Raw genomic sequence first — 288,358 nt, 5'->3', positions numbered from 1 at the left:
AATTTCTAACACCAGGCATGTCTCCTTCTCAGTGAAGTACCTCTTCCTCTGACTTGATCAATAAGTGTGAGCTCACTGGAGTTAGATAATCCAATAGTAAGAGGGCAGAGCCTAGGTTGTGGGATATATGTATGTGCTTGCCATATGAATGTGCCAGGTGTGTATGATTTACTTCAATTGTTGAGTATTTCTCTATTAACTTCCATTCAGAGATGTCTATTGTTGGACCTGGTGGCATAGAGCTGGCATAGAGCTCTCCAAAACAAAGCAGATAGTAAAAGACAGTCATAGATCCAGTAGTAAGAGATTCCACCCAGTCATTTAAAAGTCAGATGTTTACATTTAGCTGTAAATACACATGAAAATTATGAATTTTATCCATGAGGAGATGTACAACAAGGTGTAAGGGGATATCATGTGATGAGATCTAAAGGTGTAAATGTACCTTTAGGATTAGGGACTTCTGTTTGCAATGACGTCTTAGCCCATGTGACGTCAAAATGAACAAACTCATTTAACAGAACCTGTTACAACTGGGCGATTACATATACCCCCTGATTGTGACAGCTAACCATTGGTCTTGATAAAGGTGGTAACTATAAGGAGAACCCACCGAAACGAGTCGACGCACAGATTGGTATAATTCAAGTCTCCAACACCACAGTTGATATGCTGATGTCATAGCAATACAATACTGGTGTTATCATAACGGAGCCAGAATATACAAACTGTATTCAACAATTTTATGTTGTATCCGTTCTGTCTTTTTTTCAATTGTGCAGGTCGCAATTGTGTGTACTGTTTTAATTGTGTCTACATCTTCTACCAGGATCTGACCCTGTGGCAGGCAGAAACCCCTTCCCCATCTCTGCTCTAACCAGTTCTATTGCTCATTTATCCTCAATGTCTTCAGGAATTATTTGCTGACTCTCCTCTTCAGATAATAACTACTCATGAAATCTCCCCAAGCTAAGTACCTCACCCCTCCAATCCACACCTATCTCCACCTACTAAAATGCGTGCACCGTTGTAACCATTATAACTTTTCAGTCCATTGTGTTAATTCATATTAATGATCCTTTTCTCAGGGTGCAAGAGTTAAAGCCCTCTGATGGAGGTTGAGTCAATGTCTTTGACCGGATGTTGGGAGATCCATGGAAGACAATGGAGAGGTTTGGGTCAATAATGGCTGTGTACTTGCGATCTGTATTTCGTTGTTTCATTTCGAACATTCTGCAGTCCGTGGATGGAATGTTCTATTGGTATTATAGACCTCCCTCTTAGGCTACTCCAGTAGCTAAAGGCAGTCTACCGCATAATTGGCGCTGAGCTGTGGCTCTAGCCTACAAAGTGAGTACAGGGCCTTTAACTGGCAGCAGGCAATAATGCTATTAGATTTCTATTTAATTACTCATGGACCCGAAAAGTAATTGAAAAGACACTTCAAGGGGAGTTGATAACTCCATTAATGCCTTACAATTTGTTGCTACAAGGATGTTAGCATCCAGCCCCTTCTCACTCAACACAAAGAGACACATTGGCAAAGTTTAAATCCTTGTTTCACTCTCGGAGTGAGCCTGACAAGCACACAAACAACAGGGGTTCATTCCAGTATTCGAAGCTGCTTCAGGCAGTCTGTGTAATTAAATCGTTCTATGTAAAATTATTCATGATAATGCACTGAACAGCTCGCCTTTCTGAAAGCAGATCTGTGCCTAACATATATTGATAACATATTTACTCATAAAAAACCACAGCATTTTTTATATCGAATGATTGCATGCTATCCTAGTAGGTGCAATATTTGCTATCATACCCATCACGTACGTTTAAATAATTAAAGAAAGACCCCTCTATTGAATTGTACATAAAACAGTGAAAATGCTTTACATCTATTTTCTGATTTCACTTAAGTACAAAATAGTTTTGGCCGGTTAAATTGCAAGCTGCCAACATGTCGAATTTTAAGTGTACTTTTGCCCACGCCCATCCATCTCTGAGCCCATTTAACAAAGTTGCACTCAGTGGCAGAAAATATTTTTTCAAACATTAAAATAATATTGCATGTTCAGGCCAAATAGAACCTAAATATCTGTCTCTGTTAATCTGGTTATCTGCATTCCTTCCCTCTCCCTGGTTGGTTCCTGCCACATTTTGTTTCAGTGTGGCTTCTGAAATTGCAGCCCCTCTTCTGGGTGGAGTCGACCCAGCCCCGCTGGCCCCTTTCCTTTGATGCCCTGACTTGTTCACATGTGGCCTGTCTCGATTAGTTTTAAATGATAGGCTTCTATTTCTATCGAGCACATGGGTGCAGGCCGGGGATTGAAGGAACCCACGCCGGCTTGCAAAATTACAGCTCAGAGGATAAAAATCGAACGCTCCCTAATTGAGTGTAAACATTTTCTCTACTTTACACTTTCATTTCTTTGTCTTATTTATTTCATTATGGAAAGCAATGCCAGCAGCAGCCAGGAGTGCGTGGGCCAGCCTCTGCTGGACATTGGACAGATGCTGTGACTAATTACCGAGCATTACAACCAGTATTGCCTCTGGGTGAAAAAGAAGACTGTTCCTGAGAAAAAGATAGATATAGAGGAGCTAAAAGGTTAGAATGCTTAAAAGAAGTGATGAATTATTGTTTCAAAGTTTAAAGCAAAACTCTCTTGTAATCGTCAATAACTTGGAAAGAAAAGCACGATTTTATCTTGGGTTTTGCCTGTAATTCATTATATTGTCAGGACAGATCGCTTAAGGTGCCGTTTACAACTGTAATAATGGTATGTTTCATAGTAGTGCCTCGTGCTACGGACAAACCAGACTACAGGGAACTCGTTGTCCATTTAAAGTGGTTGGTAAGTCACCACCAACCTACATACGATTTCACAGTGGTCACATTCTATACAGGGGAACGCCCCCTCCCCCATTGATCTTCGACCCTTCCCCCTGCCCAGAAACTCCCCGCCATCTTCTCTGTCAGAGTCTGCTCTGGGTTGAGAGGCAGGAGCCTGGACTTGACGCTGGTAATGCCCTTTCTTTCACCCGGCCTCCCGCTGACCCATATCAGGTGGCCACAGGCACACTAAGCTGTAGTCTCCACACTGATGGACGGATAGAGGTCTTCAGAGCACATTAATCCTCTGATATGTCTTGTTATCTCGATGTCTGCCAGTGACCTTGAGAGACAACCTCAGGATTCCAATGATGGCTTTGAAAGACCATTCATCAGAAGCTGGCTCCAGTAAGAATCTAGGGGACTAGTTCTGACTTCAGTCCCTCACCAATAATCAGAGGTCTGCTGGCAGACATGGTTGGCTGCCCCATCTACTTTTCTTGTAAGTAGCCATGTGACTGTTGAGTGGCACACATTTCTTTCAAAAACCAAGATCTACGCTCAGTTGTTTGTAGACGGGATGTGATGACATTTCGTTAGATTTGTTTGTTGTTGCAACCCATTTAGATAGACTCACAGCTGATACAAACAAGCATTTGCAATGCAACAGGTCTCGCATTTCGTGAGTTTGAGCTATTGGCATTGTAAATCATAATTCCTTTTATTTATGTTTTGTTTTTTAAAACATAAATAAAAGCATTGTCATTTACAATGCCAATAGCTTAAACTTGCGTAAATGCGAGACCTATTGCATTGAAAATGCTTGTTAAGTCTCTTGCTACAGTGATAGCCTTTGTTTCATTTTAGGCGTTGTACTGAAGTTGCATTTTTATCCAAACAAAATCCCAGACAAAAGTATGAATTTCCTGTTTCCACTGTATTCTTCTCGAACTTCCCTTAGAATTTCTGTGATCTCTTCACAAAAGATATACACTATGTATCGCTGCAGTTGACTGATAGACCATTAATCTAGTTATATTCATTGAGAGCTGTAAGTTGATGCTACACGCTACACTGGAACCCAAGATCAGAGGTTAATAGTTAGTAGATGCATACAGTGCTGTTTGTCTAATGTCATGCCACAATGAGCAAACGTTCAGAGATGCAGTTTCAAGTAGCCATTCAGCCTTCATTCCACAGAGTGTTTGCTCTTTTCAAGATGTTGCATTTCTGCAGTTTCGTTTTCGTTATACAAATGACTCTTGTTGGGTGCAGACTGTGAAATGTGTTGTCTCCACATGTGCGTCTTCAGGTTGTGAGTGTTTCAAGCTCTGGAGCGGAGTCTGAGAGCAGTTCTAGTTTCTCTCAGAGTCAGTGGAACATAAAGGTGTTCAAATTTCATGCCCATCCATTATTTGCCTCCGTGCCTCTCTGAAACCACCCTGAGTGATTGTCACATATGTGCCCGTTGTAAAGAGAGTGAGAGGCCAATAGCAAAAAATGAACAGCACCAAAGGAAAAGAAAAAGCTGTGTTTAGGGGGAGGCTAGGTAGAGCGAGCGAGTGTGTGTGTGTGTGTGTGGGGGGGGGGGTTCTGCGAGTGAAGGTGAACATATGGTGAAACTAGCCTCTCTGCAGGAGGAAAGAAGCCCTCGCACCCCCGTGTCCCTCCCAGGCACCCCGCTCCCGCCCTGGGTGCGCGGACCCGGAGAGACCTCCGCGGACCCGAGGTGGAGCCGCCTCCTGCCCCGCTCACCTTCTCGGGCTTTCAGCAGCACCGTGTTAGCCACAATGTTTTCAATCTCCATGATCAAGGGCGGCTGGGCTGGCACCGCATGGCTCAGGCTGTGGCAGGGCTGGCGGGGGCCCGTCGCGCGCCGTGCCGTCTCCTGGTGGACTGACCCTTCATGGGGGTGCCTCCGAGGGTGCCAGCGCCGAGTCTTGCATCGGAGCGGGGCTCGCTCCCGGCCCCCGCCCGCTCGGATCGCTGTGGGCCCGCCCTACTCTGGGCTTCCTCTCTGCCCTCTAGTGGGCGACCTGGGCTGAGGACAGAGTGCAGAGCCGCCACTGCTATGGTCTCTGAGTCTGGACAGAGACCGGTCACTTCAGAAAGCATCCCTCAGTGGTGTCCCTCGCTGCCCATGCCACAGAAACGTCAGATCAATGTACGTACTACAGTGCTTTTCGAAAGCACCGCAAAAGAAAAAAAAAGCGGCGGGAGCGAGGGAGGGTTTGTGGGACGTCCAGCAGGAGTGAGAACCAGAGAGACAGGAGATTGGGAACGCGCGCGCGCGGCCGGCTCCGATCGCTTTCCAGAGCGTGCGCGCGCCAGTCTCTGTCTCCTGGGAAGCAGACTCCACAGCTATAGTATCGCGCCTGCGCGATGCATATGGCTTCGCCATATGCGTCGCAGGCGCGAGACCTAAAAAAGTTGCCTTAGCCAATTAGGGTTTGCATTGCACCTTCCGCCCACACTGAGCGCATGGAAACTCTTTGCTGCTAATAGGGATCCAGAGTTCCTTGCTGCTGGTGGCCCCAGGAGCAAGGCTTGCTTGACATACAGCTGCCCCTGTAAATTCTTAGCTTACCATACTCATTCTATTTACTCAAACATGGCACTCCAGGTAGGAGACAGAGACTCTGTCACATCTAAAAAACATTGGGATCACATGGAGGTTTCAAGAGAAAAGCAAAACGTGCAGTGGGTCATTTTCTTCAGTCAGGGCAGCAACCTGCCAAGTGCTCCGTTCCTCACCTTCAGAAGAGGGCCTGAGCCATGACACGACTGGGCCTCAATTGATGGGTGATTAGCATCTTTTGGAGGTTGAGATGGGATTTGGTTGCTGTTGCACCTGGCATTCTTGGCATGTTTTCTCCCTAAGATTTTACCTTCAACCCCTTTTTTGCTGACTTTGATTTTGCTGACTAGGACTTTGCACACTTTGCAACTGCTAACCAGCGCTAAAGTGCATGTGCCCTCTCCCTAAAACATGGTACAATTTGCTTATACCCAATTGGCATATTTAATTTATGTAAGTCCCTAGAAATTAGGCCCCACCTGTGCCCAGGGCCTGTAAATTATATACTACTAGTGGGCCTGCAGCACTGATTGTGCCACCCACTTTAGTAGCCCTTTACACATGGGTCAGGTCTGCCATTGCAAACCTTCTTTTTTAAGACAATATACGTCACTCTTAGGGTAGACCTGGAGTGTGTACACATAATATCAGAAACAAAAATGTTGGGGTACAAATATTGGGTCAAGAATAACAAAAGCAAAAATATTGTGAAGGTAACTTTCTATAGGTAGGCAAAGTTTTACCATGTATAACTCCACATGTATGTACCTTGACGATATTTATGTCTTCAAGGTACGTAGACATAGAGTTAAGAATAGTAAATCTATACTTACCTATTTGCATTTACCTTCTTGATATTTTTGCCCTCAATATTTTTGACATGATATTCCGTCCACACGATATTTGTGCTTCTGATATTCTGTCAGTTATCCGGCCCTGGACTCCTAAATTAAATTTTCACTACTGCGATAAGATAACATTGGAGTTCCTTTATTACAGTTAATAAGCTGTAACATCCAAATGGGAACAGACAACCAGTTCATCTTTGATGTCTTTGAAACTGTAATGAAAAATCGTCTCTCATGGTATAGTCGGAGTTTCAATTACAATTTTGAAAATGGTACTTTTAGAAAGTTGTGCACAACAGTATACCTGGCTACTCCTTGATTTAACTGGTTCCCAATTGAAGTAACTTGAAGGGTTTGCCCTCTTCGTGAATTCAGTTTGGTGTATAGAAAACTGTTTTGTTTCTCATGTAGGAATGTTTTTTTTTTTTTGCAGAGTTTTATATAGCGCGAACTAGACCCGAACCGAATCAGGTATCAGAGCGCTTTACATAGCACCAGTTACGTTACATGAGGACGGACACACATTCATTTTAGGCACGGGGAGATTAAGGGATTTGCCCAGAATCACAGGAGGTTTTGGCGTTGTTACCGAGACTCGAACCCAGATCCCCAGGTCCGAGGTCGAGCGACATAACCGTTAGGCCAACATGTTGTTTGTATTTGTATTGTATATTCACTTTTTTGAATGAGCAAGTGTATGTCTCATACCAGACTTTCTGGAAAAAAAAAAGGGATTCATAAAATTCGATGTTAAAAGGTAAAATAAATAAGCAGATCTAGTTGGATTGATTCCAGTGATTTTTTTGCTTCAATTGAGTAGCTGTTAAATTACGGAGTATCCAGGTATACTGTTCTGCACTACTTATTTCGGCTCTACCTGTCTACGGTTTCCTGGGCCAAACTCCCCTTTTTGTTCTTTGACTTTTAGAAAGTTGGCATTTTCCTGCCTTAGTCATTTAGTGCCTGTATCATGTCTCTGGGTCACATGACTGGGTGTAGCTGACGGTTGGACTTGGTGTATTCCTCCTAGAAAGCTCCTGACCTGATCGCCCCCCTGCCGCCACTAAGCTCAACCTGCCCGCAGTCTCGCAGCGGCCCTTCCAGCGCGAGTTTGTGGCCACCTGAGGTCGCTACTCCTGCCCAGATTTGCCAAGTTTTGTAAGTCTGCCTGATTTTGTCTGCCTGTGCCTTTTGTGTACTTTGTTTATTTCTGCCTCTCTTTTCCCGGTTTTCGCCAGTTCGCCGCCCCCCTCACCCCCTTTATGCCTTCTTGTCCCCTGGTTTTCTCCCCGCCGCTGCCTCCTGCGGCCACGCCCCCTCGCCGCCCCGCTCCCGCCTCCCAGCTGCTCCTCCCTCCCTCTCCACTTCTTAAGCTGTCCGCTGATGGGACACAGAGGTGACTCCTGACCTGTTCTCAGGCCGGGTCGCCCGCCTGCCGCCACTCAGCTCAACCTGCCCGCAGTCTCGCAGCGGCCCTTCCAGCGCGAGTTCGCGGCCACCTGAGACCGAGACTCCTGCCCAGATTTGCCAAGTTTTGTAAGTTTGCCTGATTTTTTCTGCCTGCGCCTGTCGTGTACTTTGTTTATTTCTGCTTCTCTTTTCCCGGTTTTTGCCAGTTCGCCGCCCCCCCAACCTCCTTTTTGCCTTCTTGTCCCCTGGTTTTCTCCCTGCCGCTGCCTCCTGCGTCCACGCCCCCTCGCTGCCCCGCTCCCGCCTCCCAGCTGCTCCTCCCTCCCTCTCCACTTCTTAAGCTGTCCGCTGACGGGACACAGAGGTGACTCCTGACCTGTTCTCAGGCCGGATCGCCCCCCTGCCGCCACTCAGCTCAACCTGCCCGCAGTCTCGCAGCAGCCCTTCCAGCGTGAGTTCGCGACCACCTGAGACCGCTACTCCTGACCAGATTTGCCAAGTTTTGTAAGTCTGCCTGATTTTGTCTGCCAGCGCCTGTTGTGTACTTTGTTTATTTCTGCCTCTCTTTTCCTGGTTTTCGCCAGTTCGCCGGCCCCTCCCTCTCCCCCATTTTTGCCTTCTTGTCCCCTGGTTTTCTCCCCACCGCTGCCTCCTGCGGCCACGCCCCCTCGCTGCCCCGCTCCCGCCTCCCAGCTGCTCCTCCCTCCCTCTCTGCCTTAAATGGTGACCGCCGCCCAGAAGCGCAGCGGACGCACCGATTGCACGCCAAAAGTGCGCCAAGGGCAAGCCCGCCTGCGCCCGTCCGCGCCTGGACCACTCCCAGTGCCAGAACCCCTGGACCCTGCGCACGCCACGATGCCAGACTCCGATACGACGCTAACACACTCCACGCTCTCAACAGAGGCCGAGGCCACCGCTGCTTCCAAGCCACCCCGAAATGCATCCATGGACCCTTCTCCTGCCTCACCTGGAACTTCACCTGCGACAGAACATCCAAGCCCCCGAGGACCAAACCCAACCACCTGTGCTGCATACTCTTCAACACTCGCTCCGCACGCAAACACGCTATCGAGCTCTGGGACCTGCTCGACTCCTCCGCCCCAGACCTCGCCTTCCTGACCAAGACCTGGTGGAACGACTCTTCGGCACCAGACATCGCCATAGCCATCCCGGACGGCTACAAGATCTCCCGCAGAGACCGCACCAATGGAATCAGAGGAGGAATAGCCATCGTCCACAAGTCCACCCTCCAGGTCCACACCCTCACAGACAACTCCCTCAACTCCGCTGAACACCTCCACTTCCGGATCCACACCGACCCCAACACCACCCTCAGAGGAATACTCGTCTACAGACCCCCCGGACCACGGGCCCTGTTCAGCAACTCCATCGCCGACCTTGCCAGCACCCACGCACTCGACTCCACGTACTACATCCTCCTCGGGGACCTGAACGTCCACCTCGAGAACAACAACGACGCCAACTCCGCCACCCTGATCGACAACCTCACCAACCTCGGGCTCAAACAGCTCATCACCGAACCCACCCATGCCACCGGCCACACGCTCGACCCCGTCTTCTCCACAAGCACCCACATCTCCTTCCACAACACCACTGGACTCCACTGGACCGACCACCACTGCGTACAGCTGCCCCGCCGCTGCTGGAGCAAAGTCACCGAGGCCCAACTGACCTCCACCCTTGCCCAGAACCCACCCACCGACCTCACCGACCCAGACGCCGCCGCCCACAACCTCAGACAGTGGATCGACGACTGCGCCAACACTCTTGCCCCGCTCAAGAAACCCTCCATCAACCACCCAGCAAGAAAGCCGCCTGGTTCACCGAAGAACTCCAAACCTCCAAATGGACATGCCGAAAGCTGGAGAAGAAATGGCTCCATGACCGCACACCAGACAGCCACGCAGCCCACAAAGATGCCATCCCCAGACACCACCACCTCATCAGAAGAGCCAAGAGATCCTCCTTCAAAGCACGCCTGGATAACAATGCACACGACAGCAAAGAGCTCTTCAACATAGTGAAGGAACTCTCCAAACCCAGCGCCAACACCAACGACATCCCGCCCTCGCAAGATCTGTGCGACTCACTGGCCACCTTCTTCCATCGGAAGATCGCCGACATCCACGACAGTCTCAACACCTCGTCCGCACAGACCACGACAGACCCCACCCTGATCACCACCCGCACCAACCAGCTGACCTCCTGGGCCCACGTCAACGACGATGAACCACACAAGGTCATGAACTCCATCCACTCAGGATCTCCATCTGACCCCTGCCCGCACCATGTTTTCTACAAAGCAGACGTAACCATCGCACCCCAACTACGGAAGGTCATCAACATCTCCTTCGACACAGCTACATTCCCGGAAAGCAGGAAGCACGCTGAAATCAACGGCCTCCTCAAGAAACTCAAGGCGGACCCCAAGGACCTAAAGAACTTCCGGCCCATCTCCCTGCTCCCTTTTCCAGCGAAGGTCATCGAGAAAATCGCCAACACACAGCTGACCCGCCACCTCAAGGACAACAACATCTTAGACCCTTCCCAGTCCGGATTCAGAAGAAACCACAGCACAGAGACAGCCTTCATAGACACCACAGACGACATCAGGCGCCAACATGACAACGGTGAAACTTCAGCCCTCATCCTCCTGGACCTATCAGCCGCCTTCAACGCGGTCTGCCACAGCACACTAAGAACACACCTCCAAGAAGCCGGAATCCAGAAGAAGGCCTTGGACTGGACAACATCCTTCCTCTCCGACAGAACCCAGAGAGTCCACCTCCCACTCTTCCGATCCGAAGCCACTGACATCATCTGCGGCGTACCTCAGGGCTCATCCCTCAGCCCGACCCTATTTAATGTCTACATGGCCCCCCTCGCACAAGAGGCCCGCCAGCATGACCTTAACATCATCTCCTACGCCAATGACACCCAACTCATCCTCTCCCTCACCAAGGACCCGCACACTGACAAAACCAACCTCCATGAGGGAATGAAGGCCGTCGCCGAGTAGCTGAGGAGAAGCCGCCTGAAACTGAACTCGGACAAGACGGAAGTCCTCATCCTCGGCCCCACCCCCTCCTCCTGGGACGACTCCTGGTGGCCAACCTCACTGGGAACAGCACCGACACCCACGGACCACGCACGCAACCTAGGATTCATCCTCGACTCCTCCCTCTCCATGTTGAAGCAGGTCAATGTCATCTCCTCCTCCTGCTACAACACCCCCTGCATGCTCCGCAGGATCTACAAGTGGATCCCGACCGAAACCAGAAGAACGGTGACCCAAGCCCTTGTTAGCAGCAGGCTGGACTACGGCAACGCACTCTACGTAGAAATCCCGACCAAAAACCTACAACGGCTGCAACGAATCCAGAACGCCTCCGCACGCCTAATCCTCAATATCCCTCAACGCAGCCACATCACCTCCCACCTAAGAGACCTGCACTGGCTCCCGTCAACAAGAGGATCACCTTCAAGCTCCTCACCCACGCACACAAAGCACTCCACAACACCAGACCAGCCTACCTAAACAACAGACTCAACTCCTACACCCCCGCCCGCCAGCTCCGCTCCGCCAGCCTCTCCCTCGCCACCGTCCAGCACATCCAACGAACAACATCTGGCGGCAGATCCTTCTCCTTCCTCGCCGCCAAGACATGGAACACCTTCCCCACCCATTTGCGGCAGACCCAGGACCTGTTCACCTTAAGGAGACTCCTCAAGACCTGGCTTTTCGAGCAGTAGCAGCACCTCCTCTCCACAGTACCTTGAGACCCTCACGGGTGGGTAGCGCGCTTTACAAATCCACTGATTGATTGATTGATTGATTGATTGAAAGAGATTGGGACCCCTTCAAATGATATCTTCGAGGTCAGAGAGAAGAGGGGAAAAAGGCAAACCACACTGTAGAAACTCCCTCATGACCTATATTTCTTTTTCTCTGATTCAGGTGAATTTAAAAATTAGCTGTGTTAAATTACAATATACTGCAAATACATCATTATTCTTTATAACTTTGTTTATTCATTTGTTAGCACTTTTATTGAAATATCAAAATTAGTTATCAGTTAACAATTTCTATTCAATAAACATACAATAAATATACTCAGCATATCTAACTGTAACTTTTCACATATTAACATCATGTAATCCCCAGGTAAGAAATAACACAAGCAAAAGAACACACTCTCTCACACATGCTACTAGTTCAATCAGCATTCATAATACATTCATAAGCACAAAAAAACTCTGGAAAGTTGGAGACATAAGTATGACAATAATCTCCTTTGACCAAAGAAACAACTGCGATGAGCAGGATCTAAATGTTAGTGGTAGACGCGTTTCGGTGGCACAGGAAGAAGATGAACACCACCTTCATCAGGACCCGCTAAATAATCAACCAAAGTAACAATATCCAGGGAGTACCTAGAAGAATATACATACATTGAGATCAGTTACCGGCCCAAACACAACCTATTTAAAAGGAATACAAGCATATTAGGTGATAACAATTGGACCCATATGTGTACTCTACATACTTAACACAATGTGACTTTAAACTCAAACATCCACAATACCAACTGTGAGAAGTTGGCCTGATATATAGTGCTCACTATTCTAGTGATCAATTTGTATCATTCCAAACAACCCTTATTGATGATTGGTTGTAAGTCAACCATATCAGACCAGCTATCCTAGTAGCGTGGACAAGAGCAGTCTTTAGGCTAAACTCTGGAGGGCGTGTTAAGCCAGCTGTTTTACCATCACATATACCCCTTGAACACCAAGTGAAAGGACACCACACAAGTTGTTATAAAAATATAGGATATTTATTAATAACAAGTCTACCCTGAACTCTTTATGAGTCAGGGAGCTAAGCACAATACAAAACTCTTACGAAAATACTTCAAGTTGCACAATTTACACAAATGCCCGAGGGGCACGAAAAACCATATACTTTAAAAGTGGAATGCGAAATACTAGCAGGTAAGTAACAAGATCCAGAGGCTTCAGGATCGCTAGGACTACACTACTGAACCTTAAGATTACGAGCAGGAGGCCTAGGGAGATCGGGTGCAGAGTGTGTACTCTCACGCGGGATGCGGGAAGAAGTTTATGGATGCTAGCGTTTCTAAAGTTACTGTTTCCGGACGAATCCGACTAGGTAGACTGAAAACGAAAAAGGATCTGGACACTTAGATAGTGAACCTACGTTGGAGCACCGAGATGCTCGGGTTACCTAGCCCAGGGGCTGCGGCTGCATAGGGTGCAAAAGACGTCGGGAATCCTCGTTACAGTCTATGGAGCCTGAAAGAAGAAGTTGCTGGCAGGCGACCAGTGAAGATGTTCGGAGGGATCCAAGCCTGGATCGATGATGGAGATGACCTGAAAGCAGAGGGGACTCAGTTCTTAATCACTAGCCAGTGATTATGTGGGCACCAGGGTGGCACCGGATGAAGTCACCTCGACCAGGTGGGTGGGCGACACTGGACTCTGCAGTCACACGGGCCAGGAGGCGTTGTCGGCGTCCAGGCTGGAGGTGCGAGCTGTCCCACGAGGCTGTCGGCTGTCGGCGATGCTGGACTCAAGATTTGAGCAACAAACCTTGGCAAAGGCAAGCCCACGCGGTGGAGTCAAAATGGTGTCTGGAGTGGACCAGGAGGGTCCAGGGTACTTCTTGTTGGACAAGAAGCAAGGGCCATTCTAGGGGACCTAGACCAGCGGTGAAAACGTCGTGGTACGTCGTCAAAAGGGTCACTAGCCAACGGGCAAGTGACCGGACAACGTGGCAAGCAGCAAAGAAGCAGAAGGGCCCCACGCAGACCTCGTGGATGCTGGGGAGCTGGACTTCGGTGCTGGAGCTGCTTAGGGTTAGGGCTTCTCAAACCCCAGTGCACTTACTCGAGGGTCTCTCGGGGGTCGTGCTGGGGAAGCGTCGTGCAGGTCTTGAAGATGGACGGTCCCACGGGTCTCGTCACACCCACGAATCTCAGCTGGGCTGGATGATGTAGGTAGAGGTCAGAGATGGCAGGGAATCCGGGTCTCGTCGAGCTGGGCAGTCTTGATCCGGAGGATGGACGTGCAGCAAACCGCAAGAGCTTCGATGGTGCCTGCTGGTGCAGGGTGGCTACTCCTTAGCCACAAGGGAGAGTCTTTAGAGAAAGTCAAGAGTTCCTTTCGTGGAAAGTAGTTCAAGATTCAAGATTATCTAATTTGGGAAGGGGGCCTGCTCCTACCTTTATCCAAAGAAAAGGGGCTGGCACGCGACTAGGTCCTGCCCTATGGGTGGGACCAGGAGGGGGGTGGTTACACCCCTCTCCTTTGTCCGGTCTCTCCCCAGCTCAGGGGCTGGGGTGCCCCAGGAACTAGTTTGAGCCGGCATATGCACAGTGAGCACCGGGGTGCCACTTGCAGTCACCTTCCTTTCAGCCCTGCCTACCTGGGATACACAAAATCCTGTCTGGGATGGTGCTAGCACCGCCCCTGACAGGAAACCCTTTGTCCAGGCCTCCGTTGCTGGAAGGACTCCCAGCAGCAGGAGGGCAGACTTGTGTCTCGGTGGCAGCATCCATTTTGTGGAGCTGAGGCTGTGTCTGACTTTAGCCGGGGTTCACAGTTACATATATGTCGTGTCCCTCTAGAAGGGTGGAATGCTAACCCCGTCGCCAGAATTGGCGAGGGGTTAGTATTCCAATTCGTATGACACCTTACTCGACATGTTTTGATAATGCTATGCCAAAGGTAGCATTTAACCGCGAGGATTATAATGCACTTAAGAGTATATGGTATAGCGTTATCATGGAACAGCTATTAGGACTTGGTTCTGCAAGCTGCAAACGGGCTCAGCTCACGCCAGAGCACCATTTCACATAATTCCAAGCACTCTGCCTTCAGGATCGATAAGGCCTGCCATAGGAGTGACTGATAGGAATATATGTGTCCATTTTAGGGTTAGATATAGGCATACTATATCTAAAGCAAAGGGTGATTACACCACCTTGCCCCAGCTGTCGTGCAGCCAGTTGTGTCAGAGTTGGGTGGCCAGCCAGGGGTGGCATAATACATGCTGCAGCCCCTGGTAGGCCCTGAGTGCACCTATGCCCTGGGTACCTAAGGTACACTGTACAGGGACTGATAAGGTGACCCAGTATCCAATTGGATATGTACCTAAGGTACATGGAGTCCATTTTTACAGAGAGAGCAGGAAGCCTGGGGTCCTGAATAGCAGGATCCCAGGCCAACTAAGTCAAAAACCAGCAAAACACCAGGAAAAAAAGTTGGGGTAACCATAGTCAGGTATCCACCTTCCTACACCAACAACACTGAAAACACCCGAAAAAGTGCATCCTACAATGTTACCTCTGTCGAGATACCCCTACTTACCAAGGGCATCACTTTCATGAAATAGTGCCAAGACATTATGCCCAGAGGATTGGCTTTGTGTATCATACTAGCACCAAAAAAATAAACAGTAGCCCAAGAACACGCCATGCGTAGCTCAAAGGAGTGGGTTTCTAGTGGACTACAGCCAACTAAAAGTCAAATAATGCAAGGCTCACTTACTGTCAGAGTTCTTGTTATCTGTGATGTAAATAATTGGACCGACCTTTTGATATTGGCAATAACTGCCAATTTCTAGAGAGAAAGGACAGGAAACTAATTATACCTTTCTGATGTCTATTTGACATAAAGCCTTTGCTCCTCGAAAGCCACATTCAATAGAGAATTTAGGTGTGCCTGGATGGGCCATTACTGACAGGATGGCAGAGCGGATGTGGGCACAGCTCTACTTACACTTGAATAGGATGTATCCTGCCTTCACACAAAGGACTGCATACCCCCTGTAGATAGTATGGAGTGAGGACAGCGGCGGCAGGAAACCAGTGCAATTCAGAGGGAAACCTCTAGAAGCTTTTCCCACTTGAAAGGAGGCACTTGGACCTCGGACACCAACTCTTTAGTACACTTCTGGACCTGTGGAGGAAGAATGACTACTGTGTTGCTGAAAGGACTGCACTTTTCTCGACTGCTGCTCTGCTGGACTACTGCCTTGCTTGATTGATGCCCCACTGCCCTCCTGCTTGAGTCACAGGGATTGGCCCTGCACCTGAACCTAGGACTCCCAGAGTCACTCCAAGAGCTTGTTTGCTGATATCCTGCTGAGCACCACAGGGACATGAAAGCTCCCAACCACATTAACCAGCACCCAGATACAGTTGGAGAAAGCCCCTAATGCCCAAATGGGGTCTGGTCCTAGACCCTTGCTGTGGCCTCAGGGTAGCTGAATTTACATTTTGGGCTTCTTGTGACTGCAAACAGGCCAGTTGGTGCCCAACCTTTATCGCTCGCACTGCCTGCCAACATGCCAAACTGAAGTTCCATTAACCCAACCCTTCACGCAACAGAATCGACCGCTAGTGAGGAATACCATTGCAGCCCCTTAATAGAGCCAGCTCTGCACTGTAGAGAGCCTTGCCCTTATGACTTTGAACAGTTCTTAAACAGATTGTTTTCAATACTGTTTTCCTTCAGTGAGTGATATAACCATGCAATATCCGTTAAAAAAGCATGTTTTAGGTCAAAACAGGACCTCACATACGAGAAATAGGAGAGGCTCACAAAGATTATTTGCAATGATATTAGTGAGCTGGTGCTGTATTGTAATATTGAAAACACATCTTACTATCCTTGAATTTTGATGCAAACAAATTTAGAATTTTGACCAATGTGCCTGTGTACTGGCCAAAGAAGGCATGAAAGAGCTGACAGTGGTTCATATTCAATGCTGTTCTGAACAGGCACCCCCAAATTACCTTTGCCCCAGGGCCCCCGAAATCTATAAGATGTCTCTGATGTCAACAAGAACTTAGTGCTACAGGAACGACTGTACATGGTGTCAGTCCTGCTCTTCATGCTACATCAACAACTGTCTGGGATGCTTCCCTGCTCCGCGCTGCCGCCTCCACCGTGAACGGGACTCTTTGAGCTGGACCGAAGGGTAACTTTTCACCGATACTTACCTGGTCTGTGTATGCGACCTGTGCTCCATTGAGGTTGGCCTGAACTTGTGACTTTCTCCCTGTCCCTTCCTCCTTGTCCCCAAATAACCTCAAGTGTCACTTTGGGCTTTTTGGCACTAATTTCACTATAATCTTTAAAATTGCATATGTCTATTTTTACTGATTGGATTTTTGTCATTCTGGTCTTGATTTATTTATTAAATTGTGCTCTATTGTTCTAAATTGTTGTGATATTTTTCTTGCGTTTTGATTTTTTTACTGTGTGAAGTGTTGTATAAGTATGTTGCACATTGCCTCTAATTTAGTACCAAGCTATCATAGGGTTGAGCACAGGTTAATTTGGGGTTTGCTTGTGCCTCACCCTGACAAGGATTGTGGTTGCTGCTTGAATAGGGTTTCACCCTCCTCAGCCAGCACAGGTGTGAACTCTTACTATAAAATGTGGCCTCTTTTGTACATTGTATCAAAAAAAGGAATGCACAGTTCCCCTGGATCCAAAAACTTAGAAGTGACAGTTGACAACTAAAAAGTGAGTGAAGGCACACCGGAGAGGGATCCTCCTTTTCGGAATTAAAGGCCTCACACACCCAGCAAGCTAGGTGTCATGCTTCATCATGGGTCATTCGTCGGGTCGGCGGTGCAATACCCTACGGGCACCCATAAAGGGGCTCTTTGACGGGGATCTTTTATTCCTGTCGTATGGTGTAGTGGGGGTGAGGGCCCTAGGGGGTGGAAGTGAGTGGTGTAGATGTGCTAAAGTGATATTAAAACAGGTTGGGTAGTCCACAAAAAACCTTTAATGAAGTAGTAACCCACCTTGGTTAAAAACAAAGAAAGAGAGTGGTTGCTTAGTCAGGCTCTAAGGTCCGTTGAAACAAGAACCTACTCTACTGAATGGTCGACATGTTTCATGCTATTTTAGTTCAAAATGATACTCAGCAATTCCTCAGGACCAAAATTGGGGAAGACTATCTACACTACTAGATGTCCATATGTTTATCTAGTCAAATGTGCGCCTGGTTCCGCCATGTAGAAACCCACCTAATCTTGGAGCGAGTCCTGTCACGATTGCCCTCGGCGCTAAGACACCACGTTGTTAATGTCCTCTCCGTTACAGGAGCCGCGCCAACCTCCACTAGACGCTCCCGCCGGGGAATCGGTGTTGTATAAGTATGTTGCACATTGCCTCTAATTTAGTACCAAGCTATCAGAGGGTTGAGCACAGGTTAATTTGGGGTTTGCTTGTGCCTCACTCTGACAAGGTTTGTGGTTGCTGCTTGCTTGTGCTCAATCCTCTTACTATAAAATGTGGCCTCTTTTGTACATTCCCTCCCCCCCCTTCTGTCCTCCTCCACCTGGAAAAACCTCTCTGCCTTGAGAGCATCTGCCCAAAGAAAGTTTACGTCAGCCATTGGCACAAGCAAATCTTCAAATATTTCCAGGGTAGGAAAATGTCACAGGAAGTTTGTGAATTGCCCAAAACCAGGGCAGGACAGGCTGTAGTGGGCATCAGGCGTTTCCTTGGAGACTGTAAGGGTGGAGGCCAGTTTTGTATGGGTGGGACTGGTTTTACAGCTGTGCTGCAATATCTGCCTCCAGTAACAAAAGTAGCATTACTTCACACCTGCAGCACCCCTCCCTCCCAGGGGTCTAGTCTGACATAATTGCCAGGGATGCTTTGAGTTTCCAGTCCGGCCCTGCACAAAACTGACATGTTTGTAAGCATTCACGCATTTCCAAAGAGTACCAAGTTTCCAATTACCTTCTTGATGTTATTCGGTAATATTGTGGTGGAGTTAGAGATCTATGGCTACCAGTTCACTTTTGGTGAATGCCTGGGTGTCATAAACCCTACTGTTTTCGAATAGAGGAACGAAAATGCCTTTGTGAATTGAGTCCCTCGTTGTTATGAACTAACACAGCAGCTGCCCTCCCTTTACCTCACCCATAGGTACATATGATCACATTAGACTAGCATTGGTACATAAAATGTAGTTATACAGTACAAATACTTATATGGCAGTGTAACACAATACATTTCAGAATAAATATATAAAAACAATTTATCTAAGAAACTAGCATTGGTGATAGTCATCTCAGCCCTTTTATAGGTGGCGGGTATTACTGGATACCAAAATCAGATGGTCAAGAAGAGACAACAATTAGTCTCACTAAGAGATACACTTCAATCTTCAGACTAAAAAAGGCTAAATGAAGCACTGCAAGGGGTACGCATAAAAAGGCAACAACATGAATGTATTTTTAATTAACTCTGGGCACTCTTTCAGTACTACTATGTGGCTCTGTATACTCCTCATTAGAAGAATCAAATGTTAAGAGCCCAGTAGATGAAAATGGAGCAGTGGTGGCTATAAACATTGGTGTAGACAAGCCACTGTCAACTTTTCAATGTCTACTTCACCTGACTCTGTCTTCAGACTCCCTAGGATATGTGGGAGGGGCATTGGTGTGGAAGAGGGAAAAATAATATTTTCTCTCTGGCTCCTCCATTGGCTGACATTGTCACTGGAGCCAAGGAATGAGGGAAAGGTGAATGTTCCTTTGCTCAACAAATGTCAGTCTCCTATCACCGCTCCTGCTGTCCATCTTTGACGGTTTCTGTTGTGGCCATGCATGCAGCAGTAATTGTCCAGCACACACAACCAGAGCTGTTAAATGAAATCTCAGAAGCTTCTCAACCATGATGGACTTTAGACTACTTGTGTCTCCCAGGAGATTTTTTTAAATTACAAAATTCAGCACTAATGGGAATTTTATGGCCACTGAAGTGGGCTATACGTACCATTAAAGTCCTGCTCCATTGCTATAGGCCATGGTCGTCTGCACGGGCATATAATGCTCGAACAGGTCTTCAATAGCTGGTATATCAAGCCGTAAAGCTGTTATTAGCTTTTGTTGATTTAAAAAAAAAGAGCAAATACATGCAAAGTAATAGAAACTTGGCAACAAGTGAAGAAGAGGAGCCATTGTTTTAATCAGATGCGGAAGGTATCAGAGTTTGAATCCTGCATAACACAGTAATTGTGTAATGGGATCCTTTGCTTGCAAAATGTCTGTCAATTCCTAAAAAAATTGAAACAATATTAGCTTCCAAGTTAGAGGTACTAAACATTAAACTGTACAATGTACAGAATGAAATTCGCTATTGGCTACCAGTCTATTAGCTATGCCAATGCTGGTTTTCTTTTTAATGTTTTTAAAATCTTTTATTACACAATTATATAAATATATATATTGTTTTAATGGTTTCCGTGTGTTCACACGAACATGTAATCTAATGTGAAGTGGATTTGTAAGAAACGGTATCTGTGCAAGCAAGAACTTATAGGCGCAAAACAAAGTGTATTAAAAAGTCCAGGTATGTGGAGGAAAGATAGAAGAGACAGTTTCTAAATTTGTCAAAACAAAAATAGGTTTTCAGATTAAAAAAAAGGTTTTCAGATTAAAAAAACAAAAGTAGGTTTTTTTCAGATTTTTCACGAATCGTGCACGTCCAGAGCAGCATTAAGCTCGCGAAGGAGTTTGTCCCATCATTTAGCAGTGATAACAACATCAGTGCTTTGTTAAAGACATCAGTCAGATTGCCCCCTTGAATTTTGCAGCAACTGCAAAAGAGTGTCGTAAGCTAATGAGATCTTGGCAACACCTCCCCCTGTCCTTGTTGGGAAGAGCGAATCTGGTAAAGATGTCAATCCTACCAAAGGTTTCTTTTCTATTTAACACAATCCCACTTTTTTTTACCCTTCTTTGCTGACTAAGTTACATGGAGAAATCTCTTCTTTTCTCTGGAAAAACAAAAATCCTAGGATAGCCTGGAAAAAGATCAGGCGCCGCAGGGAGAAGGGTGGACTGGCGGGTCCAGACATACAGATACATGCGTGGGGGTTTCAGCTCTCGCACTCACACATGCTTCTTAAAACACCAATAGAGGCGGGAATAGGCAACATGTCTTCGGCTCTCCTAGGTTGTGAGGGAGTCGGTCTATCAGGTTACCTCTTTAAGTTTGGAGATCCCAAATTTTTTAAAAAGGTAAAATTGAAGGTGCTTTATTGCCTGGCAAGAACTTGGGCAAAGATTAGATCTACAATTAATTTGTGGTATTATTCTAGTAGTTCTCCAATTTGGGATCTACCTCTGGCTCCAAGCTGGGCGTGTAATGCACTAGATTAAGAGAGGCTGGAATATCTACCTGGGGAGATTTGTTTTGTGAAGGGACCTTGCTTCCTTGGGAATATCTAGTAAACAAGGTGGGGCCCAACTTGTCTAGATTTAAATACCTACAAATATCGAGTTGGGCTCAAGCAGCTACAACCCAATCTGCACGTCGAACAAACTTGAAACTCTTCTGGTAGATAAACCACCAGCAAAGAAAGAGATCTCTGTGTGGTACAATTTAATATTAGAGGAGATCGATGGCAACTTCCGTCTCCTAGAGTTACTGTGGGGAGAATCAATGCCAGGCTTGAATGTGAAAGATCTCTGGCCAATCTCTTTAGGGTTCTCTGGGATTTAGTTAAACCAGCTTGGCTGCGTAAAAATCATCTTTTCACCCTACATAGGGCATATTACTCCCCACAGAGGTTGTCAAAGTTTTCTCTGGGAGGCCCAGTGGCTTGTGCAAGGTGTGGTTTACAAGAGGCTCCGGATGCTCACATGTTCTTTGACTGCCCCCAGCTGGCGATCTTTTGGGACTCAATTAGCAGTAAACTTTCATCTTCTTTGGGCTCAAATGTAGTGATTAATCTCTGTATGGTTATTTTTGGAGTTGTGGATCAGACTCGCAGTCCAGCAAAGAACTTATTATTTTACTCCATTCTGGCGGCTCGAAGAGAAATCTGTAAACATTGGAAGGATGCTTCCCCCCCTACGTTCCACGACTGGTGTAACTCAATTTTACAGATCTCGAAATTAGACCACGCCAGGGCTGGGAAGAAAGATAGAAGAGCTTTTTGGCATTTGTTGGACTGGGCACATTGAACCTGGTTTTTTTTTTCCCAGGTCCGATGATTACACAGCCATGGTTTAATCACTTTGCTATGCCCAACTACCTGTCGGCATCAGCTATGATAGCAACTGGCTTAATGGTGTTATCTGCCATTTGTGCAACATAGTTGGTTTGTCGGGTACGAGCCAGTTGTTGTTGTTGGGAATTGTCACCACCATCCGCTAGTCTTCCCTGCCAGTCTCGACTGAGGCAGCACGACTGTACTCTATGTGCCCCACTACCTTCTTTTGATGCTTGGCAGCTAGAAACCATGAACGTGGATGAGGATAAAAAAAAAAAAAATAGCAGTGCTGCCACCTCTCCTAGATCTACAAAATTTGGGTGGGCGGATTTAGAATTGTAGATGATCTTAAAGGATGGGCCAGAGAGTAAAATAAATGAAACCGTGTCAGTGGACTCTGAGGACCTGTGCTGTAAACAGACCTCTGCATGTGCATAAGGCTTTTAAATGTAATCCTGTCTATGATAGGTAAACAATGAACGTCCCTTAGTTTGGAAGAGATACAAGAGTATCTAGGAAGATTCAAAATTAAACTAGTTGCTAGTTTTTTAACTACTTGAAATTTCCTAGTTAGCTTTTTAGACAGACCTAAGTGTAATGATTTTGAACAGTCAAGTCTGGAGGTGATTAGGGCATGGATCACAGTTTTTTTTCTTCTCGGCGACAGGCAGACACAGCAAGGTTTAGCGCATTATTTTTAGAAGACCATTGGAGGTGGGCGTTACAGCAGTGATTTGGTCTTTGAAAAAAAGAAGGGCTTCAAATTTTACACTGCGATTCCTGACCACTTCAACCGGGGAATGAAACGGCCCCCCTGCTTTTGGATACCAGGGACCGTTCCAGAGATGTTGATTAGTTCCCAAACCACCAGTTCGGTCTTATGTAAAGTACATTTTTTAATAGTTTTTTTCATCCTGAACTTAAATTGGCTGGCAGTGTTCCCCGAGGTTGGTGTAATAATCAGTTAAGTGTCGTCAGCGTATGACAACACTTCAATGCCATAGGCTACAGGGGTCAGATAAATGTTAAAGAGCCTCCGTATCAGTTATGAACCCTGAGGCACTCAGCAGTCCAGCAGGACATGATCCGTGGGTGAAAGTGGAAGTCCAACTACTTGTCACCTAATATAGAGAAAATTAGTGCTCAACGCAAGTGTAGGGACTTCAATACCTCTCTCCTCCAATCGACAACTGAGGATGGGATAGGATATGGTGTCGGTGTTAGATCAAGAAGAATAATGGCTGCTGTACCACTGTTGTCCAAAGGTTGTTTGAAATTTTCTGGTACTGTAATAAGTATGGATCCTGTACTGTGAAAGAAACTGTGACATGGCCAGAAAATTATTAGTTTAAACAGGTAGCAGTTTTTTAAAAAGTTGTTGCTAATATATAGCTAATGGTATTGAATTGGATACAACTGAGTCATGACTATTTTTGGAAGCATTGGCTGATGGTCACAAGGCACACAATTCACCAAATCTGACAGTCTGTCCACTTGCAAACTAAGGTAGCGATTGTGCTTCAGGAAACTACTACATAGCTGCCAAGGTTTTAGATTGCTATGTGTGACATTTTCATAATTTCAGTGTAATTATGAGTGACATTTCAACACCTATGAGTGACACATTCTCATGAGCAAAAGGCAAGCAATAAAGACAAGGAAAACCTATAAATATCAGAAATTACGCCCATCTGAGCAACGAGAAACTCTAAGAAGATCTTACAACTGCTGCAAACTGCCAGAAATGGAAGGGCACTAGGATGTGAGAGAGGCCCCAGTGTAGAGCCTGAGCCTGCCTCACTGAAGCTGAACCCAACTTTGCGAAGACTGCAGACAGTGACTGCAATGCAGAACTCAGCTGTACCTCTGCTTACAGTAGCAGAGCTGAATGATGACATCCCCTAAAAGTAAATTAATAGGTAAAAGATGTGCGACAACATGGCACTGCAGCATTGTTATCATTTAGAATGTAAGGGGGGGAGTGGCTAACAGACAAAGATTCTGAGCTGGGATGGGGCAGTGAGCTAAATAACGGTGATGGATCAAGCCCTGATCTTTGGACTGGGTAAGAGTGGTCTGCTTAATTCAGACACTCTGTTCATCACCACCCCCTTTTCTGAATCGTTTTTGTCCACTATAGGTGTGGCAGGGTATAGGTTCTGAGCTGGGATGGGGCAGTGAGCTAAATAACGGTGATGGATCAAGCCCTGATCTTTGGACTGGGTAAGAGTGGTCTGCTTAATTCAGACACTCTGTTCATCACCACCCCCTTTTCTGAATCGTTTTTGGCCACTATAGGTGTGGCAGGGTATACTCAGACATGAGTCCCTTGCTCACTGCTCCATCAGGATTCAAGCAAGGGTTCTGAGCTGGGATGGGGCAGTGAGCTAAATAACGGTGATGGATCAAGCCCTGATCTTTGGACTGGGTAAGAGTGGTCTGCTTAATTCAGACACTCTGTTCATCACCACCCCCTTTTCTGAACAGACAAAGATGGCATACACAAATTAAGGAGGTTCTCCATCTGCGCCCTTAATATTTGACCACATCTGCCCTGTAGAGACACACAAGGAACTGAAAAGACGCAGCATATAACTGCAAAAGACGAAGAAAATGCAAACTGGCAAGATATGAACCATAGTGCACCTGGGGATGAAGATTTGTAGGCTCAGAAACCACAGGGCCGCCTGATTGGAGCTTGGCACGAGCTGATGAGCCTGGAGCTGGGCAGATGGTGTGAGAGGTACTGAGGCCAGGGAAACGTGAAGAATGGGACCTGAAAAGGGACTGGCGGCCTCATAAGAGCACCCCTTCATGAAGAGACCACATGGCCTGCTTCGATCCGGCACTGCTCTCAGCACCCACTGAAGGTAACATATGGTAGGTAAGCTGCGGCCAAGCAGGGGACACGCAAATTAGAGCTGTGTCTTCTGCAGGAGTCAATTAAGTACTGGGGCAGGCGGGCTGGTACAGGTAACTTTCATTTGGGGGTCGTGACCCTGTGGAATCGGGTCTCAACTGCATGGTGAAATGGTCCAGCGGTGTGATGCAGTGAGAAGTGCTGGAGAGTGACCTCATATGCAAATTGGAATAATTAAGACACACTGTGCTGGGTCCTTCACGGCCTAACAGATCAAAACCTGCTTTAGAAATGAACAATGGAACAGAGGGCTTGGGTGGTAATAGCAGTGACTGGCGGCCTACACCTTGGGTTAGGCTGGGAAATCGCGATCAGATCCTCAGACTAAATGGTGCCGCTTGACATTGTCTAACCATGGGCCTAGCCCACATATAAAACACCCCAAAGCTGTGACAATACTGGGCCAGGTCAGGTTGACATGCGAGGAAAGGACCAGAGGCAGCCGATCTCTTCTGTTAAAGTGTTATAGCAGAGAACATATATTAAGCGATTGTGCAGACTGTAGAAAGACTACTGACGGAAGTGCAAATATGCAGAGTTTTGGAAGAAGAATTTAGTTGAGTGAGACTTACTGTCGGTCAGCGAGCTCCCGGCCTGATAGATGGTATGAGCCAGCCGCGACGTCACCCGAGCAGCACGGTTGCGGTACAGAAGAAGACTCTGACTCGTGCAGCAGTGGCATTCAATTTAGCCCCAGACTGCACTGGACTGCAGTAGTGCGAGACAGCGGTTGCCGTGGACCATCATAATGCCGCACTGGGCCCCGGCAGGGCCTCATAGCACAACGCCGTGCGTTGCGAGCTCCAGATGCCCTCTCCTGGCCGTGCTGGTTGCCAAATGTAAACTGTGCCATGGCAGGACCTGCCTAGGTGTGTGTCCAGCTGTCAGTCCTCATTGTATTGTATTGTATTGTAATTGCATTATTATAGCGCTTACTACCCCTGACGAGGCGTTGAAGCGCTTTTTCGGCGGGTAGCACGCTACTCCGGGACCCACAGAGGATTAGTGTTGAATTAGTATAGTGAAACATGCAAGTACATTTTAAGTGGTAATAGGTTAGTCAGTTATTTGGATTTGGAATGATAGCAGAAGGATTGAGTAGGACAAAGGTTTGTATTTATTTATCGCTCGCTTGTTGATGCATGCTATTCAGGGAGCCTATAAAGGATTAGTGGTGAATTAATAGGGTGAAATATGAGGTAATTTCAGTGGTGGATATTAGTCTGTTACTTGGAGTGAGAAGGATAGCGGATGGATAAAAGGGGAAGAAAGATTTGCATTCATATAGCACTTGTTACCCCTGATGGGTGTTGAAGCGCTTTTCTGGCTAGTAGCACGCCACTCTGGAACCCATAAAGGATTAGTGTTGAAAATTAGTATAGTATAAATATGAAGTAATTTGAGTAGTAGATATGTTATTCAGTTATTTGGGCAGTATTTTAGTATAGTTGAATATGGAATATGGAATTTGAGAAGTGAAACATGTTAGTCTGTTAATTTTGATTGAAAAAGGATAGTGGAGGGATAAAAGAGTGAAGGATTTATTTTTTATTTATTTTTTTAAGTCTTAGCAGTAGGAAGAGGCTTTTGGATGAGTAAAAAGGAGTTTTGGAGGGAAGGAGTCAGAGGGGAGAGTTTAGAAATGTTTGTTTTAGGGGATCGTGTAGTAAAAGAGGTGTCAGATGATGCAAGGAGGGGTAGAGCAGGAGAGAGTCTAGAAAAGGTTATTTTGGCGATCATAGTAGTGGTATGGGGCTTGGGGTAAATGAGAGAGTGGCTGTAGAGGATATATTGATAGATCTATAGGATGAGAGATAGGGTTGTGCATTAGAAGGAGTAGTAGAAAGAAGTTTGAGATGAGTCAGAAGGTTGGGCTAGAAGATATATTGAGCGAAGTATAGGCTGAGAAATAGGCTAGTGCATTGGAAATGCTAAATTAGAAGAAAGTGATAAATATATAGATCCATAAGTACATTGAAAGTATATAGATACATAAAAGAAGTAAGTATATTTGTAATAACTATATTGATAGAGGCACAGGATGAGAAATAGGGTAGTGCATTGGATACGCTTTTTCAGGAGAAAAGTAACAGACACACAGATCCAAGTACATGGAAGGTACATAGATGTACAATGGAAGTATGTACATGTAGACCAAAAATGATTTTTATTTATTGATGAATATTATTATTATTATTTTTTTTTCTTCTCTTAACAACATAATTGTTTTACATTGTTTTATAAAGTAATACACAAAGATAGGTACATATCTACAGTGAAAACAAATGCCTATATACAGAGGGATATGCTGTAAATTTCTATTTCCGTATGGTGCTTATGTGGGGAAGAGTCAGATCTTGAGTGGTTTTCTGAAGATAAGGTGGTTGTCGGTGGATCTTATGTTGGGGGTAAAGAGTTACATAGTTTGGCTGCTTGAACAGAGAAGGATGTGCCACCCATTGTTTTATCTTGTATGGGGGGATTTTGAGGCGAGATGCTCCTTTAGAGCATAGGTTCCTTTGTTGAATGTGTTTGGTGATTTTATTCCTGATGAAGAGTGGTCCTATTCGATGTAGTGCTTTGTGGGTAATACAAAGCAGCTTGAACGTGGATCTTCTGGCAACCGATAACCAATGCAGGGCTTTCAAGGCAGGGGAGATGTGGTCTCGTCGTTTGATATGCAAGAGTAGTCTGGCAGCCGAGTTCTGCATCCGTTGTAGTCTTTTCATGGTAGAGGCTATTGGCATAATCGAGTTTGGATAGAACAAGGGAGATGGTAGCTTGGACCTTGTGTAGAAATCCCAAATGGGGGAAAATTCATTGCAGCGTTTTTGTAATAGCAAAGCTTGATCTTGCTAGTTTATTCACTTGGACATTCATCTACAGCTTGGAGTCCATGGTCATTCCGAGGTTTCTTACTTCCTTCGATACTTTAGGCAGTGATCCCAGTTCATCAGGCCATGCGGCAAGCAGGTTTTAATTTTACCAATCGCCACAGGTGAGTATTTCAGTTTTTTAAGCATTCAATTTGAGATGGCTCCAAGTCATCCACTGATCCATGGCTCTGAGACAGCTGAAAATTGGTGATTTTCCAATGTCATTGGGGCATTCCAGTTGAAGGAGTATTTGCGTGTCATCTGCATAGTTGTAGCACGAGAGGTGAAATTTATTGATCAGTACTGGTAAAGACTTCCTGTAGATGTTGAAAAGCATGGGCGAGATGATAGAACCATGAGGGACCCCTGCTTTTGTGGAGTACGGTTTGGACGAGAAAGGTGGGGTGTGGATGACATTAGTTCTGTCTCGAAGGTAGGACGCGATCCAGTCTAGTGCAGTTCCCTCTATGCCAGCTTCATAAAGTCTTTGTTTCAGAGTGTCATAGTCAACCGTGTCAAAGGCAGCTGAGAGGTCCAAGAGGAGTAGCGCAGCAACTCCGTTGCGGTCAACTATATTCTTTAGGTGATCCCAGATGGCAAGGAGGGCAGATTCAGTGCCTCTTCCCGGACGGAATCCTGTTTGAAAATTCTGAAAGTATATCATTCTCTTCAATGAATTGTGACATCTGGGCGAACGCTGCTCTTTCAATCAGTTTGCCCAGGAAAGGTCCATTTGTAATGGGTCTGTAGTTGTCGGGGTTCAGCGGGTCCAAGTTTGTTTTCTTCAGTAAAGGGCGTACGTATGACTTTTTGAGTTCTTCTGGAAATATTCCAGTAGTTAAGGAATCGTTGATGATTCTTCTTACTGGAATGGCAGCAGAGGTTGTTAAAAGAATTGTCATGAAAGTTTGTGGCGGACAGGGGTCAGAAGGGCTGCCGGCAGGCCTTCTTGCTTTGACCGGGTCCATGAATTTATCGTTAAAGATGTGTTGGAAGGAACAGAGAGGCTTGATTAGAGCATTCTTGGATAGTTGTTTTGTACAAGGGTTAGTGCTGGTGCTTTGTTTCTGTTGTAAGTACGAGTCCAACGCGTCTGCTTTGTCCGTGTAATGATTTTCCAGTTTGTCTGTGAAATCTTGAGTAACAAGATGAGTTCTTCTAGGTAATTTGGTTTTCGAAATTCATTGAGTATTTTATAGAATTCTTTATTTGCACATTTAGCGTTTTGAATTCTGTCTGAATAGTACCTTTTCTTAGCTTTTTTGATAGCCCACTTATATAATCTGTTAATTTTTTGTAGGTGAAGTTTGTCTTGTTTGGCGTTTGTTTTGAGCCAGGTACATTGCAGCTTCCTAATTCGTTGTTTTATGTCTTTTATTTCTATGTTTCTCCAAGGCGCTTTTTTCCTTTTGTTCTGTTGTGTGGTTTAGAGTGGTATCAGGATGTCAAAAGCTTCCTGTAGCCACTCATATAGATTCTGAACAGAATTTATGGTTTCCAGATTTATACTGGATGTTAGTTGTGTTTCCAAGTGTTCCAAATTGAGTTTGTTCCAAGGTCGATAGGTGGATGGATGTAAGGTAGTTTTAGGTGAGTCGCTTAGTGTTGTTTTATGTTGGAAAGCAAGCAAGTGGTGGTCTAACCATGTGACTGGAGTTATAATTTGAAAGGTAACTAGTTCAGTATTAGCAAAAATTACATCTAGGATATGTCCAGCGATGTGTGTCGGATTGGGGACAATCTGATGCAGGTTCAATGCGTCTAGGCCAGTGATCATTTTTTTTTGGATGGGTCATATTGGTTTTATCAAACCAAATGTTAAGGTCACCCAGAATGCACAGGTTGGAGTGTATTGTTATCAGGTTTGAAACTGTGTCTAGAAGTGCGTCTGGGAACGTTGCCTTGCTAGGTGGAGGTCTGTAAAGGAGCAGGAAGTTACAGGTGGAAGACGGTGTAGGATTGCATCTTGTTAGAAGAGCCTCACAATTCTTTATGGAGATGTTGTCAACTTTAGTGATATGTATTGTTTGCCTGAATACAACAGCTAGACCACCTCTTTTTTTGGCTATACGATTTTGGGTGATTATTTGATAGCCTAGAGGAATGGCTTCATGCAGGACTGGAGCCATATCCTCTCCCAACCATGATTCGGTTATGAATAGTATCTCTGGTTTTGCATCGGTGAGAAGGTCGTAGATGTGAGGCTTGTTTTTAGAGAGGGATCGAGCATTTATTAGTAGACAGTGTAGATAGTGGCCTTTGGTGATAGTGGGACTTTGTTTTGTAGAAGAGTGATCAGTATTGTGTGGGTGTGTAGCAGGCGGGTTTTTAGTGCTGGTATTAGCTGTATTAGGATAGCAATCGTGTAGCTGTTCTTTATCGTGTTCCTCATCCAGCATGCTATGAAGACATTTTGATGGGTCTGCATGTGTATGTGTTGGAGATGGTGTTTGAGAATGAGTTGGAGTGCTGTGTTGTTTTTGTGGTGTAACATTGTTGTGCGGTAGACTTGGGGAAGCAAAGTTGTGAGGTGTGGCATGTTGGTTATATTTTTTGCGTGTGTTAAAGGCGGAAGGTGTGTGAGTCAGGGGAGGTGGTGCAGCATGTGGGTCATGTCGTAATGTTCTAAATTGTCCAATGGAGGAGAGGCGGTTAGAAGAGAGGTGCTGTATTACTGTATCTGTGTTAGGTGTGGTGGAAGAGTAAAAGCTTGGCATTGGAGTTTGCTCCTTTGTGTGCTTTGAAAGGTGGGTATATGTATGTTTTTTGTGATGGTAAGTATTATGAGGTGTTGCGCTCTGAAGATCTTGTTGTGCTGGTGTGTGTGATGTGTTTTACTTTTGAGGTGTGGTGAAAAGGGGTGCTGATGTATATGTTTCATGCACCTGATTTGGTTGTGTAGTATTGTTTGTGAGAGGAGGTTGTGACGTAGAGGGGTGGTGATGTGTTTATGTGTAAAGTGTATGTTGTGTGTAGGAGGGAATGAAGTAGAGGTGAGAGTGTTTATCTTACACTGGTTTGTTTCAAGAGGTACACAGTGTGGTGGTGTGCAGTGGGTGTGTTGTGTGTTAGTGTTATTATGGTAGAAGGGAGAGGAGGGTGTTTGTTGGACAACTGATGGAAGGATCATTATATATTTGTTAGTGATAAAAGGTGGACTGTTAGGTGTAATTACAGCAGGGAGAGTGTGTCTGAGTGGGATGTAGTTATTTATGGTGTTGATTGGCGTTGTGTTAGTAATGAGTGTATTGGTTAGTGGTATAGGATAGAGTTGTGTACTGTTTGTGGGTGATGGTGGATATGTGTGGTAGTTGGGATAGTAGGGTGTGTAGATGTGGTTTGGTTGGGTTTGTCATGCAGGCTGGTACATTAATCTGTGCATAGTGTTGTGTGTGGTGTATATTTGGTGTGAGTGTGTTGCTCTGTTTGTGGTTGTGGATGGTGTGGGCTGGGTATTGTTGAATGAGAAAAAGGGCAGCATTTCTGGCCCTAGTCCCAACCAGTCTCGAACAGGCCCAAACAGGCAACTACCCTTGTTCGCTCCACCCTTAGCCTCGACGCCCGGGCTGAGACACCCTAAGCCTGGCCTTTTTTGTAGCCCTGTAATCAGCTGACCCCTTCAGCCAATGGGAACCCTAGCCCTAACACTATCCAATCACAACACTAGCCCTAACATCTAGAACCAATAGGAGACCAGGACCTTACTGCCAATTTTAGCCCTAGTCCAAGCACCCCATCAGTTCAAAAACCCTGATCTCTACGTTCAATAAAGGCCTTAGCCCTACCACTAGTCCCAATCCAAGTCCAAGCACCCAATGGTACAGGTAGCCCTAGTCCCTACTTCCAATAGAAAGCCTAACCCTACTCTTAGTCCCACAACTGGTCCAACAACCAATCACACCAGAAGCCCTAAATAGCTACTTCCAATTAAAGGTCTAACCCTTGCTCTAGTCCCACCCTACTCACAACAACCAATAACATAGGAAGCCCTAGTCCCTACTTCTAATAGAAATCCTAACCCTAGTCCTAGTCCCAACCCTGCAAAGATTGAATGACAGACCGAGAAACCAATCAGAACTCTCAAATACCCAACCAATGAGGACATTAACCCTAACCCAATAGAAACACCAGATACAACCACCAATCAGTGTACACATGTGCCAACCACTAGCACACCATATAAGCAACCTTAGACAAGGTTTGCTGGCCAGGGAGTTGGAAGCTGCTTGCTCCTGTTCAGAATCTCTTAGGAGATAGACAGGCTCAATCCACAAATTTGGACTTCAGCAGATAAAGACTTCACTAACTCGAAATCTAACAATACTGTTTAAATAAAGCTTTACTCCCCCTACTGGCCAAAATATGAAGTGCACAGGCCCCAGTAAATACAGTTTAAACAGCTCACAGAAGCACCCTCTGATGTAGAAAATCCCTGTTGCTGGGGGGAGGCAGGGGGCAGGCCTCACTGGCTTGTGAACACAAAATGGAGGCTGGGGGTGCACTGTTTGAGCACACAGGCCTAAGCACAGAGCAAAGGAGAAATTTGGAGGGAAAACAGATTTGTCACCAAGGAATGAGAGGGACAAAGTACAGAGATTGGACTGCAAATCCCACAATTCAACACACTAAATGAAGGCAATCATGGGCAGGGAAAACCACACATTTAAAACACACACTTGTGCCGCCCGCCTTCACCCATGCCTTTGCACGGCGGGCGGCCATGTGAGTCACTCAGTGAGTGTGTTGCCGGTGAGAGTGAAATTATTCACTCTGGATCATTCTTGGCTCCCCGCCGGTCTGTAGGGCTGGCAACTTGAACGCAGGACGTCGGGCGAGGTTATTGCGGCGCTGCACAGCGCAGAAGACAGACAGTCAGCAATGTCTGTGCATGCGGCGACTGGGACTCGTGAATGACTAGGACTGAGTCCCCCGCCACTTCTGCTCACTTCCTCTTCCTCCCGGACGTCACGTGACGGCACTAGTAATACGGTAACATACGGATTAATCTTGTGCCCCCATGGTGTTCCACATGACAGCCAGTAGCAACGACTGCTGAGGGAAGGCCCCGCCCCGGTAATTGGCAGCAGTGAGTGTGTCAAGGCGGCGCGGCGCCGCAGCTTCAGCCTGGAGCCAGGCACGCACGATACAGGCTGGGCAGATTGAATCTGTGACATTGTGGCGCTCTCAGCCACTCGTAGATGAGAGCAGAGGATCTTTAACTGTTTATGAACTCAGAGCCCAGCAAGCAGCTGCTGGCAGCACATCTCTCGGAGCTGCAGAGCCCCGGCACGCACAGGTGCTACACAAGCGCCGCTGGTGGCGCACACTGTCCAGTAACAAAATGCGTGATAATGGATTTCAATGCGGTGATGCGGAACACCGCACTGAAATGCGTGAGCGTTACACCCGATGCGTGATGCTTGGCAGGACTGCTACTATTTAGGTCGAGCATTCGAGACCTCTTGTATATACTTTAGTATATACTTCAGTATATATATTTTAGTATATACTTCATTATATACTTATATGTGTATGTACTTTGTGGGCTCTGCAGATCAGCCCCTAGGACTTGTCTGCTTCCGCGTAGGGATTTTTTTTCTGTTCAACTGCCTCTATTTAACTGTCTTTATAGAACACGACCAGCAGAGGTCAGTAAAATACCAGAATTGCTTTCTGCTGAGGGACTTTCTTTTTTTAAATTTTCTGGCAACTGCCTCTATTTAACTTTTTTGATAGAAAACGACCAGCAGAGGTCAGTAAAACACCAGAATCACTTTAGCATTCTCTATATTCCAGTCCATAGAAATTGTCTTCCACAACCACCCTTAGACAATAATATATATTTTTAAATCTTGTATTTTCAGTGATATGACCACTGAAGGACCTGCTTTTATATTAAAAATGGAGTTTTGGACTATACCATTTCCCGCTGAAAGGCAATATTTCTCTCCATGTATTCCCATAAATGGCGTGTCACGCAATTTGGTGCTTACTTTCCCTACATGTTAAAGAACAGTAGATGTTTCAGCATCCAGGCTAATGTGCTGCTTAGCTAAATACATATAAGGTCCCAAAGACGAGACCGATTGCATTGCAAATGCTTGTTTTTATTGTAATTGTGATCTGCAAAGCAGCTATCACACTTATTTAATGTTATCCAAGAGCCCAATTTTCAAGGAAAAATCAGCCACACAGCTTGGGCGAATTGAAACACCTAGACATTTCAGAGTCAAAACTGGTAGATTTGCAAGAGTGGTGGGGCGATTTCTCCCAGTGCACCTTATAAAGGCCCCAAGGGGCATGGGGCCTTGCAACCCCTGTTCCTTAAAGGCGTCCATTTAAAGGACAGGGGTTTACATGCTTTCACATTGCAAATACAAATGCTTGAATGCGGGTCTTCTGACCCCGTAGGCATCCGCCTCAGCATTTACTCGATACAATGAATCACAACCCTATTCTTGCGTTTCATAATCAATGAAGGGGACTGTTTCTGGTTATTCTATTCGAACAGCCCCTTCCCACTGCAAGTGCTTTGAGCATCAATGCCATCTTAACGGGAATGGCTGCTCCCGGTACAATGCAAAAGTTGCATAATTACCACACCCTTTCTTCACTGGGCCTGAGATTATCACAGGGAGTAACGCAGAGAACACAACAAAAAGAGAGGATGTACAGAACAATAGAGTGCGAAGGGAGAGGTCAAGAATGATAGAGACCACACAGAAGAAACGAAAGAATCCAGAGAATAACAAACCAAGCATCAAGTAGAGAAAAATAGAGAGAGAACAAATAGTCCACGCCGAGAGGGTTACGTGCATTTTACGCATAAAACATATACTTTGGGCCTTATTTATGAAGGCCTTGCGCCGCCGGTGCGTCACTTTTTCCCATGTTAAAAGTGACGCACCGGCGGCGCAAGGCCTTCATAAATGAGGCCCTTTGTATCTATCAGCCTGATTCATCAAGGGGCCGTTTTGCGAGCCCCTAATAGCGAATCATAGCGATTTGCTATTAAGGACTCGCAAAACGGTATTTATGTAGGAATTGCTAAATAAATAGCGATTCCTACACATTCCTTATTTGCGAGTAGCAAATTGTTAATCGCAAATAAGGAAAAACTCCCCATTCATTCCTATGGACCAAAAGGCCCATAGGAATGAATGGGGAGTATTCCTTATTTGCGATTAGCAATTTGCTACTCGCAAATAAGATAGCAATTTGAAGGGTGCCAGGGGTGTCCAAAGGACACCCTGTAGCACCCCTTAAATGCACATTTGAACAGGTGTTGCGCACACACATGTCCAAAGGACATGTGTGTGTGTAACATGCAAAAGAAAAAAATGCACTTAAGTGCTTTTTACACTATTTTCGCAATTTACCACCAAGTCAGACTTGGTGGTAAATTGCGACCAAATATTGCAATTTCGCAATTTCTAATTGGTTGATGAATTGCATTTAAGGAATCTCTGTTAGAGATTCCTTAAATCCAATTCCTCGCAAATATGCGAATTCTTAAATAGCGATTTTTGCATTTGGGATGATGAATCCCAAATGCAAAAATTGCACTCGCAAAAGGCAAGATTCTGAGAATCTTGCCCTTTGCGAGTGCAATTTAGCTTGATGAATCAGGCTGTAAGACTTTCTACATGTAGGAATCTGTGCAGTTGCATGTCAAACATTATGTGCACTTTTTTAATTGCTCTGCTCTCAATGTACACAATCGCTTCTTTGCCCTTTGTAGATAAGGGATTCTGTGCACTTAGCATGTAACTGGTTCTGTATGCAGTAAGACGGGTTCTGTGCAACTTGTATGAAGGTTGCATGCAGTCGGGATACACACAATTATAGCAATTGTACTCAGTTTAGTAGCCACAAACGTTTGCATGGATTAGGCCAACCAATCACAAGAGCTAATATTTACTCCTGCAGGGAAAGATCAAGATCTGGGTAGGACTGGAAAAGAAACACTTACAAAATGACGAGGGAGCAGTGGAATGGATTTCTTCCAGTGCTGGCATTATTTTATCAGTACAACAAGGTGAAAATTCAGTATTATGTAGTGTCCACCTATGCATAATTCCATTCCTTTCACATTTATACACGCAAAATTATATCTTTGCATCCGAGGAGATTGGAATTCAAAAAGGGATCCCAGGCCTACCGGAAAACTGCACTTTTCACAGCTTTCTATGACTGCACATGTAAACCTCCTGGAAAATTGGCTTTGCATTTTCAGAAAAGTCCCTATTTACTACAAACGTAGAAGTAGATATTAGGGAGTGAATTTGCAACTTTTTTACAAGAATAACGATTTCTAAAACGCGTTTACCAATCTGTGATGCCATCACAGATCGGAGGAAAATTAATATTTTACATACATGCTAACTTGCAAAGCAGGTTGAGTGTGAGCAAGCTGCCTTGCACAGAAACATCTGCCTTTCTATCGTAATAACATCTGCCTTTCTATCGTAATATTTTCCCAGGGGCAAACTTGCGCTATGGTATGTCCAGATTGTAGTGCATCCCTCATACACCCAGGGAAGGGCCAAGACCAGCACCTGCCACGCCTCCTCTTACTGTCTGCAGTCCTGAACCAGTGCACGGCTTCCACAAATGGCAACGCACCTTCCAGGCAGGAGGCAGCAATGTCCCCTGTCAGCATTGCAGGATCTGAGCTCCGCCACTCATAAAACTTACGAGCAGTGGAGTCCCTGGAGGAAATGTAATTCTTTGCATTGACACGTGTGGGTCCTTTACAGCCTGAACATATACATGTCTTCCCATCACTTGCATGGTTAGAATTGCAGTCAGATGACATCAACAGGCTCCATTCAGAGCAACTGTTTAGCTGATTACAGCCAATGCTAATGGAGCATTAGGCGCATGCCTGCTGCTTAAGTAGGCGCAGGCGACCATTGTGACATTGTGGGTAGGGGATCACAACTTGTTGACGGCCCTCCCTTTAGATGAGGGGTATCTTATTAGAAATGCAGTTTGAGGTAGCCAGAGTGTGCACCCTATACAAGCAGGACCTATCACTCTAGTCAGGGTAAGCTATATACACACTATAAGATAACTTGTGCTCACCCTCTGGTAGCTTGGCACCGAGCGGTCAGGTTTATCTAAAGAGGCAATTTGTAAAGTATTTGTGCAACACACAAATACAGTAAAACAATGAAAATACCACAAAAATACTCCACGCCGGTTAGAAATATAGATTATATTTTATGAAGAAAACAATGGCAAAATTACAAAAATACAAGTAGAACCGGAATTATGAATTTTTTAAGAATAAATCAAAAAGGAGTGCCTAGAAGCAAATAACACTTAAGGGTTACTTGAGGTAGCACTAGGCAAGGGTAAATTCAAAGTTCAGGCTCGCTACAGGACTCATGCAGGTCCCGCTGAAAAAGTACCTTGGATGGAGCAAGCATCGACCCCAATGGCTTATTCCTTCAGTTCTGATCCACGCAGCTAATGAAGACTTCGGCGATGAATGCCTTTACGATGAAGGCGGTGCGTTGTCATCGTGTCACGCTGACCATCATCGTCGAACCACGTAGTCCATTAAGGCAATGTCATGGATCGACTCCTTTGTCAGCTTCGAAGGGCAATGCACCAGTTCCAATCGACTTTCTCCCACCGCACACTAGTCGCCACACTACACAACATAGGTATACAAGGAACAGCCCTGGACTGGATCTGATCATTCCTCACCGGAAGAAGCCAAAGGATCAGACTCCCACCCTTCCTCTCCGACCCCAGATTGTAGCTGTCACCCACCTCATATGTTTACTGGAGACAGGCTGCAAAGCACAAAGAGCAGTAAGAGCAGAGAAATACACACTTTATAAAAGTGGCATTTCTAAAATAGTAACTTTAAATCCAACTTTACCAGTAAAGTAGATTTATTATTACCTGTTCAAAGATATGAAACATGATGCAGCTACTTTTTTCTAATCAGGAATTACAGCTGAAAGCGTATTAAGGAATTCCGAATGCTATCCTATGAGAGTAGTATGCGTCACAGTAGCAAACAACGAATTTGGGTATTTGTCACTACCAGGACATGTGAAACTTAAAAGTGCATGTCCTACATTTTAATTAGACAGCACCCTGCCCTTGGGCTACCTAGGACCTACCTTAGGTTTGACTTATGTGTAATAAAAGGGTAATTGAAGGCCTACCAAGTGATTTTATATGCCAAGTCGAAGTGGCAGTGAACTGCACACACAGACCTTGCAATGGCAGGCCCGAGACAGGTTTGAAAGGTTACTTGTGTGGATGGCACAATCAATGCTGCAGGCCCACCAGTTACGTTTAGGTCACAGGCCCTGGGCATATAGTATACCACTTTACAAGGGACTTACAAGTAAGCTAAATATGTCAACTGGGTATACACCAATGTCACCATGTCTAGGGGAAAAGTACATGCACTTTCCCACTGGTCAGTATGGTAAAGTGGTCAGAGCCCTAAGACCCACAAAAATATATAGCAAAAAGAGGAAGTAAGCAGGCAAAAGGTTTGGGGAAGACCTCCATAAGGATGACAGGTCTAACCCTTGTATTATGTTATGCAGATTTGTAGAGCCCACTATCACTTGGGAGTGTGTCCTGTCATTGGTCAGGTGTGAGTCTAGCCTAACCTAGGGTTCACTGAGAGTACTCAAAAAGCCAGGACTTAAGCTTCTTGCAGAATTCAAGAAGTGAGGAGGAAACTCTCATGTAAAGAAGCAGGTTGTTCCAAACTTTAGGAGAGATGTAAGAGAAGGCCACCAGATCTGTTTTTGTGTATGCATGGGATTTGTGCAAGTAAGAGTCCGGATGAGAGGAGGTGGTTTGTGAAAGCAGACGTGATTATTGAGTTATGCTGGTCCAGTGTTATGTAGTGCCTTGAAGGTGTGGGTGGGTGAGGAGTTTGAATTCTGCTCCTTTGTGAGTGGGGTGCCTGTGGCGCTCCTTTAGATGTGGTGTGCATTGTGGGAGGTCATAGAGGTCATTCCTGTAGTCCAGCTTTCTTGTGAAAAGGGCATGTGGGATGGCTTTATGGGTGCTGATTGGGAGCCATTTGAAAATCTTCCTCAGCATCTCCAGGGTATGGAAGCATACAGAAGGCAGGAAGTTGTGGTCCCCAACAACCTTTTATTTTGCCACTCATGTTGTGCCTCTGCACTATAGAGCCCCCAGCTGGGAACCAAGCACATCAATTTAGCATTTGAGTTTGAGGATAATGAGGTTACTCAGGGAAACTGCTATGGCCTAGATGCTCATCACTCAGCAGCGCAACAAACAACACTTAAGGAAATTACTGTCCATACAGTGCTTTTCCTGAAAATGAAAAATACTTTATTATGCACACCACTTAATATTGCACACAAATTTACAAATCTACACAATATGGCAGATGGAAATGCCTATGGCGACACCATCTAAAAGGCCTTGCAACAGACAGGGAGTGCACACTAAAGAAAGTCCCATAGGTCAGATAAGCATTTATATGTACCCTGTAACCTCTGTGTTGGCGTTCCTCGAATATTCTACACACAAGCAAACCCTAAAACCAACACAGTACACCCTGTGAGCTTAACACCACCTAGTGGGTGCAGTTAATGAACATAAATCCTATTGGCTTTGTCAGGATGCCAACGCGATAGTAAAGACATATTCAAATGCTCAAAAGGCAATAAAATCTAAGTTAAAACATTTCTGAACCCCTTTTTAACATTTAACCATATTGGAATGATATTACTATCAATGAAGTTTTAACTGTTAAGCATAGTAGAACTATGAGTCTTTCATATAACTTCACACTTGCTACCTAGAAACAAGAAGCCCAAGGTGATAAGACTAAGAATCCAGGAGTGCTTTAAAACTTGGGAAGTGTCTTTTGGGAGTCATAGATTCCTCTTTCCTGGAGATTTGGCGTGACAAGTAGAATTTACAAACAAGGCATTGTGGAAAATGACAATGTATATGTACATAAGCGGCGTTCATTTGTGTTCACCCTCGCCACTGTTGATAGTGATGAAGCGAGCTTCAGAAAATATTTTATTCTAACTTGTGGATTCAATTCCCTATAACATGAACTGATCAATTAATGAATTATTGCATGATTTGTTTGATTAATCCAACCTAGATTAAGTTTACACCACCCATGAACACGCGGGAACTAATAACATGTGCTCTTGTTGCATTTGCAAATCTGTTTTGTAACACATGATTAATATTGTTTTGTTTGTCATGTCTGTCCTATTGTCTTTGTCACTATTAATATGTGGCTGATCATTCAAGGCATGTGCTTCATTATATGTGCTTACATGTTTGTCCTATGTTGTGATTGTCTGCCTGTGAAACATTTAATCATCTTTTAATTCTTTCAGATTCATAAAGCTGGACTTAATGAAGAATGGTAGATATTTTATGTGCTGCTTTATTTGTTTGCTTCTGCTAGTTGTCATTTATTAATGGGTTAATCACTAGCAGGGAAGGGTGGGTAACAGAAGGGTTTGTTTTACCTGAATTAATCTCTCTTTTTGTGTTTGTTTAATTATTAGCCTGAATGTGGTTTGAGGCCTAGCCTTAGTTCTGGTTCTGAAGAAAAGCTGGTCGGCCTGTACGTGAGCAGAGTTGGAGCCAAGTGCAGTCATCTTGGAAACTTTCCATGGAACTTTGCTTTTGCATAACCTTTGAAAAAGACTGTGGCTCTAACAAAAGAGACTTATTCATGAACTGCTCTGGATGTTCTTTTCTCAAGGCCGAGGAAATGGCAGGGATGATTTTGCCGAGCTCTGGTGAAAGTCAGAGAAACAACTTTTTAATTTGTTGCAAAGACACTCGGAAGCTGATGTCACTCTATGTCAATGAACAATAGTATGGTGACGCTTACACCCTGGACGAGGTGGTTTTGGTGGTCTGACAGACAGCAACCAATCAGAGTGTTGAACTTTCAGAAAGAATTACATTTTAGTTAGATTAGCAAGCAAATAGGGTATAAAAATTGGCCTCTTGAAGGGATCGGGGCGGACTGTTTCCTGAGGGCGAAGTGCTGTTCGATTTTCCATGGACTTGTAAGCATTCAACTGTTTATTCATTATTTTCCTTTTCAGGTCAGAAAGCTAACTTAGGGTTTAGGGTCATGTTTTCTTTAAATTCATTATTTCATACAATATTGAACTGTCAGATTTTGAGCCAATGATTAATGCAATAAAGCATACTTATTAAAATTAAATGTTTGATATTAATAAAGAACTAATAAAGTTTATGCAATTTTGAGAATTTTAAAATAAACTTTTAAAATGACAAGCTGGTCTTGTTTATTGAAAAGAGTTTAATAACAACATATCAGATCCATTCGCCTCATGTTTCAGCTGCTCTATTGTTTCTTATGGGCCTGGGTTTGATTGGTAAGTGTGGTAGTAGATTGTGACGTCATTTATAAAGAATTTCTGTTGGAGCGCTGGAACAATTTTTGGTAGCAGAGGATGGTTTTATGTGGTTTTTGACATGCATGTTACATATGTGTTGGTATAGTCATAGGATTAATGTTTAACATATGTTGAGATTTTATTTGATTTTGTCAAATGTTATATGTAGTCTTAAGAGTTTTTCAGTAGTATGAAAGACTCTTGGTTATTGCCGGCAAAGGTAGTGTGACTAGAAGAGTTACACAGTGCATTTGTCTGTTTCAAAATTGTGATATAGAATATATCACGTGTTGTGGACGTACAACACAAGTTTAGGGACCTTAGATTGACTGGTTGAATGTATAGTGAGGATTGCCTATGAAATTGTAGCATTAAGCAGAGGGACCTGGTGAGCCTGTTTTAAAGCTTTTTGTGAAAAGAGTAGTAGGATTTATCTAAGCTTGAGAAAAGGGTGAGATAGCGTCGTCTATTCTTATCAACGCCTGACGTTTTCTGTGGTTAGGTTCAAGTCCTGCCAAGAATTCGTGTGTGTATGATCAGGGTTTTCTGTCTGGAAGTGCGTGAATGATTGAGATTTGTTAGAAGGGTAGGGTAAGAATTACTCTATTGGCAATTGAAACTATTCTGTGAGAATAGCGTCGTCTATTCCACGTTAAGGATACTTGAATGTATGTATAAAACTACCTCTTTGTTAGAGAAACAGGCAAATGGTTTGTTTTTATGTAGTTATTAATTGCGTTTTAAAAAGATAATTGGAAAGCGTTTTTGAGCCTTTAAGGTAAAGAATGCGCTATTTTGAAGTATTGTGAGGCGTTGAGCGTTATTCAAATTCATTTTAAAGCATTACACGCTATTTAAATTCATTGAAAAGGGCCCCGATCAAAAATTGTAAGGGAGGGGCTGATTTAGGAGTGAGACCGTGTGAGGAGAGCCTGAAGCTGCAGCAGCTGTGTGCGTCATTACCCGCCGCGCTCTGGTTGGTAGAACTGTCTGGAGCATCATAGAAAAGCTGACCCCTGAATGGCTGAGGCGTTATGTAAAGCTGCATTGTAATTAGTTAGCAGCGTTTCTATATTGTGCTTTATTTTGGCTAATGCGCGTCACTACTGGCTGTCAAGATTTTTTATTTAATATATGTCCCAAAGTTAATCACATAATTGAGGAGCAAGTCCTAGTAGATAAGCTAACTTCATGAACTGATGCCCGATATATAGTGAAGATAGGAAAGAATCACCACTTTGACAACCACGCTGTTATTTTAAAGGAAAGCGTGTCACAAGAGTAGAGCGCTTTGTTAAAAATTACATTTTGTGAGGGAGGGGCTGTTTATTGTGTGAGGAGCGAAGGGGAGAGCTGCCAGCTGCAGCGGCTGTCTACGTCAGCCGCCGCGCTCCCATTGGTGCAAGCGCCGACGTGTCATAGGCAGAGCCGCGCTCTGATTGGGCGAGGCTCCGTGAGTCGCGCTTTGATTGGGCGAGGCTCTGTGATTGTGTGTTGGTCCTGAGGAAGAGCCGCGCACCCATTGGCTGGTGCGCGTCAACACTGCATGCCGAGTTAATTGTATTATGAAAGTGTCCCCGTGTAGTGATTTGATTTTAGAAATAATTAGGTAGTTTGACTGATTTAAGTGGAGGTTTGTTCCATATTAGAGGGTACATCTTAGTGTATCAATTATCTGCATGAACGGAACACCAGTGCGTAGTAAGATTACATTAGAGTATAGAGCTAGACAATTCAAGAGTGTGTTGATTTATTTAAGGGAAAACACATAATTCCTGAAAAGATTCTGCCTTCCTCGTTATAACCGCGCTGTTGTTGAAAAGGGAAGCGTGTCAGCTGTATTGAACGCTTTGGTTTCTTTCCTAACGGTGATATTGTTTTAATGTTTAGAGCGCGAAGGAAGATTGAAGAGCAGTGTAAGTAACGGCAAAGTAGTGACGTGATTGGAGGAGGCATTGAAGGGAGAGCTCTAATTGGCTGAAAGGTCCAGCGAATGTTAGCGAAGCCGTGTTGTGATTGACTGAGGCTTTGGTAACAACGCTGTGATTAGCTGAAGCTCGATAACTCTATATTGGTTCCCTTCATCGCCGCGCTGCTGTTTTAAAGGGAAAAGAATGTTACAGCTGGGGGGCGCTAGAGGGCGCACTTGCTGAATGGCCGCACCTACGTGAGGCTCCAGCTGCCTGGCATAAGGATGCTTCATTTATCCTACTTTCCCTGCACTCACCCACCCGAAAATCCCCACGGAGGGGCGGCGGGCCACTCTCCACACTCGGTGCAAATTTTATGGCTCTACTCCTTTGTGCCCCGGAGTTATGACCTGCGGAGTCCCCCGGCCAGCGTGACCCTTGCGGCGACGGTGCCTGAAGCCGGCGCTTGACCGTGCGCGAGCCCGGGGATCCACACGAGGCAGGTAGGCCTCAAGCACTGAATGAGCGGTGCGACTGAGATTGGCGCTGGGGCCGACAACGGGCGAAAGCTGCGTGATACCGGCGAGACGTCCTGCTTGCAACGCGGGAGAGGAGACGGTGTGAGGCTCCCGTGGGTCTCGCGCTCCTGAGCGCTCCGCAATTGCCGTACTGGGCGCGATGTTTTGGCGCCATTGACGACTGGCTGCACGCACCTGCGGGAGGTCCGGGCCGCCCGGAAACTGACGTCTCGCCTTATACACAGCCTCTGAGACTGCCTTTGCCGGTGTCCTGGTGAGCGGCCAACTCTATTGGACTAACTGCCTCTTATCCTCTAGGCGCTACGCCTCTAGCTGCACTTCCCGCGCTATATCACTGGTGATCTGTCTACTCCTGAACTGCACCTCTTGTCACTGCGAGCCGCCCCGCTGGGGATTGCTGTGCCGCCCCCCAACGTCTGGCGCCTCGGCTGCTGGAGAGGCACTGCTGTGCCACGTAGTGTGGGCTTACTATCTCCCTTTCCAACTCCCCTCCGGCAGCAGTGCAGGTAGCGCGTAGACGCAGCGGGTTCACACAACTCGCTGCCAACATGGGCAAGCCTGACAGTCGCCAACCCAAACTGCAATTTGACAGCGCGGCACAGAAGAAGGCGACGCGGCACACGGGGGACGCAGCGCCACTCAGAAGCCCGATCGCGGAGGCCTCGACATCAGCCCCGCTGACCCCGGATATGGCCACCATACTGCAAGAGATGCGCCAGGGCTTCGCAACGGTGGTCGACAAAGTAGATCGGCTATCATCTAGGATGGAAGGAATAGCCCAGAAGATGGACGTCCATGAAGAACGCATAACTGAGGCAGAACGCAGGATATCGGTGAATGATGACACGACTGCGGCACATGACACTCGCCTTGCCAGGATGGACAATGTACTGAGGGTGATTGCCGCCAAGAACGAGGAGTTGGAGGCGAGGAGCCGGCGGAACAACGTTCGCGTCACGGGCATTCCCGAATCGACAAACACTGGGAAGATGGAGCTTTACATCGAGAAACTACTAACGGCAGCAGTGGGGGCGGACGCGCTCTCGAGTCAATTTATTGTGGAACGCGCACATCGTTCCCTTGGTCCTCAGCCCAAACCCGGAGCCCCACCACGACCCATCATTGCACGCCTGCTAAACTACCGCGATCGAGATGCGGCACTCAGAGCCGCCAGAGCGAACCAGTACCTAACATATGATGGCGTACCCTTCTCCATTTACCCGGACTTTACCCCGGTGGTCCAGGAACAGCGACGGAAATTTCTTGCGGTCAAAAGGAAACTTCGAAACTTGAACATTGACTATGCTCTCCTGTACCCAGCCAAGCTGCGTGTCACACACCACGGTACACAACACTTCTTTCTCAACCCGCAACAGGTTGAAGACTACCTTAAGACTCTGCCCAAAAGGCCCAGGAGATCTGCGGACGCTGAAGACTTAAATGCATCTGACCCCGAGTAGGCAACTACTGGCTCTCTACGGTTACTATTCTTGCATTTCATTGGTTTGTCCTCACTTCCCTCTCTGCTGAGGGGGACTCATTCTTCTCGGCGGTGGCTGCGGCTGCCTCTGGGGTGCCACGGACGGGTGTTGGACTGCAGGCGGTAATGTATGCCAGGCCCCCACCCCCTTACTCCCTCTCTGCTCCGGATGGAGACCCCAAGGGTGGACTTGTACAGAGTGGGATAGCTGGGGGTGGTGGAACGTGCACCTCTGATGACCCCTACTGGGTGTTCCCCAATGACATTTACTTGGGTTCTTGTTTGTTGGTTGCTTTCTAGTATTTTCTTAGTTTGTGGGTGGGGGGCGGGACTAAGGTACTGGCTGGTTGGGGTGGCTTCAGTGGGTGGGGGGTGGTGGACTGTTTATCGGGAGAATCGTACTTGCACTAGGCGAGGTATAGCCTCCGTTAGAGGAGCCGGTGTCATTTGCACTGTATGGTTCCGTACTAAGAACTGTTTGTCCTTTTTCCAGCTACGGCTGGCTGTTGGGGCTGTTGAGGGGGGGTGGGGTGGGGGAAGTGCTGGGAATTTTGTTGGGATTCAGGTTTTAACATGTGCATGATGTGTTCTGAACTCTATTGTCTGCCCTATAGAGGGCTTCTTAGTCATGACTGGGGGATGTGGGGGTGGGATGGATGTGCTGCACGTTGTTTATGGCTGGGGGGTGGCACGAGAGGTGGGGGCGATTCATTGATGTTCCATGCTATTGTCCCGCGGGGTGTCGATGGGCTGGTCCGATTGGCCAATGGCATGTATGTTGCTAAGGATTACCTAGCCGTCTTACACGCTTTACTTCTACAGTTGTTATTTTACACTATTACATGGATGACACGCGCCTAAAAGTGGTCACTTGGAATGTGAGAGGGCTGGGGGACCATAGGAAGAGGAGACAAATATTGAGCTACCTTGATCGCCATAGCGTCCACATCGCTTTCCTCCAGGAAACACATTTTGCACCCCACAAATCATGCGCATTTGGAAATAGGTGGGCCTCTCACTCGGTCTTCGCCAATTACTCCTCGTATGCAAGAGGTACAGCCATTCTAGTTAAGAGATCCACACCATTTCAGCTAGCTGGCTCCAAGGCTGATCCACAGGGGAGGTATTGTTTGTTATGGGGCAGACTGGGGCATATGTCAGTGACGCTAGCATGTTGCTATGGACCCAATTCGGATGACCCGCAATTCTTCACGTCTTTATGGGCTGCGATAGTTGAGACAGGGCCACAACACCTCATATGGGGAGGAGATTTCAACATGACCCTGCACCCCCCTCTGGACAGGTCGCACCCTGCCCCACACCATTATACTAATGGGCGAGAAGTCCTTAGAGCGACCATTGCCGATAACAATCTCATTGATGCCTGGCGCTCACACTGCGGGACAAGAGGGGAGGGTACACACTTTACGGCGCAAGCTAAGTCGTGGGCGCGGCTCGACTATTTCCTCCTAACCTCACAACTCTACACAGCGCTTATACACGCGTCACACCTCCCCAGGACATATTCCGACCACTCCCCCGTTCTTATTACATAGTCCGGTTCTGAGCTTGGCCCCCCAGTAACGGCGTGGCGTATGCAACCCTCTATGTTATTGGACTCGGTATTCCAAGAGGAACTCCGAGATGAATGTTTGGATTTCTTTAAACGCAATAAGGACTCTGTCCAGGACGTTGAGACCATATGGGACGCCTTTAAGGCCACGCTCCGGGGCTTATGTATTTCAAAAGGCTCGGGAGTGCTCAAGAGCATACTGGCTAGATTGCGCTCCATAGAGGATGATCTGCGTAGTGCTGAGAGCCGCCTTAGAGCGAATCCTGATAGTGCAACCCTCGCTACCATTCGTGTAAAATTGTCGGAGTTCTCTGAGGAGGCTGCTCGCGAGGTGAGGTTTAGGAACAAGTACTGGGTGGCCAGGCGATATGGAGAAGGCGAGAGACCTGGGAAGGCTCTGGCAGCGACGGTCAAACTGATGCGATCGCCGACGGTCATACTAGAACTGGAAACGGCTGAGGGGCTGGTGCTCAGGGACACCACCCAAATCCTGAACGAATTTGTGCAACATTATGGTATGCTATACACCTCTAACAAGAATGGAGGGCTCACACTGGACGAGTATCTGGCAGATGTCTCCTTAGGTTGGTTGAGCGATGCGCAGAGACACTTCTTGAGCGCCCCCTTTGAGCTTGATGAGGTCAGAGAGGCTATCATGGGCATGAAATCGGGAAAGGCCACTGGGTTAGATGGCATTCCCATTGAGTTCTACAAAACGTTTATTGACTTCATGGCGCCAGTACTGCGGGAGGTCTATGAGGACGCGCTGGAGGTGGGCCATCTCCCTGCCTCCATGAGAATTGCCCTTATTACGTCACTGCTTAAACCTGGAAAACTCGCCTCTAGCTGCGACTCCTACCGACCGTTGTCCCTGTTAAATTGTGACGTTAAAATTCTCGCGAAACTGATTGCAACACGCATCAGCCTCCTCCTGCCAACTCTGATACTACCTGATCAGGCCGGGTTTGTACCTGGCAGGGCGACGTCACACAATCTCCGCACCTTTTTTTCGGTGTATGACTCCGTACACGAAGACCTCCCAATGGCGGCTATTTTTTTAGACGCCACTAAGGCGTTCGATTCGCTCGAATGGGACTATGTGTTCAAGGTTCTTGAGCGAATGGGCTTCCCGCCTGTGTTTATATCTTGGATTAGATTACTGTATACCCGTCCGGAGGCCAGAGTCCTCATCAATGGGAAATTGTCGTCAGCCTTCCCGATCTCCAGAGGGACGAGGCAAGGTTGTCCCCTGTCCCCCCTTCTTTTTGCCATAGCCACTGAACCTCTAGCTGCTAAACTGAGGCAGCGTCATCAGGATAGTGCACTGCGTTGTTATCAGAGACAGCTACTCGTCTCTATGTATGCAGACGACATCACCCTTTATGTTCGCCACCCTAGCGATAACTTGCATCCCATACTTCGGGAGTTCATACGATTTGGTGCCCTTTCGGGAGTTCAAATTAACTGGAGGAAGTCATGTATCTTCCCTCTTACTGCCTCGACGAGTCAATTTCCGCTGGAGTTCCCACTTGCCTGGAGCACAGGGGATTTCAAATACTTGGGCATACATGTAGAAAAGAGTAGAGAGGAGCTGATTCGTGCCAACTATGGCACTGTAATGGACAAGATAAGTGACAATATATCTAGATGGATCACGCTCCCCCTCTCCATGGCGGGACGTGCCTCATTAGTTAAAATGGTTATACTCCCTCGGCTTTTGTACCTCTTTTTGAACATTCCGTTTCACCCCGGATCTCATTTCTTTCGATTATTACGCTCGGAATTGCTCCATCTAGTATGGGGTGGTAAGACACCCAGACTCAAATGGGAAATTCTAGTCAGACCATTCTCCCAGGGGGGTTTCGGCGTCCCTGACTTTGAGCTTTATTACCGAGCTGCTCAGGCCCACTATGCGTACTTCTGGGTACGCCAGCAGAGGTATATGCCTCAACTGGCAGCCGAACACTGGTTGGCCCACCCGATCCCCATCGAAGGTGCACTCTACTCCCGGATTGATGGTAGGGACAAGACTCCTTCCACGGTATCAAGCACGGTAACGGCATGGCACTCCATTGTTACTAAGCTTGACTTGCACTTCCTCTATGCACCACGGCTGCCGCTATCCTACCACCCGCAGCTTCCGCTCCTGCAAGAGGCTGGATTTCAAAAATTGCTTAGGAAACTAAACGTCAATACATGGGGAGACTTGTATCTGGACGGCGTCTTCCGGACTAGAGATCAGTTTTACGGGAACATACAACCCACACCTCTTGACGTGTTTTATTATGTCAGACTCCGACACGGGCTACAAGCCATCACGCCTGATTTCCCCTGTGAGCCCCCAGTGCTTCCTCCCCTGCAAAACATGCTGCTTCAGGACAACCCTATTAAACTGGTGTCCACACTATATAAATCTGTCCGGGCTAACATGACCTATACTGCTCTGCCCGCTAGGCATAAATGGGAACATGATCTAGCCTTAACTCTCACAGACACCCAATGGGATTTCTGCCTGCAACAAACCGAGCGCATCTCCTCTAACAGCCGTTATAGGATAATTCATTATAAATTCCTGCACAGGCTGTATCACACTCCAGCGCACCTCCACAGGTTCCAGCTTAGGCCTACTGATACATGTGACAGATGTGGGGCCCCAGGGGCTGATTTCCTTCACCTTGCATGGGGGTGTGCCGAAGTGAACATATACTGGACTCAAGTGTTTAAGGCACTATCCAAAATGATACACATGACGATTGATCCGTCCCCATTGGTAGCACTTCTGGGGTATGTTGCACCTCTCCAGGCGGCTCACCGCAAATATGTGGCGCTGGCTATGCTTCTGGCTAAACGCAGGGTGGCCTGTAGATGGGGGAGGGGAAGGGCGCCCAAGTTTAAGGATTGGATGAGTGACATGGTGTACTGCCAGGAACAATTACATACCTATTCCGAGCTACTGCCGCCTACTTCTAGGCCTACTGACATCTGGGCCCCGTTACAATGTTATTTGATAACTGACCCACTCGAGGGTGATAGCAATTGAGGTTGGGATGTAGAGGTACTGAGAGGTTATTTTTTTGATCTCCCATTGAAACTCCTGGACTACCGTATATGGCATGCTGTGTTCGCTACTCCCTTCCCCTGCCCCCCCCTCCTCATTCCCCCCCCCCCCCATCCCCCCTCTTTGTCTCCCCCGGCCTCCCCGTTCCAAAGCTTTCTGTGAGAAACCCCGACCTCCATGACATCCCCCGGGTCTCTAACGGCCTACTACTTCTGATACTGTGACCTGCCTCTCCCTTCACTTGTAGTTGTATGGCTCTGCCGGCCACGTGCCCCTCAGGATTTGGTACGCCCGATGTGCCTGTTCCCCCCCCCCTCCTACATGGGTTCGCATGGACATTGCACATGTTACTGTTCATATAAAGTTTAAGGAATAATTGAAAAATTGCAAGACTCACAGATTTCGATGTAACGACGCTGCATTTGCCGCTTTAATTGTACTGGTTGCCGTGATTGTTATCGCACTCATGCACATCTGTTATGATTTGTATTTATGTATGCATTGATAGCGGCCGGCCTCCGGGTTGTTGGTGAGACGCTGTGTACTCCTGGCAATGCTCAATAAATGTTTTGCACTTAAAAAAAAAAAAAAAGAATGTTACAGCTGATGCATAACTAACATTGCGCGTATTTTGAAAAATAGAGACAGAGTGCTAGGAATTATAAGCCGCAGAGGCTATGTGTTTCAGAAACCGCCACGTTCTGATTAGTGGAAATGTTTAATACGTCTTAATGGAAAACAGTACTATAATTGGCTAAGGTGTGGTTGGGGCTGATGCGTGAGGACACTGCTTGCCGAGTAATTTTTATTAAATGAGTTTACCGATTTGAAATTTAATTTCTGAGTGGTGGTGGTCGGCGATCTTTGTACGATAAGTGTTGGGCTCACTTTGTGAAGGAGGGGCTGAGCTAGGGGGGAGAGAGAGTATAGCATACCATATAAGTAACTGCAACTGCGCAGTGATTGGTTGAGGCAACTTGTGGTCGCGTTGTGATTGGGTAATGCGAGTTTTCACTCCCGAGTCGAGAGTTTTGAATATAAATTAAAAGTGCTTTAATGTAGGTGCACAGAGCTGACAATAATTTTAAGTCAACAAATAAATTATAAAATTAGGAACATTAGGAACTGATCAATAGTGTTAGGGACGAATAGGTGTATTAATAGGTTACCACAGCAACAACAGTGGTATAAATAAAAGTAAAAGATTAATAAAAGCAGAGACAGTAATGATAATAGTTAATAAATAATGGCAACATTAATTTGAAAAATAGCAAAAGCTATCATAATTGTACAAATTTAAGCTGTTGGATTGAGGAGAGGAGCAAAGAGTTGTACAGCATAATTAAATTAATAGGCATCACTGAGTCTTTTGTTAGCTGCTGTGTGATTATTGTATCAAACAAGGTTACAAATAATTTATTGGCAAACATATTAGGAGCCATTGATTATTAAATTAGACAGAGTGTTTTTGGGAGGTTACCTGTGTTTAAGGTGATTATGTAAACAATAGAATTATTTTAAAAATACACAGTTCTGTCCTAAATTTTGATTTATTGATTAGATTACTACCAGTAGTGTTTTTAGTTAGTTTAAATTTTTTACTGCCCAAAATTAATAGTGAGAATTTAAGAAAAAGAGAAAGCAAATTTGGATACAATTATTGTTAAAAGAGTCTAAAGGTTTTTGCAGCCAAACATTTTATTTAAATTAAAGGCAATCAGATTAGGTTTTCTTTTTCCACAGCTGTTGATGCAGAAAGGTGTGTAAGTACAAATAAATACATTTAAAAAAAATTACTGAATCACATTTAGGTGTTTTGTTGTTGCAAAATAAATATTTTATATTGCTGTCTTTGCAAATTAATAATTTTCTTTACAGGTTTATAAAAATTTAGTGATGCAGGTAAATTAGGTGATATATTAAATTGACCAAATTATAAGATTTTTCTACACCTAATAGTGTTAAATTAATTAATTAATTGATCGGCAAACGCTGTGAGGCAAATTAAGAGAGTGCATTTACTTATTGAAATTAATTTTAACAAATTTTAACATGGATAATAATTATTAAAAGAAAGAGAAAAAGATTTCTTGGTATAAGAAAATGAAAAATGTTGTTGCTAAATGTGAGAATAAATTAATGATTCCCAAATTAGCGAAATTAAATAATAAAGTTATCAGAGTAGAAAATAGTAATCAATGTAAAATTGATGTTGTGAATACAGATAAGAACAGAAATTCAAGAAGACCTTCAGAACAGATTAATGTAACGCCAAAAGTCCCAGATCAGATTGATAGAGTGTCAACTCAGACTTGTTCTCAATGTGATGCAACAGAAAAATATGATGAAATGCCAAATACTTCTGAAATTAATATTCCTGATGATGTAAATTCATCAAATGATTTAAAACAGTCCATGAATGATAAGGAAGCAGTGACAATGCCTGTGCTTGAAATTGATAAAACTATTCCCACAGCTTTAACAGTCACATTAAATTCTGAAATTAAAAAATCTTCTGAAAAAATTTATTGTATTGTGCTTGAAATTGAACTAGTAAAGATTACAACACAGCAAGAAAGAGTGATGACTTCAGTTCTAGCAAATGAGAAGTCTGACACTAATCTGATTGAATTGACACAGTCTGATGAGTCAAAATTATGGTCAAAGGAAAAGGAGATTGAAATAAATGAGTTGAATAAACAGCTACAAATACAACGACAGATGATGATTCAGCAGAATGAGATGGCTTCACTGCCATTGCAAAATTTTGTTAATGAGCAAAAAGGCAATATAGATACAGGATTAAATATAGAACAAGAAAACAGTCCACAAGGAATAAATGTACTTCCAGTATCTTGGAATGAATATAATGGTCTTTTAAGTGAAAACATCCAAGTAACAGATACAATTGATCAACAGGTTAAAACATTTACTCCTACAGGTTTACCTATCAGAAATGCAAATTTAATTACAGGATTGACTGATGACATTCAATTGGCAGAAAAGATTGCTGGCTTGAAATGTGCAGCATACAAAAAGAATGATGAACATGCTTTGAGTTCACTAATACTAACATCTATAGTTGAGACATGGCAGAGAGTCAAAGATTTACAAGATGAAGCAAATCATGAGGAGAAAAACACATGGTTGAGAACAGAATGTAGACAGGGAGATGAGGATGAGATTTGGACACACAGAGATGACAGAATAGTTTTACCAAATAGCATGATTGATGACATGGCTAAAATGTACCATAGTTTGGAACATATTGGAAAAGATTTAATGGTCAAGTTGTGTTGCCAGCAAGTGAACAAAGTTAAGAAAACAATTGTGGGAATGATAACAGAAGGACGGAAGAGTGATTCATTCACCAGATTACAAATGGATTTCATTGAGATGGCACTGCATAACAAACTGTGCTACGTTTTTATGATTGTCTGTTTGTTTTCAAGATGGGTTGAAGCATTTCTTACACTACATAATGATGCAATTACTGTTACAAAGTTACCAGATGGTAGAAGAATTGAACAAGAGCTCCAATGTACACATAGACTAGAAATTTCAAGTGTTGCGGAACAAGAGAATGATACTATAAACAGAGATGCAAAAATGTGCCTAGCTACAGGTATAAAATGGACAGATGTCACACCAGATAAAAAGACAGATTTAAGACCACGTGATAATATAATGGACAAGGTCATGAGACAGGCTTTCATACCAGTGAAAAGAATGATGACTATTAATGATAGCATCAATTTGGAGTACTGCAGGAATTTATCAGATGTAGTAACTTCTGTGGCTAATGAAGATGGAACTGAAGTGCAAAGAAGAGAAAAAGAGCAAGCACATGATCTGTTACCAGGTGAAAAGGTCAGGAAAAAGGTTTGTCTAAAAAGAAATTGTCTAGTGTCAAGGTGGCAGAAAGAGAAGCGAGTTAGTCTTGTCACAACAAATGCAATGAAGTGCAAAAGACTGAAGAGGTGGATTGACACTGGTCATACTTTTTGTGTACCTACACTTAAAAGTCCTGATGAGGATAGTGTCACCACTACTGATTCAGATTCTAAAGAAGATTCTGAAAGAAATCCAGATCTTGAAGATCGACAGGTTGGTCGACATCTGGAGAGTTTGATTGGAAAACAAGCCTTGAATAAAGAAGACTTGAAAGTTGTGACTGAAGACTCAGAAAATGATGAAGATCTGCTAGAAAAAGAAGCAGAAGAAGAAAATGATCAGATTGTGATTCAAGACCAGGAGAGTATTGAAAAGCAGAAAAGTAGCTCTGAAAGCAGGAACAAGAATTCTGAAACTGGGAAGTTGAAGGTAATTGAAGAAAAAGAAGAAGATGAATTGCCAAGTACCAGTTACAAATATGACGTTCCTAACGGAGTGAAGCTGCCGAGTAAAGAAGTACCTGAGTCTGAAGTTGAAATTTCTGACACTGAAACTGATGAAATTGATGAAGATTCTCAAATAAGAAAATTGAGAAAAAGAGCTTGGAGAACAGAAAATAATGTAATCAAGTCAAAGAAGAAATTACCAAGAAAGGGTAATAACTGGCCAGAAGAAAATTGAAGCCTAAATTTCAAATTGGTACACAGATCAAAGGAACAGATTGATGAAATATCAAGTCAAAGAGATCCTGAAAAGAAAAGTGAAGCAGGAAAGAAAATGGAAGTGATACCTGTAGTGGAGGTAAATAGTAGCAGTCAGGAAAAGCTTGAAGAAAATAGTGACAATGATTGAAGTACTTACCTGTTAAAATTTTAAGTTTTCTGTTTTTGGCATAAGGCTGAAGAAAGTGTGTTAGGTGACACAAGGTCGAAGAAATTGTGTTAGATGGAAAATATAACCTTTGACATTAGGTCGAAGAAAAACTGTTAGAAGGTTTAAGGGTATATATATATATATATATAAAAAAATTAAAAAAATTGAAAAAGGGGGGTGTTAGAAATTTTAAGAAAATGTAGACATTTTTAAAAAAAAAAAATTTTTTTCCTCTTGCAAACTTAGTGAAAATACTTTCATGTTTTTATAAATAACAATTTAAGATGTTCAATCTTTAAGGGATGTTCTAAGATGTCTCTGATATGTGTGTTCCTAATAATTCTGCTTTAGTTAGTTTTAGTTGTCATTACCTTTTTTGGAATTATCAAGGAGAAGTTTTATAACAAGCAAAGCCTCAGCTAGTCAAGATAAACATAGTGTAATACTGACACCTTTATTAGTTATAGTTGTTTGCAACAATGTTGTTGATGATCAGTTGCATGTTACACAAGAGGAAGAAATACTTGAGGAAAAGAAGAGAATTTATAAAATCAGGAAGGTACAAGAGAGAGAGATAGAACTGGAAGGGTTTTGTTAAACTGAATTTGAGAGTTGTAGGCAAACTGATGAGACAAGTCCTTAGAAATACTAACACAGGTGAAATTGAATCATGTTCATCTTAGATAACATTTTTGCTAAAATGTTTGGGTGTTGTTTGGTGATTTTAAAATCACCAGATGAGGGAGTTGATGAAGCGAGCTTCAGAAAATATTTTATTCTAACTTGTGGATTCAATTCCCTATAACATGAACTAATCAATTAATGAATTATTGCATGATTTGTTTGATTAATCCAACCTAGATTAAGTTTACACCACCCATGAACACGCGGGAACTAATAACATGTGCTCTTGTTGCATTTGCAAGTCTGTTTTGTAACACATGATTAATATTGTTTTGTTTGTCATGTCTGTCCTATTGTCTTTGTCACTATTAATATGTGGCTGATCATTCAAGGCATGTGCTTCATTATATGTGCTTACATGTTTGTCCTATGTTGTGATTGTCTGTCTGTGAAACATTTAATCATCTTTTAATTCTTTCAGATTCATAAAGCTGGACTTAATGAAGAATGGTAGACATTTTATGTGCTGCTTTATTTGTTTGCTTCTGCTAGTTGTCATTTATTAATGGGTTAATCACTAGCAGGGAAGGGTGGGTAACAGAAGGGTTTGTTTTACCTGAATTAATCTCTCTTTTTGTGTTTGTTTAATTATTAGCCTGAATGTGGTTTGAGGCCTAGCCTTAGTTCTGGTTCTGAAGAAAAGCTGGTCGGCCTGTACGTGAGCAGAGTTGGAGCCAAGTGCAGTCATCTTGGAAACTTTCCATGGAACTTTGCTTTTGCATAACCTTTGAAAAAGACTGTGGCTCTAACAAAAGAGACTTATTCATGAACTGCTCTGGATGTTCTTTTCTCAAGGCCGAGGAAATGGCAGGGATGATTTTGCCGAGCTCTGGTGAAATCAAAAGAAAGGAAGAAACCCCTGCCATTAGTAATGTGGTCCTAGATTAACCTCAAGGAGCACAGGGGGACAGGAAAAGGGTACCTCAAGTGAATCTATAATCTCATCATTCATTCAGTTCGACATATAATAGTAATCCAATTTATATTATTATGCAACTGAGTGGTTCCAAAAGGAAAAAGATTTAAAGTTAGGGTCAGTAGAAGTACTTTTAGGTGTAGAGTCACAGGAGGTGGCGGCGAGAGAGGAACACCAACCATTCTAAATGAACGAATCAAACGGTGAACCCTAATTCCATGGCCAGTAAGGATAGTCAGTTAATACAGAGGTAGGCTCGAGGACAATCACATAGGTCAAAATTCCCAGCATGGTGTATGACAAATGTTAACTATGATTTCTAGGCCACAAAAGGGAATTCGAGATTAGATATTTACCTGTAGTTATTATTGCACTCGGGGGATCGATGGAGACAATCAACTATTTCAGAATCTCCCGGAAAGTATACAGAGTGGAAGTCCTATATTTAAAGAAAACATACAGAGATCTAGGTGCTGGTCGCTACAAAGATGTTTAAGACTATAGCCCGTAGGACCCCATAGAGGTTATATACGGGTTTTCTATCACTAGTCGGTGGAGTATACCTGAGCACAGTCAAATCCAGTAGGTGTCTCAGTGGATCCTTCTCGTACGTGGCGAGTTTGGCGGCTGGTTACTTTTTTAGGCAGGGATATTTAAGATTAGGCGCTTGGCTCAATTAGTCACCGGGTCAGCTGGTAGCACAAACGTGGCTAGGAGCAAAGAGGAATTTTTAGAATATATCAATAAACATGGTTTCGAGTAGCTATGAGACTGTTTCTGGAGCTAAAGTGAGCTGATCACTCGAAGTATGCTAGCTTACCTATGGATTTCGCGATGGAGTCTTGGCGGAGCGAGGAACTCGCTTGGCGGATTCCATCCAAAGGGGGATGTAGAATATCCTAATTAAGAATAAAAGGGAAAGCACGCTATCTCAGAAAATGGAAAATAGTTGTTTATTGTTCAAAGCATGATAGTAATCACGTTACGATAACCGCATAAAGAGGTGACTGCGCTAATATGGGATCATCATAAGTCAAGGTTTAGCGGGGGCGGCACTCTCATTTACCTGTTATTCTATGGGGCGATATCAGTTGTATCGGTCATCCATGGATATATATCGTCCGGGTGCTCGGATCAGCGCTGGATTTTACTCTCGAGGAATTCAATCTAGACGAGCGGAAAGACAGGGATCAAGTGGCATTTAGGCAGGGAATATTTCAGTTTCTTTAAAATATCGCACGAGAAACGTGAAAAAATAAGGAGAGCTGTCGGCATTAGCAAAGAATTACGGGGGAAGACCCGATGGGCGCCCTGTCGTAATAGAAAGCATTTTACCTGAAAGTAAAGAAATATCCCTGAGATCCGGTCGCCTTGCCGAGTAGCCGTCCTATGTGGTCAGATTTATTTTTCTCGTCTTGGCTGTTTTTAACCGGTTACTGAAAACCGATTCAGCTGGATAGCATTAGGGTAGAAAGCGGACTGGTTAGGGAAAGTTCCCTTCGGAGGGTTACGGATCGGGTAAACAAAGATGACAGACTAAGACAGTTTTCTAGCATGGTCATAAACAACCAACCCTGGTCTAAGAAGGCGGTGGAATACACTCAAGGAAGGCAGGTTCTTCTTGAGTTAAGGTTATTAATCAAGCATAAATGTTTTAGACGCTTCCTTGGGGTGGATGTTTTCCTTAAATATAAACGGATAGACACGATTTTATTTAAAGGACATCTGGATTTAAGTCGGTTATACTGAGGGGATATGCAAGCTATCTAGATTTTTGAGGGATTAATAGGGGTGAACCGGTTCCGGGCCAGTACAGGGTTATATACAGAGGCTCATAGAGAAGAATGGCCAGGGAGTGGATATTTTCATATGATAGCTTGGGACAAGGGGCATTCCTCGTTTAATCCTTTCTGGACAGATTGGAGCAGGAAAATCCAGAACACCTCACGTTTTTTTCTCAGTTTGGTGGGGTTGACGCCATTGTAGGGTACAATCTTTTCCAGGATAAACCATTTGAGTTCCTTCTCATGGTGGTTATTGTTGATCCAATGGGTGACCATAGGTGCTGCTGTCCTCCCATTTCTGATGTTAGATTTGTGTTCCCCTATACGCATGCGGCATTCTCTGCCAGTTTCGCCTACATATGGTAGGCCGCACGGACATAAAATCAAGTAGACCACATTAGCCGTGCGACAGTTGGTAAGTTTCTTATTTTTGGCAACAGAGATAACCCGGTTGTTTATGATGACGGAATCCCCCCAAGCTGGTCGGCCTGTACGTGAGCAGAGTTGGAGCCAAGTGCAGTCATCTTGGAAACTTTCCATGGAACTTTGCTTTTGCATAACCTTTGAAAAAGACTGTGGCTCTAACAAAAGAGACTTATTCATGAACTGCTCTGGATGTTCTTTTCTCAAGGCCGAGGAAATGGCAGGGATGATTTTGCAGAGCTCTGGTGAAAGTCAGAGAAACAACTTTTTAATTTGTTGCAAAGACACTCAGAAGCTGATGTCACTCTATGTCAATGAACAATAGTATGGTGACGCTTACACCCTGGACGAGGTGGTTTTGGTGGTCTGACAGACAGCAACCAATCAGAGTGCTGAACTTTCAGAAAGAATTACATTTTAGTTAGATTAGCAAGCAAATAGGGTATAAAAATTGGCCTCTTGAAGGGATCGGGGCGGACTGTTTCCTGAGGGCGAAGTGCTGTTCGATTTTCCATGGACTTGTAAGCATTCAACTGTTTATTCATTATTTTCCTTTTCAGGTCAGAAAGCTAACTTAGGGTTTAGGGTCATGTTTTCTTTAAATTCATTATTTCATACAATATTGAACTGTCAGATTTTGAGCCAATGATTAATGCAATAAAGCATACTTATTAAAATTAAATGTTTGATATTAATAAAGAACTAATAAAGTTTATGCAATTTTGAGAATTTTAAAATAAACTTTTAAAATGACAAGCTGGTCTTGTTTATTGAAAAGAGTTTAATAACAACATATCAGATCCATTCGCCTCATGTTTCAGCTGCTCTATTGTTTCTTATGGGCCTGGTTTTGATTGGTAAGTGTGGTAGTAGATTGTGACGTCATTTATAAAGAATTTCTGTTGGAGCGCTGGAACAATAGTAAAGCGAAAGTCACGAAACAGTGGCCCCACCATCTTGTCCCCTTTTAGGCCCATCACGAACGTAGATAGTAGCCATTTTGTGTCATGACCTCTCTGCCCTCTGCCAATAGCCTGTCTCTCTCTCTCTCTCTCTCTCTCTCCCTCCCCAACCCCGCGAGCATTCCCCCGCGCCCTGACAGCCCCCGGTCTCTCCTATGCAGGCCATAACTGCACCTCTAAACACGACCCTGCCTCCGTGCAGAACCCCTGCCCGATTGCCCGGCTTGATCCCAGGCCACCACCTAGCCCAACAGATGCAGTTTATTGCTTCCTACAGTAGGACCTCACCTCACATCAGAGGAGCGGTGATTAATAAAGGCCTTCACACCCCTAGATCTGACCGACACCCCCGCATTCCTCCCAGGAACACCCTTCCTCTCTTCTGATGACCCCCCCCCGGCTACACCTGGTCTCTCGACCCAGTCCCAAGTCATAAAAACGAGGTCTCGTGGATATACCCCCCCGGCCCCGCATAGCAAAACGTGATCTTATTGCCTGCCCAACCATAGATCAGACTACCCCCCCTGCCCTCGTGTCCTGTTGGAATGTCCGGCTGCAGATTGCAATCACACGTTACATTTGGGAGGGGAAACCAACATCAGAGCGGCCGGTATGGGAATAGGCCTGGAGCTGGGATCCCAAACACGTCCCTTTTGTACTTCAAAGTGTCTTTATTGCCATAAGGAATGTTTGTGCATTATAAACCTGTGTATAAAAGACGGAGCCGTGGAGAAACTAAAGAGAGCACCTCGAGATGATACCCTGTTGTCTGATTCTACGTGTTCTGTTCCGTCGGAAATAAACTCCTTTTTCCCGCTTTCCAGTCTCCAGCGCCTGCCTCTTTGTTTGGTAATCGTGAGTTGGGTGAGAAGCGGCTAACGCCGGGCAAACCTAGAAAAGGGGTAAAACAACTTGATCTGCCTGAACCCTTTTTCATCAATTGGCGTCCCAAACGTGGGGCCCATCAGCGACACGTGGATCCAGTGAGAGAGGTCCCAACGACAGAGTGAACGACTGCAACGATCGGGAAGAGCTCCTGCCCGATAGACCCTTGTCTGGCAGCCGATCATCCGAACTTCACTGGTTCCGAACAGACCTCTCTCGAGTGATCTACGGTCCTGACTGGGAACCATCAGGAGTGCCACAGCAATTACGGAGAATAGAGGACGATCGGGCGCTGGAAACGGAAGACGAGAAACTGTCCATACGGTCCGGGTAAGGTCCTGTAAACACGACAAATTGCGAATTGATTGTTTGATTGTCATTGGAAAATACTAGTATTACACATTTGATTCTCTGTCTACAAACGGGGAAGGATAGGAGTATTCTCCCTTTGCAGATAGTGAAGGGTGGGTAGCGCAGGCTTTTGCCCCCGTTGTAACCCGTCGCGCCTACTTCCCTCTCCATTTGATTGATTGTTATCCAAGCATTTATTGTTTTGGAATTGGTTCTCTTTGGATCATTCTCTATTTGCAAACAAGCACAGAGTCGCCATACTCTGTTTAGTCTTTGCAGATAGTGAAGGATAGGTAACGCAGGCCTTTGCCCCCGTTGTAATCCGTCGTGCCTATTTTTATCCCCCACTGATTGATTGTTTGACCGAACATTGATCGTTCGGAATTGGTTCTCGGAAAGGATCTTCTCTGCCTACAAACAGAGAGGAACAGGAAGATCTCTCTCTTTGTAGATAGTGAAGGGTAGGTAGAGCAGGCTTTTGCCCCCGTTGTAACCTGTCGCGCCTATTTTATTCCTCATTTGATTGATTGATTGTTTGTCCGAACTTGACTGTTTGGAATTGGTTCTCTCTTTGGGTATTCCCTATTTGCGAATACTGTAGAATAGAAATATTCTACCTAGTCTCCGCAAAGTAGTGAAGGATAGGTAGTGCTGACTTTTGTCCCCGTTGTAACCCGTCATGCCTGTCTTCCCCCCATTGCTCAGTAGTTGGTTCAGCCCGGGCCGTTTATTAGAGGTAGACCATCTGGCTCCACCGAAGGACACCCCTAATAAAAAGGACATATATAAAGAAAATGCGGATTAGCCGCTGTATCGTGCTAGCAAATAAAAGAACATAAAACTCATTAGGAAAAACAAAAGAAATTGAGTAAAATCAGTAGGCCACTGATGAGATCTCTTTTCGACCTCACTGAAATGAAAAAATTAGGAACAACCCCACAGGAAATATGAAACTAGTGAGAAGAGCCGAACTCAACGCCGTGATGACTGCGAGACAACTCGGCTCCACCGATCACCCCGCCCAATTAACGACAAACCCTAGGCAAATATTAGAAATATACAACACGATAGCAAAGTAACATATTTGAACAAAATATATTAAACAACTATTTACACGGCAAGCGGCTGCAGCAACAAACCCACAATGCATTTCGCCGTCTGCTTGACGCCGTTCCTGTCCCTCCTTCCCCAAAGTAGCAATGTTGGGCTACTTTGGGCTGCTTTCTAGTAGGGTTTTTGGGCGTCAAGAAAGTCTACAAAAGCCGTCGACGACGGCCTGGGGTGGAGAACCATTACGTGAATAGTCCGGAGGCGACACCACGCGCCAAGGCCTGTCCCCAGGATGAACCAAGGGACCCGTTCCTGGGGCCATCGGCCGGAGAAGGCATGGGCCCGACCCGAGAGGTACTGGTCTTCCCATTCCCTTCCTCTTTCGGCGCCTTGCAGGCCACGAGGGGGGGATGTCTTGCATATGCCTCCGACCCCCCCTCTTCTTCATCGCCTGGTCCGGCCATAACAAATGGCAGCGAGACGCCGTGGGGTGCACTGGGAGGGAGAGGCGGCGCGGACGAGCCTCTCCCGCCTCCCCAGCTGGAGGCCCCTCAGCTGCACCCCCAACGCTCCACGCACCCGGCAAAGGGTTCGTCCACTCTTGCGGTGCAGGAACGCTCCACGTGCCCGGAAAAAGGGTTCGTCCACTCTGGTGGTATAGAGACGCTCCACGCACCCAGCAGGGTCTCGTCCACTGTGGCGGTACTGCGACACCTCACCCGTCAGGCTGGAGTCCGTCTGCTCATTTGACCCAGTGACTGCCGGTAGCTGCAGAACTCCTAAAAATGGCGGTCGACTCTGCAGGAATGATCCTGGCGTGCAAGGATGGCCTGGTCGCTGGCCAGCTAGAAAACGAGTCCCCCGTCCAGAAATGTTCTCCTCAGCTTTGAAGATTCTACGAGAGCTGCAGGGGCCCCAGGCCCCCGATGGGGAACGACTGCCATGATTGCCCACAGAACGACCAAGACGTAGCCACGAGACGTTGGCGCCAGCCTCAGTTTTGAATGACCAAAAATACTGCAGACTACCGATTTGATCAGTTCCGGTAGAACAACAGTATGACCCGGTAGGAAAGATTGTTGCCCCCTCCCTTTTCTTTGATTGATGGTTCATGTCACCGATCCCTTCTGTTGCCCCTTAACGAAGCTTCTGGACTGCCGAAAGAGGTTCTGGTCCGACCACGAGTTGGTGGAGACATTTTGACTATACTTGAACCCGCCTGGCCCCACCCAAAATGGCGCCGGTACAAACGAAAACTCGCAAATTCCCCGTTGTGTTCCGGATGCTCAGACGTGATATCATGAGATATGTATGCAGTTTTTTTTTTTTAAGCACATGGCGGGAGGGGATGAGTATTGCTTGAACATTCGGACAATGAATTGATGTTAAATTCTGACGCATCATTGATTACAGTATTATTGAAAGTTCGAATTTTTCTGACACTGATGGTACTTGTCCACAATGAATTTTCGATATGATTTTATTGCACTTATTGTACCTTGATGAAATAAAACGATCACCGACTCAGTTATGTTTTCCTCAGATAAATATGCCCTCATGTACAGTTCCAGTCTGCTCCGTGGCTGGCCCACGTGGTTGTAGGCCTGCATGTGTACGTCATCATTTTTTTAAAAATAAAGATTTTGTGAAAAACAAATATAGTCGTAGCTCTTGGATTGGTAAGTTCGAATACATAGCCATTGTTTCCGATCTACGTAAAATACAGGCGAAATAAAGCAAGTCGGTTACTGAAAGGTTAAGAAGCAAAGTACCCAGAAATATTGAAAATGTGAATGGTCCAAGTTTGTTGCGTGTGTTTTTTACTTTTGTGCAACATAAGGCAATCGATAAAGGTACCGGTGTTCTGTTTTACTTTGTATGCCACATATCTCAGGGAAATTGTTTCAGATGTCCCTAAACCAGACCCGGTACCACTGTAGACCACCCCGCCTCCTCGAAGGAAAACACGAGTTCACCCCCACCTTACACTGACTGCCCTTTTTTGTTTTGAAGACCCCCCACACAAGATCCGCAATACCACACGTGGGCGATCTATGCAATGTGCAGTCCATCAATGATTACGCCTCCCGCCCTACCAGTCCCTCTGGGCTTAAAACGCCGAGATGGAAGGGACTGTGCCCGGGGAGATAGGTCGAATACGTGGTAAGTAAAGGCCTTTTGGGTTTATGCGCACGGATGTGCCTTAAAACGCTGCCCCCACCCCTTCTTTTTCCCCTTCTAGCTACAGGTCACATTGGAACATCGACTAAAGTATGGAGAAGACCTAAGCAACGCGCCATGGTTCCGCGGGGACAAATGATACGGTATCCATGGGGACTGCCCTTGACGACTTTGGGTGATATGAATGCATGCGTGTATGACCAGATGTGTGTAACTCGACAGGATATACGTTTCACGCGTTGACTGGATAAGAGAGATGTTTTTGTACGATCACAGAAACTTGACTGGTTATTGCAGTATGACAAAAATATGACTCCAACCGGCCCCCGAATAATGCAACCCAGAATGACGTGCACCTACGAGAAGGTTCATACGATAACTAAATTGGGGAAGGTTCGGGGCTATTCCAGGGTGAGGTTTACCCATGTACCCGCCTCCTGGAAGATTAAGAATGTTGTCAATGTTTAAGATTTACCACCTCCTTCTTGCACCCTCATAGACATGAAACTCGAAGCTGCCCATTGTTCCCCCGACTGACACCCTCCGTTGCCTCAGCCTGAATACCCATTTGCTAATAACGATTCAAAGATCCCACCGTAAGTACTAGCCCGACCAGGTTAGTTCCCGAACAATTGACGAAAGTGTAAGTATTCGCAACAGAGACCAACAGCAAAGGACAGCCAGGCGAATTAAATAGGAAACTAAGGATGCGCAGCATGCAGGAGGAAATATCTTTGGCCAAGTAATGTTCTATGTTTTGTCTTGAGTTCTGTATGTAAATACATGTACCCCCCCCCGCCTGAGTTCATGTGTACGTAGTATATGGATTTACGTTGTCCTTCAGTCTGTGTTCCTATATAACATGACCTCTACTGTTTTGTGTTGTGTGCGCACTAAAATGGCCTATTATTGTACACGTTTCTCTCTCTCTCTTTCTTTCTCTCCATGCCATACGTGTACCGAATAGTTCATTTGAAATGCGGACGACTCTCTCTCTGAGGGTCCCCCTGTTCCCCCCTTCCTTTATGTGGTAACGTTGTGCCCCCACCAGCACGAGCCTAATTGGGTTTTCGAACACAAAGGTGTACGGCAAATTGACAGAAGCTAAAACAATTGTAATTTGCCATATTACTACCTCTCCTTTCTGTAAAATAATGGAACTTGAATTGGCTATGAAGGAAAGGACAGGTTAGACGACTGAAGTCCCCTAATCTGGCCTTCTTACAGGAGGACTATATGTCAGTGGCTTTCTGTTCTCAGCTCGTTAGAAACAATGCCCAGATTGCCCCACCCCTCTGCACCCAAGTACGGATGTCCAAACGCCCCCGTTTCTCCCGATTGGCCCCAGCTCCATAACACGAAGTATAACTGATGACCCCGATTAACTGTTGCCCCCCCCCGAGAAAAGGAGAAAAGAATGTTCAGCCACTATCCCCCTCTCTCATGTTGATAGAAGACTGCCAGGGCTAGGGTCAGAAAGCCACATACGTCATGAATGAATGCCAAATAGACTTAGTACAAACTCAGTAGACATGCCTGTATACATGCTCCACAGTGATAACTCCTGACCGTGGTCGATGAAACGTACCCCCAACTACCTAGAACTGGGACGGAACTGAAATGTATAAATGCCTTCTCTTGCCAGTTTTCTAAAACCTGTTTTGTACTCATTCAAGGATACACAGTCACCGGAGGAGAGGGGCTGGACGTGACGCACAGCCTGGCCACTGATCATGAGGCGCGTGTGACCTCGACCCAAGATGGAACCGCAGAGCAACGGGACGCGGGACGATGCACCACTCTCAAACGCAGAAAACGAAGGAATGGAGGGCTGCCTTGAAGCCCTCTACTTGTTGACCCACGCGTGCCAGAAGTCCCCGCCCCTTTGAGCCCGATTGATGGACCTGCCTGCGTATCACCCTTTTGCTCCCTTGGTCCGTCTCAAAGATCCGGTCCCACTCCGCCCTCTCCTCCCTCGATTATCCGACAAAACCCCTTCTATCCTTTCCAAGTGGATTTTGACTCCGAGAAAGAAATGCAGGTGCCCAGCATGAGGCACCCTTAAAAGAGATTAGTTAGGAAACAGGACTGTGGCCTAACGGCAAAGGACAGATCACACCCTGCGACGTGTAAAGAAGGACCCGAGCTGGACCTATAGCTCCACCGCCGGTGCTCAACAGCGCCAACGGAAGAAAACGAACTACCAGAGCCTACCAGTGATGGCTCGCTACGGAACTTTCTACACCCCTTGACTAAAATCGCTTGCATTGGACTAAATTCCTCCCTCAACCACTTTTTGCCTGTAAAATGTTTCATCGGTCACTTTTTAAATACGACAAATGTAAATTTATATGTATTCCACCTCGAATGTCGCATCAACTGCACACGGTTATATGCAAATCCACCAGTATTGACAAATGCTATTCCATTGACAACACACGACTATATGTACACCCCGTCAGCTATGATGAACACACAAATGACTTAACTTATGTTAAAAAGCGGCGACTGTGGAAAATGACAATGCATATGTACATAAGCGGCGTTCATTTGTGTTCACCCTCGCCACTGTTGATAGTAAAGCGAAAGTCACGAAACAGTGGCCCCACCTTCTTGTCCCCTTTTAGGCCCATCACGAACGTAGATAGTAGCCATTTTGTGTCATGACCTCTCTGCCCTCTGCCAATAGCCTGTCTCTCTCTCTCTCTCTCTCTCTCCCACTCCCCAGCCCCGCGAGCATTCCCCCGCGCCCTGACAGCCCCCGGTCTCTCCTATGCAGGCCATAAACGCACCTCTAAACACGACCCTGCCTCCGTGCAGAACCCCTGCCCGATTGCCCGGCTTGATCCCAGGCCACCACCTAGCCCAACAGATGCAGTTTATTGCTTCCAACAGTAGGACCTCACCTCACATCAGAGGAGCGGTGATTAATAAAGGCCTTCACACCCCTAGATCTGACCGACACCCCCGCATTCCTCCCAGGAACACCCTTCCTCTCTTCTGATGACCCCCCCGGCTACACCTGGTCTCTCGACCCAGTCCCAAGTCATAAAAACTAGGTCTCGTGGATATACCCCCCCCGGCCCCGCATAGCAAAACGTGATCTTATCGCCTGCCCAACCTTAGATCAGACTACCCCCCCCCCTGCCCTCGTGTCCTGTTGGAATGTCCGGCTGCAGATTGCAATCACACGTTACATTTGGGAGGGGAAACCAACATCAGAGCGGCCGGTATGGGAATAGGCCTGGAGCTGGGATCCCAAACACGTCCCTTTTGTACTTCAAAGTGTCTTTATTGCCATAAGGAATGTTTGTGCATTATAAACCTGTGTATAAAAGACGGAGCCGTGGAGAAACTAAAGAGAGCACCTCGAGATGATACCCTGTTGTCTGATTCGACGTGTTCTGTTCCGTCGGAAATAAACTCCTTTTTCCCGCTTTCCAGTCTCCAGCGCCTGCCTCTTTGTTTGGTAATCGTGAGTTGGGTGAGAAGCGGCTAACGCCGGGCAAACCTAGAAAAGGGGTAAAACGACTTGATCTGCCTGAACCCTTTTTCATCAGCATCACACCGGGTCTGCCACTCCCCTGGCCGGCACCCAGCGTAAGTGAAAATCATTGATGGTGCCCCGGCTCTATGCATGGGGAGGTGCGGGGGTTTCTATTTACTACAATAAACACATTGTCTCTGTCTGAGTAGTGCCTATAGAGCCATCTGGGCCTCTGTGTGACACTGTACACATTTTATTTTGCTTTTATGTTTTACTAGGTGCCTCTGTCCTGCCTGTAGGACACTGTTGTACATGGCTCTTTAGGCACAAGTGGCACACATTTGTTTGCTGGCACTGGGTTTGTCTTTTCTTCGGTCAGCCACCAGAGACAGAGCCGTGAAGTTGTGTGCTCTCCACTCCCACTGAACATGTGAACGAATATTAGGGGTGACTCCTAACATAGTTCCTGGGGAGCTTTTAGCGTATGGAGTGTAGTTACTCTTTGTGGCACTGCCCCCAGCCCTATATAAGGAAGTGTCTAGCATCTTGTTAGTGCTGTGTATATTCTGTCTTGGAATCTTCTGAACTTATTACAGAACCTTAGGAGCCATGTAACCAGGTACTCTGTGCCTTCTGTTATTTGATGGATGCTTTGAGAAATTATTATTCCATGATTCAAGGAAAGGATTATTCGTTATGAGAACATTGGAATGTTGAGCGCTCCATTGAAAACAATGGACGGCTTCGGGCTTCTAATGGCTGGTAGAAGCCTAGAGCATCAACATTCCAAAGTTTAACAAGGGCCTCACGGAGCCCAAGGGAATTTCAACCCCATCGGGCTCAGTGAGGCCTTTGTTTTACAAATCAGAACATTCTTCCCTCTATGGGTGAAACATTCTAATATTTAAAGCCCTCCATAGTGGGCTCTACCAGCCATTAAAAGTCTGCTCCCTTGTTAAATGCCCTACTGGAGCTGGCCTTTAATGGCCAGTAGAGCCGGCTACATCGGGCTCTAAGACTATATTAGAACAATGGAATGTTGAGAGCTCCGTTGAGGACAATGAAGCAACAGGGGCTTATATAAATTGTGAAAGACCAGCTGCTCTCAATATTACAATGTTCATATACACAGCCTCTGCCTCTCTCTTTCCCCTGCCTCCCCAAAATACATGGATTGGTAAGAGGACAGTGAAAGGCAGAGTCTGTGCTGCAGGACACAAAGGATCATTACCCCCTCCTTTCTCATACCTCACAGTGTCACTGGAGACTCAGAAGGATGGAGGGGGGTATTCTGCTCAGAGCCTGGCTCAGCTAAATGAGGGAAAGCAGTTTAGCTGATCCCAGAAAGAACCAGGGGCTGACACCAGCCTCCTTTCACAGCTCTTACTGTGAATGTTCAACAGCTAACAGTTGTCGCCCTGCATGCTGGTATCTGTTCAACAATCACAGCAACAGCTGTAAGACAAAGGCTTCGGTACCACTGGGGGTTTCAACTCCCTCAGTCTCAGGTACGCCCTTGTTTTTTAATTGAGAATTCTGTGTTCTAATAGCCATATAACCTGCCATAGCAGGATACCTCAGACATTTAAGGCCAACTCTCTTCTTAAAAGCCCTCACCTCCGGCTCCGGCCTTTAAAGCCGGGCATGACGGCACAGGCCTTTAACAGCTGATATAGCCCATTACAATGGGTTACAAGGCTGTAGTGGATCATGCTGTAACACTGTACACTAAGACTTGATTCTCGGGAAGCAATTAAGGACATGTTAGGATTGTTCTGTAATGTATCCCATGGAAGTCTAGAGCATTATTTGCTTCAATATTACTGACTTGCTCTGAGGATTCAGCCACTCCTCTTCTATTCTGGGATTGTATTTGGTTTCAGGTATTGTATAAACATGCTAATTTATTCAAGTATTCATGCCATTTCACGAAGGATATTATTTTTTCAGATGCTTGAGCTGCATGTGAATATGCTACTTATATAACACTGACTAAATTATGGCAACCCTACAAATAAGTATATGCTATTGACTATATTGAATTGTCTTATTATTCTTATCAATCACCTACTCAAATCTCTCCTTACTGTTATTGAGACACTTGCCCCCACTCAAATGCAACTTTGAAGCTAGAGAGTATACAGTTCCACAAGGACATCTTCAAAGTTCTTTTTCAAATCACACAGGGCTTCAGTACACTCCTCAGTAAGCCAAAAATGTCCTTAATCCAGTCCTTTAGGAACAACATGTCTTGACACTTGAAAACAAATGTCTATTTAGCGAGGTCCAGTTGCAGCAACATTGTAGCATGATATCCTAGCAATGGTGGTGAGCACCCTGGGAAACTTATACCTGAAGATCCAATTTGGCTACCATCTCTCTAGAAACACAAGGGGGCATATTAACAAGGCAGGCGAAATGAAATTATCGCCGCTTTTGCAGCCGTTTTCGGCCGCAAAGTGGCGATAATTTCATCGCCCTATTAGCAAGCTGTTGCTAACATCAGTTAGCGACAGCTTTTAGGTGATAGCGAGCGGTTTGGGGCCTACTTTGCATGTCAGCCATATTTATCGCTAATGACATGCAAAGTGGGCGTACCCAGCCTGCTAGCGACTGAAAGCAGTCGCTAACATCATCGCTATCGCCTATTATCTACGCAGGCTTAGCGATTAAAAAATTTGCGCTAAGCGTGAATATCGCTGACAACTATCGCCTGCTCAGACCACTTCTTATCCTGTATATCCAATGGGAGTTAGATATTCAGGTAAAGACCCTATTGGCGTTAATGCCTGAATATCGCTGGATTCCCAGCGATATTCACGTATTCTGCCGCTATCGCCGGAAATTGTATCGCATTGGAGATAAACATTGCTAATAGCACGTTATCTCTGCGATAAAATCTGGCGATGCGCGGCGATAAACAAAATGTCGCTAAGCTTATTTCGCAATAAATATCGCTAGTTGATGATAATATGCCCCTTGGTTCCTTGGTCTATTGGGACAAGCACTGTGTCTTCCCAGTGCGATTGGAGCCTGACTCCAGTTAGCGCTAACATTCTTTAATGACCGCCAAACTTTCCGCCTTAAGGTATTGCTTCCTCACACTCAAACCAAGGAATTTGATTTCCATTTTGTACATAGTTAGTAATTTATTTCTGTAGCACAACCACACCTAAATCAAATAATATCTGAGATTTGAAAAAACAGACCAAGATTCTATTGTAAAAAGACACATTTTTGACATTTGCTTAATTTGAGATGATCATTCTGTATGTACACTGTGTTCCAGAAACCTGCATCCTGTTCTCAGAAAGTGGGAATCCTTGATTGATCTTTCCAGGAAAGGTGCACAGAAATCAAATGATTGTTCACTAGGCAGAGATAACATTGATTAAGGAAGTGTGGAGGTAGTATATTTGGACTCTTGGTCGACTCCCATGGTGTGCCTTGTGTACAATACATAGAACTGTAGCATGTTATGTGTTGGTGAACCAGTAAACACAAATCTGAGTTTATATACTCCCAGAAATGTGTCTTGGTTGCTAGCCACAAATATGCTATACTATATTGAGGCATGATCATAACTGTGGCCATAGCCCTGTGGGTTTTTCTCAATAAACAGCCTGATTGCACATAATACTCAGCTAAAGATGACAAATCATCACCATCAAAAATGTGTGGCAGGAGAAAGATGATTTCTCATCCCATACACCTCATATCTGATGGAGGCCATTGACACACACCTAGTATTTCTATTCTGATGTTCTGAATCAAACAAGCCTTCTACCCAAATATAAGAAACTCAATCTTATCATCACTCAGTTTTAGAAAATACTGGTTTATCCAGTCAATCATTGTAGTGAGGCAGATGTCAGAGTGATCATATTGGGTTGTGCAGATTGACTGATTTGTAGAAAGAACTGTCTTAGGCATATGTAAAGAAGAACTCAAAGCTAGATGTCAAAAATACTTCAAGACTTTATTAAACATTGCACTACAATAGTCACAAAGCAATGCGCGGAGGATGCCCAAAGATACAGTATAGTAGGCTCAGCAGAAGTACTTTAAAGACAGTCTCTGGGTACTTTGAAAGAGAAAGGAAGAAGCCCTCTTTGTTCAAACAAATTCCGCATTGATCACCTCATAAGCAGAATCTAGAAGTTCATAAAGTCAAAATCTGTTGAGAGGTTTAAAAGAATGCTGGAAGTGACTTCTCCATCATCTGTGATCAGGCAATGTTCAGCAGTGACAAATGCAAAAAACAGACTGTAATCTGAAAGGATTCTCTTTAGAAAAACACAGCTTCCTAAGTAAAATTGCTGTTTTTATAAAGAATGCACAGAGCAATAAATTGGGCTATTGGTTGAGGGGGCGTGAAATCCTACTCAAGCAACAACAACAATCCTTATCAGGATGAACCATAAAAGTCAGTAATTTAACCTCTGATCAACCCTGTGGTAGCTTTGCCCAAAATTTGCCAGGCTTAACTTCGAGGCACTGTGTAAAATATTTATGCAGCACATAAACAGTAGTGAAAATAAAACACAGGAAAAATCCCACACCAATTTAGGCAATTCGTATACATTTTAATAAATAAGCTTACACCAATATGAATGAAATCCAACCAGTAGAACCAAAGTTATGAATTTTGTAAGGCTTTAGGTGAAAAATAGGGTCTTAAAGATCAAAGCACCAGCAGCGGGTATCTGGTTGTAAGAGACCGGGGCAAATGCAAAAGTTAAGGCAGACCATGATGCAGCACAATCCAGACATATGAAGTAGTCTTGGCTTACATTTGGACATGGAAGAAATTTTGAAGAAAATTTCCTGAGAAGGTAAAGCTAAACAGGGCAAGGCAGCCAGCGGTATTCAAGGAGGCATCATCGTCAGAAAGCCTCTGGATGGAGTTGCGTTGAAGAATTCTACCTTCGGACTTCCTCACTTTTTTGAAAGTCAACATCTCCAGTGGGATGAAACTGTAGCTAACATGGGCTCCATGAGGCCAATACCTTTGCTGCGAGGTCCCGTTGAACATGATTTGCTGCTCTGGAGAGGAATGTAGAGGAAGCTACCGTGGTGTCAGGTGGATCAGCGAGCAAGTAGGCCCCAGTTTTCTGTCGGTTCTCAGGGGACTTTTTGGTGAACATTTCTGTAAGTCCTAACTTTTAAGGTTGGGCAGGAGGGGCACCTTCAGTACCATCACCATGAGTCTAGGACAGGAGGGGCACCATTTGGGGATCAGTCCTTACTCCTGCAGAGGCCAGGTGCAGGGTTTAAGGTCTCTGGAGCGTGTTATATCCTGTATCTCACACAGGAAGCCAGCTAAAGAGCCCTTGGAGTCAGTCTGGTAGTCCTGTATTTAAACAGCAAGACAGGTCTCAAGCAGCAGGGCAGTCTTTTGGGAAGCAAGACAAACCTCAAGCAACAGGGCAGTCCACTAAGGTGCAAGGCAGGCCTGAAGCAGCAGGGCAGTACTCTAGGGTATAAGGCAGTCTTCTAAATTCTTTCACAGGTCCCGGAGTTGCCTGAAGTGTTAGTCTGAGGGTCAAATATTTATACCTGATGAACTTCCACTTTCAAGGCTCCAAGAAGACTTAGGTCACATAAGAATAATGTAAGGTTTCCTTGTGTGTGTGGTAGGCAAGCCACTTTGAAGTAAACATGGGGGAGGGAACAGCTCTGCCCACATGTAAGCCTTATTGTCCCACTGTATGGGAGGAATACACAAAGCCTAACAGCAGGGTCTTGTGACCCAGGGCTCTGGCAGCAGGCACCAAATGGGTAGGACAAGAAAATGACAACTTTCTTAAAAGCAACATTCTGAGGACTGTGACTTACATTCCAAATTTACCATTAAAGTAACTTTTAAATTATAATTCATTTGAGTCCAAACATGACATTTCTACCTGTTCCCAAGCAAAGGTTAGCACTTACTAAATATAATAAGGTAGCCCGATGTTTTCCTATGCGAGAGGTAGGACTCACAGTAGTGAATTTAGGAGTTTTTCATTATCTGGACATGTAAAACTTAAAAACACAAATCCCACTTTTCAAACATAACGCATCCTACATTGTGGGCTGTCTAGCGCAGCTCGTCATGAGGCACAGTGGAGCTGTGCTCATGACGAGCTGAGCTTGTCATAACCGCGGCAGAACTCCCATACGGGGATAATTCCCCTCCTGTGCGGTGCATTCCATTGAGTGGGCGGAGTCGTGACCAGCTCAGCTCGTCATGAGCACAGCTCCGCTGTGCAGCATGACAAGCTGAGCTCCTCACAACCACCGCAGCGCCGCGCGCGGCCCCATTCCCCCGCACAGGAGGGGAATTAGCCCCGCGGGGAAGGGGTTAAAAAGAAAGGTTTAGGTTTGGCAAAATAGTTAATTTTTACGTGCCAAATTTACAGATTAGAACTGCATTACAGGCTGCAATGGCATGCCTGAGACATGTTTTAAATGGCTACTTTAGAGGGTGACATTATAAGCGGCATAGACCCACTAGTATTGTTTAATTTACAGGCCCTGGGTAAATGTAGTACCATATACGAGATACATATAAGTAAATTAAATATGTCAATCAAGTGTACACCAATTTTACCATCTTTTTAGGAGAGAGCACAAGTGGCAACAAAAACAAATTAAGAAAACAGGAGAAAGAAAGGCAAAATGTTTGAGGTGACCCTTCAGAAATGACCAAGTACAACACACAGTACCATCTCTCTATGGTGATTATAAATCCTGGACCACATTGTACATCTGTATTGGTATGCTGTCAGCTACAGGAGCTGTAATGATGGTGTGTACTCTGAGTAAGAATAATATGTGCTAGAAACTGGGTCTCTACTTGGCAGAGGTTTGCACCCTGTTAAAGTAGGTACATACAACAATCCTTGTGAGAGTAAGCCATTTGCACTACCTAACTTAACCTGTGCTCACACTCCTGAAGCTTGGCACAGAGCAGTCAGGCTAAAATTAGGAGGCAACGTGTAAAGTATATTTGCAACACTTAAATTACAGTAAACATTGAAAACACCACGAGAAGACTCAATATCAGTTTAGAAACATAGAGAATATTTATCTGAATAAAACAAGACCAAAATGACAAAACTCCAATAAGTAGAACTTGAGATATGAATTTTATTTTTAGAGATTAAATCCCAAACCAGTGCTTAGAAGTCAATAGCACTAAGAGGCTACTTTAGGTCGTGCTGGACCAAGGTTAATCCAAAGTTCAGGCCAACCGCGATGGAGGGCAGGCAGGCTGCAGAATCCATGCAGGGTCCGTTGATTGAGCTAGTGTGAAGTTAAAGTTTCGATGCGTCGGTTCTGATTCACACAGTCTTTTTGTTGAGTCATCATCGAGCCTCACAGCCGGGTCATGTGTGATATTCGTGACATGTAGGGATGTCCTCATATCGACACTGCCTTGATGTCGAAGAGCACTGCATCTGTTCCGATTGGTGCAAAGATGACGATGTGTTGATTTTGGAACAAAACAGCTACAGAACCCATTTTTGAGGCCCACGACTGGAGGGGCACTTCAGGCAAGGGAGGACTCAGAGGCCAGAGATGGCAAAATCCAGCACCTGAAGCAGAGTTGAAGGAAGTCTTTGATGGCCCTGAGACTTCAAGAACGGGAGGCAAGCCAGCAAGCTCTTAGAGAAATTTGGGTTTAAGGATGTAGAGAGCAGGTCCAGCCCTTCTCACTCTCAGACAAGAACAACACAGCAAAGCAGTTAGCTGCCCCTCCTACAGCACAGCAGCTGTTCTTTCTGGCATAATGTTCTTGGTTACAGTAAAGTTCTGATTGAGTGGTGTAACAGGTTCCGTACTTATACCCAGTTGTGCTTTTGAAGTGGGGGAGACTTCAAAGAGGTCTTTGAAAATCCCAAGGTCCCTGCTTTTCCTACCCTGGCTCCAGACCCACCACAGGGTGGTATGCATCTGTTTGTGTGGGGACAGTCACAGCCCTATCAGGTGCAAATGTCGCTCCTCACTCCCAATCTACCTCAGGAAGGCCCATCAGCCTGGTGATGGACCATCAGGATGCAAATGTCACTCCCCAGCTCCCTTGTTGCGTGACTGTCCAGAGGGAATGCACAAAGCCCAGCTATCACCCAACCCTGACATGTATTCAGAGACAGGTAAGCGGAATGATTACAGTAAGACAATGGCAGCTTTCTAAAAGTGGCATTTTCAGACTTACAATTTAAAATCCGAATCTACCCTCAGTTGTGATTTTAAATTGTGAGTCCAGAGACACCAAACTCCAAATCTCAATTTTTTTCCAATTGGAAATTACACTGAAAGGATGTTTTAAGGCAATCCCAATGTCTATCTACGGAAGAGATAGGCCTAGCAGTTGTGAAAAACAAATATTGCAGGACATGTAACATAGACTTATATGTCATAAAAGGGAAGGTTTGGGCCTGGCATGTAGGTTAACTTGTCAGGTCGAAATAGCAGTTTGAACTGCACACACAGGCTCTGCAGTGGCAGGCCTAAGCCATGTTTGAAGGGCTACTGAAATGGGTGGCACAATCAGTGTTGCAGGCCTACCTTTAGCATTTCATTTATGGGCCCTGGGCACACATAGTGCACTTTAATAGGGACTTATAAGTAAATTAAATATGCCAATTGTACATAAGCCAATACTACCACATTTTAGAGAGAGAGCATATGCACTTTAGCTCTGGTTTGCAGTAGTAAAGTGCCTAGAGTCCTAAAGCCAACACATATTTGGTCAGAAAAAAAGGGATGAGGAAGGTAAAAGGTTTGAAGGTGACCGTGCAGAAAGTATTAGAGCTGAGTAGCAGTAGAGCATGCCATTGCGATTGTAGCTTTGTACTCAGCTTGCCATGCTCCCTGGTGGAGGGTGTTGTATTGAGACCAGATGTCACCTGAGCAACCAGCACTGATCCATGGGATGACAAGCAGCAGGTAATCTTTTACAGATGTAGTAACACTAGACGGACAAATGAATATTGTGAAACAGCAGAGATAAGGCAACACGCTCATGGGGCACAGGAGGGGCAGAAAAGTAACCGAAAATGGAAAACAAACATGTGAGGATGCAAAGTTGAGAGACTAACTTGAATGAGAGCAGAAAGACAATGCTCCCGCAAAATATTGCCACGCACAGATTCATGTTTACAGTGGTTTTAAATAGGCTCTGGTGGTGCTGAGCTGGATGTGACATTCACTAACCCACAGTGGTTAGTGGTCAAGCTGTTTTTAAATGCCACTGTCCCATCTTCCACAAGCTACAAGCCTGTCATACCGGGTGACCTTGAAATCCTTCAGGGAAACTTGATACAATGCCTCTTCTTGCACAAGATCTCATTAGACGAGGCACCATATACATCCTTTCCAGCTTGTTCTGTGATGCAATCCTGACACCCCTATGATGAAGCATGCCACCTACTGCAGGTCAGAGGGGTCTGCATCCTTTTTAAATGAAAACAGAGCTACTTTCTCTGACTAGGAAGCCTATCAGTTGGTAAATCTGTAATCCCACATAGGAGCATCACAATTGTTTGGTTTATAGTATGACCCATCCCTTAGTTTGGGATTCCCAACATTTTTGAGAAACGAGAGCCAACATGTTAAACCAGAAAGGTGCCCTTGTCTCTTCCTGGCCACCCATTTGAGGAGTGTTTCCTTTGGCTAGGATATTTATCCTCTTGTAAGTCCGTGACCTGTACACTTTGGTAACATCAATAGGAAGAGATCTTACTGCCCTCTTCCATCACCATCCTGAATATTTCTAATATCCTGATAATAAAGGCCAGGGTCACACAGAGCTGAGTGCACCTGCTCCGTTCATTGAAGTGCCCATTATTTTAATTCATTTTCTAGACAGCCTCCTTCAATACCCTTTCTAGCCCAGAGGCATTAGAGGATCTGTGTTTAAGTCACTTCCTCGTTCACCCTTCCGTCTAATTTATCCAACATTTTTTTAAGGTATTCCAGGGATTATATCCGCCGCATCACTCTCACTGGCAAACTCTGGAAATCTGAGCCCTCATTCTTCTCTTCCTAATAACCTTGTTATTCCACACCTCAGGCATCTTTATACCTGCCAACCTTAAATTAATTTCCACTGTCTGATCCTAAAGGTGAGAGCCAAGGACAAGGTGGCATTACCCTGGAGCCCCAGCACTGTCAAAGCATCCACACCATCTCTAACCTAAATCAGAAACACAGGTGTAAGGGGCTGCCTTGGATGTCCTGAGAAAATTGCAAAACCAACAGCGGAGACTGCACACATCTGCAGTCTACAGTTTATTAGGGTTTCAAGCTGACTTTAGTGTTCACTAGGTTGAGTGCTTAATTTGTGCCAGTGGTTTCTGGTGCTCAGCACCTGCATTTAATTGTCAACACCAGCACTTATGACAGTCTGTCACAATGCAGTGCTGTCTGGCTCATTTAGAGATGATCACAACAACATTCAATTATTAATTCAGTGTACACTAAAATGACTATTCCCTGCCACCCAGGCCATTCTTGCAGCTTTGGGGACCTGGAATAGTCCTAATCATCACACTTGTAGGAGTGTGATGGTTAGTGGTTGTGTTGTTACTATCACTGGCAGCATGGCGAGGGTAAGGTGTGGTGCAAGCTGCAGTGGCCTCCCGAAGAGAGCTATGGCACTTTTTTTTTTTTTTTTACAATTTAAGCACTGGTTAAGCCTCACCACTGGGTCACCATGTGAGGGATGCAAATATTGTGTGACACGCAGCGTCACCATGTTAGTTTGCGGGTCTACACAGATCTAGCCACCTATAGATCTCAGACAGCAGATCTATACCTTTTGACACATATGTTGCAAATGTTTATGTATCCCACACACCAAGCTTATTCCTGAGTACACAGATGATGATCCATGCACTTCCGTCTGCAGAAATACATCACAGAATGCACAGGTGACACAGGCACCTGGGTAAAGAAGTCACTCATTATCATAGATATGTTCATATTTTTCTCACTATAACTAGAAATGAATGTACATAATATGCATACAAGTTATAAGAACTCTGTAAGACAAATAGGTAGTCAGAAATGTCTGTGGTGCCTTTCTTGGTTCAATATCTCAGTGGCGACCCTCTCTGCTTGATCAGAATTTAAAAAGGTACAATGATTTTGGTTCTTTTATAGTAACTGTGGGTCAGGACCTAAGGAGACAAAAGAGAAAGAGTTAGAAGAGAAAGCATAAAAGACTGAGAAGGCAGGACGTATGGAGAGAGAAATGTATAAGGCAAGGGAACAGGGCGGACGATCAAGGAAAAGGAAGGTGTGTAAATACAGAAGGAGGGAGAGGGAGGAGGATGCCAAGAGGGGTGTTCTGACCAGGGACATAGAGAATGTAAAGGACAGCTAGAACGCTGACAGCCAGCAGGAGGTGGCCAATGGCATTGAGTCAGGATAGCAAGGATGCAGGGCTGCCCCGGGCCCACGAAGGGGGCCCTCCTAAGAGGGCGACGACCCACTTAGTGCCACACGATGGCGCACGAGCCAGCCGCACAGTGTTTTGGGATGCTCAAGGGTCCACATGCGCGCGTCACTTTCGGGCAGGAGGGGGCGGTGGGTGAGGTACTTATACCTCGCCCGCCCACTGGTCGCCCTCTTTGTTCCCCTTCCCTAATGCCGTTTCCTTCCCCACCGCTTACCCAACATACAGGCGGGGGGGTGTTTATCTAACTTATTATTTTGTGTTGCAGGCGGAGTTACAGGGTGATCCAGAGGTTGTAAGGTACAGAGGGGTACCCTCTGCACGAGCACCACAAGAGTACAGAGGCCAAATATTCCCAGGGAAGTCCTCGCATTGGACCCTGGAGGAGCGACGGCGCCCCATTAGTCCTACGGGTGGTTGTGGACCTAAGCAACCGGGGGTTGCCTGCAACGCTCCACCCCCTTTCTGGGGGGCATGACTAAGGAGGTGGACTGGCGGTCCACCGGAGGGAGGGGCTATCCCCTCCCCCAAATCTGGCAAACACCTGTTGGCTAGGGCCATGGTGTAATTTGGCTCATCAGGTGAGCAGGCGGCGAGGTGCCTACCCTGGGATTGCCTGTAAGATAACCCACCATGTTGGCATATATGCAAATAAACCTGCAGTAATTTTCTCCACAAAGAAGTTGTCTTGTCTGTTTATTTCTCTAGGATATTGCTGTGGGAGGGATGGGGAGTGTTGCCGATATTGGCACTATGCGTGGGTGCTGCCCTTCAAACTGCGAGGCCATGTAGCTCATGGGGGTTCAGTGTGTGTCTAGGATAGGCTGTCCCATGGTGGGATTTGTTCAGGGCCCCACACCAGGAAGCCCTGCTCCTAGAAAACATTTTTGCTGCCAATCACATAGGGGGGTAGGTCCCCTGAGGACACCTTCCTGTTTGCGACCGCTTACCACCAATTTGAAATTAGTGGTAAATGTGATTGTTTTGCGACCACACTTGCAGTCACAAAACAATCTTACATCCCCTGGAACTCGTTATTAGGAAGGGACGCCCTTGGCACCTCCCTTCCTAAAAGAAACTTGCAAAACACTAGAAACTCACTGAAAAAAACGAAAGTTAAAGTAACGTTCTAGATTAATCATATTTCACTATATATTTTTTATAAAGTTAGAAGTTCATTGGAAAAAAAAGCAAACGTTAAAGGGATGCTATTGATAGGTGAAAATGTCACTTAAAAATACTGTTTTATGCTTTTTTAAATGCATTTATTTTTTGTAATGTATTTTATTACTATTTTCATTTAAACCATACAGTTTGCTGTCAATACATATGCATACAAATTATGCAAACTATATTAACACATATTTTGAACGACTCTCTCGTGCAAGATCCTTCATATTTCCACCTTGTCAGAGATAGAAATTGAAGCGTGGTATCACTTCATGAAACTTAGCAACGTACATCAGCAATTCTGGTGAGTACACAGCAGCTAACAGATTAAGTAGGGGGGACTTCTCACTTAAAGACAATAGAGGCTCGTAGTAATCACATGCACATTATTCAATAGTGATGAGGGTTACAAAATCAGCTAGGCACTAATAACATGTGCCACATCTACTGCGCCGAGTCGTTCCCCACAGCACCTCCCATTTCCTGAACTAGAAGAAAGGAAGTAAATGATTCAATTAACGGTGTGAGTGTAAACGTTTGACCAATCATCAGTGTGAGTGCCTCATCCACTTTCTTCCAGCAAGTCAGTGTTTGTGGACAAGACCGCGCAAGGAGCACAATATCTGCTCCCTCCATGGTGCACTCTGAACATTGATCATAGTGGCAAAGGTTATAGCGGTATCATTTCACAGGTGTGTGGTAGAGTATCTGCAGGAATATATAATGGATAATGGGCAGTCTACTGATTGATGCTATGTGCTTTATCTTCCGACAGCAGTAAAACAACTACGTGTCTGTGAGGGGGACACCCAGTTCCCAGTACTCCCTAGAGGCCCCCCGTGGTGGTCTCTCCCTATGCGTCGAGCTGTAAAGGAGGGATACTAGGTGTTTAGGCCCATTAGAGGTCAATAGCATGTGTAATGTATCATGGGTGGGGGGTTTCTGTGAGAAGTCAGGGATGGAATCCTTTCTCTCATGTCTCAGTCAAAGCTATAAAAAAAAATCCAGCCACGATTGCTTCCCATCGGCAAATATAATGTCTTGGTCTTTAACTATACCCTCTGTACATAGCTGGATCCTGGGTAGCTGGTGCCGATGTCTGGTAGGTAAGTAGAAGGAGAGGTGGGTGCAGTAGAGGTTTAGGTGCTTTTTTCGCAAGTTTGACCCATGCTGTATTAGTGGATGCAACAGTAGAGTTAGCGGGGGCAGAAGCGGCCGAGTTAGGACCTAGGTAAGCAATAGCTGGGATCAGGGACATGTACCCTGTTCCATTGCTCAGTGTGGCATGTATGGAACTGGCGTGTACCTGTATATAGCTTAGTGCACCTTGTGCACAGAGATAATAAAGCCCCATATCCGGGGCCTCAAAGCCTCCTCTTTCAAATGGCAGCGTGAGAATCTCCCACTTTATGCGGGGCTGCTTACCCACCCAAGTCAGGAGGATCAGCTGCATTTTAGCATGTCAAATGAGTGTGACAGGCTGCCCAAGGTGGGTTATGAGTTTGATGCAACAGATTCTGATGCTTATGAGGGGCTTATTTGGTTTGGCACATTGTAGTAAGCATATATATCATTGTGCTTCCTTTCTGTATATGCATCCCGTGTTGTTGGGACTCTCCACTACACGTGACGATCAAACTACGATCTTTAATAAAGACTCTTTTCAAACTTGATACATTGACCGAATTGCGGCTTGGCCAAGTCCAGGACTGGGAACGACAGACGACCTGAAGAAGACCGGTGTGACCTTTTAAGGCACAGTAAGTCGGTCGAAACATGTTGGCACAAGCAGTATTAGGAGGGGTGTTTTGAGAACCTTATTTCTCTTCCAAACACGACCCATCCTATCTTTCTTTTAATCCTGGTTGTAGAACCTGTGAATAAAGGTTTTTTTGGTATCCCCAACCCAGTTTTAGAGCACTTTCCCTTTAACTGCACTTTTGTCGTATCACTATTCCCAGTCACAGGGTGAGATTTGTAACTTTACCACAGTGTTTGTTACATTTCTTCATGTGTTGTGTCTTGTGATTCTGTACCATTTTTTATTTTTACCCCATCCCTTATGCTCAGCCCTGTGTGTGGCTACACCAGGGCGTATTGTAAGCAGACCCGATGATGAAGCATGTCACACACTTCGGTGTGTGAATGAGGGCAGTTTTTCAAAACAGATGAATTTTTCTCTGTTTTGTATAATTAAACGTGTATTCTAGTCTCCCCACCCCTCTCGTGTGTGTATAAAGAAGTGTCTACCCAGCCAATTGGTGAATGTGAAATGTTAAGAAAGAGATATCAAAATGTTGGTAATATGACCATTTTCATGAGGGAGACGCGTCCCGCCAACTGTAATGGCAGTGATATCCATTGGGTTATACTGTCTGTTACCCTGGTTAGGGTCTTACCTTAGTAAGACCGTAGAAGTTCTTGCCAGACTTGTGTTACCTCTATGACTAGGTAACTCAGAGTCGAAGTACTCTTACATACTTAAGCATAGAGGTAGTCGCATTCCAATGTGTCAAAAGCTTTGGTGGCATCAAGAAAGACCACAATCTCCCAAAAATCTGGGTCTATATGTTACAGTACTGTGAATAAGGTGCACACAATGTGCGACGTGGATCTCCCAGGTATTTAACCTGATTGATCAGGCAAGACAAGCAATGTTATCAAGAGGCTCAGCCTGTTTGCTAGAATCTTAGCCAGTATTTTTGCATCACAATTAATGAGAGACAAGGGGCAATAGAAGTCGCACAGTGTAGCATTTTTGTCCGGTTTAAGCAAGGCAATAATCACAGCCTCTCTAGATTCGTAATAGATTCCTTTCAGCAATGGTGTAAGGATGTCTATATAGGTTTTTGAAAAGTCTGCGGGGAGGTGTGCTGGGCTGGGGGCTGTGCCTGATTTAGCTGCATTATGGCTTCTTTAATCTCATCCTCTTCTATGTTAGCCGATAGCCACCCAATTCCAGATAGACATCAACATCCACTGGGCTCGTACATGACGAGCTGTAAAGTGCACTATAGAAGAAAGAAAATACTTCCAATATATCTGATGTGTCTTGTACTAGGGTATTTCTTCGTTTTGTTCCCCATATTGGTAATGGCAAAACAAGGTCTGCGCACTGTTGATGCTAGTGCGTGCCCTAGACTTTCTCCCTCTCCATGTGTCCTTGCTCAATCATATTTGCTGCAAAAGAGGCATTCATGCTCTGCGGCCTCCTGAAACTCAGTTTGGGGTATTCTGATCTTTCTTGCCACTCCTGGGTTACCTGGGGCACCCAACTGAGTCTCCAATCCTTTACTATTCCTCTCTAAATTTTCCAATGTGGTTCTGAAGGCCCTTAGTATTGCGCCGTTTTTTGACATACACACCCAATTCATAGTAGCCTTAAATGCCTCCCTCACGATGCCCAACCTAGGTACTGGATCTTTGTTTCTGGCAATGAACGAAATTTAGAATTTTGTACCACAACACTTTGCTAAGGGAGAAAGCTGCGAAGGAAGAGTGAGTTTCAGAAGAACCGGGGAGTGGTCTGAGTAGGTACATGCCAGATGTGTGACCTTTCGAACCCAAGGACCTATCCCTCGTGATAATAGCCAGTAGCCCAATCCGAGTAATATGTACCTACCCTAGTTAGCGGGTGCGCCCATCTCCATGCATCGAGTAGCTCCCCCTCCTCAGTGATCCCCTGGACATGTCGGGCTGACCCTCCATGGGATGAAGAGGAAACACGCATCCAGTCCAAGACAGCATCAATGGCTACATTTAAACTGCCCCCCACCGCAAATATGTTGAGCCCACATGAACAGTTAGTCCCCATAGTGTGTCAAAAAAGGAAGGATCATCCACATTCGGAAAATAGCAATTAGCAGTAGGAAGGGAGAAGGAGGCCAGTCTGCTCCACGTCAGCATGTAACATATATAGGGATCACTATAGGAGCCATGAATGACATAGTTTTTGCCCCTCCGCAGCAGCATCAATATGCTTCATGAGTACGAGGAATACATAGTAAATTGTCTGTAGGATGTCCATCTTGCAGCGAAAGTATCGCGCATGAGGTACACAATGTGTGTCACTCGTAATAGGGCTATGTGTATGTTGTGTCTTTATAAATACGCTATTATATGTCTGTGTTTTCATGGGTCCCTCAGCCCTTGCACATTCCACGTGATGCAGTTGATGTTAGGGTGTCGGTGTTCTTCTCTCCTAACGCTTGTTCCAGTCATCTGTAATAGTGCAGTGTTTCATCAACAAGGCTTGTTTTTTAATTCAACAATATAGTGGTGGCATGTTTGTTAATTATGTCAGCAAGTGTATAGGTGAACATGCACAAGTAAACAAGTAAAACAGTCCCCAACTCTCGCACCTTCCAAACTAGGGGCCCAATCCCACAAGGGATGCCAATCCCATCCTGCTTCAATGAATAAAAGATATTACCAAAATTCGAAAGTAGTAGTACATTTGTGGAGGGCTAATCACCCAGAGTGCTGCACAAAAGCCCCTTGTCTGGGCTAGAGTATTCAGGGGTAGAGCATTGTATGCTCCTGGTGCTTAGTCAGTCACTGACATAAGTTTGTCCATAGCCTTAGACGTAGTAAGGCAATAGTATTTATGGCAAGCATGCATATACTAAGTAGATCTCTAAGCTATTGACGTAGTGCCCATTCATTGTTCAGGTCCGTTGACTCAAGTAGCAGTAGCCCAGTCATTCTCCTCAGTTGACCATCTTGTGTAGGCGCATCACAGTAGTCCTGACCTGAGAGCAGAGATGAGGATCTGGGGCTGGACGTCGTTCAATCTCGTAGAGAGCTTGGCGCTTCCTGCCACTTCAGAAACTTTGCAGTTTTTGTTTAATGGGTATGAATTTGCGGAGTGCTTCTTGGACTGCCATTGTGAAGTCTGGGTATATATTAATTGTGTTTCTTTTAAATTGTAGGTCGTGCATGTCTCGGACCAGTCAGAGGGTTGTATACCTGTCTCAATAGCTTAGCAGTCTAGCCATGATTGGTCTGGGGGCAGTCCCTGGAAGCAGTCTTGCCATCAATGCTCTGTGAGCCCGTTCAACAATGAGTAATTTTGGGAAGGCATCCGCTCCAAACATGGTGGTAAGTAATCGCTCCACAAAATCTTCCATTTGGCCTGTATTGGTAGACTTGTGGATTCCAAGTATGCATACGTTATTCCTCCTAGACCTCGTCTCTAGGTCCTAATTTTTAGCCAGAATTATTTTAAGTGCTTTTTCAACATTGAGCATTTGTTCTCCCTGGGCTGTCACAGCATCTCCCTTGCAGATATTCCTTGTTCTGCCTCTGCACTCTGATCATCTTGCCTTTCAAGCTTGTGCATGATGGCGTCCATTCTGGTACCCATGCTATCCATTTAGCTTTCAATGGAAGTAAGGCTTTGGTGCATTGCAATGAGCAGACATTTCACATCCCCGTGTCCTCTGCGTCCTCCACAGAAGCCTGAATAGGCATTTGCCCTGCATTTACACAAAGGACTGCATACCCACTGTAGTTAGTCTGGAGCCAGGGCAGAGGAGGCAGGAAACATAAGCCCTTCAAAGGGAATTCAGAAGCTTCTCCCACCCCAAAGAAGGCACCTGTTGTAAATATTGGACCTCAGACACCAACTATTCAATACACTTATGAACATTTTGAATACTATGCCAGGAAGAAGGACTGCTGTGCCAATGAAAGGACTGTCACTCTGCTGGACTGCTGCCACGAAGGACTACTACCCTGTTGTGCTGACCTGCTGTCCCTTTACTTGAATGAGAAGAACTAGATCTTCAAAATGTACCCAGGACTATCAGAGTGACACCTAGAATACACTGAGCAAATCAAATATTAAAGGTACATTATACTTTGATGAAAATGTCAGCTAAAACATACAGTTTTAAACAAAAAAACACTGAAATTCACCATTTATAGTTATCTCAAGTAACTTTATTCATGCAGTAAATTAACTATACCAGGAATCCACCATTCAGTGTTTTCATCAATGATGTCATTTCAGGGGGAGGAGAACATGGCGGCTAGCAGCTTTGGCTAGTCGGGAGGCTCCGGGAGGCTCAGGTGTCCAGTTGATTGCGTCGTGCGTATGAGCTCTTACATGAAACTATAGGAGGTGAAAGGGAAACCACTGACTTTGCTTATAAGTTGAATTTCTTTTATTCGTGAGATTTTGAGTTGAAACGCTACACGTTCGGCAACGGTTGGGTTCGCGCTGATTTAGAGGCAGACTCAGAGGGGGGACAAGGCTGCAGAGCTGCCGGCGGGTCTTTGCCGAGTACGCTGCTCAGCTTTTCTGCGGTACTTTGCTGTACTCTGTTGAAGTCGGTGGAGGTTTCGCCAGGGGGCTAGGATATCTTTAACCCCGCCAAGCTGCCAAGCTATAAGGTGCAAAGCCCCGACGGGCGGGAGCCGCCACAAACGGCACTCCACATTCACAATCCCGTAATAACAAGCTGAGAGGACATAACATTATTATCCTTGAAGGAGGGGTTGCGTGGTGGGCAAAAGCGGCCTCTGAAGTCTGAAGAGGGAGAAGAGCAGCATCTAGGATTTCGTATCTTGGGAGAGATTTCGGTTTCAAGCAGCAAAGGCTATCTAACCCACAATGCACTAGGGAAGGTCTTCAAAATAACTTGATAAATATTGGGAACACAGGCAAGGCAAGAGGTGCGGCTGGAGAAGCAAAGGAAGAAAACAAGGGAGTGGAGGTGGACTAACGGATATTTCACCACCGGTATTAGCTAAATCCAAGGCTAAATTTTCCAAGAAGACTGGCAGAAAAAATAATTCTAAAGCTCAGAAGGCCGCTATTAAGGTTAAACCACCACCCTCATTAAAGTCTTACTTTAAAGCAATTCCCGCAGTATTGGAACTTAAACCTTCAGTCAGATGTTCTGCATTAGAGTTTCCAGAGGATCTCTATACTCTCAATAGGTATCATCTTTTGGGTCAGGTAGAACAAGATCAAGATTCAGAGCAAGTAGAGTCTTCAAAGATTTCTAGGATGCAGAGTCTAGAGATGGCCGACAATGAGCCTAGGGTGCAAGACAGTATCTTAGAAAGATCCGATAATGACGAGTTAACACCTATCATAATTCTGGGATGGATCCTTCAGTTATATCAGCAAGGGCTATTATTTCTATCTCTTCTGGGGCTGAGGACAAGGCTGCTGAGACTGCGCTCAGCGATCAATCTGTTTTGTTAATGCTTCAGTCTTTGAGCCGCGAGGTAAAAAATGGGTTTGTGGCTTCGCAGAAGAACCAGCAAGAAATAAAACTATTTTGTGAGAAGCTTGAAGAGAAGTTTGATTCCTTAGCGGCTAGAACCACTGAATTAGAGTCCACAGTTTCTGATCTAAAAACACTCGCATTACAACACACGAAGAAAATAGACGGTCTACGACAGCGAGAACAGGGGTACCAGGAGAAAATAGATGTCCCTAGAAAATGCACAAAGGAGAAATAATCTGCGCTTTCTGAAAGTCCCGGAAGGGGCAGAAGGAAGTAACATTAAGGAGTTTGTTGTTAAGCTTATTAAGCAAGCGACTAAAGTCGAACTCTCAGAACAAGATCTGATGAGGGACATTCAACGAGTTCATAGGGATCCGTTTAGGCAAAATCCCAATAAAACTAGACCCAGGAAGATACTAGTTCACTTCCTGACCTATACCTTAAAGGATGAGATACTCAATAAGGCGCTTAAAAGCAGTTCCTTATCAGCTGAAGGAATTACTTTCCAGATTAGGTCAGATGTATCCTCGATCACAGCATCCAGACAGTGGGAGCTTGGCAAATTATTAGATCCCTTTAGGCAACTCGGCGCCACTGCTCAATTGAAATTTCCAGCTTCTCTAAAAATAATGTATAAAAACAAATTGAGAGTTTTTAAAAGGGTTGAGGAGGCAGAAGAGTATCTCCAACTAGTTACAGTGGATAGCAGAGGGGAACCAGGGGAGAGGGACTAAGGGATAAACAAATTAACAATCTGGCTCATTGTTCTCCCAAGATTGGTTCTCGTAAACAGCTGAACTTTCGCTTTCCTTTGTGTTTCCTTTTTTTGTTTTCTTTATTCTTTATTAGTTTCCATTGAAATTTATAGTTCATCCGGATATCTGAGAATGGAGCCTCAAGGCCTTGAGGGAGGCCAAGAAGAAGGAGGGGGGTTCTCCAGGGGAGCATAGGAGGGTTTGGGTTATACAGAGTAGGGGAGGAAAAGGACACTGGGTGGGGAGCATGTGGGAAAAAAAAGAAAAAAAAATGTCCAAATCGCCAAATAGGATACCTTATCGTTTACGCCTACTAAGGAAAATATGTCACAGCTTAGGATAGCCCCGCAGCTATATATGAAGGTTCTGACATGGAATTTAAATGGCTTAAGGGTTAAACACAGAAGACAGAGGGTATTTCAATATTTGAAAGATGCGCCTGAGCATATTTTCATTGTGCAAGAGACCCATTCTACGGAGCATGAGTTAAAGGATATCTGTAGCAGTAAAAAAATGATTCAGCATGTTATAAGCACATCACAGCAAAGTACTATTAAGGGTGTTGCTATTTTGATTAAGTTAAACCCTGCTATTACAGTACTAGCATCAAGAGTCGATAACAAAGGGAGATGGGTTATAGCAAAGATAAAATACCACTCTTATAAATTTACATTAGCAGGATATTATGGGCCGAATTTAGACGATCCGCTCCCTCTCAGAGAACTGTTGGTTGAACTCTTAGACTTTGATGATCCTTTAATTTTAGCAGGGGATTTCAATCTAGTCCTGGATCCACAAATAGATAAATCATATAAACTTAAGACTACGCATAACCCTAAAACAAGATCCCTATTAATAAATGCAATATTTCAGTTCGGCTGGAAGGATATATGGAGGGAGAAATGGGGCACAAAAAGAGAATTCACTTTTCACAATAAGAAGCTGCGCCATAAGTCTAGATTAGATTTTTTTCTAATTTCAGATCAGCTTTGTAAGGTTGCACATGAAGTAAAACATCTAGGAGCACATATCTCAGATCACTCTGCAGTTTCTTTAGTCTTGAAACTATCGGGCTCGCAGAGCAATAAAAGATGGACTATGGATAGGAGTATCCTGTTGGAGGAGGAGGTACTAGAGAAATTGACGTTAGAGTCAAAAGTTTTTTTTGAGAATAATTTGGGGACAGCCACACTTCCCGTTGTTTGGGACTCGTATAAAGCTTTTCTGAGAGGGATAGTATTGGTCATTCAGTCTTCCAGGCATAAAATATAGAGGGCAAAGATTTCTGAGATTGAGTTAAAGATCACCACATTAGAACGCGACCTATCAGATTCAAATTTAGCAGCAGAAGCTAATATTCGTTAAGAATTGTCAGTATGTAAATCACAACTCGTAGAGATTCTAGACGACAGACTTAGAAAGCGATGGCAGGCTAGCTCTCTAGCCCATTTTGAATATGGGTAGCCAGTGGTAAGCTATTAGCTTGGAAGGCTAAAAAGGAGCAAAAAAGGAACACAATTAAAGGAGTTCAGCTGGGCAACACGGGTGCGATCTCAGAAAACATTGCTGATATAGAGGAAGCCTTTTTCAAATATTTTGATCAAGTATATAAGGAAGACTTAGCTCCACAGGATGATTTAATCCATGCATGGCTTGCACAATATGCAGTCCGGCAAATTGATGATCAGGCATCTGAGAATTTAAACAGAGAAATCAGTTTGAAAGAAATATTTGGGGCAATAGAGTCAGCTAAAAGAAGTAAGGCCCCGGGCCCGGATGGGTTACCCGCCGAGCTTTAGAAAGCATTAGCTCCATTAATTTCCCCCGTTCTTCAGATGCTTTTTGCATCTATTTTTGAGGAAGGAGGTAAAATCCCTTCTTCTTGGGATGAGGCTACGGTCGTTCTTGTTCTTAAACCCCTTAAATTGCCCTCACAGTGTGATTCCTACAGACCTATCTCTCTGCTTAATTTGAATTATACATTTTTGGCCAAAATATTAGCAGAGAGATTACATGGGGTAGCTGACAGATTATTACATCCGGATCAAAAGGGATTTGTCAGGGTGTTGTGAATCTATCTAGGACTCTAATTAGATATCCCCGATTCATGCACTTATGCGGTTATAACAAAACATACCCTTATAAAGGCATAAGAATCATGTCCATATCCAGGCATAGCCCATGCAGTCCAAATATAGCATGGCTATTCCCATAGACCCCTAGAAAGCACAACGTGTTCTTTAAACAAACCAGGCCTCCAGCAGCCCGGGAATTCCCCCTGCTTTTGTTTTGATTTGCACAGAACTCCTGGAGTCCAGAAAGAACTGTTAGTTCTTGGTGACATCTTATGTCCAACCTTACGTCAAACACGGCACCTTTCAGGTATAAATATACCAACGTTGCCTTAAGCAAACACACGGTGGTGGCTTGGAGCAGAGCGGCTATCTACTTGCCCGCCGCCCAGCTGATGCGAGAGCCGAAGGAAGCCGACCCTCCCTTGACGCACTGAGAGAGACGCTGTCTTTTCTCCTGCCGAGATATCCAGCTCCGGTGTTTCCAGTCACCCTTGCGGGTTGCTGGGAGATCGAGTTCTGAGACACGCGATACAAGACCTCCTTCATTCTATAACCAAGGTACGGAGTTAACTAAACCCTTAAGAGAATTCTTGATTCAGATTCTTGGCAAAAAACCAACTTAACTTAAACTGCAACTTACTTACTCCTTCCCACGTATTAGGCTTAGGTCAGGTACACCGGGGCACCATTTGAGTACGTTAGACAATGTTTTTATGTATGTATATATTTTATCCGTTTTAAAGTATCATATGGCTAAGAAACCATATCAATGCTTTTACAGTATTATTTCATAATACTACTTTTACTGTACGCACTTTACTTCATGATAAGTATTGCAACTGTGGCAATCCATTTCTCTCGCATGAGAAAGAAGACTGCTCAATAAATAACACCTTTTATTGAAAACGCCCGTCTCTCTATTTCTCTGCACTCTGGTGAAACTAAGTATGCACGATTGACTGAGTAAAATAGTTGTCTATTGTTTTCACACGACTCTAGAGATATACTCTTTATTCTGAGGGAGCAAAGTTGTCATGTTTATGCGGTTGTCAGAAGCTAATCCCTTCTTGTCTATTCAGGGAAGTTAAACACCTCCTTGTTTACTTGAGAAAGTTTCTAGTGACCTCTGAGCTAGCTGGCAAACCTAATTAAGTCTAACATAGTCAGTAGAGACCTAGATGACCTCAGTCCTACGTCTACACTGCTGTTTATGTTATTCCAATGCGCAGAGCCTATAGGGAAAATAGGAACTACACTACAAGGAGGCGGTCCATACAAGACCTGACGCAAGCTTTAGTGGGGGAAATTGATCTTGCTTCCCAATACAAACTTCCGATGGCGATTTTAACACTAGATGCCACTAAGGCATTTGATCGGGTAAATTGAATATACTTGGCTAAAGTTCTGGAAAGGTGCAATTTGGGCAGGAATTTCTGTAGATCCATATCCACATTTTACCATGCCCCAATAGCAAGAGTTTTGATAAATGGTAGTCTTTCAGCACCTATAAAAATCAATAGAGGTACAAGACAGGGGTGTCCTCTTTCACCCCTGCTTTTTGATATATACAAAGAATCACTGGCCGAAAAAATTAGACAAGATCAGCGTATTCCACCATTCAAATATAAGAACTGGGAGAAAAAAGTGTCACTCTATGCTGACGACATGATGCTATATACTTCAGATCCAATTAAAGCGATCCCCCTTATTTACAGTGCTGCCGTTCAGTTTGGGCAAATATCCAGGTACCAGATTAATCAATCTAAATCTGTATGTATGACATGGAATATAACGATGTCAATTCCAATTTCAATTTTAAAACATGAAATAAGATACCTGGGGGTACAAATCACGCAGGATATAGAACAGTTGTCTGACAGAAATTTGGCGAAAATTGAGAGAGAGTCCGCTGAATCCTTGAGAAGTTGGCAACTTCTTCCTCTGACTTTAATTGGGAGAGTCAATATCATTAAGATGATGATGCTCCCCAAATTAATATTCCTATTCCAGAATATACCGTTAGCCTTTAAAGAAGCCAAGCTAAGCAAAATTCAAGCTAAATGGAACTCCTTTGTATGGGCCTAAAAGGGCATAAGGATCGCATGGAAGAAGCTGCGAAGAAAGAAAAGCAAAGGAGGGCTTTGTGCTCCAGATCTGAATTTGTATGCCTGGACTTTGCTAATGAAGGCAGGGATAATGCTATTCGATACTCCAGATAGGTCAGAAACAGGTATTATGTTTCAGACGATGATATCAGAAATTCAAGGAGGGGCTCAGGGTTTCCTGCTGAAGTTCGGGGATCCGCGTTTTTTTAAGAAGGTTCATTTAAAGATGCTGAGAGATATGGCTTACGTCTGGGCTAGGGTAAGAAGATCGCTGAGCATCCCATATTACTCGGCCATGGCTCCAATTTGGGAATCACCTGGCTCTCCAGAGTGGACTAAAGATTCATTGATTACCCCTCTCTTGGAGGCTAATTTAAAATCTTGGGGTCAGCTAATGCCAGAAGGTGTCTTGCTAAGTTGGGATGAGATCTGTATTCTGACGAACAATAACTTATCCAAGTTCAAATATTTACAAATCAAGAGCTGGAGTCAGGCCATTACAGTCGAAATTGGCGTCAAGACAGTGTTGGAGGAACTCCAGCTGAGGAAGACCAGGCAGATAAAAACATCAATTCTGTATTGGACTATTTTGGAAGTGGAAGACGGAGACTTCTCTTTGCCTGCTCAACTATGGGGAGACCAAGTTCCGGATGCTGAGTTGCAGGAATTATGGCAAGTATCCTTTGACCTACTATATACCACACCTCACCCTTCAATTTAAAGCGCAACCATCTTTTTTCTCTTCACAGATTATATTGGTCTCCTGCTAGGCTGGCTAAAATTTTCTAAAGGTCCTACTCCCTGTTGCCCAAAGTGCAAGCAGGAAAAAGCTGACGACCTTCATATGTTTTTAACTTGTCCTGTTCTAAGCGATTTCTGGGCCATGGTAGAAGAAGGTATGAAAAAGCTGTTTAATTTTGATATACAGGTTAGTATATCGCTTGCTTTTTTTGGAATTTGTTGCAATTATGAGGAACTTCCTCAAGACATAAATAAATTGTCCTTATATTTAATTATTTTGGCATGCAGAGAAATATGCAAACTCTGGGTTAAAGATAGTGCTCCTTCATACCTAGATTGGATTAAGGCAATTAAGTATACACTTAACTTAGATAAGGTGGTATGGAAGAGAAGGAAGCATTTTTGGATTCCCTGTATCGAATGGCTGGATAGGATGTAAACGTTCTTGTCCAATGATTATGCCTTTTTGCAGAATGAGTTACGCTAAGATCAGTTCGAGGGCCTGGGAAGATAGATGAACTGATTTGAATTCATCCTCTTTGGTACCTTCTGGTATCCTGTGGGTATCTGCAGAAATTGCATCCATCAAGATCTTCAGAGTTTAAGGAGGGGCCTCTCCGCTGAGTAGTGGGTGGCATGGATCTGTTACTCTGAGAATATCCTTTTGGCGTATGAGGACAAAAAAAAAACTGATGTCATTTCGGATGTTGAATTGATGTTATCAAAGATGTCATAGAACATTTCATGTGTGATGTAATTTGGGGAGTAATTAGCAGCGCATGGCCAGGCTGCACATTTTAGTTACTTTACTGCACAAGTTATAGCTCTTATGAGTACTACAACTGGTGACTTCCAATGATTGTTTTAAGTATAAAATGATATGGGGGCGCTAGAGAGTCGGAGAGCATGATGGCTGCATGTATGTGAGACCCATTCAGTTCGGAGCCTCTATCTGTAAAAATCTTGCTCCAGATATGTTCATCGAGTACTATCTCAATTCCTAAGACACCACTGCTCCCCGAACTATTCAAATTGACGTACTCCCCTGAACCTCAACCAGGTGTTGTTGGAGACTCTTTCATGTTGTTCTTTAGAATTTGGGAAGGGTACAGGCTATGCAATGTTTTATGGCTTGTGTTAGGTATTGAGTACGATAATAATGTAAAAAATCATTGTACAAATTCACTTCACTGTGCTAAAACAATTGTGCACAATGAAAGGAAAATAATAATCCCTGGAAAGAAAGCACTACTCAGAAACACAACAGTTTTTTGGTTAGAGGTCATCTGGGTCTGAATCAAACATCATCTCAACATTACGATATGTCTGCCAGCAACAAGGAAGCCATACTGTTTTTTTTGGAATTTGTTGCAATTATGAGGAACTTCCTCAAGACATAAATAAATTGTCCTTATATTTAATTATTTTGGCATGCAGAGAAATATGCAAACTCTGGGTTAAAGATAGTGCTCCTTCATACCTAGATTGGATTAAGGCAATTAAGTATACACTTAACTTAGATAAGGTGGTATGGAAGAGAAGGAAGCATTTTTGGATTCCCTGTATCGAATGGCTGGATAGGATGTAAACGTTCTTGTCCAATGATTATGCCTTTTTGCAGAATGAGTTACGCTAAGATCAGTTCGAGGGCCTGGGAAGATAGATGAACTGATTTGAATTCATCCTCTTTGGTACCTTCTGGTATCCTGTGGGTATCTGCAGAAATTGCATCCATCAAGATCTTCAGAGTTTAAGGAGGGGCCTCTCCGCTGAGTAGTGGGTGGCATGGATCTGTTACTCTGAGAATATCCTTTTGGCGTATGAGGACAAAAAAAAAACTGATGTCATTTCGGATGTTGAATTGATGTTATCAAAGATGTCATAGAACATTTCATGTGTGATGTAATTTGGGGAGTAATTAGCAGCGCATGGCCAGGCTGCACATTTTAGTTACTTTACTGCACAAGTTATAGCTCTTATGAGTACTACAACTGGTGACTTCCAATGATTGTTTTAAGTATAAAATGATATGGGGGCGCTAGAGAGTCGGAGAGCATGATGGCTGCATGTATGTGAGACCCATTCAGTTCGGAGCCTCTATCTGTAAAAATCTTGCTCCAGATATGTTCATCGAGTACTATCTCAATTCCTAAGACACCACTGCTCCCCGAACTATTCAAATTGACGTACTCCCCTGAACCTCAACCAGGTGTTGTTGGAGACTCTTTCATGTTGTTCTTTAGAATTTGGGAAGGGTACAGGCTATGCAATGTTTTATGGCTTGTGTTAGGTATTGAGTACGATAATAATGTAAAAAATCATTGTACAAATTCACTTCACTGTGCTAAAACAATTGTGCACAATGAAAGGAAAATAATAATCCCTGGAAAGAAAGCACTACTCAGAAACACAACAGTTTTTTGGTTAGAGGTCATCTGGGTCTGAATCAAACATCATCTCAACATTACGATATGTCTGCCAGCAACAAGGAAGCCATACTGTTGGACTAGGCCCTTTCTGAAGGGTCATCCCTGGACATTTACCTTCCTCCTGTATTTTGTCTGACCTGTTTTTGTTGGTTTTATGACTCTGGACACTTTTTCACTGCTGATCAGTGCTAAAGTATATATGCTCTCCCTATTATAAATTGATGTATGGATTAGTAATTCCATGATTGGTTGGTTTGGTTTATTTGTCAGATCCTAGTACAGTGCACTGAGTGTGCCCAGGGCATGTAAACTTAATGCTGCTGATGGGTTTGCAGCACTGGTTGTGCCACCCACAGAAGCAGCATGTGAAAATGTGTCTCAGGTCTGTCATTACAGAGCCTGTGTGCAGGCTGGTACTGCCATGTTGACGGGACAAGTGCACCCACTTGCCAGTCCCTAAACCTTCCCTTTTCTGCATATTAGTCACCCCCTATGTTGGGCCCAAGGGCAGGGTGCATTGTAGGTAAAAGGTAGGACAAGCCTTGATGTGTGTGGCATGTCCTAATTGGGAATTAAAGCCATTCTAGTTTTTCACAATTGCAAGGCTACCTGTTCTCCATAGGCAAAAATGGGCAGTTTGATTATTACTGCTTATAATCCTAACTGACTCAGGGAACTAGGTAGATATTCGAGTTTAGTATGCCTGAACTCAGAATGATAAAATGCATCTTTTAATGAAGTTGGTTTTAACATTCTGTGTTTGAAAATACCACTTTTAGAAAGTAGGTATTTTCTTGTCTAACTATCCAAGCCTGCCTCTGCTAGGTTGTGTATTCCTTGTCTGGAGTTTAAGTGACAGGGATTAGGGGTTTCCAGGAGACAGGGTGAGTCAGCACAGGGCTGAATAGAGAGATCTGCATGCAGATGGGAGGGAGGAGTTGCACCTGGGACCTGAATAGGGCTGTCTCTTCTCTCCACAATTGTGGCTCCACCTCCTGTGGAGCATCTGATGTCCCTTGCCAGCACTGTGAAAGGAAAGAAGGAGTCTTGTCAACAAAGTGCTCCAGGACTGACCAGAACTGGTTTGGACTAGGCAAAGGCCTCTCTGCCTACAGAGAACAAAGGGAAAAGGAGTATAAAAGGGGGGGGCAGACCCCAGAACTTTAGATCACTTTTGGGAAACAAGAAGAATCCTTTGTTGAGGAGAGGAACCAGAGAGACTGAGAAGAGACTATCCCTAAGTGTGAGAGACTGGCCTGCAGTGGTTCCCTGACTGCCAAAGAGAGGAGAAAGGACGTTGTGCTAATTTCATTCAACTTGTGAAGAATCTCCAAGGGCTTGAGATGGTCCTAGGACCGGTTTCGGGCTTTAAGCCCTCATAAGCCAGGATAGTTTGACTCCAGTGTCATGGAGAGCACGGGACCCACGTCTGGCATACCCGTCCTACTCAGGGTGACAAATGCAAAAAGAACAATTGATGGACACAATGCAGAATAATGTCATACATTCACCCCAGTACAGAAATCTGGGCCTAAATCCATCATTTTTTTGCTCACAATGCCATTCCAGTTTGGACCCAGCCGTATGCAAATCAGCCTTGACCCTGCACCCAATGGGAACAGTCCAGCCGAACTGCCAGGCCAGGTCCTCCCTGGATTGGAAACAAGCATCGTAGGACCAGTTTCAGGCTTTCAGTGCCTCATCAGCCAGGATAGCTAAAAGTGGCATTTTCGGAATTGAGGCTTAAAATTCGACCTTACCATTTTAAATTAAAAATGCTTTAAAAACCAAACTCAACTTTCCTCCCTGCTTCCAATTGAAAGGACCAGTACAAAAGGGGGTGGTGATGGACGGAGCATCTGAACCAATCAAACACTCACACCCAGTCAAAAGATCTGGGTTTGATCCATCACCGTTCTTTAGCCCACTCTGCCACCCCAGTTCAGACATGGCTATATGCAAATCAGTCTGACCCTGTGCCTCATGGGAAAAGTCCAGCCCGAACTGCCAAGGCATGCCTTCCCTAGACCGGAAACAAGCTTCCGAGGACTGGTTTCTGGGATTCCAACCATCTTCAGCCCGGCTTGCTTGAATCCAGTGGCAAAGTGAGCAAGGGACTCACGTCTGAGCATACCCTGCCACACTTATGGCGGCCAAAATCGGTACAAAAGGGGGCGGTGATGGACGGAGCATCTGAACCAATCAAACACTCACACCCAGTCAAAAGATCTGGGTTTGATCCATCACCGTTCTTTAGCCCACTCTGCCACCCCAGTTCAGACATGGCTATATGCAAATCAGTCTGACCCTGTGCCTCATGGGAACAGTCCAGACCGAACTGCCAAGCCATGCCTTCCCTGGACCGGAAACAAGCTTCCGAGGACCGTTTTCTGGCATTCCAGCCGTCTTCAGCCCGGCTTGCTTGAATCCAGTGGCAAAGTGAGCAAGGGACTCACGTCTGAGCATACCCTGCCGCACTTATGGCGGCCAAAATCGGTACATTCTTCTTCCAATTGAAAGGAGTCACTTATTAAATGTAATAAGTCACCTAACATTATACACAGGCTGCAATGGCAGGCCTGATGTGCTTAAAAGGCTGCTTAAGTGGATGGCACGGATCACTGACATAATATCGACGACACAAATATCGAGATACACAAATATCGAGTCAAAAATATCGATTGACAAAATATCGACTCCCTATCTTCAAACAGGTAAGTACCAAAATATCGACTCCAAAATATCGACTTACAAAAATATAGACTGTCAAAATATCGATTTTTTAAAATGTCTTAAAATGAAGTTAAAACTAATATAGTAATACATATATTTAATATAAACTTAGAAATAATTATTAAAAAAATATAATTTTAATAAATAATTTATATAATTAAAAAAATTATATCACCAAAAATTACACACACACATATATATATATATATATATATATATATATATATATATATATATATATATATATTTAAACATATTATTAAATAAACATATATAACATTTTAGAAAATGTTTAAAATTTATTGTTACAACTATAGTGAGTTCAACATTAGCAAAAGTGTTGGATAGCGTAGAGGTAAAATTTACTACTCCCACTCCAGTGGGTGCAACAGTAGGGAAAGCGCTGGATAGCGTAGAGGTTAAAATTACTATTCCCACTCCAGGGATGTATGACGTTACAACGCATACTTTTACAACGCCTACCATTACAACAAAACTTTTACAACGCAAAAACTTTTACAACGCATACATTTACAACACAAGATTTTACAACGCATATACCTTTACAACGCATACCATTACAACATAAGTATTGGTAAGTATATAATAATTTTTTGAATATAAATTAATAAAAAATATTATAATATAATTTAATATAATTTAATTTTATTAAATAAATGTAATTTAAATGTAATTTTACTTTATTTTTACAAAGTACCCCTGTACCCCAAAAACCCCAAACTGACCTTGAACCCTAAAAATACCCCTTTACCCCAAAAACTGAAAACTGACCCTGAACCCTAAAAATACCCCTTTACCCAAAAACTGAAAACTGACCCTGAACCCTAAAAATACCCCTTTACCCAAAAACTGAAAACTGACCCTGAACCCTAAAAATACCCCTTTACCCAAAAACTGAAAACTGACCCTGAACCCTAAAAATACCCCTTTACCTACAAACTGAAAACTGACCCTGAACCCTAAAAATACCCCTTTACCCCAAAAACTGAAAACTGACCCTGAACCCTAAAAATACCCCTTTACCCAAAAACTGAAAACTGACCCTGAACCCTAAAAATACCCCTTTACCCAAAAACTGAAAACTGACCCTGAACCCTAAAATTAAAATATTTATCAATTAATCAATTATAATTAATTACCAATTATATTTTAATTAATTACCAATTAATAATTAATTAACAATTAATTCTAAATTATTATCAATAAATAAATTAACATATTTAATTAATTATAATTAAATTACTTCCCACCCTATTCCCCTATAAACCCACAACCCGCTACAGAAAATAAATTACTAAAATTAAAATATTTATCAATTAATCAATTATAATTAATTACCAATTATATTTTAATTAATTACCAATTAATAATTAATTAACAATTAATTCTAAATATATATCAATAAATAAATTAACATATTTAATTAATTAGAATTAAATTACTTCCCACCCTATTCCCCTATAAACCCACAACCCGCTACAGACTTATATTACACAAAAAATAAAAATTATTATTAACTTACCTTAAATTCGATATTTTTGTTGTCTATATTATGTCTAGTCGATATTATGTCCATTCTATATTTTTGATTCGATATTATGTCCATTCTATTCGATATTAATTTTCTCTAGTCGATATTTTTGTTGTCTATATTATGTCTAGTCGATATTATGTCCATTCTATATTTTTTACTCGATATTCTGTCCAGTCGAAATAATTGACTCGATATTATGACTGTACACCGGATGGCACAATCAGTGCTGCAAGCCCATTTGAAGTATTTTGGTTATGGGCCCGGGTGCATTTAATACCACTTACTAGGGACTTACAAGTAAATTAAATGCACTAATTGGTTGTAAGCCAATTTGACCATGTTTAAGGAAGTGAGAACACGCACTTTAGCTCTGGTTAGCAGTGGTAAAGTGAACAGAGTCCTAATACCAACAAAAGTGAGATCAGCAAAAAGGGGGAAATAAGGTAAAATGTTTGAAGAAAGACCACCCTGGGTCTGACAGGTCTAGCCATGCCTGTTTTGTCACATCACCAAGCACTGTTTTATTACATCGATTTGAGGAATATTCTTTGGATACCAGTGGGAAAGCATATACAATTTATAACACTCTGCTTTGCCTAGTATTCCTTTGCTAATGTACGGCCTGATATGTGAGGGATCTCATTCAACCCAACATTTCACACAGTACCCTAAGATCTGATAATGTAAAAATAGCACAAGTGCTTTCACGTGCTAACAGTTTAGCTACAGTAATCTGCACAGACTGTCAGCCTACTCAGAACAGCAAAGTCTTGAGTTTTTCCACAAATGTACTTAATTTGGGCTTTGGCACAGACGCAGTGAGTGGCAAGGTATTCCAGAGTATGGATGCCAAATATCTGAAGGAGCGGCCTGCCTGTCTTACTTGTTTGATTATGGGAACTTGTGCTATTTATTTTTACATAAGTGCTTGGCACTCAATAGCCTCTTGATGAGGTGTGAAAACAACTCCTGGAGCAGATCAAAGGTTTTAGGTGTGGAGAGGTGTTCTGTTCCTCTGGCAGGATAACCATCTGGCCTGTGAACAAAAACATGATTAACTACTAGAGTCCTATCCTGTCACAGTCATATGTTTTCTGACACCTGGGCAGGGTCCTTTCTTTACCCCCCCTCCTCCCCCCCCAGTCAGGCAGGCACCGATTGCAGTTGGAGAGGAGCTGCTCCCAGAACTGGTTTAAAATGACAACAGAGGAGGGGTTGCTCATTTCCTTCGCCACATCTCTGGGATAAGCATATAGGCTCTGCACAAGGGTAGAAGGATTTAACCATTTTGGATTTGGGAAGCGAAGAGCATTGTGTGATTGTTTTCAGTAGAACTCAGAAACTGCTTCAAAGGTGGGTATGGTTACCCCAGGAATATTGTCCCTGTTGGCTTGTTGGTTAAGGAGGAGCCAAGAGTTATACACACCCACATGCTAGTGTCATGTATAAATGTGGCATCCCCTGGGCATCCTTTTTAGAACATTACTGGAACTGTGGAAAACAGAAGAAGGATTGCACCTGCGGTTGAAACCCGTGAGGCCGGACATGCTCCCACTTGTAACTAGGACATAGAAGTTGACTCCAGTATTAATTTGGCTGAACCTCCTGCTAAGGCTGCAGGAATGCACCAAGCTACAAGCATCCTTTTCCTACAGCTGCCCAGCTGACCAGTTCCAACTGGACCTGCCATAGAACCTGCTGCTGGACTCTGCTGAAGTGAGTCCTAACCCCCAAATGTTTTTCCTGAAGTACTAGCTCCTTGGCTGTGTCTGTTTGGACTTCTCATATTTTATCTAGAGCTTTCATAATTCACATCTGTGATTCTTTTATTGGATTCTTGTTGCTTTGTTGTCATTTTATTTATTGAAATGTCCTCTTTTATTCTAATTTGGTTTGGTATTTTTATTGCATTGTATTTTGACGTCATAACTGTTTGGATACTGCACAGATACTTTACACATTACCCTGAGTTAAACCAGTCTGCTCAGTGTCATACCTACAAAGGGGTTGAGCTCAGCTTAATTTAGTGACACTGGGGGAATCACCCTATAAAAGACAGCAATTGTTACTCAAGGTGGGTAATCACCGCCCCTAAATATTAAACCATTTTGTTTCACAAGGAACATGTTCCTGAAATGATTTCTGTACACAGGAAGTTGTTAAAATATGGAACATCCTGCCTGTGATCAGCTGTCTTCCTGCTGCAGTCAAAATATACCAATGAAATCAAAAAGTTGCCATTCTCCTTGTTGTTGGTGATTGTGGTAATCCTCATGTACTGAAGTGAACTCCGTGTTTCCCTTAACACAAGAATCCCACCTCCTCTTCATCCAAATCCACCACATGGGACTTCTGGTCCCTGGACATGCAAACAAAATCTTGTTGACTGCACAACGTTCGTTTTGTAGGATTCTGCACATACAGATTCTGTGTTTGTGTTTGGCATGTGCTTGTTTGTTTGTATTTGTGTATTGCTTTCAGGTTCAAATGATCTAAATTGCGTAGGCCAGTCTGGGTCTCCGGATTCCAATATTGATTCAGTGGGGGGCCTTGGATTCAAATACATGGGAGTCCACAGTATTCAAAAGGCTAAGAACACTTCCATATACGAATCAGGTGTGAGAACAATAAAGCTTCCCTTTTCCCCTTCCACTGACACGTGAACACATATTTTTCTGAATCTGTACACTAAACTGTTCTCTCACTCAACCTTGGCCTATATATCAGTCAATTACATTCTTCTTTCAATCCATCTCTTTCACAAATGTTCCCTCACATAAACCTAACCTGCCTAAGCAACAAATGTATCTTTCTAATTGGTGGTTCAGACGTGTTTCTGTTAGATGGCACTCTCATAAACAGCCATGCTGTATTGTGTGGGCAATATCTCTTTGCTAGTAGTGTATCAAGTGTGCCTCTCTGACGACCTGCTTTTCTCCAAGTCCTGACATCTTATATATTAATACCTACTTATCTCCAAGTCTAGACATCTTTTTAAGATCTGCTTCTCGCCAAGTCATGTCTTCTTATATAGGACCTGCTTCTCTCCAAGTCTTGACTTCTTTTTTATATAGGACCTGCTTCTCTCCAAGTCTTTACTTCTGATATAAGATCTGTTTCTCTCCAAGTCTTGGTTTCTTTCGTAAATAAGAGCTGTTTCTCTCTAAGTCCTGATTTCTTATATAAGATCTGCTTCTCTCCAGGTCCTGACATCTTATAATAGACCTGCTCCAGGTCCTGACTTATTATATCAGACCTGCTTCTCTCCAAGTCTTGACTTCTTAGTTATCTAAGACCTGCTTCTCTCCAAGTCTTTACTTCTGATATAAGATCTGTTTCTCTCCAAGTCTTGGTTTCTTTCGTAAATAAGAGCTGTTTCTCTCTAACTCCTGATTTCTTATATAAGATCTGCTTCTCTCCAGGTCCTGACATCTTATAATAGACCTGCTCCAGTTCCTGACTTCTTATATCAGACCTGCTTCTCTCCAAGTCTTGACTTCTTTTTTATCTAAGACCTGCTTCTCTCCAAGTCTTTACTTCTGATATAAGATCTGTTTCTCTCCAAGTCTTGGTTTCTTTCGTAAATAAGAGCTGTTTCTCTCTAACTCCTGATTTCTTATATACGATCTGCTTCTCTCCAGGCCCAGACTTCTTATATCAGACCTGCTTCTCTCTAAGTTTTGACTTATTTTATTATATAAGACCTGCTTCTCTCCAAGTCTTGACTTCTTATATAAGAACTGTTACTCTCCAAGTCTTGACTTATTTCTTATATAGAACCTGCTTCTCTCCAAGTTTTGACTTCTTATATGAGATCTGTTTCTCTCCAAGTATTGGGATCTTTCTTTTATAAGATGTGCTACTCTCCAGGCAGTACCGGCAGGACTGTTCCCATGAGGCACAGGGTCAGAATGATTTGCATATGGATAAGTCAGAACTGGGGTGGTGGAGCGAGCTAAAGAATAATGATGGATTAAACCCAGATCAGTTGACTAGAGGTGAGTGTTTGATTTGCTCAAACGCTCCATCCATCATCCCCTTTGGTATCGCTTTGTTCACCCTAAGTTGGCAGGGTATGCCCAGACGTGGGTCCCTTCCTCACTTTGCCACTGGATTCAACATAGCCTGGCTGATGAGGGTTATGAACCCAAAACTTGTCCTAGGATGCTTGTTTCCTGTCCAGGGAAGACATGGCTTGGTAGTTCGGGCTGAACTGTTCCCATGAGGCACAGGGTCAGACTGATTTGCATATGGAAATGTCAGAGCTGGGGTGGTGGAGTGAGCTAAAGAATGATGATGGATTAAACCCAGATCAGTTGACTGGGGGTGAGTATTTGATTTTCTCAAACGCTCTGTCCATCATCCCCTTTGTTATCGCTTTGCTTGCCCTACGTTGGCAGTGTATGCCCAGACGTGGGTCCTTTGCTCACTTTGTCACTGGATTCAACATAGCCCGGCTGATAAGGTTTATGAACCCAACCGGTCCCAGGATGCTTGTTTCCGGTCCAGGGAAGACCGGCTTGGCAGTTCGGGCTGGACTGTTCCCATGAGGCACAGGGTAAGACTGATTTGCATATGGCCATGTCAGAACTGGGGTGGTGGAGAGAGCTAAAGAATGATGATGGATTAAACCCAGATCAGTTGACTGAGGGTGAGTGTTTGATTTGCTCAAACTCTCCGTCCGTCATCCCCTTTGGTATCGCTCTATTCGCCCTAAGTTGGCAGGGTATGCCCAGACGTGGGTACCTTGATCACTTTGCCACTGGATTCAAGATAGCCTGGCTGATGAGGGTTATGAACCTGAAACTGGTCCCAGGATGCTTGTTTCCAGTCCAGGGAAGACACGGCTTGGCAGTTCGGGCTAGACTATTCCCATGAGGTACAGGATCAGACTGATTTGCATATGGCCATGTCAGAACTGGGGTGGTGGAGTGAGCTAAAGAATAATGATGGATTACACCCAGAACAGTTGACTGGGGGTGAGTGTTTGATTTGCTCAAACGCTCCGTCCATCATCCCCTTTGGTATCAGTCTCCAAGTCCTGACATCTTATATATGACCTGCTTCTCTCCAAATCTTGACTTCTTATATGGCAAATAGCTCTTCTCATCCCAGCCATAATGAATTGCAATTACATTTTTTTGTTTATTTCCATTAGTTGAATCTTGACCTGTTTATGTGATACATATCTCATTACTACCCATATTTTCCAATTGTGGCTCTCCTTAGTCAGGCTAACTTCTTGTTCTAATTTTGTGGTCCTCCCTAACTTAGGGAGAGAACCAAACAGATGCCTTGAACAGAGAGAGCACATTATGCTGAACGATTCGGTGGTGGTCCCATCATCCTAGGACCACCCCAAGCACAGTTATGGGCAAAAATACTATCCCAACTAAAGGCCCTGCAAAGCATTATGGGACGAGATTCTAGAGTGCAGTGATTATTATAGTATCTGTTGGAAAGTGGATTATTGGTAGGGGCAAATGTAGGTCTGCCACTGGCAATAAGGCCACTAACACATGATAGGACTCAGCATAGGTCTTAGAAAATGATTCCTATACTCACCCCTTGGTAATGTGGCTGCGTGCACAGGTTTAACTTCAAAGACAGGTATGTAAAGCGTTTAAAAACACCAATTCAGTAAATAAATAATACACAACACATAATAAAAATCCAACACCAATGTATAAAAATAGGAAATATTTTTATCTTTAAAATGACACCAAAATGACAAATATCCAATGTAGGGAACCGGAGATATGAATTTTCAAATATTTAGCATTATATAGCACTTAGAAGCATATAGCACCTTATTGGGATATCTGGTCGCGTTAGACCGGCTCAAATTCAAAGTTTCAGGGCGATCACGATAGAGCCCAGAGTGGGTAACACTCGCGGTAGGTCCTGGTCAGAGTTTTTACCTTCAGACTTAGAAACGTTTCTGGAGCTTTTCTTCCCAGGGTCCCTCGAAGCTCTCAGCCAGTCCGGATTCAGTGAGGGTTCGCCGGATAGCCTTGCGATGATCTCCCGGTCAATCTTATTGAAGTCCGACCTCCGGAGCGTTACAGCAGAGCAAACCCAGGATCCAGGCCGACACGCAGTTTTAGGCAGGCAGCTTGGTTTTCGGGTGGCTCCCAGTCACCTTTTATTCGTTCGGACTTAACAACTTTTACAGAGCTTTTTCTCGTGGGGTCCCTCGATGCTCTTCACCAGGCCGCATTCGGTGAGGGTTCGCCGGCCTTGGATTTCTTCTACACCCGGTCAAAATCTGGAAGATGGACCTACGGAGCTTTTAGCGGGACAAACCTGGATGGCTTGGCCGTCTCGCGGTTGAATGCAGGCAGCTTGGCTGTCCAGGTTGAGTCGAGTCCCTCCATGGAGCTTTCTTTCAAAGTTGCTCCAAAGTTCTCCAAACTTCTTGAACTTCTTCCTGAAGTTCTGCAAGGGGTCCCAAAGTGTCTCAAACTCACTCCAAGGGTCTGGAAGCTCGAAGATGGTCCTTGAAAGTTGAGGACTTCAGTTCCCACAATCCACTTGGACAAAACCCTTACAAATCCACTGGTGTTCTCCAGGTTAGGTTGAGGATCCTTGGTGGTGATGGTCCAGGTGAGCTCTGTTAACCTGTAGCTTGCAGGGAGTCCACTCTTTAGTTCTTTTGCAGCAAAGTATTTGCAGCTGTAGTTTCAACCGGTGCAGTCTTCAGAGAACAGGCCATAGAACTTTGCACCCCAACTTCTCAGCATGGCAACGTCTTGCTTCCTTAAGTTTCAAGCAGCAGATCTGAGAGGCTCTGCCTCTCTCAAATACTTATTCCAAGCTCTCTGGGTCAAGCAGGATGTCACTGCTGACAATTGGGAGCAGGGCAACTCCCCAATAATATGACCACATCCTGTAGAGTGTGGCATTATTTTGTTCCAGAGTGCACCCAATCCTCTAAATTCATAATGGCTGATTTTCCAGCAGGGAGATAAGAACTGGATAAACACACCCTTAGGTTGGCTTACTTTCTATAAACTCTTCCCCTTGCATCTGTGCATACCTTACATCAGCCTAACTCTGGCTGAGGTGAAAAGTTTAGAGTTGTAAATGATACTAAGGCCTCCTCTTCTCTTTGAAGACCATGGTTTATGACTCCTCCCACTGCCCTGGCATTCCTGTGTAGCAGCACACTGCCCTCCTCGCAGAGCTGGTTAACCCTAGGGGCTCTTTATCACCTCTTCAAGGCAGACTGGCTAATCCACTTAACTCTGACCAATCTGGACAGACCACTGGAAGGCTGAATCTGGACTTACAAATAAGAAAGTCTTATAACTTCTTGTTTGTACACTTTAGGAGAAATTCAACCCTATCATATTATTGAGGTTATTAATACCATTCAGGGAAGTCTTTAATGATACTTCTAGCCCTCTCCTATCAAGAGTTATTAGTTAATAACTACTTCCCATGTTAACCTATGTAGCAAGGTGTTAGATTTTGGGGTCTCTAGTTGGCACAGGTAGGTACTTGTGACAAATAGGGACCCTTGCCTCTAGTCAGGGTAAGGGGGTACACTCCTAAAATAACCCCTGCTCACCCCCTTGGTAGCTTGGCACGAGCAGACAGGCTTATCTCAGAGGCAGAGTGTAAAGCATTTGTGACCACATACAGTAACCCAGTTACAACACTACAAATGGACACCACACAGCTTTTATATAAAAAAGAAGTATACTTTATATAGATTTAACACAAGACCATTAAACGACAAAAATCCACAATACTGTACTTTAAGATGATAGTTTAAGCTTAGTCAAGTTCAGATCTTAAGATGCAACACTTTGCGTCAATGTACCTTACGATGCGTTGCACTTACACAACAAGTAATGTTGCAGTGATGGAAATGGGGCAAAGTTCCAGTGTAAAGAAATAAAGACGTGAAGATCTTCCAGATGCGGCACGCTTCTCCGATGATGCGAGAAGTCTCGATTCGATGCGTCAACTGCAGCGGCGACTGCAACAGCTTCAGCTGCGACACTCTTCTGCGATGTTTGCGAGAAGCCACCGCATGATACAACAATTACAGCGGCGACATTCTTGTTCAGAAATGCGACGGCAGCAGCTTCGACGGTGGCGCGCTTCTCTGGAGATGCGAGGTGCTTTCCTCATTGCATTGCAATACGACAGCTACAGCAGCAACACCCTTGTTCAGAAATGCGATGGCAGCAGCAGTGACAGCGACACGCTTCTTCCTCGTTGCGAGACACTTCTCTCGATGCGATGCAATACGACAGCTCCTGCAGCGACACCCTTGTTCAGAAGTGCAACGGCAGCAGTAGCGACGGCGACACACTTCTTCCTCGTTGAGTCGCGCTTCCAGCTCCTTGCGACACGCAGTCACTCAGACGGCCCAAAACAGCAGCAGGTACTTCCAAAGAACTCTGGGGTGTAGTCTGTTGTCCCTGAGACTTCAGCAGGAGGCAAGCTCTTTAAGTTGAAAGCAAAGTACACAAAGTTAATTTTTCCTTCCTTTGGCAGTCAGGCAACTACTGTAGGCCAATCCCCCAAGCAGTGCTTCAGTTTAGGGATAGTCTCTCCTCAGTTTCTTCAGGTTCCTTTCCTCAGTAAAGGTTTCTTCTTGTAGTCCAAAAGTGATCTAATTTCTTGGGATCAGGGTCCCAATATTTATACCCCAAAATCCTTTGTCCTCTGAAGGCAGAGGGGCCTTTGCCCAGTCCAAACCAGTTCTGGAGTACCTTGTTTACAGGACTCCTTCTTTCCTTTTACAGGGCAGAAACATCAGACGCCCCACAGGAGGTGGAGCCAGCATTGTGGAGGGAAAGCACAGCCTTGGAGCACTTTGTTGACATGATTCCTTCTCTCCTTTCACAGTGCAGGGCAGAGACATCAGACGCACCACAGGGGGTGGAGCCAGTACTCTGGGGGGCAGGCACTGTCCTATTCAGGTCCCAGGTGCAACTCCTCCCTCCCATCTAGATGCAGATCTCTCTATTCCCCACTGGGCTGACTCATTCTGTCTCTTGGAATCCCCCAACCCTGTCATTCAAAAACACCAGACAAGGAATACACAATTTAGCAGAGGCAGGCTTGGATAATTAGACAAAAAAATACCTACTTTCTAAAAGTGGTATTTTCAAACACAGAAAGTTAAAACCAGCTTCACTAAAAGATGTATTTTATCATTCTGAGTTCAGGCATACAAACTTGAATTTCTACCATGTTCCCCGAGTCAGTTTGGATTATAAAATGTAATAATCTAACTGCCCATCCTGGCCTATGGAGAACAGGTAGCCTTGCAATAGTGAAAAACGAAAATGCTAGGTAGTTTTAATCACCCTGCCCTAATATTTAATAGGGTCTGATTGAGGAGGTCATGCCAACCATAGGGGTACCCCAACCCTTAGTGTACCCTAGTGTATGCAAGTGTTTTAACTGTATTCTAAATGTGTCTCTTTCAGCATAGCACTGGCCCTGGGCCTCGTTAGGCAGAGCCCAGGGTCAGTCAGAGTCAGTTACTATCAGTACCATTCAGCAAAAGTTGGGGGGTGCCCAGTGCACAGGATGACTTTGCAACAGTATCCAATATCAAAACATTCCTCAAGTGGCAGTGGCTCTCCGGGCTCAGCTGAGAGCTAATACTATAATATTCACTGCACTCTAGAATCTCATCCTATAATGCTTTTCGGGGCCTTTGGTTGGGATAGTATTTTTGCCCCTAACTGTGCTTGGGGTGGTCCTAGGAGGATGGGACCACCACTGAATCTTTCAGCATGATGTGCTCTTTGTGTTCCAAGCATCTGCTTGGTTTTCTCCCTAGTTTAAGGAGGGCGCCAAAATCATCATCTCTTATTGCTAGATATTTTTCAAAGCTCACTTTTGTGAATAGGTTATATGCTTTTTAGCATGTAAAGTTATTTTATCAAAAGGTTGTGGGTGCAGTAGGTAACTCCGGTACGTGGCAGAGTGGAGTTTTGCATGAATTCCTTGTTTTCAATAAAATGCATACACCTCAAAACGGAGACCCCTTCATTGGATGTTCGTAAGTAAAACACATTAGTCTTTCCCTACACTATCGCTAACGTGGCATAGTCTATCCCTACACTATCGCTAACATGACATCACTACTTTTCACAGGCAAGTTCTGAAACCGTGTCAGCAAGTGATGGCTTCCTAAGAAGGTCATTCATTTTCAATGGGTCAGGTATTCACTTTCAATTGGTCAGGTAGCATGAAGCTACAGAGCTCGGTCTAAGATGTTGTCTCTCCACAAGGCAGAAGTCCCCTGACTCTGTCCATAGCTCTAATACAAAGGGTGTACAAAACATCCCATAAGTCTTTGCAACATCCCCCTTCCACGCAAGACACCTCCTCGTAGGTAACTTTCCACGTGGCAGCGATGCTGCTAGGCCTTAGTTCTTTTACCTTGATTCCCAGGCTAAAGAACACTATACCACATTATCAGCATCGCCGGAGAAGTGTGGCTCACGGTTTAGAGGAGGCAGACCCTGAAGCAGAGGTCAGACCCGGGACCAGGGTTCAATTCCCGACGCGGCAGGGTCTTGAGCCCAAATGTCCACGGACTTGATAATTCTCGCTTCGGTGCCTACTCGAATCACGGGTTCACACTCTGCAACTCTGGGCAATAGCTTGCTTAATCTCCACTACGGCCCCCTGCGGCGGGATGCCTGGCTTACACCTTGGGGATGCCCAGTACGGGTTATCTCACAGGGAAAAAGCCAGGACGGGTTCCCAAAGCAAGCGCCTTGAGACCTTGCGGTGATAAGGCGCTATATAACAACCTTTGACATTTGACATTTGACAATGTGTCTTCTCCTCCCTAAGCCTAACTCCTAAAACAAAGACATTATTCAAACTAACAAAGATGCATTTCTCCATCTGCAATGGGAAACGTGAGAAGGGACAAGTTCTGCAGACACATGAATTCTTCTGGCAAATATAACTTGAGCGCATCAGGGAGAAATACACATTAGGCCTACAGAACTCGGCCAACATAAGAAACAGCATGTAATTTCATAAAGTGCACATATACATGATCATTGTTACTGAGAACATTAAGTCAATGCGTTACATAAGCATACTAATTATAACGTTCATTAGTCACCTGTAGAATCCTTCGCATTAAGGCTCTCATCAGTTCCAATGACAGTTCAAGCTCTGACCCGCACACAACAGTGCCCAGCTTCCTAGTCAAACAATTGTCTTTTTACAAACTATATTAGAAAGAAATGTTTCTCCCACATGTCATATACCAATACCTTACAAACCATTGTATTTTTATCCAGAAAATGATTCTCCAGTCAGAATGCTACACGTGTCCACATTAACTGCAGTTGTATTCCGATCAAACACACCTCCTCTTCTCACAAGACGGACTGGCTAATGGTCCTTCTAGTTTGAAAATGAAATTAAATAGGTGTCCCATGAATGTTTTCCGAGTTTCTTCTCGAAAATTGCAAATCTTCTTGTTGAAATAGGTCTGAAATGTAAGAAAAGTTATCAAAAATAAAGGTTTTGACAAAACATATACTTTATAAAAAAAAATGTTTTGCTTACATTACCCCTACACTCGACTTCCTAGGAAACACCGCAGAGAAGCTGCTGCATCCTCTGTCAGACATGTTATCAGAGACATTCAGTACAAGCTTCAGAAAAGCAGGAAAGATTGTCGTATTTGAAGTCTTGAACAAAACCATATAAGCAAACATTGGCAAACCCAATAGTTCTGAGGTTGGTGGCTGATCTTACGGTTTTGCCAATGGTTATTTTATCTGTGAATGGTTGTAATGTGTCACTGGAACCAAGCTGCACCTGCTGATGAGCCCATAATAGAGCAAAACCGGTCCTGGGTTGCTTGTGTTCCGGTTCAGGGAGGACCTGGCAGCTCTGGCTGGTCTTTTCCTATTAGAGATGGGTCAAGAATGATTTGTATTTGGCTTGTTCCAAACTGAGCAGGCATGATGGGCGAAGTAACGATGGGCTGGGATGCGGCCTGAATATTTACCAGTGGCTTTATATCAATCCAAGCATTCCATCCATCACTTTTTTAATACTTTGGGCCTCATTTATGAGCCCTTGTGTCACTTTTATGCCGCCGGTGCGTCACTTTTTGTGACGCACCAGTGGCGTAAAAAATGCCCCATGTCGCGCAATATTTACAAAGTGACGCATCTAGGTAGATGCGTCACTTTGTAAACCCCTGCGCCACATTATACCTGCGCCAGGTATAATGTATGCAAGGGGGGCGTATTGACACAAGAAAGGGTCGTAGAAGTGACGCAGTGAAATCTTTGAGATTTCACTGCGTCACTTCTAGGTCGCCGTTGCGTCAAAATCTTGCGCCTGCCTCACAGCAGGCGTAAGACTGACGCAGGCCCTTTCACATGGGGCTTGCACATGTGAAAGGACGCATTGCTGGAGTTGCGTCACTTTTGTGACACTCTCCAGCAATTCGTCACTTTTGCGCTTACAGGTACGTCAGAAATACTCACGTATCTGTAACTCCTTGCACAATGCTGCGTCATAATGTAAATATGACGCATCATTGGTGTCGCAAGGAGGGCGCAATTAAAAGTGACGGATCGCTGTTTTCACGCAGCGATGCGTCACTTTTCATAAATGAGGCCCTAAGATTTTAGTATGAAGGTGCGCATTGTCTACTAACAAGCATTGTCTAAAAGCCAAAAATGTATACATGTATTTTTTTGATGTAAATTCTTACATTACACCATTAACCATTGGCCTGGAAGGGGAATAGTTAATGTGTGGATGTCCACATTGGACAGTAACACAGTGCCGTCACTCACTCAGATAAGCCAATGTCTAAAGGCTGACCCTGTGCCCCATGCTGCTGTGGGAGGAAACAAAATGTGAACAATTCTACAACAGAACAGTGGACGAGGAGGGTTGACTAATGTCCCCTGTAAGTATGTGTAGCACACACATTTTTATTAAAATACTAAAAGGTCGCAGATTATACCAAACCTAATCAATCAGTTCTGTCTATGGTGGGCTGTGATATATAGGCCGCTAGTTCGAATCCCTCCACAGACTGACTTAACCTTCCATTCTTCCGGTGACGTAAGTTGAGGACCATTACTTTGGTTATAGATTCACTTGTAAATCACAGCTCTTAGAATTGGCTGGCATGGTAAAAAATAAAAAAAGTTGTATAAAACACGCTTTCTTTTTAATTTAGTTAATTCGGTCGTCACTATTGATGACAGCAGGTTTGGAAAAAGAAGCGTTGTCGACACGTTTTAACCAGGCAGAGCGAAGCATGTGTGTCGCCCTCTATCGTAAAAATGCTTCCCTGTCTTGGAACTTAAGTTAGGACGACAACAATCCTTGACGATATACAAAGTGATAGCAAATGCAACGATCACATGTATTCTATTTCCTCCTCAGCCCAGCCTGCGTTTGCTTTATTCATGACAGTAGTGAGACACCTGGTGGTTGGTATCTCTAACAGCAGATTTCAGGAACTATTGGAATAAGGTCCGTGTTCGCACGTGCATTTTCTGTTCAGTGAATGTGGAGCGTTTCTTTTCACTAATGTGAGTGGGGTCCAGTGATTGTTATTGATCGGCCTGTTTAAAAGCCATGAGTCTGACGCTGCCTTAAGAAATTAATACAGTGAAAAAACAGTTTGTTGTAACCCCCGAAGAAATTGCATTTTATATTGAAGCTTGCTATGTCGGAAATAATAATTTATTAAGTGATAATTGACCCCCCCCAATAAATAAATAAACAATGTAGTTATAATTAGATTAAAGTTTCCATAAGAAGGGCGTTGTATTTGTTTTCTTAATAATTTTATGGCAGTCTGACAAATCTACATGAAACTTTCTCATAAAAATAGTTCATCCATCTAAGCTCCTTTCTGGAGATTTATGAGGTGATCTGTCAAGTGAGGGCTGGAAAAAATGGGGATCCAAATCATCGTTTTACCATTGTTAATTCTGATTGGAAATTTTATTGAAGTTATAAAAAAGAAAGGGCTCAATGGAATAACATCGAATTTAGCAGAAGGGTACATCTTTAATCATTTTTCAGAGTGTATCTCTTTAGCCTTTTTTGAGGCAAACATAAATACATATCTGAATTTTCAATGTTTGAATTAAAAAATGGTGTCAAAAAGCATAAAGCACCGATCATGAATCAAAGTTAAAAGTTAAGGCCGACCAAAATGGATCACTGTGGGAATATAAGGACCAGGTTCACCCCGTGGAAAGTTTACCTTCTGACTTAAAAACTTTTATGGAAAAAACGTGTTTGTTGATTGCTGCAAACTGGATCCGTAGCAGGGCTCAAGGATGGCAAGTTGCTGCATCCTGGGGTCCCAGTGTGGTCATCGACAAAGGAGGTAAATCTCTGAGTAGGTGAACTCCAAAATCCATGCTCTAGAAATTATTTTGCAGTTCCTAGCCATGTTCTGCTAGAATGTGAATCTTGCAAGGCAAAGCTATGATTTGGAATCGTCTCAGTTGGCACCTAGCTGAAATTGTAGCGGCTCACTGTCAAAACCACAAAAAACTTTGGACGATTCCTACCTGTTTTCAGTTGCCCTCTTTGGTATTTGCAACAATACCAAGTCACAAATTACTATCATGCAGCATGACCCGATATGGCCACTAACTGACAGGAACGATAAGGCCTGGTTACTTCCAAATGTACCTTCCTTAATGTTTCAACATTATGCACCTGAGGAGTAATCAGGGTTAACTTTTTTCAGACCTTATAATCATAACCAGAAATGCATTATTAGCCCAGGAGCGAAGAGAATCAATATATCACTCTGAAATTAGGAGAGGGGCTCCAGTCTGCTTTTCAGGTTACTACCCATAAGGGATATACCCCATATATGACAAGAAAATGAAATAAATGCTCTATCAATTGGTCATCGATGAAGAGATGTATTGAAACAAATTCTGGTACAAAACTGGGTAACTACAAAAATCCAGAGAGATCTGTTCTAAAGCCCATTGGACTTAAGAGGCAAGTGCAAGTGGTCTGTGTATACAATAGAACACAAGCTTTAGGCCTATTGCAGCCTGTTTGCTCGGTTTTAGGACACCTCCCCAAAAAGCTCATAGACTCCTAAAGAGTAATGGACACAGGGCCGGCAATAGGCATGGGCAGTGTGGGCAGCTGCCCAGGGCCTTGTGCTCAGCTCAGGCACATGGGGGCCCCTTTCTGTGTGAAAGGTCACAATTTCCTAGTCAGCCCACCTGCTCCTTCAGGGCCCCCTTCCCAAAGCAATCACTCTGCTAATGTGTTTTCAAGTGAGGTGTCTCGACTTCGCTGCTCACGCCGTGGGGTCATTCATAGAGGTGCAGTGGTGGTAGTGGGAAAGACTGGGTATAGGAGGTGACAGCAGCAAGGCCAGCAATTATGCCGCCTCACAGGCTAAAGGGCGGGGCAGCACCTCTGATAAAAACCTGTCTGCCCTTTGCGTATTCCGTTTACCCGGCGACAGAAGGCTCTTTTGTTTTACAGAATACCCGGACATTAACAATTAAGGAGAGGGGGCTGAGGGAGGAGGGAGCATCCAGATCAAACTGGCAGAGCACACGAGCGCAGTGTTTAGCAAAGTGTCTTGCTACTGCTTTGAGGCCCAGGGGAGGTGTTTCTCTATCCCATGTGCCTCGAAGCACTGGATCAGACTACAGGGTCATCTGTGGGGGGCCCTTTCACTGGGACTTGCTTGTGAAGCACAGGGCAGGTGGGCCTCACAGCATTCAATTAGGCTGCAAGGTCCTGGTGTGGGGCCCCCTTTGCAAGACTTTGTATCCACTATGTAGTGCTGGGAAGCCCAGGGCAGGTGGGCCCTGTCCTTGGCCTCGCAGCGCTATACTGTGAGATCACTACATTTTATTCCACAGAGGGACTAGTATGTTAGCTTCCCAGACCAGGCACCAGTGCTAAAATTAGAGGGCTAGAGAGGTTAATGCAGCTAAGTGCAAAAAACCTGATAACCACCCAATTCCCCAGCAGGGAGCTCTGTGGCCCCTCTTTTCATGATTGTAGCAGATTAACTGCTCCATGACACACTTTGAGTCCCCCGGTCCACTTATGTCCCAGGGGCTGTGATTTAGTAATTTCTTGTCCATATAATCACTTGTAGGAGATTTCATAGATACAGTTTTGACAGCCCATGGCGAGTGCTGCTCCTGGGTCTTGTTTAACAGGGCAGTGAGGGTGCGATGCTGGGGTAGACAGGAAGGATCTACTGTAGCTAGACAAGGTTTCTCGTTGTGGAAGAGTGCGACACGCTGTCAGCCAGCAGCCACGAAACCTCGCTACCTGCCTTTTCAAATGTAGAAATAGCAAGCAACTTCCTTGATATGATAAGTAATCAAGCACTGATTGAGTCAACTTAATCAGTGCCCGTCCATTGCTCCGGACCTCATTGAGGTACTATTCTGTTCTGTTTAACTTTTAGCGCCCTGCAAGTAGAAGGCATGCGACTGGCATAAACATGCCCAGCAGGACAAGATATTGCAAAGATTTATTTTCTATAGTCAAGTTTCTTTTATTTTGCCAAGTCTTCTTTTCTTCATTTGCACTCATGCTTTCTTTTGTTATTGCTTGTGGACCCTGATCTCAAAAGATAAGGATTTTTTTATTGCAAAGCACAACATTGTTTCTTTCTTATGTGTATTTTCTGAAATTATGCTTTGACACGTAATTGTGCAGTACACCCCAATCCGCCCCACTCCAATCCACCCCACCTCACCCCACACCAATCCACTCCACTTAATACAATCCACACCAAACCAATCCACCCCACTCCACCACATTCCAATCCTCCCAACCCAATCTGCCCCACTCCAATTTACCCCACTTCAATCCACCCCACTTCAATCCAGAACAATCTGCCCCACTCCAATTTACCCCACTCCAATCCAAAACAATCTGTCCCACTCCAATTCAAAACAATCTGTACAACTCCAATCCAAAACAATCTGCCCCACTCCAATTTACCCCACTCCAATCCAAAACAATCTGCCCCACTCCAATCCAAAACAATCTGTCCCACTCCAATTTACCCCACTCCAATCCAAAACACTCTGCCCCACTCCAATTTACCCTACTCCAATCCAACACAATCTGTCCCACTTCAATTTACCCCACTCCGATACAACACAATGTGCCCCACTCCAATTTACCCCACTCCAATCCAAAACAATCTGCCCTACTCCAATTTACCCCACTCCAATCCAAAACAATCTGCCCCAATCCAATTTATCCTGCTACAATTCAAAACAATCTGCCCCTCTCCAATTTACCCCGCTCCAATCCTTAACAATCTGCCTCACTCCAATCCACAACAATCTGCCCCACTCCAATCCAAAACAATCTGCCCGACTCCAGTCCAAAACAATCTGCCCCACTCCAATTTACCCCACTCCAATCCACAACAATCTGTCCCACTCCAATTTACCCCATTCCAATCCACAACAATCTGCCCCTCTCCAATTTACCCCACTCCAATCCACAACAATCGGCCCCACTCCAATCCACTCCTATCCAATCTGCCACACTCCAAGCCGCCACACGCCCATCCGCCACACTCCAATCCTCCCCACCTCATTACATTACACCCCACTCCAGTTCAGTCCACCCCACTCCTGTGCACAACACAACACTCCACTCCAATCCACCCCACCCCATTTAAATCCACCCCTCTCCAGTCCACCCCACCCCACCCCATCCCACTCCTGTTCACTCCACTCCACCCCACCCCATTTTAATCCACCCCACTCCAATCCACCCCAATCAGTCCACCCCACTGCAGTCCATTCCACCCCAATCTGCTCCAATCCACCTCACTCTATCCAATCTAATCCACCCCACCCCAGTTCAATCCACCCCACAAAATCCAATCCCTCCAGCCCACCACATTTCAATTCACCCCAATCCAGTCCAATCCACCCCACTACACCAGTCCAATCCACCTCCTCCCGTACAGTCCAATCCACTCCCTCCAGTCCACTCAAATTCACCCCACTCCAAACCACCCTACTCTAATCCAATCCACCCAAGCCAATCCACCCTACCCCAAAACAAACCAATTCACCCTGCTCCAATCCACCTCAATTCAATCCTACTCACCCAATTTCAATCCACCCCTCTACAATCCAATCAAGTCCATCCACTCCTATCAAATTCACTCCACTCAATCAAACTCACTCCACTCAATCAAACTCACTCTACAGTCCAATCCACCCCATCTTCCCCACTCCACCCGATTCCAACCCAACCCACTCCACTCTACGGCACTCCACTCTATCGTACTACACTATACGACACTGCACTCTTCCACTGAACCACTGAACTCTACTCCCCTCTACTCAAATGTATGACACTGTACTTCCCCCTACTCCACACTGCAACACTATACTCCAACAAATCCACTCTATGACACTCTACTCACACCACTCCACTCAATGGCACTCTGTGCCACTAACTTTTAACCATGCTGAACAGCAGCCACGCTAGTGTACAGCAAGCCACATACACATTGTCAAAGCTAATTGCTCTTATAGGCGAGACCTATTGGCTTTGCCAGTGCTTGTTAATGGTGATGTTATTCTGAGCCTTTGCCTAGAATATTTACCAAGAAAAGATTCACACAACACTTTGGGTATTAACACAGTGGTGAAAAGCGCAATACCTATGTGGTGGTGTGCTAAATGCATTTTTTAGCTGTCATTTGAATTACCACTACCATATAAAAGTGTTTCATTCCACTTTTTCTAAGGAGTTGCTATTATACTATTTAATGACGCTCAGATAATGGACCCTGGAAGGATGATTGTGCATCACATAGATTCAAACTACTGATCTGTAGTTATACAGCCAGGATGCAACTCACTCAACTATTCTGCTACCATCTGTGAAGAAACAGAGGCCTTTGCTTGCCTCCTCTCCAGGCTTTGTTGGTCAACTGATTTGCTATCCAATCCAATTACTCAATTATTAGCGACCACACACAAGAATCCAGGCCTCTCGCCATCACCTCCGCCTCCTCTCGGTCTACTTCCCCGATTCCAGGATGCATCCCGCTCCCAGCCTCCTGATGGCCAATCACAAAGCTACAATGCAGTGTTGTGATTGGTCTGAGCACCATGGATCGGCGCTCAGACAGAGAATGGGAGGCTGGGCATGTTCTCCATGCAGGCTGTAATGCAGCCTGCAAAGAGAACTTGCAAAGTGCGCATTAATGTTAGGCCGGCCCCAATGGCCTGCCAAACGTTCATGTACACGGTAGGGAGTGCAAACCACTCCTCCAGTCCCCTGCTTTGTCAGCTGAGCAGCCACGCCCGTCCCTCCCGCAAAGCTGCAGCAATAATGAAAAAATTAAATAATAACTTAGCTATTATAATTTTATTTTTCCTTAAGTGACACTGCTTAAAAGCAGTGGGGCGACCCTCCTCCACCACTGGATGTCGGTTTTCTATGATGTCACTTCTTGTGATGTCACATGCAAATTAGAGGGGCCTCGCATCTTCCATTTCGCCCAGGGCCCCACAATTCCTATGACCGGCCCTGAATGGACATCATACTTGCTGGATGTTAGAGCACCCCAATTTCCTCTCCAGTAACAAAGGAGTCCCAGTGATATGTATTGTAGGATAGAAGGCACATAGAAAAAGTTTGTCCCATGAAAATAAACACTGAACCCATGAATATAGGCTATGCCCAGGCTCTATTATGGGGAATCGAAGACAGCAGCAGCTCCTCCTCTAAGGCAGAGGAGTCCCGCCCCACTGCATTTTGAGCAAGGGATAAAGGAAAAATAAAATGATAAGAACACTGTTAGAAGTATTTTATTTTTCCATTTTCAGGTAGGTGTACAGCGCGGTGCTTGGCTATCGTCACAGCCAGCGAGGGGAGGTGTGGTAGGCACTTAAGTGCGCATGATGGTTTGGCCGGCCTTCTTCGGCCAGCCAAAGAGTTATGTGCACTTTGCATGTTCCCCAGCAGGCTGCTATACACAGCCTGATGAGGAGCATGCACAAGCTCCCACTTCTGTTTGAGCACCGAACCATTGAGCTCAGACCAATCCCAATGCTGCATTGCAGCATTGTGCTTGGTTTAGGCGACCATGGGTATACTTCTGGCTTCAAGCAGGAACAGGAGAGGACTAGATGACATAAGGCGGCAGTCCGGCAGCTAGATAAGTAACTTTCCTATTTATTTTTCTATCCCCCGACAGACCAGTGCTACTTGGTGGCAGCCACCACTGAGCGAAGACCTATCCTTTCAATACCCTGTAACAATTCACCCATAGAATGCTCCATAAGTCCAGACTTTGTGCAACTCCAGAAATATAGGAAAGAGCCAGCCATCAGGATTACTTGTCCTCTTGGCGACTGTAAGCATTAACCCAACATGCCCATACTCTTCAGCCACACTATACTAGCCAGAGTCAGGATGATGCCAACTCTCCTGAAGATTCATATTAGATACTGACAACTTCAAATTCCATTGTTACAAGAACCACAGACCACCCAGGGGCATATTTACAAAGGCATTGTGCCACCAGAGTGTCACTTTTTATGGTGCTCCGGTGGCGCAATGCCCTGCTCCACATTTACAATGCAGTGCTAAGCCATTGTGTGTGGCTTAACACCGCATTGTATATATCGTACCCTTGTATGCATTTTTCTGCATCAAAGGGGTGTGTAATGGTTGTCGCTGTAGGCATTCCACCATAACAACAAAAGAGTGAGTAGAGAGGGCGAGACAGCACAAGGAATACCTCTTATTTAAAGGAACCCTCACTCACCAACGTAGTTGGTGACATGCCTCATCATGGCCTCCCTGGTGTGCTACGACGCCTGAATTACAGCGGAGCGGGTAATGGTGAGATAATGTCAGGGCAGCAGTGAAATAATGCAGTTTAAAAGATGTAAGGTTTAATCCAAAGTAATTGTATTGGTGGAAAACCAGATATTTAGCTTAGCTTAGCTAATCACACTTCATAAGCAGAAACAAGTCGACCACCCACCATACTTAGACCAATTCGGATGCGCCTGGTCAATCTAGCCAGACAGCTCACTTGTTTTTAATGATATCTGGTTTTCCACCATTAAAATTACTTTGGGATTCAACCAGGCATCTTTTACCTGCATTATTTCACTGCTGCACTGACTCTATTTCACCAATACCTGGTCCGCTGTAATTCAGGCGTCGTAGCACACCAGGGAGGCACTCGGCCTCTCTGGTGGGAACCTAATGATGAAGCATGTCACCTAGAAGGTTCTTTTAAATAAGAGGTATTCCTCATGCTCACCCTCTCTACTCACTCGTTTGTTGTAATTGAACTTATACATTGGGGGACTAAGAGTGATTATCCCTCTCTCTCCCGTTGTTATTATATATTCCACCACAACACCCATTGCATTTTGACACTGTTACAGACTTACAAGGATCTGTAAATCTGCGGCAGCACCCAAAACTAGCGTCATTGAAAAGCAGGAGTTAGAGTGGCGCAACAAGGAGAAATACTTTGATTTCTCCTTGTTTTTGCTCTTTCTGTGTGTGCTGCATTCTGCAGTACACATAGAAGGAGCAAATCACCTTTAATGATTGTTTATATGCAGGAAGGTGGCCCTTCCTACACATAAACAATCATCCCTGCAAAGCAATCACCCTTGCACCATGGTGCAAAGGTTTCTGTGTTGGCGCACGGTAGCTTTTTTAGCGCCTGCGCAAGGGTAAACACTGGGGTGCACCGTATTCTTGTCAATACGGTGCATCGCTGTGTTTTTTTAAATGACGCAGCATGGTGCTGCTAAATTGCTTGAAGTACCATGCTGCCTCATTTCTTTGTAAGTATGGCCCCCCGCCCTGTAGAAAACTAGCAGACTGAAGTTACATTCTCTATGACTGATTGCAAAAACTTGTTCACAAAGGGATGTACCCTACTATAAAGCAACGTTCCAATTGGACAATATCTACGTTGCTTCAGTTACGATTTCATTTTATTTCATGTCTAACGTGTGGGCTAACACCCAATAAAAAAGGGTTTTTTTTGTAAAAAGGGCTCTTACCCACATCATCATTGTGGCATGCATCTTCATTGAATACTCATCTGGAATGTGAGGGGAGTGCATCCAGGTGGGCTCAATCTTGATTAAGGGAGCTCCTGGATATTATTATGCCATAGTAAGGGGTTAAAAGTGCCTATAGGAATACTCTATCATAAGTCATTTAATCTTAAGGTCCAATGGCAAGATTAGAGACATAAGAGGAAGCTTTGTGTGTGTAACTGCTCCTACATTCGTAGGTCTACCGTTAAGGATGACTTTCCGAATAGGCAAAACATTAGCTAAGCTGAAACTGGCTGGTTAAAACATAGATGAGAACCCCACAGAACCTTCTAGAGATTACAAAGAGAGGCCCCACTGGAATTTCAGAACTTCTGAAGACCCTATTCTTGCCCAAGGCTGATATAATATGCTGAATGAGGCTGAAGCCACAAAGGTAGGTGCTTATTTCCTGAAAGAAAAGGTTTAATTTATAGGGTGCCCCTCCTAAAAATAAATTATTCATTGTCTCTCATTTGTTATCACCTGCATTACAGTTTCATACGTACATTTTGGGGTTGTCATTTAGGATGGAGAAAACATAACAATATTTCATAGATTTGATTGGCTATTGTATATAGGCAAATATGCGCATGTTAGAAAGTATTACCAAACCAGCCTACAGTTCCTGCTCTATGATCCTACTACAATTTCACTACAAGACAGAAGAGGGACCCTGGACACAGATACTCAGAGAGGCTGGCAGGGAAAATGCAAATACAAGAACAAGACCTCTCTCAGGCAATTTCTTTGAACATTGGTAATATATCCTAAATAAATTGAAATAAGTACATTGCCCCACACACAGAATTATTTAGTAAAATATATCGTTTCTTTAATTATTTTACATAGATTCCTTATAGATCAAAACAATCCACAGATAGATAATCATCATATATAAATTAATACGTTAAATATGTAACCCACTAAGCCAATTTATACATCAGTCACGCATCTCAAAACATTCCGCTCATTCACACCACTCAAATACCACACAGTCTCACCAATTTGGACCAACTCAACAACATATACAATAAAAAAAAAAAGTTAACACACTATGATGGCATACAGTAAATATGCACAGAAAAGAAGAAAATAAATTTCTTTTTAGCAGAGACCATACGGACGCAGACTATTTGGACCGCCGTGACGGACTAAGTGCGAAATTAAGGAGGACAGAAGTTTACCCTCCCCTGGTTTAAGCCTGATCTGAAGAGGCCTAACCACACTGTGGAACCTATCTATGACGATTTCGTTTATTCCCCGTCTGAATATATTTCTATTTGGACGTTGTGCCACTCTATGAACCAAGGACGGTTTCCCTGAGCGACCTGGTAGAAAGTGACTCAAAAATGGGAAGATCTCCCAGAAAGTTTTATTAATCTTTTCCTTACATCATTTATGGTGAGCTCTACCAAGATTGAGTTCCACATACTGGGCTACCTTCTTCAGTGGAAGTACATTTAGGTACCAAGTTAACAGAAATTTAGGTAAAAGGCATGAATCATATATGATGTTCCATCCCTTTTTTCATAGACACCAGGACACACAGATATAATTCAAAATAATAACCTGGCAAAACCCAACAGTATAGACAGAGAGCATCCTTTTGAATTCCTAAGGTCCGAGAGAGGCTGTGAATATAGAGATGCAAAACACACAAGATGATGGACGGAATGTTGCACAATGGCAAAACATTCACCCCCAGTCACAGATCTGGGTTTAATCCATAGTTTTTTTGCTCACCGAGCCACCCCAGTTCAGACATGGCCATTTTGCAAATCAGTCTTGAACCTGTGCCTCATGTGAACAGTCCAGACAGAACTGCCAAGCCATGTCTTCCCTGGACCGGAATCAAGCATTCTAGGACCGGTTTCTGGCTATCAGCCTTCATCAGCCAGGATAGCTTGACTCCAGTGGCCTACTGAGCACGGGACCCACGTCTGGGCATACCCTTCCCACATAGGGTGAACAGCAAAACACACAAGATGATGGATGGAATGTTGCACAATGGCAAAACATAGCCATGTCTGAACTGGGGTGGTGTGGAGTGCAAAAAAACGATGGATTTAGGCCCAGATCTCTGTACTGGGGTGAATGTATGACATCGTCCGGCATTCTGTCCATCAACTGTTGTTTTTGCGTGAATATAGAGATAGCAAATATCTTAGACCCCTCAATATTCCAGCCATCTAGAGCACATGAACTGATCCTATTGTACAAATCTGGTAGTATCTGATTTTGTTTTGATTTCCGTCAACTTAACAGCACTTCTCAGTTTTGTGCATAACCCAGTACATTGGTAGATGAGATGGTGGACAGGCTGGGCACAGCCTTTTACCTGTCCACCATTGATTTAAGAAAGGGGTATTGACAAATATGATTCATGCCAGAGAAGTGAAATAACTACCTTTTTTAACCCTTCAGGTGTTTTCGATTCCCCGTACTGTTTTCTAAACTACATGGGGCCCGGATACCTTTCAATAACTTAAGGTTCATGTGTGAACTTCAGGTCTTGCATATCCACAGGCCTGGTTAGATGACATTATGGTTTACAGGCCAGGCTATGGGACATATATAGGAGCAGTCTCTCAAGTAGTGTCAAACCCTGGATTACATGTTAATACACACAAACAGTGTCAACGCCAATAGGTATCACTTGGGAAACTAAGAGGCAGACCTATTTGGTTTGCCATTGTTTCTTTCCCTCAAAACCTTTATAATGGATATAATCGGTGTGTTGCCAATGGTAGGTGACATCTACAAAGGAGCCTCCCCAGGTGCCAGAGTGGACTAGGAAAATACAAATGCCCTTCCCACTGACACCCCTCCAACTGGCTTTCTTCAACAAACACCTTTTTCTGGTGTTTCATTCCAGTTCTCTCAATCCTCACTTATTTTCTGCATTGAAAGCAAGTATGTGTTCGAATCCTGTTCAGAACAGACCTGATTTGACAGTACAGCTGTCACCAGACAACAACATAAAAGCTTCCAGAGTGCCCCTGAGAGGGGTGCTTAGGCTCCACCCACCTGTTGATTTCCCTGACTACAAGTGATAGAAGCAAAGCTGTGTGCTATTGACAAGAAGGCTTGTATTGCACTTGTTGGCTTATGGTGGTAAGCCAATGATCACGGCTATAAGCCTGGTCACTTTATTATAGAAAGTTTGGATAAAGGCAGTAGGCCTGACATATTTATAATGAAAAGAGTTAGGATCTGGTTTTCCTTTGCGGGTGGAATGCAGAATGTTCTTCATTCCCCTAGAGGGTGTTAAGAATGTTTGCATTTGAACAGGGAGAGGCAGTTGTTGTGAGCCTTCTTCCCTGCCAGCCACTTATAAAGATGTTCCTGAAATAAAAACAATGTCGTTCTTACTTCGTCTTGGAGGCATCTTTGCATAAAGCATATGTTAATATTAGGCCAGTTAAGAGTGAATTTTCATTATTATGTATGAAAGCCTGCAGAGAGGTTTTTTGTTCCACAGAGTTTCACAGATTATTGTAGTATCCAAGGTTTTTTTCTGTTAATTGCCTCTTTGGCAGTAGTGAATAATTGCTAGGCCCTCTATATTTTACTTGGCCAACTGCAATTTTGCAAAGCTCTGTAAGTTAATGACTAATCGTTGCCTTGTGGGAAAGCTTACATTCACACCAGCAGGCACACGTTGCTATTGTGATAAGCTATAGGGCTGATTGAGATAAATGGAAATGTTATGTTTGATGCTTTTGTCATAATTTCTCCTAGTAGGCAGACCAGAACAAAGACAGTAGGCCTAGTTTTGTTTACTGTGAAAACCATTTGTTAAAGTCAGTAAGATTTTAACAACGAGGTGTTATCAAAGTCTGTGCACAAACTACCCTTCAAAACAGAAACTTCCATTTACTTTTTATTTCGAATTTTTCTTTATCCACGCATCATCACAGTATATTTCGGTACATCAGATATATTAAAAAGCAATGAAACCTAACCAAGCAATGCTTTCATTCGCTCTCTAATATCTTGAACTTTTGGCAAAGAGGACTCAATTTGATGCAATGCATTATCATCTTTTAAATGTCCATTACACATCCCAACATATGCTCTTCTCTAAATATCCACAAATTCTTCACATTCTTAGACTACTGAGTTCTCAACCTTCAAAAGGATAAAGGATAATTATTGCCTATGTTTACTCCCTAACAATATTGCTGATATATCTTGATGTAGCCACATTGATTTCAAATAATTATATAGATTTTATTTCCGCATTTCTGGGCCCTATTTTATGTTGTCTCAATGTTTCCCCCATAGTCCCATATCAGGCACAATGCTTCGGTTATTTTCAACCTGAGCAAAAACATTTTTTACTCCATTTCTCTCTTCTCATATCTGGAGTTCCATCACGTTCTGCTCTTAAATTAGCCAGCCGACAGTTTTTTTTTTACATTTGGGTGGATCAAAATATGGGTCTCTGTAATAAAGAGAATAACAGGATGCAAATGTAAATGAAATTAAATCATGGATTGGGATTATTGCGGAGAATTTTCAGATTATAAATAATAGACATATATACATATAGAAGTTGGTTCAGCCCTCTTCTTCTATTGGACTCTTGGCTTGTCATTTACACTCTGGTACTACGCATTGCATCATACTAAATGAAGTAGTTGTTCAACCCATCTCAATCATTGACTCTCGTGCTCTGCTGAATAATGGCATTTTTTGATCAGATGTGAACATCCACACGTAAATAAATGTGATACAATGTCAAGATTGGTAGGCCAGTCATTTAGTTTAAAATGTTCTCCTTTCATACTTCCCATTTCATTTACTTGCTTCTCCTCTTTTTATTTTCATTTCTATTAAGGGGACACCACAGCTTTCCAGGCAGTGGTAAGTGGCCACTTATGTGCCACTCATTTCAACTGCAATGCACTACCTCCACCATTGCCACTTTCTTGAAACCAGATGACAAATATGGAATACTGTTATCCATAGTGCATCATTGTTTCCCATTTGAAGATGATCAGCGCATTGGTTCTAAAAATGGCAGCTGTGCTAAAACTTTAAAACAAAGATTAAGTACAATACCTCTGTGTTAGACCTGACATCCTTGGCATGGCATTCCTCCAAACCTTTTGCCTTCACTCCCTTCTTTGCTATGTTTTTGTTATTATTAGGACTACCTGCCATGCCTCTGGAGTGAGTCCTGAGCCCCAATCAGTGCCCCCTACACCCTGAATCATTGGCTGGACTCAGTGTGAACTCCTCCTGAATTAAAGGTGGAGCTACACACGTTTTGAACTCCTCCAACTGCACAGTGACCTCTTCAGGCCAAGAATCAACTGCTGTGATGACTGTCAACGCAAACCTCCAGCGAGACCTGCTCTTTTCAAGAAAAAAAAACATATTCAATGACCAACAATGCAAGAAATGCATTTCGTGTTAACAGTGACCATCTGTGATGGTCAACCAACACAAAACTCCAGTGAAAACCGACTCTTCGCACTAGAGTAATGACTCTCCGCGACGCTCGACCTGCTCCTCACACCGACAGCCTCCTCCTCATAGCCCCTGCATGCGTGAACTGGACTCTTCATTCATACTATGATAAGGTAACTCTTCATCAGGACTAAGCGGCTTCCTGTATTTGACCCGCACTCCATCATGGTCTGCGTGAACGTAAGACGTTCCCTTAATGCAGCACGAGATAACCGCGAGTGGTGATTTGTGTTTATTGGCACTATTTTTATCTAAAACTTAAAAAACCCATGTCTCTATTTCTACTGATTGGAATCTTGTCATTTTAGTGTCATTGTATTTATTAAAATTGACTCTATTCTTCTAAATTGGTTTGAGATTTTCTTGTATTTTGTTTTCACTTTATTACTGTTTGAGCGCTGCATGAATGCTTTACACATTGCCTTTAAGTTAAGCCTGACTGCTTTTGTGCTGGGCTAAAAGAGGGTTAAGCACAGGTTTATTTAGTGACATCTATGGTTCATCCTGACAAGGATTGTGGTTATTATATCATTAGGGCTTCCAGTTCACTCAACTAATATCCCAATTTCTTACACACTGCAAGATGGATACCGGCTGCTATGTTTCGTTTTGTTATTACAAGTATGTGCCCACAGTGTTTGGATGGCAGCATGTTTTATTTTTTCCACTTGTACATGTTATTGCAAATGTTATTGAGTTTGTGTGTGTTGTAGTTGTGCGAAAGAGTGAATGCAAGAATGTCAGTGAGTGGATGGACGGATAGATGAATGAATGAATAGATGAGTTGCAGAATTCATCTAAATGGCTTATTGAGTGCCTCAACTCATTAATGACACAATAGGCACTACATTCATAAGCCAGACTTATTGGCATTGCAGCCCTTGGTTTTTGTCTTTTTCACAACTGTTTCATCTTCAAATGAACCCTTTCATGTGTTGGCTGCCAAGTAAAATATTCCAACCAAATCTGAATGGCCCAATCGCCCATTAGATTTGATAAGCTGTAAACTGCCTTCCAGAAAAACGTAATACTCTACGATGGAACATGCATTCATTAATATGAAATTAGCTATTGATGCTTTGGAACATATTTATGAAAAGTTAATACAACACCACATGACTGCATATAAAGTTGCTGCTTTGCATTGTGTGAAAGGGAGAGAGAAGAAATACTACATATTTACAAAAATACAGGATATTTCTGCTCTCTGCTTGCCCTGGTGCACTGTGTGCAAACTAGCGCCAGAGAAGGCACCCTTGCACTTCTCTGCAAGGGTGCCTGCATTACTGACTGGATTGGTTTTTGCAGGAAGAGACATCTTCCTACACAAAAACAATTGTTAGGGGCATTTTCCTCTTTTTATTTGTGACGTGGAATACATCACGCCTAGAAAGAGGAAGTAACAAGGAGAAATAAAGATATTTCCCCTTGTTACGCCTCACAGGGGACAGCGTAGCATTTTGATGCATTCTGAGGTTTACTCGTTTTAGTAAACCTGGGAATCCGCCAATTTCCATGGGTGAGTGCACAGGAATGCACATTCCTCACCCATAGAACACCTCCCAGATGTTGTGGCATGCAACGCAGAACAAGATGGTGCCTGGATTTACGTTTTTTTACAAAGTCACACAAATCACTCCTTGCATGGCTTAGTAAATTCCAGTCGTGCAGGACAATGTAAGTCCTCATTAGATCTGGGCCTCTGTGTTAATATCTCCTGGGCCATTGATTTCTTTGTCACCAATTGTGCCAAACTGACTTTCTTCAATGGATCCTGTTTTCTTCTTTGTCAAATTAACATCAGCTTAAAGCAGAGGCCAGTGACAGGGTGGTGTTGATTTCAGTGCCACCGTTTACACACTTAACTCAGGATGAGAATATAGAGACAGATATACCCTCACCTGCTGGAAGCCTTTCACAATAGACTGTCTGATGCCTGGCCATGCACCTAACCACATAAGGAGAGGGAATCAATGCACAATGTTTAGAATGGTTGAGTTTTGATGAAGATAATAGACTGAAAATATAAGATGTCACCAAGAGAAGGTAGAGAGACCAGAAGCAAGAGGATGGTGATGCTGCTGCACAGGGCATGAGAAGGCAAATATAGTTGCTGAATCCAAGAGCCTGCAAAAAAGCTTGAGGAACCCAAAACGGGAAAAATTAAAAAGAAAGAAGAGGAGGATTTTAAGCAGCCCGGCAGCTCATAATCCAGGAACTGGCCCAGTGTCTGGAAGGAGCCAGGCATTGCATTTTCTCAAGCTCTGACTCTAAGGTGAGGCTGCTGACTGTGGCAACTGCGCTGGGGCTGGTGTGGTGACAGGCATCTAACCTCTATTCCTTTTAGTATAAGGAACCCCAACCAGGAATCCATGTGCACAAATAAAAGAGTAACCTCTATACCTTTCAGTATAACAGCCCCTAACCAGGAATCCCTGTGCACAAAGAAAGGAGAAGAAAGGGGGAAACAATTACTGATGACACTTAATCCATCTAATATACATACATGAAAGATACTCTGTGGTGAAGGGTCAGATAACACCAGTTAAGGGTATAGAATAGATACTCTTTATATACTCAAACGAATGCTGCTTTGCATTTGACATCACCTCTGACCCACCATGAGACTGACTGTTATATCTTTATCTTGGTCAAACTCTATACTAAATGATCCCCAAACTAACTCTAAGACACTGTGTGCTTTCCATTCAGAACACTTACAGTCTAGTTATAGTTTTGAAGCTAGTTTCTGGAATTAGGGGATTCACATTTATTTTTAGCAAAGACAACTGGTACCACGATTTGCTGAGTTTCTTGGCAATGAAGAGATCTTTGCTCAGAGTAAACCTAAGAGATTTTCACGTTAGTCATCAACTGGATGCAGAAGCTGCCAAGGGGCATGTCAGATAGCCAAGCTTGAGTCTGTCACCCTTTGTTATTTCTAGCAAACATGAGCAGTTCAATCAGTACTGCTGAAAGATTTAGATAGGTGCTAAACATTTGGTTTTGGATTAGCTGGAGGGATATAGGGGATACGTATTGTGAGGAGATTGAGTTTTGTATCAGTGCATTGTTGAATCTTGAAGTTGTTGTTAAGTATGGATGCTAGAGTCTCCAAGTTGAGGATAAAAATGACAGGGAAAATATAGATCGGTGGGGCACTAGACAGAAGACAGGTGTTGATGGTGGATTGTGAAGTGGGAGGTGAACCACTGCAGGTCTTTGTCAGAGCAATCTCTGCATGATTCTATGGTGTGGATCAATGCTTGGTACTTGATTGCTCCAAAAGTTAAAAACTTGAAAAGTGGTCAATCGGGACACAAGGCTTATTTGTCACTGAAGAAGAGGGCATCATCGACGACTTGAAAAGTGTTTCTCTCTCAGAAGCAATATGGTCTCAAGCCAGATAGGTAATCCAATAAGGAGGATTTTGTTTTTGAACACATCCTGTAATTGAGTGGAGTCTGCATTCTAAATTATTTTTCTCTTGAAAGGTTGGCGAGGAGGTAGTTTGTTACATCTTTTACTTCCAGGGTAAGTTTCCTGAGAAGGGGTAGGATTAGACATGTCTTGGGAACATTTGATAAATCAACTAGGTTGAGGGAGTTGGAGACAATTTTGAGGAGAGGCTGGGGTGTTACTTTAAGAAACATGAGGATGGTGTAATGTTGTTTTTGGTAGACTTGGTCTTTTGAGAGTTAAGTATGTCTGGGCGTCCACTGTGCCAAAGGAGGTGAAAGACTTTAGAGCGGCTCAATGCTGGACACTTTTGAAGAGAGATTCATCACTGTCAGTTGCTTTGCAGATGATATCTATGTAGAAAGTGGCTTAAAAGCATCTTAAAAGCATTGACCTTAAAAGCATCAAGTCCAAATGCAGGAGAGCCGAACAATTATGGAGAACTGATTATAGTAAGAGCATAAGCTGGCATATAACCTGGCCTTTGAATACTATAAGGAAGCTATTATAAAAGCCAAAACAGCTTATTTTACAACTACAATTAGAGTAGCAAAGAACTCCTCTAAGGAGCTTTTTCATTCATTCCAAGCACTATCCAAACGTCAGCAGACCAATCAGTTCAGGCCCGATTAAGCCTTCTGTAACAATATGGCGGACTTTTTTCAAACGAAGGTTCAATTAATATACGATGACCTACTGATGACAGCCCCCGACACTGTAAAACCTAATAGGCCCCCTTTAGAGGACAATGCTTTTTAGAATCAACTAACCAGCTTTATGACTCTCACCCTAGAGAAAGTGAACAACATTCTCCTAACAACAAAATCTGGATCGGCCAACAATCCCTGCCCCCCTGCCATATTACATCTGACATCAGAAAAGATTAGTCTCCATTTAACTCCGCTCTTAAACACTGTATTAAAAACAGGGAGTTTTTGCCGGTGTTTGAAAAAAAGCCTTTATCAGGCCGATCCTGAAAAAGCCCACATTGGACCCGACTGAGGTAAAATATTATAGACCAATATCTTGTCTGCCAATAGCAGCCAAAATTCTTGAAAAAGCAGTAACTAGTGAGCTAACCCAACATCATAACTCCCACAATCAGCTAGACCCCAGTCAGCATGGCTTTCAACCACGTCATTCAACAGAGTCGGCTCTGATAATGACTACGGATGAGATTCGCAGACCGGTGGATGGGGTCAGCAGAGCTGTCTTTATTCTATTAGACCTATCAGCAGCATTTGACATTGTGAACCAGAGATGTTACTGCGGCGGCTGGAGGCCGTGGGGATTAGGGAATTGGCTCTGGCCCTCCTCTCCTTATTTCTTGTGTCAAGGGAGCAGAGAATACATTGGGACAATCTACAATCGGATGTTTTCCATCTCCTGTGCGGGGTACCACAGGGATCGGCGCTATCAGCAACCCTTTTTAACATCTACGTTACTCTATTGGCTAGACTTATCAGAGAGCATGGTTTCATGTTGGTCTCATACGCAGATGTTATGTTATGTTATGTTATACTAGTTTTATAGAGCGCACAGCTACTAAAAGTATTCCGGCGCTGCTACCAAAGAAGCCTACCACAGAACCGGCTGTAGACTCAGTATGTCAGGAGGGAGAAAAAGGCATCAGAACAACAGCGTTTTCAGTTTCTTCTTAAAAACTGCCGGGTCAGAAACCATCCTGAGGGCAAGAGGGAGCTCATTCCAGGCTAAGCCAGCTTTACGAGTGAAGGAACAGCTGCCCAGCCGATGGCGTTTAAACCGGGGAGTCTGTATAAGGAATTTTTCCGAAGAACGCAATTGTCTAGAGGGCGTGTAAAAGACAAAGCGCTTCTGAAGGTAGAGTGGGCCCAGCCCATACAAGGCCCGTTGAACAATGGACAGCATTTTAAATTTAAACCGAGACTCAACTGGGAGACAGTGTAGGAGGCGAAGATGGGCCTGCACACACTGCCTGGGAGAAAGTCCCAGCAGAAGTCTAGCTGCCGCATTTTGTACTACCTGCAGCTTCCAGGTAAGATACCCCGGACAACCCACCAGGAGAGCATTAGAATAGTTGAGCCGGGAGAGAATAAGTGCCCGGACAACCGTTTCTTTGGCACCGGCTGGCAGGAGAGGGAGAAAGTTTCGCAGCGTGTTTAAGATGCCAAAGCAGGTCCCTGTAAGTTTCTTAACGTGAGTCGCAAAATTAAGGTTTTCCTCAAATCAGACCCCTAGATTTTTTGCTAGACCCTTGGCAGACTGGGGGGGCGGAAAGTCAGATGGCCAGAGGGTGACTCTAAAATCCGCAGGGAACCGGCCAAACAGGAGCACCTCCGATTTCTCTTCATTGCACTTGAGTTGTGCATTGGACAGCCAATGGAACACCGAAGAGAGACACCGCTGCACGGAGCTGACCGAGTCCTCACCCCTGTTCCAGGTGAACAATAACTGCGTATCATCCGCATAAGCCATCACCTCAGATAGTCATATCTGTATCTTAACACCCGGAGACTACAGCCATTTGCTTCCATATTTGTCTCACCGGTATCATGAGCTGGATGAGTCAAAAATTCTTAAAATTAATACGGATAAAATGGATATAATGGAATTTGGCAATGGCCCATCGCTGTGGAACAAAACTTGGTGGCCAACTGTAGCGGGTGAGTGCCCTTGCCCGACATCTAAGGCCAGGAATCTAGGAGTGATCCTAGACAATCAGCAAACCTTCTCTGGTCAATTCAATCGGTTAACGTCCATCTGTTTCTTCCTATGGAAGATTTTACCTTTCATACCACAGGAACTTAGGAAAACTGTTGTGGTAGCCCTCATTCTTTCAAAAATAGATTATTGCAATGCACTCTTTATGGGCATTGATAAGGCGTAGTTGACTAAATTACAGTCCCTACAAAATGCAGCGGCACAATTACTATTAAACATTCCTAAAGGACACCCCACCTCTGCTAGTATTAGGTCACTACATAGGCTTCCGATTCAGCAGAGGGTGCAATTTAAGGCCATTTGTTTGGTGCATAAGGCACTATATGGAGGTGGGGCTGTAGACATGCAGAAACTGTTTGTTTGGTATGTACCTACTAGAAATCTTAGATCCACAAATTTGGGTCTTATACAAGTACCCAAAGTCCACAGAGCTAGATGGGGAGGTAGGACCCTATCACATTGTGCAGCCACACAGTGAATTAAGATGCAGGTGGCTATGAGGTTGCAGTCAAACAGGCAATCTTTTAGGAAAGTGCTTACATCTTGGCTGTTTCCCTCTAACTAGGCCTAGGATCGAACAGAGCAGCTCCCTACTTACACTTTACTAGCACCAAGACGCCGCGGCAATCAAGAGCTTTACAAATATATTTTATCTTATCTTTATTTTATCTTTTCTTTCAGTGAGGAGGGATCTGCATGAGGAGTTTAGTGCTTTAAGCTGGTTGAAGTGATTGGGACATTAGTCTGTCACCATTTTGTTCTTGCCTATAATCTAATATGCTGGTTTTCTGAATATTCCTCGGTGCACTGTGGTGCTGATTCTTTTGTAGAGGACTAGGTTATCAGTGGTTCATTGAAAATACTGAAGAGTGTGTTATCATATAATGTTGACAGGTGAGAGATTGATATGTTGATGAATTCTTTTATGGGTTATGTCTATTAGGAAGTCTTTAAAGGACCAGAATGTTACTCTTCTTTTTGATTGACCTTGACGTGCTGGGTTGGTGTGAGGGATGGGGAAGTGGATAAAGAAATGGTGTGTCCATTCTAGGAGTACAATTTTGACCATCCCTGCTATAGTAATGGACCTAATAGACCTAATATATGGTGGCTATGTTCTACATATTGTCAGCATCCTTTACATTATTGCGATCTCAATAGGAGCCCTGGGTACAACTTTGATATGGTGGCTTCTCATGGCGTCTGTTTCAAATCCTGATATCAGGTGGGCATCCCTGCAGTTAGATGCTACTGGCATAGTGTTAGAACCTAGAAAATTACCTTGTGGGAGAGCAAACTATGAAATCCAACAAAATTAATAATTCAGTGTCTTGTTCCCTAGGCTTGCCAGCAACAGCAATGGCACAAATGTGACAGGCTCCCTTAGAAAAGCATAAAGAAGCCAATCAATAACATTCCTACATCAATTTGAAACAAGTACATTTAATACAAAATGACACAAAGTGCTCAAAATTTGAGGAAGGAAAAGAGAGATCTGCATTTATATGCTTTTAACTCAAAACATTTAAGAAACTGCAGCTTGTCTATGGTTATGATTAATCTTGACCTAGGTATGATTTCAGGCCAACAGAAATGGAGGAGGGGGATGGGTAAAAATAGCAAGTCACTACGATCAAGATATTCGCCTTCTGATTCAGGGCCTGATTTAGATCTTGGCAGACAGGTTACTCCGTCACAACAGTGAAGGATATCCTGCCTGGCGAAATATAAATCCCAATATATCCTATGGGATTTATATTTCAGCAGACGGGATATCTGTCACCATTGTGACGGAGTAACCCATCTGCCAAGATCTAAATCAAGCCCTTAGTAATATATTCTGGAAGTCCACATCCAACAGTGGAGTAAGGTGGGATGTTGAGGACGACAAAGTCTCATAAAGTTGGATACTTAGGGGCATATTTATCAAAAGTTCATGCAACGCAAGGCAGCAAGCCCCCTTGCTGCGCTGCATGAAAGGGAAAGGGCAGGAATGCATCTTATGTAACATTATACGGCTCGTTCCTGTCCTTTCCTTCCTCTGGCGCCCTTTTGACTGCCTAGTGCCAACGCAGGCATCCTTGCACCATGGTTCAATGGTGCCTGCGTTGTAAACACCTTAATCAACTAGAACAATCCTCTGAGTAATTTTTGTCTTGCCACGTACTGTAGGATGCAGCACACATAGAAAATACAACCAAAGTGGAGAAATCAAGATAGTTCTCCTCAATAGGACTCACCTGGGTAGGCGTGGTATATTGACACATTCCCAGGTCTACCGCCAATGGCACATCTAGGAATGCACCAAAATCCATAGGTTGATGTAGGGGAGCATCTATACTGCACCCATGGGTTGCCTACCTGGGGCACAGTAATAAAACACAGTGATTTGAACTCCAGATTTAGCAAGTCATGCAGGGCCAAACAAGATGAACTTGTGTGGCTTGATAAATTTAACTTAGGTTTTATGTCACCCTTGGCCCCCTAGTGTGGCGCAAGAGTGATGCATAATACTTGATAAATATGCCCCTTAGTTTTTAGAGTCCTTTATAAGGTCTGAATTTGGGTACCAAAAGGATCAAGCATGACAAAGTTTACAAATGTATCCACTAATTCTTCTCATCACCAAGATAACTGTGCCACCTTTTCCTGCTCTCACACAAAGCACTGAATCCATGTTGTGGGGAAAGTCTGAGCTACTTACCACACTCTGTCAGTATTACACTTGGTAAATACTTTTACTCTGGAGTCAGGTATCTCCTGGGGGATAGTAAATGGTGCACGGACATAATATTGAGTTTTTGATTACGAACTACAGAAACATCGAGTTGTAAAAACACTAAACACCAAAAACAACATTGAGCCACTCTAAAGTCTTTAGCCTCCTTTGGCACAGTGGGCGCCCAGACATACTCAACTCTCAAAAGACCAAGTCTACCAAAAACAACATTACACCATCCTGACGTTTCTTCAAGATAACACCCCAACCTCTCCTCAAAATTGTCTTCAACTCCCTCAACCTAGTTGATTTATCAGATGTTCCCAAGACATGTCAAATCCTACCCCTTCTCAGTTGTAAATATTGAAGGGACAGAATATCGACATCAAGAATATTGGTGACCAGAATATCGACCTAAAGGTAAGAAATATTGTTTTTGCTAATATCAAAGTCAGTAATATCATTTGCAAATATATTGTTGTTAATAGTATCAATGTTTATATTAGTATTATGTATTTTAGTATGTATTGTATGTGTGTGTGTTATATATTTTTTGTTATGTATTGTATTTTTTTTAAATATATGCATTACATTTTTAGAAGTTAGTCATTTTTTTTAAGTAAATTTTGCCTTTTAGTACCATAGCGGGTTGTGAGTTTATAGGGGAATAGGGTGGGAAGTTATTTAATTATAGTAAATTAAATAATAATTTAAGAAATTATTAATTATTTTTAATACAATTTAGCATTTTAGTTCTGTAGCACGTTGTGTGTTTATAGGGGAATAGGGTGGGATGTAATTTATTTATAATAAAGTAATTATTCATTTTGATTTATTGTGATTCATAATTAATTTATTGTTAAATACATATTATTGGTAATTAATTTTTATTAAATGATAATTACATTAATTGTGTTATTTTAGTTTAGGAGTGGGTTGTGGGTTTATAGGGGAATAGGGTGGGAAGTAATTTATTATAATTAAGTAATTATTAATTTGGGTTTATTGGTTTTGATTAATTGATTGTTAATTATTAGTTGGTAATTAATTTGTATTAATTGATAATTATATTACTTGTGTTAATTTATTTTAGGAGTGGGTTATTGGGGAATAGGGTGAGACGTAATTTAATGTGATTAAAGTAATTATTAATTTTAATTTATTGGCATTCATAATTAATTTATTGTCATTCATTCAAAAACTTTATTTCGGTTTGTTTATGAACCATAAAAGTAATTTATTGTTTATTAATTGGTTATTTAGTTTAAAAAATATTTAATTGTTAAGCATGTTCATTTTAACCCTCTGCTATCCAACACTTTCCCTACTGTTGCACGCTCTGGAGTTGAAATAGTAATTTTCACCCCTACGCTATCCAACATTTTCCCTACTGTTGCACTCTCTGGAATGGGAATAGTAATTTTTACCACTTCGCTATCCAACACTTTCCCTACTGTTGCACTCTCTGGAGTTGGAATAGTAATTTTAACCCCTATGCTATCCAACACTTTCCCTACTGTTACACTCTCTGGAGTGGGAATAGACATTTTATTCCCTCCACTATCCAATATTTTCTCTACTGTTTTTGTTAATATAGTGTATCATTTATTTTTAAAAGATTAAAAATATTGTCATTTTTTAATTTGTAATATGCGTTTTTTGATATTTTTATTTATATTATTGTTGTATGTGTATATAAGTATTTATAATCCATAACATGTTTTTTAACAATTTATAAGTTATTAAAATAATTATTTATAAATTATATTAATATTGTTCTCACTCGGCGACTCAAACAGCCTAATTCTTAGAGACCTCAACCAATGTTGGAATGATGTAAACAACTCTCTAATTCAATCCCCTGCTCAGAAGAAACGCACAATAAAGGAGCAACCTCAGATGCCATTATCGCTCAACGTGACGCAGTTACGATTGACCCCATCCTCCCCGTGGACTGGTCCGACCACCACAACATCCTATTCCACATCAACCAAAAGTCTCTGGTCCCAATTCATAGAACTAACTTAAGACAAAATGCTAAACTTACTTTCATTTTGGTATTCACAGAAGGCACTTACTCATTTTGGTATTCACAGAAGGCACTTACTCATTTCGGTATTCACAGAAGTTAGGAGTCCTAACTTCAGGACTCCTAAATGCCTTCAGTGAATACCTAAAGTCTTAAAGTTAGGATTTTTCTCAGTTTAGGAATAGTAAAGTTAGGACTCCTAACTTTAGGACTCCTAAACTGAGAAAAATCCTAACTTTAAGACTTTCGGTATTCACAGAAGGCATTTAGGATTCTTAAAGTTAGGACTTCTAACTTTAGGACTCCTAAACTGAGAAAAATCCTAACTTTAAGACTTTCCGTATTCACAGAAGGCATTTAGGAGTCCTAAATTTAGGACTCCTAACTTCTGTGAATACCGAAATGAGTATGTTCCTTCTGTGAATACCAAAATGAGTAAGTGCCTTCTGTGAATAGCAAAATGGTAGTAAGTTTGGGATTTTGTCTTAAATTCTGAGAATCGGGCCCTCTATTTCTGTCCCCCTTGCAAGACCCCCCAAATAGTCTAGAAATTGAACTCAGATTCCCCTAGCCGACCTGGAAGAAAGGATATATATGCTTGATTCTCTCCAGCGCCTCTGATCCCATCACCACAACTGAACACACCTCGCACTACAACTCAAATATGACGTCCATTCTGGATCAAATAGCCACTCTGAAATTGAAAAAAAAAAGAGGGCTATTCCATTGAGATCATGGTTTAACACAGACATCAACTCCGAAAGGAGACAACTAAGAGCCACAGAGAGACTCTGGAGAAGCAACCCTTCCGCTATCCTCCATGAGACACTCAAAGCTGCTCGCAGGAAGTAAAAAAAACACATCCAGAACGAAAAAACCTTGTTTTTCTACACCGCGCTGGACAACGCAAAAAACAGGCCGAGGGAGCTCTCTAACATCATTAGACAACAAACCACTAAGCCTGTTACCTACTCAGTGCAGGCTCGAACCGGCCACGCGACGGGTCGGCGCTCTGGACTCTATTATGAGTACGAATCACGCATGGCACTCTTTGGCCAGGAGCCATGACTGCACACTGCTGTACTCCCCCCTGGTCCCGATTGAATGGGCCTTGTGGCTTCCACCGCTGAGAGAAAAAGGAGTCACGCGCGCCCTCAATCAGCTAGGCATACTCAAGCTGGGGGACCTGTTCAGGGACGGGAAGGTGGTCACCTGGGAACAGGTGGATCTACCCCAGATCACTACGACGCTGCTGCACCGTTTCAATCTGCATAGAGTCCGCGCAGCGCTGCAGGTGCTGCTGGGGCCGGATATGGAGGAACCCGCAGAATTACCAGAACTGTCTTACGTCATTAAAACACAATCGAGCGGCAAGATGATAACGCGACTGTACAGGATGGGGCAGTGTCACCGAAAGCGAGAACCCTCGAAAGCCCGACAGGCGTGGCAGCGAGACTTACAGGTGGAGATAAGCGACGAAATGTGGCAATATTGCTGTCAGAACACGAAACGGGTGTCGCTGAATGCTAGACATAGGCTAGTGCAGTTTAAATTTTTACAGAGAGTATATTACACTCCGGAACGCTTGCACAGGTATGGGCTACGGCAGACGCCGGAATGTGAGCGCTGCAGTGCGTCAGTGGCGGACTTCGTGCACTTGGCCTGGAACTGCCCCGGGATAAACGCCTTCTGGGAAGAAGTCTTCCTTGAGTTGGAGCGGATTCTGGAAAGGGACCTCCCGGTGGACCCGGCATTGGCTCTGCTGGGGAATACCAGAGCCTTACCCCCAGCTACACGTCGCCTGGCTGGCATAGGGTTACTTCTGGCCCGGAGAGCGATAGCAATGAAGTGGATGCGGGGCCCGCTTCCAACAAAAAAAGAATGGGAAAGGGCTCTGTTGTACAGTTGTACACAATCCCAACTGTATAGTGAATTACTGCCGCCGGTGAGCAGACCACGGAACTTCTGGGACCAGTACCTGACATACGTCTCGAACAGGAACGCCGCGGTGGAGGATCGGGAGGAGAAGGAGGAGCGGCGGGAGGGGGAGGGGGACACTGGGGACTGAGCTATCTCGGGTTACATGGAGGCACCGGGAGGGAGGGACGCCAGGGTAATGCAGACAACAGAGACCTAGGACACATAGGTGCATGCATGTGGGATCCTCCAGGTCAGGAACACAGAGTGAATGAATGACTGGTGGGGTGGAATGGGGGCGAGAGGATGTGACTGAGGCTAGTGACACATACATTTGAGTAGGCATTAGCACACGGGGAGAGGCACACTGGCAGTTGAGGGGGGAGGGAAGGGTGGTTGTGGACAAGTTGGGTTAGGGGAGTTAGACTTTGAACACGTAGCTGACAGCGCGCACTGAAAGAGACTATCAATACAGCGCTAGAGAAAGCTGTAGCTACCCTCCTGTGGTGCTGGGGGGTATCGATTTGGGACCTTGGCGTCAATACATTAAACTGTTGTACTGGTATTTGAAACCCAGGTAACTGGAACGGGTGACGCCGGTATTACTTTTAGCATAATTTCTGGAACAATGGAGCAACAACTTGTATTGATGTGATTCTAGATTGCTGCCGGCCCCAGGGTTGTAGGCGAAAGCTGTGTGCACGCATTGATAGCGAATAAAAGTTTATAATAACCAAAAAAAAAAAAAACACCTACTCAGTGCAGGCATCCAAAGAGCCCTGCAACAACTTTGCCAACTTCTTTGAGGACAAGACCAACAATATTAAGCTCTCATTGGACATCAACATCACCCCCCCCCCCCCCCCCCCAGCAAGAGCACCTCACCTGGGACCAATGAGAACGCATCCAAGCCTCCTATTAAAGCCTGGAAATCTTTCATCCCCATACATGAAGCAGAAATAGTTAAACTGATCTCCACATCCGATCCCTCCTCCCACGCTCTAGGTCCTCTTCCTCCACAACTGACCAAAAAGCCGAAACTCTCCCTTGCCCCGCTCTGGTGCAAGATCATAAACAGCTCTCTGAGAACGGGAGTTGTTCTAGACTGCCTCAAAGTCGGTCAAGTCATGCCACTGCTGCAAAAACCTGGTCTAGACACAAAAGATCTGAATAATTTCAGACCGGTTTCTAACTTTCCTCTTCTATCCAAAACCTTGGCAAGATGCGTGCTCCTTCAACTAACTCAGCACATGGATAGCATCAACCTTCTCTATTCCCACCAATCAGGTTTCAGAAAAGGCTGAAGCACTGAAACCGCGATCCTCATCGTCATTGATGATATCCACAAATCACTTGATGCGGGCCAATGTTGCTTTCTCATTCTCCTAGACCTTTCGGCAGCTTTAGACACGGTCAACCACAAACATCTCAATAAGTTGCTTCAAGAAAGGGTAGGTCTAGATGTGGTGGTCCTACACTGGTTCTCCTACTTCCTTCACATCCGCACCCAAAGAATAAAAATCAAAAACTTTGCGTCCGACCTACATCCTGTCAGCAGGGGAGTCCCCCAAGGTTCAGTGCTCTCCCCGCAACTTTTCAACATTTACATGGAACCCCTCACAACCCTTCTCAGAAATACCAACATTCCCTTCCATCTGTATGCAGATGACACACAGATCTTTCTGGAAAGCATAGAAGTCCAACACTGGCTTTCAAGTAACCACCTAAAACTCAATCAGGACAAAAGTGAAATACTCCTCATCTCTAACAAAGAGGAGAACCCGCAAATTACGGAATGGCTAAAAGCGATTGATGCGCTTGACAGTAACTTCACCCTGGCGGACTTTGTAAAACCACTAGGTATCACTCTAGACCCGAACTTGGACATGACCAAACACATTAAGAACTCCGCCAAGAGCGCCTTCCTTAACCTGAAGCTACTGAACAAAATAAAACCTTTCATCCCACCAAAGGACCTCAAACAAGCCACCCAAGTATTGGTGTTGTCTAGATTAGACTATGGGATAACAGCCCTCTCAGATATATCAAAGTCACACCTTGCTCCCCTCAAAACAACTCTCAACGCAGCAGCCAGAATGGTTACAGGAGAGAAGGAACTCAACCACTTCTCCCCGGCACTCAGAGAACTAAAATCGCTCCCAGTTGACATGCGTGCTAGTTTCAGAACAGCCTGCCTCACGCACAAAGCCCTTCACACAAGCAAACCTGAATACCTGGCTTCCAAACTCAAAAAGCTGGTCAGACCAGGACTCTTAGGAGCTCAAACACACTTCTACTCATCCCACAAACAAAAAACCACGGCCCGGTCCTTCGTGGGTAAAGCGCCCAATATCTGGAACTCTGTTCCCCCCCACATCAGAACTATCCCCTACTTTACAAAATTCAAAGGATAGCTCAAAAACCTTTTCCTAGATTTTCCCTAGCGAAGGGACAGGAGCGGCAGAAGAGCTGAGTGCATTACTCCCTGGAAGAGGAGCTTTGCCCAAGACTATGTCACTCGTCGAAGGCATTCCAAGTCTTCAATGCCCCTTGGTTACACAACCCGCTGAAACTCTCCATCCATGTTCTATACTATTACTGTATTTTGTGATATTTTGCAGTATGACTGTTGTAAAGCACTCTGATACCCTCGGGTCTGGCCAGCGCTATATAAAACTTCAGAATAAATAATAAATAAATAATTATTAAGTAAGTATATATTATATTTTATATGTATACGCTTAATTTATTTTTACATTATATGGACTAGTCATAATTTGTAAACATTTAAATCATTGTTTAACTATGTTTCTTTTAATTATATGTATTATTTACTTTATTTTACTTAATTTTTTTAACATGAAACAAAAAACAATATTTTTAACAACAATATTTTTGACAACGATATTTTTTTTCGGATATATTTTGTACTTACCATAATGTAGATAGAACTTCAATATTCTGAACATCGATATTCTTGTGTAGATATTTCTGTAGCTCGATATTCTGACTGTCGATATTCTGTGATCCTTTTTTTCCTGACCCCCCAATTAATTTCCCAGGTTTGTCCTACTGAAGTCAATCAGGGAAAATTGTGACGGTATAATAATTATCATACACCTCACTATTTTGATCCTTGCCCTTGCAAACACCTGTTTATGCAGGGATTGTATTTGGCCTTGAACTTGCAATCAGTGCCTTTGCCACGTTTTTTCCTTAAAATCCTCCAGCAGGAAAGGTTGATTGGTGAAGGGTTCCATGAAGGAATACCATCTCAATGAGGTATCAAAGAAGCCTTTTTCATCACAGCAAAAATCTGCAAGTGAGGCAAAACAATACATCTTGCCTTCTGCAGCCATACCTTTCTTGTGTATCTTTGGTACCTTGTCTTAAGTCCTCCTGACTTTAGGGGTGTACTATGTCCCAACATTTAAGGATGCTGGAAGAAGTTCTTCCATGTCAATCATGAAGTTTTCAAATTGTTAGCAGAAGCATCTAGAGCCCTGAACACAATTCAGCAGTGGGGAAGGCAAGTTCAACCACTCACACCAGCAAAGGCTCCAGCAAAGGCTAGCTCACTTCCAACTAGAAGCCTTTTTTATCATTTTATCTCCCTGAGGTTATGCTACAGGCGAGTGGGGAGGGCAGCTGGTCTGGCTGAGAGTCACATGTAGCCCTTGTGTTCAAGAGAAAGCAGGTTCAGTCCTCTTCAAAGTAGACATAGCAGCAGACATTCCTCCTCTTGTGTTCTTTTCAATGTAAGAAATATATTTCAGTTCTTAGAACTTAGCTGATAGTTTATATTGAGGGATACCAGAGCTATAAAACATTCACTACAAAAAGATATGTATGTTTGTAGTGGTACTTCTATGGCACACATCTATGTGAGAGGCAACAGGGCACTGAACAGAGGGGGAGTGCCAGAGGAATGATACACCATAGGTAACAAGGGCAGGTCACAATAGTTCCTATTGTGTGGACTGAGTGATATGATATAGCTTGAGTATATAAATCCAAGAGAGACATTTAAATAATGGATTAGATGACTGGCTTATTTACTCTTGCAATCCATGAATACATATTTTGTTATGCATGGCTCTCACTGAAAGACATTATTGTGAGTCCCACTTTCTAAATGTGATAATTCATTGCTGTGACAGTAGCAATGGTTCATTAAAGATCTCATAACTCACTGGTGCTTCCTCATAACAGAATGTCAGGCTGCTCAGGGTGGTCTCTGTGAGATCAGGGCTGGAATGCAGGAGGCACAGCTTCTGAAGGGGAGCGAAGGGAAGGCTTAGAGAGTGGTGGTGGGTTGGTGATAGGAGCTGTTTTTTCCCGGGTTTGGACCGGGAGAAGAGAACATGTTATGTATGCTCCCCCTCCCACCCCCGCCCCCGACACCCCATTACTCCTTTGCCCCTGCATAGCAGTTGAAAGCAGGGGTACATCATTTGAGGGGAGAGGGCTGACATACATAACATTAAATTGTAGATGGATAAAAAGTAACTTACAGGGAAGTCTTTCACCTTCGGGTTCTCACTTCGGGGTAATGAGTGACATCATAGGCAATTCGAGCTTTGCTCTTGTCATCAATGTCATGTCACTAAAAACACCTCAGGGAGAAACATCCATGTAATTCCCTGTTACCCATTAATATTTCTATGTGTAACAAAGAAGAGGTTACACATCTGTCATCCACTCCATATAATACAAATGCACACAACTCAATGAATGAGCAATTATATAAACTATTGCCGTATACACTGTCTCCAAGGCCTTTCTTTCTTTTATACTCTTTGTTAAAAGCCTTTATTGGTTTTATAAACAGCAAGAATGCACAAAAAGACAACACAGACACAATCATTTAGATCATACCAGTGTATGTATTTAAAAAAATGGCAGATGTTGTTGTTGTGATAAGCAATATTAGTAAATAATCAGAAATGCAATAGTGATTTGTAAAGTATATGACTAATGAAGATGAGTTATTAATGTGTATTATTCGACTGAGTTCACATATTTGTAAATAAATATGAAGGTTTTGCTATTTTCTATAAAGAAGGCTATCCTTGTGTTCCAAAACGTATAATGTACGTCTACTTTACCTGTTTGCAAAGGAGAAGTGTGCTAAATTTATTTAGGATTGAAGAGTCACTGATTGTTGGTGTTTGAATTTCCTGCTTCCCTTTCTTCTGTGCCCAGTCGTATTCCTCCTACTTAGGAAAAATACGAAATACTTTGGTAAGACAATGCTCTGAACAACAACATAAATTTTTCTTTTCAGTCTCTCTTGTCTCCTTTTCTGAGGGAATGTAGAGCTTGAAGATCACCTGCAGGTTTTAAAGTATGTACCTTGTGTGGATGTTCCTTATGGATGACAACAATCATGAGGAATAGTACGCTAAACAACACTTGCATACAAAATGCGAATATAGGGCAAATGCAAAAGTTCTGATTCCATATAAAAGCACAAATGCATAGAATTTAAGCGCTGCATATTTCTTATAGTTTTTGCCAGAAGAGTGCCAGTTTCACACGAAAAATACTTTTCAAATGTGACTTATGTAGCTTATCAGAAACCCTGTGTTGAATACCCAGGGTGAGAATGTAATTGTGCCTTGTATCAAATGCCACTTCTACTGCGACAGACGGACTACACATATTATACCGTGCTTTTATATTTTTCATTACAGTGAAATGTGTGCTCACTCAGCAAATAGACTGGGAACATTATTCTTCATCTGGGCATCTAGAATGATTCATAGCCATTCTCCGACTCAGTGGTCTTTCTTCCATGGTCTTAGCTTCTCTAGCTCCAGCATTAGTACCTCTTCTGCCGCTCATTTTCTTGACTATACAGTCTGAATTCACTTCCAGGCGAGCCTTCCCATCACAGCTCTCACCTACTGTTTTCCGTTGGGCATCATTCAAACTCAGTCCAATAAACCTCATTGGTTTACACTTGCCTGGGTCATCCTCGCGATCTTTGGTGCTTTTCATTCGGAATCGTCCACTGGCGGTGCTGGGGGGGAGGTCGGGCTGAGAGGTGCTTGCTGTTAAGAATGGGGCCTGAAGGATGGGACCCTTGACTTTAGGAACGCCTGGCTTAAATGGAACACTAGGGACCATCTCATTGGCTTGCTTCCTGGCTACGACATACACGTCGTCATCCTTCAGAGAGGGCGCACTCATGGAGAGTTGCTTGGTGTCCTTCAGTGAGCACGTCACCCGTCTCTTCTCAATCAGTGCCTTTTCTGTCAGTCGCATCTCGTGTAAAATGGCCAGTTCCATTTGAGGCAGGTTTTTGACCCTCTTGGCACGGGGTTCATTGTTCCTATTGATGACACCCGGGAGTGATAATTTTTCTGAAGCCTTCTTGGCCTCGGCTTGCAGCGTCATTATCTTCTGAAGCTGGGCGTTTTTCACTTCCAAAGGGATCTCGAGTGGCGCGAGTTTCACGGGTCGCTTTAACTCCACACTGCCCGTGGTTTTCACCTCAGTTGAGGAGGCAGGCGTCTGTCTGGCAGTCAGGCCACTGGTTTGTTTGCCAGTTCCAGGCACGTGCTCTTCCTGGCTGTTGTTATTCTGTAAACAGCCGGCATTGACCTTAGAATCAGGGTCTCTACATGTTTTTTCTGTTATCTTAAGAGGATGTTTCATGTTTATAAATTGATTGGGATGCACTTCGTCGACCTCAACGGTGCTGCTCTTGAATTTTGAGAGAAGAGTCTTTTCTGCTTCTGGGAGTCGCTGTAAAAAAGCAAACAAAAAAGAGAAACATTACTGGTGCTCTGTAGTCGTCGCACTTTTTTCAGTTCTAATAATTTTAAATGATGTTAAATTTTGCTGAAGAGATGGGCATTCGTTTTCAGCAAGATTAAATATGCATTTGATATATAATACATTGCTAAAAAAAACTTCAGAGAAAGTAGATTTATACACAATGTTCTGATTGTTAAATATAAAAATGGCATAGAAGTCATGGATTTTTTTTAAATAAATACTTTATAAATAAACTTAGAAAACAAAATTGCAAAACTCGGGGGTGCAGTATTGTGAGAAACAGAACATAAATGATGAATCCACTTCATGGAAAGTACGGAAGGAATAGTGCCAGTTATAACAGAATATTAAATCGTGTAGTAATTATTGACGGGGCGAAGCTGCCAGTGCATCAGGTGCAGTGGTACCAGGGCCCAGTTAGGTTAGGGACCCACTTCGGCGAATTAGTAGCTATTTTACTCTCAAAACTGGGGATGGAGTTCCAGTTTCCTTCCTTGTAGAGAGCCCATTCACTCCTTGTTAGGCCACTGAATAATGTCCACTTATAGAAGGTGAAAGGAATGCTCGCAAGCAGAATCCATTCCATTTGCTTAGTATCCAGGGTAAAAAAAATGCTGGCAGGTAGTGCAATTGATAAAAACATCACCACAAACGATTCCCATTAGTGAAAGAGAACTGCTCAGAAATTATGGCATTTACAGCCTTTTAGACAAGACATCCTCAGGGTGGTCTTCCCTCAGAATTGTTGCCTTTTACCACTTGTTCTTGCTGATTCTCTCTGTTGGCCGTAGAACTCTGAGCACTCTACCACTGCTAACCAGTGCTAAAATGCATGAGCTTCTCTCCAAAACATGATGACATTGGTATATACCGGATTGGCATAATTGTTGTACAGGTAGGTCTCTTTTAAATTGGTATACCATATATCCAGGGCCTGCACTTTAAATGCTAATATTGGGCTGCACCACTGATTGTGTCACCAACAGAAGTAGCCTTTAAAACATGTCTTAGGCCTGTCACTGCATTGCCTGTGTGTGCAGTTTACTGCCAGTCTGACTTGGCATTTAAAACTACTTACTCAGCCTTAAACTCTCCTTTTATCACATATAGTTCACTCCTAAGGTAGGCCTTAAGTAACCCTAAGGGCAGGGTGCCATGTAAGAAAAAGGTAGGATATGTGTTTTGCATGTCCTGGTTGTGATAAACAGCCTATTTTGTTTTTCACTATTGTGAGGCCTACTCCTGTTATGGGTTAGCATTGGGAACTCCTTAATACACTTTTAAGCTACAATTCCTGATCACACCGGAGTAGCTTTTTCATATTTCATATGTTTGGAATAGTAACTATAAATCTAACATGCTGGTGAAGTTGGATTGTTTTGTAAACAAAGTAGGGTCCTTGTAGGTAATTAGTCCAGTAGCCAGTAGTGTAGATTATGTAGGTTTATTCGGTTTCAGGTAAGATGGTGCAGCCCCACCGGAAACAGCATCCTGCTGCTCATCCTCACTCATTCCAACTGACCACTCATCCAAACCATGCACTCATGAACATTCTATTACATCACACTCACACAGGCTGAGCAGCAAGGAACTAGGAGACTCAGGATATAACACATGTAACAATACATTTTTGGGGGAATGCCACTTTTAGAAAGGGGACATTTCTCTGCACTTACTGTTCTCTGTGCCTGACAACCTGCCTTCTATACACGCCTGGGGTGGGTAATAGCTAAACTTTGTGCATTCCATCTAGGCAGCCACAACACAGGAAGGATAGGTGTGTCTGAATACCCATCAACATACATCTTTATCTGATGACCTTGCCTGGGCAGGATCGAAGGGAGGAGCTAACCCTTCATTTGAATAGGCAGTGTCCTGTCCCCACACAAGGGACTGATTAGTCCCACAGGTAGTTTGGCAGACTGGACTGAAAGCGAGAGTTGCTTTGATGTCACCCCACATCAAAGGAACTTTTGGGTATAAGGACTGGGTCTCTGACCCTATTTAATCAGACACTACTGGACTTGTAGCTGAAGTTCTGCCAGAAAAACTGCTGCGCTGCTTTAAGGACTCAACTGGACTGCTGATCTGGAAGACCTGCTTTTCTGTTTCTTGCCCTGCTGCCTGCTGCTGTCTGACTCTGCTGAAGGAGAGCTGGACTCTGCCTTCATTCCAAGTGATCTCCAAGGGCTTGTTGGCTTGTCTCCTATTGCTTGAGACTCAGTAATGTCAAAGTCTCTACCCCTGCACCTGTGCCTGGCTCACTTGAAGTAGCCAAGATACTTGCAACATGAATTTCAATGCATGATCTGCCTGTATGTAGCAGAACTGACACATCAAACCCAGTTGCAGGAGTAAAATCGGCACATTGCCTCGGAATCAGCGTTTTGCCTCCAGAGTTTGACGCATCGGACAGCTCATTGCCGCCACAGCAGCTTGGTGAGATCGATGCATCCCCTAGACTGCATGACAGAATCTGGAGCATTGCTCGATGCCTCACAACTATAGCACCTGTCTGCGGAAATGGCGCATCACCTTCACTGTGTGGACAGGATCGACTCATCCTGCATCTGTGGGCCTCGACATTGACACATCTCCCTTTTTGCGCCCAGAAAAGGTACTTTGTTCACTGGGGTCTGAGTGGGTCCTGTTGCTGGCCGGTACTACATCGCAGTTGGCCCGACTTTGCCCTGGTCCAGTGCAACCTAAAGTATCTTTTGATAGCGCTACTTGCTTTTAAGGACTTAACTGCACTTATTCCTTTTAAATTTATTATCTCAAATTTCATGCATTGAGTTTTTGTCATTTTGCTCTTGTTTTGTTCAGAATATAATACTCTATTTTTCAAAAACTGTGTGGTCTTTTTGTGGTGTATTTTTGTGTTACTGTGTGTGTGTTGCACAAATACTTATGCATTGCCTCTCTAGATAACCCTGACTGCTCTGTGCCAAGCTACCAGAGATTGAGCACAGATTATCTTTTAGTGTGTATCTAGCTTACCATGACTAGAGTGTTGGTTCCTGCCTGGCTTGAGTGCATACCTCAGCCAAACAGGAATCCCATTTCTAACACTGCCAAGGAATGCTGAGCTGGTTTTAAAATGGGTGAAACTTCATTAACAGCTTCTTGTTTATGTTTACCCAGTAAACACTCAGATCACGAGGCAGGAGTGCTTAACAATGTAGGGGTCCTATCCTTGCCCTTTTGGACATGGCCTTCTTACAGGAATTTACCCCCCAACATTTAGATTTTTACTCCTAGCCTTTGCCGACTCGCTCCACATAACCATAGGAACTGGGCACCTTCCTACTGTATTGCAGAGGGAAGGTGCGTGCACCCACCTCACCTGCATTGGGCAGGTGGTGTGTATGTGATGGGTTTAGGTGCTATACCGCCGTCCCACCTGTGGCTGGTACGGCACTGGCTAGTAATGGGACGTAGCAGTGTGCGTGTCACCCACCAGATAGCCTGTTAACAAAGTATTGGACCTGTCATTGCCAGCCTGTGGGGAGCCATTGTGCCCCTGCCTAGGTTGGCATCACTTACGCCTCTGTCAACCCTGAGTGGGACATCTCATACCACAAGGGCACCTTACCAGGCAAAACCTGACAGGAGCGGGGGGTGGTAGGCTGAAGGGTGGGTGGGGACATGTGGATGCTCCCTGTCCAGGTAGTGAGGAGCCTCCTACAGGGAGCTTCCCCTGCCTTGAATTTCGGCTCTTCCCATTAGATACTCCTGGGGTCTTGCTGATTCTCTTGTGTGACCACAGGGCCCTGAGCGCGTCCTCACTGTCAAGGCTGTGGAGAGGTATGTGTGCCTTCCTACACAGGCTAGGTAGAGGCGCTGACCTGGGATTCAGAAACGTAGGCCCGTCTGCTAATGCAGACCTGGGAGTAGTTACTTGTATCTGAAAGGTGTCAATTATGCTTCTGTGTGTGCACTGACCCGTAAGCTGTTCTGAATACATGTCCAGCCTGCTGTGGCAGGCTTGAGGCTGCGTCCTGACACCTATGGCATTGTAGATAGGTGACCAGGTTGCCTGGTGAGTGCATATCTGTATCAATGGTGTTCTAACACCCGGGCCAGGCCTGCCGAGGGGCTGGTTCTCATGGTGCTATTGGCAAGGCGCCCTGCCTCTCGACACAGGCAAGGTGTGCGCAATCGCATCCATAAGGGGGAAGGGGTCAACCCAAGTCCAACAGGTCCAGGCAGGGTGGTGAGCTCGCTTCTCAGGTGCCAGGGCAAGCTCATGGCCCGTCCGCCGACCAATGTGTGCACATTGGCGGCAATTGTGATTAGACTCATGAACAACCTGCCAGCTCAGGTCGCTGTATGTGTGCACCTGTACCTATGTTACCTGTGAATGCATGTGCTGCTTGCCATTGCAGGCTTGTGCATATTGATTAAACCTGTATCCAGTCTGCTGGTGCAGACTCAGGTGGGCACACTTTCACCCCTGAAGCTGGGGACTATGTGTCCAGACTGCCACTGCAGGCCATGTGTGCAATAGAGTACGTGCGCCCAGGTAGTGAGGAATACCTGTGTGTGTTTTCATTACCTCAATAGGCTTGCTCTTCCCAAAAATTAACGTGAGGATGTGGTTGACATCACTTCGGGCTGAATAGTGGATTGCAGTGGAGAAGCCTCATGATGTTTCCTATCAATGGATTCCTCATGCCAAATACTTTCCAATGGTAAAGGGTTTTTTGGCATAACTCACATATAAATGTCACCTATAGAATATGGATATTTCTATACTCTAAGCATCTTGTGTGCCGGGATGCCTAGCTCCGCTGGACACAAGGAGACGGATGAGCACATCTGTGCATTCCCAATGTGGCAGCCATAAACCATGGGCATCCCATAAGAACGGCAGACTTCTGTCATTTGAGGGCAGAATGGGATAGATTGGAGAGAGAGATTTTGACATTTAGCCTCGAGGAGCCGGATCATGGCCCCACTAAAGATTAAGATCTGGATTCCAGGAGCCCATGGGAGACAGGCCTACAATTTACAGGAGACATCTGTGGTTCAGAGGGAGACCCCTTGAACCACCCCAAACTTCAAATACACATGACAGTATAACTACTGGAGCTATCATTCAGAAAAGGGTATTACGTGGGACCGGAGAACCCGGACTGCGTGGTGCACATTGCCGAAGGACTCTGTTGTGCACATGGAGGATAACTGTCCATGTAGGGGACCGTGTGCCACTGGCTGATCAAAGCAGAGTCACCAGAGAAGGTTTGTCATCATCTGCAAGTGACAACCCAGCTGTTGTGCAAATTGGGTTTTTCGATAAACGTGTCCTTGTTTTACAATGGAGCAGTCGTTCCAGTCCTGAAGGTCCTACGCCTGCTTGGTCTGTTTGCTACCTGCATTCTGTTGGTCAACCATGCTCTGGAACCATCTCTATCGCACCTTTTTTCAATAAAGTTAGGACTTCCTCCTGCAGGAGAAGAAGATGGTCCTCCGAGCAAAACCCTTGGAAAGGAGGGTAATTTGGAGGGAGTTCCCAAAAGCGAAGGGCATACCCATTCTCCACAAGATTGAGAACCCAAAGGTCTGTAGTGACCGATTCCCAATCTTGCAGAAAATGAGTAAGCCGACCCCGACAGTACCAGCATGATCCAGAATGGAGGATCTAGGGCTGCTTTGCTGAGGTAAGAGGAGGGGAGGTAGAGGAAGAGGAGGAGGAGGGCTGAGGGCCTCGTGGGCGACCTCTGTTTCTGCCCCTATAGGATTTATATATGGTGTTCTGCTGCTGCTGTTGCTGTTGAGGCTGTCTCTATGTCTGAAAGGACGACCTTCCAAAGCTTCTAAACTTCCTATAAGAAAAACCTCTAGGCTGTGTCTGCAGACCCAGAGACTTGGCTGTAGCCTTGCTTTCTTTAAATGTCTCCAAAGCTGCATCTGCCTTTTCTCCAAAAAGTCTAGAACCATCAAAGGGGAGGTCCAAAAATGCTTTCTGGACATCTTGCGAAAATTCCGAAGACTGAAGCCAGGCACTCCTCCTAGATGCAACCGAAGACCCGATTATCCTGGCTACAGAGTCCGCTGTATCGAGGCCACTCTGGATCACCTGTCTTGCAGCCACCTGCGTGTCAGACAATACCTCATCAAAGTTCTTTCTGTCCTCCTCCGATAGCTTTGGAGCCAGCTGCTTAGCAGAATCCATTAAGGCATGAATGAATGTACCTGCCCAAAAGGCAAGTAGCATTGGTGGACTTAAGTGTCATAGAAGCAGATGAAAACACCTTTTTAGCAGCCTGATCCAGTCTCTTAGACTCTCTGTCACCCGGAGTCTGTGGAAAAGCTCCAGCTGACCTCTTTGAACAGGCGGCTTGAATAACTAAGCTCTCAGGTGCAGGATGTGAGTTTAAAAACTCTGGATCTCCAGGAGCCATCCTGTATCTTCTGGCAACTGACCTTGAAACTGCCGGAGCCGAAAAAGGTTTTTGCCAAACCTCCACAATTGGCTCAGTGATAGCCTCATTGAATGGAAGTAAAGGTTCATTTACTGCAGAAGGAGAATGAAGTACCTCTGTCAGAATGTTGGGAGATGTAGATCCAAAAGATCAGCAGCCTTTCATATTACAGAGTAGTAGGGAATTACATCTTTAGAGGGAACCTCTGAAGGAGGAGAGAGTTGCCATTCTGGTGATAACTCCAAACCACTTGCCACCCTCAAATCCTCAAAAAAGTCATCAGACTCCTGAAGCTCACCTTCCTCCATCTCATCCTCCCTATATTGCTACTCCTCCAGCAATCTTTGAGCCTCCCATCTCAACCTTATCTTCAGGACCGGCGCCAACGGAGTCGTACACGGATCCAATGGATTCGGAACTGGCGTCGAACCCAGATCCAGAGGCACATTCAAAGTCAACAGAGGTCGAGCTGATGGCACCGGAGAAGGTGGAATCTACGTAGGCGTCGGGGCCGGCTTCGAGGTCCTCTGCACCGGGACATGCCAGGACGGAGCCGCAGGAAGAAAAGGCATAAAGGGAGCTGGTGCATATGCTTGAGGATCTCCGAAGTTAAATGCCATGGGACCGATGGTACCCGAAGGTGCACCAGAGGGGTACATTGCCCTCGCAAAGACACCATACATGGCATTTAGATAATGCAATGGGTCATGCCCTGGACCAGGAAAAGGAGGGTACTCGCCTGGAATACGCTCAGGCATAGGCTTCACTGGACTCGGGCCTGCCGGCGCCGACGGTGGAGCCTCTTCTCCTGGTGCCGGAGAATGCTCCGGAGATGGAGATAGAGAAGGATTCGGCGCCGGTGAAGCCACAGGAGATGTCGCTTTCTCTGGAGAAGGAGATACATAGTCCTCACGATGTCGATGGACTTTCAAAGCTGACGATTGAGTTTCTTCCTTTACCAAACTGCGTCGAGAGCCGTGCCTCTTCTTCTTTTTATGCTTCTTGGACTTTGAAGCATGGCCCGACGTCGACTTCGAATCCGACCTCGATCTAGATCTAGACATCGATCTCCTCCAGCCTCTCTTTTCCTTACGCATCTTTGCCATAAACAGCTTGGCTTCCCTTTCTTTTAGAGCCTTCGTATTCATCATCCTGCAGGAAACACAATCCTCAACGTCATGGTCCGATGACAAACACCATACTCAATCGTCGTGTGGATCTGTTATGGACATGTGTCCAACGCACTCCCTGCAGGGCTTGAAACCTGATTTTCTCGAAGACATCCTCGAAAAGAGAACAGGTTACAATTTAGAAAACACAAAGTTGCAAACTACGGAGAGTCCCCAAAAACCGTTGCGTCGACGGCGCTGAAAAAAGGGAACTGACGTCATCACGCCGACAAGGCTCTATTATGGACCCGGTGACGTCAGCGAGGTCGCGAGCCGAGCCGTGCCTCTCTGACGTTGTCCACGTCCTCATCGGCATGGAGAGCTACAAAAGTTTCCATATGTTGCTGGCGCAGGGGATATTCGCAAGGTGAGTAATCCACTGGCAGATGTGTCCATCAGAAGCACAATGATACAAGTTGCAGCAGACCAGCCCAGTCACACTCACACAAGAACAAGTTCAGCACAACTACATAACGTAGAATGAGGCACCCAAATCTGAGGGTCGCAACTTGTGAATCAGACACACGCAATGTATATGCAGTCAGCATGCTGCATGAGAGAAATGCAGCACAATTGACAAAACAGGCACTATGGGGTCCCGCAACTGGTGAATCTGCTCACCACCAACTAGATGCTCATGATTTTTAGGGTTTGGTAGCTGATGTGGGCACTTGAGAGGGCACCGCTCTTGAGGTATCACAGGTAGATGGTGTTGGTCCCTCGTGAGAGATTTATGATGTCCCTGAGATTTCCAGGAGAACAGGAGGCACACAGATGGACCGTTGGAGAGCATACTTTAGGGCACCACACTTCAGGAGGTCTAGGCCAGCCACTATTCATAAAGGGCACACGGTCCCCTACATGGGCAGTTATCCTCCATGTTCACAACAGAGTCCTTCGGCAATGTGCACCACGCAGTCCGGGTTCTCCCGGCCCGCGTATCACCCTTTGCTAGAAGTAAAAACGAACTATCGCGATGTGATCTGTCAACAAGCAGGGAGGAGTGGGGTCGCATTGTCTCTGCAGAGAGGATCTGCGTCTCTGGTTCTGGGTTCAGGACCATCAGATGTGTCTGATGACAAATCATCTGGCCGGAGTTCTGAACGTACATGCGGACAGTCTCAGTCGGCAGTTCTCAGCCGACCACGAGGGGAGGCTTCATCCAGAGGTGGTTCGTCACGTCTTCCGGACATGGGGAACTCCTCGGGTGGACCTGTTTGCCACTCACGAGAATGCTCACTGCCCGTCATTCTGCAGTCTCTAGTTTCTGAAGCAGGGAGCTTTGGGAGACGCGTTTCAGTTGAGTTGGGGCTCACAACTCCTTTACGCGTTTCCTCCCATACCCTTGATTCCTCCTGTTCTGAGGAAGATTCGCCAAGACCAGGCCCAAGGTATATTGATTGCCCCGGATTGGCCAAGAAGGGTGTGGTACACAGATCTTCTCCACCTCTCCTCGTGCCCTCCGCTCCGTCTCCCTCTCAGGGCAGATCTCCTCTCGCAGTCGCAGGGGCAGGTTCTACACCCCCACCTTACACCTTCATGCCTGGAGATTGAACGGGGCAACCTGAATTCTTTTTCTCTTCCATCTGACGTGGTGGACGTTATTTTGTCCGCCAGACGTCTCTCCACCAAGTCTATCTATTCCTATAGGTGGTCCAAATTTGTTCATTGGTGTGGGAAGAGGTCTATTGACCCTTTGAGTGCTCATTTATCTGACATTCATCAGTTTGCTCTATCTCTGGTCCAGCAGGGTTTTGCTGTGGCTACTGTAAAGGGCTATTTATCGGCTTTGTCGGCGTTCCTTTGCTTGCCGGATAAGCCGTCTTTATTTAAGTCACCTATTTTGTTACGTTTCATTAAGGGCCTTACCAACAAATTTCCGCCCACTCCTTTTATTGTGCCTCAATGGGACTTAAATCTTGTTTTAACCTACTTGATGGGTTCTCCCCTTGAACCCTTGCACAAGCGTCCCTTAAGACCACTGTCTTTCAAGACTGTTTTTCTGGTTGCAATTACCTCAGCACGGAGGGTAAGTGAGCTTCAAGCTCTGATTTCGAAACCCCCATTCTTGACCATTCATGCTGAAAGAATGGTGCTCAGGACCAGGGCTGATTTTCTGCCTAAGGTGGTAACTCCTTTCCATCTGGGGCAGTCCATTACCCTTCCTACCTTCTATCCTCCCCCTCACCCTTCCAAGGAGGAGAAGCGGCTTCACCATCTGGTCCCTAAGAGGGTGGTGAGTTTTTACCTCGATAGGACTAAAGACTATCGTGTGGACGACAAGCTCTTTGTGGGTTTTGCTGGCTGCAGAAAAGGAAGAGCAGTGCACAAGCGCACACTTTCCAGATGGATTATCTTGTACATCAAGATCTGTTACTCCTTGGCTGGTAAGAAACCTCCAGAAGGTATAAGAGCTCACTCTGCTAGGGAAAAGTCTTCTACATCTGCTTTGTCTAGAGGTGTTCCTGTAGAGGACATTTGTAGAGCGGCAACTTGGGCCTCCCTCCACACTTTCGCGAAGCATTACTGCTTAGATTCCGAAGTGAGGAGGGATGGTCATTTTGTGCGTTCTGTCCTACAGGATTTCTTGGTATAAAAGAGTGGACACCCTACTCCACGGTGGGGACTGCTGTGTGATTCTATTCACAGGGTGAGATGTGACGTCGTCCACGTCCTCGCCGGCGTGAAGAGCTACAAAAGTTTTCCGAATGTTGCCCCGCAGGGGATATTCACAAGGTGAGGAATCCACAGGCAGATACTGTATCCACCAGAAAAAGCGTTACCGAAGGTAAGTAACTTGTTCATTGGGCATTGTGCCTAATTTCCTGGGAGTTACAGAATTTGCAACTCTTCATTGTGTAGGAGTGGAATTGCCTGGTCCAACCTATCTCAACGTCCACTGGCCATTGTGCCTCATTTCCAAGTAAGTATGAAATTTGCACCTCTTAGTGTTTGAAGTCCTGAAGTGTCTGGTGCGATTCCTATCAATACGCATCAGATGCTGTTCCTGGATTGCCTGGGCACAACCCTGATCATCGTGTACCATTTGAGGTGCCTCCTACCATCAAGGGGCTACTCTGTGATACTCTCCATTCATCAGACTAACTGCCTCTCCACACCTGGCCCGTCCCAAATCCATCTTGGCGCCAGGTAGTAGCAAGGGAGATTGACTGGGTTGAAGGAGCGCTTCCAAAGTGGGTCAAGAGAATGCGTGACTCCTTTGTGTTTTGAGACCTGTGGGTGAACTTCTTGAGAGGCTGCTAAACCCCCCTTGTTTTTATGTCTGCCTGTTAATTAAAACTGCTACTTATCTCGACCTGGTTCCAGAGGATCCCAACTAAGTGAGACTTTGGCTGCCTGTGGTCCAGTGTCAGGGAGGCGGGTCTAGTTATCTTCCATCCGGGGATATTAGACCATTGAATGAACCGGAGGGTGGAGGGGGGCTGGGGGCACAGAGTCTGCAGGGTGTAATCCATTGACCTGTTGGGTATCAGTGGCACTGCATTAGCATGCTGGGTGCATATTTTTTAGGAATATTCTGTACGGACTGGCTGATTCCTGTCGCACCATGAAGCGGTGTGGAGTGAGCGTGTGTGGGAGGGGGTGATCATGTATGGACGACCTGTGATTCACGACACTGGCCGGCGGTGCCATTTTATATGTTGATTTCAACACATTTGACCTTGGGTGTACCCGTGGGGCTACGGCCCATGGTGCTACTAAAAAGTGTTCTATTTTTGTGCATGTACATATTTTTTGTATTGTGCACCCCATAAGGGTGCTCTCTCTCTCTCTATTTGAGGGGGGTTAGATTAGGAACTGTCCACAGTTTGCATACTATTGATATCGTAACAATACAAGTGGGCCTAGTACTGCTAGTAATATTTCCTAATGTGTTTTGTGCCCAAACGTATCTGATAGTTATATCACAATGACTATATATGTGTTGAATACAAACATTCTTCCATACATCATATTTGAAGTTTCTTTTTTGATGCTCGGTGTTTTTATCACCTGTGGCTGCTGTGCCTTTGCTTTATACACTGCCTCTGAACTAAGGCTGACTGCTCAGTGCCAAGCTGCCCAAGGGTAAGCACAGCTTATGCAGCAAGTGTAATCACCTGCCCTTGATGGGAGCGGTAGGTTCAGCCTGGCTGTGGGCACACCTTCAGTCAACCAGACAGTGCCTGTTCCAACACCCCCACATTTAGAATGTATTTATGGACCACCCAGTCAGAAAATTAAATCTGGTGTTGTTTGTTAAATTACTAACTGCTGTAAAAATGTATTCTGCTGGCTGTATTTTTCACTAAATACTAGTTTTTACTCCTAGCAGTATTTATGATCGCATTACCTTCATTCCCATGACTGTCAGGCAATATCATGGGAGTAATTTTTCCAAAGCATCAATCACAGTCGAGATGTATTTCTCCACCGGTGGTCAATCCTATGTAACTGTGGCATGGTGTTTTAAAAATGTTGGCACATTCTTCCTATATTAGTAAATGATATAAAAATGTTGACATCTTACATTTAGGCAGCATACAAACTAGCTAAACCATATTCCTTACTCCCTTCCATTTTTTTTACCTCATGTATGAGTTACTTCATGTACAAAAACTGCGTTATGGCTTCTGCCAGCCGGATCGGCCCTTCCTCCGATGCTCTCCCACCAGTGTCTCCCTGTGACTATGCCTCTTCTATGCAGCCCCAGTGACTATAAGTCTACATGCAATGGGGAGGAGAAGTTTCTGAAAGGACTGTGCCAAGATCACCACCACTGTTTGGAAAGTAAATGGGACAGGGAGTAGAGGAGTACAAATATATGTTGGTAAATGTGTGTTACTATGTGCCCTTGTATGTGTGTGTACATGTCTACCTCCTTCCATGCAGGAGAGTGGGTATGCGCAGCAGGCATGTGTATATGTTCATTTGAAGATGGGTGCTCTGGCATTTTGGTTATACCTGAAATATTAGTGGCCCATTCCTGACATGTAGGCCCTGATTATGAGCTAGAAATTACATACTAATGCCCTTTGCATAGAGGAGTTTATGTAGGGATCAGAATTCCAAGTTGTATGATGTGAGAAACTGGGTTACTGGTTGAGGGGGGGGTGAAACTCTATTCAAGCAGCAACCACAATCCATGTCAGGGTGACCACAAGCAAACTCCAAATAAACCTGTGCTGAATTCTCTGGTAGCTTGGCACAGAGCAGTCAGGCCTAACTTAAAGGCAATGTTTAAAGTATTTATGCAGCACTTTAAACAGTAATAAAGTGAAAACACAACACAAGAAAGATCACACACCAATTTAGAAAAATAGAATACATTTTAATAAATAGAACAAGACACATCAAAAATCCAATCAGTAGAACCGGAGATATGCAATTTGAAAGATTTCAGTGAAAATATCACCAAAAAGCACACAGCCCAAATTGTGGCTATCTAGCTGCGCCGGACCGGGACAAAGTCACAAGTTCATGCCGACCACAATTGTTGGACTTGGCCCTTTCTGCAGGGTCATCCCCAAATGTTTTCTCTTCACCTTCCTGTTTTCGGAACCCATTTTTGTTGGCTTTTAAGACTGTGGACACTTTACTTCTATTTAAGTTTTACATGTCCTAGTAGTGAAATACTCTTAAATTTGTTTTTCATTACTGCAACACCTAACTCTTGCACAGGACAATATTGGAGTTTTGGTATTACATGTAATAAGCTGTAATTTCCAATTGGTAAAGGGTAATCAGTTCATGTTTGGTGTCTTTGGAATTGTAATGAAAAATCCTAAATTATGGTGAAGTTGTATTTTAAATTACAAATTTGAAAATGGCACCTTAAGAAAGTTGGCATTTTCCAGCACTGTCTCAACCACACACACAACATTTGTGCTTCGCATGGGGTTTCACTTGTTTTCCTAGTTTCTGAGTGTTTTGGTTTTAAGTATCATACACATGCATGTAATATCACAAGTCAGCCTTATTACACTGGTACCAGTTTCCCTTGTTGTTTCTTCATAGCCTATAAATGGTCTTGGTTTTGACTTCATTTCCTTGTGTGCTGCTACTAATGTCTCTTTGGGGATACAATTTGTATAAAAAAGAACACTTGAATACATATATTGTTTTTTAGTTACCCCTGAGGAAGGGTGCATGCCACCCGAAATGCATCGGGATTGATTCAAGAAACTGTTGCCATCGCACTTTTTGAATGGATTTGGTTTATAAAAGAGATTTAACACATAATTGATTTGCTTTGCATCCACATGAGCCTCTTTTGAAAGTTGTGTGTTACTTATGAGTAGAATAAATCCATGTGTTCAAATTTAGCCCACAGGCCTTTTTGTTTGAGCACTCTGTTTCCAGGCAACCATCGGTTACCTGGGTCTTTGCATTTTCCTGCCTTAGCCATTTAGTGCCTGCAGCCTGTCACTGGGTCACATGAGTTGGTATAGTTGATAGTTGGGCTTTGTGTATTCCTCCTAGAGAGCTTAGGAGTGCCTGGATGGACCATTACTGGCATGATCGGAGGGAGGAGCTGGGCACAGCTCTACTTACACTTGATTAGGCTGTGTCATGCCTCCATACAAAGGGCTGCATACCTCCTGTAGTTAGTCTGGAGCCAGGCCAAGTAAGGCAGGGCACCTGTGCACTTTAAAGATATGCCTCTAGAAGCTCCTCTCCACTTCAATGGCACACCTTGGTATACATTTTGGACTTCAGACACCTTTGGCCATATTTATTAAAGGTTGGGTCACTTATGCTCCATGCAATGGTGTGCAAAAGCGATGGAACCCATGAAATGTGATTTATCAAGCCAAGCAAGGCCACCTTGCAAGGCCCTGAGTATCTTGCTATATCAAGAGTAATGCAACACAGCGCAAATCAATGCGTTGTGTTGCTCTGCTACAAGAAGGCATTCCATGTGTGGTGTGTGGTATGTTACTACACAAAACCTATGGATTGTTACCCAAACCCAGATTTACCATAAGTGGTAGACCTAGAAATGTGCTAAAACTGCTATGCCTCCCCAAGTGAGGTGTAACAAGGAGAAATATATTTATTTCTCCTCGTTTCTTTCTCTATCTATGTGTACTGCATCATGCAGCACACATAGAAAGAGGAAAATGCCTCAGAGAATTATTTTTGTGCAGAAAGGAGGGCCTTCCTGCACAAACATAATCCTGCTAACAATGCAGGCACCCTTGCGTCATGGTGCAAGGGTGCCTGCGTTGGCGCTAGGCAGCACATTATGTGCTAGCACTGAGGAAAGGCAGGAATGCACCGTACAATGTTATGTACGGTACATGTCTGCGCCTTCCCTATCACGCAGTGCAGCGAGGTGACTTGCTGCACTGCATGATATGATGTTAAATATGCCCCCTCTGGACCTGTGGGTACTCTGCCAAGAAGAAGGACTGCTGTGCTGTTGAGGACTGCTGCTATGCAGGACTGCCACTTTGCTGCTGGACTGCCACTCAACTGGACTGCTGCTCTGAAGGATAGTTGCTCTGTAGCCTTGCTGTGCTGACTTGCTGCACTCTCACCTGGTTGAGAAGGATTGGACCTGCAACCCTGAACCCAGGACCCCAGAGTGACTCCAGGGCTAGTTGGCTGGCCTCCTGATCACAAGCCTTAGGGACCCAACAGGCATCCAACAACCATGAACCCATCACCAGTACTCTGACATTAGCGAGTCCTGCTCCCAAGTGGTGCCACCCCAGTTTAACGTTGTTGGAGCATTCTGTCCCTGAGTCTCTAGTCATGAGGCCAGCCAACTAGCCCTTGAAGTCACTTTAGAGACCTGGGTTCAACAGATGCAGGCCCAGTCCTTCTCACTCACGCAAGAAAGTAGCAGGCAGCAGGCCAGCAGTCCTTCAGAGCTGCAGTCCAGCAGACTAACAGTCTTTTCAGCAGCACAGCAGTCCTTTTTCCTGGAAAAGTATTTACACGTCTAGATGTGTACTGAAGAGTTGGTGCTTGGGGTCCAATAATTTTCCTGGGGCTTTTCTTTAAAGTGGGGGAAGCGTCCAGAGGTTTACCTTTGAAGTCCACAAGCTTCCTCCATCCCTTGGCCTAACTCCAGACTAACTATAGGAGGTATGCTGCTTTTTTTCTGGAGGTGTGATACAGACTTTTAATGTGTAAGTAGTGCTTCACACAGCTCTGGCCTCCCATCCTGACAATGATGGCCCATCCAGGCATGTACTACGCTCTGTGTTATGTGTATCTGTCCAAGAGGAATACACAAAGACCAACTGTCAGCTACACATAGTCATGTAACCTAAATGCAGGCACTGAATGACTAAGGCAGTAAAATGCCACCTTTCTTTAGTTGGTATATTCAAAATTGCTGTTTAAAACCTGACTTCGACATGAGAGAGGATTTTTCATTACAATGCTAAAGTCATCAGACATGAACTGGTTACCTGCTCCCATTTGGAAATATCACTTATTAAATATAATAAGGTAACTCATATACCATCCGATGGGAGAGGAGGGCCTTGCAGGAGTGAAATTTTTTTCATACCAGGACATATAAAACAACAAAGTACATGTCCACATTTTTATATACGCTGCAACCTGCCCTCTGTGCTATCAAGGTCCTACATTGGGTGTGACTTATGTTTTACAGACAAGGGCTTAGGACTAGAAAAAGGTTTATTTTGCCAGGTCGAAATGGCAATTTAGAACTGCACATACAGACTGCAGTGGCATGCCTGAGACGTGTTTAAAGGGCTACACAAGTGGGCGGCACAATCAGTGCTGCAGGCCCACTATTAACTTTCATTTACAGGCCCTTGGCCCAGGTAGTGCCACTTTACTAGGGACTTACAAGTAAATAAATATGCTAATTGGGAACATGTAAATTTGACTATGTTCTGAGGAGAAAGCATAGGCACTCTAGCCCTGGTTAGCTGAGGTAAAGTGCGCAGAGTCCTAAGGCCAATAAAAATGAATTCAGCAAAAATAGAAGGCATGAAGGCAAAATGTTTGGGGATGATCCTGCAAATAGGGGCAAGTCGAACATGTGAAAATTGTCACACAGCTACTGTTTTCGTCCACCTACAATGATCAAATAGCGAACAAGTCTTGACACATTGAGGATATTCCTGCCAACTGTCTTACAATTTCTGGCATAACTGTGCCCATTCTTATCATGTTGCAGATGTTGTCTACTGGGAGCTTTGACACAAAGGTTTACATCCTTGACTTATCATGGCTATTCAAGGCATAAATGTAAAGTTATCAGCAAATAATTCCAATAAATCCCGGATAGGTTGAAGCAGTTTAATCAACAGGGCACAGTACTGCTTGCTCAGAAATCCAAAGCAGAATGACATACAGAATCATTCCAAATGAAGTAATAACTAACAGAAGGGCATGCTCTCATTTGAAAATATAAGAAGATTTAAAGGAGCAGGAGAATAAAAAGGGAAATATACAGTTAAACAATGTAGCACATCTCTCCCCTTAGAAAACTTACATAGACTATGAATTTATCACATTTAGAAACTCGTTTTACATTCCATACTTTTCCATCTTGGGTAACCACACTGTTGCGATTCACCTTAACAATTTTAATAGGTTTACCAAATTTCATCTCACCTTTGGGAACCAAACCAGGTCTTCTAATCATCACCCACTTTCCAACTTTAAAGTACGGTACTTTCACTTTCATCCGTAAATCATAAAACAATTTAACTCTATCTTGTTTTTGCCTCACAGGATAGGCAACATCCTCTTGTTTTATTTCTTCAGAATAAGTTACAGGTTTTCTACCTTTGAGCAAATGGAAGGGAGAAACTTCAGTCGTCGAGTGGGGAGTTATACGATATAACCATAATTTTTCTCTCAATTTATCCTTCCAAGATGAACCAAAATTCTGTGCCCATAAAATATCTTGTTTAAACACTCTGTTGTACCTTTCAACTTGGCCGTTTCCTTATGGTTCATATAATGATGTGGTGACATGCTTAATATTACAAAACTTAAGAAAATCTGTCATTTCATGAGATTTCAATTGTACCTCATTATCCGAAATTAGTACTTCTGGGAAACCCTCTCTGGCAGAGACTTCTTTTAAAAATTTGATCACACTTTCAGTGGTGGCGTGTGGAATCAATTTCACCTCAGTCCATTTAGAATGGTAATCTACCATTACCATAGCAAATATGCAATCTTGAGGTAAAGAATTAAAGGGCCCTGCAATGTCTAAGCCCACCTTTTGCCATGGAAAATCCGGCCATTTGACGGAAATAAGTGGAGCAGGATCACATCTGAGCATTTTTTCACTACTCTCACACTCGGGGCATTCTCTGACTATTCTGTCAACAAATCTATCTAAATATGGCCACCAAAAAATTGATCTTATGAGTCTCTTCATGGAGGACATCCCCAAATGACTTTCATGACTCGTGGATAACATTTGATTACAAAGCGATAAAGGCGGAATACATTTTCCTTTCCTGAGTGAAAAATCACCTTCAATAACCAGTTCATCAGAAATTTAGCAAAAAGTAAAGAGTTCCACACAAAACTCATTTTTAGGGGGCCAACCATTTCTTGTAAAATTGACAACTTGTTTCTTGAAGATTGGGTAATATGCACCAAGCTTACCAACCACTCTAATCCACCTGTGTGCTTTTGAGAAGATTCATCAGAGTAAATGTGTTTATAAAGCACACAATAATTGTCCATATAACAGCCGATATTAAGAATTATGCGCGGTCGTGCGCCTCGACGAATTGAAGGAAAAACAGGTAAACCTAAGATGGCGGTGAAGCATGTGACGAGGCGCGTAAGGGTTACGGTGCGCGATGAGATGAAATCCATCGTAGCTTGAAACACTCCAATACACGCAGGAATGCGTGTTGAAAACGGTGTATCCAAGAAAACGAAATCCACACAATGATGCCGGTCAGCAAGGGGCACGCGTTAAGAACTCCGCACGGACTGAAGAAAACGGTGAGATTCAAAGGATGCAAATCTTGAAAAAAATGTCCAAATTTGTCAAAATTGTTTTTCTCAATGTAGGCATATGAGGAAAAATCCGTAAAAAGTTGGTAATGAAGTACAAACAATACTCTCCAAGAGTAATGTAGCAAAGTAAATCCTTGTAGATTCTAGGTAAAATTGGAGAAAATCCCAAAGTAAATGTACTGCTCCTGTGCCCCAAAGAAGTAGCAAGTACAGGTCCCTCATCGCCAATGTAAAGTTCTCAGTAAATAATTCCAATAAATTCAGGATAGGTTGAAGCAGTTTAATGAACAAGGCACAGTACTGCTTGCTCAGGAAATCCAAAGCAGAACGACATACAGAATCATTCCAAATGAAGTAATAACTAACAGCAGGGCATGCTCTTATTTGAAAATATACAAAGGAGATGTACAGGAACAGGAGAATAAAAAGGGAAATATACATTTAAACAATGTAACAATAATTCTGTCTGTCCTTGGCATATTGGTAGTGAAAATTCCTGCCAAGTTAATGAACATGATGATGGGGATAAACTAGCATGAAAGACAGGATCTGTACCTTGTGTAACAGAAGTACATGAGAGTGTTTCATGACAGTGACAAGCTGATGTCTGGAGCCAAAGGCTGCATTGGCCCTAAATGAACACATGCCTTTTAACATAAAAACAAAAGTTTGAATCCAGTATAAAATATTTGTACTTAATGGAGACATTTTTATAGTTTTAGAAAGTGACAAATGATATTTTGGGCATAATGATTGCCTTGCAAAATTATGTTTAAAAAAAATCTTTATTCATTTTTATAACCTAATACAATGAAATAAAAATCATCAGGCAAAAAGTACAGGAACATTTGGCAATCACATTAGCACTGCACATTAACAAAAGTACATCATGATTTATATAGACACTTGGGAGAGAAAAAGCATAAAAAAGCCAATGAAACATATGTCACCCTTAGCAATGACAAGGTTTACATATCCTGAGAAAGACAATATGCAGCAAGCAACCACCCAAATCATATGATGACATTAAAGAGGATTACTGAGAGTAGGTCCCTCCGGTACACCTGTTTCTTTACCTGTCCAGTATTGTTGAAATGGGCCCCAATAAGAATGTAGTTTGGATTGGGGAGGAAGAAGTTCGCCATATGAGTCAAATTGGGTATTGCAGTAGATCATATCGCTCATCCACTCATCAATTGTAGGGATTGGGCATCTGCCCCAATGCATGATAATCCGTCTCTTCACTATAAGTATCACCATTGCCACCAACCATCTTAGGGTTTTGTCAATTGGTTTGGCATAGCCCAGGAGAGCAATGAGCAGGTCAGGGAATGGAGTAAGGCCAGTGATGTAATTGATTATCTGAAATATCTTGCCCCAAAACTCCGATATATGAGGGCAAGACCAGGCCTGGTGCATAAAGTCTGAAATTGGCTCCTTGCATCGAGAACAGGAAGCAGACTCACGCAAACCATATCTGTGTAGACGTTCTGGAGTGTGATATGCTCTCTTAATGTATTTAAAATGTATTAGTCGATGCCTACCATTCATTGAGATCTTCTTGGTCATCTCGAAGCAATATTGCCATTCTTTGTCCTCAAAAAACCAGGCCCAAGTCCCTCGGCCAGACATATCTAGGTTCTGAGAACTGCACCGATCTGTTTTCTTGTGTTGTGTTATATATTGTGGAAATCAATTTTCGGGGTGAAGGGGTCTTGATAACATAAGAGAGAGCATGGACCTCAGGAGGCTCCTGTAGGGAACTGCCCAAGAGGAGTTTCAGAGCATGCTGAAGTCTTAGATACTGGAACCGCACTAACAAAGTGGGAGAAAGGCCATCCGCTGTCAGCTGTTCCCAGTTACAGAGTTCCCCCCCTCAAATAAGGCACCTACAACAGTGATGTTGACTTTGCTCATGGCCTGGAGACCCCACTGTCAATGCTAGAAAGAAGCCAGGAGCACCATTCCAAAGGGGTCAAGGGAGAGTACAAAATGGCGCCAGCTTGTCCGTTTAATAGGCTGTGCCAGGCATGGAGGGGGGATTTAATAGAATCAAGGGTACTGTGTCTATGTGTCGGATTCTTGAAGAGTGCCTCTGGAAGAGTATCTGGATCAGAGGCTATTCTCCCGCTATATATGTGAGGAGGAGCAATAGGGCAATGCAGCCAGGCAGAACCGTGGGAACATTGTGCAGCTCTATAGTATGGGTCAAGATCTGGAACATTGAGACTGCCCAGAGAATACGGAAGAGTGAGAACACCCCATTTTACATGAGGTTTGCTTACAGGCCCAGGCCACCTGTATCATGAGGGACCTTAGTTTAGTGAGCATATGTTGTGGGAGGACCATAGGTATATTCTGAAACAGGAACAATAGTCTGGGTAGGACAACTATCTTCATCAAGGAAACACAACCTAGTAGTGATAGTGGTAAATGCGTCCTTCTAGTCACATCCTCTTCCAATCTGTCCAGTACTTTCCCATAATTATCAATAAACACTACTTCTGGGTCTGTGTATATTTGGATCCCTAGATAATAAACAGATTATGTAGTCCATTTTAGGGGATTTGCATCATAGGAGAGGAAGTGGATGCGGTCAGGGGAAATATCAAGGACTTATTCCAATTAATGCTACGCCCGGACAGCTGCCCAAAGTGAACCCCTTCATTCAATACGGGAGTACGGTGAGAAGAGGGGTATCTAACATAAACTAGAAGGTCATCAGCATATGCTGAGACTATCAACTGATAACCCGGGAACTGTATCCCCCTATGACTGTGGTATTCCCTAAGGGTGCATAGTAGTGGTTCAGACACCAAAGCGTCCATGAGAGGGGATAATGGGCAACCTTGACGAGTGCCCCTAGTTAAAGTTATCAAAGCTGTCATAAGGTTCCTCAGCCTAATTCTAGCACATGGGGCTCCGTAAATAATAATAATAAGTTGTAAATAGACTTGGGCGACACCCAACCGACTGAGTACCTTTTCCATAAAAAGGCACTCGACAGAATCAAAGACTTTCTCTGAGTCAAGGGACACAGCAACTGCATTAATTTTAGGGTTGATGTGCTGTATAGCAGCACAAATCGTATAGAGGTTAGATGTCAATCTGCGGCCAGGAATAATTCCAGCTGTCAAGCTGCGGCCAGCAATGAATCCAGCCTGCACGGCTCCTACTAGGGCCGGAAGTAGTGGAGAAATGCCAATGGCCAGCATCTTGGCGAATAATTTTGTGTCAATATTTAAAAGGGACAAGGGCCTATATGATGAACAATGATTGAAGGTTTTGCCCAGCTTGAGGAGGGTAACAATTAAAGTCTCACGCATAGAAGGGGGCTTATATTTACTCTCCGCCATCTCTTCGAATAGGGTGACCCGGTGAGGAATTAAGAGATCTTGAAACGCTTCATAAAAGGCAACAGTCAACCAGTCAGAACCTGGGGCAGACCCACTTTTCATTGAAGACAGGGTGACCCTAATCTCCCGGGGGTCCAATGGAGGCCATAAGATGGTACCTTTGAGAATCTGTAAGCCAAGCAAGACGGATCAATAGCTGAATCGTCAGGGGGGATGGAGACCTGTAAAGCTCTGCATAATATCTGCTGAATCTGTCCGCAATGCCTTGTGAATCATATATCATACTACCATCTTCGCACTTAATTTCAACTATGGAATTAGTATCCCGTGGGGGACGCTACAATTTAGCTAAAAGGGCTCCAGGGCGCTCGGCCTCCCTATAAACGCGGGCTGCAGAGTACTTGCCTAAGTGCTTGACCGCACTCTCAGCTGTATCTTGGAATTCCCCCAAGCTGTTCTTTAATATCCTTTAGCATCTCTGTGTGGCCAGTCCGCTGATGTTCTAATTCCAAAGCAGCAATATAAGCCTCTAATTTTGCAAGTCTGTTCTGAATGGACCTAAGAACCCAGGGATGCTTAGCAATCGTTTCACCACGGATGAGGACTTTACAAGTTTCCCAAATAGTTGTGATAACAGGCACAGAGCCAATATTCACACTAAAGAAGTTTACAATAGCTGTGGCCGCATCTGAGCGGAACATCTGGTCTAAGAGGAAATATGGCCGGAACCTCCATATGAATGGTGCATGTTTAAATGTAGGGACCGTCAATATTGACTGGACGGGAGAATGGTTGGCTTAAGTTCTGGGAAGTGGTTCACAGTTTGAGACCAAAGGGTCCAGGCTTCCGGAAACCAACCAATAATCGATCCTAGTGTGAGTGTCATGAGGTGCAGACTAGTAAGTATACCCAGGAGTGGCTACCAGATGCTGCCCTGTAATGTCTGGAAGCCCCAGCTGCTCCATGAGTGTCAGTATGGCACTAGCTGCTGCAGGGGGTTTCATGGGGAGGCCACGCGATCTGTCTTTATTGAGGTTGAGTATACAATTAAAATCTCCCCCCCACATTTGCGGTAAATCATTAGTGCTAAGCAAGCATGCGGTTAGGCCTTGGAAAAACCGAGGTCAGTCGTAACTGGGACCTTAAATATTCACTAACTGAGCACTGAATCCCTCTGCCTGTAAACAGGCTATAATAAATCTACCATTGGGGTCAACCTCTTCTTCATGCAAGGACAGGCCAGAACCAGGGTTGACTCAAGTGAGGACCCCCCTAGCATTTGAAGTGAAACCAGCAGCTGAAAACAGACCCTGCAAGCGCCGTTTTGAAAGCATCTTATTTTGTGGACCCAAATGGGTTTCTTGTATCATTGCTATGTCTAGGTGGTGTCTTTTGAGCATGGCGATGACTTTCCATAGCTTACAGTGGTCGTTAAGGCTCCGGACATTCCATGTCCAGAATTTGAGTACCTTAGTCGTCATATGCAGTATACGTGTAAAATGTACATTACTTGTTCATTCTCAGTGTCATACCACAATGCAAATAGCATAAAGAAGATCAAACAGCTGTGATTTGCCTGAAATACACTGATGAAGCTTAACCCCTTCCTCCCACCTCCTACGCTATGTTGAACCCAACAAGGCATAGTCAAACCCACAACCCCCCCACCACCCAAAAATACGAAAAATCCCCACAAAAGATACATTTCGTAACTAAATCAAACCCAGGCAACAATGCTGAGTTACACGCGAGGGCAGATGTTGCCTATAACACATTTCTATATAGGAATCAGAGCCTGTACAACAATATGCGCCTCCAATACTGTCAGTTCAATAAAACATCACTTTAGACACAAAGCAAAACGATGCCCCCACACCTCCCCATAGGAAGCCATTGTTCACCAACCTCTACATCCCATTCCTGAACCGAAGAGACCAAAATGAAGGGGCACACTGCAGTTCCCAACTTGAATAGAAACATATTAGAGTTACTGTTCTTCCGGATTACGATTGTCGTCAGACACCGAGAGGCGAGAACTTAGAGAGCCCCCCCACAACTGTCGACGGTATCCAATCTAGAAGCCTGTTTGTCCAGCCTCTCTGACATCCTGTCCATCCTGAAGGAAAGTGCATCTATCCTACCGTCTATTTTCGTTAGGCTGGGTTGCCTGGCCTGGAGGATCTGCTTTAGGTTGGAGTCAGCAGCAGTGTCACCCATTTCTGAACCAGATTCACATGCGGTATTCTCAGCATCTTGGTGTCTAGGGGTTTTGCGTGGTTCAAGTTGCAATTTGGATTGCGATTTCTCTGTGCGGCCCATGATAGTCTGACGTCGCCCCCAAGCCTAGTAGTGGGTGATGGTAAGATAACGTGTCAAATAACTGTGACCTTGTTATGTTATGTTATGTTATGTTATGGTGTGTTATGTTATGTTATGTTACTGCAACATATGTAACGCTACAGCTGCCCCAGCAAAGGGGCGACCCGGCGCTGAATCCAAGGAAGACTGACCGGCGGATGACACGACCGGCGGATGAAAAAAGACACGGACTATGGAGCAGGAAAGACCCTGCAAATGATAAAGAAACCAGGGGCTGTAGGCCACAGCGCCGTGAGCAAAGAGGTGGAAATGAAGTACTCCGTTAGGTCCCAGGGCCAGAGTATCAAAGTCAATGTGCGCTCCCAATCATGCATAGCCCAACTCAACTGTAGCCGGGGGGGAAGATGGGCAGGCTCACAGAAGATGACCAGATAATGGGCACAGCAGGAGCATCCAGCCGACAGACCCCAATTTTGTGCGTGCTTGCCTGGTCAATAACTCCAGTGGGGTTGCAGTGCCTGCACAGAGAAGAAAGCTGGAGAACAGTGCCACATCAGAAGCACCAGCCGCTGGGAGAAAGGGGGACTGCCAGGGTAGCCCAGGAGATGCAAACCAGGCAAAGGCCTTCACCAGGATGGGGCAGGAATCCAAAGTGCTAACACCACCCCAGCCCCGCCCTAGAGCGTGATCCACTGTGCATGTGGGGATCCCAAACTGACGTGAATCCAACTGGTGCCACAGGGTAGCCCCAGAAAAGCACCCCAACAGTACACTGAAGCAGGCAGAAGGAGCAGAGGGGAGCGGCCGCAACAGATCTCCCAAAAGGAGATCAGGAAAGGGAGCTAAGTTCTATAACTAGTGCTGTTTGTGGCTTGAGCCTATGGGTTTGGTGTAACTCATCTGATGTCTGATTTTGTGAATTCTATTTAATTGAGCAGGAGCATTGCTATAATCAGCAGTATGATTTATCTATATCTGCAGCCCGAGGTCTGTGATTTTGATATTAGTGCAACTTTAGAATGTTCTTACTCCCCCTTCTAAATTGGATCACAATACTAACATATGACCCACACTCAACATGGATGAATGAAGTAGCAAAAGATGCTGTATACATTTTAAAAAATGATAGACCACATGAAATTGCATAATCAGATTTTTTTAATTACCTTTTGACAGATAAAGCTCTTTAGCTAACATATACAAAAAAAATCTGAAAACCCACTGTTTTAGCCACGGTTTCAAAAATATCTTTGGGAGGGTAATCCCCTCCATCTGGAAAGGGCAAAACAGACAACTATTGGAAGGTTTTATTGGTGCCTCTTCGAAAGCCCTGGATTCTAAGCAAATGTATGCAAAATCTTTGCTGCAAAAATCAGTGTTTGATTTTATTTCTTGGCTCCTGCATGAGTTGAACGGATAATGAACTCACATACTTTGCTTTCTAGATTCAATTTAATACCAGTATTTATGTCACACCACTTACATAATGTACCAGACCGAAATCTCTTTCACTTGTACCATCTTTGGATCTGAGTTTCTCTTATTAAACTGATTATTCTGTCTCTACATTTCTACCTTCTGCCTCGATTTTCCCATATATGATATCTGTTAGAAATGGGGATCCTGGTTGGCTAAGCTAAGAACCTAAGCCAGCCAGAACCCACCACTCTAGTCAAGGCAACTAGTTACACCCCAACTATAACCTGTGCTCACCCTCCGGTAGCTTGGAACAGAGGAGGCAGGCAGACTTATCATAAGAGGCAATGTAAATACTGGGCATATGATGCAAATCCTAAAATAGTACTCATTATCCAGACAAGGCCAGAATCAAATTGACATACATTTTAACATCAGGTCATGTTACACAGCAGACATGCACCTAAGTCACAGTGGGCAAACATGGATCCAGGGACACCTGCACTCCTAATAGCAGGGTTGTGGTAATCACTATAGGCCTATGAACAACATGTAGGACACAGGAGCACCTGGCCGCCTATTACATGTAATGAAGTATTTAACAGGCTTTATGAATGCAGCAACTTTCCAGTGGCAATTGAGGCCTCCATTGGAAGTTTCACCCCTTCCTGCTAACGTGATCAATTGCACAACGCTCCCTTTCAATCCAACCCTGGCTCCATATGTCAGTAGGGGGAAAATAAGCCCTTTGTGTGTGGGCAGGACACAACCTATACAAAGGTATAGTGTGAACGACCTCTCCCTCTCCCAGCCCAGGAACCTTCCTGTATTGTGGCTGTCTGTAAAGTATGCACAAAGTGTACCTGTCACCCAGGTCAGACATGGTCTGGAGTAAGGTGGCAAAGCACAACAGCATAGAAATGCCCACTTTCTAAAAGTGGCATGTCTAAAATAGTAATGTAAAATCCAACTACAACATTGAGCAGGATGTATCACTCCCATTCTAAAAATACCAATCATAGCAACTTCGCTCCTTCCAGACCAGGAAATACCACTGAAGTATATATAAGGGAATTTCCAATGCTAGCCTATAAGAGGAGTAGACCTCTCAACAGTGAGAAACAAAGTAGGCTTTTTGTCACTACCAGGGCACGCCACACGGAAAGGCACATGTCCTACCTTTTACTTACAAAGCACCCTGCCACAAGGCTTCCTGGGGCCTATCTTAGGGGTGACCTATGTGTAATAAAAGGGGAGTTTAAGATTTGGCCAGTAGTTTTAAATGCCAAGTCAAAGTGGCAGTAAACTTCAAAGGCAGGCCCTGCCATGGCAGGCCTGAGATAGGTTTGAAAGGATACATCTGTGGATGGCACAAGCAGTGCTGTAGCCCCACAAGTAGCATTTAATTTACAGGCCCTGGGCATATGGTATACCCCTTTACGAGAGATGTATACGTAAATCAAATTTGCCAACCAGGTGTAAACCAATCCTACATTGTTTAGAGGAGTGAGCACATGCACGTTAACACTGATTAGCAGTGGTAAAGTGCTTAGAGTCCTAAAGCCAGCAAACAGAAGGTCAGAAAAATAGGTAGAGGAAGGCAAAACGTTTGGGGATAGGCCTGCAAAAATGGCCAGGTCCAACATACCCCCTTACAGCCTAAAGCCAGGGTAGACTAATCAATGCAGTGATAGGCTCCCCTGCTTAGGGCGATAGAACATGGATTCTGGCACTCCCCAGTTCTAGGCCTCTCTGAACCCAGTTGGATCCCTCTGTCTATACTCTCAGGGCACACTAAACTAACCCATGGGGGATCCTTCTCCTCACCTGTGGACCCCATCTGTGAAGCGCCTAACTTTAAGTTGTTCACAGATGCATCCCAGTAGGAAGACAGTACCACCATGCCCAACAAAGTGATGTGGCCCAATCCATCCCTTGGGTCTGTTTTCTGTCCCCAACCCAGGGAAAGTTCTGTCTTTAGAGACAGGCCCAAGCCATCCAGGGATCTCTGTCCCCAGTGGTTTCTCAGAGTGAGGGCGGTAGCCCCAGGTGTATTGCATCCTTTCTCCACTCCACCTCCCACCAATTCAGAGGTGATATCCTGAGACAGGTCCTCCAACATTGCATCCTCTCTCCACTCCACCTCCCTCCAGTTCAGAAGTGATATCCTGACACAGGCCCTCCAGCCCAGAGTCTGTACTCTTAGGCTGGACAGAAGTCAGGAGCTGGTCCTTCCTTCCTCTACCCCTCCTTCTGGGGTTCCATATCCTCCTTTTGGTAGTGATACCCCCAGAATCCAGAACTGTCAGAACATTTGTGGCAGCCATCCTTCCAGGAGTGGTACCCACAGAAGAAAAAACTGTAGGGACGCTTGTGGTAGCCACCCCTTCCCCACCTCAGTCCCTAACTCAGGGTCTGCACATTTGAGCTGGACAGGAGTTAGATGAGAGTCCTTCCTCCCCCTCGAACTCTTCCATCTCGACTTCTGCACCCTCCTTTGAGGAGTGTTACTATCAGACACTAGAGCTGGATGGACTCTGGTATCAGTCACCCTCCCAAGTTCTCCTGACACTATTGGGTCACCCTCAGTGGATGGTCTCTGGGTACAGATTAACCTCCCCTCCTGGTGCCCCCACAAGGTACTATACAGGTTCTAGGAGTGGGGATTGGGCATCATGAGCCTCTGCCCACCCACACCTCTCCCCCTACTCTGAGAAAGGACATGGGAGGGAACCTCTACCCATCCCACTACACTGGGACCTTTCTGTGTTACTGCGACCCTCCCCCACCCTCAGTTGGGGGAACATGAGCCACTCTCTTTAGGATCACTCCCAAATGCCTTTCCAGATCCTCTGGCTCTCACCCAGAGGTCTGCATACTTTGTACTTTGAAGGTTCCCTACGGAAAGAGAACTTAGACTCCAACAGGTGTTGGCATAGCCCTGTAAAACAACAAGGAAACATGTGCTCTCTGATAATCAGATTGTTCAGCCCTTCAGCAGTATTTACTGTTGTACCCTTACCCATGCATTCAGTACAAATTCCTCTCAAGACTGGTGAGACAGCTTCCTCCTGCCCCTGAACCTCAACCTTTACTCTTGAGGGGTGAATCCATACTTGCTTCTCAGGGTGTCTTTCATGGGTGTGCACCTATGCCTGTCACTATCTTCTAGGACCAGTAGGGCATCCCTCCCCTCATCATAAATATAACTCCCCAGGACAGTTCCCCAATCCTCCTCAGGGATCATGCACACTATCAGAGCTCTCGCATACTCCTACAACCATTGTTGCATGCCCTCCCTCTCCTTGAAGCTAGGAACCAAGTCTGAGGGTATGTGTGTGGAATTTGTAACACTGGACTCAATATTGCTGCCCTCACTGGACTTTAATTTCAGCACGTATAAGTCCAGAACTCTCAAACTCCCCTCATGGGCCAATTTCCTTTCCTCAAGACCAAGTTTTTCTCTAGCAAAAGCCCTTTTAGCCTCCACCATTCCTGTCTCAGCTAAGGCTTTTTCAGCCTCTGCCCTTCTCTCCTCTACAGCCAGCTGGGTCAGCTGTAACCTCAGGGCCCTCGTAGCCTTTCTATCTTTGCTCCTCAGGGGACAGGGTGTGGGAGATGACACTGTTCCTGGCACTAGTAAATCAAAGAGGCAAACAAGTGTAAACCAATCATACCTTGTTTAGAAGTGCGAGCACATGCACTTTAGCACTGCTTAGCAGTGGTAAAGTGCCCAGAGTCCTAAAGCCAATAAAAAGAAGGTCAGAAAAATATGCAGAAGAAGGCAAAATGTTTGGGGATAACCTTACAAAAAGGTCCATGTGCAACAGTACCCATTTTTATGCAAATCTATGCCTAGAACATTAGTTGCCAACCATGCTATCCTATTAGTGCTCACTAACAGGTATCCAGTTCAACAGAATACTCTTGATTTACTGTTATTGTACATAAACCTGCATTACTTACAAATACAATGCTCACTATTGATATCCACTTCAAGTATACACTTTTTATTTTAAACTTGTTGTATATAAACATATGACTTTCCAATATCTACTCCCATTACCACTATGTTCCATTGTGCTTATCTATCGTTTTCGTTCTGTATCTTGTTTAAGGGACACGGTAGCGATATAGCCGATCTCCTTTACACAGTATGCAATAAGTAGCAAGTCAACTGTGGATTATATCTAATACACTCTTCTATTTATGTAAAACAAAATGAATGTATCAATCACAGTAGACAAATAAAAGAAGGGTCAAAAACAAATCGCACTTTCTCATTGTCAGAACAAGAGCACTAAAGTAATGATTTTTGAGTCCCTATAGTTCATTCATTCATTAATAACTTTATTCGGTTATTATCATAAGAACAACCATAAAAGTACAGTAAAATACAATCAATAAAGACTACAATTAAAGATTAAAAGGTAAGGCATCAGCCAATCGTTACTTAGAGAAAGATTTCCATTTTCCAATATGATTTCCGCAATCTTAAAGCATTTCTAAAAAATTTAGAAATGGATGCAACTATAAAAATGGTATCTAATTTCTGTACTGCTAAAAAAGCTGGGCGGCACCGCTTTACTTCCATTTCTTTCAATATCGGAACAATCAGCCTCTTCCTTGGAAGTACATACAATTTACAGAAAAATAAAATATGAATGTCTGATTGTTCTGATGAGTCATCACAGGGGCATTTGATCATATGTCTTGACCAGGTATTCATCTCAGGGAAACTGAAAGCTCTAAAAAGAATGTTTAACCTGAATCGGGTTAATAAGAACCTTTCGCGGTCAATCATGCATAAAGTTATGTATGGTTGTAATTTGCTGGAGGTCATTATTAGTTGGTGAGCTATTACTGTCTTTTTTTTCAATTCCTCTGCAGTTCTTATCTCCTCCAGGTACTTCATGCATTGATTTTTCAGCTCTTTCCTGGGGATATGATACATTGAGAGTGGGTCATCGTAATATTTTTGACAGCCCAATTTTGTTAAAAAGTTTTTTACAAAGGACAACCATTCTATCTTGCGTGCATGCTCTAAGCTTATTGCGTCCTTTAAAATAGTGCGGTTCAAAGCACAATCCTCAATGGTCCACAACCTATGCCACAGAAGTATAGGTTGGACCTTGATGGTGTCTTCTATATATGATTGTCCAACTTCCGTATGACAGATGTAGGTTGAGACACTCTCGGGCACTGCTAAGAGATATCTCAGGAACATGTTTTCCACTAGCTGGATGCATTTTACGTTAGCATAACCCCATATACCAGCGCCGTACACAGCAATTGCTATATAGGTGGCGTTATAGATTTTTAAAAGTTCCCTAATTGCCTTTTTTCCCATTTTTTTGGTAAAGTTTTTTAAAGCCATTATGGCTTTACAAAACATGAGTCTTCTTGCACTCACTGCACTTGTCTACATACCTTTTTCGTTGAACAGTATGCCTAAGTAGGGAAAGGTGGGGGTGAAATCCAGGGGACTAGAATTGATGTAGATAGTTTTTTTCCGTTTGTTAGCCCCTGGGCCACAGTTCCTACAGAACGTTTTTGTGGTATTCATTTTCAGATCCAGATTGGACATATAGGTGTTAAAAGAGGTCATCATCCTTTGCAGTGCAAGGGGCGTCCTTGCCATTATGACCGCATCATCAGCATACAGGAGTGCAGGGATTGATCTTTTAGCTGCCCTAGGCATATCCCTGCACTCCTGAAGCAAGGTTTTTTCTAGGTCATTAATATAAAATAGGAATAAAAATGGGGCAAGGACGTACCCCTGACGCACCCCTCTCCCTATACCAAACGATCTGGTGCATTCTCCGTTTCTACCGTAACGCACTGATGCCGTAGCACCTGAATAAAGGTCCTTAAGAAAATGAATTATTTTTTCCTCCACCCCCAGATTTTCTAATATCAGCCACAGTTTACTATGTGTAACGCAGTCAAATGCTGACGTAAGGTCAACAAAAGCGAAAAGATGCGTTCACTCCTGGCCCTGGTATATTTTTCTTGTAAGATGAATAAATTAAGGCCCTGGTCTACGGTTCCTACGCCCTTCCTGAACCCATATTGAAGGTTGCTAATAATGGAGTTTTCGTCTGCCCAACTTTGTAACCTACTTAAAATCACTCCATCAAAGATTTTTATGGATGAAACAAGTAGTGACATTGGTCGATACCATGCACAACATTGCCTATCTCTCTTTTTAAAAATGGGGACAATAATAGATGTAAACCATGATGGATTTAAGCCTTTCTCGGTGGTTGCATTAAATAACTGCACTCAAATAGGCCCCCACAAATCCATATTATTTTTAAATAGGTCAGCTGGTACACCATCTGGCCCCGCAGCTTTCCCACTCCTGGTTGCTTTTAGGCTTAGGTTCACCTCTTCCACGGTGATATCCAAGTTGGAAGTCAAGATCTTTCTCTGTCCCATTTGTGCTACTTTCATTATAGGTTGTGTTTGCTGAGCTCCAGATGGTATACTATAGAGTTGGGTATAATGATTTACCCATTCCTCTTCTGGGATCGCTATTTCAATTCGTGCCGTGTTGTTATCGACAAAAAATGGTGCGTTAACCACTTTCCAAAAAGCGGCTGTGTCCTTGCTCTGAGAGGCCTCACATAGCGAATCCCAGGCATCCCTTTTTAGGTCAGATTTCTTTTTCTTTAACGTCTCATTATAAACTTTCCAGAGATCCCTAACCAGTAAATGGTCCCGGGGCACAACGTTTAATGTGTGCTTAAGTCTAGAGTGGGCCTTTGTGCAGGCGGAATCGAACCAACTCACAAATTTTTCTTTACGATTTTTCAATTCCACCCTATAGTTATCAGAGAGAGGCTGGGATCAACCAATCATATAGTCCTCCTTGTCTTTAGCGACATTTCCTTGAGGAAGAGGTTTGCAAATCCTTCAGGTTTGATAATTTTGGTGGTCACTACATCAAGGTTTCAGTCTCCAGTCATCTAACAAGTATATCAGACCATCCTCACGACAAATTGTTAAGTTTTATACAGTTGTGTAGAACTTTGTAAAGCAGCGTAGCCTAAAAACGTAGACGTCATCAGTAAAACGCATATTGAAATATAATGATAAAAACCAATGAATGAATACCAATCAATGAAGTACACCGTTAGTGAAACCAGGATGTGATTCAGGAATTGGTTCTTGATCTTTTTTCCAGAACAAATGTGTGTATTACTGTCATATTCCAGACAGTTAAGGTTTCCTTTCATCATTAATTAAAACATTTTCTGTTGTGGTACCCAAAACACACTGTTTCAATGCACGTGGGTGTAATTGCACATAATAACTAATTATTTCATAGGTGCTTGTCAAGAACTTGATGTAGAGGTTGATCTTTTATCATTCATAGAGAAAGAGTACCAGCTATCCACGGCCATACGGTGCCTGGCCAACATTAGCAGAGAAATTCCACAAAGATTCTACAAAGAAGAGAGGCTACAGACTTTATGTGTTCTGTGTCCCGCACAATATGATCAGGTGCCCTCAAGAGTGAACCTAGAACTGCTCTCTCTATTAAAGATAGATTCAGACCTATGTTTGATCGCTTTGGCCAAGCACAAATGCCATTCTTGGAGGTCTTTAACATCGTTTGGTGTAACACACCTCACACAATAGGAGACAAAGAACTTTAAGATATAATGTAACTTTTCATAAAAAGACTTAAACTATGCTAACTTAATTACCCCAAAAATTACTTGAAAAAGGAATAAAAGAAAGATGTAGAAAATCTATCCTTCGAGGGTTAATGAGCCCCTGCCTCCTATTGGTAAACTAAAATGTCAAAAAGCAAAAATATAAATGTTATATTTGTGTTAAGAATATCCCTAACTATTAACTTCCACTTAACTAGGAAAGACAAACATTCAGCACCAAACATATTTTTAATGAAATGCTTAAAGGGAAAATGGAGCCTCCACCATTTTCTACTGAAGCATAGTGAAAGGACCTTTTAATATTTCACAGTCCTGCAGCACATCACTTCAGGCGGATATATAATACTGGATTACTAAAATCAGAGAATACAGGGAAGAAACATTTTTAATTTAATACAAGCAGGAGAACTGGGACAGCATGAAGAAGTGTCCAGCTTCACCCATTCAGTATAACACACTCAGACTGTAGAATTATTTCACACAATTCCCAAGCCCTTTGGCATGTATGCTGCAAGTGGTGAGTCAACCTGCAGACCCTAAAAAGTTCTCAGTATTTTTATTTTTTCTTGGAGTAGTAATTCCAGACCAACATGACAAATTGGATGGAGATCCATGGTGACCAAAGCCATGGTTGCCTTGTGAGATTTTCTGCATGCTTGATTGTGAATAAAGAGTAACTGAATAAAACTGCATGCAGTTCCAAAGGCAAGTGGTGTGTCATTCCAAGCCATATTTTATATCAAGGTAGCCCAATCTGTCCAGTATTTAAAGGATGGATCCATATGAGGATGAAGGTGATGACAGGAGGAAAGGTGGCCAGTGAGCAGGCGCATAACCTGACAATCCAATTAATGCTTCCCTCCTCTGTTTCATCTGCGAGTTAGATGAAGGCAGATGTTCCAGTTAGATAAAGTCAAATACTCCTTCAAAGGCACACATGTGCATAGACCACAAGCATTGATTTTCTCTTGGTTACCTTGAATAGTCCCAAACACAACAAAAACACCCTATCGCTACCCGGACATTGTACCTTTAGGATTGTGGTTTTCTGATTAGCTTGCCAAAACCCAAGGTTTGGGGTCTTTGGTCATTCCAGTAACTATTGATCATGCCAGTAACTACTGAAGTCTGCATCCTGGGCTTATGACCTATGGATCCTTTTTACAATACTATTATTTTCTATGTGCTTTGAATTCGACACCCGGTGAGCCTTTCTATTTCTGCTATTTATCAGTGGAATTTCCCACTCGGCTTTGCTGAGCCCCAACAATTCAAATGGGATCTTTCTCTACTGAAGATACCTTTCCAGTGTAGACCTTGTCTATTTGCCAGTTTGCCACCTCGAAATGTCTGCATTTTATAAAACTTTCTACCAACTTTTATCTGGTGTTCAGTAAATGTTCAGTCTTGAGTGATGTGCTCCCTTCCTGACTGCATCTGATTATTACATTTCCATCCAGGTGATTCCATATGCTCACTTGAATTTTCTGCCATAATCTTCCTGCTTCCATTCATCATTTGAATTTATGTGTTTTAATTATACAGAGTCTTGCTCTTCTTCAAAACTTTTACTGGCATGTAGTGGTCTGCCTGGGCCCACTTTTGTGTCACCTTTTAGCAGACGATATCCATCGTGTTCCAGCTCAATTGTTGTGTGTCATATTCCACATTGTCGCCATTCACTTCCCAAGCTTGCTTCTCATTATTGGCCATGTTGGGTGAACCACCTCTCTTTCACCATCGCAGATTACAGCTTTTTGCTCATTCTCTCTTTTATACTTTTATTTTTGCGTTCTTTAAGCAGCTACTTTTTCTGCTTGATGTCTTACTTTTGCTTGTGTGCTTAAACTGTAGTTTTCTTTTTACTTTCCTCAACAGGAATGCCTAATGTTTTTTGTTGTTCTTTTCAGTGAAACTGATAAATTGCATTCCTGTCTTTCAAGACTTCTTCAATCTTCACCAGCATTAGGGTCATCCTCAATTCAACCTCATTAAGTGTCACACGACTCTGGTGGTCTTTCATGTTGCCTTGCAAGAGCACAGCTAGAGAAGCTTGTTATTTTTGGGGTCCTTGTCCTGTACTTCCTCGCTCTCCGACCAGATGGCGCCTTGCACCAACAGTTCATTAATGTCTTACTACTTGCAAATATTGGGGAATATCTTTACCCTGAAATGGTGCCACAGTAGCAGAGAATGGTGCTTACGTGATGGTCTGTACACTCCAAGCATTCAGAAGGGAAAATGGACCTGGGGTTATATTAGTTGCCTTTGCCTTTGTACACTCAAGCTGATATTGAAGGCTTTCTGAAATGTGAATACTGACAGATATACACACTTTAGAACATTTACAATGCGTTGATCTACAACACATTTTCATAATCAGTTGCAGACTCCCAAGTTTCCAGAAAAAAGTAAGGCATCAGACAATTAAGACTGAAAGCCTGGGTTTGAAGCTCCAGTTTGCAGGCATTATATCAGATATAGATCTACCTTTGCTCTTCTTTTGAAAAATGTGCTTGTCCAAACTTCTTCCCAAACTGCACATAGTAAGGGTCTCAATGCCCTCTCCATGGGTCATTATTAAGACCCCATATCTTACACACATGGATGATACACAGCACTTCACTGGTATTGTTACATCCTTGTCTCAGATGTATGAAGTTTGCGGTTTTGAGATAAATCTGAATCATATTTTCATACATTCCTCTAGAATGTAGTAAAAAAATGCTATATCCACTGTCAGGACTGATGTATGATGTTAATTTGAGTTTTTAGTCAAGCCCTATCCTTTCGTGGCTGGTTACTTCATATGTGAATATTTAATTGTTGAATGAAATGAGCAATTAGTTATGATAAAGTTAAATGCCTTCAAAAGGGGGAGGGGGAATTTTTTTGAAAATGCATTTGGTAAAATGCAAACCTTCTTAGCCCCTTAAGTACAAGTACCAAATACCATCATTCAGCTATCACTCAGGTAAAACAATCTGAAGTGTCAATCATGGTGAACAAGCAGAACGGAATGAACCTGTCTCACCTTTGGATTTTGTGAATAGAAAACTACAAAAAATAATCAAAGTTTACCACTTAACTGCATTACGTTCTAAACTCTTGAAAACGTTTTTTACTTCTGGTAGGTCTGCACCATAATAGTCAGGCTTGCACAGAGAGATGAATCAATTAGCATTAATGACGTTTTGATAATCGTTGTTCTCTAGTAATATTGATTTTAAGCTTTAAACATTCTTGAATAAAGGAGCATGGTGCAATGATAACGTGGCCAGTCACAAAGAACCTATGCATGAACATGCAGATATTATATTCTTATTGTATATTTAACAAGGTATATATAAAGAAAGGCTTTTTGTCCTTGTTTTGATTTCAAATAGCTGGCTGAGGGTTACAGGCAGGGGTCCTTTAGTTAATATTTCAGGTAAAATTAGGGATGGGCAAAATTCAAGTTACACCAATAATAACGCGATTATGCATTCTTAGATAAATTGGAGCATTTGGGGGAAAAAATTCCTACCACAAGAGCACTTTTAGCAAATGTGAGTGGGTGCTGGCTAGTTGTGGTCTATAGCATTTAGCTCTATTTTTAAGCGCAAAATACATGTTCGCAAGGATGACTTTGTGACTGTGTTTATTTATACTTGTGCACGTAAATATATATATATATATATATATATATATATATATGCACATATAAATATATATTTAATTATAACTGGTGAGTTTCAGTAGTTTTTAGAGTTTAAAACGTTATATTGACACTGAAATTTTCACCTAACTATAACATTAATATAACTTGGGCATTGTGTGTGTGTGTGTATTAGGCCTGGACGTAATTTGCAGGGTTCTGCTATTTGGAACTATGCAAAGTGACCAAAAAATTCTCCCATGCAACACGGAGTCCATAAGCAGCGGAGTGCATTAGATTGGGCTGTTCGCAAAGGTTTTTAGTGGCAGGTGTTTTTCCTACACTGGAAAATCAGCGAGAATAGCACCATGTGGAGCGCAAAAGGGCAAACTTGAATTCTGAGGATTAACTGTCCTGGTATTTGGGAGAATAGATCACCCCAAGATTGTCTTGCAAATTGTTGATAATGCCATTTGGGCACATTCCCCCCTATTTGCCTTTTTCGACTATGTTTTTCTTCTTTAATGTACATAGTAGGATATAAAATATGAATTTATCAGATGAGAAATTTGCTCCTGAAAAGTCTCCTGTATGATGCTTCTGTACATATTTTAAAGTTTTTAATTCACGTACACATGTGTTGGTTACTTGTTCTAAGATACTGGTTGGGCCCTCAATATTGTTTATAATTTCCCTTCCCCTTTCTGTTTAGGTGGTGTTACAGTCTGGAGGCGGTATTATCAGAACAACTATCATGTATAGCGGCTAAAATGCTGATTAAGAAGAATAATTTATGCCCACTTGGGCAAAGTATGAATTGTGCCTTTCATTGAGTTAAGGTCTCTTAGGCTACAAATCGTGATTTTGACATGAATATTAACCCACTTGGGAATTTCTGAATTTTGAGCACTTATTTATGTATGTTATTTGTCTAGGATGACAGTTTAAGATTTGATTTTGAGAATGGTAGTTGTGTCTCTACCCTAAGAGGCGAGTAAAATATATGATTCATTCAGGAAAAGCGTAGTCTACCTGATTAATTTTGCTGGATATAGATTTATTCCTTGGGCTTGGAATTATCTATACTTTTAAATTTTACGATCACAAACGTCCAGTAATACCTAAACTCAATGTATACATCAAGTTGCTTACATTGAGCATGCCAGACCTGTTTATTATATTCGCCACTCTATTATGGATCTTTTAGGGGATATAAAATGAACTAATTAATGTTTAGTTTGGCACCCGATATGTCCTTGTGATGGGCGGTTGGATGAGAATGAAACTATTCACACAATTGTTTGCTCAAAATGAACAATGAATTAATTCTTATTAGAAACAGTCTAATTTGTTAGCGATATAGCAATAATTCATACGTTCTTGTTTTAATATGCAAACAATGAAGGTTATCCTGATTACATATGTCGATTTTTCAAAACTACTACAAGATGGCTGACAGTTTTTTTGGCCATTTGTCCACTTACTATGTCACTGAACTTCACGCTGCACGTAATTGTGTTTTTATTTTTTTAATTTTACTTTTATTGCAAACAAGTCAGATAACAGCATGAAATAAAAGCAAACAACAGTTTGAGACGAGTTTAACATTTTGGGAAACAAAATTGCTGTAAGTAAGTAATGACTTATTTTTGTCCATTAATTCCTTCTTGTGTCCATTGATATATTGGAGCCCAGATTTTTCTTCCCATTTGTTTCTTTTTCCATCCTTTTGTTTCATAGATTGCAGATTCTAGATTGAATTTGGCTAAAAGCCGAGATCTCCACATGGAGAAGGAAGGAGTATCTGCGCTGATCCATTCTTGTGTGATACATGCTCGGTATACAGACATCATAATAAAGATCAAGGATTGATGTTTCTTTCCTACAGTATCAGTTGATAGTCCAAATAACACCAACTCCGGGGTAAATTTAGTATATATCCAAATATAATCTGCATAAATGTCTGCATTTCTAAAAATAATATTGTAAGTTTGGGGCAAGAAAAAAACATATGGATAGTATCTGCTCCTATCAAGGAACATCGGTTACAAGAAATACCAGTTGTGGCGCCCCATTTCATTACCTTGGCTGGAGTGTAATACAAATCAAACAATATCATGTAATGTTGAGTACGTGACCTACCGGTAATTAGCACAGAATTAGCTAGCTCAATTGATTCTTCAAACAGTACATTTTTTCCTATTTTTGCTTCCCATTTTTGTTGTATCAAAAGTAAATCATCCAAAAGAAAAGTCAACAAAAGATCATAAAAATAACCAATTTTCCTTTTCTTAAAGAGAGTCTCAATCAGTGGAATCTTTTGTAAAGCTTGTGGTTCTCGAGATAGTGTAGATTGTAAAAAACTATGTATCTGTAGATATTTAAAGTAGTCAAATCTCGTAAGATTAAATTTAGTTTGAAGTTCATCAAAAGAAGATATACGATTCTTCGTCCAAAGATCACTCAAATGTACAATACCATTGTCACACCATTTATGCATAATAGCATCTCTAAATATAGGAGGAAAACAGTGTGCTGAATTTAATGGAGTATATCTTGATATTTTTGGAAGGCCTATATGTTTTCTAAGAATTTTCCATGCTTTATACGCTGCACTTACGATCTTAAATTTTATTTTCTTGTAGTAACTGGGTTCGATTAATCTTAAAAAAAGCCCTCTCGCTTTAATACCTAAGGAGAATTCATAAATCGAAGGGGTATGTGCTAATGAGATCGGGGCTTTGTTTCCAATAATTAAAGGAGATATATATTGTAATACCGCCGCTAGATAATAAAACAAAAGATGTGGTGTAGCCCATCCTCCTCTTTCCTTTGGTAGAATCATTTTTTTTATAGGCCCTTCGAATGCCCTTATAACCCCATAAGAATTTCCCTATAATTTTTTCCGTTTGTTTAAAGAATTCTAACGGAATTTTGGTAAGATCAGCATTTTTAATATATTGTTCCTTCCATATAATGATAAATGTTAATGATCAATACGTTGTAATGTCGAATTGGCCTTTTTTAATGCTGGATTAAAATTTATTTTAGGTATGTTAATAATTGGAGTAGTTAACTTGATACCTAAGTATATCGCTTCGGTAACTATATTCATTCGAGGTGGAGGATTTTGACTTACACAGAGTATTTGTGTTTTAGAGAGATTTAACTTATATCCTGAACCAAATTCTACTGCCATTTCCTCTATCCTGTTAAAAGCCTTTACTATGTCCTTAGTTACGACTACCACATCGTCTGCGTATGCCAATGCTCTATACTTCACTCCCGCTACCTCTACTGGATATATCTCATCATCCTGGTTTAGTTTATTCAAGAACATATCTATATAGATAGCAAAAAGAAGTGGAGAAGTTGGACAACCCTGACGTGTTCCACGTTGGATAGAGAAAGAGGGAGATTTATTCAAGCCCAGTCTGACTCTAGATGTAGGATTTTGATATAAAGCCTTCAAAGCCACAAGGCTTTATACATAATTGTGAATGTCTGTTTAAATGTCGGTTTGTTAAAATACAAAGTTACCAGTGAGCAAGGCGGTTCCCGCCGAAAAGCGTAGGGTTTGCTTTTTTTGGCTTAAGGCACTTTAAATAAATCTATTTGAGAATTCTGAAATTGGTATCTATGTTGGAAGGAGTGCATGCTTGCTTGGTTGCATGGTGAGTTTCATATATATATATATATATATATATATATATATATATATATATATATATATATATTCACTGAAAAACATAGGTTTTAGGGGTGTTATAGTTAGCTACACATTTCACTTGTATAAAACCATTGAAATTCCCCCGTTATAGTTAGTTGTACTAACTATAACTCGCGCGCCCGCAATCCACTGCTGATGATGTCACATATTACATCATTCATGACATGGTCAGTGACATCAACTCGGATAAAACCGAGGTGATGGTGTTCGGGAAACTCACGCCTGCATGGTCCTCTTTATGGTGGCCGCAAGATCTTGGCCCCCCGCCCAATCCTGTCACCAAGGTTAGAAATCTTGGTGTTATCTTTGATAATAAACTTTCATTTAATCATCAAGCCAACTCTATAGTTTATGCTTCTTTTTTCGTACTTAAAATGATAAGAAAAATCCAGCCCTATCTCCCACTAAACACCATAAATACCTTGGGGCCGATTCACGGAACTAACTTAAGACAAAATCCTAAACTTACTACTTTTGGTAGTCACAGAAGTTAGGATTTTGTCTTAAGTTTGTCTTAAGACAAACTTAAGACAGACTTAAGATATACTTGAGACAAAATCCTAACTTAAGTCTGTCTTAAGTTTGTCTTAAGACAGACTTAAGACAAAATCCTAACTTCTGTGAATACCAAATGTAGTAAGTTAAGGATTTTGTCTTAAGTTAGTTCTGTGAATCGGGCCCCTAGATTTCTACCTTACTAAAGTCCCGAGTCGACTACTGCAATGCACTCATGCTTAACGCCCAAGAACAAGTAGTCAACAAACTTCAGCTGGTCCAAAATGCGGCCGCATGACTCGTCACAGGTATACCAAAATTCAAGCCAATCTCCAATACCATCCGTAATCTCCACTGAATGGATTTTCACCAAACTTGGCAAAATTGTAGGGACTGGTAGCCCGATGTGCCTTTGCTATGTCTCAAGATATGTGCTCCAGAAGATTTTGAGTAATTTGGGTTAAAAAAAACAATATATATCTATAGCAGCTTACCCGTGAGCTTACCCGTGCGCTTACGGTACGCGCACGTACGCGTACCGTACGCGTACCTCTAGTGCGCGAGCTGCATTCTGATTGGCTGCAAATGTCTGTCAACACTCCAAAACAGAAACTGTTGGCAGCCATCTTGTGCCTCGGTAGACTGAGGCACAGGAAAGCAGAAAAACAAACGTGTAGAACTGGAAAGCAGAAAAACAAACGTGTAGAACTCAAAAAGGGGGCAGGGTAGAAGCACCCTGACCCCCTAGGCCTGCTCAGGGGGTCCCACAAGGATCCACAAGGCAAAAAAAAACATTTTTTTTTTTTAAAAGTCACGGGGTATGTTTTTTTTTTGCCTTGGGCAGGCCTAGGGGGTCAGGGTGCTTCTACTCTGGCCCCTTTGCGAGTTTCACAACTTTGTTTCACTGCTTTCTTGTGCCTTGGTTCTAACAAGGCACAAGATGGCTGCCAACACTTCCTGGTTTTGAGTGTTGACAGACAGTGGCAGCCAATCAGCATGCCTTCCCGAGAAAGCTGCATGGTCATTGGCTGTCAACACTTCGAACCAGGAGGTGTTGGCATCCATCTTGTGCTAGTGTTGACAGACAGTGACAGTCAATCGGCATGCCTTCCCGAGAAAGCTGTATGTTCATTGGCTGTCAACACTTCTAACCAGGAAGTGTTGGCATCCATCTGGGGTCTTAGTAGACTGAGGCACAAGAAAGCAGAAAAATAAAAATGTGTAGAACAAAAAAAGGGGGCAGGGTAGAAACACCCTGACCCCCTAGGGCTGCTCAGGTGGTCCCACTAGGATATTAATATATTTAAACGTTATCCGCTAATAGAATTAGCATTTATAGTTAGAAATTAGCATTTAAAAAACCTTTGAAATTCACTGAAAGAACCATAGGTTTCAGGCCTTATATAGTTAGGAATTAGCATTAAAAAAACTTTTGAATATATAAAAACGTTATCCGCTAATAGAATTAGAATTTAAAAACCTTGTGAATTCAATGAAAAAACCATAGGTTTCAGGCCTGATATAGTTAGGAATTAGCATTTAAAAAAACCTTTGAAATTCACTGAAAAAACCATAGGTTTCAGGCCTTATATAGTTAGGAATTAGCATTTAAAAAACCTTGCAAATTCACTGAAAAAACCATAGGTTTCAGGCCTTATATAGTTAGGAATTAGCATTTAAAAAACCTTTGAAATTCACTGAAAAAACCATAGGTTTCAGGAGTTATATAGTTAGGAATTAGCTTTTACAAAACCTTTGAAATCCACTCAAAAAACTATGGGGCATAATATCAAGGGGCTTTATCTCCGCTTTTTTGGCTTTAAAAGCCAAGAAAGCGGAGATAAAATTATCTCCCTATTACCAAGCTGTCGCTAACACCAGTTAGCGACAGCTAATAGGAGATAGTGACCATCTTGGGCCCCGCTTTGCATGTCAGTGATATTTATCACTAATGACATGCAAAGTGGGCGTGCCAAGATGTTAGCGACTGAAAACAGTTGCTAACATCGCTATCTCCTATTACCAACTTTTGGAGATATTCGCGCTAAGCGCGAATATATCCAAAAGCTAACACTTGCCCAGGAGCAGTTCTTAGCCATGTTATCCTATGGGAGGTGGATAACATGGCTAAGACCATTTGCTCGATAATGCATGAATATCGCGGACTTTTCAGCGATATTCATGCATTGCGGCCGTTTTTTATCGCATTTGCGATAAACCTTGCTAATAGCAAGGTTTATCTGCGATAAAAATCGCCGATTTGCGGCGATAATTTTTGTCTCTAAATAAGTTAGAGACAAAAATTATCTCTATTGGTTGGTAATATGCCCCTATAAGTTTTAGTGGTGTTAAAGTTAGCTGGACATTTTACTCATACAAAACCATTGAAATTGCTCCTACATAGTTAGTTGTACTAACTATATTTCGCGCACCCGCAATCCACTGCTGATGATGTCACATATTAGATCATTCATGACATGGTCAGTGACATCACTGATGACATCTCAAATGACATCACTGAAGACATCACTGATGACATCATCCACGTGACATTCACATACACCTTTTCATACAGTATTACAATTTTTCATCACTCTTTGTAAAATACAGAGTATCATATTTAAATCCATTGTCACAGCAATACAAGTATCTAAAAATCCACTCAGTGATTCATAGATGTATACACACATCTAATCACTTACCTATGGATTCACTCATACATGCTGTCAATGAACAATAGAACACTATCAAAAATACTTATACATCTATGTTGACATTAAACAACAGAACGCATCCTATTCACATATGAATTCATCCTACTCACTTATGCAAACAATGGATCATACTTACATATTTACTTAGCAAAACACTTATACAAACACCACTTCTTCTATTCATTTAGATAGTAAGTCATACTTAGTGAATTATAAGATCATTATTACAAGTATACAGTTATCCATACAGTCACTCACACAATCATTGTGTCTTATGTATACTTATTTATATACAACAACTGACACATACACTGCCTTTTATTTTTCTAGTTTGTTGGACCTGTACCTTTGAGAAATATATTTGCTCATCACCACACCCATGAAGAGATTCCCTCACCCAAACTGCTAGAACATGTAGTTTTAACTTCATATATCTACTGAATCAACTATTCACACATCTTTGGACAGTCACACACCCCCCACCGAACCACACACACTTTCACACTCCCATACAAATACTCAGTTAACTAATCAATAACTAATATAGACTTTCACATAGCTAGTAACCAACTGTAGAATCAGTTTACACAACAACTGACAAAGTGATACAGATATTCAGACAGTTTAGTCACTATCCACTATATTTAGTGAGACATTATAAATTGGTCAAGTAAACAGTCAATTACACTGCTACTAAATCCTCCATCCAAATATTTATTTATATATATCCACTCATTCTTCAATGTAAATTGCTATATATATAATGCATATTTAAATAACGAAGCAAACCACATTCACTGGATGATGTCATCAGTGATGTCATTTGAGATGTCATCAGTGATGTCACTGACCATGTCATGAATGATCTAATATGTGACATCATCAGCAGTGGATTGCGGGTGCGCGAAATATAGTTAGTACAACTAACTATATAGGAGCAATTTCAATGGTTTTGTATGAGTTAAATGTCCAGCTAACTTTAACACCACTAAAACTTATAGTTTTTTGAGTGAATTACAAAGGTTTTGTAAAACCTAATTCCTAACTATATAACTCCTGAAACCTACGGTTTTTTCAGTGAATATATATATATATATATATATATATATATATATATATATATATATATATATATATATATATATATATATGTATGTATGGCAGATTTACAAAGGCTTTCTGTAAGCTGAAACGCGTCTCTTCTCCTACCTCATGGGTTGAAGGTGTCCTGAAAAAATAAATCAATGGCGTACCCTGACAGCCTCATGTCCATGCCTTCTTCCAGGGACTTGTCTTTGGGCGCTGGATGGCACAACTTACCTCCTGTTTGTGGCTCTCCTTCATGGGCAAACTTGTGTTATGGATGTTTAACGGCTGATCCCGGTCGTAGGAGAGCCCTGAAACTGCAAAGTTGACCTGCTGGAGTCAAAGGACGATCAGCGCCGGGGACAGGATGCCATTTCATGAGAGACTATTGGTTCAGCTAAGTGAGCAAAGGTATTTATTTTAAGGCAGAATTTCTTTGCGTGGCAGGAACTCACTGGAGTTTTATTTTTGCACTACAATTACCAGCAGGCTCAGTGCGAACCTCCGCCCACATGGCAGCTGATCTGCATTAAGAATATCACTGCTGCATCACGCTAAGTGCCACACACTGCCTCTGAAGAAATGCACAGAAGCATGAAATGCGTCAGGCAGCATATATATATATATATATGTGTGTATATATATATATATATGTGTGTATATATATATATATATATATATATATATATATATATATATATATATATATATATATATATATATATATATATATATATATATATCCTTCACCACTTCCGGTTACCACCATTTTACTTTATACACTTTTTTTCATTTTTTCACACTAGCATAACAATGGCAGTTGACTGTCACGTCAAGTCAAGTCAAAAATGTATATAGCGCGCTACTCACCCAGAGGGTCTCAAGGCGCTTGAGGGAGAGGGGTTAGCTATTGATCGAACAGCCAGGTCTTGAGTTGCTTTCTGAATGAGAGGTGGTTCTGTGTAAGACAGAGGTGGGTGAGGAGGGAGTTCCAGGTCTTGGCCGCCAAGTAGGAGAAGGACCTTCCTCCCATGGTGGCTTTTCGGATGCGTGGAATCGCGGCGAGGGCTTGGTTGGACGATCGTAGTTGGCGAGTGGGGGTGTAGAAGGATAGGCGAGTGTTGAGGTATCTGGGTCCTTGGTCGTGGAGGGCCTTGTGTGCGTGGGTGAGGAGACGGAATGTGATTCTCTTGTTGACGGGGAGCCAGTGTGGGTCTCTCAGGTGACCGGATATGTGGTTGTGGCGAGGAATGTCTAGGATGAGTCTAGCGGAGGCGTTCTGAATACGTTAAAGTCTTTTCTGGAGTTTGGCTGTGTTTCCGGCGTAGAGGGTGTTTCCGTAAACCAGTCAGCTGGTGACGAGTGCTTGGGTGACCGTCTTCCTTGTTTCGGTGGGGATCCATCGGAAGATCTTTCGGAGCATGCGTAGGATGTTAAAACATGATGCTGAGACGGCGTTGACTTGTCTGGTCATCGAGAGGGAGGAGTCTAGGATGAATCCCAGGTTGCGAGCATGGTCCGTTGGTTTGGGTGCGCTGCCCAGGGCCGGGGGCCACCATGAGTCGTCCCAGGCGGAGGGGGATGATCCTAGGATGAGGACTTCCATCTTGTCTGAGTTCAGTTTTAGACGGCTGTTCTTCATCCACTCGGCTACGTCTTTCATCCCTTCGTGAAGGTTGGTTTTAGCGGTGGTTGGGTCCCTGGTGAGGGAGAGGATTAGTTGGGTGTCGTCTGCATAGGAGATGATGTTGAGGTTGTGATGGCGTGCGATGGATGCGAGGGGACTCATGTAGACGTTGAAGAGGGTGGGGCTGAGCGATGATCCTTGTGGTACGCCGCATATGACTTCGGTGGCCTCTGATCTGAAAGGGGGGAGGCGAACTCTCTGGGTTCTTCCGGTGAGGAACGAGATGATCCAATCCAAGGCCTTATCTTGTATCCCGACGTTCCTGAGGCGTTGTACTAGGGTGCGGTGGCAGACCGTATCGAACGCTGCGGAGAGGTCCAGGAGGATGAGGGCTACTGTTTCCCCATTGTCGAGCAGTGCCTGGATGTCGTCTGTGGCTGCGATGAGGGCGGTCTCGGTGCTGTGATTGGCTCGGAAACCGGACTGTGAGGGTTCGAGGGAATTGTTGGACTCGAGGAAGGCGGCGAGCTGACTGTTGACGGTCTTTTCTATGACTTTGGCGGGGAATGGGAGGAGCGAGATGGGGCGGTAGTTCTTAAGCTCGGTGGGGTCTGCTGTAGGTATTTTCAGGAGGGCACTGGGTTCGCCATGTTTCCAGCTCTCCGGGAAAGTAGCGGTGTTGAAGGAGCAATTGATGATGTCCCGTAGTTGGGGGGCGATGATGGAGTCGGCCTTGTTGAAGATGTGATGAGGGCAAGGGTCGGTTGGCGATCCGGAGTGGATGGAATTCATCAAGCAGATGGTGTCTTCTGTGCTGATCGGGACCATGAGTGGAGGGTGGTGGTGGGGGGCTTCGGTTCAGTGGTGAGGGGAGTGGACTGGTCGCTGAAGCTGTTATGAATGTCTGCGATCTTGCTGTGGAAGAACGAGGCTAGAGAGTCGCAGAGGTCTTGCGAGGGAGTGATGTCGTTGTTGTCGGCGTTGGGATTGGTGAGCTCTTTGACAATGCTGAAGAGTTCCTTGCTGTTGTGGGCGTTGTTGTCTAGTCGATCCTTGAATGCTGATTATTTGGTGGTGCGGATCAGTTGGTGGTGTTTGCGGGCGGCGTCCTTGAGGGCGGTCATGTTGTCTGTCGTTGGGTATCTTCTCCAGGCTTTCTCGAGGGTGGAGCAGTTCTTTTTAGAGTCCTTGAGGTCGTCGTTGAACCAAGAGGCTTTTTTTTTGCCTCCTGGCTTGTTGGGAGGGTTTTTCAAGGGTGCTAGTTTGTCAGCGCAGTGGGTGATCCATTGTGCGAGATTGATGGCTGCTTGATTAGGGTCCGTTGGTCTGGCGGGAGGGTTTTGGTTCAGAGATGTGGTGAGCTGGTCGGTGGTGATTTTGTTCCAGCTTCTGCGAGGAACTTGTTTCGGGTGGTGGTGGGTCGTGTTCTTTCTGAAGTTGAAGTGGACGCAGCTGTGGTCTGTCCAGTGGAGACCTGTGGCGTGATTGAAGGAAATGTGCTTGCTGGAGGAGAAGATTGGATCAAGTGTGTGTCCGGCAAGATGGGCTGTTTGTTACATACAAGTTAACCAACTTTATAATGCCATACTTTTCATGTATCTGGGGTGGATCTCTTTTATATTTCACAAAACCATTATAAAATTTGGCTTAAGCGTTAACCATGTGGTCACCTGCTGCCACCAGGATCACACTTAATGGAATTATAATTCTCATAGTGCTTATATTCAGTAATTCTGTATGGATATGTCAACCATTGTATAGATAAAAATACACAAATTCCCAACACCTGTCATTTTATAAAAATTCCATCCACCTACAATAATAGGATTGCATTTTGGGTTGGTATATAAAGAGCAAGTGCTTTGTGGAAATGTACTCAAGAATAAAGTACATTTAATTACAACTACTCAAGATAGCAGCATGTTGTCATTTTCTTTACTCCTGCAGAATCCCAATATACCATTTGGTGCACAGACCAGACAAGAATGCTAATTTTGGTTCTGCTGATTTTAAACAGTCGCATAAAAGTATATTTGTGCAAAGCTACGGAAAAAAAATAAAGTGTCAGTGCACCTAAGTATCATAGCAGCATACTCTAATTCCGCAATAATGTGCAAATCATGCAAAATTGTGCACATTTTGTAACTAAAAATGCATGTGCATTGAATTTTACCACTGTTTCCTCTCGGGATGAAATGTCTGGAACAGGCATTCCTATGCTGCTAGTGAAAATTGCGCAGATAATCTCCAAGATATACTAAAGTGCAAGTGCCTATTGAATTTGCAGATTCCTTCCTTCCCCATATAGCATTTTTCATCTAAATATTGTCAATACCTAGTTAGCTATTGTTTGTATAAATTACATCCCTCAGATCCAAGTACTTATTAAAAAAATCCTAATCTGTAGATACCGTCACTAATAAATATCTTTAAAAAGTTATGTTATGTATAACATTTGTGAACTGGCCCAACTAGAGTTCATACTTTATCGTATTCATCTATCTTGCCCTAAAGATAATTCCTAGAGAAATGTCTAAAATCTTAAAGAAAAGAGGAGAATTTACATAACTGGGCATCATTCCTTTTTTCCGAACATGCATTTCTACGTCACTGTTTAGCCCATTTGGAGCTTTACAGTCAAACATCAGAATATACATCGATTCCAATTTTCTCAAATTTGCTTTTTTGTTCCCACCTCTTCTTCTTCTCGGGACTGAATGCACTAGATAAAATGACAAGTCTTCCGCTCTGCCCCATGAACCTCATTTATATGCCTTGCAACTCGGTAGGATTGATCTTTGATCTTTATTATTTACTGCCCTTAGATGTTGCAAAATTCTTATGTGTAACCTTTGTTTTTTTCAGTGAATTTCTAAGGTTTTTTTTTCAGTCTATTTCGTAACTATAGTGAAAACCAAAGGTTACAGGGACACTATAGTTACCAAATAGAATTAAAAAAAACTTTATATAAATATATATATATATTTTTTTTTCTCTAAGAAAAGCAAAGCTTAAAGTAACATTGTGGTTAGGTGAACATTTACAGACATGTGTGTGTGTGTGTGTAAAGTCATGTATATATAAATCAGTAAAGAGAACCATGCAATAATTTCATTTTATTGTATCAGTATACCATTTGAGATCTGAAAAGTTGCCTTTAGTACATGAGCTGGTAAACAACCTTTACAACGCAACTTTTACCACGCAGTGCCTTTACAACGCAACTTTTACAACGCAAACCATTACAACGCATTGCGCTGGGGGGCGCTCTAGGATAGGGAATAGGTTTAATGTACTATCCAACACCTTCCCTACTATCCACGGGGACTGGAGCTGGAATAGTAAATTAAACAATTCACTATCCAGCGCCTAAAAGCACTATGCGTTGTAAAGGTATTCGTTGTAAATACCGCGTTGTAAAGGAATGCGATGTAAAAGCATGCGTTGTAATGTCATACATCCACATGAGCTTCTTGTTTTATGTGCTTTAGTTTAAAGACTATGATACTGAAGTAGATGTGCTTGTTGAACATGTTGTAGCCTCCTCAGAATCTGCCCAAAACAACATCACCCTTGCATGATCAGTTTTGTCCTAGATCATCATGGAAGGCTCGGTACAAGCAGATAAGGCATATGATAACCCTTACCATAATATATAGGTGAAATAGGAGTCAGAGTATGTAATTAAAGTCGGAGAGGCTCCCTGAAAATAATATTGTAGTGATGATGTTGATTTTCAACATTTGTAAAACATAGGTCTGGCAAAAGAAATTATTTAAAAGAAAGTGGCAAAGCGTGTTGTTAAGCCAAGAAGGCTAACAACACGCTTCGTCATTTTAGAAACGCAGGGCTGCACCATATTTACTAGAATATGGTGCAGCCATGCCTTTTTGCCCAGCGCTAGTGGTAAATTAGGCTGCCTAGTGCCAACAGAGACACCCTTGCACCATAGTGTACCATAATGCAAGGGTGCCAGTGTTGAGGGGAATCTTGTTTATGTGCCGGAAGGTCCCCTTTCCTGCACATGAACAAACTTCTAATCTTTAAATGCCGTTTGGTAACTTCTATATGTGCTGCTTAATGCAGCATACATAGAAGTTGCAAAACAGCATCTTTTCAAATTATTGTTTATGTGCAAGAAGAGGGACCTTACTGCGCATAAACAATCATTGGTATTTTGCTGTTTCTATGTGTGCTGCCCAAGTCAGCACACATCGAAACAGCAAAAACGAGGAGGAAAAAAGCATTTGTCCTCGGTTCGCCTGTTAAGACCAGGTTTTCCATGGTCTCAATTTTGGCGCTGCCTCCTAAGTACGCTGCAGTTGAAAATAGGGGGCTGCGTCAAAATCAATGGGTGTTACAGTGGAATGCCCACCGAAACATCCATTGCCCTTCCCTTTCATGCTAAACACTGTGTGAAAGGGTGCTGCCTTATTTACCGGACAGTGTTAAGCCACGTTAAGTGGCTAAACGCTGCCTTGTAAATAATCCAAGGCCCCTATCACCATCACAACATCACTGAAAGTAACATTGTGGTGGCGATAGGGGCTTGTAAATATGCCCCTAGGTTTTAAAAAGGAAATTTATTAAGGAATTTTCAAATGTAAAATTAAGGTACAATAATTCAAAAACGTCTGTGATCCAGGTAACTTACTAATTGTTAAACTGTGTTTATCCTAGAGTGTTTACTCTAAATATCCTTGAAGGAGGAAAGGAGATCAATTAATTGCCTGCATTACATCCTTCCTAGAGTGCAAAGCAAATATATAGTAGGAATGGTAAGTGAAAAGACTCACAAGGGGAAGCCATCACATTTGATGTCCCTGCTCCAGCCGTATTAATGTAAGTGCTATTCTAAAAACTGAATTCGGTATTCATTGGCTGTATGTGCTGGTGATCAACAGAGCCAATCCAAATGGCCATTCAATCAGTTATTCTATACATATATAAATACCCCAGAGAGAAAGACCAAAGACAACTGTATTTATAAATCAAAATCTTTGTTTAGATGATTATTATAAATAAAAAATATTCAATAAATCATCTAGAATGTTCTTGTCCTTTGCGACTTTTGCTGGCTTGGAAAAGGTACGTCAGGATCAATTGTTGGTTAGACTGAAATTTTTCCCAGGTCCTCTGATGCTTTCTGGGAAAACCCCATTATTTTATAATGGTCATGAACAGAGGTTTCTTTTTTGGGGTCTCTATAATGTTGCTCCATTGTCTGAGCATATATATTCTCACTCTCTCAATGGGATGTATCCAATGTACACACTGCATATTCAATGTACACACTACACCTTTGTTCAAAATTGATGACATCTATGAGGCAAATTCAATGAATTTCTTCATAGTAGTCTCCTTGTTGCAAAACGTAAAGCAGGAGGGCTATTTTGAGCCCTTCATTTTCTGTAAGTCAACATGTTTCTGCCATTATTTAGCTTCACTGGGTCTTCCACATTCTTCAGGACTGGGGTTCCCTACTGGGTTTTATGACCCAACTACTACTATATTTTGACAGTATGCACATAGGATAAGCAGAGATTTACTTTTGTTATCTCCTCATCTAAATGCCTTGAAAATAAATATGTTATCAAGGAAATATATGTGAATTTATGTGGAATAATAAAATGGCATTGTTAACTCAAGAAGCCCTTTCAGTATGTAAGTGTATACTTCTACCACGGTTTAAATTTGAACATTGCAAAGTTGGACCTTACTTGATAAAGGCACTAGGAGAGCTGACTTACTTAATGTCATCTTTTGAACTGTAATACTTGATGTTTGATAGTAGCAGTACTGAGGAATGGCTTGAAAATTGGTATGGCTCAATCTCTGCCCATGTGCTAGATTTGTACCGCAGTTGTGGCTTTAGAGCCCATTTGATATGTGCCTTTTATTGACCTTGTACAGCTTTAGATAAAACTAGGCTGATTCACAAAAGCAAATTGAATGTAGCTTTTCTATGCCTCCTAGTAATCTCCAAATGGATTCCAGAAGGTGTATATGCATTTGTATGTATGGATTCCTCTGCTATGAATGTGCACATTTTTCACACCATTAATTCCCCTCAATGGCTTGGACATGGGTGCTCCAAAGTTCAGTTTGCCTTGGAGATTTGAAAACACCCATGTTTGTTGGCATTTCAAAACTCCTGTCTGTCTTATTTCCAACCTGCAACTAATCACATATTTACTCCTACAAAGGGCTAAAGTTCCAGATCATTCCAGGTGGGAAGCGGAGTGGTTGACATCCTTATTTGGAAGGCATTAAGAGCAAGGGCTTTCGCCACAGGAATACATGTTTTCTTCGCAGTGGGTGCAGGAGGCTCCAATGCACTGTGCAGAACTCCCCGCTAGGGACAGTTCTCTACAGGTGAAATTAAAGCCTTTGAGTCACATGACATTTTTAAAAGTACGCTTAGAGGCCTTCACCTGGTTTAGGGAAAGTCAGTGCAGTGAGGTGCTGTTAGCAGCCCCTCACTGCTCACAGAAACAGCTGCAATCCAAATCCAAATAAATTAACACCATCATGGGGCATTCCTAAACAAACCGTTGAGGCAATGCCAGGCTAAGATTAGAAACTCATTATTTGTTGGCTGCAAATGAACATCTGGACCTATCTGGATTTTCAGGACATTTAAATCTAGTTCTTTGAACAATATTCCGCCCCCCTCTTTTACAGACTCCAGCTCCACCAGTCATTTCAGAGACCCTCTCATGTGTGCACAGAATTCAAGTACTACTTACAGTGTGCTTAATTTGTGAAAAAAGAAGTGCTGGGGCCTTTGTCAGGACGCCACTGCAGCTTGCACCACCCATTGCCACAGTCAACTCTGCCAATCACAGTACCAACACAATTACTAACAATTACACTCCTTCCAGTGTGGCGATTCAGACTACATCAGCCCCTCCAAAGTTATAAGAATGGCTTGGTGGTGGGAAACAGTATTTACAATGCAGACAGAACTACACAGTGCCATTACAACGCAGGCACTACAACGCTACCACACGTTCCATTACAACACAAGTTGTTACAACGACTTGCTTTAGGGAACGCATTGTTGGATTTTAAATCCAACACCTTCCCTGCTATTGCACAGACTGGAGTTGGAAGAGTAAAATATACTATTCCAAAGTCCAGCGCTTCCCTAAAGCAAGTCGCGTTGTAATGCAAAGTGTGGTAACAACCCGTTTGTTGTATTGCCCGCATTCTAAAGGCATGCGTTTTAAAAGCATGCATAAGTACGTCAAACATCCCTTTGTTTCAGCTAATAATCACTTTTAAGGTATATTGAATTGATAAACAAGTGTTGTGCTCGTCACTAAATGAAATAAAGAGCACTACCATGTAGCAGACCAACATAAGTGTGGGTTCGGAGTTAACTGTCAGGGCCTAGCACCCGAAACCCCCAACTCAAATTAAGCACTGACGTTTTATATGCCATACATTCAAGACTCACCCCCTGCCTCAGCCCCTACAGACAATTCTCATCTAATTCCCTTCCCATGTCTGTCTCCCAGGCATATATACACATATCACACAGCACCAAGCTCATTTATTTCATTGCCTGTAGTTCTTTGTGCATGTTTTAGTCCTACAGCCGGTTACACAAAGTTAAACCTGTATTACAAAGGGGTGAGTCATACTCCAATAATGTCATGCATGTTTCATTCCTAGTCATGAAGGCATACCCACCCTGATCCCGTGCAAATGACAGACACAAGTTATTCCCCTACATCCCTCAGCAATGTCCGTGGTGTATCCCTCCCTAGAGGTCATAACATTTTATCACCCCCTCCTGGAACTCCTTGTGTCAGCCGCGACAGGCACCTTCTAAATGAAACACCCCTCATATTAGTGTACCGAATTGTATCAATGAATATACCCATCTAAATGTGAGTGTACCTAGGATATAGTCTCTATCACCAGTGTTTAGTAATAATTCCAGTGCACAAGCCACCCCACACATGAACACCTTTGTAAAGATGTTAAGTTCAACCCCCACTCCAATGTAAAGAAATGATAGCCCCCCCAACAAAAGGAGCATAAAATGTCCTTTCTATATTGCCCTCTTAGAAGGACACAGAGATATACCAACATTGACTGCATTATTTTCCTTGAATCAACCTTCACTATTCTCGCCAGACAAAAAAGGTCTCTTAGAGAGCCATTATAGAAATATATTACCCAGCGGCAGCCACTCCGTTAGAGCGAGGAGCGCCACCCCTCTTGCCACCACCAGCAAATAAAATGATAATAAAACGGGCTTTAAACCTGTTTTCGCATTGTTTTATTTTAATCCGTGTCCAGGACTCTGACGAGTCATGGGAGCGGTTCCAGGGGATGATACTGCTGGTGGGGAAGTGGTGGTCACTCCCTTCAATGTGCATGCGGTGTTTGGCCAGCCATCTCAGGCTGGCTAAACCATCATGCACACTGAAGGTCTCTCCAGCCCCAGGAGAGAGCAGGCACTGGCTCCCAGTCTGCCTGGGAGTGCAAGTTGTTGGCGCTCAGGCCAATCCAGACACTGCTTTCATGCAGCGTCAGGATTGGCCACAATGAATTCTGAGAGCCTGTGCCCAGAAGCAGGAATAGCGTGACACAGTGGGAGAGTGCGCCGGCGTTAAGTTTAGCTTAGTTTTTGTTTTTAAATTGTCCCTGAACCCTCCCCATCCCTTCTCCGACCCGGCCGCCCGCCACTTTGACAGGGGAAGGGCTGCTACTGATATTACCTCCCTCCTCTGACTCAAACTGTTCCCACTTAGCTTCTGATATATCTACACAAATATCATTAAACCAACAGTGGTACCTAGGGAACTATATACTGTATTACCTGTAGGTTCCATAGGGTATTTCCACTTGCTGACCGCCACTAAAGGTCAGCTACCCAATGACCAAGAATGAGGAACATGTTTTACATTAGAGAGGAAACATACATAAATGAGAATTGGGAAATTCATTTTTTATGAGTCAATCGAATGCACACTAATAATCAGAATGCTCCTGTGTACCTATGTGTGGGTATATATATACAGAGATTGAGGTCAGTTAAGCCTGGAATCTGTGACCACGGCTTGAAAGCTGTACATCCCGCAATTGTTCAACCCTTGGATATACAAGATGATCATAGGTTCCAGGTACAGCCGATGAGTAAAGAGCTGTTGACAGCCGAGGGGGAAAGAAAGCTCCGCCCTGATGTGTCACTAACTCTTTACCGCATGGGGTTACTGACTGGCACCAGTTAGAGGATAGTCTCTGATGCAACTGTGCAGCACTCAATGCAGTGATATTGCTTTTTATTAATAGGAACTTACAGATCCTTGTACACTTACTCACAGCTACTAACCACAAATATATGATGTCAATATGCAGCGTAGTTACAAAAAGGGGGTGGTGATGGACAGAGTATCTGAGTTAATCAGAACACTCCTACCCAGTCAACAGATCAGGGCTTGATCCATCACCGTTTTTTAGCTCACTGCACCATCCCAGTTCAGAACCTGGCTATATGCAAATTAGTCCGTCCCTGGCCCAGTGCATCATGGGAACAGGGCAGACCAAACTACCAAGCCAATTCTTACACTGGAAAGGAAACAAGCTTCCGGGGACCGGTTTCTGGCATTACAGCCGTCTTCGGCCCGGCTTGCTTGAATCCTGATGGTGCAATGAGCAAGGGACTCATGTCTGAGCATACCCTTCCACACTCATGGTGGCCAAAATAATTACAAAAAGGGGGTGGTGATGGACAGAGTATCTGAGTTAATCAGAACACTCCTACCCAGTCAACAGATCAGGGCTTGATCCATCACCGTTTTTTAGCTCACTGCACCATCCCAGTTCAGAACCTGGCTATATGCAAATTAGTCCGTCCCTGGCCCAGTGCATCATGGGAACAGGGCAGACCAAACTACCAAGCCAATTCTTCACTGGAAAGGAAACAAGCTTCCGGGGACCGGTTTCTGGCATTACAGCCGTCTTCGGCCCGGCTTGCTTGAATCCTGATGGTGCAATGAGCAAGGGACTCATGTCTGAGCATACCCTTCCACACTCATGGTGGCCAAAATAATTACAAAAAGGGGGTGGTGATGGACAGAGTATCTGAGTTAATCAGAACACTCCTACCCAGTCAACAGATCAGGGCTTGATCCATCACCGTTTGTTAGCTCACTGCACCATCCCAGTTCAGAACCTGGCTATATGCAAATTAGTCCGTCCCTGGCCCAGTGCATCATGGGAACAGGGCAGACCAAACTACCAAGCCAATTCTTCACTGGAAAGGAAACAAGCTTCCGGGGACCGGTTTCTGGCATTACAGCCGTCTTCGGCCTGGCTTGCTTGAATCCTGATGGTACAATGAGCAAGGGACTCATGTCTGAGCATACCCTTCCACACTCATGGTGGCCAAAATAATTACAAAAAGGGGGTGGTGATGGACAGAGTATCTGAGTTAATCAGAACACTCCTACCCAGTCAACAGATCAGGGCTTGATCCATCACCGTTTTTTAGCTCACTGCACCATCCCAGTTCAGAACCTGGCTATATGCAAATTAGTCCGTCCCTGGCCCAGTGCATCATGGGAACAGGGCAGACCAAACTACCAAGCCAATTCTTCACTGGAAAGGAAACAAGCTTCCGGGGACCGGTTTCTGGCATTACAGCCATCTTCGGCCCGGCTTGCTTGAATCCTGATGGTGCAATGAGCAAGGGACTCATGTCTGAGCATACCCTTCCACACTCATGGTGGCCAAAATAATTACAAAAAGGGGGTGGTGATGGACAGAGTATCTGAGTTAATCAGAACACTCCTACCCAGTCAACAGATCAGGGCTTGATCCATCACCGTTTTTTAGCTCACTGCACCATCCCAGTTCAGAACCTGGCTATATGCAAATTAGTCCGTCCCTGGCCCAGTGCATCATGGGAACAGGGCAGACCAAACTACCAAGCCAATTCTTCACTGGAAAGGAAACAAGCTTCCGGGGACCGGTTTCTGGCATTACAGCCGTCTTCGGCCCGGCTTGCTTGAATCCTGATGGTGCAATGAGCAAGGGACTCATGTATGAGCATACCCTTCCACACTCATGGTGGCCAAAATAATTACAAAAAGGGGGTGGTGATGGACAGAGTATCTGAGTTAATCAGAACACTCCTACCCAGTCAACAGATCAGGGCTTGATCCATCACCGTTTTTTAGCTCACTGCACCATCCCAGTTCAGAACCTGGCTATATGCAAATTAGTCCGTCCCTGGCCCAGTGCATCATGGGAACAGGGCAGACCAAACTACCAAGCCAATTCTTCACTGGAAAGGAAACAAGCTTCCGGGGACCGGTTTCTGGCATTACAGCCATCTTCGGCCCGGCTTGCTTGAATCCTGATGGTGCAATGAGCAAGGGACTCATGTCTGAGCATACCCTTCCACACTCATGGTGGCCAAAATAATTACAAAAAGGGGGTGGTGATGGACAGAGTATCTGAGTTAATCAGAACACTCCTACCCAGTCAACAGATCAGGGCTTGATCCATCACCGTTTTTTAGCTCACTGCACCATTCCAGTTCAGAACCTGGCTATATGCAAATTAGTCCGTCCCTGGCCCAGTGCATCATGGGAACAGGGCAGACCAAACTACCAAGCCAATTCTTCACTGGAAAGGAAACAAGCTTCCGGGGACCGGTTTCTGGCATTACAGCCGTCTTCGGCCCGGCTTGCTTGAATCCTGATGGTGCAATGAGCAAGGGACTCATGTCTGAGCATACCCTTCCACACTCATGGTGGCCAAAATAATTACAAAAAGGGGGTGGTGATGGACAGAGTATCTGAGTTAATCAGAACACTCCTACCCAGTCAACAGATCAGGGCTTGATCCATCACCGTTTTTTAGCTCACTGCACCATCCCAGTTCAGAACCTGGCTATATGCAAATTAGTCCGTCCCTGGCCCAGTGCATCATGGGAACAGGGCAGACCAAACTACCAAGCCAATTCTTCACTGGAAAGGAAACAAGCTTCCGGGGACCGGTTTCTGGCATTACAGCCGTCTTCGGCCCGGCTTGCTTGAATCCTGATGGTGCAATGAGCAAGGGACTCATGTCTGAGCATACCCTTCCACACTCATGGTGGCCAAAATAATTACAAAAAGGGGGTGGTGATGGACAGAGTATCTGAGTTAATCAGAACACTCCTACCCAGTCAACAGATCAGGGCGTGATCCATCACCGTTTTTTAGCTCACTGCACCATCCCAGTTCAGAACCTGGCTATATGCAAATTAGTCCGTCCCTGGCCCAGTGCATCATGGGAACAGGGCAGACCAAACTACCAAGCCAATTCTTCACTGGAAAGGAAACAAGCTTCCGGGGACCGGTTTCTGGCATTACAGCCATCTTCGGCCCGGCTTGCTTGAATCCTGATGGTGCAATGAGCAAGGGACTCATGTCTGAGCATACCCTTCCACACTCATGGTTGCCAAAATAATTACAAAAAGGGGGTGGTGATGGACAGAGTATCTGAGTTAATCAGAACACTCCTACCCAGTCAACAGATCAGGGCTTGATCCATCACCGTTTTTTAGCTCACTGCACCATCCCAGTTCAGAACCTGGCTATATGCAAATTAGTCCGTCCCTGGCCCAGTGCATCATGGGAACAGGGCAGACCAAACTACCAAGCCAATTCTTCACTGGAAAGGAAACAAGCTTCCGGGGACCGGTTTCTGGCATTACAGCCGTCTTCGGCCCGGCTTGCTTGAATCCTGATGGTGCAATGAGCAAGGGACTCATGTCTGAGCATACCCTTCCACACTCATGGTGGCCAAAATAATTACAAAAAGGGGGTGGTGATGGACAGAGTATCTGAGTTAATCAGAACACTCCTACCCAGTCAACAGATCAGGGCTTGATCCATCACCGTTTTTTAGCTCACTGCACCATCCCAGTTCAGAACCTGGCTATATGCAAATTAGTCCGTCCCTGGCCCAGTGCATCATGGGAACAGGGCAGACCAAACTACCAAGCCAATTCTTCACTGGAAAGGAAACAAGCTTCCGGGGACCGGTTTCTGGCATTACAGCCGTCTTCGGCCCGGCTTGCTTGAATCCTGATGGTGCAATGAGCAAGGGACTCATGTATGAGCATACCCTTCCACACTCATGGTGGCCAAAATAATTACAAAAAGGGGGTGGTGATGGACAGAGTATCTGAGTTAATCAGAACACTCCTACCCAGTCAACAGATCAGGGCTTGATCCATCACCGTTTTTTAGCTCACTGCACCATCCCAGTTCAGAACCTGGCTATATGCAAATTAGTCCGTCCCTGGCCCAGTGCATCATGGGAACAGGGCAGACCAAACTACCAAGCCAATTCTTCACTGGAAAGGAAACAAGCTTCCGGGGACCGGTTTCTGGCATTACAGCCGTCTTCGGCCCGGCTTGCTTGAATCCTGATGGTGCAATGAGCAAGGGACTCATGTCTGAGCATACCCTTCCACACTCATGGTGGCCAAAATAATTACAAAAAGGGGGTGGTGATGGACAGAGTATCTGAGTTAATCAGAACACTCCTACCCAGTCAACAGATCAGGGCTTGATCCATCACCGTTTTTTAGCTCACTGCACCATCCCAGTTCAGAACCTGGCTATATGCAAATTAGTCCGTCCCTGGCCCAGTGCATCATGGGAACAGGGCAGACCAAACTACCAAGCCAATTCTTCACTGGAAAGGAAACAAGCTTCCGGGGACCGGTTTCTGGCATTACAGCCGTCTTCGGCCCGGCTTGCTTGAATCCTGATGGTGCAATGAGCAAGGGACTCATGTCTGAGCATACCCTTCCACACTCATGGTGGCCAAAATAATTACAAAAAGGGGGTGGTGATGGACAGAGTATCTGAGTTAATCAGAACACTCCTACCCAGTCAACAGATCAGGGCTTGATCCATCACCGTTTTTTAGCTCACTGCACCATTCCAGTTCAGAACCTGGCTATATGCAAATTAGTCCGTCCCTGGCCCAGTGCATCATGGGAACAGGGCAGACCAAACTACCAAGCCAATTCTTCACTGGAAAGGAAACAAGCTTCCGGGGACCGGTTTCTGGCATTACAGCCGTCTTCGGCCCGGCTTGCTTGAATCCTGATGGTGCAATGAGCAAGGGACTCATGTCTGAGCATACCCTTCCACACTCATGGTGGCCAAAATAATTACAAAAAGGGGGTGGTGATGGACAGAGTATCTGAGTTAATCAGAACACTCCTACCCAGTCAACAGATCAGGGCTTGATCCATCACCGTTTTTTAGCTCACTGCACCATCCCAGTTCAGAACCTGGCTATATGCAAATTAGTCCGTCCCTGGCCCAGTGCATCATGGGAACAGGGCAGACCAAACTACCAAGCCAATTCTTCACTGGAAAGGAAACAAGCTTCCGGGGACCGGTTTCTGGCATTACAGCCGTCTTCGGCCCGGCTTGCTTGAATCCTGATGGTGCAATGAGCAAGGGACTCATGTCTGAGCATACCCTTCCACACTCATGGTGGCCAAAATAATTACAAAAAGGGGGTGGTGATGGACAGAGTATCTGAGTTAATCAGAACACTCCTACCCAGTCAACAGATCAGGGCGTGATCCATCACCGTTTTTTAGCTCACTGCACCATCCCAGTTCAGAACCTGGCTATATGCAAATTAGTCCGTCCCTGGCCCAGTGCATCATGGGAACAGGGCAGACCAAACTACCAAGCCAATTCTTCACTGGAAAGGAAACAAGCTTCCGGGGACCGGTTTCTGGCATTACAGCCATCTTCGGCCCGGCTTGCTTGAATCCTGATGGTGTAATGAGCAAGGGACTCATGTCTGAGCATACCCTTCCACACTCATGGTTGCCAAAATAATTACAAAAAGGGGGTGGTGATGGACAGAGTATCTGAGTTAATCAGAACACTCCTACCCAGTCAACAGATCAGGGCTTGATCCATCACCGTTTTTTAGCTCACTGCACCATCCCAGTTCAGAACCTGGCTATATGCAAATTAGTCCGTCCCTGGCCCAGTGCATCATGGGAACAGGGCAGACCAAACTACCAAGCCAATTCTTCACTGGAAAGGAAACAAGCTTCCGGGGACCGGTTTCTGGCATTACAGCCGTCTTCGGCCCGGCTTGCTTGAATCCTGATGGTGCAATGAGCAAGGGACTCATGTCTGAGCATACCCTTCCACACTCATGGTGGCCAAAATAATTACAAAAAGGGGGTGGTGATGGACAGAGTATCTGAGTTAATCAGAACACTCCTACCCAGTCAACAGATCAGGGCTTGATCCATCACCGTTTTTTAGCTCACTGCACCATCCCAGTTCAGAACCTGGCTATATGCAAATTAGTCCGTCCCTGGCCCAGTGCATCATGGGAACAGGGCAGACCAAACTACCAAGCCAATTCTTCACTGGAAAGGAAACAAGCTTCCGGGGACCGGTTTCTGGCATTACAGCCGTCTTCGGCCCGGCTTGCTTGAATCCTGATGGTGCAATGAGCAAGGGACTCATGTATGAGCATACCCTTCCACACTCATGGTGGCCAAAATAATTACAAAAAGGGGGTGGTGATGGACAGAGTATCTGAGTTAATCAGAACACTCCTACCCAGTCAACAGATCAGGGCTTGATCCATCACCGTTTTTTAGCTCACTGCACCATCCCAGTTCAGAACCTGGCTATATGCAAATTAGTCCGTCCCTGGCCCAGTGCATCATGGGAACAGGGCAGACCAAACTACCAAGCCAATTCTTCACTGGAAAGGAAACAAGCTTCCGGGGACCGGTTTCTGGCATTACAGCCGTCTTCGGCCCGGCTTGCTTGAATCCTGATGGTGCAATGAGCAAGGGACTCATGTCTGAGCATACCCTTCCACACTCATGGTGGCCAAAATAATTACAAAAAGGGGGTGGTGATGGACAGAGTATCTGAGTTAATCAGAACACTCCTACCCAGTCAACAGATCAGGGCTTGATCCATCACCATTTTTTAGCTCACTGCACCATCCCAGTTCAGAACCTGGCTATATGCAAATTAGTCCGTCCCTGGCCCAGTGCATCATGGGAACAGGGCAGACCAAACTACCAAGCCAATTCTTCACTGGAAAGGAAACAAGCTTCCGGGGACCGGTTTCTGGCATTACAGCCGTCTTCGGCCCGGCTTGCTTGAATCCTGATGGTGCAATGAGCAAGGGACTCATGTCTGAGCATACCCTTCCACACTCATGGTGGCCAAAATAATTACAAAAAGGGGGTGGTGATGGACAGAGTATCTGAGTTAATCAGAACACTCCTACCCAGTCAACAGATCAGGGCTTGATCCATCACCGTTTTTTAGCTCACTGCACCATCCCAGTTCAGAACCTGGCTATATGCAAATTAGTCCGTCCCTGGCCCAGTGCATCATGGGAACAGGGCAGACCAAACTACCAAGCCAATTCTTCACTGGAAAGGAAACAAGCTTCCGGGGACCGGTTTCTGGCATTACAGCCGTCTTCGGCCCGGCTTGCTTGAATCCTGATGGTGCAATGAGCAAGGGACTCATGTCTGAGCATACCCTTCCACACTCATGGTGGCCAAAATAATTACAAAAAGGGGGTGGTGATGGACAGAGTATCTGAGTTAATCAGAACACTCCTACCCAGTCAACAGATCAGGGCTTGATCCATCACCGTTTTTTAGCTCACTGCACCATCCCAGTTCAGAACCTGGCTATATGCAAATTAGTCCGTCCCTGGCCCAGTGCATCATGGGAACAGGGCAGACCAAACTACCAAGCCAATTCTTCACTGGAAAGGAAACAAGCTTCCGGGGACCGGTTTCTGGCATTACAGCCGTCTTCGGCCCGGCTTGCTTGAATCCTGATGGTGCAATGAGCAAGGGACTCATGTCTGAGCATACCCTTCCACACTCATGGTGGCCACCACCCCCTTTTCTGAATCATTTTGTCCACCCTAAGCGTGGAAGGGTATACTCAGATGTGAGTCCCTTGCTCATTGCACCATCAGGATTCAAGCAAGCCGGGCCGAAGACGGCTGTAATGCCAGAAACCGGTCCCCGGAAGCTTGTTTCCTTCCCAGTGTAAGAATTGGCTTTTGTAGTCTGGTCTGCCCTGTTCCCATGATGCACTGGGCCAGGGACAGACTAATTTGCATACAGCCAGGTTCTGAAACTGGGATGGTGCAATGAGCTAAAAAACGGTGTTGGATTTAGCCCTGATCTCTTGACTGGGTGAGAGTACTCTGCTTAATTCAGAGACTCTGTCCATCACCACCCCTTGTTGTAAATATTTTTGTCCACCCTAAGCGTGGAAGGGTATACTCAGATGTGAGTCCCTTGCTCATTGCACCATCAGGATTCAAGCAAGCCGGGCCGAAGACGGCTGTAATGCCAGAAACCGGTCCCCGGAAGCTTGTTTCCTTCCCAGTGTAAGAATTGGCTTTTGTAGTCTGGTCTGCCCAGTTCCCATGATGCACTGGGCCAGGGACAGACTAATTTGCATACAGGCAGGTTCTGAAACTGGGATGGTGCAATGAGCTAAAAAACGGTGTTGGATCTAGCCCTGATCTCTTGACTGGGTGAGAGTACTCTGCTTAACTCAGAGACTCTGTCCATCACCACCCCTTGTTGTAAATATTTTTGTCCACCCTAAGCGTGGAAGGGTATACTCAGATGTGAGTCCCTTGCTCATTGCACCATCAGGATTCAAGCAAGCCGGGCCGAAGACGGCTGTAATGCCAGAAACCGGTCCCCGGAAGCTTGTTTCCTTCCCAGTGTAAGAATTGGCTTTTGTAGTCTGGTCTGCCCTGTTCCCATGATGCACTGGGCCAGGGACAGACTAATTTGCATACAGCCAGGTTCTGAAACTGGGATGGTGCAATGAGCTAAAAAACGGTGTTGGATCTAGCCCTGATCTCTTGACTGGGTGAGAGTACTCTGCTTAATTCAGAGACTCTGTCCATCACCACCCCTTGTTGTAAATATTTTTGTCCACCCTAAGCGTGGAAGTGTATACTCAGATGTGAGTCCCTTGCTCATTGCACCATCAGGATTCAAGCAAGCCGGGCCGAAGACGGCTGTAATGCCAGAAACCGGTCCCCGGAAGCTTGTTTCCTTCCCAGTGTAAGAATTGGCTTTTGTAGTCTGGTCTGCCCTGTTCCCATGATGCACTGGGCCAGGGACAGACTAATTTGCATACAGCCAGGTTCTGAAACTGGGATGGTGCAATGAGCTAAAAAACGGTGTTGGATCTAGCCCTGATCTCTTGACTGGGTGAGAGTACTCTGCTTAATTCAGAGACTCTGTCCATCACCACCCCTTGTTGTAAATATTTTTGTCCACCCTAAGCGTGGAAGGGTATACTCAGATGTGAGTCCCTTGCTCATTGCACCATCAGGATTCAAGCAAGCCGGGCCGAAGACGGCTGTAATGCCAGAAACTGGTCCCCGGAAGCTTGTTTCCTTCCCAGTGTAAGAATTGGCTTTTGTAGTCTGGTCTGCCCTGTTCCCATGATGCACTGGGCCAGGGACAGACTAATTTGCATACAGCCAGGTTCTGAAACTGGGATGGTGCAATGAGCTAAAAAACGGTGTTGGATCTAGCCCTGATCTCTTGACTGGGTGAGAGTACTCTGCTTAATTCAGAGACTCTGTCCATCACCACCCCTTGTTGTAAATATTTTTGTCCACCCTAAGTGTGGAAGGGTATACTCAGATGTGAGTCCCTTGCTCATTGCACCATCAGGAATCAAGCAAGCCGGGCCGAAGACGGCTGTAATGCCAGAAACCGGTCCCCGGAAGCTTGTTTCCTTCCCAGTGTAAGAATTGGCTTTTGTAGTCTGGTCTGCCCTGTTCCCATGATGCACTGGGCCAGGGACAGACTAATTTGCATACAGCCAGGTTCTGAAACTGGGATGGTGCAATGAGCTAAAAAACGGTGTTGGATCTAGCCCTGATCTCTTGACTGGGTGAGAGTACTCTGCTTAATTCAGAGACTCTGTCCATCACCACCCCTTGTTGTAAATATTTTTGTCCACCCTAAGTGTGGAAGGGTATACTCAGATGTGAGTCCCTTGCTCATTGCACCATCAGGAATCAAGCAAGCCGGGCCGAAGACGGCTGTAATGCCAGAAACCGGTCCCCGGAAGCTTGTTTCCTTCCCAGTGTAAGAATTGGCTTTTGTAGTCTGGTCTGCCCTGTTCCCATGATGCACTGGGCCAGGGACAGACTAATTTGCATACAGCCAGGTTCTGAAACTGGGATGGTGCAATGAGCTAAAAAACGGTGTTGGATCTAGCCCTGATCTCTTGACTGGGTGAGAGTACTCTGCTTAATTCAGAGACTCTGTCCATCACCACCCCTTGTTGTAAATATTTTTGTCCACCCTAAGCGTGGAAGGGTATACTCAGATGTGAGTCCCTTGCTCATTGCACCATCAGGATTCAAGCAAGCCGGGCCGAAGACGGCTGTAATGCCAGAAACCGGTCCCCGGAAGCTTGTTTCCTTCCCAGTGTAAGAATTGGCTTTTGTAGTCTGGTCTGCCCTGTTCCCATGATGCACTGGGCCAGGGACAGACTAATTTGCATACAGCCAGGTTCTGAAACTGGGATGGTGCAATGAGCTAAAAAACGGTGTTGGATCTAGCCCTGATCTCTTGACTGGGTGAGAGTACTCTGCTTAATTCAGAGACTCTGTCCATCACCACCCCTTGTTGTAAATATGCAGCGTAGGGCTTTCTACCAGAATACTGAGAGTTTAATATTTAACTGGCAATATAGAAAGTGCCACAATTTCGGGTAGAAGTAGTACCAAAAATATGTTTTATTAATGCATAGGAAAATAATAAATTCACTCCAACATATCTCAGGTACAGAAATCCTGGAATGGAATGGGATGACATTTCAGGTTACATGGCAATTTAAAACTAAGCCCAGGCGTAGCAATACTACGCGGAGGTCCATGGAGTTGGGAACAAACTCCGCTATGCTCCGCCACCCACATCCACCCCCTATTAAAAATGAATTATACATTATTTAAAACAAAAAAATAAACACTTACCTGTACAGCTGCATCCCCGGGCTGCCCTCTTCCTCGCCATCTCTCTCCTACTTGGGTCGATCATCTTGCGAAAACTGCGCATGACATGGGATGAATATATATTCATCGCATTCCTTCTCTGAATGAAACAGCAGGGCCGACACACCACGGAATCGTCTGGTATTTATTGATTCAAATTAAAACAGGTTGCCAAGTAACGCGCTTCGGCCGCAAGAGCAGCCTTTTTCCAACTTTAAATATATATATTCACAGAAAAAAGGGACATTATAGTTAGGAAATGGAATAAAAATAAGCCATAGAAATTCACGGAAAAAAAACAAAGGTTACAGAAAATTTATATTGAGGCTCAGGTTTCACACGTGCAAAACCAGTGAAATTCAGCAGTTATAGTTAGCTGAGCTAACTATACCTTGTGCCTCTGCAATGCACTGCTTATGACCTCGCACATTACATCACTCATGACATGGTCAGTGACATCACTGATTATATCGCTCATGACATCTCACATGACATCACTGATGACGTCATCCGGTGACTGTGAGTGCTTTTAAAAAGTTTATCGGTGTTAAATATATGTACCAGGATGTATTCGTAAACCAGTGGTCACACACACCCTCACCCACAAAGACACTCATACACCCATACAGGTACATAGACAACCAATAAATCACCCTTACAGCCACTCACGTACCCAGTCAAGAAACCCATACTGCCACTTAGACACCAACTGACAGACTAATACAGACATTTGCACAGCCTAGTCACTAACCCATACATTCCCTGAGACATCTAAACACTCACTTATACAGTCAGTCACGCACACACTGAATCATCCAAACAGGCACTCATACATCCACTGATTCACCAATACACTTTGGTATATATAATTATCCTGTACTTCATCCCAAAGATTCATAAGGACGCGAAGAGACCCCCAGGTAGGCCGATAATTTCAGCCAGAAACAGTATATTTGAGCGAACCTCGGTGTAAATAGACTTCTTTCTCCAGCCTCATGTGCAATCTCTGAAATCATATATTCGAGATACTGGTGATTTTATACAAAAAATGTTTAATTTCATATGGTGTGAAGATTTTTTGCTAATTACCCTGGACGTTACATCCTTATATAGATCGATCAGACACAGAGATGGCCTTAGAGCCGTAGGCTATTATTTGGCGTGCAGGGGGCCCGAACACAACGAGCACACAAAAATGTTGTTAAACATGATTGAGAACTGTTTAACTAACAATATTTTCATGTTTCAGAACAACTATTATCAACAGGAAAGAGGCGTTGCCATGGGAGCCAGCTTCTCCCCCAGCTATGCTTGTTTGCATATGGGCTGGTGGGAGGAGCTGGTTCTCATGGCAAAACACAAGGTCACTGTAGCCCAGCACATCACGGCCTGGTGGAGATTTATAGATGATCTTTTCATAGTCTGGCAGGGCACAACAGAGGAGGCTGAGAAATGTATTGAGGACATTAACATAAATGACCTCAATTTAAATTTCAGTGCCTGCATTAGCGACAACAAGGTCAACTTTCTTGACATGGAAATATTCATTGAGGAGGGCAAGCTTGAAACCCGGGTACATCGAAAACCAACTGCAGGGAATGCTGTTCTGCATGCGAGTAGTTCCCATGCTGGGCACTTAATCCAAAGTATCCCATATGGGGAACTACTATGATTGAAGCGTATATGTAGTAATGAACAAACCCTGCAATTAGCCCAGGAACAGTGCCTAATGAGATTCTCACAGAGAGGCTATACCAAACATTTTTTAGACATGGCCCTCTCTAAAAGTAACCTGATTAATAGGGAGGAATTGGTAACATCCAAATCTGATGGTACAAGCAAGAATAAACAAGAGGACACTTTTAGATTCATTTTGAGATTTAACAAACAGGAAGGTGCAGTTCGGAACATAATTGAGAATAACTGGCACCTGGTTAAGCAGGATCCTATCATAGGCAAAACAGTTCCCAAAAACCCGGCAATAACATACCGCCGTGGAAAATCCATGAGGGACACTCTAGTTAAAAATGACCCTTGTGGACCACCAATTAAAAACACATGGCTATCACAACGTCCTGTAAGGCATGCCAACATGGTTTATCGATGACAAAATATAGAACACCATTCAGTGAGAAAGAGATAGTTATCGATAAGGTTTTAAATTGTAAGACAGACCATGTGATTTACATACTTGAGTGTCCCTGCAATTTGAAATATGTTGGAAGCACAGTATTACAAGGCCATAAAAGAGTGTTACAGCACTTAATCGCAATTAAAAATAACGACCCCTCATATCCAGTGGCGGGCCACTTCAATGAAATACATAAGGGGGACCCACAAGACCTACGTTATTATTTAATTGATTCTGTCCCCATCTTCAAGAGAGGTGGAGATGGGATTAAGGCTTTACGTAAGCTAGAGATGCAGTACATTCTCAATTTAGACACTAAACACCCTGGTGGCTTGAATGCCACCAAGGAATTATGGTCTAGCCTTGAACTTTAATAATTGTCTATGTTGCATTAAGATCTATCTCAGTACAGAATTAAATTATGATGTGTTGGGGATGTAAAGGTAATGACGTTGACAGCTGCATGGGTGCTAGATTTTATACATTTTAACTTTATAGGTATATTGTGTTATATTTATAGTGATGTTTATGTATTTATATAATTAAATTTTATAATCAGAGACATATATTTATATACATTACATATTTTTCCAATACATATATATATTTATATTTATATACGCTTTTATACAGATATTTAATGAAATTGTATAACTATCTATGCACGGTTTACCGATGCCTGACAAGTCACACAAACCTAGCCTTTAGCCCTGAGTTGAATCTAGACAAGATGATAAAGCTTTTAAAAATTCCATATGAAATGAACAAACTGTATTTATATGTTTTTTTAAATGTATATACAGCAAATGTATATATTTGGGTAGATGCACAGCTGTGGGTAAGACAGTATTTGTTGAGGTTATGTATTTTTGGTGGTGCTCCTAGAGGTGACGACGAGGGTCCACCGTCGTCTCATAAAATGCATAGATGTGGGGTTGGACGGAGTCCAATCTCATCCCTTTAGGGCACACAGATAATGGTCTTTCCCGTAGGGGAAATAATTCCTTGACACACTTCAGAATGAGTTGAATATATAGTTCATTTAATGTTCTTATTTTTCTTCCATTTTATCTTTTTTTGTAACTTTATCACATTTTCCATGTGGATAACATTCCACTATGTTTCAGGCAATGTCTTTCAATGATATCCAATGCATTTCGGGCATTTCTCTCATGCCCTTCATCAGGGAATCGACACTACAAAATGAAATATGATATTGTTTGAACATTCGGAAAAGTAACACAAGAATAAACATGGTCATACATAAACTTCTAATATAACCTGGTTCGTATGTGCGGTATGCTGCTTTGACTCGTATCATGGTTTAATTCTATGGTTTGTTATTTGTCGTGATATGGGTAATTCTGATAGTTATTGCCAACAGTGTGTAAACACGGGCTAAACTGCTAGAGTTAAAATAAGAAGAAGAAACAAAAGACCGCAGTTCACTTACGAGCCTTTCCTTTAACTGTTGCGGTGGTATCTGTGGGGGAATTTATAAAGATACGCAGTTAGCGTGTTATCAAGCGTTAACCTCAAAAGAGTGTTGACAGTGGGCCAGGCGGCCCTACCGCTATTGCAAACTAACCTGATAAATTTGAAAAACATCTTCGGAATTGAATCTTCAATGGCGGGAGAACCGGCAAGCACCAGCAGTGATTGCTATGTTGAAAAACCTCCGATCACGTGACCATAGACGTGGTGGAAAGACTATAGGTTTACGGACGGTGTAATTATCGGGCAGATAGCTACCCAAAAGTGGAAGGTTGGCGGAGGGTAGGTGGGGTTATTGTGAGAATTATCAGTAATAAAACTGAGAGAAAAAATTGTAAGAATAAACGGACAAAAGGATTGTAACTGAAACAAAATACTGGTGAGATTCGAACCTGTAAAGGATCGTGATGGTAATATCGGAGCTCTATGGGTAGAGCTAAAGTAAACGCGAGTCAAATGGTGTGTAAAATTGTGTCTGATGTTGGGTGAAAATTGCACATTCTATACACAGTACAGTCATAGAGTACAGTATTTACAAATAACATGCCAGTTCGATTCTATCATTTAAACCAGCTGGTTTCTGGGTAGACAATCTGTAAATCCAAAAGTTCTCTCTCTTCAGAAGGTGTTTGGTGTTGTCTCTCCCTTCTGTTTTTTGAGCAGTCTCCAGTACAATGTACTTAATTTGGGAAATGTTATGGTTTGCTTCAATAAAGTGCGCTGATAATGCTGATTTCGTGTTTTTCAATCTTATATTAGACTTGTGTTCCGTTAGTCGCACTTTAATTCGTCGTTCTGTTTTCCCAATGTACATTTTGCCACATGGGCATCATATGCCATAAATCAAGTTGCTGGTATCACACGTTGCATTTACCTTCAGTTTTATTGAATGGCCTTTCATAGGGTGGTTAATGGTGTTTCCTCGTATGATGCTGTTGCAGTTGCCGCAATGTAGGCAGGGTTTAGTTCCAGTGTATATGATGGTTTCCAGAGGCTTGTTTTGCAAGAGTTCACCAATGTTCCTAGCTCTAGTAAATGCAAAGAGTGGTGGATCTTTAAACGTTTGTTTGAAATCCGGTTCCACATTCAAAATGGACCAATGTTTTAATATCACGTTTTTGAATTTTTTACTTGCTGTGGAGAATTTCGAAACTGCCACAATGCGGTTTTCTGTAGATTTATTTTTGGGTGTTAGCAATGTTGTTCTGTCCATTTTTGCAATCCTGGTTGCAGTGTTTGCCATTAGTGTTGGAGGGTACCCTCTATTGATAAATTTCTTGGTGGTTTCCTCAAGTCTGTTATTAAGAGTATGTTCCTCTGAGGTGATTCTTTTTACTCTGGCCAGCTGTGAGAAAGGTAAATTTCTTATTAGATTTGGCTCATGAAAACTTGAATATGCTAGCATGTTGTTTCTGTCTGTAGGTTTAACATAAAGATCTGTAAGAAATCCCTGTGGGGTTACTGTGATTTTCACGTCCAAAAAGTTCACTGAGGTATTTGACATATCCCAGGTAAGTTGTATTCGTGGATCTATGTTGTTGAACTCAGTCAGTTGTGTTGATAGTAGTTGTTCTGTGTTTGTCCAGATGATGAAAAAATCATCTATATACCTTATGATCATCTTCAGGTTGTCCATCCATGCATGTTTTGTTAAGATATGTTGTTTCTCATACCATTGCATGAAAATGTTGGCATACGCTGGCGCCGCAGAGTTGCCCATTGCCATCCCGGTCAGTTGTTGGTACCATGAATCATTAACCTTAAAGTAACTTTGATATAGGGTGAAGTACATCAATTCCATTAAAAAGATCTGAAAGTCGTGATCCAATTCTGTGTTCATAAGTGCTATTTCCATAGCTTCAATTCCCATGTTATGGGGTATGTTGGTATAAAGACTCCGTACATCTGCCGTGCAGAGTATGATATGTTCTTGTGGATCCACTTGTACTTGTTGTAGTTTCAACAAAAAGTGAGTGGTGTCCTTTACAAAGGTCTGCATAGTTTGTACTGTTGGTTGGAGATATTTATCCAGTAGTTGACCAATTGGTTCATGGAGGCTCCCACATGTTGATACTATGGGTCTCATTGGTGGATCCATTGTGTTTTTATGTATTTTTGGTACCATCCGTAGGGTTGGACTCTTCGGGTTAGAGGTTTTTAGAAAATTTCTAGTCCTATCCGTGATAGTTCCTTGTTCGTGAGCCCTTTCAACGATTTGCCATAATGTTTTGGAGTATTCATGTGTGGGATTATGATCCAATTTGCAGTACGTGTTTGTGTCGCTGATATGTTCCATCACTTTGTTATCATACATGGTTCTGTTCATAATCACAATTGCCCCTCCTTTGTCAGCTTTTGTGAATGTGATCTTTTCGTTGGATGCAAGTCTCTTTAAGGTATCCAGGTCTTTTTGTGTAATATTTCTCTTCTTGGGTTGGATGTGTTTGAACTTGTTTAAATCCTGTTTGACCAGGTTCTCAAAAAGATCTAATGTTTTGTGACTTATGGGTGCTTGAAAGGTACTTGATGGTCTTAGCCCTAACAGTTGGTCCTTCTCTTGTGGTGGTTGGTCTGGTAAGATATTGTCAAAGAAATGCCTGAGTCTTAGTTTGCGCATTAATTTGAAAAAACTGACTTCCAATTCCAGGTGATCTGTAGTTGTCGTTGGTACGTAGGATGTTCCTTTTTGGAGTAATGCCAATTCATATGTGTTAAAATGTTGATCACTATTGTTGATCACTAGTTGTTCTATGTCAGATTCTTTTTGGGTCTCTTCTCTTTCTCTTTCTCCCTTTCTTTGAGTGTACCTGTGGTGCTCCGGGTATTCGGTGGGTCTCTTTCCTTTTCCTTTTCTTTTGCTTCTCCTGGGTCTCCTTTTTGAGCTTGGCCCTGTTCTAAAAAAGGACTGGTGTCCATTGTAGCGCTGGTAGTAGGGCGTTCGGCTGTGTCTTTGTCTTGTGGTTGTTGTTGGGTAGGTTGTGCCCTTTGTGTTTTTTGGCTTGTGTCACTGCCAGTAGATGAAGTATCGGTGTTGGATTGGTAAGGACGATTCCTTCTTTTCTGGGCATAAATGTCTGCCCATGTGTAGACTTCACCGAGTCTGTAATCCAGTGTATCCCTCTTAAATTTACGAATTTTGCGTTCATTGATCTCTTTAGAATGACGGTCTATTTGAATTTTTATGTCGTCCAAGGTTGTTTGCAGTTCCTCTTCGCTCAACATTTTCGATAGTTCTGTGGATACTTCTTGGATTTCTTGACTCAAATCCTCTAATATCGTGGACAGTTCCTGTATAATAAGTAGAATCAAATCAAGTGAGCATTTATTTAGGATTTCGTACCAACGTTCCTGAAATTTCTTTGAGTGCTTGCAAAGGGATGGTTTCAGTGCGATTCTGAGGCCGCGAGGTATTCGTTGGTTGCGGTGGTACTTTATAAGTGTACTGGCATGTAATTGTTGGTTAGTTTTCCTTTTTGAAAGGTACAGTAACTGTCTGATGTTTTGCTCTTTAGACCGGGCTGTGGTGTCCTGTGCAAGTTCCTCCCTGATGAGAGAGTAAATTTGATCGACATCTTTAGCTTGAAAAGCAAAGGTAGAGGCTCGGGCCTCAGTGCTTTTCGATATATCTTCATAGTTTCTCATTTTATAACCGTTTTTTTGAACTGATCAATGCGTGCTATCTGTCCCGGGGGACACCGAACATATGGAACAATTGTATATATTTGGGTAGATGCACAGCTGTGGTTAAGACAGTATTTGTTGAGGTTATGTATTTTTGGTGGTGCTCCTAGAGGTGACGACGAGGGTCCACCGTCGTCTCATAAAATGCATAGATGTGGGGTTGGACGGAGTCCAATCTCATCCCTTTAGGGCACACAGATAATGGTCTTTCCCGCAAGCAAATGTGACATATTTTAGAAAATCAACTATAGGTCTCTTTTCCCTTTCAATATCTCCCTTTGCTTACTTTTTCTCCTTTTAGATGGTTAAAACGATATTGAAATTAGAACATCAACAGCACAACTACTACCTGCTTTCGATTAACTCACATTTTTTAGATACATATTTTTTTACAATAGGGTTCACACAATTGGTAATATAATAAAACTATTTAGTTATAGTTCACATACGTTCTTTTTCTTGGGTAAAGTCTTTTTTATCATTGGTTGAACTCTATAGCAATGCTCAACTGAAGAGCAGCAGAAGATGAATGAACCGCACAATCAGATTTTGTTTGTTTGTAAATATACCATGATGAATTTCTGTTAAAAACAACAATTTACTTCTGTTTTTATGTGGGAATGTAATTATATATGCTGTGGAAAATGACTAAAATTAGGTATATATAAACGGCGTTCATTTATGTTCACCCCAGCCACTGTTGAAAGTAAAGTGAAAATCGTGAAACAGTGGCCACGCCATTTTGTCCCTTTTAGGCCCCATCATGCACGTAAGTGGCAGCCTTTTTGTGTGTCGAGGCCTCTCTGCCCACTGCCAATAGCCTGCACGTCTCTCCCCCTCGCTCCCCGTCCTCGCAAGCATTCCCCCGCGCCCCGACAGCCCCCGGTCTCTCCTGCTTGGGCCATAAACTCACCTCTAATGCGACCCTGTCTCCAAGCCACATCCCGTGCTGAACCCCCTCGCTCTTTCATCTCATTCAAAGAACAGGCCATTTTGATAACCTCTTCCTCCCTGCCCGATTGTCCGGCCTGATCCCAGGCCATCACCTAGCCCAACAGATGCAGTTTATTGCCCCCTACAGTAGGACCTCGCCTCACATCAAAGGAGCGGGGATTAATCAATGCTTTCGCACCCCGAAGATCCGACTGATCACACACATCCCCGTTCCCAGCGGAATGTCCAGCTGCGCGATAACCACCACATGCTGAGATCGGGGTGGGAACTCTACTGTAGATGTGTGTGGGAATGGGCCTGGACCGGGGATTCCGAGGATGTCTTTTCTGTCCTTCAAAGAAACATTACGGATGCAGTGTATGTAGTAAAGCCATAAACCTGTGTATAAGAGGCCAGGCCTCAGAGATGCGGTTAGAGCACCTCGAGAAGATACCCTGTTGTCTGATTTGACGTGTTCTGCTCCGTCGGAATAAACTCCTGTTTCCTGCCTTCCTGCCTCCAGCGCCTGCCTCTTTGTTTGGTAATATCGGATGGTATGAGAGGCGGCTAACGCCGGGCAAACACTGAAGGTTCTTGGTCGACATCGGCTCTACCTTTTCACAATGCAAGTATTTATGAGATGCCATGTGTACATAAATTGTATAGCGGTTTGGGGTAAACAGAAATCAAGCATTTAAGCATCAATTTTGTTCAGTGAGCAACGAAAACCAATGTCAAACTGGAAAAATTACAATTCCTGATATTATAAAGTTTAAAAATTTTTTTGCACTGGCACTTTAAGGGTTGTATGTCACATGATACAAGCATTTATAAAATGAAAAAAACGGTAAAAATATTTCAACCAATGGCTGGACCATGAGCGTGTCATGTGATAAAGTCCCCTGTGAGGGACGAAAAGCGTCATGGCTGCCGCTGCACCGCAGAAGGATCACCAATACATTTTGCAGCCGATTTAGCCTATGTGGTCCACACTCTTTCTTTCAAGGTAGAGGTGAAAATCAGGGAGATTTACCTGCTATATATATATATATATTATATATATATTTAACACTCATAAACAGTCACTGGATGATGTCATCAGTAATGCCATCAGTGATGTCATTTGAGTTGTCATGAGTGATGTCATGAGTGATGTCACAAGTGATGTCACTGACCATGTCATGAGTGATGTAACATGTGAGGTCATAAGCAGTGCATTGTGGGGGTGTGAGTGAGTAGCTCACTAACTAAACTGGCTGAATTTCTCCTGTTTTGTCCGAGGGACATCTGAGCCTACTATAACGTCTCTGTAACCTTTGTTTTTTTCAGTGAATTTCTATGTTTTTTTAAAATTCTATTTTCTAACTATAATGTCCTTGTAACCTATGTTTTGGGGGGATGATGTCCACTTTAATCCTGAGGCCCTCAGAGGCAAGGGGACCTGCTCCCCCGACCAGCAGTGCGCCGAGAGGCGCATTTGCAGAGTTTTGGAGAAAGGGTGCATGGCCTCCGACCACCTCTCAGCAATCTCACTGTGTGGGGCTTACTTGAGGTAAAAGGACGTCTTGTTGACCCCTAAGTACCCCCTGCAGCCAAGGAGACTTAATTCCCAAACCAGCACATGCCATGAGGCGCATTTGCAGAGTGGTGGAGAAAGAGGGCCGGGCCTCCGCTGAGTTGCCAGCTTTTTAAAAATAAGAAATAAATTCTACTCCATTCCATTCCATTACAAAAAGCTTGATTCGATCAATCATGTCATAAAAGCAGATCACAGTAAAAACAGAATCATTTCCAGTTGTAAAATACATTAGTTACAAAAGGAGCAATAAAACATAAAAATGTTGTGCAACAAAGTTAGTCAAAGTTAAAATTCATTATAAATTTTAAAAAGTAATACATATTATAAAAATATAAATCATTAGAGACGTTGCATTTCAAATAGATATGTGGGAGGTAAATAAACACACACCTTTCTTCAGCGGTGTAAGGCTCAAGTACAAATGCAGGCCAGTAATTTATGAAGTTACAGAGAAAGTGCATGATCTAATTACCCACATCCTTCTCAAAAACTTGACTACTGCAATTGTGAAACACAGGAAAGTGTTATTGTGTAATACCTTCAAAGCGATGCTACATGCTCTGGTACCCAAAACCCTACAAATTGGGGTCAACCACGCTTTGCGAGGGCCTCATAAGCCGGACAGACAAATTAGACGTGGGCATACCTCACAAAATTGACATTTGCTAGTACCTGCACTAACCCATTTTGCCATAAATGTTGTTAGAGGCAAAACTCCCACTCTGAATTGGAAGTACAATTTCTGGTCAATGGGTTTAGTTATAATGTCCCAATACTGCTCCAACCAAGGCCATGGTTTAACTGCTAGGAAATCCCCCGTTAGGGATGAGATATCCCTTTTAATATAGCTGTTGTGGTATACCTGATCCCAATATCTTTCTTTTATAATCTCTTTTGAGGGGAATTGGGAGCTCATTGGGTTTTCCCAAAAATTTGACATGCCCATATTTAGTAGAAAAGCTCTTAATTTGTGTAGCCAGCTGATCTTACACCAGATTCTGTGCAAATACAGGATGGGGTTCAGTCTGGCGAGGTCAGCCAATGCTTTCCTGCCTAGGTCTTGCAGCATTGGTAGCATCAGGGTACTTTGGGAGAAGTAGTAATATTTTGCAAAAACCTGTTTTCAGCAATAGTTGAGAGGCAGATTCTCAAAACCCCAAAGTTCTGCCCCGTATAACACTGATCACTACTTTAATGTTATAAATGTGTAGGACCGGACTTACAGGTTTGGTCAGGGAGGCATTGAACTCCGTATGTAGGGTATCTGACAATTGTCGATGCTTCAAAGTGTCGATCTAGAAACCAAATCTCATGTCTTTTTCAGGATTACCCCCAGATAAGTGAAAGCGCTGACTTGTTCCAATGGTCGACTATCCAAGAGTATGCCTCCTTTAAAAGATCTGTGTTGGTTGAAGTTCATAAACTTGGTTTTTGCTCCAATAATTTTCAAGCCCCTTGAAGTACAAAACTTTTTTTAAAGATGTTGACCTCGCTGAAGAACACTCTGGGTTTTGGAAATAATTAGCGTATCATCAGCGAACATTAAGATGGGAATTTTGATGCCTCAGAGGACGGAGCATCAGTGTGGATCAATGTTAAGAACTTGACAATGCTGTTAATAAAAAGTGAGAAAAAAGTGGGGGCCAAGACACATCCTTGGCGCACTCCCTTCTCTACAGGAAAGCATTTGGTGACATTTCCCTGCTTGCTCCAGCGAATTTGGGCAAAACTATCCTCATGGAGGCGAGCTATGATGGAGAGTAGTTCCGGCGGCATCCCCAGCTGCCTGTAACACGACCCAGAGCTGCAGCCGCAGCCCGTGGAGGGAGTGCGGTGGGGCAGGGAGGCGGTGCGGGGTAGGGAAACGGGTGGGGGTGGTAAACAACGGAATACGGATAATTGCAGGTAAGTAAACAATTTAATAAATAAAACGAATTTCGTAGCGCACCCTGCATCGGAAAATGCAATGCAGCGTGCGCAACGAAATTCGTTTTATTTATTAAATTGTTCACTTACATGCAATTATCCATATTCCGTTGTTTACCACCCCCACCCTGCCCCTCCCCTGCACCGCCTCCCTGCCCCACCGAACTCCCTCCATGGGCCGCGGCTGCAGAGCTGGCTCTGGGAGTCCAGGTCAAATGCTGACTTAAGGTCAACAAAAGCAGCATACATGTTGAACTTGCATAAGACCACAGTCCACCAGTGTATTAGCCTGAACCTAAACACCAGGTCAATCGTGCTAACGTGATCCTGAAAACCCACCTGTAAGGGAGTGAGAATGTCCTGATCCTAGTTCCAATCTTGGACCTTTCCAAGCACCAATCGAGCAAGCAACTCTTGAAAGGAGTCAATTAGGCTTATGGGCCTGCAGTTTCCTTGAAGGGTTTTGTCACCTTGTTTGTACACATGAATATTCTCAGCTCCCTTCCAGGAATCGGCTACAGGAGCTCCGAGGGCGGTCGCATTTACCAATAACATGATATACCTATTCCAATTTATCTATTCTCGGCGCTCTACCCCCAGTAATTGCACAAAACGCTGCATTACCACCAGCTGGGGCAAAGAACTTACAAGAATAGTATTTATGAGGAGGCACTGGAACGTTAATCTCATCAGAACCAGTTGTGTATTGTGATCCAAAATGGCAAAACCATTAATCCTGCGCTACATAATTCAGTTGGTGTGGTCGATGTCCGCCCCTACCGCATTTAACCAAGTTGTTTTTGGCACATGCCAATCTGGGGTCTTGCCACCTGTTTTTGTCCCATTTCTTTTTTGCTTTCTCCTGGGCCCTCCTATACTTTGTTCTTGCAGACCGTACGCTACTAGGCTCTTTTGATCTGATTGCATCTCCAATATGTCTCCGGGCCACTTTGCATTCATCATTGTACCATTGCACGCTTTCTTTTGTGGGGTGCTCTTGGCCCTATACTCTTTGATAAAAAGGGGTCGCAATTTAGAGAAGAGTTTATTATGAGAAGTGGTGGCAGCCACAAGGGAAGCAGGGCAAGAGGGGAGGGCCTCTAATTCAGCTATTGTGTGCTCAGTTTCCATGGCAATGGAAGCTAAAATGTCTGGTTACTCTAGGGCCATTGCCCATTTAAGGCGTCTCATGTCATTAGTAGGTACCTGATCGCGAGTGATGAGCTGGTTATCTGGTTGAGAATGTTCCTCTTGGGCCAGTAATTCAAAGGTAGAACTTAGTAGGTTGTGATCGCTCTCCAAGCGATCACGCACCACCATGTCCGGGAGGGCGTGCCATAACTTTAGGCTCGTTAACAAATAGTCGATACGACTCGTGTAGCGGCCGTTGTTAAAGGTATTCACCCTATGTCTGTCGGAAGGAGTTCATCCGATGGCCGCCCGTTGGCCCTTTCACAAGCAGATGGCTTCGATTTGGATTACCAAATTTGTCCACCATTTAACGGGTGTTAACTCGAGGCTTGGAATTCCCCACTCCTCCCTCGCGAGGTCTTGGTTCTCACTGCCAAGGGCCTCAATGGTCGAATTAATGTCCCCACCTCTATCACTGGGGAATCCCTAGAGAAATAATCTATGAGGTCATCAAGGATTGTAAAGACTTCTGTTCACTTCCCCCCCCCCGCTAAGCCCCTTTGATTAGATAGTATAGATGTCAATGTTCCTGTGAGGTGTCTCCATCAGCTGAATGGCAAGAATGTCATTACACTACTTCGGGAGCTCATGAGTCTTATAGCTGATAGCCTGCCTAACCCAGATGGTAAGCCCCCCTGAAGGCCGACCTTTGCCTCTACCTATGCCAGGATGTAATAGTTTAAGAACCCTAGATGAAAAAGAGGGTCTACCAGCCAAGTTTCTTGGAGAGGGTCAGATGTCATGCTCTTCAATAAAGGTGGGCCACTCTGGGGATGAGACCCTAGACCTTAATCCAGCTATGTTCCAGGACATTAACCTTAGACTAGGAGTTGTGTGACGTGTCTCAATGTGGTCAAAACACCTTTGAACTAGTTCTGCTATATTCTCCAGCCTACCCTCAGCCAGGGGAACTATTGTGGTTGTTTTACTCTGTACTGGGTTTGGTGGGACTAGAGTAAGTGGAGTAACAATCTCACTGGTAGGTGGTCACTTAGTATGTTCATCGGAGGCGCCAGCGAGTGAAGAGGACCTTCAATCTATCTACCTGAGTTGTGAGGAACTCGTAAGTACAGCTAGTTCAGGGGGATTGAATTTGAATCAGATGTCAGAGCATGTATATTTTTGGGTGTGAATATCAAAGTTTACAATATTTTCTGCCAGGTGGTGATGTGGGAGTTTCAGGGCAATGTAATCCAGGGGGGCTTCGGGGATGTATATCAATTGGCCCTAAGAATGTCATCCGTGATTACGGACCGACAGCCCCTTACATGATGGATCCACTGAGTACACTTATTACAAAGTGAGTCCTCATCTTCTCTATATGAGTTGCCTCAGCATTTAGGGACATTTGTCATGTACATAACATTATTCATGCCTGGTATATTGGTGGTCTCATAAGATGCCCCCAGTCCAGTAGGTCCTATATGACCGAGGATAGTAGGGGGCAAAGGTACAAAGGAGGGCTGTGTTAGTTCCTATTTATAGGCCTTTTTTGAGCTCCCTATCAGATTGGATACAACCCGTGCTAGTACTGCTTGTTAGTGGATTTGTGACTGAGTTGCTTACGCCATGTGGGGCCTGTGCATTACTATAGGAAGCGTGGTTTCTATCATGACCCGTATCCCGCAATGTACATTAGCTGCTTGTGGGCTGATCTCTCAGCGAGGATTTAACCTGCTGAATGACTGAGTGAACCTTGTTTAGAGAATCAGTTAAATTACGAACTGAGGTCTTAAGAGCATGGATTTCACTCATTAAGTCAATTAGCTGCATGGACACGGACCTTTGTGAGGAGCCTGCAGGGGGCCTACTGATTTGCCCAGCTTAGGAACCTTTCCCTCTTTCATTATGAATAGCCTCACCTGTTATCACTTGCTCCTCTACAATGCAATTCGTGTTGCTCTCCATACCCTCCCTGTAATCCTGGATCCCTACTATTGGGGGGCTAGGCACTACCTCTAAGTGCTCAATCAGAGTACCAAATCTGTTGGACAAGGGAAGACAGCTAGGGCATCTTGGGGGGTAGGTGAGGGGGTGCCTTCAGCGATTGGGCTTGCAGGACGGGGCCCAAGGTATCAGGGGACCGGTTCCTGTTGGCAGACTTTTTAAACATTTCTGGGATACGCCTGATGGAAGTCAAATTTCCCACAGCCTGCACGATGCGGCTGCCTGATAGAGGATCGTTAGGGGTACTAGGGGGACTCTCCGGTCCCTGGGAGTGGAGTGCTCTGCTCTAGCCTGGATAGCCTCTTATTTAAGTGGCCGTACTTTTCAGGTCTTCTCTGCCTCTGCCTCCTCTATAATTTGTCCGTCGGCGCACGGCGTCCCACAGGGGTCTATACTTAGTCCTTTACTATTTAATATTTATGTGAGACCCCTGGCCACTATTGTGGAGGAAGCCGGTCTCACTTTATATTCCTACGCTGATGACACTCAAATTATTTTTTCTCTCTCTAACAAGAAGTGCAATGAAATTTCAGCTTTGAAAGTAGGTCTAACTCGAGTCTCCGAGTGGATGAAGAGCAATTTCCTGAAATTAAACGGTGACAAGACCGAGGTTGTGATACTGCGCAAGGGAAAGGAACTATGGGGCCCCCACCACTGGCACAACGATATGGGACCTACCCCTCAGCCCGCTACTGTAGTACGCAATCTCGGGTTTCTCATTGATGATAAACTCACAATGAGACAGCAGGCCGTGAAGGTGGCCTCTATTTGTTTTGCCACTTTGAGATGGCTTCAAAAAATCTTGTGGATGCTGCCCACTTCTACACAGAGAACCGTAGTCCAGGCATTGGTTGTTTCACGCCTGGATTATGGTAATGTTCTCTATCTTGGAGCCGATCTGACAACGATAAAGAAACTTCAAGTAGTCCAGAATATGGCCGCCCGGCTCCTTCGCAATGTCCCTTGGAGAACATCCGCCTCTCTTCCACTTCGTGACCTTCACTGGCTCAAAATTCCGAGCCGAATTAAATTCAAAGTCCTTTGTCACGTTTTTAAGATCAAACAAGGCTCAGCCCCCAAATATCTTCAGGGCCTAGTTCAGGCCTACAAGCCGAGTCGTAATCTGCGATCTTCAGGGAATGGTGACTTTTCCGTTCCCAGATTTAGGCTAGCAAAAATGGGAGGCCGCTCTTTTTCCCACCTAGGTCCTAAATTCTGGAATGCCCTACCTGTGACCTTGAAGACAGAAACCAATCTTTTTCGTTTTCGTAAGGGACTTAAAACTTGGCTTTTTCAGCAGTGATTAGAGGCTACTTACCAGTAAATTCAGTCTGTTAGTTCTTCTTCTTTAGTCTGTCCCTTGGCGCCGGGAAACCCACTGCGGGTAGCTGCGTGCATTATAAGTTTAAATAAATAAATAAATATCAAGAAGACCCTTGCATTCAATTATTAAATTATCTATCTGTCCAGTACACCACCCCCTGCTTCTTGGGTTGTTAATGGGCCTTTCTTTTTGCCATTATTCACTAGGCAAGGAAGCAAGCTAAAAGTTAGTGGTCCAAAATTGCATCAATGATGAACAGCCACATAATTTATAAGTTATAGAGCCAAGTCCTTGGATTTAAGGCATCACTATACACATATGTTGGACTTGGCCATCCCATTTCTAACAACATATAAATGAAAAAGGTCAGTACCGGTACAGGCACTTTGGTCCTGTGGCCCTAGCCAGAACGGTGAAACAGGACTTCGAAAATGGAAAGTTAGGGCCAAGGTGGGTGGCACTGCCCTGTCTCTTCCTGTTGCTGACGAGTGCAGGACAGGCCTGCCCTTGGCCCGGGCTTCACCTGAGCACGTCCCGCCCAGCGGGAGATAAGACTGCGCTAAATGTGCAAGAAGTCCACGCCTCTCCCCTGTCAGCTGCTGCGGGTGAACGGGGCTTGGAGCACTCTGGGACCTGGTGTCCCACCAGAGTGTTGGTGCAGGCAGCAGCAGAACATGCCAAAACAAGCAGTGTCTACACTTCAGGAAGATGCGTCGTGTTGCCCCATTCCCTGTACCATTTTCGGTCCCAAGGAGGAACCCATCCCCCGAGGCCTGCCCCTTTTAAAAATGTTTTTAAAAAAAAGGGGTCGATTTAGGGCCTGGGGGCCCAATACTTGGAGCTCAGCCTTTCATTTATTTTTTTATATAATTCAAATAGAGTGGTCTGAGCGGCACATCTCGTGGGCCATTTTTGGCCCTGGGTCCTAACCTCTTTTTAAAAAATGTATTAAAAAAAAGGGAGGGGGCCATGCATCCCCACTCCTGGGCTCATTCCCAGGGGCACAGCCTGTAGTGTGGGTGCCCTGATCCCACCGAGGGCACGCACATTTAAAACGTTGAGGACTGCGGGGGCCTGAAGGCCCACGTGATCCCTGGCAGCTACCTGCCTTTTGGGGGAACCAACATTGCTTTGGGACCCAGGGAACTGTGTCTGTTTCCCTGCTCACTTCACAACAGCATAGCACTTGTTTGCTCTAGTTTGGCAGGAGCAAAGTACAATGTCCCGGGGGAGGGCACCCCTGGACATTGCTGGAGCGGGCCCTGGGGGTGGTAGTCCCCAGGGCCATGTAGGCCCTCTCCTTTGTGAATTAAGCCCTGGGAAGGTGGTGGTCCCTGAAACCGGGGATCTACTACAGAGACCCTTAATTATTATATTTGTGTCCCGGGGAGGTGGGGGTCCCCGAGGCTGCATTGGAGGCCCTACGACCTCCCCCACATTTATTTAATTATCAGTGTGCACTTGGGAGGTTCCTGTCCCTGGTACACCGGTGGGCCCAGTGGGCCCTCGTTTACATTGCTCATTGCCCTGGGGAGGTGGCGGCCCTGGGGCAGCGGGTGGTCGAGCAGCCCCCCCCCACATTGACATCACTCATTGCCCCAGGGGCAATTAAACAGTGTGTCTCAGGGGAGTGGCAGTCCCTGGGGCAGCGGGGAGCTGAGCGCCCCTCCCCTATTTTCACTATGTACTACCCCAGGGAGGTGGCTGTTCCCGGGACTTGACATTAAGCTTGTGAAGGGTGTCAGAGAAATATCTCAATAATATACTAGGAGACTAAACCAGCAGGCCAGAGGTGCTGGTGGTGGGTGTGATCTGGGCACACACAGGCTTGTCCTTGGCAAGCCTTCGGTGCACCGTTGGTGTGTCTGCTGTGTGTGTCCATGCACAAATGCTTTGCAGCATCTGTAATTAAGGGCACCATGGTCTGATAGGGAAGGTTCACCAGAGAAACTTTAGATCACTAAGCACTGGTTGCACTCTGACAGTAGGAGATATAAATAAATGAGAGAGGAGTTAAAAACAAAACCGGAGCCCAGCAGCTCCTGCGCCCCCTCCATCGCCTAGGGTTCAACAAGGCAACAATATAAGTTAAAATAAACGGGAGAAAAGCCAAGTCATAAACATAAAAGAAAGACTCTTTGGAGGATGCTCATGGGACACAGGCACCCCAGTTAAATAAATACAAGTAAGCACAAGCAATAGTAAAAGCAGGTAATGACAACATCAGTGAGAGCAGGTAATACACCCAGATACTTCCTGGGTCCGTGCCGGCTCGCTGTAGCCTCAGTTGTAAAAGGCACCATGTTCGGGTAGGGGGGCCACCAGAAATACACTATGGTACTAAACACTAGTTGTGCCTTGACTGTGACAGATGTAAACAAAAAATTCACAGCAGCGATGGTGGGTCCAGACAAGATTCCCGTAAAGCTTCTTCAGAGCAATCCGGAAGGGTGGAATAAGTTCCTAATCTCCCTCTTTACCTACTGCTGTGACGCCAGCTACATCTCAAACTCATGGACAGGAAGTATCTTTATTCCTCTGCTAAAAAAAGGCTCCTGCTTCTCTCCTTGCAGTTATCATCAAACCACACTCCTGGACGTAACTTGGAAAGTCTTTGCAGCACGTATCTTAGATCATCTAAAAGACTGGGCCTTCACCAAGGATGCCATTCCTATGGTCCAAGCCGGCTTTCGGTCAAAACATTCTGTGACTGACAATATTGGAATTTTACAATTATTGATACATACTTAATGAGTAAGTCGCAGGTGGTCTATACTATGTGTGTAGACTTTTCATCAGCGTTCAACAGGCTACCCTGTGGAGCAAATTAATGAACATGGGGATTCCAGATTCCTTTTTAAGGCTAATAGTTGCCCTACACTCTTCAACGTGGTGCAGAGTTCAAATGGAAGGGGAGGGTGTGTGGTCAAAGGACTGACCCACAAGATACCCACCTTGAATGGCTTGAAGCAGCTTCATCCAATATATACACTTGAATGTACGCTAACGATGTGGTCATTTTTCACCTTACATCAATTGGATTATCGCATAGCATAGATGCCCTTTTTAGATATACTGAAGTTTTTTTGTTTTATAGTAAATCTCTCCAAAATAAAAATGGTACCGTTCAGGGGAGAAGAAAAACCATATCCACTTTGACTGGCAATTGAGTGGGAAATCCATAGAGGTAGCAAAAGTGTATACCTACTTGGGGAGAGTACTCTAACAGTCACTTGAAATCACTTCCCATCTCCAGCATATGGAACTTAAGGTGTCAGCCCATATAAACACCCTGAAGCGGTTTTAAGCTTCCTCCCGAGACATTTTTATTCCCTCCACGAAATCTAAAATTCCCCCTACCTTGTTATATGCATTTGAATATAATCCCATATACAAATGGCATAATCTGAATATGAAAGAAGGGAAAATACTAAGCAAAATACCTTCCCAGATGTATAAAGTATGGCATGTGGAAAAGGCTCTTTAAGAACCCCCCCTCTGCCCCCTCTACCCCCTCCTCCCCGTAAAGCATAAATCTTTCAAGGTCAGATCAAGTCGCATTAAATTTTAATAAAAATGTCATGACAGCTCTAGAACACTTTCAATGCACCACGACACTCCTACAGTCTTGGTCACCAGCACTTTTGAAGTTTTCCTGGATAACATGACTCTATGACTATGTTTGGACGTAGACATGGCATATTACTCTCAATGATCACACTATAGGCCTATCGTGGCTACTCTAGAGTATAAGACCTACCAGAAGCATTTGAGATACACTCTAAAACAGAGTGTTAAACGTTGCATTATTATGCTTCGTCTACAGATCTTACCATTAAATGCGAATTCAAAACACTGGAGCAACACATGTGATAAAACAGGATTATGCAAAGTATGTAGAGGAGGAGTCCAAGATGTAGTCTATGTGCTCTGCCCTAACAAAGTACTGGTAGAAACTAGACACCGTTTTTAAAACCCTTGGGGGCAGATTTACTACAAAGTAACGCAGCATGGTGCAGCAAGTCATTTTGCGCTGCTGCGTTAGTTTGGAAAGCACAGAGATGCAACATATTTACAAGAATATGTTGAATGTTTGTGCTTCCTCTGTGCTGGTGCACAAACTGCAGCCATGCGCCGGTGCAGGCACCCTTGCACCATAGTGCAAGGATGCCTGCGTCGTGAGCAGATTGTTTTTGTGCAGGAAGGGACACCTTCCTGCACAAAAACAATCACAAGAGGCTTTTTCCTCTTTCAATGCATGCTGTAGAATGCAGCACGCATTGATAGAGGAAAAAACGAGGAGAATTGTTTTAATAAATAAAACGAATTTCGTAGTGCGCACTGCATTGCATTTTGTGATGCAGGGCTAGCTACGAAATTCGTTTTATTTATTACATTGTTTACTTAGCTCCAATTATCCATATTCCGGTTTTTAGCTCCCCCCACCCTGCCAGTACCCCGCCCCACCTTCCTGCCCCATCGTAACTCCCTCCACGGGTCGCGGCTGTATAGTAGCTGACAGCAGCGGAAAAAGGGTAGCGCTTGGGCAGCCCTCCCGGCCTAACATGACCGCATTACCATGAGACACGCCTAGGTCATTGCGAACATCATGATCTGTATTCGTTCATGACCAAAAATCTGTACCAGGTATACAGATCTCCAAGCAACTGGGGCACACAGGGCAGGGATGCACTCCCGTCACCATGCAGGGGACTTTTATGTCCAAACATACATTAAAATATAATGAATAGGCAGGTTCATTTCTTTACTAATAACTGATGGACCTCCCCCTATCCTATGCATTGAGGTCAAGATGGTGTTTAAATGTTCGCTTCAATGAGGGTTCTTGGAATTTCATACCAAATTTATTGAACTCGGGGGTACTTTCTTGTGCCCATCAACCAGTGTTTTAGCAGCACCTTTAGTGATGCAAAGGATTTGGTTGAAGAAGATTAGAAACCGTCAAAATGTATTATCATTTGTAAATGCAATGCTTCGTACGGTGTTCCTATTTTATGTTGGGTTTTCTTTTCAGTTTTATAACCACTTCACACCTGTAAACGTGCATGTGCTGGTTGTGCTAATGCAGCAACCAACAAAGTGAGAGACATATTGAGTCAGATAGGCCCTACTTCTAGGATTTTTCTCTGTGGTAAATAAATTATTTTACTGCTGGTCCAGCGCTTGTAAAAATAGCTCAATAAATAATGAGACTTTTTGCAGAATGATGCTGTTGACAGAGGCCTTCCTTTGTTGCCCTCCGCCAGCAGCAGTTGCGTCGAAGCAAGTTTGTCTGAAAGAATCAAGTGCTTAAAAACAAAAGACCGTACTTTCTGTAATTGGGGCCGAGCTGCGGTCCTGGCAGGTAGTGCGTCGGCACTATCAGCACATTTGTCACTCCTGGGACTCGCCGGGCCTGCTGCTCCGAGGAGGAAGGCGTGCAATCACAAGAAAGCCATCGAAGGCATCAAGGCACTGTATCATCCGCAGGTGGACCGCACACACGTCCTGTGAAGCTCAGTCCATAATTGGCAAAGTTTGCGTCATCTGGCGGGATTGCTCTGTCAGCGCTGTGGAACACCGATCGAACGTTCTAGAAACGTCACAGGGATCAGCAAAGCTGCGCACGTGGAACTGTGAGGGAAAGGAAAGGCAGGCAGTGGGGACATCCTGAACATTGGTAGGTGGTGTCCTCGGGGCGTTGGAGCGCCGCCTCACTACTTAGTGCCCACACCGTCATCCGCTCCCCTTGCATTTTGTACATTTACCCATAATGATTACACAGGACACATTGTTATGGGTAAGTAAGTAAGTAAGTAAGTAAAGGGGGTTTTGTCATGCGCAAACTTAGCCCAGTGGGCGTCAAGGCGCCTAAGAACTGCTGCAGGTTTATTTTCATACAACCAAGAGTATGATGTTTTAGTGGGTTATCTTACCGGTGATCCAGGGCAGGAAGCCCCTTGCTGCCCGCCAGCCTTCTGAGCCAGCTGGCACAGTGGGTCGACGCCCGGACAGTGCAGCCTTTACTGATTCCCTTACGGATCACGTGACATGTCTTATACTCCCGCCCCTTTCAAGGCGGAGCGTGGTATGGCACACCCCCGGTTGGTTAGGCCCCCCAACCGCCTGAAGGACTAACGGGGCGCCGTCGCGGTTTTCCTGGAACCTCCCAGCGGCTCCAGGTCTTTGGCTCAGGCACCCTTACTGTGCCAGGCAGAGGTACCCTTACTGTACCGTTCTGCCGCAGAGGTACCCTTACTGTACCAGTCTGCCTCCAGATCGCCCTGTAACTCCGCCACAGCTCTGGAGGAGGCTACCGTCGATGACAGAGCCCCCCACCTCTGTGTTCCATACTTGCAACCCACAGCTTCAATGGCATCCTGCACATCCAGGAGAAACATCCATCCCGACTTTGCCATATTGACCAGACAACTTCATGGTTATGTTCAAATTATCCCTGGCGCCCTAGCAATGGGGTCACAGCAGGCATATGGCATAGTGCAAGGTGTCCCTGCACTATTCGTCAAGTGCCAACTTGCAGATGGTCGGACCCTGTTGTCCACCTGTGACCCTGGGTACTTATGCCAGTAATAGTGTCGGACTACCAGATAGTGGGTCACTGGTTGTCTTACGAGCGATGGGCGTGAGCATCCATTGCTTGGGACTGTCCTGCCATGGGATAAGTGACTAAAAAGGCTCACCTCTCTAGGCATGTCAATAATTGCCTCCACCTGCGCTTAACGCTATTTTGAGCCTTAATTAGACAATCACCGATCCCGTACGTAGTACTTATTACCTATGTCTCGCGCCCAGTCACCCCTTTTGTGCATTCGTTGGACCCCGGGCAGCTATTTACCCTGCACCCTATCCAGTGAAAAAAGTTGGGCAACCGGAACATGCCCACCGGGTAAGAAAATTCCGCCTAAGGCACCCCACTTTCGAACCTGTATAACCCTAATTAGATCTGAACCTGAATAGCTACCACATCGCTTCTTTGCCTATCCACTGAAAGCTAAAATGCCCTGCCATGTCTGCCCAGGTCTCAACTGCCCTGCATGAAATTCCCATCCTTTAGATGCGCTGAGAGTGACATTAAGACTAAGAATGGCGCTTTATTGCTGGTCACTAAAATGAGGATAAGGGAGACCCAACATAATTACTCCCATTCAACCAGCAAGAAACTCTATGAAGACCATGGTTGGGGCAGCCTTTGTGAGATAATCCTGATCATGGATCGTGCATGCGCAAGCCAGACATATACGCAATATTCCGGGCACCAGTCTACCCCTGTGGTTACTCCTGTCACCTAGGAGCTGATGCCAGCAGCTGCCTATAGTACATGGGCACACTTGGGGCTAATGCCATGGTAATTTGCGCAAACGCTACGCTTAACACTGCTTCCATTCTCCCTTACAAGCAATCAAAACCTGGTTGCCCCCTAGTGCCCCTAAACCAGAACGCATATGGGCTCCCAGCAATTTTACTCGTTACACCCGATGTGGGGCTCAAACCCACAACCCTCACTGGGGTCAAGCCAAGTATTACTTCCAAGGGGCGTACCTGCGCACCCTCAAACAGGGACAGTAGTGACTTCTGGGGAGAACATGGGTGCACCAGACCCTCGCTCAATGCCCCCCCTGTGTGCATGCCCGTATGCCTGTTAATAGTTCTGGTGGCCCCCCATGAAAGTCGGGCGGTCCTCCAGCGCGGTTTCCTGCACGTGAGACATAAAACATCTATTAGAAGCCCTGCCCCCCTTGAGATACCAATATACTCTGAATGAGGCAGTGGCCCTAAATGCCCCCTACGTTACCAAGGCCTAGCCTGTTTGTTAGTTATGAGAACTAGCTTGCCCATATTACATTCTCAGAAGGAGTTGGGTGTGGCGCGCACTTGTGTACTGGCAGGGGTAGTAGAGTAGTATCGTGTCTTGAAATTACGTCCATTATTCAGATGCTTAAGCCTGATAATGACCATTGCACTTTGGTGTGTGTGATTTAGTATCACATCCTAACTCGACCCCTTACCATTCTACCCAGGAACCTTCCTCATCCCAGGCCTCCAAACTGAACTCCAAGTTCCCCTCCTTTAAGGGCACTTCCAAATACAATTAATGCCCTTTCCATTATCTCCAGAAGGCCTTTTTATTATAGCAAGTTCAATTCTCCATGACCCTGGAAGTGTCTTCCCATAGTGTTCTTGTGGTTAGAGAGTCTGCCATTTGATGCAGTATCATCTTTCTACCTGTTTTTGGTACTCTTTGTAACCTGTATGTCACCTTTTTCCCGAAACACACTGTTTGCTACCTCTTACATCGTGTTTGCTACTGGTACTTGGACAAGTGCCACCTCCGGGTAAAGTCTGCACTTATATAAGGCATAAGTGGGAGGCACTGGCTGCCGACAAGGCCCAGGAGAGTGACCTTCAAACTAGCTGTAAGCTGACTCACATGACACCCAGTCATCCCCCAGGAAGCTCGCGTCCTGTGAGAATGGGGATTCTTTCCATTCAACAGCGTCCAACAAGACGGCATGCCTGGGGCTGAGTGATACGACAGGTTCTCATCCCATACATATCACAACTCCGCTGAACTAAAGGCGTGATAAAAACTTTGCTCAATGGCTTGCCCAATGACCTAACAGTTTAGGCCCCAATGAAAAACTTAGGATGAAACACAAACTACCACAGCCCCTTCAACGACGAATCAACAGGTAGGACAAGCAGAAACAATTTTAACGACCTTTCCTATGGAACAATTGGGTAAAATCTGACTCCGCAGGTGAAGGTCGTGTGTTAGAAAGGTGAAAGATACACCCTACCGGCATCCCTTCGACATGTATGTGCTCAATACCTTGTCTGTATTTTGGCCCCCCGGTGAATGAATCCATGACCATGCTAATACCATTTCCTTTGGTTAAATGGGAGGCAGCCACTGAGCTCGGACAGCCAGTGTCTGAACCGTTTGTGCTCTCCCCCTACTCAGTGAAGGTGGAACCTATGTGCTGGACTCTAGATGTAACTCGTAATCTCCAAGCACTCTTCTACATGCCTGGCTCCGGGAAGGCGTTTCCAAGAACATGTCTTTACCCAGAAAATAAATTGCAATTAAGTATGTAACCTCTTCACAAGTGCCTACCAGGTAACACGTGGATGCGTAGCCCAGAATAAGCACTGTATTATGTAACGTGCCACTATTTACCGGGGCAAGGAAGGACCAACCCTGTGTTATGACTGAACCAAATTAAACAGCGGTGCGCTCTGTCCTGAGAGGCAGGGTGCAGTTTATACATTACACATTCCGGCACATGCGCGTTACGCGCTTTGTCCAGAATTACCTAATTGGACGCGACCCTTAGGCCCGAAACCTGGTTCTAGCACCCACGTCGGGAGAGAAGTAAGGTGCTGTTAAATGAGCAGTAATTCGTTACCTATTCAGGCACATGCAAGGTAAGTGAGTTGACCAAAGTCACTGAATGTGAACGCAATCCTGCGACAAGAAACCACTATTAAAGCCTGGTTCTAGCACCCGCATCAGGAGCGCGATCTCGGCCCAGAAGTAAGGAGCGCTTAAATGAGCATTAATTTATTACCTATTGAAGGCACATGCAAGGTAGGTGAGTTGACCAAAGTCACTGCATGTGCACGCGATCCTGCGACAAGAAACCATAATTAAGCAGCACGAACTCAGCACAAACTAATTGATTTAACCAACCTCACTGCATGTGAATGCGATCCTGCGACAAGAAACGACTATTTAAGCCGCGCCACTAGTTATCCAGCGTGCACTCAGCACGAACGAAGTGATTTGGCCAAAATCCCTGCCACTGAACGCGGCCCAGAGGCAAGAAACCACTAGTTATCCAGCGCGAACTCAACCCAAAAGAATGGGGCAAGTCATGAGTAGGAATATCAATACCCATGATCACCTTGTGACAATGAGAAGGAAGGCTGTGTTATAAAATTAACTGCTTCCATCTGTGTTGTGTTCCTAAGATTACAAACAGAGGTTGCCGAATCCGGTCCAGAGTGATTTATGTAGCGCCAGCTATGTTCCATGAGGCCAGGGGAAATTAAGTGATTAGCCCAGAAGCACAAATGTTTCGCGTCATTACCGAGACTCGAACCCAGGTTCCCAGGTCCGAGATCGAGCGCCCTAGCCAGTATTATACCTCTACTTGTACTTTGTACGCTTTTGTAACCTGCACACATATCACTTTTTCCCCCTGTAATGTACCGTTTGCTACCTCTTGTCTTTCGGTTGCTCACAAGTGTCACTTTTACCTCATGTAAATTAACGTTTGCTTTGTAATTTGTTCCCCTCCTCATGTATCATTACTGTTCCTATTGTGAAGCGCTCTGACACCATCGGGTAAGTCTGCGCAATACAAAATCGCATGAATGAATAAATAAAATGGCCACACAAGAATTCACAATATGTCAGCCTATATTTCAGAGTGGGCGGTGGCCTCTCGTTGGAATATCACTGGGTACTGTGTGGCCTCAAACCAACCCGAAGGGGGGGGTGGGTCTACGGGCAATGTCTCTGCTTCAACGCACACCCAACCAAAACACCTACAAATAGACTCAACAAACTGATGCCAGGCTACGCATGTGCAAGCAGGCCTTGTGCATCACATGCAAGGAGGGGCAGACGCACAAAAACACACTATCACCCACGTTGTGCCACAGTGCACAGCTGCCAGGAGAAACGGAACGCCACAAATGGATAGTACTCCTGTCCATGCGAACATGCAAATGAGCAGTTGTACCACGCATTACGGTAACTGAGAGGCAACCTTGAATTTATAGGCAGAGGTATGACCCATTTAACCATACCGAAAAACAGTTTTTTACTATCGTGGGACACATGTGAAGCCCACAATCGTAAAACCGGCCAACTAATTCATTTCGACCAATCTCAATCTATCTATTCATCCTTTCAAATCTGAGCCGTACGCGATACATTACATATCAATACACCCCTTCATACACATAAACGTATATCAATGTTAACATGTAGCTACAAAGATTGCTTCTGTCTCGATGCCTCACGCATTGTATACAGCAGACCCGGTGAGATAGGAAAAAGAATCAACTTTCGACACAGAACATTCCTCAACACAGATCTGCACGAAGACCTGAGCGTGATTGCGTAGCTTCCAAACCAATACAGCACAACGGGCCTCGAAATACTATGGCCTAATGATACTATTCACCGTTTGTAAATACGGACACCTGTAACAAAGATGCGCACGTAATAGGCTTACACATCGCGCTAAAATATGCAATAGCCACGTGTTAAAATTGAATAAGACACTCGCTTCGTGGAAAAATGTAACATTTGCACAATGCTAATCTTCATCCCATGCACGGTTATTTGCATTCAGAACCTGTTGGAAAGAGGCGCATGTGATGAGTCCACGCCCGAGTTCGATATGGGGACAATAGCATAAATAAAATAACACTTGTGGCAATGTGGAAATGTGAACATTGCTTCCAAATACAAATTATAATTGTGAGGACATCTTTCACAGCACTGACTGAAGGCGCCCGGTGGTCACAGCTCAAGATTCGTAGAAAGGCCTCTACAGGTTCTCTGCACACCAGTCGCCCTGTTGTCCCCCACAGAGCATTCAACTTCCAACTCCGGACAAGTGACAAATTACAAGTGTTCGCTTGGTGCACAAACAACTTTACAAATGGGGCATTGTTAACTTGTTCTCACTTTAAAGTCATACTTATAAGCATTGGACACGTGGAAATGCAAGCCTCGGGAGGTCTGTTCTCCGAGCTGTGTGTTAGGAGGGCAATACTCAAAAAGCAAATAAGCAATGCCAAAGGCCCAAGTTGATTTGCTTAAACCCCACTTACCAACTCATGGTGGTGCTCACGTGACCCGACCTGAGCAACATACCCTCAACGCATCACAGCCTGGGCGGAGGTACGTAGATACGCCTGATATGCCAAGTCTCCCTCATCTACCGTCCCCTTCCGACAAGAGAACTTCACATACAAGCACCAGCCTCAATACACACCCCTCCGGAGGCACCATGGGAACAACTGATCCGCTGAGAATCATACGATGCATTAAACAAGAATAGCCGGGTGCCTCGTAAACATTCATCTGTAATTACTGTCTGGCCAGGCACTAGGCTGTAAGGACACACAGCGTCATACATAATGCACACCGTGTCTTATATTCTCTAATTTCCACCCGACTACATGTCCCAGGATTACTTAAGCAAAGGTTGCAGCTCAAGGACTAGCCTTACTTGTCCCTGGCACCATGGGAACAAGTGATCAGCTCTGAATCACGGGATGGAGCGCTGGCGCCGAAACCCAACTCACTATTTTAAAGTAGAGAACACCGGAAGTGCGTGCGTCGCCTTTAAGATCGGATAGGCCAATTCAACCAATTAGTATGCCCGCCTGGCTGCAACCAACCAGCTCTCTCGTGCCCCCACGACACTCTAAAGAATGAACTTCTACCGCCATTTAAATAATGCAAGAAGCGCGGCTATTCCCGACGCAAGCTCATCTCTGGTAAACTTGAGGCATTCCTTGTCCCGCATGCGACTGTCCCTGACACAAATGGGGGCCCGTGGACCGACAGGGCAGTGGGAAACCTTCCACACCGCTCTATTCCCTCTGCTAAAACCACTCTATTGCTCAACTGCACGGGAGATCAGGCAGGGCTCACCCAACTGCCCCCATCGCCAAGGCAGAGAAACTCGGCCCAAGTGCAACCACCAAGGCCGTGCAAATCCGGGCCGCTCCCCCATGTAACCCAAGGTATGGGGGACGAGGGGAGGAGGCTGGTAATGCCCCGTCACTCACCACACAACCGAGACAGACCAGGGACACGACGGCTTAAAACCGCAGCAGCTCCTCGGCACGACCACCTAGGCCTGTAAAAGACGAGGAGGACGACGAACGACCCAGCGAGGCAGGCTGGCGCAGGACGACAGGCACCAAGGCCGGACAGCAGCAGCCGCCAGGGCAGACCGACCGCAAAGAGGTCGTGTACTGGGCGCAGGGGCCCTAATACCCGGCCCATCCCCAATGAGCCCCCCCGGATGCACGTCACTGGTGCACCCAGCAGAGGAGGGGCTGGAGAACGGTTGAGCCTCACCCTTTAGTGTGTTATCTAGGAAACCTGAATCGATATTCCTATTTTATGCCCTTGTCCGGTTATAATCAATAATGTCCATACAACGGCATAATAATCATATCCATAATTCAGTCGTAGCACGTGCTCTCACATTAAGCAAGGCTACTTCTCCGGCCCCCTAGTAAGCACACCAAGTTCTCTAAACAAAACCAAGCCTCCAGCAACCTGGGAAATCCCCCTTGCCTTTTTTTTTTTTTTTTTTTTAAACCTTTATTGTACAGAAAGCGCTCACAGATACGGGCCTACAACCCATCGGGCCGGCCACCACAATAAAAGAAACATAGCAGGCAATACAGAAGCTCCCACAGGACATCACAGCAATCCATATGAGAAGCAAAGGCAAGAAGCCACCGAGCAACCATCACGTACAGGATGAGAGAAGGTTGATTTTATAATAGAAGAAAGGGTGTCTCAGAATAAGGGCAATCCGTAAAGTCCAGAGGGCCGTGGTGGGCCGCGAACAAGCAGCAGTATCGAACACAGGAAAAGTCAAAAAGAACAGGTACATTTTGGCAAAGGCAGAACGTGAGTCCCACAGTAATAAGCAATTGCAACCGCTGCCCAGCGCCCTCCCACCACTACGAAAACACACAATAATACACAGAACTAAAAATAGGCTTGCAAAACAAAGAGCCCTCTGCCACAACAACCCGGGGGAGGAAAGAAAAAAAGGGGCAGAGGGGAAAAAAAAGGGGGGGGAAAAGACATAGGAAAAAAAGGGGGAGAAGTAAGAACGCAGCATCACTGCACGCGCCCCACGGCTAACGAAGCACTCAAGAATAGATCAGCACATGGAACCAGTGGTAACAGGAGGAATGAATGCGTAGTAAACTGTGACGGCAGGAATACCAGAAGGCCCATGCTTGTAAAAACACCCCAGGGGGCCACATGCCGACACCGCGTCTCGAAAAAAGGGGATACATAAGAGCCATAGAACCAAAAAAAAAAAAAAAAAGGAATGAGGGGAAAACACAATACAACAGACCCCCCCCACCCCGCACATCCCACCCTGCACCCCTGCAGAAGGCTATGGCCTACCCCCCGGCAGCGTGCCTGTCACCCTAATCAGAACCCGAAATATAGAAGAGATAAAAGTAAGCAAGAACCACAAAGACAAAAAAAAAGAAGGGAAAACAGGGAAGTAGCAACGGGAGAGGAGCCATATAATCAAAACCCCATCAGCTCCCACCCTCCCGTCCGAAAATACTCAGAACCCACGGGAAGATAATAAGCACAAGGATAAGCTCCAGGAACATGAAGGAGAATCGAACATAGTCATACAGTTACAAACGGATCATCCGACCATAACGCAAGATAACAGGCCACCGAGGCAAGTTCATCTCAACCCTGTCCTTGTTTATCCCAAGCTGTAGTCGTCCAACGCACAAGGAACCAGATCATGTGGAACAGGAGGTGAATAACAGGGAGTCCGATCGGCAATCCACACAAGTCATATCGATTGCGACCCGGATGAACAGGAAAGGACGGCAACCACCTCAGGCAATGCAAACACAGTTCCGACGACAATATGAGGGAAGCCGATCCGGCGGAGCAATGACAGGATCTTCGTTCGGCCATTCGAGTCAAAAAGGGAAAGGGAGATCCAACAAGGCCGGTCCGGACGGGACCCGGCCGGCGGACCCCCTGTACAGGGGGGAGCACAGGATGAAGGAGGGCAGCGGACATCCGTACACCCACACCAACGGCAGCCGCCGGGCCCACGACCTCCAGGAAAGTTCCAGCAGCACACAACAGAGATGAAGCCGCACACACCGGGGGGGGCTCAGCAGGCCCGGCAAAATGATCCTCCTCCAGGTCAACGATAGGCGCGGCCATGGGAGCACTCCAGGAGCGCAAGGCGGCGAGGATGTCGCCAAGCGTAGGCTCACCTTTACGGTATTCAGCAAACGTGCCATGCGGCGGACCAGCGTCGCCAGTCTCGGCCAGTCCGAGAGACATGGGGTCGGCCGCCATCTTAGAAGCCCGGCGGGGCCGCGGCAAACTCCGACCCCCGTCCGGACACCAGCGGGGCAAACAGGATACAGCCGACCACCAGCAGAGGCACCACCAGAGCAGGAAGGGGGGCCACCAGAAGAAGGCGGGTCGCCGGCTCCCCACACGCTACCGGCTCCGTTCTCCGAGTCCGGGCGGAGGGACTCAAAATGGCCGGACCGGAGAACAAAGGGGAGACGGGCCACATACACGGTCAACCCCGTCCATGGAAGGCAGCGCCCCAACACCAGGCCGCAGGACCGCCGGATCAGGCCCGGATAGCCGTAATCGGTCTAATTGCACATCGGCCTCTCCGACCGAACCCACACCGCCACCAAGGGCCGGCCACAGCGCTCCGCCCCGCCCGGGCGCCGCCAAGGAGTGTCAGGCCCGCTCGCTCCGGAGGCCCCGAAGCAGACAAGGGTGCAGCCCAGGATCCGCGGCACCCAGGAACAAACGGATCAAACGGTAAGTGCCCGTGAAATGTCGTAGTTCCATAGACTATCAAAGAATACTTCCCGGGGCAGGATAAAACACAGGATAGACGTTCCAGACAGGAAAGCGAACGGAGCCGAGCTAAAACGCGGCCATCTCGGACGCGAGCTTGGCTCCTCCCTTGCCTTTGTTTTGATTTCGTCCTAGAACTCCAGTAAAGCACTGTAAGAACGGCCAGTTCTTAGTGACATCTTTATTGACGTCTTATGTCCAACCTTACGTCAAACCCAGGCACCTTTCGGGTATAAATATACCAACGTTGCCTTAAGCAAACACACAGTGGTAATTCTGGAGCAGAGCAGCTATCTACTTCCGAAAGCGCAGCTGATGCGAGAGCCCACGGACGCTGCCCCTCCTCCTTGAACCGCTGAGAAAGACGCTGTCTTTTCTCCTGCCGAGAAATCCAGCTCCGGCGTTTCCAGCCTACCCTTGCGGGTTGCTGGGATATCGAGTCCTGAGAGAGAGATACCAGACCTCCTGCTTTCTATTACCCAGGTACGGAACTGACTAAACACTTACAGAGAATTCTTGAGTCAGATTCTTGGCAAAACAAACTTAACTTAAACTGCTGTTTACTTACTCCTTCCCACGTATTAGGCTTAGGTCAGGTACACCGGGGTAGGCGTATTTAGAAGCACCAGTTGAGTACGATTAGTCAATGTATATATGTATGTATATATTTTATCTATTTTAAAGTATCATATGGCTTAGAAACCATATCAATGCTTTTACAGTATTATTTTATACTTCTCCTTTTACTGTACGCACTTTACTTTACCATGAGCATTACAATCGTGGCAATTCATTTCTCTTGTATGAGGAAGAAGACTGCTCAATAAATAACACCTTTTATTGAAAACGCCCGTCTCTCTTTTCTCTGCATTCTGGTGAAACTAAGTATGCACATCTTGACTGAGTGAAATAGCTGTCTTTTGTTTTCACACGACTCTAGAGATACACTCTTATTCAGGGAGAGCAAAGTTATCATGTTTTATGGTTGTCAGAAGCTAATCCCTTCTTGTCTATCCAGGGAGGTTAAACTCCTCCTCGTTTATTCAAGAAAGTTTCTAGTGACCTCTGAGCTAGCTGGCAAACCTTAAGTCTAATATAGTCAGAAGAGACCTAGATAACCTCAGTCCTACGTCTACACTGCTGAATATATTATTCCAATGCGCAGAGCCTATTGGGAATATAGCAACTACACTACATGGCGCCCAACGTTTGGTAAGGCGATAAATCTAAAGCAAGACGTTAGAGTAACTCAGTCGTGCGTTTTCACACAGAGCCCTTTTTTCCCGTAAATACTCCAAAAGACGTCTGGAGTGGGTAAAAGGTTAAAATCCGCCTGAACTTAGTAGGAAGAGATTTCTATGTATAGTTTTGGTTTAGTCAACGTTGAAGGATACAGTGTTCCAAAAATATTGTGCACCTAATCTTTGTTTCCTTGAAACCTGATCTGCAACAAAAACCTTTCTGTCAGTAAAATGGCAGAAAGTGAAGAAGAAAGGGAGACAGCTAGAATAGCAGCTCAACTCCTAGAGGATGACACTAGTCTCCTGCAGACCGACCCGAATGCTATACTCATTCCGATCAACATAAGAAAAACTATAACTCTTAAACTTATAGAGAATGGACTAACATCGAGAGGTGGTATAGTCATATTCGTAATAGAAGCACATGAATATCGGCAGACAGAGGTATTCTATTCATGGATAAACTTTCCAGCAGCAAAAGCTGTCACACACGAATTCCACTATTACAAAATAGAGGAACCTCCGGATGAATACACTCCTTTCGAGGAGGTGGAAATCCCATTAAAATACCAAGAGCACCTGCTCTGGTTTAAAGGCGCCCTAAAACATAATAATCACATCACCAGGCTCGGTCCACTAGGTAGACGAGGAGCAACGTGGCCGGTTCTAGCCAGCTACACACCACATCCAGACATTGAAAAAATGTCAATACCAGAACTTTTAGCACAGCTAAAACAACTGATTAAAATTCATAGACAATTAGTCCAATATGTAATGCAGACTTCAACAGTCCAACCAGCTATTAACATTCCACAGCTGACCCCTCATCAGGGGAATACAAATAAAATAACACCACAGAACATACAATCATGTCTGGGCAAAGTACCCATAAAACGGGAACAAATTCCATTCTGGTTAGCACAAAAAATCACTCAAATAGAGGCGGTATTTCCGGATACTACCCCTACTGAGAAACACAGAATCCTGACTATCTGCCTTCCAATGGGGATCGCACCACATGTGGAGGACTGTGACACTTGGGGCACAGTCTTTGCTTCCATTTACACAAAAACACATGGTGTTCCGTCCATGAATGAATGAATTAATGAACTGAGTTTTATCATGCGCAAACTTTGCCCAATGGGCGTCAAGGCGCCTAATTCAAATAATACAGCTCGCAGATCAAACCAGCAATCTCTCATTGGTAGGCTTTAATAAAGTACAACGTCTTAAGGGCCTTTTTAAACAGATCAATTGAGGGTAGAGATTTGACCTCAGTTGGAAGAGAATTCCAAAGCTTAGGAGCAGCAGCAGAAAAGGCTCTCGCTCCCCATCTGGCTAGCCTTGTACGGGGCACTACCAGTTGAAATAACCCAGCAGATCGAAGAGATCTGGTTGGGATATAGCGGGTAAGCAGAGACCCAAGTGCATCGTCCGTGCCAGCCGCAAGAGCTCTGTATGTAAGACATAGAATCTTAAAAAAGACTCTATGCTGAACAGGGAGCCAATGAAGATCTCTCCTAGCAGTCGTCGCTGAAGATGCCAAGGGAAGGGCCAGAACAAAATGCGCTGCAGCATTCTGCACGATTTGCAGTCGATGGATAAGGCCCCTGTTGGACTCCACATACAGGGAGTTGCAATAATCGAGCCTGGAGCCAACAAGAGCGACTGCAATCTGCTTACGAGCCTGGAGAGAAAGATAGTTACGGATCCTATTTAGGATCCTGATAACACCCCAGCAAGTGGCCACGGTCCTATTTACTTGGAGCGTCATGGAGAGTGAGGTGTCAAAGACCACACCGAGATTTCTGGCTGATTGGGAGGGAGTGGGGCAGATGCCAAGAGATGAAGGCCACCAATCGCTCGACCAAACATCTTGGTCTTTCCCAAAGACCAAGACCTCTGTCTTGTCGCCATTTAGCTTTAGGGAATTGATGATCATCCAATCTGCCACATGCTGCATGCATGACCTAAAGCTAATGGCAGATGTATGGACAGAGGAATGAGCCAGTGACACCATGATCTGGGTGTCATCAGGGTAGGACACCACCTCCATCCCCTGCGATCTTACTAGTCTAGCAAGGGGGGCCACATAGATGTTAAATAGGGTCGGACTAAGGGCCGACCCCTGTGGCACCCCACATTGCAATGACTTGGCAGGGGAGAGGAAATTTCCAAGCTTTACTCTCTGTTCTCTACCAAGGAGAAAGGAGTTAAGAAGATTCAAGGCCGGCCCAGTAACCCCTGCCTCCCTAAGCCGAGATGTTAAAATGGCGGGAGACAGGGTATCGAACGCGGCTGTGAGATCTAATAGGACAAGTACTGTAGTTTGGCCACTATCCACTTTGCGTCGGATGTTATCTACTACAACAGTGAGTGCGGATTCGGTACTGTGATGCTTTCTGAATCCGTGCTGTGTGTTATCAAGAAACTCACTGGTCTCAAGAAAAGTGGAGAGGTGAGAGTTGAGGTGTGCCTCCAATATCTTTGCAGGGGTCTGGAGCAGAGACATTGGCCTGAAGTTTTTAAGAAGGCCAGGATCCAAAGACGGTTTCTTGAGGAGAGGCTTCACAATAGCCTTATTCCACACTGATGGAAAGGAACCCTGGACAATAGCCTTATTCATAACTTCCAACATGGGCGGAAGAATGCTGTTTCTGCACTCCTTCAGTATTTTTAGCGGTAAAGGATCCATTGGGGAGGAGGATTTAGTCCTATCAAGTAGGAGGTTCAGTCCTTCCAAAGACAATAAAGGAAATTGCATAAATAGTTTGGAAGGGCCTTCACCCAAAGTGTCCAGACTGGCTATGGCAGAGGGAATATCCTTATCCAAGGAGTGGCATTGGGCTTCTAAAGCGATGTAAATGTCCGAGATTTTACTATGAAAGAAGTTGGACATGATATTACAAAGATCCTGAGAACTAACTACAGGATCAGGGAGTTGGAGAGAGCATAGTGAATCAGCAATTTAAAAAAGTTCCCTGGATGAGGTTAGGGAACCTGTCAGATTGGAAAAGTACTCCTGCTTCTCCACTACAACACTCTGTTTATAGTCCCGTAAAGCGGACTTATGAACCTCTCGGTCTTTCGGATCCCAGGATTTCCTCCAGCTTCTCTCGCTGCTCCTAAACCCCTGCCTTAAGAGTCTCAGATGTTCAGAGAACCAGGGTGCAGTGGGTTTCCGCCGAGCTACATATCGAAGGGAGGCGGGGCAAGCTTTTCCACAGCATTAGTGATAGAGTCCGTAAGTTCTTGGGCTGCCTCATCCTTCAAGGAGAAAGACTCCGAGATCCGAATATGAGAAGCAATAGTGTCATCGGTAATATTTCTAAAGTTTCTCCTAGGAGTAAATGAAGTAGCGACATGATTGGCTAAGGGTGGGGCAGGAAGAACAAGTTCAAGCGGTACTGCAAAATGATCTGTCCAGACCAACGGCAGAGGCGGGCCAGTAGATAACCTAGAATCACTAGAAAATACCCCATCAAGAATATGGCCAGCCTTGTGTGTTGGGCTACTCACCAACTGAACAAGGTCACAGGCTCCAAGTACCTCAATTAATGTCAGGGTATCCTTCGAGCTGATTTCATCAAGATGGAAATTGAAATCACCCAAGATGGAAAGATAGGATTTTCCAAAATAAGGTTCTAGGATTCTGAGTAGATCTGAAGAAAAACTCGCCCTAGGGCCGGGTGGCCTGTATATGAGTATCCCAGTGAAAGAGACAGATGGAGCACACAAAATGCAAAAATAGAGTGCCTCAAAGCGATCTCCAGGCATTGATAAAGATTTAACAGTGCAAGAAAAAGAAGATTTGAAAAGAATGGCAATTCCTCCACCTCTACGCAGTGGTCTATCCTGCCTATGGAGAGAATAGTCATCAGGAATGGCCAAGAGTAAATCGTGACCGGAGGAATCCGAAGCCCAGGTCTCCGTGATAAAAACCCAGTCCGGCTGTCTTTCTTCAACAAATTCGTGGAAGGCAACATTGTGCTTGATCAACGATCGCGCATTAATTAGGAAACCGGTTTTAGGCAACGAAACAGAAAGGCATCCCGAGCACGAATGGGATCTTATAGGACTGGGAACAGGGCAGCGAAAGGAAACCTTACATGTCATGCATCGCTGGGAATGTAGGATTCCTTCAGGAGAAAAGCGGTGAGAGCATCGCTGCTCTGATGGTCTAAAAGCCATGAGTTCCGACATGGAGTATTGCCTAGGTACCTCATAGGGTGGAGGGGGGGAGCCCACCGAGTCCAGCCCGCCCTGCAGCACGTCCTCAGCGCGGACGGGCGCAGACGGGCTGAACTCAGGCGTAACTCCGGCGGAAGTCCGGCGATCCCGCTGCACGTAGGCATGGCTGCTATTTAAGCTGGTCGAGCCTCCTAAATGAGGACTAGACCGCGATGTGGCTCACCCCTCACCTAATATGGCCGCCAACGAGACAATGGCGAGGGACCCGCGAAATGCGGTGCTTTTTCCAAATTACCGTGCAAGTAAGGATGACAGCATGCAGGTAAGCGGGGCGGCAATGTTAAAAATAGGGGAAAAATAGTACTAACCAAAAAAGCAACATGGCGGTAATACCCGATGTGCTAAGACAGATTCAAAATGAATACGGTCCAGAACCTGCTTTAACTCTGGGTATGAAATTACTAAAAGACTTCAAGCAGGTCTCGGCTATATTATTAGCCAACATAAAAGGGGAAGCAGCATCTGTGGCGATCCGCCAGAAATTGAAAGAAACAGATATAGCAGAACAACCATTTGAACTTGCCATAATCATAGAAAAATCCTATGAAGAACTAGGAAGAGATAGTTTGGGTGGGAAACCAGTAAAACCCCAACTAACTGAAAATCCTGAAAAAATATTTATTAAAAATAATCTAAACACTCCAAAAAAGAGCTGGGATGGAAATAAACAATCCACTCCCAAAGAAAAAAGATTCCATTCCAGAGGAAGGTCTCCTCGGCGGAGAGAAAGATCTCCGGACCAAGGACACAAGTCTCCCCAGAGGGAGCCCTCTGAGAAAAGATACAACTTTAGGAATAGGGATAATCTAAAGAAACCTGATAGATATCAAGATATTGATACACGTCCCTCCCGATCTTTTCAGACTTCCTCGCAGAAATCGGAAAGAAGAGGACGGTCAGAACAAAGGGAAGAGCACGTCAAGTCCAAAGACAAGGAACCTGCTCATCAAAGTAAAAAATTACAATTTCCAAGAAAGAAGGTAGCCAGCATTAAAATAGTCAAACATGCCGAGGATACTGAGGACACAGCTGAAAAACGGAGAGTGGGCCCAGACAGTGCTAGACAGCGCAGCAGAAGTGACCATAGCTCACAAGATCCTGATGAATCATCTGGAGACAGTGGACACGAATGAATACATTCAAGTGGAAACTGCAGACAGCAGAGTTAGCAAACCTCATAAAATATACGAGATAACATTACGTACAGAGGGAGATAAGACTAGGAAAGTAAGGGGTCTATTTTGGGATAACCTTTCCAAAGGCTATGACATCCTTTTAGCTGAAAAAGACTGGCCACCAGAGTTTGTCAGGGAGTGCCCTCATGGCGAAGAAATGATTATGCCTGCCTTCTCAAATCACATTCCAATTCATAAAAAACATACACTTGCAAGAAAGTGGGCAGTAGCCCAAGCTCCTGCATTATATAAAAATCATGTAGAATGGGATGAGGACTCTCCTCCTCACAAAATCCAATTAAAATGTCAACCAACTGCACAAAGGCAGTACCCAATTAAGCAAGAAGCTAAAAAACAGGTCAGAGAAATCTTAGATCAACTTGAATACCAGGGGGTGATTGAAACATGCACCTCACAAATGAACAATCCTTTGTTTCCTGTCTCCAAGCCAGACGATTCATATCGTCTAGTTTTGGACTACAGACACCTTAACTCATGTTGCAAGACATTTGCAGTACAAAACTCACACAGTGCAGCACTAATGAATAACATCGTGCACAAAAAATACAAAACAACATTAGACATCTCTAATGGTAATGGATTCTTTTGTCAAAACATTGCACCTGAAAGCAGGTATTTGAACGCTTTCTCAATAATGGGCTCGCAGAAAAATTTCTGTCGACTCCCACAGGGGTTCAAGAATAGCCCAGGGTTATTCTCAGCAAGAGTAACAGAGTTACTACAAATGTATGATGATGAGGCATTATCTTATGTCGATGACATCTATCTGACAGATGATGACTTGGATACTCACTTGAAAAGAGTGAACACCATAATACTTGGGTTCGTAGCAAAGGGTTACAAATTCAACTTTAAAAAGTCACGAATTGCCCATCTGACTGTCCTGTTTTTAGGATATGAATTATCAAGTGAAGGCAAGAGCCTAGCAGACCACTTCTTAGAAAAGTGCGCTGTACTCCAAGCACCAAAAACGCTGAGGAAAGTCCTAAGGGAGGCTTACAAAGTGGTCCTCCGAGGGGAGGCAATCGCAGTGATAGCAGGTTATAAACGGGATTCGAGGCACGAACTCGCGGAACTAGAACTGGCATTTCACAACGCAAACACTACTCACATGTCGGACCCCACCCCAGAAACTACGCACCTTCTACAACTCCGCCAACAGCAATACCAGGCCCACCTCAAAACGACCGTTAAAGGCTATATCGCAAACACAGCACATAGAATATATGACGTGGGTGATAAGGCCGGGAAAATGTTGGCATGGTTAGACAGGAGAGGGGGCAGTAGCAGAGGTATACAGAGACTTTACACTCACGGCGGTCAGCTGCAGACACACCCTGAACAAATAGTATGCACCCTGGCACGTCACTTCCAGGAGATCTATACCCCGGACCGGGATGTCACTGCGCAGACAGCGGCAACCTCACTTGAACACATTACCATCCCCAGACTCCCGCAGGAAGCACCGCAGGAACTAGAGACTGATCTGTCAGAAGAAGAGATTCAACTGGCGATACATGCACTGCAATCCGGCAAGGCGTTGGGTCCCAATGGGCTGCCCGTGGAATGGTACAAAGCAATGGCCTCAACACTGAGTAGACCACTGCTAGATATGTATACCGAAAGCCTTGAGAAAGCGGAATTACCGCTTGATCAACGTACAGCCACGATTGTGGCCATTCCGAAGCCAAATAAGCCACCGACTGCCAGCACCTCGTATCGCCCTATCTCCCTGCTAAACGTAGAAGCTAAAATCCTGGCGAAACTCCTGGCTTGCCGCCTGACGCAACACTTACACACACTGATACACCCTGATCAGTCGGGCTTTATGCCTCACAGAAGTACAGCATTGAATCTCAGAAGGGTCCATGGGGTTATGGCACGGGCACACCTACTCTCTGAACAGGCAGTGATCCTCTCCCTTGATGCCAAAATGGCATTCGATCTCGTAGAATGGGAATATTTATTTGAAGTGCTTGCACGTATGGGCTTTGGTCCAAAGTATATTGCATTGGTGAGACTTTTATACACATCACCAGTGGCACAAGTAGTGGCTAACGGCCGCATTTCACCGCCATTCCCACTGAGACGTGGGACCAGACAAGGATGCCCGTTATCGCCCCTTCTCTTTGCCCTAGTACTGGAGCCACTAGCGATCCTGCTTAGAGAGACACCGCTGTTTCGGGGTATCAAATGGGAGGGGGGTTGGGAAGATAAGATCTCCCTGTACGCAGACGATATGCTCGTCTATATGGTTGACCCTGACGCCGGGATCCCTGCCTTATTGCGTCTCTGTAACTCACACGGGAAGGCGTCAGGTTACACCCTGAACTGGTCCAAGTCGGTGGTATACGTGCTCAAAGGCCCAGAACCGTTGTTGCAGGAGGATTGCCCTCTGACACTGACGACAACCTCCTTTAAATACTTAGGTGTCGTAATCACGGGCGACGCCACAGATTATTTTGAAAAAAATTTAAAGCCACCACTAGATCGCCTGCGTGCGGACGTCAAACACTGGGCGACCTTACCCTTGACCCTCCTTGGGCGAGCGGCCCTATATAAAATGATGGCGCTCCCTAGATTCCTTTATGTACTTGAAAATACCCCGTATATGGTTCCGCCACACTATTTCAAACACATAACGGCCCTAGTCACCAGTCTGCTCTGGAGCAATGGCCAGGCGCATATCGCACATGATAAACTGGTGAAAAGTTGGTACGAGGGGGGGATTGCGCTACCAAATGTACAGTTATACTACTGGGCGGCCCAACTCAAAATTATTAACCACTGGATCCACACCCCACGAACGGACCCGGCTTACAGGGCGGACTGGTCTCAACTGGAGACGGATTGCATGCTCTCAGTTTTGTATAACAAGTCGCAAGTTAAAAAACTGGTGGGCCCAACACACCACACAGCGGCCCTGTGGCACATAGCGCAGACACGTATGGGATGGAAAGGGAAAATCACCAAAATGACACCACTGTGGGATGTGAAAGCCCTAGGTAACCTTAGGTCATGCAAAGGGTTCGCGCAGTGGGACTACATAGGGATCTCCACGGTAGGGGACCTGTGGGACAAAGGCACGGTGGTGGCGCTTTCCCACCTACAACAGCAATACGGTCTAGGCCCCACCGAGACGTTCAGATATGTACAGATACGTCATGCACTGCTCCAAGCGATCCCGGCTGACACCGTACTGCCAGAATCCTCGCCACTAGAGGACAGATTATTAACAGACTTTATGCAGCAAAGTGCGACCTCCCTCACGTATAAAAAACTGGTAAATAATCTGGATGACCCTACACTTAAACTTAAAGAGAGGTGGGTGGAGGAGATAGGCGAGTTAGATGAATCAGAATGGAATGCAGCACTTGCCTCCCCAAAGGAAGTAGGTATTTCGGCAAAATTCAGATTAGTGCAACTCAAAATTCTGCACCGCACTTACTACACTAGAACACTACTTCACAGGATACAAAGGGCAACACATCCCTTCTGCCTGAGGGGTTGCGGGGAGGAGGGAACGCTATTCCACACACTGTGGGATTGCCCACTGATTCAGGAATTCTGGAAGCAGGTTATGCGCACTGTCTCACAGACCCTCAAGATCTCCATCCTACCTGAACCCCGTAAGTGCCTATTGAATATCTGGGACCCCACTGACCTGGATAGGTACGGATTGATATGGGCCACACTAGCAATAACAGTGGCTAAGCGAGACATTGCGCAAAAATGGGGGGCTCCGGACCTGCCTACTGCAGCTAGATGGACTAGAAATATGGACCTGCTGATGGTGGTGGAAAGAGCGGTGTATGTGCTCAGGGCTTGCCCCCGTAAATGGAACAAGGTCTGGACCCATTGGAATGTTTACAGGGGGGGACTCTGTGAACCCTTGCCAGAAGAAGAAGACCTAGAATCCGAAGAGGAGGATGAGTGAGGGGATGGGCGGTGGGGTGGTGGGTGCCTGTTTACGACACAATGATGCACCGTTATGGCTTTATCATGGACCAAAAAAGTAGCCATAGAGGGTGATGTTGGTTAACTATGGACGTATGTGGCAAACTGGACAATGATGACACGGGTTAAGTTTACTCTTCTTTGTTTTTGAATTGTACTCTTCACATATTACGGTTTGTGTTATGAAGGGACGGGGGCTACACCTTATATAATGTGAGACAGTATGCTGAGTTTCATCACTTGTACCAAGACAACTGATAGCTACCAACCAAGTCGTGGTTGGGATACCATTCGCATGCATGGGACTCTACACTGAATAAGCTGCCCTAAAGTAACATATTTACATGGAAATTGTTATTGTTTCTGGACTACCATATTGTACATGCACCTTCTGCCTTCATATTAATAAATATTTTTAAAAAAACCAAAAAAAAAACCGCTGAGGAACTTACAATCAATACTAGGTTTCCTGAATTTCGGAAGAACTTACATTCTAAATTATGCAGAGAGGGTTAAACCTCTCTATGAATTAATAAAACCTGATTTTAAACCAATCAATTGGACTCAAAAACACACAGAAATTTTGAGATCTTTGCAAACAGACATGTTAGCAAAAACAAATTGCAAACTCGCGATAATACACGCAACCTTGTAATCCGAGTCATCCCAGGAAGATGCGGATTCACGTACTTGACCTCTAATGAGGGAGAAAAGGTACCAATAGCATACAAATCACACTTGTACTCACAGGCTGAAAAAACATTCAGTCTTGCGAAAAATGTTGTAAATGCGGTTCAAACAGCTGTAGCAAAAGAAAAAGCCCAGGCCCAAGGCAGACGAATTACTGTTTTAACAGCAGAATCAGCCTTCGAGGCATTAACAAGCCCATGTAATTTAACTACCGTGGCATTAGATCCAAAATGGATACAATGGGAAAATTCTCTTGCTACAGAAAAAGTGAAATACTATTTTGACCCGGAAATGAAAAAATTGAAATATCTAACATATGAAAAAGAATATCCTCTGCCTAACAACATTTTGCCCATACAACTTTACGCCTGCATAATATACACAAACAGTTATGCAGAACCCTCGGTTTGGGGACAACAAGCTTATAACGCTACGTGCGAGGTTGTCAAATGCCGGTGGCGCGGAGGTAAATTGATGCCACTGGTAACAATGTCACAATCTGTAAAAGACAATTCAGGTCAACAAACTGAATTAATAGCTTTAAAAATGGCGCTCGACATTGGCGATCGCGAATTCCCGACACTAATAGTGTGCGATTCGCATTCATGCGTCAAATCATACAATAATGACTTGCAGAAATGGGTTCAAAACGGTTACAAAGATGACACAGGTGCCACAATAAAGCAAAAATCGCTTTGGGAACAAGTAGTTCTTATAAAGAAAGAACTACAAAAGACTCACGTGATACATACACTGAGTCATCAGCGTGATGGCGTTCACGCTGCAGGGAATTCATTGGCTGAGACAGCCACAGCGGAAGCAACTAAGCCGGCTTCCGTAGCCACAAAAAAGCGTTCAGAAAAATACATAGACGGGGAAACCGTGCTGGCGGTAAAAACGTCCTCAAAAGGCGACTGTGCAGCATTACCCGTGAACTATCGACTCAATTATACATACATAATTGATGCAAACTCCGTTCCTTTTGCTCGAATCCCTGGAGTGGGGGATAGAGTAATTCCAAACACGAACAGGAGAGTCTTGCTAATAGCAGACGCACACATGGGTGAAGGTCTAGGGCACCGAAAGATCAAGGAATCACTGACAGAATTACAATCAGAATACTGGTGGCTGGGAATGAGCGTGGATAATCACAAATTTGCAAAAAATTGCGAAAACTGCAACAGAGATCGCAGTGGCGAACCGGCCGAAATAGTGCCAGAACACCTAATAGAAAGCATAAGGCGATCTATTCGCATGATTAAACAGGAAACATGCATCCCTATGTATATTATTTAAGACTAGATTCACTTAAAATGTAGACACCAGCACTCGGCTGACGCCAGAACTGTTATAAAAGATTTGCGAGTCTATATCGGCATATACGCTATTGGCATGCTACATTCTGATCATGGTCCTGCTTTTAGCTCACGAGCTTATAAGGAGGCCATGACCAGCATGGGCATTGCATTGCGGTATTCTTGTCCCTTCCATCCTGAGGGAAACGGGATTGTGGAAAGAAAAAACCGAGACATAAAGCAATCTATAACGGCGAGGGTATTAGGTACGGGTACTGGGTGGGTCCAACATTTAACAAGTGTCCAACGCAGTCTTAACAATCTGCCAAGAAATTCTCTAAAAGGTTTCAGTCCGTATGTACTATTGTTCGGGACTAGAATGCATATTCAGGACCTCGATAGTCAGACTTAAGTGGTAGAAGAAAAATGCTTTGATATCAAAGATCGTTTGGCTATTTTACAGGACTTAAATGAAACAAGAAAAGGCCTGAGCAACGTAAAGCTAAAACACCAGCCAACAGCCACTGAAGAGAAACCACCTGTCCCAGCAAGGCCTGTCTGGATTCCAAAGATTGGGGATCTGGTCAGAGAGAAGATCGCGGTGAAGAAGGAATTTGGGCCTTCTTACAGAAAAGCAGTACCTGTCTTAGCTGTCAACGGAACAAGATCAGTTGTACTACCGCCCCTTGCTGGTAAAAAGGAGAACCGAGTTGTATCCATCGACCTGGTAAAACCACAATCATGTGGCCGATAATAAGTAGTAGGCCCAGTGGACTCCCAAGAAATAGCAGAAGACCAAATCTTGCTACAATCCAAGAGGTTCAAACTGAGAGACTAATCACATTTGATAAACCTGCAGTGATTAAAAAAGGAATATGCAATAATGCCATGGAACTTGTGCCTCTTGAAACCCAAATTGCAACAGTTCATCGAGAAACGCCTGTCTACAACGATGTAGCCACAGACTATGCTAATGAAACAAAGAAAATTGCAAAAGCAAATAAAAATCCGGAAGCAATTCCAACAATTGACAGAACTGCATCTGGCTACTTCATCAATTTCGATGACTTTTCTGAGGATCCAAGCGAGCCTGAAGAACAGCCAACAACTGAATCTTTTAAAAACAAAGTAACAGAACTCTTTCATCAACTCAAAGAAACCTATCTTATTTCTCCATGGATTGAATTTTGGATTGTGTTAGGTGTACTTTTCCTCCTGCTTTGGCTCATCATGGTTCTTTGTTTGGGAAAATTCATTGAGGGAAAATACAGTACAATGGACACAGCAGGTCAGATCATCAACTTGGTCCTAAAACCACACAAGTCATCGCACATCGAGAAAAGAGAACTATCATCTGTGAATGTTACAGCCAATCCAATACCCGGTGGGGTAGCTTGGGACAAAACAGATTACAATATTTATGGCCCGGTCGAGCTCCTGAAGTATCCACACCAGTTTAAGATTTCATTGAGTGACTTTGTAAAACCGAGCACATTCTCTGATGATTGGGACTTTGAAAGTATTAATGATATGATGTCAGATTTAGTAATGTCAGCAAAATTTCAGAACATGATTACTTGCAGGGTTCATCTAATTATGACGAATTGTACTGCTACAACCACTTTGCGCATCACTATTTGCATAAATCTGCTCAACCTAGAAATTTTTTAAATTATAATCAATGGGAACATTGTGCAACCCCACCAACAGGCAGTTCAAAAACATTTTATGAGAATTTCCCATACTTCTCAGGATTTAACACAAGTGAAGCAGAAGCCTTTTATTTCAAAATGTTAAATAAGACAGGAATGAAAACAATGCTGACAAACACTAAATTAATCTATTCAGAAGCATTTTATGAAAACAATACTACATTTGGTTTTGATTTTTGGAAAAACAATATTGAAACAAAAACCATCTGGGGTACCAAAGACTGCCAGGTCCAAGGTATAGAATCTTTATTTAGAGCCTGCATGATCCCAGAACAAATTATATTCTTGAATGATACCATTCAATAGACAACCTGTCTTGGCGTAGCCAAAATTAAAGACTTGAACAAACCGTCTATTCCAAAGCCAACACCTGACTACACTACAGATGGTGAGATAGACGTATCCCATATTTTTAACCAAAACAGAACACATCCTGATTGGAAAAAATGGTTGATCTGGCCCACAGACACAAATAACTGTCAAGATAGATTCCTGAACAAAATACAGGGGTTCAAATTGACCAGGCCAGACCCTAGATACTCTCAGAGACAACATCCAGGGATAGTTACAACAAACAGTGTAGGAAAACTCTGCCTCGAATGGCTACACACATCCACACTGGCAGAAATTAAGCAACACTTGACTTTACTTAAAGACGGTGCTGACTTGCGTGATTTCATAATGGGACCACGCAAACAACGTCAAAAACGTTTCATAGCGGCCGGTATATATGCAGCTTACAACGAAGCTTGGAAAATAATGCAAGTTGAAACAGCAGAAACAATACGGGAAATTGACCGTATTAATTTGGAAAAATCACTTTCTGTTGTGGACAATGGGTTAATGACTCTGTCTTCCAGAATATATTCACTGGACAGTATTGTATCATCTGCTATAGATATAATAGAGCAGGACTTGCTAATGTTACAACATGGTCAGTCCCAATTACGTTCTATTGTACAGCTTGGCTGGACGTTACAAAATCTACGTTCAGGCTACGTGCCTTGGCGTTTAATCAACACAACGTCATTATTCTCTATCTTTAACCTTACTGATACACAAATCAGCTTGGCTCAGAAAGGAGCAGAATATACAATTCTGAGCATTGAAAAACTAGAGAGATTACCATTGACAATGTCAGAACGACCTGTCATTGAATGGATAATACACAGAATAATAACTATTCCGATAACAACTTTCAAATTTAAATTCTGTCAAGAATATATACCAGCAGGCCAGTATGAAAGGTTGGATAAAGGGTACATTAAGTCATCATGGAAATTACCTTACACACACACATGTTATAGTGAAAAGGAACAGAATGTATTTCTCAGTGGTAATAATTGTAAAAGATCACTAAGTGGTATACTTCTGTGTCAAGGTATTAACCTGCATGGGGCCTGTGAGAAGACTTCAAATAACCTTTCATGTCACCAGCATGGCACACCTGCAACTCGAATAGAGCCATTCTTTAGACGGCTTTCTAACGGGAGCTATATTCTAATAGTGGACCACAGATGTTGTGGCATGGTGCCAGGAAAAGCTTATCTAGTTAGCGTTAGTTCCATTGTCACTTGCTGTATGCAAGTATTGTTTCCAAACAGCACTCCAGACAGGGAGGAAAACATTTGGCCATTTTTGAATATCTCTTCTATTTGAATTGATACTTTAAGCAGAATAAAGTCTGTCCTTTTGCAGACAACTGTGCCCTTGACGTCATTAAAAGAAACGTATGATCTGCAAGTCGCAAGGACAACGGCAGAGATACATAGCCTTTTATCAGCAAATTGCCCCCTACATTTCGCAGAAATGTTAAGCCAAATCCTAAATATGTCCGATACTGGAGGTATCCCACATGTATTTAAGACAATTTTTTCGGGACTGTTAACACCCTTCACAACAGTTCTGGGCATTTTTCCTAATTTTGTCCATTCTGTCTTTGGTGGCCTACCACTACTGTTGGGACTCGTAGCAGGCATTTTATTTTTGATTCTCCTGCTTCGTTATGGCAAGCCAAAACGCAGACAAGACTGCAGCAACAATGGAAGAAACGATCCTAGCTATACGCTATCGGGACCGCATAACTAAAGTCCTTGGATTAGCCCTGCTAAGAGATCTGAATATGACCTGGTTTCTTTCATTCAGACCCATCTGGTAGAATTGTATCTTACCTGTGCTTCGATGTATGCTATGCGGAGAAGAATGCGTGTTGGACGTCTGTCTTACACTACAATCAAAAGTACCATTGGATACAGATACTTTGCTAAGTCCTGTAACGGCTCATGCATCGTGTTGTCCCCAGCGGTTACCCATCCTGATGACGGCATTCGTTGAGACTTCACCACTGCGATTAAAGGTTAGTGAAGTACGAGATGAGAGCAACATCACCCAGGTACGACCTTCTGGGAGCACTGCTGATACTGTCATCGATGATAGCAATCATGCTCACGACTACACAGTTGCGGCATTTTCCAACTTGGTCGAACTTTCACCTGAAGCGGTAAACCACTTTTTTGAAAGTCTGTCTGAAATGATGTTTTCCCCCGAACAAAAAGAATAACTTTAAAGCAAACTAGTACACAGCGTTCCCTGAACTCTGAATTCGGCCTTCGGCTTTGATAAACAAAGCTACTGAACATATTTGGAACTATTTTTTTTTCATCTCTCCTCTGAAAGCGAAATTATTTTTTTTCCCGATTCCAAAATATTTACCTTTTTTTTTTGGCACATGTACTCTGCTTGAAGTAGAACTATTCTTAGAGAACAGAGCTTCTATTTTAGGACCTCTAAAGACAATATATCACGTCTAGCACATTTACAGCAACTGTATTTATATGTGATGGAATGGTCTCGCACCTTTTTTCTGTATTAAGAGCCATTTCATGTGTAAATTTCGCAAATCATTCATGCTGATATATATATGCATACTTTTTTTAAGAATGATTACACTGCTTGAAACGCGTACAGTACCTATAATCATTTTCATGTATTTCGCATACACCATTTCGAATGCAAAAATGTATTTTGGGGTGGGTTGGTATACAAGTGCACCTTTTATGTTTACTATTGCTTAAATTTTAGTAATGATGGACATTAATTCGTGGAGTGGGTGTAGTGTGTTATCTAGGAAACCTGAATCGATATTCCTATTTTATGCCCTTGTCCGGTTATAATCAATAATGTCCATACAACGGCATAATAATCATATCCATAATTCAGTCGTAGCACATGCTGTCACATTAAGCAAGGCTACTTCTTGCCCCCTAGTAAGCACACCGAGTTCTCTAAACAAAACCAAGCCTCCAGCAACCTGGGAAATCCCCCTTGCCTTTGTTTTGATTTCGTCCTAGAACTCCAGTAAAGCACTGTAAGAACGGCCAGTTCTTAGTGACATCTTTATTGACGTCTTATGTCCAACCTTACGTCAAACCCAGGCACCTTTCAGGTATAAATATACCAACGTTGCCTTAAGCAAACACACGGTGGTAATTCTGGAGCAGAGCAGCTATCTACTTCCGAAAGCCCAGCTGATGCGAGAGCCCACAGACGCTGCCCCTCCTCCTTGACGCGCTGAGAAAGACGCTGTCTTTTCTCCTGCCGAGAAATCCAGCTCCGGCGTTTCCAGCCTACCCTTGCGTGTTGCTGGGATATCGAGTCCTGAGAGAGAGATACCAGACCTCCTGCTTTCTCCAGGTACGGAACTGACTAAACCCTTACAGAGAATTCTTGAGTCAGATTCTTGGCAAAACAAACTTAACTTAAACTGCTACTTACTTACTCCTTCCCACGTATTAGGCTTAGGTCAGGTACACCGGGGTAGGCGTATTTAGAAGCACCAGTTGAGTACGATTAGTCAATGTATATATGTATGTATATATTTTATCTATTTTAAAGTATCATATGGCTTAGAAACCATATCAATGCTTTTACAGTATTATTTTATACTTCTCCTTTTACTGTACGCACTTTACTTTACCATGAGCATTACAATCGTGGCAATTCATTTCTCTTGTATGAGGAAGAAGACTGCTCAATAAATAACACCTTTTATTGAAAACGCCCGTCTCTCTTTTCTCTGCATTATGGTGAAACTAAGTACGCACATCTTGAGTGAGTGAAATAGCTGTCTTTTGTTTTCACACGACTCTAGAGATACACTCTTATTCAGGGAGAGCAAAGTTGTCATGTTTTATGGTTGTCAGAAGCTAATCCCTTCTTGTCTATCCAGGGAGGTTAAACTCCTCCTCGTTTATTCGAGAACGTTTCTAGTGACCTCTGAGCTAGCTGGCAAACCTTAAGTCTAATATAGTCCATAGAGACCTAGATAACCTCAGTCCTACGTCTACACTGCTGAATATATTATTCCAATGCGCAGGGCCTATTGGGAATATAGGAACTACACTACAACCCTCCACGAGGTTCTCAGACTAATAGGCACTAATGGGGCTGCCCTGCTGATGTCCCCCTGCTGGGGACGCGGGCAGCGGCATTCTCGCAGTGCGAGAAGCAGAAAATGCAATGGTATTTTAAATACCATTTTATTTCCTGCTTCTCGCGCTGCAAGAAAGGAGACTGCACTGGGTATGCCTGGTTGGGGGCAGGCAGGAACGTATGCCTGGTTGGGGGCTCGGGGAGGAGTGGCTTGCACCACTCTGAGTGCCCTGACTGCTTGGCCGGCCCTGGGGCCGACCAAAGCAGTCATGCACACACTGCATTTTCTCTATGTAGGCTGCAAAAATGGCGTCCCTACCGGTGCCCGGCTGGGCGCTGCCCGGGACTCAGCGCCAATCGCAACCCTGCCATTGCAACATTGTGATTGGCTTACAGTAGGGGAGGGAGCAGCAGCATGCCTGTTCCTGAACTTCCTGTTCAGAAGGCAGGAGCGGACCCGAGCCCAGGAGCAGAGGCGGCGGCGCGGTGCGGCATGGATCTGACAGGTACATTTTCTTTTCATTGTAAGCCCCCCCGTGACTACTGGGAGCCGGCCGGACTGCTTATACCAGACTCCCCTGCGTGCAGAGCTGCTCCGGCGTTACACTACTCTCGGACCTTTGAGTGTTGTGGTTACATGCGAGATTAGAACAGCCTTTTACCTCTCTGCTCTGCTGCTCCAGGACCAGACTACTCACTGGAGCTTAGTGTTGTGGTCGGTTACACACACGGGTTCCAGTGTTATACAAGTCAGAGAAGTTTATAATGTTGGCAATACATGCGGGAGCCCTACTCTTTTGCTTTGTGAGTCTATGACACCTTTGGGAGGGCGTCTGTTGTGCTTGCAGGGTTGGTTCAAGACGCTTTGGAGGCTGCCTGACCTACCAATGAGGTCGTATTTAACGCATTGAGGTGCAGTGTGCACCTCCATGGAAAACGTCCCAGGAGGGCTACAAGACAGCCTTACTATGGTGACACCGGAGCAGGCAGCAAAGGGCACCACACCCCTCTGAAGCAGACAGTTGTAGATGTGGCTGTCTGGTTGATGGGGAACCGTCACTGGTAAAAACACATGTATGCATGTGGCACAGTAAAATCCTTGCACAGTTCTTGAACCCTAGAGTTGTGGCTGAAATTGCCAGGCCTGTTGCAATACCTGATAACATTTTGTTTGCTGCGCTGCCTAAAGCAGGCTCGCAATGCCTACAAGGCTGAAAGGGTTTGAGCACCTTAAACCACCCCCCCTCCCATCTTCCACCCCCCACCCCCGTCGTGTGTCTCAGCCCAGGCTGCTGCAGCTTGAGCTGCTGGCTGGGCAGTGTCTGGATTCTTATCTCCGCACTCGAGTTTTCCACAGGTCTTTGAAAGACTATTTGCATACTTACATACCTTTGTAAACTGGTTACCAAGGCATCATTTTTTTCTTGTTCCAGTACCCCTGGGCCCCACTCCGCCTATTCCATACATTTGTATTTTGTTGTTTAAAGAGCCTGCAAAGGCCTCATCTTAACACTAAATAGGGTTTTAAATAAAATTGCATGTATTAATTTGCAATGTGGCTTTTCTGTCTTTGTTCCCTTTAATTATCAGTCATGAATCATTCAGGCAGCCATAGAACACAATTAAAAATGCTTTCTATTTACATTTGCTGTTCAAAGTATACACAAATAAGTGCTGAAAATAGGCTTTAGGTAACTGCCTGTTTTTGTAATTTCTGGGACATCAATATAATGAGCTGGTAACCCTAATCACAAGACTGGAAGTTTGTTGCAGAATGAGCACAATATTTATTTCCTCCACTCTCGATCCCTGAACAGGGCCAGACTGGGATCATAAACCGGCATTGTCAATTGAGTCGGACTGGCCACGAGGGAGGATGCAGAGGGATGGGGGAGGGGGTGCAGGTGGAAAACACTGCAGCTGCTTTTGGTGCAGGGGGCCGATATTGCAGCACTGCTGCAAAACCAGGCGCCCTATACCAATAACGGCCCCCACTGGTCCGAAACCACCTCGGCCCTTCCGTCCCACCGAGGAAACTCCTGGTGCCCGCTACGCCAGTCTGGCCCTGTCACTGAATAATGCCATATTAGCAATAGTTTAACTTATTTCTGAAACCCTACGCCAGTATTCAATAACATGCTTCAAGTGTCTGGGAATGCACCCTGCATTCAGACAATCCACTCCTCATTCTCACCCTTCGCTTTCACACTCACCCTGCACTCACAGCAATCACCCTGCACTCACAATGACCTCACTGAACTTATGCCACTTGCCATAAACTCACACCGTTCTCCCTCCACTTACCCTGTGGTCATATGAGCACACTGCTCACTCTGCCCTCACAGTGATCACTCTGCACTCACAATGCACTTGCGCTGTTCACCCAGTACCTCACCCTGTAGTCACACAAGCACACTACCCACCATGCACTTACAGCGCTCACCCTGCACTCACAGCGATCACTCTGCGCTCAGAATGACCATACAGCACTTATGCCACTCTCCATGAACTCACACCATTCTCCCACCACTTACCCTGTGGTCACATGAGCACACTGCTCACTCTGCACTCACTATGCACTAGCGCTGTTCACCCTGTACCTCACACTCCAGTCACATAAGCACACTACTCACCCTGCACTCAGGGGACACTTCACTCACCTGTCCCCCTCACTGCTCACTCTGCAATCTCACTCGAACAAGCCCATCACTAACCATACAATAATTCGTCCAGCTCCTCACTTACATCTGCACCCAAATTTATATGGGCACCTCACTCACCCTGCAGTCACTTGTCTCACACTGTTGCATCACTCACTGTGCACCCACATGGGCACTCCTGTCACCCACAGAACGCAGAGGGTTAAGCTACAAAGAACGTGTACCATGCAGATCACAGAACTGAGTCTGAGTAAACTACGAGTAGCCCTATAAAAAATATGAAATGTTTGTCAGAAGGGGGCTATAGAGAGATGAGGTGCATTGTTGGTGAGTGGTAGTGAGGGAATTCTTGGAGAAGGAGGAAGGGAAAGGTGCATCAGAAAAGACGGTTGCACCCTGTGCGACCTGTGCTAGGGCCAGCCCTGGCTGGGAGTCTTAGCCCCCTTCCCTGAGGTTCGGGTCTAGTTGTGTCCCTGGCCTACAGTGTCTAGTGTCCAGTGTCGCTCCCGACTTGCTGACGTCAGCGCTGCCCGTGCACGCATTTGCTGGACACGGAAACAGGAAGTTGGAGGACGGAACTCGTGCAGTTGGGATCCTGCCATCAGAAGAGCTGTCTGGACCTCATTGGAGCTCCTGCACAAGCATTTGAAAGACAATGTGGCACATTCTACAGTTTTACACTACCTGAAAGAGTTAAAAATGTATTTGTACTTTAATAAAGAAGTTATTCTTTTTACATCTGGGGAATGCATCATGAGTATAGCACATTGTTCAAGGGTGACAGATTTTCCTGGAATAAAAAATCTAATTAGGTCCTTCATTCTAGCGTGCCTCGTGCATTCAAGGAACTTCTCTGCCTCTGCTTCTGAACCGTTCTATCGTGTTAGCCCCCCTCACTCTTATCACAACCTAGATTCTGTAATCTAGTCTCCCACTCACCAATTCCACCTACATCACACCTTTCTATCTACAGCATCTTAAGTGTTCCTGGTAATTAAAACAACCAAACAGAAATAACCCCCAGAGAAGGCTGCAGCAATGAACATTGAATGTTTTGACACTGCACGAACAGTGGCCAAGTATTTCAAATGTTCATTGTGTTTTACATCTCATGCTTACAAATTACTGTTCATCGCAGTTCCATGAATTATATTGTAAATGAGAGTTACATCGCTGGAAATACATTTTTTGCACAGTACCTTTGTGCTTGATAAACCATTCTTTTATTGAATCGCCAATTAATCACCTGTCACTATTTTATATATTGTTTCTACAATGTTTGTGCTGATTCCAGTATCAATTGTGCTTTTGTGAAAGTAAGAAACTTTGTCAATGTGGTGCCATCTTCACCCACTTCCAGGGAGGTCCCCTTTAAGTCACATATATTGGACTTTTGTGGTAAATCTATAGGTTAAAATGAAAAACCTAAACACTTCAAAATAGAAACACAGATAAAGTAAATCAAATCATCACACCAATTAACATTGGGGAAACACTCGTTCAAATCCTTATTCGACTGCAAACAGGAGTTTGCGTGTGGTTCTATGTTCCAACCAGTGCAAATTGTATAAGCAAAGACTGCACATTTTCAGTTTACGCATCTCTGGTGGGGGGTCACTAAGCATTAAGGGTCAGATGAGCAACCGTTTTTAGCGGTTGCAAATGGAAAATCGGGCCGTTTGTGACCACTAAAAAGGTTTGTAGCATGTACAAACTCTATTTTGAGACTCAGTAATGTATTAATGACTCGCAAAAGAGGGCTTGTGAGTCACTAGTAGGAAAGGGCGAGCCAAGGGCGTCCCTTCCCAATAGCGAGTCACACTGGTACGTATGATTGTTTTGCGACCGCTAGTGCAGTTGCAAAACAATCGCAGTTACCACCTACTTCAAGTAGGTGGTAAGCCAGTCGGAAATGGGAAGGGATCCCCAGGGTACCGCTTCCCCTTTGTGAATGTATGCAAAAGTATTTTTCAAGAGCAGGCAGTGGTGCCAAGGACCACTCCCTTCCTTAAAAAATTTAAAGAAAACGTTTTTTTTTCTCTTTAAAACGCATTCCGTTTTTCTGTAAGGAAAACATGCTGCATTTGAAATAAAATGTTGCTTTATTTAAAAAGCAATCACAGAAATTATGGTCTTCTGTCTCCAGCAGGCTCTCATCCCTGTGATTGTAGACCATTCCCAATGCCTCCTGAGGCAGGCCATTTGCGACCCCATTGGGAATCGTTAAATGTGTCTGAGACATATTAGTACATTTCATTTTGACAGTCGCAAATTCCGAGTCGCACAGCGGAATGGTCGTACCTCGTACCTCGGACACTAGGATCTGAAATTTTGAATGGTGAGGTAATTGCACACTGTATTGTTATTTACAGGATGCACAGTTACCATTAGAATGTGTCCTGATAAAAAACAGAAAGTGTTTCAGTTCTAAAAAGGAAAAGACAGATTCTTTCATCAATGCTAAAAAGATAACCTGGCAGCCATCAGTAACGTTGCTACGGTGTCATTCCTTCTAGGTACATTGGCACAAAGAAAAGCATTCACTTGGCACTCACTCTTTGCCCCAACAGCTCTTCTTTTGTCGCGATCATTTCCTTCCCTGTCTCTGTTGATGGGCTCAGTTTCCGTCCTGTCGTTCAGGTGCAGTGCCTGAGTCTGAAAAGGCTGCGTTGCTTGTATTCGCTTGGGATCAGTGAGAGCTTATACATTCAGCATCACTCCAGGATAAGTAATGGGGGATTAAGGTGATTGCTTGTGAAGGCACTTAGGGAAATTGGTCCAAAATAGCTGCGCGCAGCTAGAATCAAGCCATAAAACCTCTCCTCTCAAATCCCCTGCCAGTTTTACCTGGCCTGCCTGCTTCTGATCACCTTCTGATTATTGGTTCGTTTGTGGTAGACAAATTGCCCAATTGAATAGGTGTCTAAGAGTAAAACGGAATGTGTCATTTATGGATCAGTGGAGGGTTGCCTTTTAAACTCGGATTGTCAGCATCGCTCCCTTTGTCTACATTTTAGTTCTTAGCAGTTTGTATAGGGAGGTGCATGCGTGTGTGTGTGCGCGTGTGTGTGTTTGTTATTCACCTGTTACAGTAGCTGCTCCATGTATACACTCCTCCATAAACATCGTAAGACTTATACAGTCATCTCAGGTCGTTTCGCTAATTGAATGATTTTTGACATAACTGATAATACTGCATCTTCAATCACCAATGCCACTATTGATAACATTATTGATGACTTTAGGACCAACTGGAGTTTTTCATAAAAACACAATGCTATTTTTATTTGGCTGCCTTAATTAACTTCCTCTCCATTTAAAGTTTCCGATGTCATATCTCATTAGACAGCTTCACTGTGTAGGTCCAGTAAAAATGTAGACTGCTACCCTTGGCTGCAAGTGATCTTATGTGTGCTATAGTTAAGTGCAGACAATAATCAGAGACATGCACCATTAGATGGCTTTCTATTTTTCTTTCAATATGAAAAACTCTCTGTTGCCCATACTGCTCGGTCCCTTCTTCATCACCCTAAATTTATCTGGAAATACCTGCCTTGATTGCCAAAGAAGGGCATTTGAATTTGTCTGAAATTGTTGCAAATAACAGAAGTAAACTACAGAACTGATCTACTGTTTCCCACAACAGTCGCAGCTGGGTGAGGGCGTGACCAAGGCAGGGGCCCACGATGGCGCATCTCGCCTGGGCTCCCGAGCCAGGGAATCCTATGCCTCCTACTACTGCTACCTAGCCGTGCTGCAGGTAATGAGGGCAACCACGGCTGGGGGTACAGGACAGGAGACTGCACAGAGCCAAGAGGAGACACCCTGGTGGGTGGGGAACAGATATGCGCGGATCCATGGTGCAGTCAAGATGGTGGCCCTTGGGATGTCAAGTGAACCTGCTGCTGTCAGCTGGGCTTGAGCGATTTGGTGCAGCCTCTGGCCCAAATTTAGACTGGGGCTGTGAGGTGCATTGGTTCAGAGACATTACCCCACCAGTCTGGAGGTCCTCGGTGGGGGTCGTGGAGGAGCGCCCCCACCCCCCTCTAAATTCTAACTGCCCCCTAGAAAGAGTATTTTGCCGAGGCAGAGGAGGGTCCATCCGGTCGCTGAGTGCGGTGGCCCCTCGATGGCATCCTCCTGCAACAATTCCCAGAAGACTTCTACAATTAAAGAGATCTTGATCACTGCTAAGCCCGAAGAAACTGGTAGCCCAATGGAGAGCATGGGGGTGACACCAGAGCAGGACACTACTACGTCAATAAAGCTCACCTCACCTGCCACGAAGGAGGGAATCCAGACACTCTTCTAAAAAATCAGGAAGGATATTGCGGCCATTCGCACCACCTTCACCATGGCCCTCACAAAGCTCGACCAGTCAGTGAAGGGATTGTAGACCAGTATAGACACGATGGACGAGGCGGTGATGCAGTGGGATCAGGAGCAGGATGAACTATCCAAAAGGATCAATGCATTTGAAAATCATCAGCAACCCCTATCTGATGGCTTGGAAGACTATGAAAACTACTCCAGCCGTGATAATATTCAGATCTGGGGCAAGAGAGCTACCATCCAGAATTCCGAGCTCGAAGGCCATGTATGAGCCCTGTTCCGCCATATCCTTCCCAACCCTACAGACAAGGATCTCCCCCTAGATTGCACATATCAGGTCTTTTCCTCATGGCAGCAGCTAAACCATCTTACTCCAAATGTTCTAACCAGGGTCCACTTCTATCGGGTCAAGGAAGCAATACTGAAAGCAGCCAGGATCTTGGACTCTATAACATTTCAGGCTGATATGGTCTCACTGTTCCAAGACATCTCTATTCAAACTTTAGCTAAATGATGCCCCTTCAGAGAAGTCCTGCACTATCTGTGGTGAAAGAAAATCCTCTACTATGGGGTTTTCCGTTGCATCTGATCGTCACCATTGACAATTAGCAGGTTGCGGCACAGATGCTGAATGACGCTAATGTTTTGCTGCATATGCCCCCCTCTGCCTCAGACAACGGAGGCCCACGAAGGCTCTGGGTTCACCAAATGCAATCAGATGGTGTACAACACCACGGAAAATGAGCCAGAGAGCACTCAAGTCAACCGCACAATGGCATGCTTAACAAGTGAATTTGCCCTCAGTGGACAGTGACTTATGATGAGGCTGTCATTTTTTGCATAGCCGGGGCAAACTAGCAAATTGACTGTGGGCCACGCTTAACTGCCCTCCTCTTGCTGGAGCTGGTGAGCCATGCATGGTGGCCAGCTTGATGGCTGCTTCTGTCAGGGACCCAGCAGACACCCAATGATTTCCTTTGCTCTGCTATTGAAGTGGGAGGGCGGGCGCCAGAACTGTCTCAGGAGTAGCCCCTTCTTCCTAGGCTCGGAAATCCCTTTCAGTCATTAGGTGATTGTTTTTACTTATTTAGAATGCCAGTCCTGTCTTTTTGGTTGATTTTCCCTTTTATGAGGTTGTTACACATCCCATGTTTTTTCCAAGGTATATGCATATGCCTTTAGCAAACATTGTGGGAATGAGCTTTTTTAGGGGCTCACCAGTGCAGGGGTTCACCCTTATCTGTCCACTGGTCCTTAAACCAACAAAATAGAGACTGGCATGGAAGCTGGAATATCAAATAACAAGTTTATTAATCACTCATGAGTGGGACTACATCAATACAACACCCTCGGGTACTGTATGAGGTAGTACAAGGAATACAGAAACCAAGGGCCTTTTATACCCAGTTTATTGCACAGTAAGCATGGAGACTCAAATAGAAGGTACAGGCTTACACAGGAATAGCTATCGACTAACATGGGCAGATAGAAACCCCTTTGTCAGCAGAGTGGGAGGAGAGACAAAACTGCTTACATCAGTTGGAATAGCCTGACAGTTACATTCTAAGACAGGTACATTCTAGCAACTACAGGCCTTTCTGAGCATACACAGTACTCTGGCTCAGACCTGAAGGAGTTAACTACAGTTGATGACTTAAGCAAAGCAGAATAGAGAGGCACGCAACAGTGAAGACGGCAGAATTACATGGCTAACAAAATGGAAGCCACAACTTAAAATGGCTTCAGCTCAGGCTTTCACCAATTTCTGCGATTTCCTCAACATGACAGGGTTGCTGTGCACTTTGTAGGGGGTGGGGGGTTCGCTGGCCAAACCTGATCCATGCCCCCACATATATATTGATGTTGGCACTGTTGAGACCTTGGTCCCCCTCTTGCTAGAATATGCACCAACTCAATATAATCTCACAAATTATACAGGGGCTAAACTCCACAAAAAACACAAAGACACTACTAAAATGGCTCCACACTAAGGAGGTGAATGTAACTGTGATGCAAGAGACACGTCTCCTACAGCCGGACACCAGATGGCTTCTTTCCTACTGGTACCCACTTCAATTGCACAATAAAACTAAGGGAGTGGTCTTCTTGTTCAGACGTGGCCTATCCATCATTCTGGATTCCACATATGTGAATAAAGAGAGTAGGGCGCTCAGCATGAGAGCCCATATGGACACATTCCTCTTCACTTTCTTCCACATTTATGGACCCAATAGACACAAGAACGAGTTCTATCATTCACTACTACCACAAATAGCACACTTTGTAATGAGTGACCTAGGTATCAGAGGAGACTTTAATGCAATCCTGAACCCAGAGGTTGACCAATCAGTCGTAGTCTACAACCCACACATGGTTCCTCCATCTGTAACCAAAGGGATGTTAGATTTACACTCAGTGGACATACGGAGACTACCCACAGAGTGGGGGGAGAGAGATTGCACCTTGTATTCCAATGTGCATACATGGATTGAACTATTTCTCACCTCTTTGTCCCTTCAGTTGTGCATTCTCTCAAACACTATTGGTCCCCGACCTTTGATAGAGTGTGGGCTCACCTGCTCGAGGTTTTACCATACTCACTTGGGCCCATAAAACATACACAACTTTTATTCAGTTAAACCTATGCTTAATCAGAGATTTGAATTTAACCTTTTAAGACCTATACCTTGACTTACCAATCCTAGTCACCCGTTCCCAGGGCCCTAAGGGATCAAGGGAGTTAGCAAGAAAATAGGTAGTAAATAAACATTTGCACTCATAAAATAAGCACAGACTCGGGAAAGATTTAAACGCTTGATCTAAATAATTTCTTAAATGTCAGAGTCCATACTAAATCAGTCAGAGCTTGATCAATTAGAAAGAATAAAATCAAAGCAAAATGATGCGGAAATATTATGAGACTTTCTTTAAGCATTGAAACATAGGAAGGGTAAGAAGAGGGAAACAGCACAATGACATACCCACATAACTTTATATTTACCTAGAATGGTGTGAAGACCAACCCCGGCCACGGGCTGGGATAAAGGACAGGACTCCCGATAGTGCAGGTGCCAACAGGATAGAACAGGTGCAGACCAGAATCAGGATAACTACGGACCAAATTGGATCAGGACAGGACCACCGCAGATCAGGCCCGGGACCCACAGCTAAAGTGCAACGCCAGCGTCACACCCCTCTCTGCAGCTAACAGTCGGACCCCGATTGGGTTATCGAACCTTCTCCCACAGAACCCCGATTGGGTTATCAAACTCCTTCCCAGAACCCCGATTGGGTTATTGAATCTTCTGACAGAGTGCTCCGCCAGCACCTCTGCTCCCGAATCTTCTGACTGAGTGCTCCGCCAGCACCTCTGTTCTCGATCCCCTATTGAGTGCTTTGGGTCAGTGACAGGTCAGCTATTTGGACAAGTCGGACAATCTAGCTAGCTAAGCCTTAGTTATACCATTTTTCAGGGCAGTGTACCACCCTCCAATGTTGCAAATGTGTGTATTCCCTCAATTTGATTGGTCAAAGGACAACAGAGGTCATCACACCATACCAGAATGAAGTCATTTCATTCAAATATTAAAATTAATGTTCCCTCCCATAATTTTATTTTCCTATGCACTTTTATTCCACCAGGCAGTGAATGTATCAATAAGAATTACAATGTAATATAACAATTTGTTCAGCTTCCTTCCAAAGGGTCAGAAGGTAAGGTTCCCATGAGCATCTTTTAGCAAGTCAGGAGTTGGCCCGTGTTCAATGCCATGACTTGTGGACTCTTGAAAACGTAGAGCATGCGCATTTGCGGGACCCAAGATGGAGCAACATTGTACTTGATTGGTCCAAACACGAGCTAATAGCAAAGTCAAAGAAGAACAATTTTAAAACAAAGAATAAAAGAATGCACTGTATACCACTTATCTCTACTCTATTCCCATTACTTTATTTTAACTACAGCGTTAGCATTTAGGCAGTACGAAATTTTTTGTAAAAGCAGCAATGCAAGCGTTAGCGCATGAGAACATAGAGCAGCCATCTTTAGTTCTAGTGCGCAGAAGCAAAGATTTACCACCAAGCTTAAGAATATGTCATGTCACGTGAGTATGACAGATGCATGCGCAGAAAAATTCCCGCGTTGCGGTGGCCATTTTAATGCATTTGCGTTACTGTTTAGTAAAAGCACATAGACAAGCTTCCCTTAGATGCTTCAAATGTTGTGTGGTGCATTGTTAGTAAGACAAAACATGTTGGTTAATACATTACTTATTATTTTGAGAGGGTTGAGTCCAAGCAAGTCGCTTTACGTGCGAAACCTTGCTCCATCACCTTGTCCGATCATGCCACAGTGTTCATCCTGCTAGACATGAGCACTCTTTCTCCACAATAGCCTCCCTCATCGTACGTCAATGAAATTGCTTTTCTGGAACCGACATTGAGAGACGTGATAACAGACTCTATTGAGCACTATTTTAAAGGAAATGGTACTGAGGATGTGGCATATGCCAACTTGTGGGATGCAGCCAAGGCGGTACTATGGGAGGAGTTGATAAAGCACACATCCACTTTTTCAGAATTGATGGAAGCCAAAAAACCAGACCTAGCGGATCACCTAGCCAAGCTCAAGGCCCAACACAAAACTACGGATTCCCCTAGAGTCTATAGGGAGTTGCGGCATGTGTGTATGATTCAAGCAGTTATATATGTCTGACACAGCTTAGTAGCTGCTCTATATTAAGCAAATATATTGCCATAAAGGAGACAAGCCTAATATGCTATTGTCCTATAAGCTGCAATTGAAACAAATGAGGAACCATATTTGCTCGATTACAGATGAGTACGGCAATATTTACATAAATACGGACAAAATCCTTGAGCAATTTACGTATTTTTACTCCACACTTTAACTGGCCAAACCCCCTCCACCGACACTCAGAATGGTTGCCTGCTGGCCTTAAACTTCCCCAACATAGATGTCACATTCATTCAGGAGTTGCAGGACCCCATCACTCCAGAAGATGTGAGGGCAGTAATACTACAACTGAAAACCAATAGAGCCTGAAGGGTTTTTGGTGTCATTTAACAAAATGAACTGTGAGCTAATCGCAGATCCTTAGTCTTGGGTCTCTATCTCCTTCATGCAGACCAAAAGGGTGACACCAACTATGTGGTAATCAACGGTAACCCTACTGCTGAAACCACGCAAGGATTCATACGTCCTATCAGCCCATTGCATTAATTAACTTCGATGTAAAAATCTTCACCACTATCCTGGTTTCCCAGCTACATGCGGTCTGGCTAATGCCGCTCTCCAGATGTCAGGCAGGATTCATAAGGAATAGAGAGGCTAGGGATAATGTTTGAACTGCAGTAAATGTTATAGACATGGTGGAGCGTGTGCACACAACTGTTCTTCTAATGCTTGATGTGGAGAAGACTTTTATTTGTGTTGACTTGCAGTTCCTCCGGGCAGTCATTTCGAGGAGCGGACTGGGCCCCCATATGATGGTTTGCCTGCTGGCAAATTACATAGCACCAAGGTCTTAGCTCAAGATGAATGGGACTCTCCCAGCCCCAATATCACTACACTGAGGCACCAGACAAGGGTGTCCTCTGTCACCATTTCTCTTTGCCCTCACCATGGATCCCCTCATATACCATTTAGAATCTAATCCAGAGATTGTAGGGATGGAGGTAAATAGTGAGCAGTATAAGCTAACGCTCTTCCAAAAGTTTCCATAATCACCTGCCACTGCAGGAATGTCAGGTTTTCGGGTGAGGCAGTGTGTGCTAGCTCGGAATTAGGCCGCCAGTCTCTGATGGTGAGGACGGACTCAGTCCCTAAATTCTGAAGCTCTGTTGTCCTCATACACAGCCCTTCCTTTTCTAGTGGGGAAACGTATAGCAGAATGTCTTATCGCTTACTGATTGCCTTGGGTTTTTTGTGGGACACCTCTTCCTTGTGTTACATGGGAATCACGCTCACAAATTCTAATCACCTTTTATATACTTGTAATATCCCACTTGTGCTGGAAGTGCTCTGCAAAGACTTATATAGATGGGGGAAGCTTGAGATTACATTGTTTGGCTGCATTAATAGTTTCAAAAGGAACTACAACCCCCGTTTGCTTTATGTCACTCACACCTTGCCCTTGTGGATAACCACTGATACTATACTTCAAACTCAGAAACAGCTACTACAGTTTGAATGGCACAATTCTGTTCCGAGAGTGCCAAGGCAGACTCTCTACAGGCACACTGCAGACAGGGTTTGAGGTTCTCCATCATAGAATATTATATTCATGCTGCCCAACTCTAGTCTGCCTTGGATTGCAACAGTTTTCCCTACACAAAACCCTTGATTCACCTTGAGCAGGGCTGTTCCCCCATTTCCTTGAACCGAGTCATACGGTTGAGACCCCAGGATTATTTACCAGCCCTTTATGTGCCCCTTTACACTACGGCCACACACCTGAAGCAATGGGACAAAGTAAACCTACAATGTATATCACACGGAACCAGCATTTTCAGCGTTCATGATGGCTACTACCTTCCATTCGTGCAGGGGGGTGCCCCCACTTCTGGGCGCCATGTCATTACAGATGGGGCCACACTAGAAAGGCATGCAGGTAGAAAACCTTTCCAGCTATCTGATGCAAATGAGTTCCGCCTTACCCATCTTCTTCACTGTGCAAACACAGAAATGGTTAGGGAAAGGGGAGGCAGGGCTAAAACACCCTTTAAGCAAGTGTTTGCCCAAGGGCATCCAAAGAAGGGTGTTACTCACATATACACAATCCATGGTGGCCTATCACAGCCATGTAACTACACATAACAATCACATTGGGAGGATGATATAGGGACACGCAGTGACTTTGAATGTTGACAGTGAGGACATCTATTTCCCTTGAACACAGGGCTATTGCCTACAATGTTCTCAATAGGTGGGACTTTACCCCAGTATTCATCTATGCTGTGATGGGGGCTTCGAACCTTAGCTGGATGGCCTATTGGGAGCGGAACACATATTTTCATACGTGGTGGCAGTGTGAGCGGGAAAAGCAGTTCTTCTGGAGTGAGGTGCTCCAACAGATTCACCTGATTTGCTCAGTTATTTCACCACTGGATCCACTGGTGCTTCTGTTGGGCAGGGTAGGGGGAACTCAGTCTATCCCTATACGACTTCTATGTGCTGATTACCCATCCTCTTTCTTCTGGAAGCGTGCCTCACAATAGCCCTCTTCTGGAAGAACCCCATCCCTCTGGGCCTCACACTGGTGTACCACGTTTTGGCATATGTATTCTATGGAAAGTCAAACTGTGCTTCTTAATGATAGGATGTTTACATCTGGCAGGATTTGGCTACTGTTTAAAACTTATGTCAAAAGAGATAGGGCCCAATTGACTCCTGCGGCCATAATGCCAGACATCCTGCAGTATATTTGCCTGGGAGTGTTTTCGTCTTCGGAGTGCACATAAGACAAAGGGGCCGATCAACTTGCCTGACTTGTGCTTGATGACATGTGTATACAGTAAGATGATACATATGTTTGTAATCATTGTACTTCATTCTTGTGACATTGTATTCATCGATGGTGCACTGAAGTTGTTACAATTCAATGTTGTGACACCCCGGATGTCCCTTACAAAAACCCCCCAAAGTAAAGTGTTTAAAAAACAAACAATAAAAGTCGCAGGTGCAGAGTGGGTGTCAATGGGAGGTCAGCAACCTCTGACTGCGGTGGTGGTAGGTATGAGATCTCTGAATTGAAGGATGAACTTGGAGATTTCCATGTTTGATTATATATACGGTTATAGTGGCACTCGCAGAGACTTGACAGCTCTTATTTAATTCTGTGCTTTGGTCAGATAAGCCTTACGAGAGAAAGTGTATATGAGTTTCTTTCATATGCCAACTAATGATCAGCATTGATGAACAAATGATGAGCATTGATTATTGTACACTGCTGGATTACCAAGCAATAGAAAAAACCTAAAGTGATGATTGGTTCTTTGAGTGATCCATCATGACACAAATCACAGGCAATTTCATGCCTGTTCTTTGTACTTATTATAGACAAGTATCTTCTGACTACAATCTAGATCCTCAAAATTGCTGAGAGAACATCTATTATGAATTTTTTTGGGATCTAAGCCAGTGGCTTCTTTGGCACTTCCATGTATCTTCTGAAGAAAAAAAAGTAAGGAGCAAACCTGTAATGTTATGTTATATAGAGTTTTATTAAGCGCTCAGCTACTCGAAACAAATGTCCCGGCGCTATCAGACCCAGCACAACACAACCTTCACAGCAGAGGGGGATTAATGGCAAAATAGCCACGTCTTAAGCTCCTTTCTAAAAGACAATAGGATCACGCATTTTCTTAGTGACAGTGGCAGTGCATTCCAGGCACGGGGTGCCAGGTATCCTAAAGAGCGACCCCCGATGCGAGCGCACCTAACTGCCGGGACGGAAGTCAGTGAAAGGGATGCAGAGCGAAGTGCTCTAGATGGAACATGAATTCCCAAACGCTTCCTTAGGTAGCCAGCCCCAGTGCCATGGAGAGCCTTGAAAGCCATGGTCAGCGTCTTGATGAAGGGAGGAGGAGTGTGGCTCACTGATTAGAGCGGCAGACCCTGATGCAGAGGTCTGGCCCGGGACCAGGGTTCAATTCCCGACGCGGCAGGGTCCTGAGCCCAAAATGTCCACGGACTCAATAATTCTCGCCTCGGTGCCTATTCTAATCATGGGGTCCCACGCTGCAACTCTGGGCAATAGTTGCTTAATCTCCACTACGGCGGCCCACCCGCTGCGGGATGCTTGGCTTTCACCCTGGGGATACCCAGTAGGGGTTATCTCACAGGGAAAAGCCAGGACGGGTTCCCAAGGCAAGCGCCTTGATGCCTTCGGGTGATACGTGCGCTATATAAGTCGCAATACATACATACATACAACTAGATGCGTTTCCGTATCGGAAGCCAATGAAGGGACTTCAGCAGACCCGTGACGTGGGCCCTCCGACCGAGGCCGAAGATTGCACGAGCGGCCGAGTTCTGCACCACCTGCAGCCGTGAGAGAAGATAAACAGGGAGGCCGAGGTAGAGCACATTGGCGTAATCAAGCCTGGATCCTACCAAGGCTTGCACTGTACTTTTACTGTGGGCAATGGACAGGCGAGGAAGAAATTTCCTAAGCATTCTCAGTATCCTGAAACATTGGCCCACCAGGCCCAGAATCTGTGGTTTGAGGGACAGGCCGGTGTCCATCTTGACTCCCAGATTCTTTGCCATTCCCGTCCCCGCAAAGGGAGGATGGATATCAGCCGGCCACCAGAACTTCCAACATGGGTCCGGCGGATACCCGAAGAAGAGGACCTCAGATTTGTCTGGGTTGCATTTCAGCTGGTTTACATGAAACCTGCCGAACACGGCACCCAAGCAGTTCTTAATAAGCTCTCCGTCAAAGTCCCTATTCTTGCTACAGGTGAAGAGAAGCTGGGTGTCATCGGCGTATGAGACAATCTGGGCACCACAGGCCTCGGCCAGCACCGCCAAAGGGGACATATAGATATTAAAAAGGGTGGGACTTAGAATCGACCCCTGGGGGACTCCCACCTCCAATGGCGGAACAGCGGCCAAGTACGGCGGGGCCCAGACTGTCTGTTGCCGATTCGAGAGGAAGGACTCAAACCACCTAAGCACCGTTCCCCTTAGCCCAATCTCCAAGAGTCTAGCCAAGAGACGGTCATGGGGAACGGTGTCAAAGGCTGCCGACAGATCAAACAACACCAACAGTGCCTTTCCTCCCTTGTCCAGTACCTCCTTGATCGCTTCCGACACCTCGAGCAGTGCAGTCTCCATGCTCATGTTGGCCCGAAAACCGGACTGCGTAGGATGAATCAAAGGGAGTGCCAGGAAACTAAAGTTGAGTTGATTTAGTGTGCTGAGGCATGTAAGTTAGAAATCAGTGAGGATACAGCCTGCCAAATAGAGGTTTGCAAGCAAGATAACAAATCATTTGTGTTAGCATGTTGGGCTGAGGGTGGTCTTCCCCCAAACCTTTTTCCTTTTATCCTCCATTTTTGCTGATCTCGGTTTTGCTGGTGTTAGGACTCTGTGCACTTTACCACTCTTAACCAGTGCTAAAGTGCATGTGCTTACTGCTTACAACTGGTAACATTGGCTTATCTCTAATTGGCTTATTTAATTTACTTGTAAGTCCCTAGTAAAGTGGCACTACCTTTGCCCAGGGCATGTAAATTAAATGCTTCTGGTGGGTTTGCAGCATTGATTGTGCCACCCACTTACGTAGCATTTTAAGCATGTCAGGTCCTCCATTGCAGCCTGTCGGTGCAGTTTTAAACTGCCATTTCAACCTGGCAAAAGAAACCTTTTGCTAGGCCCAAACATTCCTTTATAATACATATAAATCACTCCTAGGTTAGGCCCTGGAAAGAGAGAGCAGGGTGTAGTGTATTTAAATTGTTGGACAATGACTTTTAAGTTTTACATGTCCTGGTAGTGAACAACTCTTAAATTTGTTTTTCACTACTACAAGGCCTACCTCTCCTATAGGATAACATTGGAGTTTCCTAATTCCATTTAAAAAGCTGTAACTTCCAAATGGTAATAGGTAGCCAGTTCATTTATGTGTCTTTGGAATTGTAATTAAAAGTCCTTTCTTACGATAAAGTCTGATTTTGAATTACAATTTTGAAAATACCACTTTTAGAAAGTTAGCATTTTCCTGACTTAGCCATTTAGTGCCTGCAGCCTGTCTCTGGGGCACATGACTGGGTGTAGCTGACAGTTGAGCTTTGTGTATTCCTCCTACACAGCAAAACACACTAGAAAGCTTAGGTGTGCCTGGATGGACAATCACTATCAGGATGGGAGAGCGGAGCTGGGCACAGGCCTACTTACACTTGAAAAGGCTGTATCCTACCTCCACACAAATGGCTTCATATCCCCTCTAGTTAGTCTGGAGCCAGGGCAGTGGAGGCAGGAAACCTGTGCACTTATTTATTTATTTATTTATTTGCTTGTTGAGCGCCTGAGTCAATTCCCGAAGGGATATCTCTGCGCTGTTGCTTGAAGCTGGACAGTGTATTATATGATTCACGCTGTGAGGAAGTATGAGTATATTATGGCTGGGTAAAGAGATGAGTTTTAAGTTTTTTCCTGAAAAGTTCCAGATTACTGATCAGTTTGAGCTCAGTGGGTAGGGATTTCCAAAGAATAGGTCCTTTATAAGACAGTGCTCTGCCGCCTTGTCTAGCTCTTCTTATTTTTGGGACCTGTAGCAGCTGATGATTGCTTGAACGTAGTGTACGTCCGGGAGTGTATGGGATAAATTTATCTTTTAGGTATTTGGGGCTGGTTCCATACAGGCATTTATGTATCATACTACAGATTTTAAATTTGATGCGCTGTTTTATTGGCAACCAGTGGAGTTGGCAAAGCAGAGGACGGGAGGGTGTTCTGGGTGGGGCATTGAGAGCCAGCCTTGCTGCCGTATTTTGGACAACCTGAAGTTTATCCAGCTGTTCCTCATTTGCTGATAGGTATAGTCCGTTGCAATAATCCATTCTGCTTATTATAAGAGTTTGTATGAGAGTTTTTCTGTGATTGTCTGGCAGAAATGGAAAGACGCGCCGCAGTAACCCTACTACGTGGAGGCACGCGCCTGCCACTTGAGTGGTGTGCTCCTTGAGCAGGAGCGCCTGATCTAATTTGACGCCAAGGTTTTTTGCTGTTGGTTTAGGGTCAGGGACAGGGCCTAGCTCCAAGGGCCACCATTCTGGGGACCATAGAAGAGTCGCCCCCCCCAAACAGCATTACCTCGGTTTTGGACACATTGCATTGGAGGAAATTCTGGGCCATCCAATGCGCCACAGCTCTCATCCCATCAGCAAAAGTTGACTGAATTGCTGGTGTAAGGGTTTGAAAGGGAAACAGGAGCTGGTTGTCATCAGCGTATGACACCGGAGTGAATCCATAAGATCTTATTAGGTTTGCTAAGGGGGCCACATAAATGTTAAAGAGTGTGGGGCTGAGGCACGAGCCCTGTGGCACTCCCTTAGTCAACACTCTAGAGGTTGAAGAATGGGAGCCCAGTTTGACACTTTGCATGCGGCCAGAGAGAAAGCTTTGCAGCCATGATAGAGCCATTCCTCCTACCCCCACGTCACTCAGTCTTTCGAGAAGAAGTTCATGTGATACCGTGTCAAAGTGGAAACCTCTAAAAGCATCTCCCACTTCAAAGGATGCACCTGGTTTAAATATTGAACCTCAGACAAAGCTCCTGGACTGTGGGGGACTTTGCCAGGAAGAAACACTGCTGTGCTGCGAAAGAACTGCCACCCTGCTGGACTGCTGCCCTGAAAGACTACTACCTGCTGTGCAGTCCTGTTGCCTGCTTCCCCCTTACCTGGGTGAGAAGGACTGGACCTGTCAACTGAACCCAAGACTACCAGAGTGACTCCAAGAGCTAGTCTCTTGTAACCAGCACCTGGACTCTACAACTGTGAGACCGTATCTGCCAAGTGGTGCCACACCAGTCCTTGAGCCTTGGTCGTAGGTCTTAAGGTGCTATGTCAGACCATCTTTGGATACAGTAGAATGAACGCTTCATCTCTCCTGCATGGCTCAGGCGTGAACAGAACCAACGCATCGTCTTTACTGTGAGGTTTTTCGATCTTGCAGCCACATTGGAAACGTCGTAGCATAAGACATCCCCGACATAGGCCCTTGCATTGCAAGCTTCTCGTCAACACCAACCTCACTTAGGAATTTGCATCTCAAGCCCCGCAGTCTCTACAGAACCAACCAGTGTGCAAATCATCCTCAACACAGGACTACACATCGCAAGCTTTCCCTGCCGACAGCCTCCTCCATGATGACGCTGGACCTCCCATCAAAGCCTTGCACTTCTCTGGAACCGATGCACCATCTTGGTGTATCCGTGACGTAGGACCTAGCAACGCTAAGCAACCAGGATTTAAGGTGCTCTTGTTCAGTATACCTGACTTGGTCCCTGTATCCGGCCCGTGTGCACAGGGACTGTGGTAATCAGGCTCCAGTGCATGTGCTCTGACCCCTAAAATTTCAAAATTGTGTGTACTCCTCATTGACATGCTCATCCTAACTATAATGGCCATATGTACGAAAGTTAGTGTTTGTGATTACCAACTAGTGATTTTGTCGAAATCCCTATTTGAATAACCCCAAATAAGATATTCATAGGAGATTATTCCACTAATATCATTTTTTACAAATATTCATTCGCAAGGAATTTTATTATTTGAAAATGGCACAGATGCGATTTCCAAATAAGAAATCGACATTAGGAAAAGTCGCATTCTGGATGCAGAATGATGTAAGAACCTGGAATTTTAGAAATAGAGGCTGTGGCCACAGCTCAGAGGCCTAGAAAGGTGCTGGAAGGAAATAATTCTTCTGTCTGACCTCTGGCAGTGGAAATCTAATTTCTGAAGGTTACCATGTCCAAAGAAGATGGGGACAAGGAATATAACATCATGAAGCTCAAAATATAATAGAAAGAGCTGGAGCTATTAACAGAAGAATGTGTGGCCCACATGAACCAGGTTTTTGGGAACACATCATTTTCCGTTCCTGAGGCCTAGAAAACAAAAATTTGGAACAGCATCCTGGTGCTGGGCCCTCCAAACATCCTTCCACGCCATTGGAGTCACTGATTGAGGGGATATTTAAACCGGAAACAGTGGTGGGAGTGTCAGATATTGGCACCTCCAATCCTGCAGGCTCCAGCCAAGGTAAGTTCCTGTTAATTCCTTCCCATAACATATTAGTCCTCAAGTTCAACATCTTAGCTAACAAAACACCATGGAGATTTGTGCTGTACTTGCAATGCATTATGGGAGTTGTAGTATACTTTCCATGCCGCAAACACATAAATCAAATTTTCAACAATATTACGCAAACTTATTGACCATTTATTTACAATAACTATATACAAACATTTTCACAGATCACACCCAGGACATGTCTAAAACCACTGAGACTGATGAAGCAATTGACACACGCACACCTGGAAATGGAGGACAGAACCATTGCTAGTCCTATGCCATAACTCTACTCTAACTAACAGACTTTGAGGAAGGTGACGAGGAGCTATTACAAAGCAGGAACACCACTTTATCAGTGTGCAGGACACACAGGCACCTTAGAGTAACGGCAACCAACAAATCACAATGTTAATGTTTTGGATGACATGGCGGACAGTTCTCCATTGTTTGGTGGCCTAGAGAAATCCATCACCACAGTACAGCACCTGCAAGCCAACCAGATAAAAACTGTTAATAGGCATCTGCAAAGCATGTCAAGGTCAATGCTGCAATTGCAGAAAGGACAAGATCGGTGGATTGCTGCCATGGAGTAGGAGCAATGTCTGCAAAGATGCAGGCACAAGCAGCACATGTCATGGTTTGATGCTTTAACCAATCTAATAATCGATTGGCCATACCCACAACCACTCTTGCCAGAAGAACTGTCAATATCTACATTGACATGAGGCACTGCTACCAAGATGTCACATGCAGGATAGTCCAAGTGACCACAGCTCTGGAAAGCATACAGACACATAACCTGCCTGTCCCCAACATTTTCCTGCCACCTGAAAGTGAAGACGGCACTAGCCTCAGTGCCACATCTGTGCCAAATGAATACTGTACTAGGTGACCACGCTTAGACACATCTAAAACAGATATAGCCCCACCTCCACTGTCCTGCCGAGAAGGCGACTGATAAAAGCTCTGAAACAGGTTAGGCTTTGGAAAGAGCTTTATTGATGCAACCATCAACAGCAGATTACAGCAACTGACTATCTAGGAGAAATCATAACATTCTTGTGATGATGTCAAGAAGGCAAGGTTGGTGAAGTTCTATTAAAGGGACAGCATCAGCAACCACAACACATCCCCTTACCAACAATATAAAAAGAAAGGATAAATATAAAACTATACTTAAAACATTGCTGTATCATTAAATTTCAATAGATTACAAAATCATCAAATTTCTGAGGAAGATGTGAAGTTCTCCATATTTAAAACATTACTGAACATTAAATTTCAATACATTACAAAATCATCAAATTTCTGAGGAAGATGTGAAGTTCTTCCAGAAACAGTTCTTTGAAAACAGGGAGAGGAAGTAATATTAGGAGTGCAAGAAGAACTGGGACTGCCAGTGTAATGGAATTTAGCAGCATCGTACTTGGCCAATCTAGACATATTCCAAGTACAACCATTGTCTAAGGTGACAACATTCTTCTTGATGGAAATAATGGTGAAAGGACCAGTGAAGTTTGAAGTACCTTTAAGACCACACTTGGATTTTTTCACTAGAACATTATCACCAATATTCCACTTCCTAAATTTTACATGCATTTTAGTGTCGTAGCGTTGTTTATACTTCTGCTGATAATTTCTCAACGCTCCTCTCCTTCTCACCTCTCTTTCAATACTGTCATCATGACTTTTTTCAGGAAGCCATGTGGGATTGAGTTTGGAATAAGCTAATCTACCTCTCAAAGCCTCGAAAGGTGATCTTTGCATGACAGCATTGGGAGTTGTGCGGTGTGCCCACCACGTTTCCCTTAATACATTGCTAAAAGAGACTTTGGATTCTAAAGCCCTTTGTGCACAATTCTTCACTACTCTATTCATTCTTTCTGTGAGACCATTAGCTTGTGGAGAATAGAGAGCTGTCTTTTGATGGATGATGCCTAGGTCTTTTAAGAAATCATCCATCTCTCTGGAGGTGAACTGTACCCCATTGTCAGTGAGTAGTATTTTGGGAATACCCTCTGATCCAAATACCTCCTTCAAAAATTCAATTACAGTTCTAGAATTTACCACGCCCATGCATTTGGAAACGACCCATTTAGAAGTGAAATCAACTAGTAACACAACAAACCTTTCATGTGCAGGCATAAGTTCAAACGGACCCGCAATGTCCAGGCCCAATTTGGTCCACACAGCAACAGGCACTTCAATTGGTGACAAAGGAGATTGATTAGTGGTGCGTGATTTGTCATTGACAGCACACAAATGACAATTCTTGACAACAGTTTCCACCATGCTATCCATACCGGGCCACCAGTACCTTTCTCTAATGTGAGCTTTCGTGAGATTTCTGCCCAAATGTCCTTCATGAGCTATGTTTATGATTCTCTCTCTCAATTCAGTTGGAGGTACCACTCTGTCACCTCTCATCAAATTATCCTGAATGAACGTTAAATCATCCCTCACTGGCCATAAAGGCTTCAAAACTTCTTCAAGAGCATCATGATTAGGCCAACCATTTCTAATTATATCCTTAAGTAGTTGAAAAGTTGTGTCATTAGCCATGCTCTGTGACCATTCCTCTCTGGAGATGCTAGACTCCAAAATCCAATTCACATAAATTCCTTCAGAGACACAATCCCTCACTATAGGAAGACGGGAGAGACAATCAGCAGGCTTATTACTTGATCCAGGAATGTACTGTACTTTAAAGTTAAATTCTTGCAATCCCTCACTCCATCTTTTCAATCTAGGTGTCATATGGTCATTTTGATGACACGAAAAGATTTGTACTAATGGTCGATGATCAGACTTCACGAGAAATGGGATTCCCCACAAATAGAATTTGAAATGGAGAACAGACCAATATACTGCCAACGCTTCTCTCTCAATACAAGAGTAATTAAATTCTGCTTCTCTCAAGGCCCTTGAAGCGAAAGCAATAACAACCTCTTCACCATTCACTACTTGTGAAAGTACTGCACCCAATCCTCTTAGACTGGCGTCAGTTGTGAGGATGGTCTTGAGTTTCGAGTCAAAATGACCCAAAGTAGGCATCTTTCCAATCTCTCCCTTCACCAACTCAAATGCTCTCTCACATTCCGCAGACCAAGAGAAATGTACATTCTTCTTTAAAAGAGATCTGATAGGTTCAACAAGAGTGGCAAAACCTTTAACAAACTTCGAATAAAATTCTGCCATCCCTAAAAACGACTTGACTTGATCCTTGTCCACGGGAGTTGGTGCTCCTACTATGCTCTCAGCTAACTCTAGTTTAGGCTGAATCCCAGTTCCAGAAATGACATGTCCCAAATATGTAACTGACTTTAAGCCAATGCGACATTTTTCCTTCTTAACAGTAAGTCCACTTTCTCCCAACTTGCTTAAAACTGATCTTAGCACTCTGTCATGTTCACTTTCATTAACACCATACAATAAGATATCGTCCTGAAAGAACATGACATTTGAAAGGTGTCCCAGAACCATCTTCATCACTCTTTGAAAACATGCAGCAGCTGAAGCTAAACCGAAAGGCATTCGCAAAAATCGGTAAGCTCCTAATGGCGTGACAAAGGACGTAAGATGTCTACTATCCTTATGTAATACAACTTGATGGTAAGCCGAAGAGAGATCAAGTACGCTAAAAATTTTCGCACCCTTCAAGGTACTAATGCTCTCAGTT

The 288,358-nt window shown here is 44.3% G+C and overlaps 1 protein-coding gene across 1 annotated transcript; it reads right to left on the bottom strand.

Annotated features, from left to right (window-relative positions):
• Positions 1–144,489: 144,489 nt before the first annotated feature.
• Positions 144,490–269,151, bottom strand: LOC144827106 (uncharacterized). The gene is made up of 2 exons (XM_078685545.1): positions 269,073–269,151; positions 144,490–146,439 (listed from the first exon to the last, which is right to left on the bottom strand). Exons 1-2 carry the CDS (start codon positions 269,106–269,108, stop codon positions 145,420–145,422), a joined length of 1,056 nt encoding a protein of 351 aa, XP_078541671.1. The 5' UTR covers positions 269,109–269,151; the 3' UTR covers positions 144,490–145,419.
• Between the last annotated feature and the right edge of the window lie 19,207 nt (positions 269,152–288,358).

The sequence above is a fragment of the Lissotriton helveticus genome, chromosome 4_1 (assembly GCF_964261635.1).
Source record: "Lissotriton helveticus chromosome 4_1, aLisHel1.1, whole genome shotgun sequence".
Classification (NCBI taxonomy): Eukaryota; Metazoa; Chordata; class Amphibia; order Caudata; family Salamandridae; genus Lissotriton; species Lissotriton helveticus.
The sequence above is the reverse complement of the archived record's forward strand: the minus strand, read 5'-3'. Positions and strand labels throughout refer to the sequence as shown.

Coding starts and splice junctions, on each gene's coding strand:
- LOC144827106 (XM_078685545.1), bottom strand. CDS start 269,108: ATGATCGCGACAAAAGAAGAGCTGTTGGGGCAAAGA. Junction 146,440..269,072: donor AAGAGCTGTTGGGGCAAAGA/GTGAGTGCCAAG, acceptor GCTTTTTTACAG/CGACTCCCAGAAGCAGAAAA.